The 280,768-nt window shown below is 49.0% G+C and overlaps 11 protein-coding genes across 33 annotated transcripts in view; 5 read left to right on the top strand and 6 right to left on the bottom strand.

Annotated features, from left to right (window-relative positions):
- The window catches only part of ERCC2 (ERCC excision repair 2, TFIIH core complex helicase subunit), a 25,242-nt gene extending 2,076 nt beyond the window's left edge, over positions 1 to 23,166 (bottom strand). Inside the window, exons 1-20 of one of the 5 annotated variants that reach the window (XM_061596807.1) lie at positions 22,868 to 23,166; positions 21,025 to 21,124; positions 19,924 to 20,001; positions 18,784 to 18,846; positions 17,973 to 18,086; positions 16,985 to 17,101; positions 15,558 to 15,674; positions 13,932 to 14,055; positions 12,661 to 12,757; positions 11,965 to 12,098; positions 11,293 to 11,461; positions 9,195 to 9,313; positions 6,526 to 6,595; positions 5,891 to 5,960; positions 5,656 to 5,757; positions 5,119 to 5,182; positions 4,247 to 4,368; positions 2,678 to 2,770; positions 1,852 to 1,996; positions 475 to 545 (exon numbers count right to left, since the gene is read on the bottom strand). In XM_061596807.1, coding sequence (XP_061452791.1) covers positions 475 to 545; positions 1,852 to 1,996; positions 2,678 to 2,770; positions 4,247 to 4,368; positions 5,119 to 5,182; positions 5,656 to 5,757; positions 5,891 to 5,960; positions 6,526 to 6,595; positions 9,195 to 9,313; positions 11,293 to 11,461; positions 11,965 to 12,098; positions 12,661 to 12,757; positions 13,932 to 14,055; positions 15,558 to 15,674; positions 16,985 to 17,101; positions 17,973 to 18,086; positions 18,784 to 18,846; positions 19,924 to 20,001; positions 21,025 to 21,124; positions 22,868 to 22,872 — 1,974 coding nt within the window. In that variant the 5' untranslated portion in view covers positions 22,873 to 23,166. Of the gene's footprint in view, positions 1 to 474; positions 546 to 1,851; positions 1,997 to 2,677; positions 2,771 to 4,246; positions 4,369 to 5,118; positions 5,183 to 5,655; positions 5,758 to 5,890; positions 5,961 to 6,525; positions 6,596 to 9,194; positions 9,314 to 11,292; positions 11,462 to 11,964; positions 12,099 to 12,660; positions 12,758 to 13,931; positions 14,056 to 15,557; positions 15,675 to 16,984; positions 17,102 to 17,972; positions 18,087 to 18,783; positions 18,847 to 19,923; positions 20,002 to 21,024; positions 21,125 to 22,766; positions 22,823 to 22,867 lie in introns of those variants that run through there. The other 4 variants (XM_061596809.1, XM_061596810.1, XM_061596812.1 and 1 more) reach the window with 4 other exon arrangements.
- A 4,139-nt stretch (positions 23,167 to 27,305) lies between these two features.
- Positions 27,306 to 58,147, bottom strand: PPP1R13L (protein phosphatase 1 regulatory subunit 13 like). 5 transcript variants are annotated; one of them, XM_061596804.1, is made up of 14 exons: positions 58,129 to 58,147; positions 50,288 to 50,374; positions 45,958 to 46,076; positions 38,651 to 38,781; positions 36,664 to 37,222; positions 35,008 to 35,106; positions 34,737 to 34,834; positions 34,028 to 34,424; positions 32,504 to 33,060; positions 31,122 to 31,259; positions 30,278 to 30,411; positions 29,895 to 30,061; positions 29,218 to 29,417; positions 27,306 to 28,993 (listed from the first exon to the last, which is right to left on the bottom strand). In XM_061596804.1, the coding sequence occupies exons 3-14, from the start codon at positions 46,010 to 46,012 to the stop codon at positions 28,955 to 28,957; spliced, it is 2,574 nt and encodes an 857-aa protein (XP_061452788.1). In that variant the 5' UTR covers positions 46,013 to 46,076; positions 50,288 to 50,374; positions 58,129 to 58,147; the 3' UTR covers positions 27,306 to 28,954. The 5 variants fall into 5 exon arrangements, with proteins under 5 accessions (XP_061452788.1, XP_061452787.1, XP_061452790.1 ...); XM_061596803.1 differs by lacking the exon at positions 58,129 to 58,147 and adding an exon at positions 57,279 to 57,368; XM_061596806.1 differs by lacking the exon at positions 45,958 to 46,076 and having other exon boundaries at positions 58,129 to 58,146.
- Positions 58,148 to 61,398: 3,251 nt separating this feature from the next.
- LOC133370753 (snake venom vascular endothelial growth factor toxin HF-like) lies at positions 61,399 to 90,537 on the bottom strand. 7 transcript variants are annotated; one of them, XM_061597509.1, is made up of 10 exons: positions 90,272 to 90,537; positions 81,747 to 81,890; positions 75,011 to 75,294; positions 70,948 to 71,094; positions 67,967 to 67,997; positions 67,492 to 67,688; positions 65,448 to 65,527; positions 64,939 to 64,968; positions 64,795 to 64,857; positions 61,399 to 63,347 (listed from the first exon to the last, which is right to left on the bottom strand). In XM_061597509.1, the coding sequence occupies exons 4-10, from the start codon at positions 70,954 to 70,956 to the stop codon at positions 63,230 to 63,232; spliced, it is 528 nt and encodes a 175-aa protein (XP_061453493.1). In that variant the 5' UTR covers positions 70,957 to 71,094; positions 75,011 to 75,294; positions 81,747 to 81,890; positions 90,272 to 90,537; the 3' UTR covers positions 61,399 to 63,229. The 7 variants fall into 7 exon arrangements, with proteins under 7 accessions (XP_061453493.1, XP_061453486.1, XP_061453489.1 ...); XM_061597502.1 differs by lacking the exon at positions 70,948 to 71,094; XM_061597505.1 differs by lacking the exons at positions 70,948 to 71,094; positions 81,747 to 81,890.
- Positions 90,538 to 90,698: 161 nt separating this feature from the next.
- Positions 90,699 to 92,608, top strand: LOC133370888 (uncharacterized). Its single transcript, XM_061597768.1, has 3 exons — positions 90,699 to 90,722; positions 90,823 to 91,642; positions 91,768 to 92,608. The coding sequence occupies exons 1-3, from the start codon at positions 90,699 to 90,701 to the stop codon at positions 91,866 to 91,868; spliced, it is 945 nt and encodes a 314-aa protein (XP_061453752.1). The 3' UTR covers positions 91,869 to 92,608.
- Positions 92,609 to 117,796: 25,188 nt separating this feature from the next.
- On the top strand, positions 117,797 to 128,106 carry FOSB (FosB proto-oncogene, AP-1 transcription factor subunit). 2 transcript variants are annotated; one of them, XM_061598032.1, is made up of 5 exons: positions 117,797 to 118,607; positions 121,896 to 122,204; positions 123,066 to 123,173; positions 124,843 to 125,127; positions 125,228 to 128,106. In XM_061598032.1, the coding sequence occupies exons 1-5, from the start codon at positions 118,473 to 118,475 to the stop codon at positions 125,291 to 125,293; spliced, it is 903 nt and encodes a 300-aa protein (XP_061454016.1). In that variant the 5' UTR covers positions 117,797 to 118,472; the 3' UTR covers positions 125,294 to 128,106. The 2 variants fall into 2 exon arrangements, with proteins under 2 accessions (XP_061454016.1, XP_061454015.1); XM_061598031.1 differs by having other exon boundaries at positions 124,843 to 128,106.
- A 5,734-nt stretch (positions 128,107 to 133,840) lies between these two features.
- On the bottom strand, positions 133,841 to 164,051 carry RTN2 (reticulon 2). Of its 2 annotated transcripts, none has more exons than XM_061598030.1 (10): positions 164,030 to 164,051; positions 159,726 to 159,770; positions 158,169 to 158,651; positions 156,769 to 156,999; positions 148,504 to 148,711; positions 147,932 to 148,070; positions 143,370 to 143,439; positions 142,626 to 142,672; positions 140,451 to 140,509; positions 133,841 to 134,858 (listed from the first exon to the last, which is right to left on the bottom strand). In XM_061598030.1, the coding sequence occupies exons 1-10, from the start codon at positions 164,034 to 164,036 to the stop codon at positions 134,816 to 134,818; spliced, it is 1,332 nt and encodes a 443-aa protein (XP_061454014.1). In that variant the 5' UTR covers positions 164,037 to 164,051; the 3' UTR covers positions 133,841 to 134,815. The 2 variants fall into 2 exon arrangements, with proteins under 2 accessions (XP_061454014.1, XP_061454013.1); XM_061598029.1 differs by lacking the exon at positions 164,030 to 164,051 and adding an exon at positions 163,155 to 163,497.
- On the top strand, positions 163,346 to 188,279 carry LOC133370993 (amino acid transporter heavy chain SLC3A2-like). 6 transcript variants are annotated; one of them, XM_061598028.1, is made up of 11 exons: positions 163,346 to 163,418; positions 169,994 to 170,065; positions 173,823 to 173,883; positions 174,689 to 175,027; positions 176,637 to 176,795; positions 179,379 to 179,464; positions 180,031 to 180,108; positions 181,027 to 181,085; positions 181,772 to 181,946; positions 183,059 to 183,187; positions 186,473 to 188,279. In XM_061598028.1, the coding sequence occupies exons 4-11, from the start codon at positions 174,700 to 174,702 to the stop codon at positions 186,821 to 186,823; spliced, it is 1,365 nt and encodes a 454-aa protein (XP_061454012.1). In that variant the 5' UTR covers positions 163,346 to 163,418; positions 169,994 to 170,065; positions 173,823 to 173,883; positions 174,689 to 174,699; the 3' UTR covers positions 186,824 to 188,279. The 6 variants fall into 6 exon arrangements, with proteins under 6 accessions (XP_061454012.1, XP_061454009.1, XP_061454007.1 ...); XM_061598023.1 differs by lacking the exon at positions 163,346 to 163,418 and adding an exon at positions 164,904 to 164,980; XM_061598024.1 differs by lacking the exons at positions 163,346 to 163,418; positions 173,823 to 173,883 and adding exons at positions 164,911 to 164,980; positions 168,041 to 168,377.
- On the top strand, positions 164,431 to 167,740 carry PPM1N (protein phosphatase, Mg2+/Mn2+ dependent 1N (putative)). Its single transcript, XM_061598033.1, is given in 4 exon segments — positions 164,431 to 164,769; positions 164,772 to 164,945; positions 164,947 to 165,059; positions 165,061 to 167,740. Coding segments are annotated over 4 exon segments (822 nt in total). The 3' UTR covers positions 165,257 to 167,740.
- Positions 188,280 to 192,403: 4,124 nt separating the features above from the next.
- On the top strand, positions 192,404 to 224,289 carry VASP (vasodilator stimulated phosphoprotein). 2 transcript variants are annotated; one of them, XM_061597969.1, is made up of 14 exons: positions 200,454 to 200,665; positions 200,941 to 201,015; positions 208,982 to 209,153; positions 209,932 to 210,100; positions 211,103 to 211,172; positions 212,448 to 212,512; positions 212,944 to 213,236; positions 214,359 to 214,456; positions 215,847 to 215,907; positions 216,689 to 216,725; positions 217,600 to 217,645; positions 219,699 to 219,780; positions 220,553 to 220,610; positions 222,545 to 224,289. In XM_061597969.1, exons 1-14 carry the CDS (start codon positions 200,469 to 200,471, stop codon positions 222,580 to 222,582), a joined length of 1,461 nt encoding a protein of 486 aa, XP_061453953.1. In that variant the 5' UTR covers positions 200,454 to 200,468; the 3' UTR covers positions 222,583 to 224,289. The 2 variants fall into 2 exon arrangements, with proteins under 2 accessions (XP_061453954.1, XP_061453953.1); XM_061597970.1 differs by lacking the exons at positions 200,454 to 200,665; positions 200,941 to 201,015 and adding an exon at positions 192,404 to 192,881.
- Positions 224,290 to 229,064: 4,775 nt separating this feature from the next.
- OPA3 (outer mitochondrial membrane lipid metabolism regulator OPA3) lies at positions 229,065 to 231,820 on the bottom strand. The gene is made up of 2 exons (XM_061597971.1): positions 231,549 to 231,820; positions 229,065 to 229,600 (listed from the first exon to the last, which is right to left on the bottom strand). Exons 1-2 carry the CDS (start codon positions 231,688 to 231,690, stop codon positions 229,272 to 229,274), a joined length of 471 nt encoding a protein of 156 aa, XP_061453955.1. The 5' UTR covers positions 231,691 to 231,820; the 3' UTR covers positions 229,065 to 229,271.
- Positions 231,821 to 237,796: 5,976 nt separating this feature from the next.
- Positions 237,797 to 239,211, bottom strand: GPR4 (G protein-coupled receptor 4). The gene has a single exon (XM_061596155.1). It carries the CDS (start codon positions 239,018 to 239,020, stop codon positions 237,923 to 237,925), a length of 1,098 nt encoding a protein of 365 aa, XP_061452139.1. The 5' UTR covers positions 239,021 to 239,211; the 3' UTR covers positions 237,797 to 237,922.
- Positions 239,212 to 280,768: the final 41,557 nt, after the last annotated feature.

The following is a 280,768-nucleotide window of genomic DNA, read 5'->3' as shown; positions in this document are numbered from 1 at the left end:
GGCAGGGCTTATCATTGGGCACATGGCTAGCAACAGGGTCCCAGTTCTACTCAAGCACCGCTCTGCTCTGCTTTGGAAAAATCTTGTGGAACTTGGGACTCAGCGGAACAAGGCATTTCAAGTCATCACCTAGGACAGCCTTCGGAGCTCTTTTCAGCAAGAGAGGTTGCGGGCTGCATGCTCCGTAAAATGTGGGTGGTAGAACTTTCTCCTTGTTTACCATACAGAAATTCCTAGCCCCAGCTCGGCAGGAGAGGAGAGGAGCTGGTAAAAGGCGGCTCCTAGCCCTATCCAGGGAGACTCCCATCTCCAGGAGACGCTGAGGTTGTTTTGCCAGCAGAGCCCCAGGAGAGTTACGCACCTCCGAGAGGAGACTCCCTCCTGCCTTGAAGAATCTAGCCAGAGCCAAGAGGCAGTCAGAGGCATGAGGCAGAGCCCGGCCTGGACACGCAAGCAGACAGACACCAACCTCACCTTCAGGATACGGCTCTGGGTGTAGACGTAAGGGACCCCAAACATGATCACGGCTCTTCCGTAGTGGTGAACTAGGGAAACAGCACAAATTTAAAACAGGCAGACAGGACTGCGCAGCTCTTTAAAACCTTCTGACTAGCTGGTCATTGTAAGGATGACTTTGTCCTGTTTTTAATGGCTTTTGGACTTCATTGCTGTACAACACCCTGGTATTTTATGAGAGAGCAGTATATAAATGCTTTTATAAACAAATGTGAACATGAATAAAAATACAACAAAGAAAGAACAGCAAGGAACAGGACAGCGACAGAATTCATACGGGGTGGGGAATTAGAGAGCAATAAGTTTGTTTTCAAAACTAAAAAGTTCCACGGCACTGGGACTGCTACACTCTGCCTCTACACCCAGGGGACACTAACCTAGCACAGCTGGCTGGTGCTGTAGCCCAAAACACTGGAGGGCACTACGCTGGTGAAGGCTGTCCTAGGCAGTGACTTGAAATTCCTTGTTCCGCTGAACCCAACCTCATTGGCAGACCGTCAGGGTCAAGGGGGTCTCGCAGAGGACAAGGTGTCCCCAGAGAGCAGGAGCTGCCTGTTGCTGAGCTAGGCCATTGGCCTTCATTCAGCATCGTCTTCCTTGACTGGCAGACAGAAAAGGGTCTTTCCCAGCCTGCAGAAGGAGAGGACTGATCCGGCACCGTCTGCATGCATGCAAATCATGTGCTCTAACGCAGAGCTACAGCCCTTCCCTGAATGGGCTCATCATGGCCCAAGCTGTTCAGGGCTTTAAAGGCAAGAGCCAGTGCACATCTGCAAGAACAAGGACACGCAATGCGCAGGGCTGGCAAGGAGGACCATCCGGGCTGGGAGAGACAGAGCTGACCCAGGAGCAAACGCTGTGCCTCTGGCCAGAAGGGAAGCAGCATTTAAATCAAGAGGGCTCCCTTGGTTGGTCTGGGGAGGGCAGTGCTGGGCAGCCTTAGAACCACGTCCCAACATATCTTATTTGGCCCACAGCCACGCACAACCCACCCCTTTCCTGTGGACTCTGCTAAACTACCTTTGCTCCTGTTTCTATGGTCATGTCGGCCTTCCAAATCTTTCGCTCCACGTCACTTCCCACGAAATGTGTGGTGTGGCATGTGCATGCATGCGCGTGCGTGCGAAGGTCTCTTTTGCTGTTGCAACCAGCAACCATACTGAGTGGCACTCTGCCCCTGAACCTAATAACTACTGATAGGATTTCCCTCCCAGTGTGTCATCTTCAAAGTTTCTAGTCCTCATTTTTAAAACCCTGTGATTCTCTCTGGCAGAGAGAGAAGAAGGGGAATGGTGCAGAATGGGGGAAAGAGAGAGCACACGCAAAGGCACTCACCAAAGTCGATTCCTTCAGAGACCTTACCCCTGGCCACCGACAGCAAGATGGCTCCCCGGCCGTTCTCGCAGGCCTGCCAACCAAGACACGGGCCCTCACTGCAAAATCTGGCCAATTCCATTACATGGCATCCACAGCCCATTCTCTGGGGGCAGGGGAAAGGGGGAGGATCATTTCTGCTGACTTTGCTATGGGACTCAGCCTTGGGCATCTAAAAAGGGGTTGCCAGCAATATAATCTGGAGAAATTCAACTTGTGGTACCACACCTTGCAGGATGTCATAGGGCGGTGACCCCAAAACAAACATTTTCTGCTATTGCCCCTATATTATGGGATGCCCTTCCCTCTGCCATATGTGAAGCAGCAACCGTTAGTTGTTTCAGATGTCTTGTACAGACACATCTTTTTGCCCAGGCCTTCCCTGACCCATAGGAAGGGATCCTGTTTGTTTGACTGTGTTTATGTTATATTTTTGTTTTAATGACATTGTTTACTGTCTTTATGTTGAGCACCACTTAGAGACTCTAAAAAATATTAAGCTGTCTAGAAATGTTTTAAATAAATAAATAAGTTGGCACATAGCTACAAAAACAAAGAGGGGATTTTGTTCAGAATCATGGGTCACTATGTGCAGAGTCTGGTTCAGAACCCAGCTTTGCTGTGGATTTCTCAACCAGGCCTCAGGCCCAGCCCTGAACCCAGGAAGGACAGACCAGCTGGTGGCAGAAGGGCTCAGCTGCAGGCCAGAAGCCTTGAGGAGGTCACTACTCATTCCCCCCACCCGCCCATGTTTGCCAAGTAACTGAAGTGTCCGGCTGCCACTCACCTCCTGGTATTTCTCAAGGGCCATGCTCGTCTCAGCTCCATCCTGTGTCTCAATGAAGATGAGTTTGTTGCGCTGGATGTTCTCCAAGATCCCCTTTAGTAGCCGGAGAGAAAAAGGGTCACGGTAAGTGTATGAAATGCAGAAGGACAAAAGTCAGGCCAGTGGCAGAATAAATACAGATGGCACCTCAATCAAGCCACAGGCTCAGGTAATGCTTAATGGGGTCCTGTGTCAAATCAGACCTGGTCCCCATTTCCATCACCTCAAATGGACGCTGAGGGGAACTGTCGGAGGAAAGGTCTCATCCTGCCAGGTCCCCAAGAGGACTGGCTCTCATTTGCTCCACTGCCTCAGGGCACCAAATGGCAGTTGGAAGATGTTTTAAGTGAGAGCCACAGATTTACTCAGCCATTTTGTACAAGTTATCATTTCCATCTCCATATCATGGAGATTTCAGTTGTGCTTCTTTCTGAACTATATTGGGGGACCCTAGGAATAAAGCACTCCAGAGACTTTTTCTTTTAAAGTTATAAATCAGAAGAGTCCTGGAGCTGGACCAGACCGAAGTGGCTCCATTGAGTCCAGCATCCTGTTTCTCACAGTGGCCAATCAGAACCCTCCAGCAAGCAAGACACAACCCCCAAAGTGCTCTCTTCCTGTTGCATCCCAGCAGCTGCCATTCAGAGATACACTGCCTCTAAAGATGGAGGTTCCTTTTAGCTACCATGGATAACAGTGATTGCTAGACATTTTCTGCTGGAATTTGCCCCATTGCCTCATCTCGTGGCAACAAATTTAAACATACCAAAAAGGCAAATGCCTCCCAGTGTTCTTGTCATAGAAAACTTTTTAAAACAGGGGTGAGGAACATGTTTCAGCCTGAGGGCGACATCCCCTGCTGGGAAACCTTTCGGGGGCCACAGCAAGTGGTGGGTGGGGCCAGAGGCAAAAGTGGGTGGAGCCATACTTTATAATAATAGGCTAGCTTCTACACACACACTCAAGCACCCTTCCCTGCCCTCCATCCAGGACAGCAAGAGGCACGATCAGAGTTCAAGGACATCCCAGCCAGACGGATGGCTGATGGCTGGATGGCCTTCAAGTCGATCCCGACTTATGGCGACCCTATGAATAGGGTTTTCATGGTAAGCGGTATTTAGAGGGAGTTTCCCATTGCCTCCCTCTGAGGCTGAGAGGCAGTGACTGGCCCAAGGTCACCCAATGAGCTTCATGGCTGTGTGGGGATTCGAACCCTGGTCTCCCAGGTCGTAGTCCAGCACCTTAACCACTACACCATACTGGCTCTCACAAAAACACTCAAAGAGGGTTTGAAACAAGTCTGAAGAGAGGTATGGCCTGGAGAGAGTCCTGAGGGCCAGACAGAGATGCTTGAAGGGCCACACATGGCCCCTCCCCCACAGGCCTGAGATTCTCCGTCCCCGGTTTAAAGCATTTTTAAATGTCCCAACTTAAAACACACACACACACAGCGCCACCCTCCAGGTTGCCTGTCACAAGACTCCTGGCCTCCAGCTGAGAGTTTGCTCTGTTCCCTCACCACACACGCACCTGCTCGTACCACGAGGCAACAATGTTCTCCATGTACTGATAGCTGGTGAAAAAGGCCACAATGCCATCCGGGACGATGGCAGACATCTCCAGCAGCAGATTGCCATAGTTGCGGATAACAGCTGCAGGAACATCAAGGTCTATTCTGTGAAGACGACCACACGCTGCCTTCCCTCCCCAGCCCAGGCCGTGGCTCAGGGCCTATCCACACCTGACACGAAGGAAATGAGGTGGTGGTGGTGAAGACCCAAAGGAGACCCTTGACCCAGCCACCCAGGCTCTCCCTCCTGGCGGCTGCTGCTATCGCTGAGTGCCTGGAGAGTGGCACAACCAAGGCTCCCAGGGATGCACAAGACTGACCGCTTATTGAGCGCTAATGATCTAAACGTGGGTGCTCCAGGAAAGCCTCGGTGGAAGATTTCTCAAATTCTTGCTTGTGCAAGGCACACTCTGCTACAAAGGCAAGCGAAAGCTACCCTTGCACCTCCACTCCCCCGCCTTCCCTGTTGTCTCCCTTCTGTCTCTATTCTGGTGGGTAAGCTCCTCGGGGCAAGGACCTGTCCTCTCCTTCTTTGCACAGCACATGTGGACATGGATGGCTTCATGAAAATAAACAACAGTGTGTGTTTCTTTCAAGGGGGCCAGGAAGACAACGAGATGTCCCAGAAGTCTGTCCAAGCTAAACACGCTGGAAAATAATAAAGACTGTGTCGACAGGTGTCTTCCTTCCCCCCCTGCCCCAACCGTTTTAGGCAAGAAGGGGGCAGGAGAGCAATGTCCATGGAAGGGAAGAGGCTCCAAGCCAAATATTCTGTTTCCCTCCCTCAGCAAGGCTACTGGCATTATTGCGGGCGGGGGCAGGGAGCCCTTACCAATGTCTTCGCGAGTCTCGAACTTGGAGCTGATGGCCACCTGGTCGTTCCCTCGCCCCACAATCTGAAAAGGGAAAGGAATGTGGGGAAATAGCCTGTTGGCCAGAAGGGAGCCAGAAACCATTGGGGTTGGTGAAGCGGGCCTCTCCGCATTAGCAGAAGGAACTCCCCCTAACCTTTGGGGGAGCACCCAGTGAAGAGGCATTTGCTAGAAGGAACAGACTTTACAAACGAAAAAAGCCATGTGGGTTTTTTTGGGGGGGGGATGTTTCTGCTGCACTGCACCTCAAGCCCTGAGTGTAAATAGCCGCTCCTCCTTCAAGGCCCACAACTAAGGAGCAGCGCATGCACCTGGCACGCAGAAGGTCCCACGTTTGATTCTTGGCACCACCAGTGGCAGAGCTGAGCGCTGAAGGCCCTGGACTGAGTGGCCCCTGCTCTAAAGAAAGCAGAAGGCATCTTGACTCCTTGCTGCTATGGATCAAATCAGCATCTGCCCCCCACACACAAGTGCACCCTTTGGCTCCTCACACTCACTATCGGACACAGACAGGTCCTGGCAAGGGTCATGGTGAAAGTTGCCATAGTAACCGGCCGGAAGTCCAGGATCTTTGGGTAGATATCCAGCGGAGAAAGGGTCTGTGCGTCAGAGAAAGAAGAAGTAAATTGGGCTGGGGGTAAAAACTGTTGCCAACACAGACACAAACAAAGGTTTGGGCCTGCAGGTAGAGGCACAGTTTGAAAACCTGAGCCCCCCAAAGGATGCACTTACTCCTGAGGTGATGATGACCGACTGAAACCGCTCAAAGACGGGCTTGATGGCGATGGAAGCATCCATGCAGCTGGGGAGAGGACGGGGCAGAAACAGAGAAGGCAAAGGCCTTATTATTCGCCTAGCCCCAAAAACGTTTTGTAAACGTAGCTGTGACCTCAAAATGCTGTTATTATATGCCCTAAGAACAGCCTTCCCCCACCCGGGTGCCCTCTGCATTGCAACAGCCATCAGCCTCAGCATCATTCCGCCATGCAGGCTGGGGCTCATGGGAACTGCAGTCCAAAACAGCTGGAAAGCACCACGTTGGGGACGGCTGACCCAGGAACTGAGGCCTGGAAAGGCTTAAAGATTCTGCCCCCCACCTCCCAAAAAACACAATGAAAAAGAATCCTGGGAGCTGCCTGGGAATGCTACGGTCCCACACACGGCTCTTAGAGGTGACAACTGAGTGGAACTTTTGGGCTCACAGGTGGTTCGCTGAGCGCTGGGGGTAGCCGCTGCCCTCAAGCGCAACCATATTGCCTTCCCCAGTTCGACATCTTTTTAGAGGAGAACTTGACTTAAACTACACCAAAGGCCTCAAAGGGGTGATGTACACTTGATCCACCACAGGATGGCATTTTGGGCCTCACCTGAAGTGCAGGATGGGATTGGTGATGGTGGGAGTTCTGTCATCAAAGGGTTCTATAATAATCGTAAAACCTGTAATAGGATAAAATCACAAGACGGTTGGGCTATGCGTATCAGCACACACATCAGCAACAAATGTTTGCATTCTGTACTCATGCACAAAATCGGGAAGCTAAACTCTGTAGGTCGATTCCAGAGAAATCTCAGTTTTTTCTTTAAACACAGAGGGGAGTGGGGAATGCAAGTTTCTAGTCCTCATTGTTGCTAGGGGAAAAAAGTTTAAGAGCCTGGCAATGTCTGCTAACACATTTCAAGCTACAGCAGTTTTCAAGTGCTCTGTGGGGAAAAAAGTTTGGGAATCACTGCTCTGTCACATTTGGAGTTTTACTGAAGGGCAAGGTGCAAATCCCATCAAACAACCAAACAAACTGGGCTTAATCTAAGACAGGGTGAGCTCTGGAGCGATGCCAGAACTCAGTCTTGGGGCAAGTGACAGAGCAAGTGCCTTCACTGACCCTTGAAGGATGCAACTGGCACCTGTGTGGGTGGGCTTCGGCAACTGAGGTGCAACTTCCAGGCAGTTTCCAATCTGGCTCAGTTTGGTTTAGAAAACCAGTCATTACATCCAAAAGGAAATAGTGCAAAGGCCTCATTCATGCAAAGGCCTCATTCATCCATTGACTGCCTTCAGATACCAGCCCTGTTCCAGGGCCAGTCGGCCAAAAGACAAGAAATAAAAAAATTAAAAAATGGGTGCATGCAAAGGAGATAAGAAACCCTAAAGATTTCAAGGACACAGAACATCCACTGGTGGAGACCAGGAGTGGAGAGGCAGGAGGGAGGTGGATGGCGAGTGGGCGGGAGCATGAAAAAGTACTGCCTGGTTGCAAATACCCCCTTTTGGGGCAAGGTGCTTGAGAGGGTGAATGCCATTCAGCTGAGACTCTCCCAAAGGAAAGGAATGATCTGGACTCACAGCAGTCTGGGTTCAGGCCTGATTTGATGAGATGACATTTATTGAGAGAGAAAGACAGGGACGGAGGGAGGGAGGGTGACCGTTACTCTTACTCAGTTTCTTAGAGGCTTCTGATACTGTTGACCATTGTCTGTGGGTTGGGGGTGGGGGTTGTCAGAGGCACTGTATTACCCAGGGGGGCCTGTCTCAGAGGACAGTTCTATGCTCCCTTTGGGAGGAAAGGCAGGGTATAAATTTAATAATAAAAATAAACAAGCCCACCTCCTGGCAGCTATGTTGTAGGGTGCTGCAGGGTACCATCTTCTCTCCAATCCAGTTAACATTTATATGACCCCATGGGGGGGGAGGGGAGGGACAGCAGCGGATGTGGAGCATGGTGCCTTCATCAATATGCTTACGACACTCAGCTCTGTTTCTCTGTTACATCTGAATCAGATGCGGCGGCTGTGCAGGTTCTGAACTGGTGCTTGAAGGCAGCGGTGGGCTGGATGAAAGCCAATAAGCCACTGACGCTAAGATGGAAGCTCTGTGGGCAAGTGGTTCTTGGGTCCAAGAACTAGGAAGTCTCCCTGTCCTGGCTTGTTAAGGAGCAAGTTCATACCTTGAGGGTGCTCCATGATCCATCTTTGTCACTGGAGGCTCAGGCGGCCTTGGTGGCTAGAAGCATCAGCTGTGGCAGGTGGGTCAGCTGCATCCGTTCTTGGATGGGGACTGCTTAGCCCTCAGCAACTCATCCATTAGTAACCTCTAGATTTGATTATCACAACACGTTCTGTGTGGGGCTGCTCTTAGGGCTGGTGCAGAGGCTGCAGCTAGCGCAAAATGCAGTGGCTAGAATGTTTTCTAGGAGGCAGCATGACTCTGAAGGTCAGTTGCTGCGAATCACAAATGGGGAGTGTGCTGTTGTGCTCAGGTCCTGCTTTTGGAATGCCCATTGGTGCACTGGGCTGGCCACCATGAGAACAGGATGCTGCCCCCCCCCCGGCCTGATCCAGTTGCAAGGCTCTTCTGATGTTCTTAATGGAGCATCGTTCAGTGCATGTGTATTACACTAGTGTGAAAGGAATAGATCACGGGGGCTGCCTCTTCGCTACCAAGCTGAGTTTAAGATTCGTTGTTGACTTACTAGGCCCTGAACAGCTTAGGGCCAGGCTATCTGAGAGTGTGCCTCCTTCCACAGACACCAGCCGGCTCACTGGCGCTGTTAGAGGAGACCCCTCTAGATGCAGCATCAAGTAGAGATACATCTTATGGCAGCTTGAAGAGAGGGTCTCCTCCATAGTGGCTCCCACTGTGTTGTGGAATGACCTCCCCTTAGAGAAAGAATGAGCACCGAGGCGACAGGTATTCTACCAGCTGCTAAAAACTTACCTATCTGTGCAGGCATTCCTTGACACTGATCCTTAGCACCAACTTTATTGAAGGCTAGATATTCTAGTTTACATTTTACTGTTATTTTGTTGTACTAGTTTTAGTTCGTAAACCGCCTTGTTAGTTGTCACAACAGAAGGCCATCTGTCAATAACTTTAACTACAAACGTACTCAGCTCTACCAAAGTTTGCTTTATCTTGGCATTGTTTGTTTAGAGACCTCATTAAAACACTTGGCAACCCTCTGCCTGAAACACAAAACACGGCAACAAACGCCAGCCAGACAAGCTTTTTAAAGAACATGAGATGGAGGCTTTCTCTAACCTTTGGAGTAAGTGCTGACCAACGTGGCGAAATTGGAGATCAACGTGATGGGGGAGAAGTCAGAGATGTCGGCAATTTCCAGAGTGCGGAGAAGAGAGCGTAGCCGCTCAGCACAGAATCTGCAAAGAAAGCCACAGACGAGTTTTGCAGGAAGATGGGCATTACCAAGACAGAGGTCCCTGCCCCCTTAGTTCTCCCCCCCCTCCCCACAATGGCTGTCCTAAAGAGACAGGACTGCACAGACACCTTGAAGGCACCACAGACAGAATGAGGAAGGGAGCATGTCCTTGGTTTGGGTACCTGATTCCCGACCCCTTTATGGTTGATCCTGCCATGTCCCATCAGGCTTCCCAAGGGTAGCCCACAGCCAAGTGCCATCTTGGAGGAACCAGTGGGGGATCCTGGTGCAACACCCCGCAACACCCCCAACCAGCCCAGAGAGAGGCTTAGAATCGTTCCAAGATTCAACGTCGCCCAAGTCCAGGGCACGTTGTCTTCAAAGGTGCTTCGTCAGCCTGGCTCTGAATCCCAAACCAATAGCACCCAAACGCCATCAGCTTATCTGGAGTCACAGCATTATAGACGGGGGAGTCTGGCAACAAAACAACCTGGCTGGGAAAAGGGCCGCAGCTCAGTGCAGAGCTTGTGTTCAGCTTGGCGTGCGAAAGGACCTCGGATCAGTCCCTGATGGCATCTTCAGGTAGAGCTGGAAACGTCCCCCGCCTGAAACCCTGGAGAGCCACTGCCAGCCAGAGCTGACAATGCTGGGCTAGACATACTGAGTCAGACCACTGGTCCAAGGGCAGATGCCTGTGCATTTATTTAACAAGATTTATATGCTGCTTGGACAACTGGTATAGCACAGTGGGGAGGAGAGCCTGGCTGGGAGGAGTTGTCTCCTGGGTGTCAAGGGCCAGCTAAAGATCACCCCACAGGGAGTAGCTCAGGGGTGACGTGCCACGCCACCTGTGCAGCCGTGGGCAAGCTGCATAGCCCCAAGGAGCCCAGTTGCCCCCCAGTTGGCAATTGCAGACATGGAAGAAGCTGGCTTATGCAGCTGTGGCAAGCTGAGCAGGTCCCAGCCAGCTGGGGAGGACTAGCCTCAGAGGGAGGCAATGCTAAACCCCCTCTGAATACCGCTTACCATGAACACCCTATTCATGGGATTGACTTGAAGGCAGTCCATTTCCATTTTTCATCCTGCATGTTAGAGAGCCAGTGTGGTGTAGTGGTTAGAGTGTTGGACTACGACCTGGGAGACCAGGGTTTGAATCCCCCCACAGCCGTGAAGCTCACTGGGTGACCTTGGGCCAGTCACTGTGTCTCAGCCTCAGAGGGAGGCAATGGGAAACCCCCTCTGAATACCGCTTGCCATGAAAACCCTATTCGTAGGGTGGCCATAAATTGGGATCAACTTGAAGGCAGCCCATTTCCATTTTCATATATTGCTAAAGGAATTGCCTTACACTGAGTCCGTCCTTCTAGCTCAGCACTGTCAACCCTGAGTGGCAGCGCAGAAGCTCTCTGGGATTTCAGACAGGGTTTTTTTCTGGCCATACCTGGAGAAGGCATTGGGGGATTGAGCCTGGGACCTTCTGCATGCAAAGCAGACGCTGTACCACTGAGCTATGGCCCCTTCCCCTGATTGTAATAAAATGCCGAAGCAGTTTACAAAAAATAAAATGAAACATTAAAATTATCAGTAAGAAAAGATAGTTAAAAACAGGTATTTAAAAACATTCAAGAACGAATTAAAATCGACAACAAGCCAAAAACAGATTAAAATACATGTAACTTCTATATGTCTGGATAGACGTGACTAAAGAAAAAAATGTTTTAAGTACTGCTAGTCAATGTAGACATGATCAGATGGACCAGTACAGTAAAAGGAAGGCGCCTGGCTGATCTCCACAGACAGGGAGTTGTAAAGTGTAGATGCTGCCACGCTGAAAGATCGATTTCTTACAGCTGCAGAACAAGTATTCTGTGGCACCTGCTAACAGTGCCAGTTCTGCAGATGAATACTTGAGTCAGACTGTTGCCAATCTGGGGGTAGGGGGCTGTATCACAGAGGGCCTCCTTCCTGCCTTCCACTTACCGGAGGGGTTTACGTTCAATGCAGACTTTCTCGAAGACGTCCTTCAAGAATGACGGAGGGCTCTCCTGGACCACGTGATGGACCCGTAGGCGGGACTTCAGGTACTCCAGAAAGCGTTTCAGGAAGCCCACAAAGTGTTCTGCTGTCCGGATGTTGCCTGGCACAGACTCTGCCAAGAAGGCAGCAAAGACATGCCAGTCATTTCCTCCACCCTCACAGGGTAGCCCAGTGGGTGTGAGGCATGGGGACAGAAGGCGGCCACATGGGTACCCATATCCCCTCCCAAAGCAAGTCAACTCCCCCCCCTTTAAGAATGAGAGAAGTGTCTATGCCGGTTCAGACCAAGGGTGCATCTAGCCCAACATCCTGTCTTCAACAGGGGACACCCAGAGATTTCTATGAATAACCATGCCCCAATTTCCACCTCCAGCATCTTGGACTTAAGAGATATCCTGCCTTTCTACATGGAGGCTCCACCAGGGCTAATGCCCACTGATGGATCACTCCCTCTCTAATCATCAGTCTTCTCCTTTTCTTAAGGCCATCTATAAGGAAGTTTGGCTGCAGGTATTGGGGCTAAGGTTGCCTGCAGTGCCAACTTCCTCTTATCAACAGAAAGAAGATGGAGAACGACAGAGCTCCCCATCTCCCACAACACAAAGAGACACACACCTTGGAGAATCTCTTCTGGCAGCACCGGATTGGCCAAGTAGACATCTGTTTCCCGGGCGACATTGGCTTCCCGCAGTCCCTCCACCAGGCGCCGATATTCCTCCTTCAGTTTCTGAGCATCCGTTTCCTTGATCCTGAATAAAGGAGGAGGGCTGGTATCAGCCGGGGAGGCAGCAAGGGGAGAGAGGTGCATGCCAAAAGGCATAGCTGTGCACAGCTCCAGGATAGGACAGAATGTGGCACTCACATAAATTAACGGGACAGGCAGTACCTCAGTACCCCCAAGTAAGGAGACCCCAGAAAGCCACTGCCACTCAGTGTGGTCACTTCTGAGCTAGATGGAGCCCAGTGTCTGAGTCAATATGAGACAGCTTCCCATGTTCCCAATTCAGCCTCCCGAAAATCTCAGCTTTCAGTATTCAAAACAAACCAAGTTTCTAGCTCTTATGGATACAGTTAGGCTGCAATCCAGTACATGTCTACTCAGAAGTAGGCTCCATTGGGTTCAAGGAGGTCAGTCCCTGGGACACTGGAGACCTTGTTTCAGTGCCTTGCAGTGACTCCTCCCCTTCTCCCTTCATGGCCTAACTGGAATTATGCAATCTGTACACCTGGCAGAATTTCGACATGCTCCGCTCCCGGGGCCCTGCCCATCAGGCTGTGATGTGTGAAAGGAAAAGAGCTCCTTGCGCTCACTTCTGGATGCTGGCTTGCAGAGTGGCCACGTTCCCTTGGCAGCGGTCCAGCATCTTGCGTGTGATGTTGACACCCATGGAGTCAATGCAGACGTTGTCTGGAGGCAAAGGGGGAAAAAAAAACACAGGCAGGCTTAAGAAAATCAGAAGAGACCCACAGCTGGATCAGGCCAAGGAGCCCACCTAGTCCAGCAGCCTGTTCTCACAGTGGCCCATTATGGGAAGCCTGCAAGCAGGACCCAAGTGCAAGAGTTCTCTCTCTTCCTGCGGTTTTCAGCGAAAAGGCTTGAGGGTCCCCGCAGTTTCGAAGCAGCAAAGCATAAACCAGCAGTTTCCCAGCACTGGCTCTGTGTCACACATGTCAGAAGGGGACCAGTCATGGTTTTGGGCAGCAAACTCACATTGCTCTGTCGAGAGATGCTTTCTGGAGGGACCATTGCTCAGTGGGTAGAGGACTTTTGCTGGCGAAGGCCGCAGGGTCAAACCCTAGCATGTTCAGTTTTAAAAAAGGATCTGCTAGCAAGTTGTTGTTATTTATGAGCGTTCTTACCCACCCTTCACCAGGAAGTCCCAGGGCAGGTTGCAACAATTTAAAAATACAATATTAAAATCAGTTAAAACAAATGACAGTCAAGATAATAGAGTGGGTCCTAAATATATACATATCTCAGGATATGGGGAAAACCTCTGCCTGCCTGAGGCCCTGGTTAGCCGCTGCTGGTCAGAAAACACAATACTGAGCTGGAAGGATCAATGGTCTGATTCAGTATAAGCCAGCTTCCACTGTTCACTTTAATCAGGGCACGGGGGCTCTCTCTTTTTCTTTCTCTTCAGGAGGAGGAAAGAACTAGGATGTTGAGTCTGCCAAGATGCCCATCCAGCCCATTACTCTGTCTCTGACAAGGGGCAACCTGGGGGTCCTGAGAAGGTCACAAGCAGGGCATGATGGAGAGAGCCGTCCCTCATTTGTCCCCAGGTATCCTGCCTCTAGTCCTGGAGGCTCAGCACCTCTTCAACTTTATCCACCTATTTTAAAGCACCTTATGCTGGGGGCCATCACAGCATTGTGTTGCAGTGAGCTCCATAGGCTGCTTGCAGGCTACATGAAGAAATAGGACAGATCACGTGGGACCCCCAAAAATACCTTTCCTTCCCTCCCACACTGCCCCGCTCAGGCCAGGCAGCCCACCCGCTATCCCTGCCCACAAAAGGACAGTCACATTAGAATGTGCTCACAGATGTTCAAAATGGGAAAGATGCATACTTGCATACCGATATTGTGAGCCTCATCGAAGACAACAACAGATTTCTTGGCCAGCTCCTTGGAGACCAGGTCAGCGATCTTGGGGTCCAGGAGATAGTGGTAACTGTACACCACAATATTGGCGTGAAGGATCTGATCCAACATGGAGAGAAAGAGAAAAGCAGAGATGGAACAGACATCTCACGTAAATGTGAGTTGGACCAGGTTTTCACATCTAGAGAACTCTCCTTTTCCTATCCTCTTAGCAGCAAACTGAGTCAGACCAGTGGTTTGCCTAGCTCAGTATTGTCTACACTGACTGGCAGTGGCCGTCCAGGATTTCAGACAGGGAGTCTCTCCCAGCCCTGTCTGGAGATGCTACTGGGAAATGAAGAGGGACCTTCTGCATAGAAAACAGATGCTTGAGCACTGAGCTAGAGCCCTCTAAGAATAGAACAGAATCCTAGAACAGCAGAGTTGGAAGGGGCCTGAAAGGCCAACAGAGTCCAACTCCCTGTTCAATGCAGAAATCATCTTGCAAAAAAGGAAACTCTGCCTCTCTGGAAAAGTATAGTCATGTTACAAGGTATCCGCAGATGTTCAAAACAGGTAAAATGTGTTCTTTAAAAAAATAGGAACACCTGCACAAGTTCTCAAGTTACACAGAAACCTTCAGCAATCTCAGGTATAGCCAGGCTGTTTGCACTTAAAACAACTCTCACATCATCTTATTTCACATAAATGATTGTGATCTAGCTGGTCATAAGTGGGGCAAATATATTGAAGACCCATCCCCAATTATTGGAAAATTTGGCAGGAAATCAAGCTACAGAGAGGGAAAGAAGTGAAACAGGACTATTCACCATCACTTCAGCAACCTTTGGCTCTCACTGTCTCCTAACATCAGCCATTCCATCAGGCAATCTGGTCTACTACGAAGGCCCTCCTCCGGGTCCCGACCCATAGGGAGGCCCGGAGAGTGGTGACAAGATCTAGGGCCTTCTCAGTGGTGGCCCCCGAACTATGGAATAGTCTACCCGAGGAGGTGCGCTTGGCGCCGACATTATCATCTTTTCGGCGCCAAGTTAAAACCTTCCTCTTCTCTGAGGCATTTTAACTTAAGTCGACTTAATTTAAATTGTTGTATCTGATTTTAGACTGTACAGTTTTATATACTTTGTTCTATTAGATTGTGTAATTTTATTGTATTTTTTTGATGTTCACCGCCCAGAGAGCTATTGCTAGTTGGGCGGTATATAAGTTTAATAAATAAATAATAAATAAATAAAATAATTAAAACTAATTAATATTTAGCCACCTCTCTGGCTTCCAATATGTCAGCAGGCATTGTCCACACACTCTTAAAACATTTCAGTGGCCGTAAGGACTAGGAACTTGCCATTTTTACAATGAAAGCAGAGATTCGTAAGAAGCTGAATTCTGCTCTCCTGATAACATATTGGGGTAGCAATCTGGGCAAAGGCTTTTCCTTCTGCTCGATCAAAGAATTTTGTGCCAGTCAAATAGATGCAGAGTCCTTTCCCAACAGCAAGTGGGACCAACAAAATATATTGAGTTATCTGTTTCATGCTTAAAAAAAGAAAAGCAGGACGGTGTGTCTGTCTGTTTGCAGCTGGATGCCGCAGCTACGTTACCGAATATCGGGCAAGGAAGTAGGGGCACCAGCCCTTTTGTCGCCCGTAGGCCTTCAAGTCATCTAGGTTGTAAACACCATATCGAAGGGGCACCTGGCGGCCGTGGGCATCAAATTCCTGCCAAGGAGGGAAGCAAATGGCATTTGGAAAGGGCTAAGAAAAGGGCCTGTGGAATGCAGACAGCCATTCCATCTCTACCTCTGCTTGCGGGCAGGCATGCTGAACAAAGCTGTCCGCTATCATAAAATGCGACTATTCTCAGGTTCTTTCCCCACAGTATAGATTAATCACTGCAAACAACAACAACAAAAGAGCAATACAGATCTATGTGGATCTAAAAATGTGTCAACAACAGACTCAAGTTTCACCAGAGTTGGAATCAGATTTTCGTGGGTGACTGGACACAAGAGCATTTTTCCAGCTTCGCGGACGATTTAGAAGGCCCTGACCGCCTTCCAGTCTCAGCTAAGAACGCTTGAGGAATTCAGTCTTTGTAAATTCCACTATGAGCCTCTTGGATCAACGCACTGGTCAGAATTTAGTTACCTACCAGGTTTTGCACTCACTAAATTTTCCAAAGCAATTCTTAGCTCAAAGAATTATCAAAATGTTTTAAGTAGGGGCTGCCGCAACTGCTTACTTTGCTCGCCTACCCCACCTACTGTCACCAACACTCTTTCCTCCCCCCACGAGTTGCCAAAGCTCTCCCAGCCACTCCCCCAGGTTGCCAAGGCCTGCCTCCAAGCTGCCCACCGAGTCCCATGCCCAGGCTGCAGCCCTCTCACCAGCAACAGCCTCTGCCTCCATGGCCTGCATGGCTGCTGCCACATCCCCCTTGCGGCAGTACCACCACAGCCGGATAGCCCACCCACTCAGTGGTCTTTGCTGCTGCACCCTGCCCCTACCATCATACTGCATGACGTCATGATGACATGATGGATTCAATCAATCAATCAATCAATGATTGATTGATTGGTGATGGATTACATTTTTATTATATAGGAAGAAATATGGATTGTATTTGAAAACATATTTCAATAAGAATGTTCATGCAGTTTTTTTAAATTGCAGATTAATGTGGAAATAGGACATAACAGACATACAAGTGAAAATTTGCCGAAGTGAGAAAGACCAGAAAAGGCAGATTTGTCCAACTGTACCTTTAGTGGTTTAACAATAAATCCTCTTCCCAGTGTATTCTGGGAATTGTAGCTCTGCAAGGGGTCTCCTAACAACTCTCAGCACCATTCACCATTCACAAACTACAGGCCTTGGGATTCTTTGAAGGAGGCCGTGACTGTTAAAGTGGTATGAAACTGCTTTAAAGGTAAGGAGCCACAGTGGCCGCAGTCTCAAATATATGAGGGTTCTCCACCATCCATCACACCCAGGCGGCCCAGCCCCTTTCACCCACGGTGCCCCCGTACCTCAAAGAAATGGCAGGAGGGAACACTGCGGTCCTGCTGGTGCTGTGCCCGTATGTACGAAGCGGTCAAGCTGAAGCATCTCCCATCCACCTCCTTCCCAAAGCGCAGGGTGCTTACCTGCAGGGAGAAGTGGGGCCAAACCCCCTCAGGATTGGGCGAAAGGGGCACTCTGCCCCGCTGCCCCTTTTCACAGAGCCCGAGGCACATGGCTGTCTTCCAGTGCCAACCACAACTCTCTTGCGCCCGCCATTTCCCTGTGAGACTCCCTTTCCAGACAAAAAGCTGCTTCTCGGGGCTACACAATCAGAACACAGGGAGCTGCCCCACACACAGTCGCACCCTCGGTCCATCTGGCTCAGGCCTGTCTGCACTGGCTGGCAGCCCCTCTCCAGGGTTTGTGGCAGGCGTCTCTCCCAGCCCTACCCGGAGATGCCATTGGGGACTGACCCTGAGACCTTCTGCTTGCAGAGCAGACGCTCAACCGCTGAGCTGCGGCCCTTTCGTAAGGGGAGTGATCCTGACTGAGCTCCAGGTGGTGGTGCAGCGGATGGGGTGTGAGGCTAGGAGAGCAGAGGCGCAGGCTCTTTCTTTCAGCCCAACCTACCTACTGGGGGATGACGGGAGGAAGGACCTTGTATGCTCCCTTGCAGGGAGAGTGGATAAAAGCATATCACTGACCACATGACAAAATAACAAACAGGGCTGAAGGAACGGAGCAGACCGGCCTACCCCAACCGGGTGCCCTCTGGATGTTGTTTTGGACTAGCTGGCTGGGGCTGATGGGAACTGTAGTCCAAAACAACATCCAGAGGGCGCCAGGCTGGGGTAGGCTGGGATAAGGTGCCCCCCAGCGAGGGTAAGAAGAGTGGAGGCCTACCCTGAGCCAAGGCGATTTTGGGTGCCATTAAGGGCAGCAATGCAGGTGAGTCCCAAACAAGCCCACGGAGCAACAGAACCATACAAATCTCTTTAAACTGAAAGGGGGCACCTCAGGGTGGACGCAGAGGTTCTTCCTGGAACTGAGGGCCAATCCCAGGAAGGGCAGCTTCTCTCCTGTTTGCTTCTCGTGGAAATCCAGAAGTTTGCGCAGTTCCTCAATGACCTGGGGCGGGGGGGGAGGGAGAAAAAAACACAGCTGTCATGGCAAAGCCTCTGTGATCATCTCTCCCTGCCAACTAAGAAAGGCTGCCTTGCAGCCCCGGAGCACAGAGGCAAGACTAGGGACCGGGAACTTGCCCTCCAGATGTTGCTGGACTCCACCAGTTCTCCTCATTGCCCCTGGCCACTGGCCTTGTTGGCTTCCAGGGATGATGGACGTTGGAGTCCAACAACATCTGGAAGCCCACAGATGTTCCCCAGCCCTGCTGGAGAGGCCTGGTCTGACCCCAAAGATTTCCCAGTCACAGCTTCCAACACACAGAACAAACAGGCACCTCACACACACACGTGGAATGGAGGAAGCGGAAACTGTCGGTCATGTTTTATTGTCCTGTACCTTTTATAGGGATCTCCGCCACTCTTCTATTACCCAGATTTTACAAAGCACCCCGGACTTACCTAGTGAGCTCTACTTAACGCACTTATTGGCAGGCAGGAGTAAGAGTGGGTAGTCCCTGTGCTGCCGCTATCGCATGTCAGAAAACAATGATAAATAACCTTATATAAGAAATTTTATACTGATTTTAATTTTGTACTTTTTACTCACTTATGGTTTTATGTACTTTACACGATCTTCATGCTTTTTTTATGTACTGATCTTTGATCGAAATAAATTATTCATTCACACACACACCCCTCACCTTTTCAATCTCTGGCACAGTTCGGGAGCAGTAAATGAACTTGGTCACCTCCAGGGGGTAAGCCTGAGGAGAGTGCGAGAGGAAGGCAAGTTAGCTTGGAAAGCATGTTTTCAGTAGGGTGACACCTGTAAGAAGGGGGTGCTCAATCTGAGGCAACCCGCGGAAGAGTAGCCAGCCCCCCATGCCCCGCAGTGGATTCAGAACAACACATTTTAGCTTGCATTTTTATAGAATTATAAGAAGGTGCCTTATACTGAGTCAGGCCATTGGTCCATCTAGCTCAGTATTGTCTGCACTGACTGGCAGCGGCTCTCCAAAGTTTTGAGCAGGGGACATTCCCGGCCCTACCTGGAGATGCCACAGGGGATCGAACCTGGAACCTTCTGCATGCAAAACAGATGCTCTGCCACTGAGCCGCGGCCTTCTCTTTAAAATCTTTTTTGGTACTGTACGCTTTTAGATAAGCCACCTTTGGTAAAAAGCAGGGCATCAATGACCTTTAAATCGAAGCCAGATTATTCAGCTTTCAAAACTGGCATTTTCAGCTCAAATTGATGATACAAATCAGCATGTCCAGCCCCTGAGACTCATCATGTTAAAGTTTTTATACAACTAGGGAATTAATGTTGGTGTCCAGTTTGAAAAAGAGAAGTTATTTTCATATCCAAAGAGGCATCATCTTATGTGGGACACGGAAAGCAGACCACAGAGATACATGCATGTGACAAGATTTTAAACATGCCTGTGTTTTCTCTTTCAACTACTTTGAAAACAAAACGCTTGGAATGAAGAGCTGTAGCCTTGGGTATATGTTTTAACAATGCTCCAGTAATGCAAAGGTGGGGAACATCTGTAGCCCTCCAGATGTTGCTGGACTTCGAGCAGCTGCAGAAGCCGGCATGGCCAATGATCAGGGATGATGAGGATGGCAGGAGATGTAGCCCAACGGCAGCACCTGGAGGCCACAAGTTCCCAATCCTTGCAAAAATGCTTAGTGTTCATGCAGTCCGTTCAAAGTGCTTCACCTTCTCCCAGCAATCCTTACATCAATCCTGAAAGGTAGGCCAGTGTTATCACCTCCATATCGCAACTGGGTGGCTGACAGCCACAGCTGCCTGAGCAGAGCCAAGCTATACTCACACGCTGGTAGGCCACAATGAGAGACAGGAGGGAGATGGTTTTCCCAGTGCCCGAGGGCATTTCCAGCACGCCATGGCCCTAGCAGAGAAACAGTGAGCCAGTGCTATTATTTTTATTTATTTAATAATATGTCGATACAGCTTACATTAAAAGAAATCTCAAGCAATCTTACAAAAGTAAAATACACATTTACACAATTTAAAAGAGAGCAACCAAATCACAATAGGTCAGGAAAAGTCCACACATACAGATAGTTTTTTACTAAATGGTGGAAGCATCCCAACGGTTGGGGCCTCCCAAATAACAGAGGATTCCAAAGGGGAGATGTCACCACAAATAAGGCCACTTCTGTATAGCTGCAAGTGTCACTCTGTAGTTGGGACACTATCTGCACAGCCTCCTCTGATGATCTTAGTGATCTACTAAGCCTATATAGGGGGAAGATGGTCCTTTAGGTAACCTCAGCCTGAGTAGTTCAGGGTTTCCTATGTTAATAACAAGACCTTGAAGATGGCTCAGTAGCTAATAGGCCACTGGTGCAGTTCTTTCAACACAGGTGTTGTATGTAGACAGCCTGAGACTCCACTCAGAACCTTGGCTGCTTCATTCTGCATTAGCTGAAGCTTCTGAACCAACCTCAAAGGTTGCCCCAAACACAGTGCATTACCGTAATCCATACAGGAAGTTACCAATGATTACATTCTCACACTGTGCAGTTTGTTTCATTCCCCACTCTATTTCAAGGATGGAAAAAGAAACTCATGGTTCAAACTTCTAGAAGCCAGTGTCTATGAGCCAGTCCATACTGAGGAGGTGGAGAGGGGGTGAGGAAGATCCAGATTCCCAGGCACCAGCGTTGAATTTTAAACATCAGGGCAAACAGGCCCCTGAGAACATTATTATTGTGGACCTGCTTTCAGTTCTACAGCACTGATGCCAGTAACATTCACACATACTCAGAGGAGTTTTCCTGCAACCCCCTCTAACTATTCCTCACCCCTTGTCTGTGTATGAAACAAGAAATTTATTCCCATTTAGCTCAAGTGTGGGAACCCCCTCCTCCACTGACACTACCCCAGGCAAACCCTGCTTTAGTCAAACCTTGGCATCTAATGTCCTCTTCAGCTCCAGCATGTACGAATACTGTTCAGGGTAGATGTAATCATATGGAAAATAAACAAGCAATCCATCTATGTTCAACCTGAGGGGAGGGAAAGCCACAGCTATCAGGGGAATGATGAGACAGAGTGCCCCTTGCCCCATGGAAGGAATTGTCCATAAAGAGCTGCTTGACTCAAAGTCAAGCTCCTAGCCCTCAGTTTTAAAGCTCTCCACTTCTATGTCCTCAATTGTACATGCTCCCCATTATGGTGCTCAATGAGTCTATAGTACCCTCCATGGATATTTGATTCTCCTCTGCCCTTCACTTGTCCATGCCTGTCTTCTGTGTCCAATTTGATCAGAAGTGTTTATGCAGAGTCCAGCACAACATGCACAGATCCCCTTTGGGGGGAAGTGCAGGAAAATATTAGCAATGATAATGATGATGATGAGGATGATGATGATAAAGATTGAGAATGAGGGCAAGTTTAACAGTCCCCTGCCTCAGTATTTTAGCATTATCAATCACGACAGAAGGCTGTTCACAAAATACTAACAACATCCAAAATACTAGTGCAAAGTTTAATCAGATTGCATAATTCTGAAGGCTGGATTGATGTCTATATAAGAAATAGGTTGATTATGCAAAAAGGCAGCACAGCAGTATTGCTAAGAAACAGAGCTGTGGATAAGGGCAATTGCAGGCTCAAATCCGCCATGGATTCACTAGGTGCCTCTCTCTTGGCCTCAGTCTTCCCTCTGCAAAATAGGGAGAGGCCAAGCACACAGAAAACACACCGACGTTGTCCTGGTTATTATTCATACAGCATCATCCGTGTGTAGGACAGGCATCACAGACCCCTGCTCTAAGGAGACTACAATCTAAAAACAGACCCAAGGAAACAACAGAGGAAGGGGTTATTGTACAGCCTACTCAGCCAGTCATTTTGCAAGTGAGTTTAAAGCCTTCTGTATAAACTGGGCCCTTGGCACCGTTGGAACACTTTGCATCCTTAACCTAGGAACATTTACTCAGAGAAAATCCCTGCTGGGTTCAGTGGGACTGACTCCCAGGTAAGCAGGCTTAGAACAGCATCCTCAGGCATCTGACGAAGTAGCCTCCAATCCAGCCTTCCCCAACCGTGTGCCCTCCAGGTATTTTTGGCTACAATTCCCATCAGCCCCGGTCAGCATGACTACATGCTAGAAAGTCAGCTGAGCTGATGCGAGTTCTAGTCCAAAACATCTGGAGGGCACCAGGCTGGCGATGGCTGGGCTAGCCCATGCAAGCTCCTGCTAGAAGAAATTGGTTAGTGTTGTGGAATCTTAAACAGACGGTTGTTTTAGCCTCTGCCCACAGTCCTAAGCGGACTAAGGCTGTGTACACACCATGCATTTCAAGCACATTCCTCCCACCCATCCCAAGCATCCTGGGAACTTTAATTCGTTAAGGGTGCTAGAGAGGTAAACTACAGTTCCCCAGATTCTTTGGGAAGGGGGAAAATGTGCTTTAAATGCATGGCGTGTATGTAGCCTCTGCATGCAGAAGGACTTGAGAAGTGGGCTGCACATTTTTCCTCTCTCTTCCCCCCCCCTACAGGTGGTCTATTTCCCACCTGCCCTACAACAGTATTGGCCCCCCCAATATTACCCATCCCCAGGAAGAGCCCCCATAACCCAAGCAATGATCTCCCAAAGCCTCCAGGTATTTGCCCCCTGCCCACTCAATGCCCCCACAATACCTTTTATTAATTACCCTCTAGTGTAGTCTCTATATCTATGCCCATGAACACCCCTCCCTGTTGCCCTAATGGTCTTTCCCAGCCTCTACCCCCGCACTCACTTCATGATCTCTTCCACCCTCCAGTCTCATTGGTCACAGCCGCGCGGCGTGCCGGTTCTCACCCCGGTCCTCCAAAAGGAAAAAAAAAGGCTTCCTCTCTCTTCCCCCCCCCCCCGTCGCGCTCGTTCTCGGTTGGCCAGAAAAACCTCCCCGGACCGCACCCTGGTTGGCTAGCTGAAAAGCCTCCGCCCACTAAGCAATCTAGTTTGTACGTCCCAAATAAGTTCCGTTGCACTGCGAACAGGCACCAGAAGCCGCCCTAGATGTGCTCGTACTCAGTCATTACTGGTAGACTGAAGTAGTCAAGCCCAGAGTAGGTGTGGACTTGGAGTGATGCAAGCCCATCATTCATTCTCCTTGGATAAAAATCGACTCGGGGAAGACAAGGCAGTTTCTTGTGGCTGGGAGTCTTCTGGGCAGGGTGCAACCCAGGATAAGGTGGAAAGGGGCCCAGTCTTGGTAAAGTGAAAATGCAAAAACTGATCAGCCTTGTAAACAAATCAGAGTTGCTAGTCCTCATTTTCTGTAGCACAGTGGGAGAACTGAAGGAAGAAACTGCTTTTTCCCAACTGACAAAAGCTCCCTGTTTGTCTGGAGGTAATTCTAACCTTGCCGTAAGAGGCAGTTTGGCCACATGAGCATAAGAAAAGACCAGCTAGATCAGTGGTTCCCAACCTTTATGAGCACGGGACCCCCTTTATAAGCTGAAATTTTTTTGTGACCCCCTCCCCCCAGGGAGGCAGGCTGGCTGCCAGGAAGGAAGGGGGAAAGCAGCCTTTCTTTGCAGCCTTGCTTCTTTTTGCTTCACAAAAAGCCCTCTCCTCTCATTCTAAGCAAGGGTGTTACCAGTAGCGGCGGTGCAAAGGAGATGGGAATCAGTTATAGTAATCCCCTCTTCTTCCTGGTAGCTCCACCCTCAGCCTCCTTTGGCATATGCCATGTATTTTATAGGCAGATGTCTACCCTTAGTGCGCCTGAAAGACGCTCTGGCGCTTCAGCAAAAGGCCTCCCCTCTCGTTTGGAGCAAGGGGGAGGTGTTATCTGCAGCAGCAGTGGAAGGCAGACAGTGTCGAGGGAGTGAAGACTTTTTGAAAAAATTAATAAATAATTCATTTCTTTACTGTTTGCGGCCCCCTCTGGATTACTTCGCAGCCCCCCCAGGTTGGGAACCACTGGGCTAGATCACACAAAAGTTCTACCCAGGGCAGCATTCTCTTCTTCACAATGCTCACCCAGATGCTGATACGAAACCCACAAACAAAATATGAGCTCAATAGCTAATTACAAGGTTCCCTTAACTTATTTTAAATATCATTTGATAGTTTTAGTACTGCAAAGTGTATTGGGGGGTGGGGAGTGTTGTAAGTGGTTGAAGAAGCTTACCACCTAATCTGCCTTTGTCTACCACCAAACGATGATCTAAAAGGAAACAAGAGCCAGATTTGGGTTGGAATATTTTTGGATTCACTGCATTCCTTTGTCCATCCCATTTCCCTTTTAGGGATAAGCAAGTTTTATAATACATCCATTCGCTCTGTTCAAAGAGGCTGAGAAATCATGTCTGTACACTGAAAGATTATGCCTACCAAATAACTCTGGCTCCTCCCATAAGCCACGCACAACTTCCTTACTCTTAATGTTAGTTTATACTACAACTTTTTTTTAAAGTACAATTCAACCAGGGAGATGAATTTTATTATTAAGAGCCTTTACCAAAGAGCTTTTCCCAGTGGAGGCACTGTAAATTATTATTAAATAATTACAAGCTTGTAATGAATTGTGTCGGTTTTTTATTGCTTACTTACAGGTTCCAACGTTTTTTAAATATACTTTTATATTGATAGAAGTGTTATTTTTATTTCTTAATGCTTTGTTTATATTGTGAGCTTTGAGCTCAACTTTGTTGGAAAAGCAGCATACAAATACTGAAACCAGACTGAAAGACAGAGGCACCCAAATCTTGATGGGTTCAGGACACAACTTGATAGTTACAAGTTTGATTCACGGTCTTTTCTCTGGATGGGGGCCTACTTTGACACTGCTTAAGAAGAACAATCGCAGGGTGATGAACGGATTGTGCTTTTTACTCTCCTCCTGAGAATATTTACAAGCAACATAAGAAGCTGTGCTGGAAAACCTGATTTCAGAAGGAACCCTCTGTGCTTGTCCGTCTTCTTTCCTGAACTAGTCTAGGGTGCTATTAAGAGGATCCTCAACTCCTTTAATAGGTAAGTCCACCAGCAATGATGCTAGCAAGATTGATTTTAGCAGACCAACATGGTTTTACACAAAGTTTTGGATAGGGTCTTTCTTCTGAGGAACTAGACGTGCCCAGAAAGATTCCTCCCAATCCAGGCAAAAATCTTGCATTTTTGTGGTCCAACCTGGTGCCTTCCAGGTGTTCTGGACTCCACCCTGGGGCTGATAGGAGTTGTAGTCCAAAACATTTGGAGGGCACCAGGTTGACTAAGGCTGTTTTGGTCAAATGACTCCTCAGGCTCAATTGTCAAAAAGCCTACCCTTGTGGTGAGAGTGAACGCTGTGCTTTCTTCCTTCTAGCCATTTGATCTCTTTTCATTTTGAGTAGCTAAGTAATTAAAATGGGACTGATGCCCCATGAAATGAGAATGGACAAGGGGACCCACAAGGGCAATTTGTCTTCAGAGCTGCTATGTTGAGAGATCTTTGCCAATTTTTTGCAATCGGCTAATCCTGGCAAAAACCTATTTCCAGCAGCAAATTTGTAGCTGAGACGACTCTTGCAAGCAGGTCACCTGTTTCTTCCCATTTCTTGCCCCCAGCATCTAGTCACTGGAGGTGCACAGTCTCTGGAATAATTGCTACTGGCTTGACCTCTCCTCCTAAATGTGCCTCTTGTGTCCCCCCAGTGTTCATAATATAACATCATATATGAAGCTCTACCACAGCCTTCCCCAACCGGGTGCGCTTCAGATGTTTTGGACTACAACTCCCATCAGCCCCAGCCAGCACAACCTTTGGGAGTTGTAATCTGAAGGGCACCAGACTGGGAAAGGCTGTCCTGCCAGGTCTCTCCCCCACTGCCTTTCTCATCAAGGGCTGTAGCCAATGTTAAAATTAATGGGCATGACTAACTTAGGTCTATTAATTGCAGTGAGTCTATTCTGAGGGGGACTGAGTTGGTTGCACCCTCCCCAAGTGTGTTTACGCCTTTGCAGATGCTTGCAATCGGTGCGGGGTAGTGGTGAAGCCAGCCCTGGTTCTGTGGCCATCGCATTTGGGTTTGCTTCATTCACACAGAGGAGCCAGCAGACAGTTGACATGGTGGGGAGCCTGGCCCTGCTGGCCATTATTCAGGATTCACCGAATAAAGAAGCAATCTTACATTTGGGGTGTGATGTTGCTCCAGCTGCAAAGGGGCTGGCCTCTTAGCTGCATGCAGTCTTGTTCACACATGCCCGTTGGATTGGGGCATGGCACTTCTGGCACTCAATTGCTTATGGGGCATCCCCCTCAACTAAATAACTTGCTGGCCCCAAACTCTGCCCAGGTATCCACTGTCCCACAGCTGGGCTTCCTGGCCCACCCACTGGAATTTGGAATGGCGCTAAAGGTTGATGGAGCCATGTTAGCTCTGCCTGCTGATTCCCTTCTGTGCCACCCAAGACACAGGCAGCGGGGCCTTTTAAGCCTCTCCTCTCCCGTATGACTAGAAAGGAGCTCCCCTCTCCCCTAGGCCACAGTTCAATTACTCTCTCGAAAGACACAGCCAAAGGCAGCGGGGCTCAGGCCCATGTGGGAGAAGGCAGATATAAAGAGGCCTGGTCGAGGGATGTGCCCTTGGGCTGAGAGGGCTATACCGGGAGCCAGATTAGGGCCTGGGCCTCCATTCACGTGTCCCTGGGCAAGGAAGAGTTTGCCTTAAAGTGAGGAGAGATCTCAAAAGAAAGAGGGGGTGATTTTGTGTAAGAGGCACTGTTTCGGAGTGGGGCATCTGCCCAGGCATCAACACTCTCTTCATTCAGGAGTTGAGGAGCCTGAACCAACGTGACAAGCAAAAGGAAGGGAAAGCAGCCGCTTATCTCAGGCAAAACAAAGTCTGGGCCACTTGGCGAAACCAGAAGCGGTTCAGTTGTGGATGGGAAGCCCTTTTTTACCTTCAATTTAGCCATTACACTGCTTCTGTGGGTTGTCAGGAGCCCACCACAGATGCTTTTGCTATGACTCTTTTTAATGTCTGTGCGTTGAACAGTAATGTGAGGGGGCAGAAGTCCAACAGGCACAGCTTGTTTCTGCCTCATCTGCAGCTGTTCAAGGCTCAGCACTCCCATTAGGAGAGAAAGAGAACCCTAAAGGCACTGGGGGGTAGTCCGGTAACCCTCCTCCATCCTTCCCCCTCCCTTGGTATTTCCACAGTTCAGCAGAGGCGCTTGACCTATTAAGGTAACCAGGGCATCAATCCAGTTAGTCCAAGTTTTAATAGTTATCTCTACAGTTTTCCAGCCAGTGTTTCCAATATACTCACAGGAGGCCTCATCCAAACCTAAAATGCTCCCCTCCCGTCTTGAGCGGAGGAATTATCTTGCAGGGGGCCATCTCAGGGAGCCCACGCTGGGGGAGGGGGATGGAACCTACAAAAGCTAGGCAGGGGATGCAGAACCCTGGCTTCATATCTATAGAAAACTACACCCAAAAAACCCCCCCACCCTTTTAATTTACTTTAAAATGCCATCCTGGCCTGCAGTTGAGAGTTCTGCTAAGCTGGATGTGGTCAGCTCTGGGGCAGTGCCCACTTCCCACACAGAAGGCCCCAGGGTCAGTGCCCAGTTAAAAGGATCAGACAGTGGGAAGGATGCCTGTCTCCAACCGAGACAACCCAGGAGAGCCACTGCCACCCAGAGAAGAAATTATGGGGGCTCCAGGTGAACCGATAGCCTGCCCCTATAGAAAGCAGCTCCCTACATTCCTAAGCACAGAGGCACCATGGCACAGAGAGCTCCCTCGTGGCTCCCACTGACAGTTTTACAACTGTCGTTTGTGTGTACAAAAGTAGGGCTAAAATAAAAGAACTAGGAAGAGGCAAAGCAGAGGATTCTGCCCAGGCCACGGGACCATCTGGTAAAGTCCCCTCTGGGGTGAGAAGACCTCTGTCCTTTTGACTTTTGCTAAAACTTTGAGTAATAGGGAATTTACATCCTCTGCTCCTACTCCCAAGTCTGTGGTTGTAACACTAGGAGTGGGAGTTGAAGATTCGGAGGAGGAATTTCACCGTGGCACTGATCATGGGAGGGAGATGCCACTGATACCCCCACTCCCCAAAACCGCACTGCAGGCCTGTTTTTTTCCATGCAAGAGAAGAGGAAGATTTCTCTAGAGTCAGTCGCCGTATCCAGCATGGTGAACGCCCTTGCACCAACTTCCAAAGAGAAGCGTGCAAAGCGGCTGAGCTGTGATCAGGGGAGACCAGCCTGTAGACTTGTCCAGAGGGGCAAACAAGCCAGGACTGTTCAAGCCGACGGCGAAATGGCTGGAACACACATGAAAGCAGGCTGTGCCCCTAAATATGCTCAGTGGAGGAGTCGGGGAATCTCCCGAGGTGGAACAACTTCAGTAATTAAGGTTGGAGAGAAGTAAAAAGGGTGGTGTGGGATTTATGAGAAGGACTCTGCCACAGACTCAGCGCAGCCCTTTGGCAAATCACCTGTCACTCTAGCAGCTGAATTTTCTTTTGCACGAAAGAAAAGAGGCAGGAACAACAGCTATAATTATGCTATCAGCCCCAGTGTTGGGTGGGTTCATGAAGTGGGGAGAGGGCAAGGAAAATGGGAGATAGCATAGGAACCAGACTGAACCCTCCCCTCCCTTTTTATTTATGCTTTCCACCCTGAGGAGGGCCAGTGAGAGCCAGGAAGTCGACCACCTGGAAAGCAGGAAAAGGCCCTTTGCTTTGCACCTCCGCGGATGCTAGATCCACAGACGGCTCTCCCCAGGCAGGCCGGCCGGCGATTCAGCAGCAGGAGGAGCTGCCACGTTCTCCAAGTTCCTGTCCAGCCACATTCCTCAGGTTCCTTCTGGGATGCCAGCAACGGAGTTCCCACCCCTGAAACTTTATGCCTTTCTCTGCTGCGGCCTCACCCTGGGGAAGAGCTGAGAAGGAGAAAAACACAGGCTGAGTTTCTCTTTATAAGCAGAACAACCCGGCAGGCAGAGAGACCAACATGGCAGAGATTCTCACAGCCCTAAGGCCTCCAGGGCTGCTTAACAATGTAAGCAGAGCTTTGCTGAGGGTGGGAGGCTTTTACAGGGTAACCAAAGGGCAGAGCTCAGCACTCCAAATTCTTTCAAGCCCCCCGCAAAAGACAAGCACTCACCCCAAAGTAGTTCTTGGGCACGTAGCCCTCCTGGCCGTAGAGAGACGCCCACCACCAGTCCGTTTCCTCTTGGCCATCACGGCGCAGCACGGTGACAGGCTCACCCTCACGGAATGACAGCTCATCATTGAACTCGGCACTGTAGTCCCACAGGGCGTACACCACCCCGTTGTTCATCAGGCCCATGTTCTGCTCAACGTCTGCAATGAAGAGGGGAGGAATCCCCGCCCCCATGGGTCAATGTAGAAATCAGCACTCGTGACCGTCACTGCCCCTTGCCATCTTAACCTGCCCAGAGACCCCTGGGTTAGTTTTAATGTGTACAGAAGCAACAATTCTTGACAATAGGTTGCATATGGGGTGGAGGGGCCCAATCCATGACATACAATATACTGGAATAGAAAATCATGTTGGCACCCCATAGCTTAGAGTATGCCCCGACAGCCATAGAGTTGTAACCCACTAAGTCCTACTCAACATAATGAACCTATGTTAGTTATGTTAATTTCAATAGGTCTACTCTGGAGTAGGACTAGCACTGGCTACAACCCATAGTCCCCCCTTCTAGAAGACAGCCTAAATTTGCAACTATACATATATAATGTAGCACAGGCAAATTGTGCCAAGGGCCCTGTGGGCCCAAGTCTTGTAGGCACCTGGCCGTCCGCCAGCCTCACCTGCAAGGTAGTTGAAGCACTCGCTGTAGCCCTCACGGTAGGGGTCACACTTCTCAATGGCCATGCTCCCATCGCTGAAGGTGGTAGAAAAGATGGCTGCCCCGTGCTTCACCAAGGCCACACAGATGGCCGTGTCGTTACAGGAGGCTGCGCAGTGCAAGGGTGTCCTAGGAGGAGGAAAGGAAAAAACACAAGCCCAGTAAAGATTGGGGGGTCCAGTTCATAACAACAACTTTCGCTCGGCTGGTGAACTGGGAACCACCCGGGACATGAAACTCCCTCCCCTCCCACCCTGGTAGCTGGCAGGCAGGCAGGGGGGAGAGGAGAGGAGAGGGAGCCGGAGGATCCGACCCCCCCCGTCTTTCCCCTTGTCTGAGGCTCACCATCCATGGCTGTCTGGGGAGTTGACATTGGCCCCAATGTTGATGAGGAAGTCCACAATGCTGTAGTTGGCACCGCAGATGGCATTGTGAAGGGCAGTGATCCCCTCATCATTCGGCTGGCTCGGGTCGTTCAGCTGCGGGCAAGAGGGTGGGGGAGAAAAGGCGGCTGTGGGTTTGTTTGTTAAGCATTTATAGTCATATCAAGATCTCCTTCAAGGTTTCATGGTAAGTTTTTAAAAGTAGCCCCCAGCAGTTAATTTGGGGAAATCTTCTCTATTTTAATTCCATTTTATTTCAGATTGCTACCCCGCACTTTCTTCATGAAGCTCACTGGGTGACCTGTCTCTCAGCTTAACCTCCCACGCAGGGTTGTTGCAATAATAAAATGGAGGGGGAGGAAATGCAAAATATGTTTGCCACCATGCGCTCCTGAGAGGAAGGGCAGAATAAAATACAACAATAACTACTACTAATTGTTATTGTAATAATAATATTGTAATAGTTGTAATTATATCATTATTGTTATTATGTTAAGTGTTTATATATACACTTATTTTAACTGTTTTCATATATGCAATTGTACAGTATACGGTTTTTGTTGTGAAATTGCTCCAAGATGCTTCCGAGCAACTAATTCATAAATGAAACAATTGTCAATAACAACAACAACAACAACAACAATGCCAGCAGCTAAATCTTCAGTGGCTCAAGCCGCTTCTTAAACAGTCGCTCGGAGGACTCCTTCCAAGTCTGTCAGGAGAAGGAAAAGGGCTCTTCCCTGCCACTCTCTTCTCAAATCCACCACAGCCGGGACATTCCCCGACCCCACACATTGTGAGCTCACCTCCTCCACGGCCTCCTTCACCACCTCCAACTCGCCAGTCAGAGCCGCATCCAGCAGCAGCACCAAAGGGTTGAGGCGAGCCCTCTTGGTCAGTCGCTTCCGTGGGGAGGAGACCTTGCGGAGCACTGACCGCTTCTCCTGTGGACATGGGGAGGCACCAAAGACCAGAAAAGGTTGTTTTTAAAGCAATCAACAATCCATCTCCACCCACATGCCCAGCCCTGAGAATCCCTTTCAAAGTGAGGCCAATCCAGCAATCTGTGAAGCAGTTTTCAAAAAAACAATTTTCACATTGTTGTAAACCGCCCAGAGAGCTTCAGCTATGGGGTGGTATACAAATGCAATAAATAAATAAATAAAAGGCAAGAGTGCCTCTGAGGAGGTACAGTGTGCTCACTAATCAGTAACTTACAGGTGGTATAATTACTAGGGGCAGTTGGGGACCAAGTTCAAGCTCTCCAAGCATCTCCTCTTTTAAATTAAAGCTGCCTTATATACTGCTGCCTCAAGCCTCTGGCCTCGCCTAGGCCAGGATTGTGAACTCTGATTGGCAGCAGTTCTGTAGGGTCCTGCGTATATATGTATGGGGAGCAGGAAGAGAGAGAGACTGATGGGATTGTAGTGCAAAAGATCTGGAAGCCACCAGGTTTTGTTTAGACCATTTAGACCAGCTTGGTTAAGGCTTGAATCTGGAATCACGTGCACAAAATCTGAGTACTGCCAGCAATAATCAGAGAGAGAGACAGAGAGATTCCTCCAGGCATGTGCAGAGTGCCTTCTCACCACCATGCAATCAACACTATGCCTCAAACACACACTAGTGTGAACAGTGGCCAGGACTTGGAGGCAGAATTTCTCTCTTTAGAAACTTCTCACCAACTGGGCCAAAGTGCTGAACAGCAGGACAGTCTCAGAGCACACCAGACACGCCAGACACACCAGCCGCCCTACCGAGGAGTGGAACAAAGGCACTCAACTTCCAGGGAATTTAAAACAGAGATGGAAGTGGCCTGTAAGCCATAAGACCAGGAGTGGGCAACCTGTGGGCCGAATGCGGCCGTTCAGGACTCCCTATACCTGATGCTCCGAACTCTCCCCAGGCCAGCCCTCTCTAAGTGCTTTTGCCTGACTGGCACGTGTCCTTGACTTGTAATTCCACCTCTTGCTTGCCTGGATGTAGAAGGGCGTGTGTGTGCATGTAAACATCTGACTTCTGTGTGGCTGGAACGGAGCCTACTGTGCAAAGCTACACGTCGCATCCATTGCTCCGCCCAATTTTGGCTCTGGCCGGCCCACGACTGGCATGCTGCCCCTGGAAGGTTGCCCATGCGGGACAGCAGCCCTTGGGTTGAAAAAGATCCCCTTCCCTGCCGTGAACTTACGGGGCTGGGCATAGGAGTGAGGGTCTTAGGGCTCTCCGGAGGAGGTGGTGGTGGTAGTGGGAGGGGTGCTTCAGGTATGGAGAACGGGGCTGCTGGTGCAGGAGCTGGGGTGGAAGGGGTCCCAGGTGCCTTCTGCTCCATGGCCTCATTGATGGTCGAAAGGTCAGTCTGCGCGGGGGCTTCTCCTGCTACGGCAGCCTCCTCCTTGCGGGGATGGTGATGGAAGAGGCGGCTGATGATCTGCTGGTATTGCTTCTTGTGGGTGGGGGGCAGAGCTGGGCTGGGGCTCTGCTCCATGGAGCCGCGCCGCTTCAGAGGCCGGGGCATCTCTGCCAGGATGCGCGCCACCTCCTCGAACTCAGGCACTTTCTGGGCTTCAGGTGGCAGGACTGGTTGCAGCCGCGTGGGGCTCAGAGGCCGGGGTACCTCGTCCGCCTCCGCCGGCTCGCCGCCCGGCAGGAAATTTTCCAGTTCTGCTTCCGTCTCACCTGTCAAGATGATCGGCACGATGCGGACAGGTTCCACTGGTGGACTGGCGGACTTGGCAAGGCCATTCCCTGCGGAGAGAAAACTGGGTTGCTGCTGAGGCTTTCATTCTTAGGAAAGTGGGTCGAGACACAGATACATCCAGAAGCCATCAGCTTTGGGCCTGGGAGATTTCCCCCCTCTTGTCTAAAACTTGGCTGTGGATATTTGGGGGAGAAAGAAAGGAACTCTGCACATGGTCAAAGTCAACCACAAACAGTTTACTTCATTCAGAAGTTGGGAAGTGGAGGTTAAGGGTAAGGATTTTTGTTTTAAAAAACCCCTATACCACCATACCCACTTTTAAAATTACCCTAGTCCATTCTGCACTTCTTTTTGGGTGGGGGGGATGAGATATCTGTCTTATGTGAGCATACATTTGCCCAAACATTGTGCATTCTGTGCAACAATCAAATGTTGGCAAATTGTATGCTCATATGTATAACTTGTTAATATTTATTCTGCAAAAATGTGTTATTCTGGGAGAGGGCGGTTGGTTTGATGTAACTTGAAAACCTCACCCCTATGACTTGTTTTTCAACCTGCCAAAAGGTCTGGCCCCTCAAATACCCTGTCCTGGCATGGAAGTACATAATGTTGCTCCCTTTATTCCTCTTCTGAACATCCAGACCAACCAAGAGTCCTGTGCGACTCAGATGCCTCATCCTGCAGTTTAAACACTATTTATTTGGAGACAGCATGCCTGCGGCCTGCTGACGTTTTCATTATTGTTATTTATAGTTTTGTTTATAACTTTTGTTCAGCACTTCAATGTAAGCACTATTTAAATTAAAAGTATTTTATTGCCATCGTGGTTCAAATAAGCTTATTGGCCTATCTGTCCTGTGCAATTTAACGTCAAAGCCCAGATTGTTTTTGTTTGTGGGGCTGGGTGCAGGGCTTGGATTTGAAGAGGAGAGACTTAGCCTGCTCCCCGGTACGGCCTGTTTTTTTTTACCCCATCCCACCCCCAGCTGCCCGGCCCTTAAGGTCACTCACCTTCACTCCCAGGGGAGGCCATCCGCAGGTGATGCTGGGGTTGGGCCAGGGGGTGCTGCAGCATCTGCTTTTGCAAGGAGCGGAGTGAAAGCGAGGATCCTGGAGGACCCTGAGAGAGGGAAGATTTTGTGCCAGGTGCTCCGTGCTCCCAGAACGCGTTCTGCAGCCGGAAGATCATGGAGAGGGGAAGTGGCTTGTGGCGTTTGGGAAGGCTGCCCTTGGGGCTCGGAGGTGGCATGGGTATGCGGGAGATGGGCTGCCAGTTCCGGGGCAGGGTGCCCGTTGGGTTGGTGGGGAGGGACCTGCGGAAGGAGCTCTCCTGGCACCGCTCACTGGCCAGCGGGGAGACCTTGTAATTCCTGGGCAAGGTGGCACTTTGCATCCCATAGTGCTCCTCCTGTGGGAGAAAGAGCAAAGGAGAGGTGAGGCTACCGGCATGCAGAGCTGATGTTTAAGGGACCCAAACTCCCACACCAGCCGGCTCTGCTTCAGACAATACCCCTTCCATGGCCAGCCCAAGGCATTTTGGCATCTGAGCTTGCAAATCCAAATCCTCCCACCTTTAAACTGAATTACAATTACCTCCCAGGATTTCAGTCTGCCATTTGTTCAGTGGTTCCAATGGAGCACACTCCTCTGGGAAATCTTTCTCGCTTGAACCCCATGGAAACAAATGGGAGCTGCACAAGAGGATGGCAGCCAAACTTACCTTGCTTTGCCCAACACCCCCATCTAAACTCGACTCCCTCCAAGGAGCCAGGGGGAGCCCTGCTGAGCTCTGTCGGAGGCCCGCATGTGCGTCTCCTCCTGTGGGGAAAGACACCTTTATTGGAGGGGGAGATGCCCCAACAGCCTTGCCCACCATGATGCTCTTCGATGAAGCCAGATGCCACCAACTTTGTTCCCACAGCAGCAACATCGAAACCTCCCTTCCTCTCCTCCCTCCAGAAGCCCCCCACCCCACCCTGGTCAACACTCACGCTCATAGCCAACAGGGTGGGATGGCTTCTTCTCGTAAGCCAAGTCCAGATCAGATTCATTCCATCCTTTCTGCGCCCTCCTCCGGATGACCAAGTCATCTGCAGAGGGAACAACATTCAGATCTGCATCAGAGGCTCTTCCCTGGGATGCTCTATCCTTGCCTCAGAACTGCTGGGCAACACATTGTTTACATTCTTCTAGGGGTTTTGACAGATCCATAGTCTATCAATGGCAGTCACCTATGACAACGGAATGGAGCCTCCATGTTTAGAGGCAGTCTGCCTCAAAGAACCAGCTGCTGAGGAGCACAAGCGGGAGAGGGCTGTTACCTTCACGTTCTGCCTGGGGGCTACCTGGAGGTTATCTGGTGGGCTACGGGGGGGGGGGAGGGAAGGATGCTGGTCTACCTGAGTCCACCTTGGCCTGACTCAGCAGGGTCCTCCTTGTCTTCTTATATTCTAGGCCAAAATCTCTACATTTGCCCAGGTCTTTATCTGATGTTTCATAGCAGCCTTCCCCAACCTAGTGCCCTTCAGATACTTTGGACCACAGTTCCCATCGACCCCAGTGAATCCTTTGTACACCTAGAGGTTTCAAGAGCCTTCCCTCAGTAATAGAGCCAGCGTGGTGTAGTGGTTAAAGTGTTGGACTACGACCCGGGAGACCAGGGTTCAAACCCCCACACAGCCGTTAAGTTCACTGGGTGACCTTGGGCCAGTCACTGCCTCTCACCCTCAGAGGGAGGCAATGGGAAACCCCCTCGGAATACCTCTCACCATGAAAACACTATTAGTAGAGTTGCGGTAAGTCGGGATTGACTTGAAGGCAGGCCATTTCCATTTTCCCTCAGTAATAGTTATCCTTTCAGTACTTATATTTTAATATATTAAAAAGCTAATAAGAAGATTTGCCAACTTTTATCATCAGTATGCAGCACAACTGTTAAAAACCCCTTTCTGGTTTCTTTAATATAGAGGTTGCCAATGTGACGGTGCCTCCCCATCTGTGGAACGCTCTCTTCAGTGAGCTCCTCCTGGCACCTGTGCTGGTATCTGTTCAGCACCAGGTCAAGACATACATCCCGCCCAGGTCTTTCATGGAATTAGTTTATTTTGTTTAACTGTTGGTGTTTTAGTACCAAAATTTCCTATGGCTGTTGGGATGGTATTTGTTTATTGTACATGTTATATGTGTATATTAATGAATTGCAGGTTTTACATTATCTTATTCTGTAGCATATATATTTACGTTTTTAAAGGTAAGTCACTTGGAGACCTTTTAGGTAACAAGTGACTAATAAGTCAAATCAATTAATAAAGTTCCCTTGGTGCTCACCAAGCCTCTGAACCCGCCTCCCCACTCAGCACCCCTTGGCCAGGAGGTGGTGAGGAGGGTTATCTTTTGCTCCATTGGAAAGTCCATAGAGCTGAAGCTGGAAGTTGAAAGACTGCCTCTCTTTCCCTCCTTCAGCTCTATGTACTTTTCAAGGCTCAGACTCATTCTGCTAGAAGTGGCCAGAAGGGCTGATGCCCACAACTCTTGCTCAAAGATCCAAATGCGCCCACAGACCCAAAAAAGGCTGGCGGCCACTGCTTCAATCCCCCAAAATGCTGCAAGCCCCACACTAGACCTTGCAGTTCTCGCCTGGCCTTTACCTTGAGTCCGGAAGGGTGCAAAAGTGCTTGGCACAGAGGGGTACAGGCTGTGGTTCTCATACGGCGGTGGCAGAGGCGGCCGCGGGGGCCGCGGGGATGGTACTCGGTCTGGGAAGAAGGCCTGAGGCCCAGAGCCCTCCATGGGCAGGCGGGGGGAGCCGGCCCAGCCCCCCTGCCCAAGATAGCCCTTGTATTCATATTGGCGATCCATGGAGGTGCTTGGCCGGAGGGAGCGAGGGGAGGAGCCGTGGGCTGTGGGGCTGGGCAGCGCCTCCAGCACCTTGGGCCTTGGAGGCACCGCCCGGTCCAGCTCTGGCTGAAGGAAGAGGGATGGGCGAGGCGAAGTGGGGCGGCCCAGCGAGGACTTGGCTGGGGCGAGCTGGCTGGATGAGGAGCTGTGTGAGAAACCAGGCGAGCCTTCACTGAAGGAGTAGTAGTTGCTCTCAGGGATCTCCAGCGACGTGCTCTTCCAAGGGAAGAGGGGCAGCGGGGAAGTGGAGATGGGGCTCATCCTGGCTAGCAGCTCTTGAGAAGGGCTGGGGCTGAACCTGCCCATCGCCTGCCAGAAACAAAGGAAGGGTGTGAGGTGACAAGCAAACCACCGGTCCTTTCCAGGTGGAATTAAAGCCGGCAGTGAAGGACCAGGGCAGCTCCCTTGAGAAGTTGTCCCACAAGCCTGCTGGAAGCAACAGTGACAACACCACACCGCCACCGGCCCTCTTTGCTTCTCCCTCCCTCCCATCACCCGCTCCCCAAAATGTCCTCTGTCTTGAGGATACGAGTGATTCCTTCAGGCCTCGACTGCCACTCGCTCCTCAGACTGGGTGGCATTCAAGCCCCTGCCCTGGACTGTCAGCTTTCATTTAAAAACAAACATATTCTGCAAGTGCCGTGGTGGGCCTGGGAGCGGTTGCTGTTGCTCTAGAGCAGGGATGGGGAATCGGTGCCCCCCTGGCTGTTCTTGGGCCAGGCAGCTCTGGATTGTCTCCACTGACGGGCAGTGGCTGCCCAGCATTTCCCCAGCTTTAGCTAGAGGCGCCACTGGGGATTCAACTGCAACCTTCTGCACTCAAGGCAGGTGGCTCTACCATCGAGCTACGCCCTTTCCCTTAGGCCCATTAATTCCAATGGATCTACTCTGGGTAGGACTTAATAGGATACAACCCATACTAGATGGACAGACATGTATCTGTGGCTGCTTCACATTAATTTATGTTGCACCCCTTGAAACACAGTTCAGTGGAACCCTCCACTACAAAACCTGCAAGCCTCTGTGCACCTGCTGGCACATGCGCCGTACCACAAGGAAGCACACTAGTCAGGCTCACGCACCAGGAGCAATTGAGCACAGCCGTGCCGTGTTCCTGGAGCCCCAGAGCACCCACACCATGTGGCCCGTGCAACCTAGCCAAGCCCTCGACACCTAGAGGCCTCCCAAACTGTTGCTCAGGGTTCGGCTGCAGCTCAGTGGCAGAGCACCAGCTTTGCATGCGGGAGGCGCCAGGCTAAATCCCTGGCATGCCCCGTTTTAAAAAGGATCAAGCGGCAACGACAGGAAACACCCTTGCCCACGATGCTGAAGATCTGCTGCCGCTCAAAGTAGATCATGCAAGGCAAAAGGGACCAACAGCGTCTCAACAGTGGCGCATCACGAGGTGTGCCTGGCGCCAACACTGTTATCTTTTTGACGCCAGGTCTCTTCTCCCAGGCATTTTAGCATGTGTTTTTAAATTGTTTTTTAAAGATTTGTTTTTAAGTTTGTATATTTGTTTTTAATGTTTTTAATTGTTGTAAACTGCCCAGAGAGCTTTGGCTATGGGGCTGTATACAAATGTAATAACAACAACAACAACAACAACACCTAGAAGGTGGCTTCAGAGTTGTGTGCCTTTTAGCCCAGCGGCTGCAGCCCACCCCACACACAGCTGCCTTTCAAGGAACAAGTGGAGCAGAGCCGTCGGGGGCTGCTCCTGCGCTGCTGCCGTACCTTGAGCTGGGCTCCAGGCTGCCCTGGGTTCTCCGTCCACAGGGACTCCAGCTGCCTTGAGAGCTCGTCTACCTTGGCTGCTGCTGTGTCCAGCTCCATCTGCTTCAGGTCTATGTGCTTCGACGCCAGAGCTGTGCAGAATGGAAAGGAGCATGAGAGAGTGGCAAGGCTCTGCCGATGACTAACATGGTGCAATTAAAAAAAAAACACGCTCCCTTCTCAAAGGACACCTGGCAACAAGAAGTTTGGAACTGGTTTCCTGGAGGTCAGCTCCTAAACCGTTGTGGCAATCCAAAATGGTCAACAGCAGGGGCAGGGAACTGAGGAACCAAGGGCCAAATGCAGCCCTCCTAGGCCCCTGTCTGGCGCTTGGGACTTTCCCCAGGCCACGCCCCTCCCTGGTCCTCCTTCGCACACTCCCCTGGGTGTTTCTGCCCGACAGGAACGTGCCCTTGAACTCTGGGTGGAGGATAGGAAAGGGCGTGTGAGTGCATGTAGAAACTAGCCTAGCACAAGGTAAAAATTACATTTTTTTTTGTTCTGCCCTCTTTTGCCGTTGGCTTTGCCTACCACTGGCATGTGGCCCCTGGCAGGTTGCCCAGAAGGGAATGTGGCCCTTGGGCTGAAAAAGGTCCCTCACCCCTACACAACAGGGTGGTCAACAATTTGGCTCCTCAAAGATCTCAAAATTGGGAAAAGGCCACCAGATAAGGACTTGTTGGGGACAAATATGATTCAGCACACCTCCCTTCGCAGCAGTGGTGCAGAGTACCAAGGTCATATTTAGCACTTCCATTTCAAAAGGATTGTCCAGATCACAATCTGGGGGAACCCAGTTTCTGTCAGATATTTTCTGCCACCAGAGGGCGCCACACGCTTTCCATGCTGCAGCACATGCAATCCAGGCAGATACAGACAGACAGACCCTTCAGCCGCCAGGTTGCAAATTCCCAGGTGTTCCAGCAGGAGGTGCCCAATTTACCCTGAAGCCCTCTAGGGTGCCCATAGGGAACTGTAGGCCCTCTGCCTGAAGACAGGGTTGGGAATCTTGTGGCTCCTGTCACCCACTCACGGAAACGCAAAGTCCCTGCAGTGCAGCCCAGCCCTCCCCATTTCCTCACATGTTTGCTTCAGGTCCATTATGGAATCTGCCTCTTGAGCAGGCTCAGAGGGCTATAAAGGGCTCAGCTGAGAAAGCCACAGGAATGTGAAACAGGCCCAGGACATCCCAGGTAAGCGCTTTGCCTCACTCGCGCATGTGAAACATTTGGCCCGCTCCCAAGAGGGGAAAAAATATTAAATTAAAAAGGTCAGGCAGATGTGCCTGTACAACCCAGCAACACCCTGCCCCCTACACACATTGTAACACTGATTTAAAAAAACCTTGTGGTTTTTATTCTTGTAAGCCACTTTGGACAGGCTTTGCTCAGAAAAGCAGCATTAAATTATTTTAAAATAAATGAACATAAAAAAAATTAAAAATCCCCACTGCCCAATTGCAGTGGTCTTGGGTACAGGGAGGTATAATGGGAGAGAAGGGGTATGCGAGGAACGGGGGGGCACAGCACAGGCAGGTGGCGGCCGCATGCTGACTCCTCTTCTGGCCAGAGGAATTGTGGCTGCTCTGATTAGCCAGCCCTCAGGTCTGTGGATACTGTTACTAAATGCCAGGTTGGTTTTCAATAAGATCTCCCTCATTCATAATTTGACCGTGCAGGAAGACCCCCAACCTTGCTTGTATTACCGAGACTCAGAGGGGCAAGCAGAGGGCAGCTAGCCTTACCCACCTTTACCCACCTGGTCTCAGTGCAGCATTGGAGCAGGTTTGCGAGGGGGGGGCAGGGAGGCGGGTTGATTCCATAAAGGAAGCCACAGACCTGAACTTACAAGATCTGCACAGGGTGGTTTATAACAGATGCTACTGGAGGTCGCTGATTCATAGGGTTGCCATAAGTTGAAATTGACTTGAAGGCACATAACAACAGCAACAGGAACTCAATCTCTCGCTGGCCACATCTGCATGATACATTGAGGGTAGTATAATATGGCTTCCCCCAAAGCATCCTGAGAACTGAAGTTTATTAAGGATGCTGAGAGTTGTTAGGAGACCTCTGTTCCCCTCATGGAGCTACAATTCTCAGAGTTTCCTTGGAAGAAGGGTTTGTTGTTAAACCACTCTGGGAACTGTAACACTGTGCAGGGAACTGGGGTTTCCTAACAACTCTCAGCACCAGTAGTGTAATGGCAAATTCAGAAGTGCAGGGTCCTTTCATAATAGTGACAGCCACATCCCCTTCTAAGATTATAGAATAATCTGGCCAGGTTTGAATACCTCTTTCTGCTTCTCTATCACTGACACAATTTGACTATCCTTTCTCACTGTCAGAGATATTGCCTGAATTACTGAATTTACTGTATACACATTTGTTTCCTGCTGCTACCAAACTGGCTGATGATGTAGATGGGATGCTATCATCAAGATTCACTGTCTTTTCTTTGGCAGTTACAGAATTCTCACTCTCCCCAAGTTGGCTTTTTGAAGTAGGAGCTGATAGGAACTCCTTTCGCTCTGATTGGCTCCAATCAGCAAGAAACAACAAAGAAGCAAGTTAGATGACTCTTCTCAAAGGCTAACACACTCCCCTTTCATGCTGATTGGATCATAGGATGCTGGTGACATAGGGATTCTGCTGGGACTGGCTCACAGAAAAATAAGGGGTCTAAGATCTCCCAAAATGCAACACGAGATAGTGCTGGAAGATGAGACCCCCAGGTCAGAAGGCACTCACCGAGCTACTGGGGAAGAACAAAGGACAAGTACGAGTAGCACTGTCATTAATGACACAGCTGGGTCAAAGCCGAAAGGAAGCCCAGAGGCTGATGCGCACAGATGCGAAAGGAGAGTCCGGAGTTGTACGACGCTCACCATAGGAACATGGAATGTGAGAAGCATGAACCAGGGAAAGTTAGAAATTGTCAAGCAAGAAATGGGACGTATCAACATTACAATACTTTGCATGAGTGAATTAAAATGGATGGGAATGGGACATTTCCAGTCAGGCAACTACAGAAATTTTATGCAGGAAATGAGAATCAAGAAGAAACGGGGTTGCTTTAATAGTGAGAAGTGATGTAGCAAGAGCAATTAGGAGCTACAACGCAAGGTCTGAGCGAGTGATATCAATGAGATTAAATGGAAACCTATCAACATAACCATCATCCAAGTCTACGCTCCAACATCAAACGCAGAAGAAGAAGAATTGGAGAGATTTTACGCAGAAGTACAGGAGGAAATTGATCACACACCAAAACAAGATATGATGATAATCATGGGGGACTGGAATGCAAAAGTAGGGAACAGAGAAGAATTAGGAATTGTGGGGAAATGGGGCTTAGGTGACAGAAATAAAGCAGGAGAAAGACTTATTGAATTTTGTGAAGCCAATTATTTGTTTCTTGCCAACACATTTTTTGAACAACCAAAAAGACGACTGTACACGTGGACATCACCAGATGGTCAATATAGGAATCAAATTGATTATATAATTGGAAACAGAAGATGGAGAAGTTCCATACTTTCTGCAAAAACAAGACCAGGAGCAGACTGCAGTACAGATCAAAATCAGAGTAAAGCTAAAGAAGAAGAACAAAGCAATCATAATGCCAAAATACAATTTAAATAACATCCCAGAAGAATATAAAGATCAAATAAGGAACAGGTTTGAGGCTTTAAACTTAGTTGACAGAGAACCAGAAGAACTATGGACTGAAGTCAGGGACATTATCAGGGAAGAATGCAAAAAGACAATACCTCTTGTTAAAAAGAGAGAAAGACCTCAATGGATGACTGAAGAAACTCTTAAAATGGTTAAAGAGAGAAGGAAAGCAAAAGGAGACAGAAACATGGTCAGAACCCTAAATGCAACAATACAGCGACTAGTACGTAGGGACAAAGAGAACTATTACAATAGTTACTGTATAGAAACAGAAGAGGACAACAAAAAGGGAAGAACAAGAGCCTTATTCCAAAAGATTAGTGAAATGAAAGGGAAATTTAAACCGAGAGTAGGGATGTTGAATAATCAACAGGGGAACACACTGACTGACCGAGATGAAATAAAAGGAAGATGGAAGCAATACACTGAAGAACTCTATAAAAGAGATGCAAGGATGACAGATTCATTCATGGAGGAACCATACGATGAAGAACCAGAAATTTTAGAATGTGAGGTGAAATCTGCTCTTAAAATACTTGGAAGAAACAAATCACCAGGAACCAATGGCATACCAATAGAGTTGCTACAAGCTACTGAGACTGAATCAGTCCAAAGTTTGACAAAAATTTGTCAAGAAATATGGAAAACTAAACAATGGCCCACAGACTGGAAGTGTTCAATATATATCACACTTCCAAAGAAAGGGGATCCCAGAGAATGCAGTAATTACTGAACTATTGCCTTAATATCCCATGCAAGTAAAGTAATGCTCAAGATTCTACAATAAAGGCTCTTACCATATACGGAGCGAGAAATGCCAGACGTCCAAGCTGGATTTAGAAAGGGAAGAGGCACCAGAGATCATATCGCAAACATATGTTGGATAATGGAACAGACCAAGGAATTTCAGAAGAAAATCGCCCTGTGCTTTATAGACTACAGCAAAGCCTTTGACTGTGTAGATCATGAAAAACTATGGAATGCTTTAAAAGAAATGGAGGTGCCACAGCATTTGATTGTCCTGATGCGCAACCTATACACTGGACAAGAGGCTACTGTAAGGACAGAAACCGATTGGTTCCCCATCGGAAAGGGTGTGAGACTGGGTTGTATTTTATCACCCTATTTGTTTAATCTGTACGAAGAACATATCATACGGAAAGCAGGATTGGACCAAGATGAAGGAGGTGTGAAAATTGGAGGGAGAAACATCAATAATTTAAGATATGCAGACGATACCATGCTACTAGCAGAAACCAGTAATGATTTGAAACGAGTGCTGATGAAAGTTAAAGAGGAAAGCACAAAAGCAAGACTACAGCTGAACGTCAAGAAGACTAAAGTAATTATAACAGAAGATTTGTGTAACTTTACAGTTGACAATGAGGACATTGAACTTGTCAAGGATTATCAATACCTCAGCACAGTCATTAACCAAAATGCAGACAATAGTCAAGAAATCAGAAGAAGGCTAGGACTGGGTAGGGCAGCTGTGAGAGACCTAGAAAAGGTCCTCAAATGCAAAGATGTATCACTGAACACCAAAGTCAGGATCATTCAGACCATGGTATTCCCGATCTCTATGTGTGGATGTGAAAGTTGGACAGTGAAAAAGGCGGATAAGAGAAAAATAAACTCATTTGAAATGTGGTGTTGGAGGAGAGCTTTGCGCATACCACGGACTGCGAAAAAGACAAATAATTGGGTGTTAGAACAAATTAAACCAGAACTGTCACTAGAAGCTAAAATGATGAAACTGAGGTTATCATACTTTGGACACATCATGAGAAGACATGATTCACTAGAAAAGACAACAATGCTGGGAAAAACAGAAGGGAGTAGAAAAAGAAGAAGGCCAAACAAGAGATGGATTGATTCCATAAAGGAAGCCACAGACCTGAACTTACAAGATCTGAACAGGGTGGTTCATGACAGATGCTCTTGGAGGTCACTGATTCATAGGGTCGCCATAAGTTGTAATTGACTTGAAGGCACATAACAACAACAACAAAGATCTCCCAAGACTCTGGACAACTACACCCCTGCTCAGCACCCTTAATAAACAGTTGCCAGGATTCTTTGGGATGGCCATGACTGTTTGAAGTGATATAATGTTTTAAATGTATAGTGCAGATGGGGCCCCTCTGCAGGCATCCTGTCTGTTTGAATGGGGACCCAGAGTGTTTGTGCCTTGTGTTGGGGATTCCGCTGGTTTATCACGCACCTCCCATGCCAAATGTTAGATTGTAAGCCCCTCAGGGCAAGGAACTGTCCTGTATTGCTCTGTGAAGTAACATGCACATTGATAGTGCTTATTATTAATTATTATTATCTGACTTTTCTCTCCCTTTGGAGCTGGTCAAATGTGTCTCTGAGCAAGACAGAGCGCTTGGCTGTGGCTGCTTTGACATTCCTAGACTTGCTCAGCCCTTGATGGTCTGCTGCCCCCAAAGGCAGATTACATAATGGTCCCGTGGAAAGACCCCGTTTCCAGACATTCAAGGAACAGTCTGGGACGTCTAGGCTCTTCCAGGCCAACAACTATTTCCAAATGCTCTGGACATTTCCCACCCACCCTCACTTGCTTCCGTCACACAAAAGAGCCAAACCCTCTTCTTTTCGTCTTAACCTGAAGCATTTCGTAGACAGGCCTGGGGTACCAGAAACGCGGGAAGAAGAACAAAAGGCAGAGTGAGCTGCTTCCTCCCTTGTGTGTCCTTTCAACCCACTTGGCTAGTTTCTGTCCTGATTTTTTTCCCCAACAACCTTGTGAAGTAGACAGGAAGGTGCTTCATAACAAGTGGAACCATTTAGTCCATCAAGCTCAGTACTGCCTACACTGACTGGCAGCGGCTGTCCAGGGTTTCAGGCAGAGTCTTTCTGAGCCCTGCCCGGAGACACCAGGGACCTCTGAGTGGTGGCCCTCCTGCAAAGGTTAGGCAGAGAGATATCCTCACTCACACACATACTGTACGCCCAGCAAGTGAAAAATCTGAGCAGGATTTGGAGCTGGGGCCCCTCACACCCAAGCCCAATATTCTGGCACAGGACCCTGTGGACAAAATGGGCTTGGCTGCTCGGTCCATTTAGCACAGGGTCATCTGTGACATCCGGCTGTGGTTCTCCAAGATCCCAATCGTCCAAAATCTTTTTAGCCGGAGATGCTGCTGCAAACTGACCCTCCTTGGGATATTCTGCGTGCAAAGATGGTATCCTCCAACTGAGCAGCTTCCCATCAAAACACTCTTTTCAGATAATGCCCCATAGATACCTTTTCCTTCTCCACCCCAGCCAAAACAGACACACTTCACTGAGGAGCGCTCGCGCTCGCTCGCTCGCTCGCTCGCTCTCTCTCTCTCGCTCTCTCTCTCTCGCGCTCTCTCGCGCGCTCTCTCTCGCGCGCTCTCTCTCTCGCTCGCGCTCTCGCTCTCGCTCTCTCTCTCGTCTCTCTCTCTCTCTCTCTCTCTCTCTCTCTCTCTCACACACACACACACACACACACACACACACACACACACACACACACACACACACACACACACACACACACACAAAAATCCAGGAATCTGCAGACGGGATCCCTCAACTCACACTGGAAGGTGAGATCCAGGAGGTCCTGGGCATTGGCCATGTCTTCGCTTGCCATGATCCCAGCAGGCGGTTTAGGCTCCGATGCTGTCAGCCACCAGCGCCCCAAGTGTTGTGGGGACCTAGGAAGACGGAGCACTTCCATGGTTGGTATCTATAGGTACAGACAGTCTCCTAGTGGCACCCCCCAGACACAATCCAGGATGAAGGGGGCTCTCCCCCCTGCCCCCACCCTCCTGCTCCCCAGGGATGTTTTGCAGCAGCTGAAAAGCCAGCTGTGCCAGCCACCCACTTGCAAATTGGCTCCCGCGCCAGCTCTCCCTGGAGGAGGGGCTGGGTACAGGTACATCATCTGAGTCACGCCTCTTGGGTAAGCAGAGGCATCAGGCAGAAGCTGGAGGCGGCACCTGGAAGGGCCACGATTCCAGGAGCGCCTCATGCATAACTTAACATTAAAGAAGCCAAACACAGCCGGGCTGGCTCTCTCGAAACACTGGGAGGTGCAGAGGGGGTGGAGCCCCAGGACTCAGCAGCAAAACAGGCTGGCATGCCTTATTCCTGTGTCTGGTGCCAGGTTGGGTGGCACAGCAAATAGCCGGTCTCTGGCTTTGGACCAAAACCACACTGTCAGGTCTTCCGCCGCTCATTGGGCATTTCTCCCTGAGCCAAACCTGGCATGCTGGTCCCATCTGAGGGCTTTGGAAACCACACTGGCTGAATGTTCATCGTGGGTCAAGGAGTGGTCTTTTCTTTTAAAATTTTTATTTCTTTTATGAATTGCTTCCCATGAAACAACTTGAAGTGATTAACAGTAAAAACAAATTTAAAAACAATTTCAAATCCAAATTGTTTTTGATTTTTATTAACAATTTTAATGTATATTTTATATTCTTTGTAAACTGCTTAGAAGGTTTATTTGCAATGAAGCGGCATAAAATTTTTGTTAAATGAACAAATAAAATCCTGGCCTTATAACCAGCTGGAACCCTCAAGAATCCCAGGATTCATTATAAAACAAAAGAGCAGGTATCTAGTCCTCATGGTACTACCAAAATGCATGACACCAGAGTCAGAAGATTCTGCCTTCTGACAGTGAAGCCACAAAGTGGGCAAATGGTTTATTTATTATTCTGCCAAGCCTTTGTGGTGTAGGTTTTTTTTCCTTACTATAATTTCTTGGTATACTTTCAAGTGGCATTTTGTTATATTATTGTTATTATTAGTTATTACTGTATTTTGTATTGTTATAAATATGCATTTGTTAGCCGCCCTCTTGGAGGAACGGAGGGGCATAAATGCATCAAAATAAATAAAGATGAAGCTTTGATCAGTTAGTGTAATTAATTCCAAATGGGGCATCTAATTAAATAGGAAAAACCTTGAACTAAGAATTATGAAGCAAAATCCCCTGTCCTCATCCCCATGGCTTCTCCGCCTCTATCTGCTTAATGACATCTCTCGCCTTTCCCTTTCTGTGGTCCCAGACCCTGCCTCAATTTTAGACTGTAAGCTCCTCAGGACAAGCACCAAGTTTCAAGTGTGTAAAAGTAAGGCACACACTCACAGTGGACAAAGAGGAGGGGCAATGCAGAGCAAACAGTTGCTTGTCTGCCAGGGCTCTGTCACCCAGGATCCTTAAGCAAACAACACACATCTTTCTCAACTCTACAGACAGTTCCCAGGATGGTTGCATTGAAAACCATCAAGCAAACATCAGAAATATTGGAGGAAGGCAGACCCACAGGCCCATCAGTGTGCCTTACCAATAGCCAGAACATGGAAAATTAATGGAATTAATTTTAAAAAGTTAATTTAAAATGATCTGCTCTTATAAAAAAATTGTTTTAAGCAGAAAGTTCTGTTTTTGAAAACATATTGGGTGCTAGCCAACAAGGTTCCACTCAAGGTAGACCCATTAAAATCAATGGACTTAATCATACTCTGATTAGCCATAAGTTAACAATGGCTATCACCCAATAGACAGTTGTTGTTGTTATTATTATTAATAATAATGTTTATTTATTTATTTTTATATCCTGCTCCTCCTCCGAGTAGCAAACAAAATAATAAAGCACTCCAAAAACATCATAAAACATAATAAAAACAGATTAAAAACAATTTATTAAAACACAACATCTTTAAAAACATGTTAAAACAAAACATCTTTTAAAAAAAAAAAAAAACTTTAAAAACATCTTAAAAAGCAGTTCCAACACAGAAGCAGACTGGGATAAGGTCTCAACTTAAAAGTCTTGTTGAAATAGGAATGTCTTCAGTGGGCACCGAAAAGGTAACAGAGATGGGGCCTGTCTAATATTTAAGGGGAGGGAATTCCAAAGAGTAGGTGCCTGGACACCCTGATAAGATGGTATCTGCAGAGGCCCTCACCTGCACAGCATAGTGATCAACTGGGTATATAAGGGCTAAGACGGTCTTTCGGGTATGCTGGTTCCAAACTGTATAGGGCTTTGTACACCAAGACTAGAACCTTGAACTTGGCCTAGTAGCAAATGGGCAACCAGTGCAATTCTTTCAGCAGCGGAGTGACAAGTTGGCGATATCCTGCCCCAGTGAGCAGTCTTGCCGCTGCATTTTGCACCAGCTGCAGCTTCCGGACCAACCTCAAGGGCAGCCTAACATAGAGCGCATTACAATAATCCAGCTTGGAGGTTACCAGTGCGTGGACAACAGTGGTCAGGCTATCCCGGCCCAGAAACAGCTGCAGCTGTCTTACCAGCCAAGCCAGTAAAAGGCACTCCTAGCCATTGAATCACCTGGGCCTCTAGTGACAAAGATGGATCCAGGAGCACCCCCAGACTATGGACCTGCTCTTTCCGAGGGAGTACAACCCCATCCAAAGCAGGCAACTGACCAACTATCCAAACTCGGGAACAACCAACCCATAGCACTTCTGTCTTGCTAGAATTCAGACTCAGTTTATTGGCCCTCTTCCAGCCCACCACAGGCCTCTCCCAATTCAGATGTTATATGGAGAAATAGAGCTGGGTATCGTCAGTGTACTGCTAACACCTCGCCCCAAATCTCCTGATGACCGCTCCCAAGGGCTTCATATAAATGTTAAACAGCATGGGGGACAAGATGATACCCTGCAGCACCCCTCAGCCCAACTGCCAGGGGGCCGAAAGACAATCACCCAATACTATTCTCTGAAAACAATCCTGGAAGTAGGATTGGAGCACTGTAAAACAGTGCCTCCAATACCCATCTCACCAAGTCAGCTCAAAAGGATACCAGAGTAAATAGTATCAAAAGCCACCGAGAGATCAAGTCAGAATAATAGGGTCGCACTCCCCCTGTCCTTCTTCCAATAAAGGTCATCCATCAGGGTGACCAAGGCTGATTCAGTCCCATAACCAGGCTTGAACCCAGACTGGAATGGGTCAAGATTTGTGTATTCAAAGAGGACAGTTTTTGTGGATACGGTATAATTTAAATTAACATACGTAGAAGAAACCTTTGTTAATATCATAGTGTTTTGCCCTTCATATAATTACATTTAAGGTTATATTTTTGCATTTTTGAACAGTATTTAGGCTTCACAATCCAGAACACACTTACCGGAAAGTAACTCCCATTGAACATAGTAAAAAAAAAATCACAGGGTTATATGGTTAGTTCTTTTAAAGGCATTTTACAGATGTATTACATACAGACATATGCAAATATATTAATTGTGTGATCAGATTAATCAGTTAAAAGCTAAACACCTAACTGGCCCAAAAATGTTTAATCAGCTAATAACCTTGGTAACAAAAGGATGTAGCTACATTTGCATGTCTGATCTAATCTGCCTTTGCAAAAGAAACTGAGGATTTGGGGTACAAGATACAGCACGATTTTCTTACTCCCAAATTAAGACGTCATCCTTAATTGAGATGGATCTGGCAGCCCAACTCCACCCCCAAGAGAAAAAAATCCAAACCATTGTCCTCTACAAAAGAGAACAATTTGTCTGAAAGATCTCAGGCCAAGAGCCAGAGCTGGTTATATAATGTCCAGGGAACCAGTTCAGCCAGGGAGAGAGCCAGATCAAAGCCTTTCCTAGGTGCCTCCCTCCCCAAAAGGGACACCCCATTTCCCCAAGCAGCCCCAGGAACCCTCAGCTTGCATCTAGCAAGCCAGTCTGGAAATTACACCTGTCGAATGTAAAGCCTCTCTCAGATCCCAAGCACGTGTGTGTCTCGAGCTGTGGTTACACAATGACATTCTGCATATGCTCAGAGGCTTTCCTCTCTTATGACTCCTTCACATTTTTTTCTAGGGCTGGGCCCTTACAAAGAAAGACAGGGTGTTGCACTGAGGTTGAGCTCACCTTATGGCCCACGGACGAAGCTGGAGGTTCAACTGTGCCCTCGCTTCTCCTAAGTTCTCATTTTCTGCTTTGCTTTTTAATCAATGGCTATGAAGGGGGGGAATCAGTGGTTAATTATACTTTTCATAAGGAATTGTAATGCAAAATAGCACATAATGAAGGTGCCCTGCCCTTATATTGCTCAACATTTGTTATGGTTTAGAGAAGGAAATTGGTGCTTGGGATTCCTTTCCTCCACAAGGGGTCACATAGGGCAACCCATTGCCCACCCTGGGAGCAAGATATATGAAGGATCACCTTCTCCCATGTAAACCTGCCTGCCAGCAGGTTTGGAGGCCTTTCTGTGGGTGTCCCAAAGTCAGAGCAGGATGGAAGTATCATAAATAACTAATGTTTAACACGCTCAAACACATTCTCAAGACACAAAGTGCTTTTTCAGGCCACAGCCCAACAGGAGGATTGCACAAAACAGCTCCCAAAAATGCTCTTTTGCAAGAGGCACAAGTGCGAAATAAGTCACAAGTTTGGTGCCCTCTGTAGATGGAGGATTGCTCCACATTACTCTGCACATGCCATGCCGAAACTTCTTTCAGAAGGCACTTGAGAAAAAACAAGCCACCGCTATGCAAGCGTCTTCTGCAATACGGCCGCCCTTCCCAGTCGCATCCAGAGGGAAAAACCTGTTCTTCTTTTCAAGAGCCCACGCCCTGTTCCACGCAAGTCATTTAGCATTTCAATCTGTGTTGGCAAAACCAAATGGATTTGCCAAAACAGACAGGCCAGGATGCAGGGGTCACGTTAAAAGCCCAAAGGAGGAAGTGAAAGGAAACAGACATGATGCTGCATCCCAGGGATGCTTTGTCTGCCTACATCTATAACATTAGCCCTCAACTAAGCTCTCTCTCGCTCTCAGGCTCAAGTCAGGACCCCCACACACACATACTTTCTGTCTGCAGGGCTGCCAAAAAAGAACATAACAAGAGCTTGCCTGCTGGATCAGGCTAGTGGCCCATCTAGTCCAGCATCCTGTCCTCACAGTGGTCAGCCAGATGCCCTAGTGGGAAGGACCTGAGCACAAGAACATGCTCCCCTCCTGCAGTTTCCAGGAACTGGGATTCGGAAACAGGCTGCCTCTAACTGTGGGGGTTGAACCATCATGGCTAGTAGCAGAAAGGCAGACAGAGGAGGTGCCAGTGAAACAAGATGCACTTTGCTAGAGGTGAGCTGCAAAATCCAAAAAGAATCACTTGGAAGTCCACTGAGTGCCACCTGACCGCCTCAGCAGTCCCACACCACAGCCTTAGCTTTTCCTGCCCACCTTGGCCATCCACACCAGAGTTTAATCTCATCAGCCCATTTTTAAGAGGTAAAGCAGAGAACTGAAACAAGAACATAAAGGAAGAAAGTGTTTCTAAGCATGAGCAGAGTGTTTCCCACTCGCTACTTTCCAAGGATCTTGAATGGAGGAGGAAGACAAAGAATCTTCGAATGCCTGATACACAAATACTTGGGGCCTCTCTTTAAAAATTAAGCACCACTGATAAGTGCAAAAGCCCTCAGGTCTGGGGCAGGTTATTCTGCTGTACTGGAATGCTGCCTCCTTCCTCCCCCTTGGGATGAGGTCCTTCAAACTCCCTAAGCGCTTCCCCCTGACCTCTGGCACCAGCACAGACAGACAGCAGTTGAGTCTTCCAAATCTGCCTGGAGGGCCCAGCCTACAACCCAAGGAGGCTCCATGGCACCTTCACACACACGAGGAAGCCACCCCACCCCACCCATGTCCTCGAGGCCCTCCGCCTAGAAGCCAGCAGTTGGCTGCCAACAGGAAGCACAGGCTTGCAACCTCCTGGCTGACTAAGAGGCCACAGCCCCAAAAGGTCTGCCCAAGAAGTGCCACCTTCTCCAATCTGAGTCCACAGATCAGCCACAGAGACCCTGTTCCCTGTCATATTGCCAGTTGAGGATACAACAGGCAGGGCCTTTTGGTGGTGGCACCAAAACTCTTGGCCATTCACCCTGAGGGGATCCATTGGCTTCCATCTCTCTTCCTGCATTCAGGTGTGGCTTGTTTTTTTTTTTAATGACCCATTCAGACCAAGACAACAGAGTCTTGTGGCATCTTAAAGACCAGCACTGTAGTGGCAAATTCAGAAATCAAAGTCACAGCAATGTCCCCTCATAGCCATGCCCCATTCTAAGATTATGCAACCTTCTATGAGCATGAAAGGGGAGTGTGTTAGCTACTGAGAAGGGCCTTCTCAGTGCCTGACTCACCTCCTTTCACTATGATTGGCTCCAATCAGCAGGAAAGGACCAGGAAGCCTTCTGGCTCTTCTCAGTGACAGACACGCTCCCTTTTCCTGCTTATTGGCTCATAGGATGCTGAAGACAAAAGGACCCTTGTGGGACCTTGCTCTCAAAAAAGTAAGGGGAGACTCTGGATGACTACACCTCTGATAAAAACTTAACACGTTTTATTTAAACCAGTCTTCAACGTGGCACCCTCCATCTGGCTGGGGCTGATCGGAGTTATAATCCAAAACACTTCCACATTGAGGAAGGCTGGCATAGGCTTTTAAGGACTCCACAAACCTCGCTGGCAGGAGTTTAAATGTTTAGCAATCTGCTGGGTTTTTTTTAATATAAAGGTTGCATTGGGCTGACAATGTCACTTTATACTTTTACACTGTGGTTTGTTTCAGTTGTGCCTTGTTATGTTTTGAACTGTTTTAACATTGTTTAGTCATGTTCCACAAGGCACTATGGCCACGAAACTTTATGGGGAAAGCACCGGGGATATAAATGGAACCATTAATAAATAGTTAGCATGACCCAGTTTATCATCAGGGGGTCTAGAGGCACAAAGGAATCCTGACCAGCTGCCCCCTGGAGAGGCGGCATGGAGGGAACGAAGCCGGACTTCATCGTGAAAGATCTTGGTCTACGTGTATGGAACAAAGCCAATTCCGGCCAAAAAGGAACTTTCAGTGAGATGTCTTCTTCACACTTAGTTGTTTGTTTATTCATTTCATTTCCAACCTGCCCCCTCATCACACAAGTGATCCCAGGGCAGGTCACATGGAATAGAAAATCTAAATCAGGAATTGGGAAACATTTTCAGACTCAAAGGCCATCTTCCCTTCTGGGCAATTTTCTGGGGCCCAGAGGCAAATTGGGCAGGGCAACAAATGTATATTTTACCTTCGTGCAATAGGCTAGTTTCAACACACACACCCTTCTCTATATTCTGTCCGGGCATGCTGGAGGCATTATCAGAGTTTAAGGACGCATTCCACAAAAACATTCATGGAAGGCACAAGATTGGGCCAGTGAGGGGTGTGGCTTGGAGAAAGTGGGTGTGGACTAGGGAGAGTCCAGTGGGCCAGACAGAGAGGCCTGGGGGGCTGGATTTGGCCCCGAGACCTGAGGTTTCCCATCCCTGATCTAAGACATTAAAACAGTCACAACAATAAGTATTAACTGTTCCTTCATATTCCCACCAATCAGTGGCCTGAAACTTCAGACCTCTACATCATTAAAAGCCTGGCGGAAGTAGGTGCCAAGAACTAACCAAAGGCGGTGCCACTAGGATTTCCAGCGGCTGTGGAGCCACCACCAGGAAGGCCCTTTCCGAGTGACAAACATTGATGCTAAAATTAAGGAGGAGGAGGAGTCTAACCTCCTTTTAAGGTTGTCTGACCTAGTGGCCATGACCACATCACATGGAAGCAACTTCCATCATCAGTTGCAATTATCCACTCCTGTCCATGTGACAGAGCAAGGCCAGCAGAGAGACAGTGTGGGCTGCCAACAGAGGTCCCACAAGGAATGGGGCCAGGGACCCATTATAGGGAACATCCACCTTCTTGGGAAAATGTCCCACATACCTGGCTGTGCGCTACAACATTGAACTAGGAATGACAACATGGAACTAGTCTAGGAAATGTCATCTGGAATACCAGACAGTATTCCAAGTTGGTCCTTCCAGATATATTGGGCGACCAGCTCCCATCAGCCCCAACCAGCATGGCTGGGCACATAAGTTGTAGTCCAAAATATCTGCAAAGGCTGGTTTAAAAGGTTGCACGATAAAATGCAGCATGGTGCTAAGCAGACTGCAACCTCGTCCTTTCACAGCTTTTAAAAGCTAAGATCTCAGTGGTGTTAGCAGAGAGTTAAGAGAATCACCACAGAAGTAGCAGGATGCCTTTGTAGCATTACCACAGTGCATGGCAATGGTCACAGACTTAAGAGAGGTGTTTAAGGGATTCCACAAATTCATGGAGGAAACGTCCAGCAAGGGCGATATTAGCCATGAGAGCGAAACAGTTATGGAACTTCCACCATACTGAAGCAGTATACCTCTAGACGGGAAGGCCGCCAGCTTTTTTATGCCTTCCTTGTGAACTTCCCAAAGGCATCCAGTTGGCCACTCTCAGCAGCAGAACTGTGGTCTACATAGACCCTAACCCTAACCCTTCCTCTTAGTAGGTCCTTATGGTAACCGTCCACTAAATAATAATTAGATGCTGTCTTAGAAAAGGCCACTCTAGTCCAGCCAGTTCTTTGTGGCTGGGAGGACTGCCATTATTACTCTGTATCCCCAAGCCTCCCATCTTGTCTCTTTCAAGCAACCAAGGGGAAAAAACTAGCAGGGACTTTCCACCAGTAATTTTTATCATCAGAATTACCATGAAGGTAGTGTGAACTTGACAGCAACAGAGACAGAGCCATAAGCACCTGGGGGGACACTCCCAGTGAAAACACATAAGCTATTATAGAGCAATCATAGATTTCATAGAATAGTAGAGTTGGAATGGGCCTATAAGGCCATCAAGTCCAACCCCCTGCTCAATCCTAACCATGTCTACTCAGAATAAAGTCCTATGGAATTCAATGGGGCTAGGGTTGCTGCCTTAGTCATGGGGCTTATGTTCTTAGCTAGCTGTGCATCAGCTCTTTGTATAACATGCTGGGTTTGCATGACTGAGGCCACACGCACAGGAGGAGAAGGAGGGTGGGGGAAGGGGTGACATGGAGGTTATCAGCAGAAGCTGCAGCATCCACACAGCCAGGCAAGGGGATTCCTGTTTTGGCACTCACAGGAGCTGGTATCCATTTGCTTATCTCCCCAGCCTTTTTAAGCCAGCCTTTGCCGACCTGCTGCCCTCTATGCTGTAAGACTACAGCTCCCAAGAGCCCCAGCCAACGCAGCTCTGGGAGTTATAGTCCAACAATATATGGAGGGCACTTGGATGGCGAAGGCTGTCCTATTCTACACAAGCACATGTATCAGAAATAAATGCAAATGTTTCCTCTGTCTGCCTCTGCCTCTCTTTCCCTTGCAAACCCCTTGGGGCAGGGACCTCTTTCGTTTTACTTTTTTGTAAAGTGGCGTGCACTTACGATCTTCCAAGAGGTCAAGTGGTCTCAGAGAAACCTGCTATTTATTTGTGGGATGACTGCAATTATCACACAATGCCTTTGTCATCTGAAGATGGAATGAGGTCAGAAAGGATAGCAGGGCACAGGGCCAGGGATGTAGCCATCCAGGGTCTTGCGGGGGTCTTATGCCCCTTACTTTTTTGAGAGCAGGGTCCCAGCAAGGGTCCCTTTGTCTCCAGCATCCTATGAGCCAATAAGCAGGAAAAGGGAGGGTGTCTGTCACTGAGAAGAGCCTTCTACCTTGATTCCTGGTCCTTTCCTGCTGACTGGAGCCAATCAGAGTGAAAGGAGGTGAGTCAGCCACTGAGAAGGCTCTTCTCAGTAGCTAACACAGTCCCCTTTCATGATCATAGAAGCTTGTATAATCTTAGAAGGGGGCGTGGCTATGAGGGGCGTGGCTGTGACTTTCATTAAGGGACCCTGCCCTTCTGAATTCGCCACTATATGGCTGTGCAGGGCCAAACAGAAAACTTGTGCCACCCTCTGCCTAGCCAGCTGCCCTCACTGAGCCTCTGAGCAAACTGCAGCCTGATTTTCTCAGCTCAGCTGCTTCCACACTGAAAAATAAAGCTCTGCATAATTTAACTGCCAATACCTTTTATCTGTTTTCCTATGTTGCTTTGCCCACAAAAAGACAGCCCACAAAATGGCAGCTGAGTGAGCAGTGGTGCCTGTTTTGTGCCCCTATGACCTCCCCCACACACTCTCACACCCGACTGTGCTACTGGCAGGGACATCACAAGAAGCCTCTCATCAGGACCCGGGGTGGCTGGTCCCCCTTGGGACGGGAAGGGCGGAAGGCAGGCAGGCGGACCGTCCAACAGGGCCCGTGCCAAGCAGAGCCCCCTCCTGCCTGGTAGGAAGTAGGAAGGCAGGCAGGTGGAGGCAGGCTGAGACTGACGGGGCAGCGCCCCCCTTTGCCCTCGTAGCCAGGGACGGAGGGGCTTTCTGCAAGGGAGGGCTCGCCCTCTCTGCCGAGGCAGATTCCAAGAGGGCCCCATCCTGGCCCTCGGGGCGACCCCCTCCAGCTCCCTTCAAGGTCAGGGGGAAGAGCCTTCCAGGAGGAGGAGGAGGAGGAGGGGAGGGGGCGGGAAGAGCCGTCCCGAAGAAGCGCACCCAAAATGTCTGCAGAGCAAGTCCAGGCGTGCTGCGCGTCGCCTCCGCCCGAACCTCCCACTGCCCCCCCCGCCGCCCTGGTGCCCTCAAGACTGCCGGGTCCGATTCCCAGGCAGAGAAAGAGAATGGGGGGGGCAGGCAGCCCCCCTCCCTAAACCGGGGCGTCGAGGTAAGACAGGAGGAGAAGGAGAGAGGGAGCGGCATCCCCCCCCCGCGCCCGCATCTCTCGACGTCTGAAGTACGATCCAGCCTGGGGGCGGGGGCTGGGCACTTTCAGGGCAAAGGACCCCCCCCGCACACATCTCCCCCATCACCATCCACACGCCCCTCCCAGCAATGCCTAGGAAAGGCTTGCTTCCTCGGCGGCGCCCCCGGAGGGAAGAACCAGCCAGCCGCCCGAAGTTTTGCCAAGTTGTACCGCCGCACTGACCTCCTGCTGGGCACCGCTCCTGGCGGGGGCTCCTCGCGGGACTGACTCAGCCTCTGTCCGCCCGCCCGCCCGGGAACAGGTTTTTCCTTCCTGCCTCCTCCCGCCCCTTTCTTTTGCAATTCCCAGGTAGGACAGCTCCGGAGCAGCAGGAGGAGCTGCTGCATTCTGGGATGTGTAGTCCGGCCCTGAGGCCCTGAGCAGAACCGGATTAGGTCCGTTCACACGAGGGAGCGGCCCGGGAAAGATCCGATTTAAGCCGGGGCATCCTGGGTGTTCACTGTTGCCGGGAAACCTCTGAGCATGTACTGAGTGCCCAGCCTGTGCTGTCCCGCTCCCTCCGGGCTGCAGAGGGAACGCGCTCCACCTACTGCTGCTCCGGGGTGCTGGAGGAGAGGGCTTAGGGCCCATTTTAAGGGGTGCCCCCTGGGGTTCTCAAGCCACCTCGGGGGGTACAGCTCCCCTCTCCCCCCATCGGAAATCCTGCCTCGCCCTGCTCGACATTGCTGTGATATGAGCTTATCCTACGGAGCCGCCCAGAGCAGGCTTTGGGGAGGAACTACTAACTAATGGGGGGCATCGAATGCTGGTCCTACTCAGAGTAGACCCATTGCAGTTAGGAGGCATGACTCACTTCGCTTCAATAATTTAAATGGGGCTACTCTGAGTAGGACTTAGCTGAATACAGCCCAATAAGTGGCATGTGCGGGTGGTGGAGCGAAAGCGCTCTGCCCATGTTCAGTTGGCCCTCGTCGGGCAGGGACGAGCCGTTCCGGAGCGAGTCGAGGTAACCGACACCCGGGGGGGGGGAGCGGAGAGAGAAAGGGTCCCGGGGCTGGAGAGCATCACCCACCTGGGAGCGCTTCCGCCGAAAGTGGGGGATACTACAGCTCCCAGCAGTCCCCGCGCCCTCCGGGTGACGCACGGCTCTGGAATGCGAGCCGCCCCCCGCCCGCCTCTCTTGCGCTCCCTTCACGGGCTGCCCCGCGGAACACAATTCCCAGCCCGGCCGGGATCCGCCTCCTGCTCGTGGTGCAGGCGGCCACTCGGGCTGGGCAGCCGCGGTGCGAGGAGGAGGCCGTGGAGGCTCTGGCCGGCTCGCGACTTCTTCCAAGCCCAAAAAAGGCGCAGTTGCTTCCCACCCCTCCGTTCCTAACGAAAGAAACAAACCGACCCTGCTGTCGCTGCCAAAGTCCCTCCTTCGTACGCCCATATCGCAGGAGGCAAAACTGTGGCTGAGCACGCGCGTCGGTCAGGCCAGCCCTGCAAAGTAGTCCAGAGTTGGTGTTAATTACACGGTTTGGCCTTTTTCCCCTCCCCTCCCCTCCCCTCCCGACAGCGTTGTCCGCTCCTCAGTCTCTTCCTGGGTTGGTTTCTTTTAGGAAAATGCATTTGTGGGGAGGGAAGGGCTGTGAAGTTGATTGCAGCGGCAGCGCGTTTAGTTAAGAGCTTGGGGGGGCCGGGAGGAGACCCCCAGGGAAAGTGGCACCTGTAGGTGGAAAGCCCCCTTTCCCTGGATCTCAGGTCTGCTGGGATGCTGTTGGGTGCAAACTCCCATCAGTGGCCAGTGATTATGGCAGCTGTAGACTAACATCTGGAGGGCCACACATTGGCCACCCCTGACCTATAGAACAGTTGCTGCACTGGGGGACTGGAGGAGACCTGCCCTGGGAGGGAGTCCCTGAGCATCTGGGTGCTTGCTTGCTCGCTTTTCCGGGTTGCTGCCTCTCAAGACAGCTGAAGTCCCAGGTAAGTGCTGCAAGGACTGGGACCCCTTGCTCCAGAGAGAGGCTGCAGTCAGTCTTCCAGCCTCTTGCATCAGCTCCTGGCTGGGTCAGGGGATATAAAAGCCCAGCTGCCCTCCATGCCTTGGGGATCCCCTTAGGGCTTAGGACAAGGGCACTACCCCTTTTTTTAAAAAAAAAAACCAATCTGGAGGAGATTGGTAGTGGGGAGAGTGTATGGTGCATGTGTAGTTCATGTGCAGTGAACTGACAAATGCCTTCAGAGAGAAAGTCTGCAGCTGGCAGAAGGCCGGCTCTCCTTGGGTGTGAGAAGGGGGGGAATAGATGTGCCCTGTGTGAAAAATATTGAGTGGGTCTGACTGTTCCCAATTCTCTCAGGGGCCCACTGGGATAACTGGTTCAGGTAGGTTTCATTGGTGGGCTCTTGTTGTGTCCATATCAGGTGTTTAGGAGGAGTCTTAGTAAGGAGGGACATGGGTGATGCCACCCCAATTTCAGTGATCATGGGTAGAGGGAGGTATAGCCATGGGGAGGTGGTGAACTACCATAGAAGGTGAGGGCAAGGCTATCCACACCTTGTTCCTCACTCCCACTCCTCCCATGGATGTGTTCCTTCTTGCTCATCTGCTGTGCCCCCTGGCCTGTGTGTGCTGTTGTTTAATGCCAGATCGGTATACAATAGGACCACACTCATCCATGATTTGATCGTGGAAAAAGGTGCCGATTTGGTGTGCGTTACCAAAAGCTGGGTGGGTGAGTGGGGAGGAGTTGATCTGACCCAGCTTTTGCCCACCCGAGAGGGAGAGGGAGGAGTTGTTATGGTCAAGGTTCTAGTTTTGGTGTCCAAAGCCCTATACAGCTTGGCACCAGGATACCTGAAAGACCATCTTACCCCTTATATACCCAGCCGTTCACTGCGCTCTGCAGGCGAGGGCCCCCTGCAGATACCACCTTATCAGGAGGTCCGTTGTGCACAACACAAGAAACGGACCTTTAGTGTGGCGGCTCCTACCCTGTGGAATTCCCTCCCTTTAAAGATTAGTCAGGCGCCATCTCTGTTATCTTTCTGGCACCCACTGAAGACCTTCCTCTTTCAACAAGCCTTTTAAGTAGAGACCTTATCCTAGTCTGCATCTGTGTTAGAATTGCTTTTGAATATATTTTTAAACCTTTTAAAAATGTTTTGTTTTAATATGTTTTTAATAGTTGTTGTGTTTTAATATATTTTGAAGTCCGTTTTTATGATGTTTTAAACTGTTTTTAGTGTTTTTGTTTGCCATCCTGGGCCCTACTGGGAGAAAGGGCGGGATATAAATAAAACCAACAAATATATACAAGTTTCTCAGAAGAAGCTGGTGGGGCCCTGGGCAGGCTGTTGCCCCTGAGAAACTGTAGCTGTGTTCTCTGCATGGTATTTCATTTGGAGTATTCTCTTTGCTGCCGCCCTACCCTGGAAGTTCCTGTAGGCACCCATGGGTGCTCTTTTTCCCCTTCTTTTGGATTTTGCTTTCCCCAAATTCCTCCTTTCTCTATTTTGCCCCCATTTCCTGCACACACATCTCTCTCCCTCTACAAAGAACAATGGTTCTGTGTTTCTTGTGGGGCAGCCCTGCTTCTCAGCCCCCAGTCTGAGCCACCTGAATCTAATTTCAATGCTAGCTAGGACTGATCCGTAGAAATGCAAAGCAAAGAGAGTTTCTAGCTGCCTGCAAAGCGCCCTGCCCCATTCACTACTCAGTAACCTAAAGTTTGTCCCCACCTGCAAGAAGGTATTTCCCCCTATGAGCAAACTCTGCTTCCTTTTAAGATCTTTAAGAAAAAATTAAAAACTTCTCTTTCCCCTACACCCTGAATCTCCCAAACACACACCCATACATTTTAGGGTTCCCGGGATGTTTGGGATCCTTCCAGGAGCTTCTTAAGAGCAGAAAGCAGATTTAGGGCATTCCATAGGAAGAGATCAGAGCTTGGAAGAATTAAGAGGTGAGACATAATAAAATTATGCATGGTGTGGAGACAGAGAAACTTTACTTTATCATAAGTCTAGAACTCAGGGCCATGCAGTGAAGCTGACTGTTGGAAGATTCAAGATAGACAAGAGGAAGGACTATGGAATTCCTTACAAGATACAGCGATGGTCACAAGCATAAGAACACAGAGCCGGCTAGATCAGCCCAGTTAGTCCAGCATCCTAAATGTCTATCTAATGAAACAATATAAAATTCTTTCCTGGGTGGCACCTAGCCAAAGTAAATACCCTTTTAAATTGAAAACGGCTTCATGTTTTTATCTCCCATTGAAACTGAGACTTTTAAAAGGACGTTATCATGGCACCAGCTCTTTTATTTATTTATTTTTTATTTTATTTTAAAATCTCAACATTCAATGGCACCTATGATTGGAAACCATTGTAAGAAAATAAATTTACAAATAATATCTGCATTTTTGTAAAGCAAACATCAGCAGGAGGAGAATCTATTTGGCCATATTCACGAGGTGAATGAATCATGGTCTGACTCTTGTAAATTTAACAGCCCCAAACATAATGGGCACCTTTAGATCTCTCTCACTCAATTGTTAACATCAAAACCACATGTTTGAAACCACAAAAGCAATAACTTTGCCATAGATCGTTCATTCAGACACGCATAATTTTTAAAGAGGTTTGCTCTCTGTGACTTTCACAGAGCTGTTTCCCACCTCCTGACATGAGCAGATTGCCATCTTTACTGGAAGACACACAACACACACCCCTATTCATTTGTAAGTTCCATAGTGTCAGCTAATAAATGAAATCAAACCACCTCATGCAACTTACAGAGGATGCCTTTTGTTGTGAAGCTGTTCTTAACCATTCACAAATGTCCACATGAAAGATACTTCTCTCTGCTCTTTCATCCATGTGGGTGGGCGCATCTTTTAAAGTGGCTTGTGCTTGTGGCCATAGTTGAAATAACCAAAGTCTACGTCTGCTTAGCTTTTCTTACTACTTTTTCTCTACATGTTAGATCTCCCGGTGTAGAATTCCTACACTCTACGAGTCTAGATAACCCTTGGAGCAGAGTTAAGGAAAGCAACAGCTCCAACTGTTGATACTTTAAAAAAAAAGCCTTCTTGTGGACTTCAACGCACATTAGCGCTGTTCAAGTCAAAGGCACTTTAAAAGGCAGGCTACTCAATTTGTGGGGGGGAGGTACTGCAATGGTTTGTCAAGGAAGTGAAGGACATGTGAGTGGCTTCACAGGCCAATGGCTAAAAGAAATATCAATGAGATGAGGCAGACTACAATATACTTTGGCACTGCTCAAGTAACTCTAATGCACTTAGGAGGCTGCCTCGCAGGATGAGAGTCTAGCAAAGGCAGAAAGTGAAGCAAGCAGCCCACGATGTGGTATAATAATAATGGAAAGAGTGTCATTGCATATGTGTAGAGTGTCTTTTGCTCACCACCCCTCAGTAGACAAAAGTTGCTCCCACTTATCTGCAGTTAGGAAACAGACCTTCAAGGACAGAGTGCCTGGCTTCCAGACAGACCTAAGCTAATCCCTTTTCCATTTTCAGAAACAAGCACTGGATTTTCCCAACTTTCCTGATGGCACATAATCACAATTTTTAAAACATAGCATTTGTGAAAGATTACAGGTTCTATCATGCTAAAAGCCAATATAACATCTTTTGTGTGAACACACACTCACTTGCGCACATACAGCCACACACAGGATGCATTCATAGAACAGATGTGTGTTTTAGACATAGGAATGGTACATCATAAATAAGAGGGGGGCCAGGCGGGCAGGCATGCTTTTCTTCAGTGCAGATCTGGAGCCCATTGGGTCATCAGAAGAAGAAACAAATCTGTGTGTATGCTATTGACCAGCTGTCCCCAACCAGGTGACTCCAGAGGTTTTGGAGTTGTAAGTCCAAAACAGCTGGATGATACCAGGTTGGGGGAAGGCTGCAATAGGTATTGGGGACCAGAGTCAGAAAGGAAAGCTCTTGGATGGATAACAAGATGTCATCAGCTGGTGGGTCTCACCTCCACTGGTGATGAATGTCCCCTAACACCACCGCTGTCAAGAAGAGGGCATCCACACACACTGAGGACAATCCACAGACTGGGCTTTGCAGGCGAGTCTTTCTTCGCCATCCCTCTAGGGCCAGCTTCCTTGCACACGGTCCCAGCCCGATGCAGCCTCCTGTGTACAAGCATCAGAGGGAAACAGCTCTTGTGGAAGGAGGTGGGCTGCTGGCTTCAGCTGGGCTCAACGTTGCCGCCGGGTCCTCGTTCAAAGCCTCTTGCCTCCCTGTGCTGGGGAGTTTGCAGCTGCTGAACAAAGCCACACGCAACAGAATCAGGGTGAGGATGGAGAGGTTTTGGGGGGTCTCAGACTGTGGCTTATCCAGTCCCCTTAAGGGATGCTGGTGGCCATGCTGACATTTTGGAATTCTGCACAGCCCAGGAGGGGAAATGTGGCACAGCTCAGCTAGCGAACTGATGCACAGGACATAGGAAGCTGCCTCATACTGAATCAGGCCATTGGTCCACCTGTCTCAATGTTACCGACACTGACTGGCAGCAGTTCGGCAGGATTTCAGAAAGGGGTCTTTTCCGGCCCTCCCTGGTGATGCCAGTGATTGAAACTGGGGCCTTTGTGTACGAAGCAGATGCTCTTCCACTGAGCTATGTTCTTTTCCTTAAAAGCAAGATTCCAGTCCTCATGATTATGAATAAAGGGCTGTATTGCCTCCACTGACTGGCACAAACTCTCTGGGGTTTCAGACAGGGCAACCTTTCCCAGCCCTACCAGGAGATGACGGGATGGGGATTGAACCTGCAACCTTCTGCATGCAAAGTAGATGCTTTTCCACTGAGCTACAGACCTCCCCCAGAAGCTCAAGAAAGAGTCTTCTTATCATTTCTAATTTCTCCTGCCTTTCCAGTTGGTCACAAAGGTGCTCATCAGTGCACAGAGTGTGGGAATGTCAGAGCCCTCCCCACCCCCAAATTTTTACAGAAACTATTACAGAATTTTGTTCTGTCCCCCGCCCCCTACTTTTTTCGGTGCTCCCCCTCCCACTGTGCAGGCTGGGTACAGGCCTGGCCCACTCCATGTTTTGCATTTGTTGAAATGGCAGCGCCACCTACTGGCAATTAAAGATGTTACTAACCAGATCAAATCTGACGGTCCTCTCTCGCTCGGTCAGTTTTTAAAGTGAGGGGGATTATGCTCTGGACTCATCCCTTAACTAGAGAAGGAAGGGGTGCTGGCTGTATGTGTGTAATGTAATGTGCCTTTAAAAGTAGGGAGACTGGTCCCCACCCCCCTCCAGATCAGATGGTATTGCTGAGATTACGCACATTCAAGAAATGGGATCTGAATTTGCTTGTTTTCCTCTTCCCTCACCATTCCTTTTTCCTTTTGCATCACATCTATTAGATTGTGAGCCTGCAAGCAAGGCCTACCCTACCTTTCAATCTCTGCACATCACTGAGAAAGTCTTAGATGCTTTACAAGTAACAAATGATACAATGAAACCGCTTTATACTGGGTCATGTCACTGTGCCATCAAACCCAGTGTTGTCTGCTCTGACTGGCAGCAACTCTTGGGAAAAGAAAAGTCTTTCTGCGTCACATCCTCTCTTGGATCCTGGGACTGAACTGGGGGAGGTGGGCTTTTGTATTCAACGCACCCTATCTCCCATGGAGTTATGGCCTCTTCCCTATTAAATGATTACCAATGGTCATGAGAATGCAGCGCTGTTGTGTACGTACAGGGGTGTGGAAGCGGTAGGGCTTGGCCCCCGGGGTCTTCTCTTGGCCCCTATCCGGTGGCTCCTGAAAGCAGAGAAAGAACACTAAGAGTCCTGCCGCATATACCCACATTCAACCCCCTCAAACCAGCACACACACACATACCTCTCGCTTTTCAAACGTTTTCGTCGAGGCCTAGAAAAGGGAAGAATATATTTACACTCAACATAACGGGGGGGGGGGGAGGAATTGGTGGAAACTGATCTGGGGGAAGGCAAAACAAGGTACTCGGGGGCTATAAGCGAACCTCATGAGACAAGCAACAGAAAAGAAGCAAAGGGGTAACAAGAGCATCTTTGCAAAATATAGCACATCCTAACTGGTAGCTGACTGCAAACCAAGTGCTTACTTTCTAAAATTGGGCAGTGGAGTGAAGGAGAGGTGCTGTACTTCTGTATGAGGGAAAGACACTCTGTTCATGCTCAGAGGCACCATCCATTATAGGGCCGAGCTGAGGTGTGGAAAATAGGTTCTGGGGTGAAGTGACAACCTCCATCCCCCTCACCCCGGTGACATTCACCTGCAGCCCCTCTCTACTAATCCCCCTTCCCTTGCACCCCCTGAAGGCCATGGCTGCCACTGCTTTGCCTTAGTCTCGCGCCTCCCTTGCTCACCTGCAAGCACACTGCGTGTGCTCCATGAACCTCATGTCTTCCTGCCGAGTTGTGCCAAGGATGGGGCTCACCCTCACCACCTGCCGGGGGGGAGAGACACACAAACCTTTGCCAGCTGCACTCAGACCAGCTCACCTTCTCTCTGCCTACCTTGTCAACTTCCTTGGGCATCTGGCCCACAAGACATTGGCAAAGATGGCACCAGTGGAGGCTGGTGGCTCTGAACTTCAGACAACTCCTTGAAAATTCAGACTAAAACCCAGAGCAGATTCACTGCCCCACTGACCTCGGAGCTTCCGCTGGTTGGCACAAACTAACTTTTTGGTCTCATTCGGCCAGAGACCCTTTAGGGCCTTCTCTGGTGAGCCTCTCATCAAAGCCAGAGACTCTGGGCTGTAGCCAATACTGGCCCTACTTAGAGTAGACCCACTGAAAATAATGGGCATGATTAACTTAGGTCCACTCTGCGTAGGACTAGCCTTGGATACCACCCTCTGACCAGCACTAGAGCTGTCACCCTGCCAGACGAATCCTCATTGCCAATTCGTACATTCCCATTTCCTGTAACTCAGAGCAGGGCCTACAGTGTCACGGCCCCTATTCTGTGGAAGTGTGCCTGCCAAGATACGACAGGTGCCCTGACCAACCAGCACTTTTCAGAAAAAATATCAAAGACATTTTTGTTCTGACCAACTCGGTGAATGGGTCTCTGCCATGAGGGTCTGCTTTGTTTGTTTCTAAATTGATCTGTTCTTATCTGTGTTTAACTGTTTGGTTTTGTAAAAAGCTGGTTATACTGCATTTTATACACCTCCTTTAGATGTTTGTGGAAACCTATTAACAAGTAAATGAATAATAAAGTCATCATCTGAAGTTGTGCCATACATAGTTACATATAGTTAATAGCTGCTGCAACAGACCCTGGATATCATTGGGTGCACAGTGCCTGAGGATGGGGGCTAACCCTTTCCTCCCAATGCAAGAGTTAGTAACAATATTAAAAAAGAGAGACAACTTCAGATCATGCTCTTATCATCCCAACTAGTTTGTCCCCCAGTGCATGGCTGGGGGGTGGGGGACCAAGCAATTGGTTCTGTCTTCAGAGTCACCATTTTATGGACCTGGATCCAGGTGGTGCACCTTAGGGTTCTAGTTAAAAAAAATCCTGCAAGCCTGAGGTCTATGCACACGTGTTATATAGCACACCGTAGCACTAATCAATTCATTCCCAAGCCATGCGCTAGAGTAGATGAGTATGTCTCAAGAAATGAATGAAATAGATAAAACCTTTTATGAGCTAAAAGTGCCTGCCCACAGAAGAGGCTGCCTGGTGTGCCTCTGCATGTATATATGTGATATATGTGAACGAGTTATTCTTCTGGCTTTACTTCCCTTGTTTATTATTTATTTATTATTATTGTTTGATTTATATCCCGCCCTTCCTCCCAGTAGGAGCCCAGGGCGGCAAACAACCCCCCCCAAAACATTAAAACATCATAAAAACAAACTTTAAAACACATTAAAACAAAACAGATTCAAAAATGTTACTTAAAAGAAAAACTTTCAAAACATCTAAGATTAAAAACATTTTTAAAAGAAGGCTTAAGAACATATTAAAAAGCAGTTCCAACACAGATGCAGATATATTAAATTGATATCCTGCCTTCCTCCTAGGAGGAGTCCAGGACAGCAAACAAAACCACTTCCAGTCAGGCCCTGCCTTCCAGGATAAAACATGCTTCTCCAGCCTGGTGCCCTCCAGATGTTACCAGGCTACAGCTCCCAGCTGTGGTGGCTGGGATTGATGGGAACTGTAGGCCAACAACATCTGGAGGGCACCAGGCTGGCGAAGGCTGGTCCAAAATTAAGCTTTTCTGGGTGGGGGCAGAGGAGAAATATTAGTTGCCGCGATAAATGGAGTGAGGCTGAGGGTAAGCACCAGGGGGCAACAGAGCGCCACAACCCCTGGGGGTCTCCCTTTGGGGGGTGAAGGGATAGGAGGTCTGGAACGAGGACTCGGGATGCCCCTTCTCCCCTTACGGACTTGCAAACCAATCATGCGGGTCTCCACAGGGACACACTCCAGGCTCTCGTCACCACAGCAGCCAGCGCATCGCCATAGGGGGACACACGGCGGTTTGAAGATGTGTTCGGCCTCGTGGGGGAACTCATTCAGGACATCGACCAGGGTCTCCCGGGCCCGACAGTAGCTGCGGCTCCAGACTTCCTCAAAGGGCACCACTGCAAAAGGGAGGGAAGGAGTCAGATGCTGGCACCCCATAGCAACAACGTCCCTCCTGCCCTTGAGACAATCGCACCCAGTCCCCCTTTGCTGCTCAGGAACACACCAGCAGCCAGTAAGTCCAGCTGCCCCACAATCAAAGCCCTCCATCTCCTTAACTCTGCCCCTCAATTCTCCCCCTCCCCCCCATTGGAACTTTGTGGTTTTCCAGCATGGGGGAGGCCCCAATTCCACAAAGGAAAAGCCAGGAGAGAGAGGAGCAGTAAAAGAAACTCACCTCCTGCTGGCGGATCAGGAGTAGACCCCAGCTGTAAGGGAAAGGAGGATCAGTTAGAAAGGGGCACCCATGGGTGTCAATCTGCGATTGCAGCACAAGACTTGAGCACAGGACTAAGCACCCCAAAGTGACAAGGCTGAATCCAGCTTTGTAGAAATCTAAGCTTGCCTGCTTTGTGAGCAGAGCCCCTGGAAGGGGAAGGGCCACAGCTCAGGGGAAGAGGAACTGCTTTATTTATTAAATTTATATCCTGCCGTTCCTCCAAGCAGGAGCCCAGGGCGGCAAACAAAACACTAAAAACACTCTAAAGCATCTTAAAAACAGACTTTAAAATATATTAAAACAAAATATCTTTAGAAACATCTTAAAAAGCAATTCCAGCACAGACACAGACTGGGATAAGGTTTCTGCTTTAAAAGGCTTGTTGAAAGATGAAAGTCTTCAATAGGTGCCAAAAAGATAGCAGAGACGGCACCTGCCTAATATTTAAGGGGAGGGAGTTCCACAGGGTAGGTGCCGCCACACTAAAGGTTTGCTTCCTATGTTGTGCATAATGGACCTCCTGATAAGATGGTATCTGCAGGAGGCCCTCACCTGCAGAGCACAGTGATCGGCTGGGCGTATAAGGGGTAAGACGGTATTTCAGGTATCCTGGTCCCAAGCTGTATAGGGCTTTGTACACCAAAACTAGAACCTTGAACTTGGCCCGGTAGCAAACGGGCAGCCAGTGCAATTCTTTCAGCAGCAGGGTGACATGTTGGCGATACCCTGCCCCAGTGAGCAGTCTCGACGCCGCATTTTGCACCAGCTGCAGCTTCCAGACCAACCTCAAGGGCAGCCCCACATAGAGCGCATTACAGTAATCCAGCTTGGAGGTTACCAGTGCATGGACAACAGTGGTCAGGCTATCCTGGTCCAGAAACGGCCACAGCTGTCTTACCAGCCAAAGCTGGTAAAAGGCACTCCTAGCCACAGAGGTCACCTGGGTCTCTAGTGACAAACATAGCTCCAGGAGCACCCCCAGACTACAAACCTACTCTTTCAGAGGAAGTGCGACTGCATCCAAAGCAGGCAACTGACCAATTATGCAAACTTGGGAACCACCAACCTACAGTGCCTCCTTCTTGCTAGAATTCAGACTCAGTTTACTGGCTGTCATCCAGCTCACCACCGATTCCAGGCAGCGGTCCAGGGCTTGCACGGCCTCCCCCGATTCAGATGTTACAGAGAAACAGAGCTGGGTATCATCAGCGTACTGCTGACACCTCACCCCAAATCTCCTGATGACTGCTCCCAAGGGCTTCATAGAGAAGTTAAAGAGCAAGGGGGACCATATGGTACCCTGAGGCACCCCACAGCACAACTGCCAGGGGGCCGAAAGACAGTCACCCAATGATATTCTCTGAGAACGACCTTGGAGATAGGAGCAGAACCACTGTAAAACAGTGCCTCCAATACCCATCTTACCAAGTCGCCCCAGAAGGATACCACGGTCAATGGTATCGAAAGGCACCGAGAGATCAAGTAAGAATAACAGGGTCACACTCCTGCTGTCAAAAGTCATCCATCAGGGTGACCAAGGCCAATTCAATCCCATAACCAGGCCTGAACCCAGACTGGGATGGATCAAGATAATCTGTTTCATCCTAGAGTACTTGCAATTGCTGTGCCACAACCCTGTCAATCACCTTCCCTAAAAAGGGGGTATTTGCGACCGGGCGGTAATTGTCACAGACCAATAGGTCCAGGGTGGGCTTTTTCAGAAGCAGTCAGATCAGTGCCTCTTTCAGGGCAGCTGGAACCACTCCCTCCCGCAATGATGCGTTGACCACACCCTGGATCCACTCAGTCACGCCCTCTCAGCAAGCTTTAATAAGCCAAGAAGGACAAGGGTGAGAAGACACGTTGCTGGCCGCATCTTCGCAAGCACCTTGTCCACATCATCAGGCCGCTTCAACTGAAACCAATCCCAAGATGTTGCAACAGATGTTGCACTGGACACCTCATTGGGGACAACAGTAGATGTGGAGGGGACATCAATATTGCTACGGAGGCGAGCAACTTTACCCTCAAAGTGCCTTGCAAACAAATTCACAGTGGGCCTCCGAAGGGTCTACAATTCCATTTCCTGGAGTTGATGTCAACAGACCCCTGACAATACGGAAAAGCTCCACTGGACGGCTACTTGAGGATGCAATGGTGGCAGAGAAGTGGGCCTTCTTCACCGCCCTCAATGCCACACGGTAGGCATGGTTATGATGTTTTACTCGTGCCCGATCAGCCTCATAGCATGTCTTTCACCACTTGTGCTCTAGCTGTCGTCCAGCCTGTTTCATTGCCCTTAGCTCACTGGTGTACCGAGGTGCAAACTGGGCTCCACAGTGCCAGAGAGGGCGCTCGGGGACAACCGTGTCAAGAGCCCGACATGCCTCGCTGTTCCACAGCATAAGGGCTTCAACAGGGTCACCTCCTCTATCTACTGGGAACTCCCCCAGGCATTCAGGAATCCAGTGGATTCCATTAGTCTCCGGGGGTGGACCCTCTTAATCTGTCCACCTTGCATGCAGAAGGTCCTATGTTTGGTCCCCAACAGCCTCGCCAGGTAGGGCTGGGAAAGACCTTTTTTCTGCCTGAAACCCTCACAAGATTTTGCCCTACAAGTTCTTTTGTAACAGATGGTTTTGTGATCAGTTTACTAAGAAATAAGAAGACAAGCCCTTCACAAAGGCATTCCTTCTTGCCAAAATGCATTGGGGAAACTGAACAATAAAATATGCTATTTTCTTGTCATTTTGGGAGGAGGCATTCCCTGAGAGACTTTAAGGCTTAAAAGGGTAAAATTAGCATCCTGAATGGGGGCTGGAAACAGATTAGTAATCGATGTAGCTGGTTTATTTATTTATTTTATTTATTACATTTATATACCGCCCAATAGCTAAAGCTCTCTGGGCAGTTTACAAAAATTACTTTACAAAAATTACCGAAAACATGATGAAAGGTGTGATATGATCTTGGAAGCACAGTTGCTACTGCAAAGAGACCGCTGCAGTAGTGGAGTGGCAAATTCAGAAGTGCAGGGTCCCTTCATGATAGTCACAGCCAGGCCCTTCCCATCCTTTTTTTTCCTGCTGGGTTGAGAATGAGATTCTTGTTAATGCCTTCTCCCACAATAACAGACGTCCCTAGGAGCCAATCAGCATGAAAGGGGAGAGTGTTAACTACTGAGAAGAGTCTTCTCAGTGGCTTACTCACCTCCTTTCACACTGTTGGCTCCAATCAGCAGGGAAGGACAAGAAAGTGTGTTAGAAGGCTCTTCACAGTGGCTAACAGACTCTCATTTCATGTGGATTGCCTTGTAGGGTGCTGGAGAAAAAGGGACCCTGCTGGGACCCTGCTCCTAAAAAAATAAAGGGTCTAAGACCCTGGTTGACTACACCCCCCCTGGACAGCTGCTGCATGTTTCTGAGCAAGAGCCTCACTGAAAAGCTGGGATTAAAGCAAAATAAAGGATGTTGTAGAATTAATGGCCAAAAATAATTGGAATTGCATTGCACACAGAGGACACAGGTAGACAGACCTCAATTCCAAAACAATCGTTGAAAAACTTACAATCTAGAAGCTGCTGTGCCAGTGACGGCCACTAGATGGCGATCAAACTCTACTAGATATTTAAGTACGCTCCAACTCAAGTGAGAAGGCTGATTTTTTAGGCAAAATGTATTATTACTTATCTGAGAAACTTCTATACCACTTTTCAGGGCAATTGCCTCACAAATCAATCTGCAATCCGTTAAACACATCAACAACAATAAAACTATAAAATTCCACTACATTTCAACAGTAAAAAAATTACTACAACCAGCACTGGACAAATGGTAGAATTTGGACAAATAGAGGGAAGATCTCCGGTAGCTGAGGGGCAGAGGTCCCTGGTTCAATCCCCGGCGGCATCTCCAGGGAGGGCTGGGAGAGACCCCTGCCTAAAGCCCTGGAGAGCTGCTGCCAGCCAGTGTGGACAATACTGAGCTTGATGGACCAATGGCCTGACCCATTACAAGGCAGCTTGCTATGTTCTTGTGCTTCTAACTGGCCCCATTTCAAACCAACATCTGGGACTGCACTTGCTTTGCATTTCTCCAGTGGAGGGTCCTGGGCTGCGTGCTGAACTAGCTCTGGACAACATCAGACCAATGTGGACCAGACAGTGTCGGTGGCAGCAGGAACATCATGGAAGAAGCTGCATCTGGCTAATTCTCTAATTAATTCTAAATGACAAAACACTGACAATATTTTTAGGGCCCTCAACAGGGCAATTTCCAATATCTAAAATCCAATATATCAGAATCCAAACATATAAAAAATACTGTAAAACTCCATCTAAAAGATCTGTTGTTATTCTTAAAGAGGTTCAGTGCTATCACTTATGGACTGAATTGGTACAAAGCCTTTTAAATCATATTACATGTGTCGACTGGCTTACCAATGCCAGGATACCTGTGTCACCAACACAGCTGTTTTATTTTTGTGAATTGCCACTGTTAATGTCATTATCACTGTGTGTTTGTTTCTGCATTTAACTTCCTTCCTACCTCATGATTTACAATCTCCCACCATCCAAACCATGTGTGTGCGTGCGTGTGTGCATGTAATTGTAATTACAGAGGTTTTTATTGTACTACCAAAATGTTTCAGCTTCCGCCTTCATCATCTGCATACAAATGCTGGTACCAAGGTGGCAGTTATAGAGCTTTGAGGATGGAATGCTCAGAGGGGCTCCGTTTGCAGAAGCCAAGTAATATTTCTGCTGTCCTCCAGATTCAGGCCATGTGGTGCCAATGTGTCCAGAGAGTATATCCAAAAGTTCTCCCTCTAGTCAACGCTGCTGGAATGTATACAAACACACTGTATGATGAAGTGGACAGTAATCCACAAAAGCTTAAGCCATTATACAATTTGTTAAATCTTTAAGGTGCCACAGAATTCTTTGTTGTTTTTGCTGCAACAGACTAATGTGGAAACTGCTGTGCAGTTTGTCAAAAATGGCAGCCCTGTATAAGAACACTGAACTTATTTTTTAAAAGTTTTAAAACTAATGTACACATGTACGTGTGCTTATTTGCATAGGATCTGGGGCGCCATATGAAAGAGACCCCAAATCAGCTGCAATGGTTTAGGATCTGTAGAAGAGAAGATGAAAGGGGGCAAAGGGATTGAAAGACACCTCCCTCCCTCCAGCATTTCACAGGCAACGTTTTGTGCTTGTCATACACCAAGAATTGCTTTCTGGGTGATTCTCCTGATGCAGCCGCTACTTCACATGACTGAAGGAGCATTGCATTCATTTACTCCAGGGATGGGTAACTTCCTTCAGCCCAAGGGCCGCATTCCTTTCTGGGCAACCTTCCGGCGGCCACACGTGGTGAGTCACTGGGGTGGGGCCAGAGGTGAATGAGGGCAGAGGAATGAACATGAATTTTACCTCTGTACAGTAGACTAGTTTCTCTATACAGCCACACACCCTTCGCTGTCCTCCATCTAGGCAAGCATGAGTTGAAGGCTACATCCCAGCCAGAAAAAAACACGGGAGAGGGTATTGCTGGTCTGGTGTCTGTGGGGGCCTGGCCGGGAGAGTGTTCCGAGACCCAGGCAGAGAGGTGGCCCCTGTCAATGTGTGTTAAGCGCTCGTCCTGTCCCAATTTAAAAGTCAAGAGGATGCATGCTGTTGTTACTTCAGAGTTATACTAGGAAAATGTCATTGTCCTACAGTCGGATATCAGCACTTCAAAACAGACCTCACCCACAGCGGTGCGCAGGCTGTGTGCATCGCTGTGCAGAGCAGGTGCCTTGGTGTGCAGGCAGCCCGTTCCAGTTCATGCATTGAGGCCACAGATACAAGCCTGCCCACCCCCCACTCAGTGATTTAACCTGTTGAATTCCAGGAAGGAAGGGATGAAAATATGAAGGACACTGGCAAGTGTCTGTCTGCCCTAACACATTTTAAAAAGGCGTCCCAACAATCTTCCCCAAAGACCAAACAGGAGGAGTAGGGACTGCGATTTGCTGAGGGCAGGGACTAGAAAATCAAAACTGTCTTGCTCTTTAGGGCCAGACCAGAGTGGGTGGGTGGGCTATCAGGACAAGACAGCTCCTTCAGACAGTGGCCAGCCAGATGGAACCCTAAAAGCAGGACATGAAAACAAACAGCCTGTCCACATCCATTGGTATACTACCTCTGATCCTGGAGGTTCTATTTAGGTATCATAATTAATTGCCATTGATAGACCTCCCCGCCTCTATTAATATGTCTAACCCTCTTTCAAGGCTATCTGCAGGTAACATTTTAGGAACATGGGAAGCTGACTTAGACTGAGTCATCCGCCTAGCTCAGCTTTGTCAACACTGACTGGTAGGGGATCTCCTGGGTGCCAGGCATGGGACTCTCCCAGCCTACCTGGAGATGCTGCCAGTGACTGTCCCAGGGCCCTTCTTCATACAAGGTGGATGCTCTGCCACTGAGCTACAGACCCTCCCTTCATTCTTCTGAATGCATGCAGAGAGCTTTGCCCTAGAACTTTTAATAGGTTAATGATACATTGTTTATTAATCAAGAAATACCCACTGGATTTATAACCCCCATACTGAGAAGAAATCTGTCCCCATGCCAAAGCCCCCTCCCCTTGCACAGAGCGTCCACAAGGCCACCTGGGAAAAGACCAGGTACAACGGGCTCTGCCTAGGACAGAAATAGTGGTCTGCCTCCTTCCAAACCCTCTCTTCACTGCCCTCCCTCTCCCCCCCCCCGCATAAAAAGCAGGGCTGGGTAGTTCAGAGGTAATTTAACACCCAGCTATTGCTGGCACTTCACATGCCCCTCAGCGGGAGATGCAGAATCCCACTCCCTACCAAGGCCAGAGAGGCTTCCTGCACATCTCCAGCTGCTTAAATCCTGGTTTGGAGGACTCTGGCCTTTCGTTTTCTGCAGAGTGGAGGGCTCCCAGAGGTCCCTCGACACCCCCCCCTGCAGTGCCACCCCAGGCTCCTTACCTGGGTGCAGGACAGGCAGCAGCAGAACACGGCCGTTGCCAGGAGGTACCCCCGGGCTGGCATCATCCTGGATCCCCTCTGGCTCATCGGCTGAAGGGTGGCGGGGCAAGAAGGTCCCGGCTCGCCCAGCTCCAGGGGCAGAGGGCAAAGAGGGGGGCATTAAGCGATGGGGGGAGAGGCGGGCAGCTGCAGGTGCTGGCAGGCGCTGCCAACCGGGCGTGCCATAGCTGGAGAGCAGAGAGGCTGCTGCCGCTGCCGCCGCAGCTTCTTTGGATCTGATCCGCCTGGAAGTGGAAAGCAAACAAGAGGCTGAACGAGAAAAGCCAGCGGCAGAGGCTGGCCCAGAGGGGGAGAGACGGAGAGGGAGGACGGCTGGGCAGGAAGGGGCAGTGCGAAGCGGCAGCAGGGCATGTCCTCGAGGGGAGGGGAGCTGCCGCCTCCGCCCTCTCATCCACCCCAGCGTGAAAAGGAGGGGGGACTCACGGCCCCCTCCTCCCCCAAAGGCTGCTGAAAGGCCTCTCCAGGGCACTGTCTGGAAGCGGCTACGGGGAACAACAGAGGCTGGCCAAGAGCCCCCCGTCCCCACGGCCTGGCATGGGAGTTGGCAGGGCAGGCAGGGCACTTCTGCAGCAACCCAGGAAGCATTTGCAGCCAAGAGCCTTGTGGCACCCTTGTTAGGTACATTTGTATAGATATTAGCAGAGATTGCCAACGGTCTGAGATGCTGTGTGCCAGGATGCATTTACCTAAGTGGCAGGCTTTTACCCTGCATTAGGATCGCTGGGACTTAAGACTTAGTAAACTAAGAAAAGCTACTGTATTTATAGAAAAACATAGTAGATAGGAAAGGCATACCTAGTTCTAACTAACTAACTAAGTTGGAGGCGCAACGCCCAGGCGTGGGAGTTGACCTCATGGCTCAGGAGAGAGAGAGAGAGAGAGCAGAGACAAAGGTGTCTCCTCTCTCTCGGACAGTCGGACAGGACCGTCAGAGAAGAGAAGAGAGGAAAGGGCGGAAGGCGGAGGGGCAGATAAGCTTCCCTAAGACATATCAGTCTAGCCACGGAAGGAAGTCAGTCAGAGCATCACAGGTAAAGGTAGTCAAGCCTATCCATCTGGAGGACCCGAACTCTGTCTCCCTTCTGGAACATAAAAGAACAAAGCAGGAGTGGCTCTTGCCCCACTTCCAACACCCCTAAGGACTGACACGGTTCTCACAACCGAAGCTGTCCTCCACCAGCTCCATGTTGTGCTGCGCCCAAAGTTACAGGCAGAGATATCCAAGTCCCCAGGAGGGCAGCAATGCCCTTGTGAGGGCTAACCAAAATATTACAAAGAGCATGGAAGCTTTCAAGATTTTTCACCTGATACTGAACCCACGGAAGGCTGAGACCACCATTTTTTCCCTCCTCACTCCCACCCCCATTTCTTCTGTTTTCCAGCTAGCCTAACTATGAAGAATTCTGGAGAACTTGAAAGCTTCCACACTATTCTGTAATATTTTGGTTGGCCTAATAAAAGAATTTCCCTAATAAGGACTTTGGGGGTTTTCTTATGGGCCAACACAGATATGTGTGTATATCACATACATACACACACATATACATGTGATGTAGGCAGATGCTGAGGAAAAAGATCTCTGCATATGCTCTGGGGCACTCGCTCCTCTCGCCAAATGATGTATGACATGACATTTGCCAGAAAGGGGGCACAATTCTCAGGAAGTCTGTCTTTCTTGTCTCGTTTTTATTTTTTGGCTGTTATTCGATAGGGTGTCCAAAGCAGGGGAAAACACTCTGTACATGCTCAAATGCTTTTTTCTTTGCAATGCACAAGCCCCACTGGAGATTCTGGGGCTAAATCCTGGTGTGCATTGGGCAACTGACGTGAATCCTCCTGCTTCCGGGTGGGGCTGGGACCTCTGCACCTGAACGACAAGGCCTCTGGAAGTTCCCTTCCTGTCACCCTTGCTGTGTCATTTCCCAGCCTAGGAAACCGCGTCTCCCGTGGATCCTGCCTCACTCACATCAGCCTCTCTGCCCCCAGGCGGGAGCCATCACAAACAAGCCCAAAGGGGTCACACATCAACCGCCAACTGGGATCTCACAGGTGTCCTTTGCACAGCCGTAGGAACGAAGGGATGGCGTCAATCAGAGGGCCTCAATTCCTGGATACAGCTGCCGGACATTGGGCCGGCCCAGAGGCTACAGCAGCTGGCCCAGCGCAGCTCACAGATACAAAGGGGACAGCCTTTTGGCAACGAAACTCCCCGACGTTGCTGGAGTCAGCATTTGCTTGGCAATGCTCAGTCTGGGAAGCGCTGCTGCCACACCAGGAACCAAAGCTGGGCCGGATGAAGGGATTTGACAAACTGTCATAAATTCGGGATCTGCTGACAGCTTGAATGTCAGTTTGCCTTTGATCAGGGGAGGGCAGGGGAGGGGAGTGCTGGCAGAAGACAGTGAAGTGACCCCTTTGAGAGGGGTCTCTGGTTGTGGGGTCAGGAAGCATTCCCCCCCAACAGACAATGTGGAGGGCCCTGGCCTTCACACCCCATTTATGGGCTCCTTTATAGTGCCTGTTTGGCCAGTGTGGAAACCAGATAGATGGTCCCACTTTTGTCTGGTCTGGCCTGCAGGGCAGCACCTACGTTCATATCTCGTCTCTGTTAATGCCCTAGTTTGTGTGGCCTCATTTTCTGGGGTGTGTATAGGGGTCTTGGGTTTCAGCTGGCAAGTGGGTCAGACTAGATGGCCTCTGGGTTCGTTCCCAACTCTTCCATGCTTACCCCCCCTATCATTATGATTAGTAATCATTAGTTATGCTACAGTGCTATTAATGTATGAGGGCCTTTTTAGCATAAGCAAGGGGGTTATGGACAGAAAACAGGAAGAAACTGGAAGAGGCACCTGAGGGCCCCCACCTGTGGGGCAAGGGGCAGGTGTCATCATCACAAGCAGAACTGCTCCAGGTCTTTGCTGCAGATGCAGTTGGGACTGGACCCAAAGGTTCTTTGGCTGCCCAAGCCACAAGACTTTTGCTCACTCCACCCATTGGGTGTCACTGTATAGGGAGGGCCACTGTGACCCCCTCTGGAAGGCTGCAGTCCTGTCCCTACTGACCAGGAAGTTGTTCACTGGACCCAATGGGGCTTCCTGCAGAGGAGCGATGCCTAAGCTTGCGCTGTGTGCTCCCCACTGCAAGGGAATGGGCCAGGGGAAAGACTGCATGCATCTATTAGGGGAGGCACATGCCTGAGACCCTCCCCCCATCCAAGCACCTCTGGAATCCTGCCATCTGAGGACCAGCCATGGCCTGCTGGGGTGGGCTTGAGAGAGGCCAGCCCCCAGACTCCTTTGGCTCCATAGACACCCAGCTCCCATACAAACTGGACACCTCGGCTCAGTTTGCCTCGAAAGAGGAGCCGGGAATGCCCAGCTGCTTCAGAGCCTCTGTGGCCGGGCTCTGGCCTTCCTGAGCTGACGCAACAACCGGCAAGGTCTCATGCTGTTGTCCACCATGCCAGCTGCGACACCCAGCCTGGCATCCCTCCCTCCCCTGGGGATGACGCCATTGGCCTCTCCTTGCTCCCTGCCCCACCATCAGCACCCATAACCCCCAGGGCTCCCTGCAAACTCCAAGGTGGCCTCAGGTCTGCAGAGGATCAAATGCCAGCCGAGGTACCCCCTGAGGGGCCATCTATTCCTAGTGGTGAGTCACCACAATGAGGGTCATGCCCAGACCTGGTGGAGACATCAACCTCTTTATTCTCTCTGCAACAGCGGTCATTTGTTTTAGTTAGGCTTATGATTATTGTGCAATAATGCAGCTGTTGTTATTTAATAATTATCACATAATTATTATTATGTGATGGCCACCAACTTTGATGGCTTTAAAAGAGCAGTAGATAAATTCATGGAGGATAATAAGGCTATCAACGGCTGTTTGCCATGATGGCTACTTTCTGCCTCCACTGTTGGCAGCCGTATGCTTGGGAATCACAAGTGTGGAGAGTGCTGCTGTTGCCCCCCTGTCCTGCTTGCAGGTTTCCTGTTCAGGCACCTGGTGGGCCACAGCGAGAACAGGATGCCAGACTAGATGGGCCCTCTTGGCCGGACCAGCAGCAGGGCTCTCATAGTGCTGTTGCTATCGCACCATCAGTGCACATGATCTCTTGCAGAGTTACACAGAAAAAAAGAAAGGAGCCGGCCCTCAAAGTACTTACAAGCTAAAGTATCACACCTTTCTTTTCTGGATCTCAAGGCAGCCTGTATGGGGGTATCCAGTCTTCCCTCCAGGCACTGAACAGGCCCAAAGCTGCTTAATTTCATCAAGGTGGCAGCTGCACCTGCCTTCAGACCATGCCGTGGGCCTTTTTGAGTATCCACTGCAGGTCAACATCAAACGTTAGGGAAACCCAGGTGTGAAGAAGCACAATGAGTCTCCATCGCAAAAAGAAAAGGGAATCCTAGCAAGTTGGATAGTTTATCACACAAGGATGAGAGAAGAAGCAACTGCCAAAATTCTCCCTTTTGAGTAGCTCTTAAAAGGGGTTCAACCTATCACTGGCCCACAGTTGAAGTTCCCATGGTCCCTATGGACCAGACATTAGTTCCTAGGGGTCCCTTAGTTTAGTATCTTAAAGCAATTTGCCCCAAAGTGTGTTGTTGTGCCATCAGTGTCCCCTCAAGCATATGAATATAAAGGGCTCCGAGCTCTCAATAAAGCACAAATATTACGTCTTATTGCTGTCATTCTGAACTCCTGGCTCACTCGGCTTTCTAGCAATGAAGGCTGGCAGAGGCAGTTTGGTGGGTCTCTCTGGCGGAGCATCTCCTGTCCCACGGCAGGCTGGGCTGGGAACAGGGGGCCAGTGTGGGAATGGCCGCCTGCTCCCTGGGGAAGGCTGCAGAGCTCTGAGAAATGCTGCAGGCGGCAATTGATCTGACGTGAATGGGAAGGGTCGGGTCAGCTCTCCATATAAACAAGGAGTAGGGTTACTCCCGGGCTTGGCGTGTATCTGGGAGCCCAAGTGCTGGCTTGCAGGCAGCCCTCCATGTCTCTAGGTCCTCCCAACCCTCATCCCTCCCTACCCAAATGCCCAAAGCAAGAGCCACACCTGAACCTCTGACACTTCCAGGGCCCCAAACAGGGCTCCATGTAGAACCTCAGGACAGGCCTTCAAGATATGCAGTCTGTTTTCTGCATTACAACCACCATCAGCATTTTTATAGTACTTGAAAGCATATGATGTACTTTATTATGGCTATCCTTACAACAACCCTGTAAAGTAGACCACTATTAAGATCCTCCACATTGCAGGTGGAGAGACAGAGAGATGCTTAAAGGCCTTTAGATAATTCTAGTCCAAGGTGAAACTGGGACAAGAGGCTATTTCGTAACTCTACAGCACGAGCATACAAAATGGCCTTCCTTTACACAGAGCCACGCTATCCTTCCATCCAGCTCAGTGCTGCCAACTCTGACTCTGTCAGGCAGCCTTTCCCCATCCTGGTGGACTACATCTCCCATCAGCACTTGATGGCTGAGAGTTGTAGTCCAAAACATCTGGAGGGCACCAGGCTGGGGAAAGCTGTTCCAAACTCCACAGGAAGATCTGGGTGCCAAAGCAAGAGGCAGAGATTCTGCAGCCGCTGAGGCACATCCATGCTCAATGTTCAGTCATGCTCCTCTCTTGTAATGGCAGAAATTGGGGTCAAGCAATGCAATCGACTGGCAGGAGATTGCGGGGAAACTACTGACAGACCTTCCTCACACAGCAGCATAATGATTTCAAGAATTCGATGCTGACCATTCATTTGAAAACCTGTCAGGTCGGTTTTGTTTTTAAATGAAGAGTGGGTACCAAGGGCGCAATTCTCATTGGAACCACAATGCGCAGGGAGGGGAGGTTTAGCCAAGGTCCTGATGACCATCCCCATGATCATCATCATCAACAACAAAATGCTCCCTGCTTTTAGTCCCAGAGTAAAAGGTTTTCTTCCTGGGACTGAAAGGAGTCAGGAGGAACTTTGATCAGAATCTTGGCTGAGGAAGTGTTGTGGTCCTGATGAAAATCGGGGGCGGGGGATGCTTGCTATTAATATAACAATTGTTTGCAGGCTTCCTATATAGCCATTTGGTTGGCTGCTGTGACATATTGGACTAGATGGGCCCCCTTTGGCCAAATCCAACATTAGGGCTCTTCTTGTAAGGAGATGGATCTGTCGTCAAATCCGGCAAGGCAACCCTCACATTCTAAGACAGGGCTGGGGCCCTCGAGAAGTTGCTGATCTCCAGCTCCCATCACCCCAGACCACTGGCCTTGCTGTCGGCTGGGAGCTGAAGTCTAACAGCATCTGGTGGACCACAGATGTCCCCCACCCTTGTTCTGATGGGGCTATCCATAAGGACATACTTCTGACCTTTGCAAGCAGCGAATCAGCTCCAGAAAGGATGGTCAGCCAGCATCCCTAACAGTGTACAACATCATGTTTTTAAGTTGGTGTCCACAGGTAAATACTAGAGTCAACAGACAAGGCAATCTTTTCAGGGCCACCAGGAGCGCAGTGCAGAATCTAAGTGTCCTCTGCCACACTGCAAGAGAACACAAGGAGAGCCCTGCAGCCGCTGGCTCAGGCCAAAGGGGCCCATCTAGTCCAGCATCCTGTTCTCCCAGTGGCCAACAAGAGACCGCAATGGGAAGCCCACAAGCAGGACCTGAGCACAGTAGTACCTCTCAGGTAATGCATCACAGCCACTCCGGGTGTCCAAAGCTCTCTGCTGCGCCCTGCTTTGCCTCTGAAGCCTGACAAGGATGTTTACAAGTAGGGAAACTCATCGCATTGCAAAGGACTGGAGCCAAGGTCACTCCCAGGAGCTAAGAGAGAGAGAAGGGGAGTTTTCCACAGGCCACTGTGAACGGGATCCACTGGGCCAGTGGAAGGGATGTTGAGACTTAGATAGATACATATATACATACATATATCAAGACAAAAAGAAAATAATAGACAAACAGATGGTGTGATGGGAAATTAAAGAATGTAGCAGGACAGAGGAAATAACAGATACAGGGGAAAGGGTGAAAAGCTAACTAGCCAGCGAATGCTGGAATGGGATGGAGCAAATTCTGCAAGGAACAACTTACCCAAGAAAGGCAACCGGGCGTGCCCATTCTCTCATGAGAGCCTGTCTCTGCCAGTGCAGGCCCAAGCTTCTCTCTCAAGCTGCTATTGAGGAGGATTTGTGTCTACATATCTGCATCAGACCAGGCCCCTATCCCTGCACAGCATTCTGTCACAATGAGGGCCAAACCTGCCTCATCAATCCACAATTTGTGGCTGTCTCTTCGGGGTGGGGTGGGGGATCCAGAAACTTCCCCTGTCCTGATCTTATAGGGTGCCCATTCCTATTCATTTTTTCTTAATGTGAGACGCTGCAATAGGTCTCCTTCAAATGGCATCCTCCTCTTTACCCTCTCTAGTGCACACGCCTTTCAATATATGCCCACAGACACACAAGTGGCACTGTGCAACCCCCACCCCACCCCCACAACCGCCTGTTTAGAGAGAAAATAGTGCCGACCCTTCCTCAGCGGCTGATATTGTAGGATAACTACAACCAGAACCGTTGTGGGATGAAACATTCTTAAATTACTGCTTTTCCAAGGTGGTGGTTGTTGTTATATGCCTTCAAGTCGATTACGACTTATGGCGACCCTATGAATCAGTGACCTCCAATATGGCATCTGTCATGAACCCTCCTGGACAGATCTTGTAAGTTCAGGTCTGTGGCTTTCTCTATGGAATCAATCCATCTCTTGGTTGGCCTTCCTCTTTTTCTACTTCCTGCTGTTTTTCCCAGCATTATTGTCTTTTCTAGTGAATTCTGTCTTCTCATGATGTGTTCAAAGTAAGATAACCTCAGTTTCATCATTTTTGCTTCTAGTGATAGTTCTGGTTTAATTTGTTCTAAAGACACCCAATTATTTGTCTTTTTCACGGTCCATGGTATATACAAAGCTCTTCTCCAACACCACATATTCCACATATGATATGTTTACTAACTCACCTGTTTCAGAAGACACCAGAAGAGAGGCAATTGCAGGGGAAATGAGAACAGCGCTCAGCACACGAAGAAGGGTCTCTCTTGCAATTAGTTTTAATGTTGCAAAGGGAAGAAAAGCATTCAGGAAGCGACCTTTGGGTTGCAATCCACTGCCGACCTCTACTGAATGCAGTGCGACTTTTTTCTGAGTGTTTGTGCGTTCTTAGTGTGAGAATCCAAATGTCAGAAAAAGCACATTAAATGACCTCTTTTAATCTATGAAACTTTGCACAAAGCTACCCTACAAGCGAGCACGGGTGTTGCTGGGCACTTCAAGGATTCAGGCAGAGCACAGGCCCATAGGAACATCCTGTAAATTTATGGCACAAAGTTGCATAATATTTGCATATGCTAAGTTACATATATGGATGGAAGGGAAAGTCCATAGCTCAGTGGCAGAGCATCTGCCTTGCATGCGAGTGTTCCCAGGTTCAATCCCTAGCAATGTCTCCAGGCGGCTGCCAGTCAGTGTAGAAGAAAATGGGCAGGAGATCTGAGACCCAGCAGGAAAGATCCAGCGCTTGGCCTCCTCCTAGCAACACCCCTGAAAGGAAGGCTTAAAGTCACAGCAGTAGCGGTCTATATATTTTGCCAGGCTGTGGTGCAAATGTAAAAAAGATTCTTAGCCACACTAAGCCAAATGGAACCTTGCATGGTGAGAGGCCATGACAGACATCTGAATATCAGATGTCAGAAGTGGGCAAACTACGAAGGGGGGAGGGGGAGGCTGTTATCTTTGTCTCTGCAACGTGGGCTTCACAAATGGACTGCTGTTAGAGGGGCTCTTAGCCTGACCCAGAAAGGCCATTGTTAGGTTCATGTGGGAATCCATACCCACAATGTGGTAGCCAGCTACTGAGTTAGGTTTAAACAAACAATTATAATCTTGGTAAATAGGCCGGTCAATTTGTATTAGCCTTTTGACAAACCAAATGGAACCTCCATGGTTAGAGGCAGTGTAGCTCTGCTTTCAAAGCCAGAATAACAGAATCCAAGCCACGGCGGAAGCATGGTCTACAGGAGGCATTATCCTGCCTGGAGACAGAGGATTTGTGATGGGAAACATGAGGCTCTAGTAGCCACCTTGGCTAACAGAAGAGCTCTGCTGCTGCATCTGACCAAAGGCCTTTTGAGGCCAGCACCCTCTTTCCCACAGTGGAGCAGCCGGATGATCCATCTGGCAAGCAGGACTTGGGCACAATGGCCTTCTCCCCACTGGTATTCAGAAGCATGCTGCCTCTCATCGTGGATGCAGCAGATGGCCATCATGACTAGTAGCCACTCACATATAGCCTGGAAGCAGAAAGCAGAAATCGGGGGGCTCTTCCAATTCAGCTAATAACAGGGGGCTGTATTCGACTGAGACCTACTCAAAGAAGACCCACTGAAATTAATGGACCTAAGTTAGCCACATCCATTAATTCTAACAGGTCTACTCTGAGTAAGACTAGCATTGAATACCACCCATTAATTTCAGTGGGTCTACTCTGAGTTGAGCTCTGTCAGATACGCCACACTGGGTAGTGGGCCCACTTCTCAGGTGTGTGTATGTGCCCACTGGAGGGGGCAGGGTGTTTGGGCCTCAGTCTCCCTGAGGGTATTGTTCGGTCCTCAGGGCACAGGCCCATGACACAAATTTGCATGTCATTTACAAATGCTGATTATTATTATTACTATTACTACTACTACTACCACCAAAGGTCCCAGAGCAGGTTACAACAATTTTAAAACAGTTAATTATAAACAGTTTAAAACAACCTAAGCCACATTCATATTTATATGGGTGAAAATTAAGGTCAACTTTCAGAAGAAAAGCCACCCTGTAGGCAAAGTTAAAAAGAAAAATTAAAAAGGGGGAGGAAAGTGCAGGAGGCCTGGGGTCCCGTTCTCCTCACAATGCCCTTGAACCTCTCTCTCTCTTTGAACAATGAGAATTCCAGATTCACAGAGACCCAATGACCCATTCTGTAGGATTAAATGCACTGCAGACAGTTACGGGCTCCAGAAACCAAATCAACAGCTGCAAAAGCTGGGTTATGTCTCTCAGCAAAGAGCGGGCCGGCCCAGAAACTGCTCTAGACTCAGCAAATTGCTGGATTCCAAGCACCCTTCCTGTGTAGCCCAGACGGGGCCTGTCTGACTGCACAAAGCGGTTCAGGAAGCCAGCAAAGCCGCAGCCGTGTGGGATCCAAGAGATCAAGGCCCAGATCCCTTGGAAGGTGGCAAAGGATGGCGGCCAGCTGGGCACAACCTTCGGACCGCATGCGGCCCCAGCATATTTTGCAACTCTGGAAGGAGGCCCTGGGATTTGCTTCTCTGGTGGTCTCCAATTCCACAGCAAAAAGTCTCAGATGGTCGGTCACCTAGGGCAGGGAACCCACCCACACCCTCTCGCACACATTATTTTCTAAAGTTAATGGCTCCATCTAGTGGCTTGAGTCCTCTCTGCAGACTGTTCTAAATTCTGCTCTAGATTTAAATAAGTAAATAATAAACCAGTCACAGAGATATTAAAAAAATGAGGCAGCTTCTGTGGTGCCTTCAGACAGGACTTCACATCAGATGTTCAGAGGCCCAATCGAGAGAATGAGCGGGGGGGGAGGGTCCCCTAATGCAACAGGGCTGCTTAACCACATTTTGAAGTAATGTACATTGCCATATAAAAGGCGGTGGGGTGGTGGTGGCCATCAGGCAATTAAATCCAGAGTCTAAAATTACCTGATTGCACCACTGGGTAGCTTAAATTTCATCCAGGGCTCATGAGAATGTATCTGCCTTGATGAGTCAGAGCGAGGAAAACACTACAGCTGGTGGCTCCATGTCAGTGGGGCAGTGGAATCGACTCCGGGTTTTAGTCTGACACTTCCATGGAGCCATCATCTACCTGACCTACAGAGCCAGGCAGATCCCCCTAGGAAGCTCCTAAATGGGGCCCTCAAGAGGATGGCCGGCCCCTCTTGTCTGCACCCTGGGAACCTGAATGCAGAGGTATACCACACCCATCCATGGAGGTTCTGCTTAGCTAGCATGGAAAATAGCCTTGCCAGGGCTAAGCCTCCCCACCCCAGCCCAGCCCCGCCCCCGGAGCTGGCTTTCACTGGCAGGGCATCTGAGGATGTCATCTCAAAAACAAGGCCATGGAGCTCTTCACCAGGTTTGCCCAGAGTGAGTGCCGTCTGGGCTAATCTGGAGGCCTTGCTCCTTCCAGACAGTAATGCCCACAAGCAAAAGAAAACAAACCACAGGGGCCCCTCGGGGAGGAAGTGGGAAATGAAGGAAGCACTGGAGGTCTGCAGATCTGGGAGGCCCCTCGGTCATCCTGGAGACTGAAACGCCACCCACACTTTCTCCCTTTCCCTGGCAGATGCTCAGTGGTCCAGGCTGCAGGCCTTACACTGCACTGTGCTTTCGGCTGCGGAGGTGGCAGAAGGCAGGTCAGCCTTTGCCAACCTGGTGCCCTGCAGACGTTTTGGACTACAAATCAGCTGGCTGGGGCTGATGGGAGATGTAGTCAAAAATATTGAGAGGGCACCTGGTGGCCAAAGGCTGAAGCAGGTAGTACCTGGGACTTTAGGGAGTAATGTTAACCAAAAAAAAAAAGCAAATAAAGATCTGGAAAATTCACAAGCAGGATTTTGACTGTTCTTTGCCCCCACAAAGTAAGATACACTGCCTTGCCTTATGGAGTTTCCACTGGCATCAAGGCTGATTAGCACTGATAGGCTTGTCTTTTTTAAAAAAATTAGCTAGCACCATTTTTATTTAAAAAATATTTATTAAATATAAAAGTTCCTTCATTCATTAAGCATTAGAACACAGATGAAATAATTTGTTTTAAATGGAAAATTTTATTTTTAAAATGAATGCTCAGGTGAACTGAACTTTCCCCCATCAACACACTGTGGATGGAACATAACAGGCTGCACATCACGGGTGAGGAACCTCAGGCCTGGAAGTCAAATGTGGCCCTCTAGGCCTCTGTCTGGCCCTTGGGACCTAGACCACACCCCCTCTCATTTGGCCATGCCCCTCACCAGCTCTGCACCTTCCTGGAGTGCTTGTGCCTGTCTGGAACGTGTCCTCAAACTGTGGTGGTGCCTCGGGCTTGCCTGGGTGGAGAGGGGTGTGTTCATGTGTGCGCACTAAAGCCTCTCCCTTTTGCCTGGCTTCCCCTACAAGGTAAGAGTCACATTTGGGGGACTTTAACGTACATGCTGAGACCACTCTCATCGGAGCCTCTCGGGATTTCCTGGAAACCATGGCTTCCTGGGAACTGCACCTTAGTAACACTGAGCCCACCCATGTAACCGGTCATGCCCTCGACCTTGTATTTGTCCTGGGAGGGGAGGGAAGTGCTCTGAAGTTGGGGGCTATTTCTTTCACCCCCGTGTCATGGTCAGATCACTATCTGGTGAATTTTGACATCTCGATGCCACACGCCCTCCGCAAGGGTAAAGGACCTATTAGAATGGTCCGCCCCAGGCGCTTGATGGATCCAGATGGATTCCTGACTGCGCTGGGGGAATTGGAACCTGCTGAAGGTCGCCCAGTTGAAACCCTGGTGATGGAGTGGAATGAGGGAATCACCAGGGCATTAGACCAGGTGGCTCCGAAACGTCCTCTCCCCCTGAACAGAACTCAGACAGCACCGTGGTATACACCCCGGTTGTGAAGTCTGAGACAGGAGGTGAGACGACTAGAACGCCGGTGGCGGAAGTCCCGCTCTGAAGATGCTCGGACACAGGTTAGAGCAGCAATAGCTGCCTACCAGGTGGCAATAAAGGCAACAAAGAAAGATTTCTTTGCTGCCTCTATTGCATCCACAGAGTGCTGTCCCAGGAAGCTGTTCCAAGTGGTCCGAAGCCTGGTCGGTCCAGTTGCTCAGGAACCCTTGGAGCATTCTAAGGCTTCCTGTGACAAATTGGCAAGGCACTTTGCCGATAAAGTCGAACACCTGAAGAACTCAATTCCGTACACTGTGGATGCAGTAGAGGATCCAGAGTTGACCAGCTGCAATCCGGTTCAGTGGGATCGGTTTCGGCCTCTTCCTTCTGAGGATGTGGACAAGGTACTTTCAACGGTGAAGCCTACCACCTGCCTGATTGATCCTTGCCCATCATGGTTCCTTATGAACTGCAAGGAGAAATTGGGCGAAGGGATCAGGGCGGTGGTAAATGCATCCTTGAAGGAGGGTGTAATGCCACCGGCCCTCAAGGAGGCAATTATAAAACCCATCTTAAAAAAGTCCTCCTTGGATCCCCAAGTCTTGAACAACTTTTGCCCCATTTCGAACTTGCCATTTTTGGGCAAGATCATTGAGCGAGTGGTGGCTAGCCAGTTGTCAGCACACTTGGATGAAACAGATTATTTGGATCCATACCAATCGGGTTTCAGGACTGGACATGGTACTGAAACAGCCTTGGTCGCTCTGGTGGATGATATGAAGAGGGCATTAGACAGGGGAGAATTCACCTTTCTTGTCCTCCTGGATCTCTCAGCGGCTTTTGATACCGTCGACCACAGACCACGGTATCCTGTTGGATCGCCTGGAGGGATTGGGAATAGGAGGCACTGTTTTACAGTGGTTCCGTTCCTTTCTCTTTGACAGGCACCAACAGGTAGCATTGGGGGATGAGGTTTCAGACCCTTGGCCCCTCACTTGTGGAGTGCCACAGGGTTCTATCCTCTCTCCCATGCTATTTAACATCTATGTAAAACTGCTGGGAGCCATCATCAGGAGTTTTGGGCTGCGGTGTCACCAATATGCTGATGACACGCAGCTCTATCTCTCTTTTAAATCCTCACCGGAGTTGGCTGTGGAGACCTTGTCCAAGTGCCTGGAATCCGTGAGTGGGTGGATGGGAAGGAACAGGCTGAAGCTCAATCCTGATAAAACCGAGGTGCTGCTTGTGGGTGACAGAGGAAGGTTGGGTGTTGTTGACCTGAAGTTTAATGGGGTGAGACTTCCCCTGAAAGATCAGGTCCGCAGCCTCGGGGTTGTTCTTGATTCCAAGCTGTCCATGGAGGCTCAGATTTCGGCAGTGAGCCGGGCAGCTTGGTATCAACTACACCTCATACGGAGGCTGCAACCCTACCTCCCGATTCATCAGCTCCCACTGGTTGTACATGCCCTGGTCACCTCTCGATTAGACTACTGCAATGCGCTCTATGTGGGGTTACCCTTGAAAACAGTCCGGAAACTACAACTGGTGCAGAATGCGGCGGCTCCTTTGCTTACAAACAGCCGTCGCCGTGATCACATCACGCCAGTGTTATTTCATCTACATTGGCTTCCAGTTGTTTTCCGGGCCCAATTCAAGGTGTTGGTGTTAACCTTTAAATCCCTATACGGTCTCGGCCCAGTTTACCTGAAGGAGCACCTCCAGTCCCACCAATTAAGCCGCCCGACTAGATCAGCCACACAGGGCCTTCTCTCAGTCCCACCAACGAAAACAGCTAGGTTGGTGGGGACTAGAGAGAGGGCATTCTCAGTGGCAGCCCCCACTCTCTGGAACTCCCTCCCGTTCGATCTCCGCCATGCCCCTTCCCTGGATACATTTCACCGAGCCTTAAAAACCTGGCTCTTTGGACAGGCCTTCGGGATCCCCGGGGTGGGCTAATTTTTCTATGATTGTTTTAAATTGTTTATTGATTGTCCTACATTGTTCTATACTGCTGCTATTTAAAATGGTTATGGTTGACTGCATTGTATTTTATTCTGTATTTATATTGTATTTTATCAATTTCAATGTGTACGTCGCCTAGAGTGGCTTCGGCCAGATAGGCGACACAAAAATTAAATTTTACTTTTTACTTTACTTTTTACATTTGTAGCTCTGCCCATTTTCACGTCTGGCCCAGTCCCCACTCCTCTGGGAAGGTGCCTGCAAGGGAACGTGTGGCCCTCAGGCAGGAAAAAATTGCCCACACCTGATGTATGCCCAGAGAAAGCCCCAGAACCCCCAAAGCAGCCTTTGCCAACCTGGTCCCCTGCAGATGTTTTGGACCACAGCCCCCACCAGCACCAGCCAGCACAGCCCTCCCCTCCTGGCCTTCATTCCCTGCGCCTGGCACACAGAGAGAGGTACACTGTCTCTAACCCGGGAGGCTCCATTTGGCTCGACGTGGCAAATGACTTCTCTCCCCCCCCCTTACCTTCTAATGACAGCCCGGTGAAATGCCAGCTCCTCCTCCTCCTCCTGCCGCTCGGCTTTTGCCTCATCACCAGCCAGTGACTCATTCCGTCCCGGACCAGGAGGCGTGTTCTTCGCGTCACTTGGGAATCCGCCCGAGGGAGGGGGCGCCGGGCACAGACGCGCGCGCGTCCACGAGCTCCGCGGCCGGCGCTGGGTGATGTCAGGCCACGAAAGGGATGGAGGCCGGCCGGCCCCACCGTCCATCCAGCCGTCCGTCCGGCTTGCCTGCTGGCTCCCAGGCGGCGCGAGCGCGCAAGGCGCAGCGGCTAAGAATAGCGCGACTGACGCGCGGCCCGCAAAGCAGGAGGCACCTGCGCACCGGCCCCCGCGCTATTTTTAGGGCCTGGCGCGCTATAAATAGCTGCCGAGCCAGAGGCCAGGCCGGGATGACGCGGGCGGGAGGACGGAAGGCGGGGCTGAATCAGAGGGGCGGGGGGGGGGTCAGCGAGCGGCGTGGAACAGTCCCGAGACACAACAAAGCTGCAGTAGCGGCCAATGGTCACGGCTTAGAGGGGAAGGGGCGCCTCCATCCCCTCCCTGCGTATACCCGAAGGCTACCCCGAGGGAGCCCGGCCGCTTGGCTCCCTGCTGCCCCCGGCTTGCCGAGCGGCAGGGAAGAAGTTGCCGGAGCTCCTTGTTCGGGCCGCCGCCGAGCGAGCGCAGCTGCGTCAGGCCCGGCATGCGGGGGCTGGAGCGCGGGGGCGGGCGAGATGGCTGGAGGTCGCTGCTGGATCCAAGGAAGCCCTTCTGCGCCCGAGTCTGCTTGGCCCCGGGGAGGAGGGCAGGTGCTGGGCGAAGGGCGTGATCCAGCGGCCGCAGGGAGGGCCCGACTTAGGGTCCCCGGTGAGCCTCCTGGCAAAGCGGCAGGGGGTATTGGAGCCCCGATCTCCTGGGTCCTCTCGACGGGCTCCCCACGACGGTACGCGGAGGGCAGGCGGCGGAGGCGCTGCGTTCAGGCGCTATTGCAGCGCCGCCGCCGCCGCGTGGGAAGCCAACAGGCGAGAGCCACCCCAGGCCAGCCGTTCCCCGGCGGCGGGCGGGGAATTCTCCTGCGTAAGCCCGGCTCCGGCTCTTCTTGCGCGGGAGAGCTGCCCGCGGGGTTATGCTGTTCTCCCGGCTTTAACCGTCGGGAGGGCGGAGGGCTGCGTTCTGGATTCTGCACCTCCAACACCATCGCTTTGGGGCGTCTTCCGTGCTTCACTTCTGAAGGTTGCTGAAGAAGATGCCCCCCTTGACGCGGGTCTTTGGGTCCGTGGGAGGCGGGTGGGGAGTTTGACTTGGTGCAGAGGCGTACTAGAAGGTCTTTTCTTCCTGCTGTTGGTGCTGACAGGTTGGTCTTAGTTTTGGGTATTTTATGTCGTATCATTTGTGAAGTGCTCCGAGATGTTTTTCATGGAAAGAGGTTTAAGCGCGAGCTATAAAATAAATAAGGACTTTTTGCCCCGTGTGTTTTAGGAAACGATCAGTGGCAGAGAAGAGGATCTATCTTCAGTTTAACCTTCCGCTGCTCGGTTTTTTTAAAACACCAACACTCACGTTGGCCAGGACAACATTAGCTTGCAGTGCATCCTATCTTCATTCAGTTTCTCTCTTTTTGCCTCAAACATCTACCCTGGATGAAGACTTCTGCGTTAGCCAAAGGCTTCTAACCATTCTGAATGCTCACGGCCCCAATAAAAACAGCCTTGTGACTTTTGTATGCAACACTCCCATGGAATAATTATTGGCAATCCAAACGTGTGGCAGGTGCATTGACCTTTGTTAAAACCCCAAGTGTGCTGGGGGCCAGTGCAGGAAAGGACTGCTGCCCTCCTGTGAGGTACTTGGGGCTTGGGAGGCCATGGAGAGCCTTGTCGCAAAGCTCAGGTTTCCCTGATGGGTGCTCTTATGTACATTTGTATATATATTAGCAAAGATTGCCAACGGTCTGAGATGCTGTGTGCCAGTGTGTATTTACCTAAGTAGCAGGCTTTTACCCTGCATTGAGATCACTGAGACTCAAGGCTTAGTAAAATAAGAAAAGCTACTGTATTTATAGAAATAGGAAAGGCATAACCCTCAATGATGAAATGTTTTGCAACTGGTTGCTCCACTTTTTTTGGTTAAGATTGCTGATTTGTGGTTTCTGAAGTGTGTGCGTAGGTCAGTTGTGGTTTTTCCTACGTATTGGATATGGCATCCTGGTCTTTTGCATTCAATCACATAAATTATATTGCAGGACCTGCAGGTGATGTTCTGTTTGATGTAATATGTCCTGCCTGTCCTGATGTATATATTTCTATTGTTTGCCACCCTGGGCTCCTTTTAATAAAATAAATAAAATAACTTTAATAAAATAAGTAAAATTACATAACTGTCATTCAGTTATTTATGTGTTTTATGGATTCATACTCATTTTTACTGTCTGCCACCCTGTGGCCTGTGCAAAGGGCAGTCAATAGGAGTCGTGTAAATAAATTTCCTTTCCAGCCTTTCGGGTGGAAATGTGGGGGATTTAAGCAACACCTGATCATCACAGTCTGGGATTTGACAAACTAATATTCCTTCATAGCCTGGAATGGGCAGTGGATGTCTCTTCCATTCCAAACGTTCCAAGCCAAGTGTCAGCAGATGGTTTATTGAGATGGAGATATCTCCAGGATGTTTGGAATGGAAAAGCCACAGAGTGGCTGCAACAGGTCAGAGGAGGGCAATGAGGATGATCAGGGGATTGGAAACAAAGCACTATGAAGAGAGACAGAAAGAACTGGGCATATTTAGCCTGGAGAAGAGAAGACTGAAGGGAGATATGATAGCACTCTTCAAGTACTTGAAAGGCTGCCACACAGAGGAGGGCTAGGATCTCTTATCGATTGTTCCAGAGCACAGAACATGGAATAATGGGCTCAAGTTGCAGGAAACCACATTTTGGCTGAACATCAGGAAAAACTTCCTGTTAAAGCGGTACAACAATGGAACCCATGACCTAGGGATGTTGTGGGCTCTCCACTGGAGGCCTTCAACAGGCAGCTGGACAGCCCCCTGTCGGGAATGCTTTCATTTGGATCCCTGCATTGAGCAGGGGGTTGGACTTGATGGCCTTGTAAGTGCCTTCCAACTCTACGATTCTACGAGTTTAGAGAAAATTTGGAGAAACAGAGAAAGGCAGCCAGACACACAAAAGCAAAGCAAGTGTCTTGAGCTGAAAACACTTTGTGGGATGATAAATTCATGGCCCTGAGCTCCTTGGGAAGAGAGTGGGATAAAAATACAGGCTGATTTGAGCATCACTTGTGAAAGCTGCCCAGGAGCGCATTTCACATAGGGCAGTAAAAGGTGCAGGAGCTTTTCCCATAGCAGTGTGGGGCCAAATGTGCATTCCAGGTATAGACTGAACAAGTGGGGCCTGTAGCAAAATGTTGCAATGTGGAGTGCCCCTTTTTAGGGTGCCTGCCAGACACCCATACCCTTTCCCAGGGGACTCCATTCCATTCTGCCTCCCCATTGCCTCTCTCAATAGTCAGCATTCTGTCCCCACTGAACATTCTCTATCCTCACTGGGGTGTTTTTGCCCCCCTGCGGTTCTGCAAAACTTGGGAGTTGCTGCAGCCTGATGATTCTTCCCCTCTGGCCATGGGTGATACTCTTTGGGCTACATAAGAATTGGTGTTTGGAGGATTACCTTTGCGATTGACATGCAAGCGAGGCATGCAAAAAAGTTGCAGTGTAGTGAGTGCTTCTGTTCTCACATGCCCTTTCCCAGGATGCTCCATTACAGTAGCACCACTGCTATCAGCCTTTTGTGCCCACAGACTGATCATGCTCAGCTGACATTAGATTGTGGGGAATGGACTGCCTTCAAGTCGATTCCGACTATGAACAGGGTTTTCATGGTAAGCAGTATTCAGAGGCGGTTTACCATTTCCTGCCTCTGAGGCTGAGAGGCAGTGACTGGCCCAAGGTGAGCTTCGTGGCTGTGTGGGGATTCGAACCCTGGTCTCCCAGGTCGTAGTCCAGCACCTGAACCACTACACTTCACTGGTGAGGAGTCCCCCCCAAAAAGGATTTTCTTTGTACCTCTTAGAAGAATGACACCTGAATTCATTTCAGCTGCTCATAAGCCTTGCCGGGCCAGAATGTTCTCGGAACGGGACCTCCTCAAATTATTTATTTATTTTTATTTATTTCTTTATTATTTGATTTATATTCTGCTCTTCCTCTCAGCAGGAGCCCAGGGCAGCATTTCTTATGACTCTGGACTATGACCTGGGAGACCAGGGTCCGAATCCCCACACAGCCATGAAGCTCACTGGGTGACCTTGGGCCAGCCACTGCCTCTCAGCCTCAGAGGAAGGCAATGGTAAACCACCTCTGAATACCGCTTACCATGAAAACCCTGTTCATAGGGTCGCTATAAGTCGGGATCGACTTGAAGGCAGGCCATTTCCATCACCTCTGAAGATCGGCCACCAGAGGGGGGTAGAGAGCCGCGCGAAGAGCCGAAGGAGAGCGAGCCTTCCAGCCCCTGCTCGGGTGGGGGGGCAAGCGGGGTTCGTACGGGGTTGCTAGAGCCCCCCGGCTGGAAGGATCCCGCTCGAGGGGTCGTCCTGCAGGCTCCGGCTGGTCTCAGGCGTGCACCTCTTTTGGGGCTGGGGGAGAGGATCAGCACCCCCGGGGATGAATGGGTGCCATTGCCTCACCAGAGGTCTAGGGCAGGCAGCCGCCGAAGGTCTTGGAGGAGGCGTCCGGGGTAACCCGTGGGCACAGAGGGAGGCGCAGAGCTCCTCAGCTCCTTTACGCCAGCCACAAACCCAGGACCCTCCTCCCCTTTCATGATCCCCTTATGGAGTCCCCCCCGGGCCATCCATCGCTGGGGGAGGGGCTCCTTTCCCACGCCCCCTTTTTGGGGGCCCCTGAGCTGCTCCAGCCGTGCCTCCCGCTCGCCCCCAGAATCGCTGCCAACTCCTTCGGCTGCTCAGCGCAGCACCTTCCATTTTTACCCGGCTGATGCTATAAATAACCGCAGCGCTGGAGCCCAAAATAGCCGGGCGCCTCTATATGGAGCAGCCCGGCACAGGCACACGCGGGCTTCCGGCGGGCACCGCTGCCGTGCGCAGGCACGCTGGGAGGGGGGCGCATCTGCGTCTGCGGGGACAGTCACCCAACAGCCCCAGCCCCCTTCACTGTCCCCCTCGGATGAGGTCACGCCTGGAGCTGATCAGTCGCCCCCTGCCAGTGCCACAGGCTACCTCCCCCCCCAAACACGCACAATCCCGAGAAGAGAAGCTCATGGCTCACGATGCGATGCTCGCCAGATGGCGGGGGGGGGATCTGTTTAATTGTTTTGTTTGTTTGTTTGCTAGTTGCACTTTTGTCCACCCTGCCTCCAAGGAGAACATCAAGGCAGAGAGGGGGCCAGTTAGGCCCCATCCATCGGCCAGAGAAGAAAGCGCAGCAGCAGCGGCCTCTCCCAGGGAGGCAACTGGCCCAGAACAGTTACCTCCCCCTGGATGTGTTATCAGTGACTAAAGCTGCCCATTCACTGCTGCAGTCTGCATGTATCAATTTTCTTTTTGTAAACTGCACCTCTCCCAGACAAGCCAGGCAGCAGCTTATGAAAATTATCATCAGACAAGCATGATGAGGTTTGAAGAGCAGAGCTAAGGATGCTCCTTTGGCAATCCGCAAAATCCGGAGCAGAATCCTGCATCTTGCAGGACGACTACATGATCAACTAGGCTGGGTGGCTCACAGGGACCTCAGCATATGCAAATAGTGGGCCATCCATCCAATGTGGGGGGGAAATCAACCCACACCTGACCTGATACCTGACACCCCATAAAACAGCTATAAGGCAGATTCTCGTGTTCTGTGGCTATTAGCCATGGAGAGACCCTCTCCTCCATCCCGAATTTGTCTAATTCCCCTTTACAGCTATCCAAGTTGGCAGCATCTTGTGGCAGTGAATTCCACAGGTTAGCACCATGCTGTGTGCTTTCGTCTGTCCTGAATGTCCTGACAATATTTTTTTGCAAATTTTAGTATTATGAAAGGATTCTCTCTTATCGACTTTCTCCGCAATATGCATAATTTTACAAACCACCATTGTGTCCTGCAACCCAATTCCTTTTTTATAAACTAAAAGCAAAAACATTAACAACCAAAACGCTTTAGCCTTTCTTGATAGGAAAGGTGCAACAGCCCCCTGAGCATCTGTTTCCTCTTTCTGGAGCTTTCCCAGCTCTACAACATCCTTCCTTCCTTCCAAAACAAGGTGACAGTATTCCAAACATGGCCACAACAAAGATCAGTAGGCAGGCACTCTCAAAATGAAAGCAACACTCTGCTTCTTCAATCCTTCATTCTCGCTGAGCCAAAACGATGCAGTTCCCACAACAAGGCCTTAGGAGCAGTGCAAGGCAGAGGTCAGAGTGCCAGCTGCCCTGGTGGAGTGCCCAGGTCCAAGTGCCGCCTTGGCTATGATCAGCATTCTTCCCTCTCTGCAAGCCTCTAGATTACTTAGAAGGCTCATTCTCTGGCCTGGGCACTTTGGAATCCCAAATATGCGGGACTGGTTGCATGCATGGCCTTTAAGGATGTTGGAGGCTGGCTGGATTTTGGACCCTCCCCCCCCAAGGCTTTGCAGGAGATTGTGGGAAGAGGGTCCTGGAAGCAAAGCCCCAAAGGAAAACAGGCAGAGACCTGACAGAGAGAGGTGAAGGAGCTAAGTGCAGACAAAAAGGGCGACCATACCATCCCAGAGTGCAGGACACGGAATAACAGGCTCAAGTTGCAGAAAGCCAGATTTCTGCTGAACATCAGGAAAAGTTCCTAACTGTTAGAGTGGTATGACAATGGAACCAATGACCTGGAGAGGTGGTGGGCTCTTTACCTGGAGCCCGTAAGTGGATGGATGGGAGAGAATAGGCTGAGGCTAAACCCCGACAATACCGAGGTGTTGCTTGTGGGTGATAGGAGAAGGTTGGGAGATTTAGACTTGGTGCTCAATGGGGTGAGATTACCCCTGAAGGACCAAGTCCGCAGCCTAGGGGTCATTCTTGACTCCCAGCTGTCCATGGAGGCTCAGGTTTCGGCAGTGAGCTGGGCAGCTTGGTACCAATTACATCTGATACAGAGGCTGCGACCCTACCTTCCTGTACATCTGCTCCCACGAGTGATACATGCCCTGGTCTCCTCTCGCTTAGACTACTGTAATGCGCTCTACGTGGGGTTACCCTTGAAAACGGTCCGGAAACTGCAGCTGGTACAGAATGCGGCAGCACGCTTGATAAAGCAGAGCCGTCGCTGGGATCATATCACCCCAGTGTTGGTAGATCTACACTGGTTACCAGTTGTTTACCGGGCCCAATTCAAGGTGTTGGTATTGACCTTTAAAACCCTATACGGTTTTGGCCCAGTTTATCTGAAGGAACGCCTCCAGTATCACCAATTATGCCGCCAAACAAGATCAGCCTCACAAGACCTTCTCTCGGTCCCACTTGTTAAAACAGCTAGGCTGGTGCGGACCAGAGAGAGGGCATTTTCGATCGTGGCCCCCACCCTCTGGAACTCGCTTCCTTTTGACCTCCGACATGCCTCCTCCCTGATGGGTTTTCGCCGAGCCTTAAAGACCTGGCTATTCAGGCAGGCCTATGGGGTTTCTGGGGTGGACTAGTTTTATGGTGTATCAATTGAAGGATGGTTTTAGATTAATTGATGTTATGACTTGTTGATTTGTATATTGATTTATGTATTTTGCATTGTTGTACATCGCCTAGAGTGTCCGTTAACTCGGACAGATAGGCGACTAACAAATAAAATTTTATTTTTATTTATTTATTATTACCCTGGAGGCCTTCAAGAGGCAGCTGGACAGCCATCTGTCAGGAACGCTTTGATTTGGATTCCTGCATTGAGCAGGGAGTTGGACTAGAAGGCCTTGTAGGCCCCTTCCAACTCTACTATTCTATGATTCTATGATTCTATGATTCATACGTGGGTTAGGAGGCAGGCAATGTTCTAGAATAGTGGCCTTTAAATATACATAGGAAACTGCTTTCTACTGCATCAGAACATTGGTCCACCTAGCTCAGTATTGTCTACCCTGACTGGCAGCAGTGGCTCTCCAGGGTTTCAGACAGAGAACATGGTCAGAGACAAAAAGTGGGCAGGGCCAAAATGGGCGGAGCAACAGATGCGACTTCTTATACACATCATATAGGCGACACGTGAGCCACATGAGATTTGTGTACACATACACACACACACACACACCCCTTCCATCCAGGCAAGAAAGGCATCATCACTGCTAAAGGACACATTTCAGCAAGGCAAAAGCCCTATTCTATAACATGCCTGCTAGAATAAGAGTGTCTTAACATACACCTGAAGTTCAGCAAGGAGGGTGCCTCTCTAATCTCTACTGGGTGGGAGTTCCACAGGCTTGGGCCACTACATGAAAGCACAACTTGAAGCAGTTACCAGAGCTGTGCATCTGAGCCATGTGGGACCACCAGCTGAGACTCCCCCCCCAATATCTCAGTGACTGGGCTGGGATATAAGGGATCAGGTGGTCCTTAAGGGATTCTGGACCCAAGTTGTTAAGAGCCTTGTAAATGAATACAAGAACTGTGAACCTGGCCTGGTCACATATGGGTAGCTAATGCAAGCTTTTAAGCACCCCAGTTTTTAAGCAGGACCTGAGCACAAATGGGCATCTGGAAGGCCACTGTGAGGACAGGATGCTGGACTAGATGGGCCCCCTTGGCCTGTTCCAGAAGGCTCTGCTTATGTTTAGTTATGTGCTGGCATAGTCTGATCCCATCAATGGCCCAGCCACAGCATTTTGTAACAGCCGGACATTCTGGACCAGGACTGAGAGTCCTGGAGGTTCACCACCCTTGCTGCAGTTGTGTCTAGTACTGCAGACCTTGTGCTGAGCATGGCGTTGGACTAGATGACCTCTAAGATGCCTTCCAGTAATTCCATGGTGCTATGGGTGAGTGGGGGGCAGTAGAGGGGTATGGAGGGGGCAGGACAAAACACCAGGAAGTCGGGGATCAAGGAGGCAGGGGAGGAAGGCTATATAACAATAGCATGTATGTAAATATATAGGTGAGGCCTGCTATGCAACCCCCTTAGCGACCCAGTCCCAGGCAGGCAGGCACACAAACAAGCAGAGAAGTGGAGGGGCCTCCAGCAAAGGCTGTTTATGTAAGCAAAAGGACTTCCAAGCAAGGGAGCAGGCGCAAACAACGGCCAGCCCCAGGAAGGAATGCACATTGCCTGCCAAAACTTTCCCTGGAACCCTTCGGCTAGACCAAAGCAGGTACACACCTTGCATGAGGCTGCCAGCCTGGGTGGCTGGCAATAGGCGCTGGGCTGAGTGGTAAAGGAAAAGTAGGTGGGAAAAACTTGGGGAGGGGTTGCAAAAATTCTGGATTCCCCCCCCCTTCAAATATGTTTTGCAGATGAAGCAAAACAGAAGGGACTAGCAGGCAGACTGCCTGACCTGGAAAACTGCAATTAGAATCACGCCTCTGTCGCTATGATCTTAAAGGCAAGGTGCTCCCTTTCTGCCTTAGTTCTTCCATGCATGAAATGGGAACAAACGTGACCAGCCTCACAGGGTTGTTGCAAGAATGGAAAATATAAGGATTGTAAAGCAATGGAAAAGTGATACTGCTATAAGATTTATACTTAATATTACTCTCAGCTCTCCGCAAACGTTGGCTCTCACACTCTCACACAAGTCGTCCTGAAAAGGAAGATGATTCAAAGGGCTGTGCAGTCTAGATCAGGGGTAGCCGCTGGGGTGTACTTCACATATTGTTGGACTACAGCTCCAGTCATGGTTGACCATTGGCCATGCTGGCTGAGGCTGATGGGAACTGGAGTTCAGCAACTTCTGGAGGACCTTCATAGATCCCTGTCCCTGCTGTGAAGCATGTGGTGTGTATGTGCTTGTGTGCAGGGTTTATTCATTTAATAACTTATTTAATAAGGTATATTTCATAAGCTAATCCACACTGAGTCTGCACCCTGGAGTACTTTACTCTGCATTCACTCAAAGGCTGCCCTGGGCTCCCGCTGGGAGGAAGGGTGGGATATAAATCCAATAATAACAACAACAACGATAAAAGTGCAAAAACATTCACAATAAGTAATCCATATAAATTTCTAGTATGATCTGGAAGAAATAAGGAACCATCTTTTAAGATATTGCCATTTTAAAATTATTGTTGTTGTTGTTATTACCACCACCCGCCCTTCACCCAAAGGTCCCAGGGAGAGTCACTACAGTTTTAAAATACAACATTAAAAACAATTAAAAGCAATTAAAAACATAAAATCACAAAATAGGATGGGTCATAAAAATATACATCTCAGTTGTCAAAGGCCAGGGTAAAGAAGTGCATCTTCAGCATTCACCAGAAACTGTACCAGATGCCATATTCACCTTGGTGGGGAGGAAGTTCCATAACTTAGGGGCCACCACAGAGAATGCCCTCTCCCAGGCCTCCCTGCCTGAACTTCTGAGGGTGGTTGAACTACCAAAAGGGCCCCCTCTGCTGATCTCAACACCTCAGGGGGTCAGGGGCGTCACTACCGGGGTGCGGAGGGTGCGGCCTGCACCCGGGTGTCACCATGAGGGGGGTGACACCCAGAGGCGCCCCGCCTCGCGCTGTTGCCCGGCAAGGCTGCTCCAACTCCTCGGAGGCGGGTGGGCGGGCCGGTGGGCGAGCGCGGGAGCAGCAGCATCGGCGGGGCGAGGGAGTCGTGCCGGCGTTCCCAGGCCTTCTCCGGCTGGGTGCCCCTCCGACGCGCGCCCTCCCAGGGGCATGGACGGGGTAGCTGGCCTCGAGTGTGTGCGCGTGCACAAGCCCAGCCACCTCGTCCATGCCCCTGGGAGGGTGCGCACCGGAGGTCCGCACACACACACCCCGCCGCTGCAGGGGGTCTGTAGGGAAAGAGGCGGTCTTGGGACCTAAGTCATTTAGGTCTTTAACCCTAGCATGAGCATCTTGAACTGGGCCCACAAATGAACTGGCAACCAATGCAACTGTTAAAAACAAGGGTTGCATGGGTTCTAAAGGGAACCCCAGACAGTAATCTGGCTGCTGCATTTTGGACCAGTTGAAGTTTGCCAGTCGCATTCAAGGGCTGCCCCACGTAGAGCACACTGCAATTATCTAATCTGGAAGTTACCAGAGCATGGAGCCCTGAGTCCAAGTCATCTCTGTCCAAATGGGGCCGAAGCTGGTGAACCAGCTGGGGCTGGAAAAAGGCATTCCTGGTGACTAAGGCCACCTGAGCCTCCAGTGACAATGTTGGATCCGGGAGTACCCCCAAGCTGCAGACCTGCTGCTTCTGGGGAACAGCAAACCCATCCAGAACAGGCCGTCTCCCCACTTTCTCTGGACACATAACATATCCTTTTCAGGATGTAGCCTCAAATGGCCTGTCAATGGGCATGCTTCAAATCCTGGACACATTCATCCAGATAAGTTAATGGGAGTCCATTCTCTCTCTCACGCTCACCCATCACCTGTACAAGCTGATCTTGTTTATTTCTGAGCAAAAATAAAAAGGTAGGGGTTCCCAAGAGCCAAACAATATCAGGGTGCAAAGAAAATGAGTTTCCAGCTGATTGGGGTGCTTAGAAAAATGGGGAACCTCTTCATTAGTTTGCCCACATTCTTTCCCCCCCCGGTAGCTGCAGTACCCACCATTTCCATCCTCTCACCCCAAATCAAAGCTATCTCAATTCACCTCTCTTCCCTCTCTACTGGTTTCCAGACTCCTCAGCCCTACTCCCAGACTGGAGGCCCCAGTTTTGCAGGAGCAAAACATGTGTCTCTTAGCAACAAGGTTCAGCTTCCAATTCTGGCTGTTGTTATTTACTGAGGCCACGGGCCAAATTCCCCTGGACTGGGGCCAGAAGCCACAGCTGAGAAGGGATAGGCTGGGCTGCTGCAGCCAGAAGCTCCTGGCACGCAATGTGGGGAACACACTGCTCTGCTGCAGTCACCTTTCACACAGAAACTTCCCTCTGCTTCAACTCCCTGACACACTCACCCAGATAAGGCAACTCCATTTCTGCAACCCACAGACACAAAATTACACGCCCACACAAGCCAAATAAGCCAGCCCCCTCCAAGTATGCGCATACTCGTGCACATGTGCACACACGTACATACACATCTTCGGTTATTGTGCCTCCACACAATCCCAAGCTTGCACATGCAGCCAGGCTTACACACCAGCTGTTACAATCATATTTATTTACACACACTCAGAGTTACTCACACAGTTGGCTGCTATACATACCCACACATTCACAAGGCGACACAGCCAGCCACATTGATGTGCAGAGAGCATTGCGTCTGGAATGAAACATATACAGTGACACTCAATAATATACGCATGATCCCTCACACAAATATTCACATATGCATGCACACCAAAATACTGACAATTCTCTCTCTCTCTCTCTCTCTCTCTCTCTCTCTCTCACACACACACACACACACACACACACACACACATCCTAGATCCAATCCAGACACCTAAGGAGTACAATATACAGACAAAGACACACCCATGTTTTACAAGGCAGGTGAGGGAGACATGGCCTTGACTCCTTTTGCAAAGTGGCTTCCAAGAAATGCAGATGCTGCCCAGGGGTATACATTCTGGGAAGAGGAGAACCTTCAGAAATCCCACTCTCCAAAAAGGAGGGAGCGTGCCAACGGCCCTGCGTCCCAATCTTCAGGCCACATCATCTAGGGCCGGCCCAAGTATTAGGCAGAGTGAGGTGGCCACAAAAGAGCAGCAACAGGAAGACAGAGTAGGGTGGGCTATGTGGCATCCCCTATTCCCTCCCCCCTCCCCCCAAAAAACCCTTTTGAAATAAGATTCAGCTGCAAGTCTGGATAGTTTCTGTACATGAAAGGAGTGGGGGAAGAGGGGAACACCACCCCGAACTCTGTACCACTATGTTGGGCCCCCTGACACCCCTTCACCCTCGCTTAATGTCCTTGCAGTTTCCTCAACTTTTTGTGGTGTGCACAATTAACCCCTCCCCTTCCACAGCTGTTGAATTGCAAGGACAAACTGCCCCTTTGCAGTTTAAAGTCCAGCAGGGCACATCAGACTTGCAGCCAGATGCATAACTGTGCGTGGATGAGGTTGTTTGGATGGTGTGCTCAAGTTTGCAATTTACTGAAAGCACCCCAGAGATACACTGGGGAATGGAGGATCACTGGGTTGTGCAGTTCATGATCCAGCACTTTACATAAGCATGAAACTATGCTACTTTGTGTAGACCTCTTAGCTGGGGGTGCGGGGAGGAAACAACTGGGGCAAATAAGGTGAAAGGAAGAAAAATGTTCTCTCCCATTGCCCTTCCCAGTTATTCAGGGGTATGATGTAACAATAACAACAGAAAAATTAGTAGGCCTGAATGTTTCCGTATGTTTGATTTATTATCATTATTATTACTTTAGTATCTTGTTATGGCTATACAATATAACTGAAATGGATGAATTTAGTAGGTGTGAATATTAGTAAGCTGTAAAAATGCTTCACAGGCCTGTATGTGTCCATCCAAAACTTTGATGCTTGGCGCTGGACTCTGAAAGAAAAAGAGGCCTGGTACTCCAATTTCCTGCCATGCACAACTTGTGTGCAATTCAGAGTGAGCACATGAACATGGGAACATCAGAAAAGCTCTACAGGAACAAACCAAAGCAGGAACATAAGAACATAAGAAGAGCCTACTGGATCAGGCCAGTGGCCCATCTAGTCCAGCATCTGTTCTTACAGTGGCCAACCAGGTGCCTGGGGGAAGCCCGCAAGCAGGACCTGAGTGCAAGAACACTCTCCCCTCCTGAGGCTTCTGGCAACTGGTTTTCAGAAGCATGCTGCCTCTGACTAGGGTGGCAGAGCACAGCCATCACGGCTAGTAGCCATTGATAGCCCTGTCCTCCATGAATTTGTCTAATCTTCTTTTAAAGCCATCCAAGCTGGTGGCCATTACATCTCATGCAGCATCTGTTTCCCATAGTGGCCAAGCAGGAAGCCCACAAGGAGTACATGAAAGCACCAGCCCTCTTCCACTGTTCGTCTTCACAGGTACACTGCCACCGAGCTTGGAGGTTCTACATAGCTATCATGCCTGGTAGCCCTTGACAGACTAAGGCTGCAATCCTATATATGCACTTACTTGGGAGTAAGCCCTACTGAACTTAATGGGGTTTAATTCTGAGCAGACGTGTGCAGTTATTCTCCAATAATTTGTGAAACAGGTTCTCCATCTCTCAGAAACAAAAAGGGCTTGGGGGCTACATTCTACACAACAACCAGGATGAAGGTATCCACATGCAGAAAGAAAAGAGACTGGCCTTTATTCTGCCAGAGGCAGCTGCAGCTGTAAAGGATGCCTGAGCAGCTTCTACCATGTTTTAGGAGTAAATATCAGTTGTTGCTTCTTCTTGAAAAACATTTTGGAGATTGAAAGGCGGGAACGCAGACCAGTCCACAAAGCTCTTTACCTTCTACGCTCAGACCTACGATCACCCTCACCCCTTTATCTACAGCAGGGGTGGGGAGCTTCAAGCCTGGGGGCCAAATGTGGCTCTCCGGGCCTCTCTGTCTGGCCCTCGGAACTCCACAACACCTCTCCCAGGCTCCCCACCCCCACTCTTTGAGTGCTTTGGCCTGGCTGGAATAGCCCCCGAACTCTGACCATGCCCTTGCGTGCCTGGATGGATTAGAGGGGGGCAAGTGTGGGTAAAAACTAGCCTCCTGCACGAAGGTGAAATATACATTCACTTTTGCCTCTGCCCCCCCCATCCCTGGCAGGTGGTCCTCAGATGGAAAAAAGTTCCCCATGCTTGATCTACAGCCCTCCTCTCCAGTAGTGTAGTGGCAAATGCAGAAGTGCAGGGTCCCTTCATCTTAGTCACAGCCATGCCCTCTCCCCTGTTTTTTGCTGCTGGGTTGCGAATGAGCTCCTTCTTCCACAACAACAGACATCCCTAGGAGCCAACAAGTGGCTAACTCACCTCCTTTCACTCCGATTGGCTCCAAATCAGCAGGAAAGGACAAGGAAGCGTGTTAGAAGACTCTTCTCAGTGGCTAACACTCTCCCCTTTCATACTGATTGGCTCATAGGATGCTGGAGACATAGGACCCTGCTCCCAAAAAAGTAAGAGGTCTAAGACACACACACACCGACCCTGGACGACTACAACCCTACTCCTCTCACCCTGACACCAATACTTTGCCCCCTACACGTGCACTTCCCACACACTTCGAAAACCCTATAAGTAAGCAAACATCCCCTCTTGCGCCTGTTGCTCACCAGATACACGTAAGCCTCCCTGCCCCCATCCACCTACCACTTGGGGGGGGCTCCATCCACAAACGAATGATCCCCCCCAAAGGCGCCGCCCCGCCCAGCGCAGGCAGCCGCCTGACTCCGCCGCCTGAGCGGCCTGCGGGAAGCCCCGCCCCTCCTCGCCGCCGCCGTCGTCAGGGCAACAGCGCCGTTGCTGGGCAACGTCAACAAACCGAACGGCCCGGCGTGATGACGCGCGCCGAGAATGGAACGCCGTTGCTAAGGCGACGGGCGGGTTGTTTGTCCCCGGCCGGGCTGCCAGCCACGTGGTGCGCGCCGCCGCCGCGCCGCCGCGCTGCAGAGGCCAGGCGGGCGAGGAGAGGAGCGGAGCCGCTGGAGCTGGACGGGCGGGTGGGCTGGCTGGCGGAGAAAGACAGGCATACAGAAAGGCCGACATGGAGGCCGGGCCGGCGGAGGGTGGAGGTGCTGCCTGAGGGGAGGGAGGCTGCCCGGAGCATCTGCTGCCCGAGCCCCCCACCGCTGCTGCCTGCCTGGGCTGGAATCCTCCTCGTTTCTCTTCTCTCGCCTTTCCCCCCTCCCCCTCCGCAGAGGAGCCCTTTCCCCACCCCCGCCCCGAATTTCCAGCCCGTCTCCCCCCCCTCCTGTCTGCCTTGGACCTCTTCCTCCTCCCCGCCGCCGCCGCGGCGTCCCCTACAGACTGCGCGCCCTCCTGCCCCGGGTCCCTCTTTTTGGTGGGCCCTCGCAGCTGCTTCCGGGGCTCGCCGGTCACCCTCTCTCTGGCAGGCCGGGAGTCCCTGCGACACACCCACCCAGGCTGGGGCTCCCCTGGCTCCCATCCCTCTCCCTGGACCCTGGGAACTTCTCCCTGGACCCTGGGAACTTCTCCCCTTCCCAAGCTAACCCCTCCCCAACATGCCTAGACTCCTATGGAGTTTCCCGCCCTCCCTAACAGACCCCCCGGCTCCTGGGCTCCAGCTCACCCGCATCTTCCCGTCCTGATGGATGATCTCTGGCGGGCCATCCCATGGGCTTCCCTGGTGCCCTCCAGCTGTTGCTGGACTCCAGCTCCCATCAGCCTCAGCATGGCCAGTGGTTAGGGAGGACGAGAGGTGGTGGGGGCTGCAGCGTCTGGAGGGCGCCACGGTCCTCTCTGTCCCTGTTCTGCATTTTCTCTCTCGTCCTCCTCCCCCACCCCGTCCTTTCCACCTTCTACATTTTTGCTTGCTTGCCTGCCTGCCCACTCTTGGACCAGGACCCCTCGCCTTTGATTCTCTTTCTCCTCATCATCTATGCCCGCACTTCATATAGGCCTGGCCCCTAGAATAAGGTAGTATCAGGTGGTAGGTTTTGGGGTGGGTGGGTGGCATTAAAGGGTGGCAAATGGTCAGCTACAGGAATGATGCCAAAATGTCTTGGGCCAGCTCAGCCTTCACATGCTTCAGCTGCTGGGGGTCAATCAAAGGAGAGGAGGACCTTTTGCTTTTGGGGACAGACATGCCCCCACCCCATGGGCTTACTAGAACCACTTGGGTGGCCACTGTGGGAAAACAGGCTGCTGTATGGGATGGCGTTTTTTTCTGACCCAGCAAATGCAGTTCTTATTAAAAGAGGATTGAACAAATTCATGGAAGAGGAGGAGGGCCAAAGTAGCAAAATGAGCATCCACATCCAGGGGCAATATATCTGTGAATGCCAGACGCTGGGGAAGTAGAGGGGAAGGAGAGCTGGCACTTTCAGGCCCTGCTTGGGGGGCTTCACAGAAGCATCAAGCCTTCCTTTTTAACACACACACTTATTAACCCTGGATACTAACCCAGATAGCTGTGTTCTACCTCCCCTGTTGGAGGCAGCGTGCTTCTGAATACCAGTTGCTGGAAACTGCGGGGGGGGGCAGGGCTGGTTTGTGGGTTTTCCATTTGGGCATCTTGTTGGTCGCTGTGAGAACAGGATGCTGGACTAAATGGGCCCCTGTTGGTCTCATCCATTGGGTCTCTTCTTCCATTCCTTCTTCCAGCCTCCCCATAATCTCTGCCTCCCTGCTCAGTCATCGCCTGCCAGTCCCCACAGCAGTCAGGTTGTGTTCCAGAAGCCTCAGGCAGGCCTCGTGGGTCTCTTATTGCTGGTGTGGTTATTATTTCCACAGGATGAGCCAATTCCTCCCTGTCCCACCACCAACACACACCCTCTCCCTCTACCCTGCCTTTTCCTTCCAGCTCACATGACCTGCCAAAGCTGAGAGCGACATGTATGTTTATGTCACCAGAAGAAGGAAGGGGAATCCAAGACACAGTGTGCAGCCAGCAGAACTGGTGGTCGAAATCCTGCACATCTCTCACCGCAAGGGAGGCTCTGGCCCCGCTGGAGTGCATGGAAGAGAGAACTGCACGCCATCTTGGCCGAAATTTCTAAGCCAGAGATAGCCAATGTGGTGCCCTCCAGATTCTGTGGACATGAGCACAGACACACAACTTCCATCAGCTCTAGCCAGGTTAAGGTGTTGGACTAGGACCTGGGAGACCAGGGTTCGAATCCCCACGCAGCCACGAAGCTCACTGGGTGACCTTGGGCCAGTCACTGCCTCTCAGAGGAAGGCAATGGTGAACCACCTCTGAATACCGCTTACCATGAAAACCCTGACTTGAAGGCAGTCCCTTTCCATTTTTCAGTCACCAACATGTGGAGGGCACCATATTGGCTAACTCTGTTCTGGGCAGAGGAACGTTTGAAGAGGGCATCTAACAAGTGTTTCATTTCTAAACTGAGAAGTGCTGGGGCTCAAGGCTGGATGCCATTCCTTAATTCAGCACTAGCTAGGACTGATGGGAGTTGTATGTTTTGTATGGAGGGCACCAAGTGGGCCAAGGCTAGTTAAATTTAATTTTGAATGAAACCACTTGTATTAAACAAAATTAATAAACTTTTCTTTTAAAAAAGCACGCTATAAAACAGTAAGGGCATTGTTAAAGATGGGACATTGCTATTTTTTAATTGCATTCGCTAACAAAAAGACATCTAAAGTTGCAATCCCAAACATACTTTGCTAGGGATAACTGGGACTTATTTCTGAGTAAATATGCACAGTATTGCCACCTTGGGCTTGTACTGGGAGGAAGGGCGGGATATAAATCTAATAATAATAAGTATTGCACTGTGTATTTTTTTTTTGAAGAAAGGACTTTGCGTTTTGAAATGCATATTTTTAGATTGTAAATTTACAGATTTTTAGATTGTTTCTAAAAATTGTACATTGACGGTTACTTTTAAAAGCTTCATTGAAAACTTAATGATAACAAAATGTATGCAAGATACATTTTCTTCTGGTGTTCCAGAGTGGTGGTGCCTTCCCTGGTTTATCCACAAGGACAGGTAGCACCCTCCTGTACCTTAATGGATGGACCAGGAGTCTGTATGTGTCCATATGCTCATATGATGAGAGAAAGGCATCCTTTAGTTGTCTGAAATCCTGGAGAGCCACTGCCAGCCTTAACAGACAATACTCAACTAGAGGGACCAATGGTCTGATTCAGTATAAGGCAGCTTATACTGTGCCCCCTAAATTCAGTACTTTGTTCATGAAGATTCCCTTTCACCCTGGCAGACAGAGAAGACTGAAATCCATACCTAAAGGGAGGTCTGGCCACTTGGGGAGAAACCAGCAGCTTCTGTGGGTCAGCATCACATTTGCCCTCTGCTGGATCAGATCAAAGGTCCATCTCATCCAGCTGCTGCTACCCATAGTAGCCAAACACATGCCTCAGTGGGAAGTCAACATGCAGGACGTGAAGACAATGGCCCCCTCCCATTGTTCCTCCCCTGCAACTAATATAAATTGTTCCAAGAATTAGTATCAGGGAATTCTCATTCCCAGTTCTCCCAGCTCTGACCGTTAGATGCCACTGCCTCCAGAGAGTGGAGGATAAGGCCCAGGTTTAAGAACTCTTACCCCACATTTCCTCTTTCACCCAGTGCAAGTACAGAATCTAGGAGTCTTGGCTTTCAGTCCTTAAAAGTCCAGGAAATTCAGTATCCTCTCCCACTGCACCCCACAAAAGGTAGGATTCCCTCCCCCCCCCGTTTTTGTCCTCAGAAAAAAAGTGTGGGATTATGGTTCCCAACCACCAGTTTCTATAATCCCCTGCAGGCTGTTCCTTTCTCTGAAAATGAGGTCTTGCATCTCTCTGTCTGCCTTGCTCTGACCATAACACCTCACTGCCTTGCATCTGCTGGAGACAGAACCTTACCACCACCCCCTGGTCCCAAATTAAACCCTACTTCCCCTGTTGAGGGAAAGAACCACATGTCTCAGAAAGCCAAGTTTTTAATTTCTCTTTGTCTTTCCCATTGGGTTACACAGTCTCAATGGATGGATGAACGAAGAGGTGTGTGTGTGTGTCAGCAGCTACCAAATCTCCTAATCAGGCTCTGCCCCCAAATTGTGACTCAGAGCCCTGGAATGGCTGTAACATTCTTGGCCAGTGACATCAAACTGCTGTGTCAGTCCCGTCGGGGGATCCATCTTCCTCCCAGTCAGACAGCCAAAAATGTCTCTGTGTCCGTCTCCCTGTCCAGCCGATCCATCTCCGGATCCTGAACCTGAATCACTGACCACCTCTGGATCTGTCTGAAGATTTGAGGTTTCCTCCCACCCCCAGTCCTAACTAGGATCCTCCAAAGTGGGCTCAGCCCCTTGCTTGCTTGCTTGCTTGCTTTTGTGCATCATAAGGAGAGTGAATCAGCATCAACAGAAATAGGTTTGCTCTGTGAAATAGCCCCTCCACACTATGGGGGTGTTGAGTAACCTGTCCCTGCTAAGAGAGGACAGCTATTTATGACTAAGCAAAATATATCTCAGAGAAAAGGGGGGGAATAGGCACGGGATGGTGGTTCTGGAGAACAGGATGCCTGGGTTTGACCCCCACTTCTATAGGGGAATAGGGGTTAGTAGGTCACAGTCGCTGATTCATAGGGTTGCCATAAGTCGTAATAGACTTGAAGGCACATAACAACAACAAGATCACAGTGAAGGAATCTGCCGAGAAGGAATTATAGAGTGTGTTCCAAGTGTGTGCTCACTAAGAAAGGTGAGGTGTGGCTACCAATATAATTACAATACCACTCTTAATTTGCAAAGTACTATAGAATCTTCATTGCATTTTGCCCTCATAATAACCCTGCAGTGTGAGCCCCAGATAAGGAACAGTGTGTCTCCCTGGCCCCCCAATAGAAAAAAAACACCTTTTCTACACTACACGATTAATCCTGGGCTGAAGCCAGTAATAGATGCCTCATCAACAAAAGGCCAAAAAATGAGCCAAAGGCCAGAGCTAATCCATACGTCTGTGCCTCAGCAACCTTTTCCATCTGTCCCACCAACCCACCCCAGTGACCAGCAAAACAAAGCTGGCAAACATGCAGCATACAAAACGTCTTCTCCAAAAGCCAAGTCAGAACAGGATCAGCACAGCTTTGCAGGCAGTGCTTCAGAGTGCCAGTATTTCATGGGTACCAATGATGCGGCAGTCCATTCACAATATGCACCTCAGCATCCTTCGTGGCATTGCAAGGAATCCTGAGCTGGACCTCGTGGACCAAGCAGAGCAGCCGCTTTGGGCGATGATTTTAGATCAAGTGGAATGGAGATGAAGGGATTCCTTTATTGTTAGCATCATAAGCCTATCCTGAGTAGAACAGATCCCTGCAGGTTCACTAGTGTCCTGTCTGGCAATAGTCAAACGTCCCAAATTAAAACTGGCTCTTACCAAATGGGATGGTGACTACAATGTGGGCCAGGAAATAGGAAGGCATATTGCAGGGAGAGACATGAAGCTAAATCGTCTGTTTGCCATCATGAGCTCCTTTCGGGAGGAAGGATGGGCTATAAATATAATAAATAAATAAATAAAATCCTGGCATAAAACTAAATCCTTAAAGAAGAAGTTGGCGTGCAATGTGTGTATATAAATGTGTGTGTGTGTTACCAGCTGAGATCTGAACACAGGTTCTGGGATTCAAGTTTGTTTGGAAGCTTTGCTCTCTGGCCTAGAATTTGCACCCAGCATCGGAGTTTTGTAATGGCTGACCACTGAATCTCTGAAGACTGCAGACGGACTAGTCATGCCAAATGGAACACACAGTGTCACCACAACTTTCTGCATTTAAAAATTCCCAAACTGTTCTATGTAAAAGCCATATTGCACACACTCCCTGGCCGGATATGCCACCAGACTGCAGTGGAAGGAGTTGACTGCACTGTATCCTGATGTATATGATGCACTGCAGACCATCTACATTTCCTAGTTCAGTGCTCCAGCATCCCTAAGTGTGTAAGTTGTACCAGGAGACACCAGGGGTTGCATCTGGGACCTTCCGCATGCAAAGCGGGTGGTCTGCCCTGAGCTGCAGCCCTTCCTTGTTTGGGGCTCACTGTGGAAGGAGGGGACGCTGTTGGGAAGAGGGGATGACCCTTCTGTCTAGTCCATGGCCCTCAGCTGGGGGTGACCTTCTGTCAGACAGCAGTGAGACGGCAGCAGTGGGCAGACAGGGGGTGGCATTTGGGGGGAGGGAAACCAGCTCCTTAGAATAGCCTGGGCCCGCAGGGTCCTGTCTGATTGCTGGTGGGGCAGGCTGGCGGGGGCTATATTTGGTACCCGGGCAAAATGGCAAAGACAGGCCGCACCTTGTCATTATTTGTCTCGCCTGCTGGTCACTGTCCCCTGGAAGATCAGCTTGTGGCAGCGGACAGAAAGCCTCTTGCATTATGCCTTCTGTGGTTATGAGCCTTACCCATAGGAATGCAAACAGTCAACCGAGAGAGAAGGTTCCTTGCCTCTGGGAAGAAACTCCGCTCACGCCCAGTGTCCCCACTGAAACTGGATCAAGACGTTCCTCTGAATCAGGGAATCCAATTGTGCTTAACATTCAAATACCAGGTGGGGTGTTATGAAAAATGCATTCTGTACATGCTCAAGAGGGGCTGAGTCCAAAACCTGCCTATGCCACCTGGAGAATCCTGTCTCCTAATTCAGATGTATGAGGGAAAGGTACTGGCAGGATTAGCCATCAATGAGGGAGTCTGCATATGCTCAGAGTCACTCTCCATTCTTTATTGCTTCTCAGATTCCGGGAACATACCTTGGCACTGAAGTAAGTTCTGCGGCTTCCCTAGGTCCAAAACCTAGGCTATGTTATCCCTGATTTTGGAGGAGGGGATCAAGAGCTACATGTTTACTCAGAAGCACCATCTCCTAAGTTCAGTGAGGCTTCCTCCCATACAAATGTGCCCAAGCTGCCCAGGAACACAGCCCTAAAATGAGTTTTCATTCCACACACACAGACAGACACACAGACACACACACTCCTAAGGTTCCTGCTCTTAGATTTCTGTGACTAAATATTAATCAGCTGCTAACACAAACGAATTCCTAATGCATGCAGGCAATTAGCAGCAACAAAAGGCCAGGTGGAGAGAGAGATGATTTGCCTTTCCCTCTTCCCCCTTTGTCCACAGTGACCTCAGTCTCCCACCTGCACCCACCCCTGCTCCTTTTGGGTTTCTAGGAACCAGCGAATGCTGGATGAGACTCAGTGCACTGAACAAATGGCACGGCTATGGCCTTGGGGGTGGCTGCATCTGTCCATGGGATTCTCTCATTAGGGATGATGAGAAAGGCTGTCAGTGTCAGAAGAATCTGGGCTTCAAGTACAACCTACTCTTTCCACTACAACCCAAGCGAGGGGGACAAACAAAGCCATGAGCTGGGATCCCAGATATCAACATGATTTCCTCTTGCTTTGTCCCAACCCTGCTGGCATAAGCCTGGCAACATGCCCATGAATTCCCTGCTTCACACCCACTGTGAACATAAAGATCGCCTTGCTAGGTTAGACGAAAGACAGAGCAGATCCGGGCTTGCATGTTTAGAACCAACCTAGAATCTTATGTTAACTTGTTTTAGAACATTTATGTCCCATCCTTCTAGTGTAAATACACCACTCGGGGCAGCCTCCAGTATCTAAAAGGAGGTAACACAATGTTGCAATCGGATCTTTAGTGTGGCAGCACCTACCCTTTGGAACTCCTTCTCGTTATATATCAGACAAAGGCCATCTCAATTGTTTGGTAGGCACTTGCTGAAGACCCGCTTATTTCGACATGCCTTCTGAGTGGATACTGTGATCCCACTTGGTATCTGCGTTGGATTTGAAACTGATTTCATTGACATCATTGCTGCTGTTTTATGTTTAATATATAATTGTTTTTCATTTTTACATTGTTTTTACATATGTAATGGTTTTATATATGTTTCTGTTGCATTGTAAATAGCTTTGAGATGCACCACAGGAAGCAAGTCATAAATATAAATAAATACTAAAAAACAAAATAATAAAAACATGTTCTGACTCATAAAATAAAGGTTGGCTGGAATGAAAAGGTCTTCAGGATCCACTAAGAACCTAAGAAGAGATCTGTGGATGGACCAGGTCACCTAGTCTAGCATCCGGTTCTCACCATGGCCACCCAGATGCATGTTATGGGAAGCCCAAAAGCAGGACCAGAGTGCAATAGCTCTCTTCTGTCCTGCTATTTCTAGCAGTTTGTATTCAGAAGCATCCTGCCTCTGACCATGGAGGCAGAACAGAGCCATCAAGGTTAGTAGGGCCGTATAGTGAAAAACAGTGAAAAATGGAAATGGGCTGCCTTCAAGTCGATTCTGACTTATGGGCAACCCTATGAATAGGGTTTTCATGGTAAGCAGCATTCAGAGAGGGTTTACCATTGCCTTCCTTTGAGGCCGAGAGGCAGTGACTGGCCCAAGTGAGCTTCATGGCTGTGGGGATTCGAACCCTGGTCTCCCAGGTCATAGTCCAACACCTTAACCCCTACACCACAGGGCCAAGTGTTCTGCAATGTGGGTGTGGCCACCCAACCAGTAGTGGCTGGGGCTGATGGGAAATGTAGTCCAAAAACTGGAGGGCACCAGGTTGGCAAAGTCTGCCCTAGTCCATTCTAAATATTATTAAAGGCAGACAGGAGTGGTGTGAGTGAGAAGCCCGAAGGGTTTATTGGTACTTTCACCGGTAGGCTGGCTGATAGACAAGTAAAATAACAATAACAACAATAATAATAATACAAGAAGATCACAGATGGAGGTTCAAAGGATCCTCTGGCAATTGGCCCAGTAGTTATATGCAGTTTTTTAAAAGAAGAAGAAGAAAGTCCTAGACTCCAGCTGTTAAGAGTGCATCTGGAGTTGATCAAAAAGCTCTGGCTGAGCGGGGAGACTGGCAAGGTTCTGTGCAACTGTTCCAAGGCAAACGAGACAGCCAGTCTGGCACTCAAAGACATACAGCTTTCCCCTTACACCTGCAGGTTACATAAATTTTCCCCTTTGGCCTCTGTATCAGCTACTTGCTGGGTGGAGAATTACAAAGCCATCAATGTGGGCTGGGCGGATTCGCCTTACCTGAAAGCACCTGTTAAATCCTTCCCACAAGCCAGGGAGGGGCTCTACAAAACTGATATGTTGACTCTTTCTCCTAAGATGAAAAGAGAGCACCTGGCAGGGCAGCGTCCTCCTTTGTCAGGAGCTAGGTCAGCCTTCCCCAACCTGGTGCCCTCAGCGTTTTGGATGGCTGTGCTGGCTGATTGGCATTGCAGTCTAAAAGAAATGAGGCCAACAGGTTGGTGAAGGGCGAGTTCGGCTGTCCTCCTGAAAGACGGCAATGCTTTCTATGGGTGGTATTCAGTGCTGGTTCTACACAGAGAAATTAATGAACTTAAGTTGGTCCTGTCCATTAACTTCAATGGGTCTACTTTGAGTAGGACTTAATTGAACACAACCTTAGGTTTCTGAGCGAGACATTCTGGATACACAGCTCACTCCGAATGGTGGTAGGTTGCATCTAATAATTGTTTATGAGTTGTTGTTTAATTTCTACCATGAAGGGTCCAGAGCATAGCTGGGAAACTCTCTCATTGGAAATTGTTTGTGTTTACTCAGTGAAAGCTAAAAGCCAATTTGCATATGTTCAGAGGGGCAGGGGGCAATAACATTTTCCTATGTTCTTGGTTTTGTGCTGTATTCCTGTACATGCTCAGAGGCATTTATCTGTCTTTTTGTAAAATGTTCATTATAGCTTTTTACATTCCAAAGCTGGGGCCAAGTGTTGAAAAATAAGTTCTGGCTTGAATTAAGCTAGCCTTCCACAATGTGGTACGCTCCACAATTTTTGGACTACAACTCCCATCAGGCCCAGCCAGCACAGCCAACAGCCAGGGATGATGGGAAATATAGTAAAAATATATAGAAGGTATCAGGTTGGGAAAGGATGGATAAAGTTGTATTATTATTGCCAGATTGCTAAATGCTGGATGTTTGTTTCTGTTAGCCTCAAAGGATGAGATGTACAAATTAATTATATTGATACAGTATATTAATGTACGGATATGCAAGCTTCTGAGTTGCACAGGTAAAATCAATAATAAACAGGAGGTTCAAATACATGGTTCCCTTCCCCAAATGCACCCCCTCTATTTCTAGAAAAGTTTATCTTTTTAATTCTTACCCACATCTATCGCCTCATCTGTTGGTAGAAATGAAACTAGAATCCTTGTTTGCATCTTTCCTTCCTCAGATCCTCAAACTGTAATAATTTCTTCCTGCATTCTGGAGCAAGGGGCAAAGGGGGGGGGAGTCAATACACTGAAGAAGCTGCAATTTTTAATCACTTTATTCTAGGTATTGCAGTGTATCCTGGGGAACTCCCAGCCTCTAGAACAGCCTTCCCAACCAGTGTGCCTCCAGATGTTGTTGGACTACAACTCCCATCTTCCTGACCATTGGCAATGCTAGCTGAGGCTGATGGGAGCTGTGGTCCAACAACATCTGGAGGCACACTGGTTGGGAAAGGCTGCTTTAGAGGACAGTGGAGTTTAACAAGACCACATGGCCTGCCATCAAAACCCTTGAAGGGTGCTTCTTGCTCTTACATAAGCTACAGAAGGTCAGTGAGGCAGGAATGGGAGGGGCAATATTTGGGTTAATCCAAAGCTAATGTTTACAGTATGCATCTTAATTTTGCCCAGCAGAGATGCCACACCTCTGCAATGGAGGGACAAAGGTTCCAGACTGTCTTGAACCCAGAACCTCTCTGATTAGAAATGAACTCCTGTTTGGAATGAGCAGAGATGGCCAGGGCTGAACCTTGGACCTCCTCTGTGCAAAGCAGGTGCTCCACCACTGAGCTACGCCTTTGGGCCTCTAGCTCCCCTAAGGCCACTTTCTGTGTGCTGATGGGAGACGCGCAATATTAATCTATGAGACTCAATTAAGAGCAACTTATTTTAGTTCTGGTGTAATACTACAACAGGGAATGGAAAAGAAAATATTAAAAATTCAAGCAACAAATGGTAGGTAAACTATCTTAACATTCCTTCCAATTTTTAAATTTTTGTTTAAGGGTACCTACCCTGAGGTTTTGGTAACATACAGATCTAAATAAATGTAGTGGAGTAACCAACTAGTCAACTGCATTTGAACCAACAGCATTTCTTGGAAGCAGGCTGCCTGTGAAGGTGGAGGTTCTCTTCCTCCATGGATTGGTTTACACCTCTTCCCTAGAAAGGCCCCCTATCGCATCTTGCGGCCCGGAATCCTATGCATTAATTCTTCTTATTCCGGGAAGTACTTTCTTGGCAGCGCCGACCTTGTGGGCCACCATAAATACAAACCAACTCAATGGACAGTCCTAGGACACCCACCAGAGTCTTGCACCCGTGCGGTGGTGGTGGTGGTGGGCTGGTTCCTAACCGTTCGCCAGGGGAGGGCATCTGTCTCCTCGGCTCCCCCCCTGCCCCTGCCCCTGCCCCTGCCCCGCCGCGCTCCTGAGCTTTCAAGCCATTTCTAGAATGGTAGTAAAAGTTTCTATTAGTACCGCAAGAAAAGCAGCCGCGCGAGGCTCTTCAGCGCCGCCGCAGCATCGCCAAAGGCTTGTGAGAAAGGGATTCCCTCTGACGTCATTGCTAGGATACCAAACAAACACAGCAAAGACAAGGCCATATATGGCTAATTGCGTCACAGGAACTCCAGCGGGGCGGAGCGAGGAATCCCCAGCCTTTCCCATTGAAAAAGACCCCCTTGCCGGGCCTGCCGACAGGCCCTTTTCTGCCAGGGAGAGAGGCAGGTGCTGGAAGAGTTTGGGGCGCCGGGAGGGTTTTGGGGGGCTGCTCGGGACGCTTCCTGGTGACGTCAGGAGGGAGTATAAATAGGAAGCGCTGCCAAGCGTGGTTCATTCATAAAATTTGGGCCCGCGAAGGAAGACCGGCAGTCAGCGAGTGAACCAGCGGAGACAGACAGCGCCAACGGCAGACCGACCCGGCGCAGCGGGGGGCCTCCGCGCGGCCCACCAGCCTCGTCGCTTTGCCTTTTATGCCCACCGAGAGGAAACCGGCGGGAGTCGCTGCGGATTGCTGGATGTTTTGGGGGGACGCGTCTCTTTGAGGACTCTGTTTTTGGGGCGCGGTAGGGGGTCTGGCTTGACCGGTGGAACTTCGGCCTGCCGCTTTCCTCGCCTTTGCACCATGCGGCTCCTGCTGCTTTGAAAGGAGGGCGCCGAGGAGACCGCGAGAGAGAGGACGGAACTGTAGCGGCACTCGGGGCGCCGTCTCCCCCCAGGCACAGGCAGCCGGAGGGGGAGGAAGAGCTCGAGAAGGCGCCCGGAGCGGCGCTCGCGGTGACCACGGATCTGATCGCCCCTCACCTTGGCTTCCAGGCGCTCCCGGCGAGGCCGCGGCCTTTCCCCTGCGCCCCCGAGGGAGATGTATCAGGGCTTCCCTGGAGACTACGATTCCACCTCCCGGTGCAGCTCGTCCCCTTCGGCCGAGTCCCAGTACCTCTCCTCGGTGGATTCTTTCGGGAGCCCCACGGCCGCCGCCGCCGCCTCCTCCTCGCAGGTAAGGACCGGGGGGCAGGGAGGGAGAGAGTAGGGGGAGCGCCGCAGACTTCTGCCTGCCTGGCTGTTTCGGGCAGCGGCGGAGGAGGAGGAGAAGGAGGGCGGGCGAGCACCTTTTGCACGGGGCCGTCCCGGGGGGGGCAGCGGGACAGGCTCCAGCTCTCTGTAGGAGGGTCCCTTCCGCTCCGCTTGCGACGGATCTGCCCCGAGGAGCCCTCCTGTTGCACTCGCTTGCACCCGGGCCCCGCGCTGTCTCTGCCCCTCGCTCCCCTCCGCCTTGCCTCTTCCTTCCTTGCCCCCCTTGGGCGCTCTTCCTCCTCCTTCTCCTCCTCCCGGTGCAGACTCTTTTTCGGTGCACGGGAACTACTTCCAGGGTCTGGTCTCCAAAAGGTTGAAAGCGCGAAAACGAAAGCAGCAGCAGCAGCAGCACAAGGGCCCGAAATGTTCGGGTATGCTGCTGCGGGTCGCTGCAGCCCAGAGTCCGCCCCGCGGTCCGTCGCCCCGCATTTCGCTGCCCTCTGGGGCTGGAGACGCGCATGCGCCTGGAAGCCGGGGGAGACCGTGGAGGAGGCGAGCGAGCGAAAGGGGAAAGGGGGGCGGGGTTGTGCGTAACGCATGACGTACTGGAACTCTCCGTGCTGACGTGAGGCACGTACGGCGCGCTTTCCCGCCGCCGCCACCACCTTCTCCTCCTCCCCGAGGCGCGCGGGTTATTTTGGAACGCTGGTACGCCCCCGTTGCTAAGGGGAGGGGCAGGCGGGAGGACCGCGCTGATTGGTCGAGCCTGGGAGGAGAGGCCGCGCCCCCTAAGCCTATGCAGCAACAGCTGCTGCTGCTGTCTTCTTTTAAGTCAGCAGAGAAAGAAATTGCTAAAAATAAGTCTCTCGTTGGAGGGCAGAGGAGAGTGCAATGTGTAGCATCCCGTATTGTGGGGTGCCGTTGCAAACTGCCTGCTCCACCCATAATGTCCCCCGCAGCTGGGGGAGGGAGGAAGAGAAATGGGTCTTGCTCCATCCAGCCCATAAGAAGCGACAAGCGACCTCCTGCCCCTTGCAAGCGGGGGGAGGCAGCAGCAGCCGGCCTGCATCCGCTAGCAGTGCCTCTGGGCCTGGACTGTGCAGGGGACACCCCCACCCAGGCCACAACTTTTTAACACGTGGGTAAACGTAGGAAATGGGCCTAAATTTCCAGAACTAGCTACCAGTGTTCTGGAGCTTAATGCAGGTGCCTCTGACCCACCACAGTTAGAAATTGCACCCAGCCCAAGTCCATTTGGGACTAGGGGCAAACGATGTTTAGCCCCGGTAAAAATGGCTTGAGGCAGGCTTGGCTCCTGCAACAGTCTCTGCTGCCAGTTGCCCCATATCACAATCCCACCTGACCTTGGTGAACCTTTTTCCTTGCTTTGAGGGGAGGGAGGAGCAGCAAATTTGGGGTGAGACTTTAATTACCCAACTCATCCATAATAAGCAACTAGGGGTTCAGCAATCATGGGCTGAGTTGCCTCGGTCTTCCTGTCTGTGAATTACTTTGAGCTAAACTGCTGCTGGGAGAACCTTGGGGAACCTCTTTTCCTTCAGATCTTATTGTAGTTGGACTAATGGGCTCTGAAATTGTGGCCTTTTTTAAAGCCTTTTTTCAGGCCGAAATCTCAAACGTGAGTCCATCCGTCCCTGTGTAGGTGCAGAACATAAGAATATATATATATATACATATGTGTGTGTGTATATATATATATATTCTGTGTGTATGTATACACACACATATATCTCTTGTACACACATACACAGACATCCCCTGAAAGGCATTAAAAAAACCAAGTGGATTGTCCTAAAAGTGACCACTGTGGTGACAGGCATTGATGCCTTTCCCTTTATTTGAGCTCTTAATATTAGTTAATGCTCCTTGATGTCAATCATTGCAGGGTGGAGAAGCTTTGACCTCAGAAAATCCTTCAGGAATTAGAGGTTAGCCTTCAGCTCTTAACCTGGATAGATGCAATGTAAATATATTGTATTGTTGGACACAAGCTTCCACAAACTCCAACAGAAATCAAAGCTGGTTCAGTACAAGATTATCTGCATTGCATCTCCAGCCCAGTGCGCAACTTATCTCTTCTCGCCCAGATGGCATGCTGGCTAGATTAAAACTGGTGGTTCTCTAATCATGTGTCACTTAGGTTGTGATTTGGGTGACGAAGGAGTTAGATAAGAACATAAGAACCTGCTGGATCAGGCCAGTGGCCCATCAAGTCCAGTATCCTAAGCACAATATTGCTGTCTCGCCTTCTGCAATTCCCAGCAACTAGTATTCAGAGACATACCACCTCCAACACTGGAGGCAGAACTTAGTCATCAGGACTGTTTTGTTGTTTGTTAGTTGCTTGATACCCGAAGGTCCCCAAGTGACTTACACAACGTTAAAACAAAACAGACTATAAAAACATAACAATAAACAATAGCAATGCCACCCCCATGCAGCCACAGGAAGGTTTGGCAGCATATTAAAAACAAAATATCTCAGTCTGTCATATGCCTGGGAGAAAATATATGTCTTTACCTGGTGCCGAAAATATTTCAATGATGGTACCGGGCGGATCTCACTGGATTAGGAGCCATTGCTAGCTGTATCCTTCATGAATTTGTCTTATCCTTATTTAAAGCCATCCAATCTGTTAGCCATCACTGCTTCTTCTGGGTGCTCCAGGGAAAGTGCTAGGATAGGGATGGGGAACTTGTGACCCTCCAGATGTTGGGACTAAAATTCCCATCATTCCTGACCATTAGCCATTCTGGCTGGGCCTAATGAGAGTTGTAATTTACTAACACCTGGAGAGCACCAGGTTGGGGAAGGCTGCTTATTTTTGGAAAGAAATTAGTTGGACATACTGACTCCCCCAAAAGCTGAGTGGTAAAGTAGAATGTACTGTAAATAAGACATCCACCCTGGAACCAGTTTTTTCGTTCTATCACTTAGGCCATGATCGCCTACAAATGCGCCAATTTATTTTAGCTCGACGTAGGGAGAAGGGCCATAGCTCAGGGCCAGAGCTTCTGGTTTGCATGCAGAATGTCCCAGGTTCAGTCCTTCGCAGCATCTCCAGGCAGGGCTGGCAGAGACTTCTGACTCAAACCCTGGAGAGCCACTGCCAGCCAGTGCAGGCATACTGAGCTAGATGGACCAATGGCCGGCCTTGGTATAAGGCAGAGTCCTACGTTGCTATGATTATTTCTGTTGTTGTTGCCTTGTATAGTCCTGAGCATGGTGGCATCTCTCTCTCTCTCTCCAGGAGTGCAGTGGCCTCGGGGAGATGCCCGGATCTTTTGTGCCAACAGTGACTGCAATATCAACTAGCCAAGATCTGCAGTGGTTGGTGCAACCCACCTTGATCTCATCTATGGCCCAGTCTCAGCAGCCTCAAGGCCAGCAAATGCCGCAGCAGCAGCAGCAGCAGCCACCCCCACCCACAGTGGACCCGTATGACCTGCCTGGCACCAGCTACTCCACCCCAGGACTGAGTGCTGTCTACGCTCCTGGTCCCTCAGCAGCCCCACCACGCTCTGCCAGGGCCCGGCCCCGAAGGACGCGGGAGGAAACGGTGAGCGGGGAGGATTGTAGGGCCTTGCTTCTCCTGTGGAACTTCCTCTGGGGAATCGCCAATGAGGTTATTAATTCAAGTCATTTTGCACCTAAATCCAGCCTTGTTTGTTGGGATCCCTCAGCATGTTGGAAATGCCTAACGTATTAAAAAAAAGACCTAGCATTTCTTTCATTGCGGCATTTGGGGGTGGGATTTATGTCAGCCCTCACTGCATTCTGCAGGTAGATAAAGCATGATTTATTGGCCTGCTATGTGTTCGCCTTCTCACCCCACCTCCAATGCTGGGTGTGGGATGTAAGGAAACCATGGGGAAAGCAGCCAGAATTGCAGTGAGGAGTTTTCCAGTTCAGCATCATGCACCAGAAGCAAATTAGTTCTGCCAACATCCAGCTACAGTTGGCCACTTGAATCTCCCAGACTTGGTGGTTCAACTTTGCTGAATTTTCCTGTCCTTAAAATTGGATTACTTGAGTGTATTCTTCTGGGTTAAACACTGCATTTGGGAAATAGTCTGATGGGGCACTTGGGGCCTTGGGTTTCTGACAAGATTAGGGAGAATACAGTACATCTAGTTGTCCCACCAGACGAATAAGAGCATTATGGTGTTGGCAGCAGAAATGTGCTGTGTAGATCTGAGGATCGTTAACAGCCAGGGGAAGGGATCTCCCTTTCCTTCATTTTGGTCATTTTTATGTCCAAAGATAGAACAGCCTCCCCCAGTTCTGTTAGGGATGAGTGTAGTTGGTTTGCCCTGTAGGAGGAAGACAACAGCCAAGTCCTCTGGGATGGTGCCATGTCTAGGAAGGGAAAACGGTCTCTAGCTTTCATCCATTGACTGACCACCTCTTCTTTTCGCAGCTGACACCTGAGGAAGAAGAGAAACGCCGTGTCCGGAGGGAGAGGAACAAGCTAGCAGCAGCCAAATGCAGGAATCGCCGCCGAGAACTGACAGACCGACTTCAAGCGGTGAGTATGTCTCCCTGTAAACCGTGATTCCCTAGCTATGTTAGAATATGAGCTTTTTGGTGCAGTGGCAGTGACCATAAGCTTTTAGAGAAGCAGAGGCCCTGCTTCTGTTCCATCTGGTTCACCAGCCAATATGTGTGCCCTGTTCCATCTGGTTCACCAGCCAATATGCATAGCAGTAGTTTGGGGGGGAGGGTAACTACTTTAAAGGACTACAAATGGCCAATTATTTCATTTCTTAATATCATGGGAAGTGCCAAAGAGTCTGGGGCAGTCTGTGAATGGCTCTTCTGTTGCTTTCTGTTCTCTCCCCCTCCCAAGAGCCTAAGCCCAGCCCTCCAGGTTTTCAGGGCACTGAGCTTGGACTTCTTCCTTCCAGCGAGATTTTTGACAGTGTTTTTATATGGTCATGATAAAAAGTAGGCTACAGTCTTAACCCCACCTACCTCTGAGTAAGCCCCACTGAATTAAATAGGGCTTAACTCCTGAGGAGAGCCAGTGTGGCGGTTAGAGTGTTGGCCTATGACCTGGGAGACCAGGGTTCGAATCCCCACACAGCCATGAAGCTCACTGGGTGACCTTGGGCAGTCACTGCCTCTCAGCCTCAGAGGGAGCCAATGGTAAACCCCCTTTGAATACTGCCATGAAAACCCTATTCATAGGGTGGCCGTAAGACGGACTTGAAGGTAGTCCATTTCTATTTTAACTCCTGAGAGGGCATGACAAGGGCTGCACTGTTAGTTGCTGTAGTTCCAGGCATGATGATTTGTATTCTAAACAATTTCCTTCCTCCCCTCCCCCCATGCCATTCTCACTGTGGCTTGTTTTTAGCTGCGTTGAGCTCTCATGTTTACGGGAATTAGTTTTATTTAAAATCTTTAAAAATGGAGAGCTCATCCCCATCTTCCCAGTTCCTCCTGGGTTCGCCCTTCTAAACTTCAAATTGAGAGTTTGTTGTTTTCTCTTGTCTTCTCCAAGGAATTCCTGCTTTCTCTCCTCCTTCCCTGCAAAGTAGTTACTGCTCTAGCCCGCAAACTTGAGAGATGGTGGACGAATGAGTGCCATAGAGTCCGTTGGCCAGAGTGGTTCTTACCTGGCAGTGGCCCTTCAAGTCCTGCAGGTGCCATTTTGAAGGAGGTGAAAGAGCTTGCTTGGATAGCTAGAACAGGAGAAACTACAAACCCCCTGACCGCAGAATTGGATTGAGCAATCTATGAGCACATCCCATAGTCCTAGGCTTGTGCCTGACAGGCTGTTAAGTTAGTTTGTCCTCTGAGTGCTGGCTGGAGGCTGATGGGACTTGTAGTTTGAAACATCTGGAAGGCACCAGGCTGTCAAAGACTGGATTAGGGAATTCCCAGATGGAACAGGGAACAATGGAGTGTGAAGGGAGCCCTGTTTGGGTGGAAGTCTCATCTCCACATGGTGCGGGAAGGGAGGATGCATTGGGCCTCACCTCTTGGCTTTCACAACTGTTAATGCTTCTCTTGGGTTGGATATTGGACCAGTGCAGGAAGGAGGCGAGATGGCAGATGCATGATCAACCTCTTGCTTCAGGCCCACAACTTACCTGGGCCCAATTGCCAAAAGTCCAAACCATGCCTCCTCCTCTTCCTCCTCCAACTCCCGCGGCCCCCTTACTGACTCCGCTGCTCCACCTCCTTCCCAGGAGACAGACCAATTGGAGGAAGAGAAGGCCGAGCTGGAGTCGGAGATAGCTGAACTGCAGAAGGAAAGAGAGCGCCTGGAGTTTGTCCTCGTTGCTCACAAGCCCAGCTGCAAAATTCCTTATGAGGACATGCCAGAACTGAGTGGGCAACCTAGCACCTCGACCGAGGTGAGCTCTTTAGCGATGGCAGTGAAAGAGGACCCTTTTGGGCCGACGACCTATTCATCGCTGCCCCTCCACTACCAGCAGAGCCTTGGCGGAGTCCAAGCATTGGCCCCTGCGGAGGTAGCATTTTCTAGTTCTTACTTTTCACATGGTGAACAGCTGACCGACCCGTACCCGGCTAACCCCTCATATACATCTTCGTTTGTCTTCACCTACCCAGAGGGAGCCACCTGTGGAGCCACCCACCAGCGGAACAGCAGCAGTGACCAGTCCTCGGACTCCCTGAACTCTCCCTCGCTCCTTGCTTTGTGAAATTCAAAACCCAAACTCAAAACCTAACCCTATAAGCCCACATGCGCAAACTTCAGTGTAAGTGAAGGGGCCGCATGAGATAAATGGCAATGCGCATCCCCCAGCCCAACCGCCTGGGAGCATCGAACCTATAAACCGCCAAAAAAGAGAGACCAAGCCGCCTGCCAGCACCGCTATGCCAGTGCCGCTGCCTCTAGCCATGCAACGTGTTGTTGTTGATGTTAAACTTTCAGGGGTGCAGCACACAGTGGGAAGTCTTTTGTCAGCGGCTGTCCGTCCTTAACATTTCCACATTTTGGGCTTTGCCATTTTCAAACTGGGAAGAGCAAGGAGGACACTTGGATCTGTCACCTTGGAAGAATTCTGAGCCTAGCTTGCTTTCTGGAAACGAGCCCCCTGCCTTTGTTGCACGCAAACTTCTGGTTGAGTATGGACTGCGATGGTTCCCTAATTCTTATTGCTTATTTGTTGTAAGAAGCCGAGCAAAAGGGATGGCCTGTCAGTGTGGAAAATGAGGATGAATGGGGGGCTCTTCTCACCTGTTCTACCATATTCTGCATTGCCTTGTTCAGTATGAATTTTCTGCTAACTGCACAGTTCAAGATGGGTGTTTTAATGATGCTTTCCAAGTTATCAGTCAGCCTGCCTAGAATAATCTGAATTTTGAATGAATTTTGCACGCTGTCTCCAGACTGCACTATGAAATGGGCCACAGAAATTGACTGGCTGGTCATGGCATAAGTTTTTCTAGATTATTTTGGTAGGTACCTACCAAATAGTTGTGCCCATACTAAAGGGAAATCTAGAATATTGGCACAAAAGGTGCTTAAAAGGCCATTGGTTCCAGTATGATTTAAGCTGGCAGCCCAATCCTTTATGCATGTTTACTGAGAAGAAAATGTCACAGAGTTCCATGGGACTGCACCACAGGACTGCATCCTTAATCCACAGTGCAGGAAGAGATGGAAAAATCTACTCCAACTGGCTTGCTAGCAAAAATTATTCTGGTTCACGAGATTCCCAATTTAGGGTTTGTAGGCAGTACAAATATAATTGGAATGGGGATATAATTGAAAGGCAGTGTAAAAATACCCATCATAAACAAAACAGCAAGAAAAAGGTATAAGATATTGAATTTGGCAAGCTACTACTTATCAGGAGTAGCTTATAGGTAGTCAGAACCAAATAACAAAAACACAAAATTGAAAACTAATTTGAAAACTTCAGCTATAAATCTGAAACTTCACCAGATTTTTTTTGTATGTGCAAAAAGTTTGACAGTCGTCTGTCTGTCATAATAAAATCCTGAAGCCTTTTAGAAGGTGAGAATCTCCATGCCTTTCTTAAAAGAAAAAAAGTAGCCTTTTTTGCTATGTAATTACACAGTGGGCTGGGACGCCACTTCTACATGGTGCACTGGAGCGTTGATATGTTGAACTTGGTATATAGACAGATATGAGAGAGAGAGATAGTATATTTCTCCCCTCAGCCGTTGCATTTTATTTCACTGGCCAGCCAACTTGATACTGGCTTACCAATGGCCCTTTCAGCTTTGCCACGTTCCCCAGAATGAATTCTCTTCCCACTGGGGCATCTCCCTTGCTTGGTTTCATCGGTGAGGGGGCTGGGCTTGGTGATATACTGTGAATGGACCTCTCTTCTTTCCCCCCTCCGTACAGATGCTTTTTTTTTCTTGATGTTGTGGCACTGTGTACTTTTCTGCCCTTTGCCAGACCAGCTTTAGATGGGCTGTACCTTTTCTGTATTGGTGATTTGGAAGCCAGCTCTTCTCCCTGTTTGTTTTCCCCTCTGCCTTTTCCTTTGGCCTTAATGCAACCCTTGTGGTTATTCTGCTGACGTAGCAATCCAGGTGCTACCCAAACCTAGGGAGCATTACCCCTCCCCTGTGTCTTGAGGCTGGTGATGCTGATGGCAAGACCTCTCTGGTCCTGAGCTGCCTTCCTCCCTTCTCTGTCCTGCTCTATCCTGCCCTGCCCTGCCCTGCCCCCCAATTCCTAGGCCCCTCCTAGCTCCTGAGGTGCTCTTTATCTCTCCCCCCTTCCTTGCAGCTTTTCCCTATCCTGCTGCACCCTGGTGGATGCCACTTTTGGGATGCCCCTTCTCCAAAATCCTTTGGAAAGTGTCAAGGGCTGAGACTGTCGCAGCATTGCCCCCAGTTGCAGCTGTGTTGCTTCTAAGTGGCTCTACACACAGACACCCCCTTCCACGCTCCCAGGAGGGTCTTCCCACTGTGCTTTGGTTCCCAACTGCAGCAGCTATTGTGAATCTATTGTGGGTGTTCTTGCGCAACAAGAGCGCTGCTTGCTTCTGCCATCGCACTGCCTCTAATTATTATTAACCCACCCACCCCCAAGTGTGTTTATGGACCCGGAAACCTGCCTTGTTGCTTCTTTGGAGCGCTAGAGCACGCCATGATGCTAAACGGAATGTTTCCAAAACTCTTCTTGTGACCAAGCTTTTGATGTTGTGGGTTTTTTTAAAATATATTTTTAATCTATGGACTTTTATTTTAACCAGCTTTTTTAAATTGCTTATTATACACTTGCTGGGGAATGGGGGAATATTTTTAATTTTTTTAATATAATAATAATTATTATTATTTTACCCCCTTGTGCTGTAATTTTTTGTGATGTGTTTTATTCAGCAACGGGGGGCCGTCAGAGGGAAGGAGGGGACTCTGGACCCTGCTGTGGCCCCCCTTTCCTGCACTTAACTGGTTAGTGAAATAGCAAATAAAGACAGCTTTGAAAAATGCACTTTTTTATGATGAATATAAGATCTATTTTTTCAAACTCATGTAAACTTAACATTAAGGTGCAATAAAAGATCTCGAGCCGTAGATCTGCCTGGCTTTCTCTGCACTGAGACCTGAGCCGATCGCCTCATGCCTTAACCCTTCGCGTTCAGGGCGGGACAGAGCCGGGTGGTGGTGGTGGGGGAAAAGACGGCACTGTGTTGGCTATTGTGGGAGGGGTGTGTGTGTGTGTGTGTGTGTGTGTTTGGGGTCTTGGCTTTGGTGTTGGAGCGCCCTCTGCAGCATGCCAACCAAACATATAAGCAGTGAGCTGTGTTTGAAGGACTTCTCCATGTTGGATCATATCAAGAGGTCACCTCTGTCCTCAACAGTGGTCAGCTCACATGTCTTGTGGAAGTTCACAAGGAGGACATGAAGAAGACGATGCACCTACCACCCCTTCCCCTTCCGCTTCCTCCAGCATCTGGGATAAAGGGGAAGGGCATAGCTCAGTGGCAGAGCATCTGCCTTGTGTGTAGGTGGCTCCAGGTTCAACGCCACGCAGCATCTCCAGAGAGGGCTGAGAGAGACCCCCCCCAATCTGGAACTCTGGAGCCCTCCTGCCAGTCTGTGTTGGTCGTTCTGAAGATGGACCAAGAATCTAACTCTGTATAAGGCAGCTTCCTGCTTTCCTACACAATGGTATACTGCCTCTGCCTATGGAAGTTCCATTTAGCCTTCATGGGTAATACCCATATGGAATTGTGACACTGCAACACAAATGTTCCAGTGTATCTGCAAATGAAAAGGAGTGTTCCCGTTTTGTGGTCCAGACAACCTGCAATAGGGGCCTTGTAGTGCTGTTCAGGGTGGGGGTCAGGAGTGGGGAAGGGATGCAGAACACTTTCCCCCCTCCCCCAAGGCCTTCTCCTGCTGCCCTGTACAGCACTACAGGACTGCCAGACACAGAATGTGTGCATTTTATAGCTATCTTTTGTTGTTCTGGGGAGATGCAGTTCTGGAGATTTTTTTGGGGGGGGTTCCTTCTGAAACGTTCCTGTATCTCTGTGTTGGGGGGTGTTAACCTCATAGTACACATCTACTGATAATACACTTTTTGAGAACACATTCCACAAAGTGGCTCACCTAGGGTTAGCTGGTCTCTGGTTTTCAGCTGGAGCCTCAGGACTTTTAGGGTCCTCTCTGGGTTTTTGGATGAGTCACCTCAATCTCCCGACCCTGAGCTTTCACTTAAAAAAAAAAAGTTTCTATGTGGTCTGGTTCACAAGATATACACCAAAACATCAGCTGCCCCCCATCTTCTATTAAATTAGCTCGTAGCTGGCTGCTCTAACCCCACCCTTTGAAGTTTGTAGCCAATAAGTGAAGTCAGGGTTGTGATTGACAAGGGATTTTCTGACCTCCAGGCAAGGCCAGAAAACTTTTTTTCCTGCTTGTCTGAACATCTCAGTAAGTTTATAGGTTTCATCAATAGCAAAAGTTTTTCTCTTTTGTGTGCAGGAGATCTTGATGCCAGTGCAATGTGTTGTGCTTTTCTAATTATGACGAATCAAACAAGTTTAAATTTTGCTGGGCTGTTGAAGAGGGCAGCGTTTTGAAAACCTTCCCAATATGAAGCTTCCTGTACTTGCTTCTCTGGAAGTAAAGCTGTAAAGCATATCCCACAAACCTGGAGTAAACCCCCTTGAATTCAATAGGACTTACTTTTGAGTAGACATGGTTAGAATTGTGCTGTAAATTAATGGGACTTTTGAGTGAACATAGCAAAGGATTGTGTTTGTGTTGTAAATCTTTCTCTTCCCTTCCAATCCTATTTTTTTAAAGCAATTAGGCAGGGCTTACTTAGATTTTTACTTAGATGTCACTACTTTTATGTAGGAAACTAATACTGATTATATATATATATATATATATATATATAATGTTCTGCAATGACCAACTGGTTTTGACAATAAACTATTATATAAGGTGCATGTATTTTACATCTCCTGTGTGTGTATATGGAGTCTTTCCAACATCCATTTGAGGTAGGGTTGCTAACTGGAAACCAAGGCAGCTCACAATAAGAAATAAATCCCTTTAAAATCCAATAACCATAAAAACAAGTATAAACTGTTGCAAAACAGCTTAAAGTGGCATGATTCTGAATTTTGGGTTGGGTGAAGTTGTAGTTCTGTGCACACTTCCCTGTTTGAGTAAGCCACATTTAATACATTGGGACTTGCTTCTGAGTAAGCATGCATAGGATCACCAGAGCTTGGAAAAGTTACTTTTTTGAACTACAACTCCCATCAGCCCAATCCAGTGGCCATGCTGGCTGGGGCTGATGGGAGTTGTAGTTCAAAAAAGTAACTTTTCCAAGCTCTGCGGGATCACACTATAAATATCTTTACAGGTTGTGTAAATAATGAACATCTTTGATTGTCATGCTTATATAAATATTTCTTCATGCTATGCCCCAATAAGTATCTGATTTCACACTATGGTTGTACATTATTATTTCCTCTACATTTTAGGTGTGCCCTTCTTCTTTGGGGTGGTCATCGTCACCCTCTGTTTTCACCCTGGGGGGCAGATTAGGCTGAAAGAGGTGAGTAACCCATGGTTACCTAGTAAACTTTATAGCTCATTTCCATTAAAAAAAATTAATTAGAACGATTTACATGCAAAGTTTATGAAGTCAATCCACACAATACATTTAAAGCACATCCAACTCACATTTAAAGTGTATGGCTTCCCCCAAAGAATCCTGGGAAATGTAGTTTCCCCTTCACAGCTATAGTTCCCATCACCCTTAACTACAGTTCCCATGATTTTGTGGTGGGATTCATGTCCTTCAAATGTACGTTGAATGTGCTTTAAATGGTGTGGATCTGCCCTAGGTATGTTGTGCATTCATTAGTGAATTGAGAAGAACAATTTTAAAAGATACTTTTCAAAACAGGGCTGTAGCTCAGTGATAGGGCACATGCTTTGCATGCAAAGGTCCAAAATTCAGTATCTAGAAGAGACTATTGCCTGGAGTTCTGGAGAGCCAATGCTAGTCCATGTCCCCAGTACTGAGCTAGATGGTATCAGATGGCCTGAGTCGGTATAAGGTAGATTCTTTTGTGCCTAAAAGAGGAAAGAGACCCAAGGGCCACAGTGACCCTGAAATGTATTTATGTATTTTATTTACAACATTTATATATTGCTTTATTGTAAAAAACCTCAAAATGGTTTATAGAAGGATTAAAACAATAAATTTATTGGCAAAAACAGTTAAGACAGGTATTTAAAAACATTCAAAATAATAAAACCAACGAGTTAAAAACAGATAAAAAGTAACTAAAGATAAAAAGTAACTAACAGTCTGCATCTGTGTTGGAATTGCTTTTTAATGTTTTTTAAACCTTTTTTCTAAACAATATGTTTTTTAAACACTTTTTATTTAAGATGTTTAAAAATGTTTTTAAAGTTGTTTTGTTTTAATGTATTTTAAGGTCTGTTTTTATGATGTTTTAAAGTGTTTTTAGCGCTTTTGTTTGCCGCCCTGGGCTCCTGCTGGGAGGAAGGGTGGGATATATATCAAATAATAAATAAATAAATAAAATAAAAGCAAATGGTGCAATAAGTATGGCATGGCAACGAGTAGAGAAATGTTGCCTTGTGTGCTTTACCATGAAAGTTGGCTATATAAATTGGGAGAGGGAGGGTACAAGACTGTTAAGCCATGGGCTGAAAATTACCCAGCTGCCACTACTGCAGGGGGTGGGGGAAGCAATCTTGAGCTGCCTGGAAGAAATGTAGAAATGAAGAAATGTAGAAATGTAATTAAATATAATTAGTATGGCATGTCTGCAGCCACACAAAGAACCAAGGTTTTCACACCACAAAGTTTTGGGTCACCCTGCATGACAAAATGCCCAGTGGGAGACCATCCCTTACAAGATGCCTTATTGTGGTCATAGCACAGGCAGCCCCCCAGTAGTGGTGGCTGGTGGCTCCATGTCAGTGGGGCAGAGGAATCCACTCTGGTTTTAGTCCAAAGGAGATTACCAAGATGCTTCAGCACCTTGGATGGCTCCTTGAAAGTTTGGGCTAAAACCTGGAGCAGGTTCTACTGCCCCACTGACATGGAGCAACTAGCCATCACTGCCACGCAGTGCTTCATTTTTGGACAAGTCACTGTCCAGAATGAAGAAGCGGGAACCAGCTTCAGTCTTCTATCTGGATGAGGGATTTCAGCAAAGAATCTTTCTGGCCGACTATATTGCTATCCTAAATAGCTGAGAGGACCGGAGATCCATGCTGATGCCAGGATGATTCTTGCAAAAAAGAGATCTTGTAGTGCCCCCCTCCCCAAAGCTGACTGAGTTGATTGTGCTGTTAGGCTGGATCCCTCAACCACATCATTTTCTTCATACTGAAGACCAGGTAATCCATTTTAAGACACCCCCTTAAACCACCTTCCTGAATCTAGTGCCCTCCAGGGGTTTTGGACTACAGTTCCCAGCAGGCTAGGGTTTTGTACAAACTGCCGGCCAAATGTACCTCTGGCAGACGTGTTGGATGTCAATTGCACCAGTTTTTAAAAATGTGTATTGAACTTTTAATATTTGAACAGGAGCTCCCTCTTTCTGCCTGGCCCTGTAGGACCCCAAAATTAGCAAACCGCCCCTAGGCAATCATTTAGCACCATTCTAAGCTGGATCTTGCAGCTGTTCTCAAGCGCTGCCCTTTAAACTGCCTGTGTCTTGCAGCAGCACCTACTTTCCACTGTGGCTTTTACAAGAGAAGCAGTCTGTGGGCTCCCCCTGCTGGTCACATCGAACTTCAGCAAGTTGTATCTCAAGGCGGGTGTAGTAGGGGTGTGTGTTTGGCTAGTTGTGCCTTGAGTAGGCTAAGGAAAGGCAAACACTTGGGCCAGTGTGGTGACAGGATGGGCATCCTTGTGTCTCCCATAGGAGATGCTGATATCTTGGCACTTTCCTGTTGCTGTCACCCAACCTTTGTTTTGAACACTTCTGTACTGCCTTTCATCAAATTCCAAAGATTAAAAAATTAAACTACAAATAAAAATAGCCAAGCAGCTGGTAAATTAATCAACCAGTCAACACAAAGGCTCCTTGAGAAGGGATCTGAGCTGCTTTTGTACATAAAGCTGGGGGAGGGAGACATAGGAACCTTGGCTAGGGGGCATTCCAAAATATAGGGCCATGATGGAAAAGGCTCAGGGAGGCCAATTTGCCTTCCCTGTGACATGGAACTCAACATGTAACTGCAAAGGGGATGGGCCACAGCTCAGCGATTACAGCATCTACATGCATCTCTGCCTATGTGTGCCTAAGGTTCAATTGCCAGGATTGCCTTTTAGGGCAAGGGAAGAACCCTGTTTTGCCTGAAACTCTGAAGGGCTATGGCCAGGCACTGTAGGCAATACTGAGCTGGATGGATCATGGTCTGCCTCACTGCAGGGCAGTTCCCTGTGTCCTGGGCTAGGGAGACAAGACGCAGAGAGGGACTGGGTTCCTGTGCCTAGAAATATAGGAAGCTGGTCAATACTGTCTACACTGGCAGCAGCTCTTCTGGGTTCTCCCTGGTTATGCCCCTGAACCTGGGACCTTCTGCATGCAAGGCAAGCTCTGGCCCTTCCCAAAGCTGTGCAAGTTGCGTGGAAAGGGTGGGGTGGGGAGTTTGGGCAAATGCAGGCTCTCTCACTCTACCACAACATGCTGCACATCCCCATCAGTCAATACAGGCCAGTGAAGGAGGCGGGAGGCCAAGAGTCAGTCGCATTGTTTTTTTTCCCCCCACGTGTTTTTATTAAAGTGTAAATCCAAGCCAAGAACCGGGTGCACCAGCCACGCCACATCATTAGCTAAGTCACAGCCAGGCCCGTGAAGGAAGGCTACGGCAGTTGGAACATTGCAAGAAAAAGGGGTGTAAAGAGGATCTGGGGTGTGTGGTCTGTCCAACCTGGAAACGGCACCTGTTGAAGAAGAAGAAAGAGGGGCTTCTTCCAGGTTGGCAGAGGGTCATGTCAACTTTCCGTTCAGAAATAAGTTCTGCAGGCAGGGAGGGAGAGGGGGAAAGAGGGCACATGGTACTCTGGCAAAAAGGAGGTCTTGGCACACCCCAGACAGTCATGGGCTCCTGGCTGCTAAGCTTGGAGATGTGGGCCTACCGGAGAGGGGTGCTTGAGGAGAAGCTCATGCCCACTCACTGCCACATCAGAGATCCACTGCCCACAGGACCACACTGACTGGGAGGGGCCCCCCGGAGTCTGTGCTGTGTCAGTTTTGCTCAGAGGTGCCAATGCCCAGCACATATGGCGGGCTGCTCCATGTGGAGCAGTGCAACCTGGGGGAACTAGGATCTCCATGTGCAGTTAGCAAAGGGGAATGCTGGGATGCCAAAGGGCTCTTCATTTTGCCTTCTTTGCTGGGGAGAGCCTCCAGCCATTCTTCTCTGACCTCTAGGTCAGAGGTGGACCGGATGCAGGCACGAGCTTTGTGTCCTGTGCAGGCCAATGGGTGGTGGGTCTGTTTCCACCTGCACAGGGGACAGGAGGGTCTCTTTAGGGATGGTGGGGAGAGCAGGTGGAAGGAATGGGGGGGGAAGTGTGTGCGCGCATGTGTGTTGTGTATGTGTATATATATATATATATATGTGTGTGTGTGTGTGTGTGTGTGTTTGTGTGCATTTGTGTAGGGGAGCAGGAAAGAGAAGGGGAGTCATTCATTCTGCTTTTGCTTTGGCTGTTGGTAGCTTGGCAAGCATCCTAGGGAGAGAAAGAAAAGAGAGAGAAATTTAGCAGGGGGAGAGGGGGAAGAGTTTCCTTCCTGAAGAGGTCTTGCCTTGTGCTATGTTTGTACATTATTTGCAGAAATCTCTATACTGCCAACACTACGATAAAATAATATGGTGGCGAGCAGCATAAAATCAAGAGTAAGATCACAGTCATACAACAAATACCATGCACATCACAAATGCATCTTGAGCGTCCATATTTATCAAGGGCAACCTGTGAGTTGAGCCGTTAATTTCATTATTTTTTAAAAAGCAGGGCTGCAATGTTCAGCCAGCTCATTACAGTAGTGCCCCGCTCATACAGTGGGTTCCGTTCCGGACCCCCGCTGTAAAGCAGAAATCGCCGAAAAGCAAAACCCATTCACGATAATGGCATGCATCGCGTGAAAATGACGTCAAAATGGCGCGTGATGGAAAAAAACCACCGTAAAAACGGAACAAGTGCCTGAATGCAGGGACTTTCCTTAATTGAAAGCCGCTGCATTAGTTAATCGCTGTAAAGCGAAGCCCTACTGAACTAGCCACAATGGCTATGTTCTCCCTCTGCGGGTGGAGGCTGCATGCCTCTCAATACCAGTTGCTGGGAACTGCAGAAGGGGACAGTTGCTCTTGCACTCAGGTCCTGTTTGCAGGCTTCTCATTGAAGCATCTGGTTGGCCACTATGAGAAGAGGACGGGCTAGATGGGCCACTGGCCTGATCCAGCAGGGCACTTGTTACATTCTTAATTGGTTAGAAGTGATTTTTTAAAAATATTGACTAGCTGAAAAAGGTGTTTTCCTTACTAATTATTTGGCAGATTTTTAAAAGGGTTTAATGTATTTTTCAAACTGCAGGTGGCATGTCCCATCTTAGAGGAATCAGCCTTGTCTGTGGGTGAGAGAAGGGAAATGGAAATGGACTGCCTTCAAGTCGATCCCGACTTATGGCTGCCCTATGAATAGAGTTTTCATGGTAAGCGGTATTCAGAGGGGGTTTACCATTGCCTCCCTCTGAGGCTAGTCCTCCCCAGCTGGCTAGGGCCTGCTCAAATTGCCACAGCTGCACAAGCCAGCCCCTTCCTTGTCCGCACCTGGCAGCTGGGGGGCAACTGGGCTCCTTGGGACTATGCACCTTGCCCACGGCTGCATAGGTGGCAGGGCACGTAACCCCTGATCCACTCGCTGTGGGGGTGATCTTTAGCTGGCCCTTGACACCCAGGAGACTCAAGCGGGGATTTGAACTCACTGACTCTGGACTCCCAGCCAGGCTCTCCTCCCCACTGGGCTACACCAGCCTGAGAGAAGGGAGGGATGCCTTTTTTGCTCAAGTGATGCCTGCTGTGAAACAATGTTCTTCGTCTAAAAACAAAGTGTTTTGGTTCCCTCGCCCGCAATTTACCCTTTAATGCAGGTTTACTCAATTAATGAAACAATCAACTCAAATTCATAAAATTAATTGACTAAGAGATCTTCAAACAGGTGACCACCCCACATTTCAGCTGTTCATTACTTTTGCAACAGTATGGATTTTCTCGGGGTCCCTCCATTTAAGTGAAATGTGTATTTCGAACATACCTTATCTATTTATTTTATTTATGTCCTGCCCTTCCTCCAAAGGGAGCCCATATCCGATTATGAAATGCTGGCAACACTCAAGAGTGGACGAACATCACTTTCATGTCCTTTTTTGTGAGTTTCCCATCGTTCTGGCTGACTGTGGTTGAAAACAGGATGCATGGCTAGACAGTTTTTTGGTTTGTGGCAGTAAGGCTAATTCTTCATAAAGTCTTCTGAATTTCCTTATGATTATGCTTGACAAATTGTACTAAAGACTACTGAGGCCCCTTCCTCTCCATCTTCATGTTCTAGAACAGATTTCGCCAAGCTGGTGCCATCCAAATGCTTTGGGCTATAACTCCAGTCAGCCCCAGCCAGCTTGGAGAAATCTGTTCTACAGTTTGCATGAAAGTTAGGAAAGCTACCTCATTTTGCAGCTAGAGATGTGAAGGCCTGGAACAATGGAAAAACTAGGGGGGGAATCCCCCCCAAAATGGAAAAAAATACAGGAAACCCTCCCCAGAAAAAAACTCATTTTCCTCCTGAATTTTTCCAGGCCTTCACATCTCTATTTGCAACACCTGTTTTGACTGTTCTGCCTCTGCAAAACAAATCCAAAATCCTACAGCCTCCCAATTCTTTCAAAGAGAAGCCTTTATTTTTCACACAAAAAATACGGGGTCACCTCAATATATTTCTCTCTTTTGATGGCTATTGCTCATTAACATCCGGTCTCGTCCTGCCATGATCCCCTTTACCTTTGTGGTACAGAGGACGGTGGATGGAACCTGTGCACTCTGCAATACACACCAGACCAGTGGTGGCATGCAGCAGCTGTCAACAGCCATGAATGTGATGTAAGGGGAGGTAGCTCAGTGGTAGAGTACCTGCTTTGCATGTAGAAGGTCCCAGGTTCAATCCCCAGCATCTCCAGATAGGAAAGCTGCTCGCGGTGAGTGCAGCCAGATGACTGAGCTAAATGAACCACAGGTCTGACTTGGGATAAGGGACCTATGTATGGGCTGCAGAATGAATGCTTGCTCTGTGTGTGTGTGTGAGTGTGTGTGTGTGTGTGTGTGAGAGAGAGAGAGAGAGAGAGAGAGAGGTCCAGAAGGGATGTTGCTAGATAGGGAAAATCTGCATATATCAATTGATAAGGACAGATGTCTCTGGACACATTGTGATGGCAGGAGGCTTATGGGGGGGGGGGAAGTCTTACCAGTGCTGCACTTGGCAGTACGCCCAAACACAGTGCAGGTGAAGTTGTTGGGTTTTTTTAATTAAAAAGTGGGTGGAAGGAGCAGGAGATCTGGGTCCCAGCACAAACAACCTGAGGCTTGGGCCCCCTGGCCACCCCCTCAAACAACCCTGGTGCCCACCCTAAACTACCCCACCTTCACATCAAGAGAAAAGGTGTGTTGGGATTGTTCCCAGGAGGTCAAGGCAACACACAGAGGAGCTGTCTGTGTCCTTTTGCACCCTTCAACTCTAGCAAAGAAGACATAAGAACAAAAGCAGAGTCTGCTGAATCGGGACAGTGGCCCACCAAATGCCTCTCTGGCGAAGCCCAAATGCAGAACCAGAGGGCAAGTCGACTCTCCCCTCCTGCAGTTCCCAGCAACTGGCATTCAGAGACATGCTGCCTCAGACACTGGAGCAAGAACATAGCCAGCGTGGCTAGTAGCCATGATAGCTGCCTTCTTCATGAACTCGTCCAATCCTCTTTTAAAGCCATCCAAATTGGTGGCTATCACTGCCTCTTGTGGGAAGAGAGGTAATCTAAGACCTGTGATCCTACGAGATAGTTCCAGTATATTCAAAGTAGCAATCTACAGACCAGCCTTCCGTCTTTGCATATTGCTAAATGTCATTATTTTCTCTCCAGTTCAGGGGAAGGCTGTAGGTCAGTGGGAGACCATCTGCTTTGCATGCTGAAGGTCCCGGGTTCAATCCAGGTAGAAAACCACTGCCAACCAGGGCAGACAATATTAGATACACCAAAGGTTTGACTCTGTACAAGGCAGATTCCTGTGTTCACTGATTTAGAGACACAGGAAGGTGCCTTAGGCTCCATCTGCACTGTACATTTCAAGTAGTATCATTCCACTTTAAACAGTTATGGCTTCCCCCAAAGCATCCTGGGGTGCTGAAAGTCCTAGAATTCCCTGGGGAGAGGGATTGATTGTTAAACCACTCTGGGAATCAGTAGCTCTCCTAACAACTCTCACCATTCTTAAACTACAGTTCTCAGGATTCTTTGGGGAAACCATGAGAGTTGAAAGTGGTATGTTACCGTTCTAAACATATACCGTAGATGGGGCTTTACACCAGATCAGATTATTTGTCCATCTGGCCTAATATTGTCTACTCAGACTGGCAGCTGCTCTCCAGGGTCTCAAACAGAGAAGAAAAGAGTCTTTGCTGTCACCTAGTACCTGATCCTGTAACTCAGGTGTGGGGAATCTTTGGTCCTCCAGCTGTTGCTGAACTGCAACTCCCATCATCCCTGGCCATTGGCCATGCTTGCTAGGGCTGATGGAAGTTAAAAGCTCAGCAAGAGCCAAAAGTTCCCCACCCCTGCCTTGACTGGAGACACAGAGGATCCAAACAAGGATCTTCTGGATACAAAGCACTGAGCTGTGGTCCTTCCCACAACTTCAGTCAGCCTTTGTACACAAGAAACTGCAACCCACACCCAGTTGTGAAAATAAATGCACGAACACTAAAAAAAAGCCAGACTTTTTTAAAAAAAAATCAATTTCTCCAGTAGCATTGAGACTGTCCACTGGGCAAGCATTGATAGCCATGCCCTAGTGCAGCCCTAGTGCAGCCCTAGAGGGCGCTGTGGTGCTAGGGCACAGGGGTGGTAGTGGTCCTGTACTTCATTTGTGGAGTACTGTTTACAAAACACATTCAGTATGCAATTTGTGAAAATTCATTGCATCCATGTGTGACATTTCCCCCCTCCACCAAATAGTTAATGCCACAAAGAATGCAACAGAGCTGTGAGACATTTTTAATCCACAAACTACCAAATGCAAGACCCCAAATGAAGCGCATGAAGACTGCAGAGAAACCGCCATATTCCCAGTAGAGAAAGATCAACCTTCTTTTATTTATTTATTTTTTAAATTAAATTTATATCCCATCCTTCCTCCCAGAAGCAGCCCAGGGTGGCAAATAAAAACACTAAAGACATTTTAAAATATCTTAAAAACAGATTTTAAAATATATTAAAACAAAATATCTTTAAAAACACCTTTTAAAAAAAAAAAGCATTAACATCTTCAAAAGTAATTCTAACACAGATGCAGACTAGGATAAGGTCTCTACTTAAAAGGCTTGTTGAAAGACAAAGGTCTTCAGTAGGTGCCAGAAAGATAACAGAGATGGCGCCTGACATTTAAAGGGAGGGAATTCCACAGGGAAGGTGCCGCCACACTAAAGGTCCGTTTCTTATGTTGTGCACAATGGAACTTCTGATAAGATGGTATCTGCAAGAGCCCCTCACCTACAGAGCACAGTGATCAACTGGGTATATAAGGGATAAAACAATCTTACACATATCCTGGTCCCAAGCTGTATAGGGCTTTCTACACCAAAACCAGAACCTTGAACTTGCCCAGTAGCTAATGGGCAATGTACGTACGTAAGTACTGCCTTCAAGTCGATTCCGACTTATGGCGACCCTATGAACAGGGTTTTCATGAGGCTGAGAGGCAGTGACTGGCACAAGGTCACCCAGTGAGCTTCATGGCTGTGTGGGGATTTGAATCCTGGTCTCCCAGGTTGTAGTCCAACACCTTAAGCACTACGCCACACTGGCTGCTGCCACATTCTGCACCAGCTGCAGCCTCCGGACCAACCTCAAGGGCAGCCCTTGTTTGCTTCTTTCTTTCTTTCTCCAACAAACATGACCATGAGCAAGCACACAGCACAATGGAAGGATTTTGCTCCCCTCGTGGCCCCCTTTCCTCTTGAGGAAAGGCAGGCGCAGTGGGAGAAGGAGACCCACGTGCAACTTACTTGGCTCTGAGGTTACTCAACTGATTCCTCACCAGCCCCACGTACTGGTCAATCTGTGCCTGAAAGCGAAAAAAAGAGGGGCAGGGGGTTCAAGGAGGTGCCACAAAGAAATTCAGCCTGCAGCTGCTCCGACCCACAACTCTGGGAGGCCCCTTTCCACTCTACAGTTTGGGAAACAGAAATGCAAAGTGTCTGTGTGAAAGTGTGTGTGTGTGTGCATCTGCAAGACAGAGAGTGAAAGCTTCAAAGGGCTACAGATTATAGTCCAGTGGTGGTGGTTGTTATGTGCCTTCAAGTTGATTATGGCTTATGGCGACCCTATGAATCAGTGACCTACAACAGCATCTGTCATGAACCACCCTGTTCAGATCTTGCAAGTTCAGGTCTGTGGCTTCCTTTATGGGATCAATCCATCTCTTGTTTGCCCTTCCTCTTTTTCTACTCCCTTCTGTTTTTCCCAGCATTAGACCAGGGATGGGCAAACTTTTTTCTGTTGGGGGTTACATTCCCTCAGGAGTAATCTGGTGGGAGGGGCACATGCCAGCGATGGACAGGGCTGAAGCCAGCTGGGGTGGGGCATCACCGCTTTCCTGTGGGGAGGGGCCGCAGCTCAGTGGCAGCGCACCCGCTTTGCAGGCAGAAGATCTTAGGGTCAATCTCCAGGAGAGACCTTGGAGAGCCACTGCCAGACAGTGCAGACAGTACTGAGCTAGAGGGACCCAATGGCCTGACTCAGTGTACGGCAGCTGCCTGTGTCTCCCTTTCTGCCAGCCGTTCACTTTCTCTGTCTCTCCATGCTCCCAGGCAGCCCGCTGGGCAGGAAGAAAGAGAGAGGGCCTTCGTGGCAGAAGGCCAACTTACAGAAGGCTTTTGAAACAAAGCTGATAATTGCAGGTTGCCCACCCTTATTCTAGCCTCATGGGAAATGAAACGACGCCATATACTGGGCTCTAAGGCTGAGGACATTGAACTTGTCAAGGATTATCAAAACCGTGGCGCTGTCATTAACCAAAATGGAGACAATAGTCAAGAAACCAGAAGAAGGCTAGGACTGGGGAAGGCAGCTATGAGAGAACTACAAAAGGTCCTCAAAAGCAAAGATGTATCACTGAACACCAAAGTCAGGATCATTCAGATCATGGTATTCCCGATCTCTATGAATGGATGTGAAAGTTGGACAGTGAAAAAAGCGGATAAGAGAAAAATAAACTCATTTGAAATGTGGTGTTGGAGGAGAGCTTTGCACATACCATGGACTGCGAAAAAGACAAATAATTGGGTGTTAGAACAAATTAAACCAGAACTATCACTAAATGATAGCTAAAATGATGAAACTGAGGTTGTCCTACTTTGGACACATAATGAGAAGACATGATTCACTAGAAAAGACAATAATGCTGGGAAAAACAGAAGGGAGTAGAAAAAGAAGAAGGCCAAACAAGAGATGGATTGATTCCATAAATGAAGCCACAGACCTGAACTTACAAGATCTGACGAGGGTGGTCCATGACAGATGCTATTGGAGGTCACCGATTCATCTTGTTTGGTCTTCCTCTTTTTCTACTCCCTTCTGTTTTTCCTAGCTTCCTCCTAGCTTTGCAAATTAAATGGCAGGTCTGCCCATCACTGAATCAAACATGGGCTCAGCAACTTGGCTACTTCCTCCTGTACTTAAGCAGCCTGCCTGTTTTTTTCTTTTTAAGAAATTAAATGCTATGCAAACATTCATGCATCGTCCATTTATTTTGTCCCATTTATTAAAAAAAATTAAGTGTAAAGCAAAACCGCCCTGGGGATTTTTTATGACATCATGATGGGGGGACTGACAGCCAATCAGAGTCATGCATAGCTGCTTCTGCTTCAAGCCGACACATGCATTATTATTAATCTTTGAAGAATGTGCACCAGGGAGCAAATCAGCACGTAGACTAAAGACGGCAGAGGAGCCTCCAGATTAGCCCCACGGTTCTAAAGACATGACACTTATCAACCAGCCCTATCTCCTGAGTAGCCACAGGCCAGGCCTGTGGGATGAGGAGGGCTTTTATGACAGCAGAAGTGGTTTGAGCCCCAGCACCTTTTCTTTTTTAGGAACTGAACACTTCCGTGAGGAGAGTCTACCAATTCCAGCTAACCCCTAATTCCGCTTCCCCTCCCCACACTCAGGTCACTCACCTGATGTTGTCTGTACAGCAGAGGGAAGGTAAATGCACTTATCACACCTGGAGAAGGAGAATAAAGAGAGCTGAGCATAGAAATCTGCTCCTCTGCCCTTCCCACTGTCCAGCCCCAACACTGACTGGGAGAGCCTGCAACTGGGGGAACTGGGGGGGATCGCCCTCCGCAGAGTTTTTGCTGAGAGCCTTTCCAAAATTTCGTTGGTTTTGAGTTGAAACACATGCTTGAAGAAAAACAACAAGGTCTCACAGGATCAACACTCTCACTTCCTTGATACACCCCCCTACACACTGTTCACCCAGTCTCTTTCAAGCAATCTGGAGGAAACAGCAGGAAACGACTGTAGCTCTTCCAGGGGTCATTTAACACTACCCCCAGACAGAAGTCTCATTTTTACAGCGGCAAGGAAGCACTTCCAAGAAATAGTTCCAATAATGAACAGCCAGTGTAAACTTTAATAAATAAATAAATCTGGCCAGGGTACCTGTGTCATAAACACCAAATATTCAACAGGCATAGTTTTTTTGTAGAAGTAGCACTAGGCAAAGCTTCACTAGCTGAATTTCTGTTTGCAATGTGCCTCTTAAAGGCTCTTGTATGTTTCTGTGGATATCAGGTTTTTAAAAGGGAGGGGGAGGCACAGAAGGCTCTCTCTGTCTATTCTAGCGCAACCCACTGAATTTTCCCCATGCTCTGCTCCCCACATGAAATGCTTTCTCCCTACCCAGCTCACCGCCTTACCCAGTATAAGCAAAGTCATCCCATTGAACACAGCTCCCACGTATGTGAGGATGTAGAACAGGAAAGCAAACTGAAAATGAACAGAGGGAGAAGAAAGGGGTCAGAAGGCTTGTCCAAGTCTTCCATTGGATCCAGTGGCACATGTCAGTGGGCAGTGGAATCTGCTGCAGGTTTTAGTCTGCCACTGATTGGCTGTATTCTCGTTGTAGGAACAAAGGGGAGGGGGAAGCACCAAGTGGTGATAAAAAGAAGGGCTTTGGCGCTAGGTAATGATCTGTTGTAGTGCTCTCTGCGTTTCGGAGAATATATCTCCTTCCTCAGGAACTGTGGTGCTGTATACGTCCTTTGTTCTATCCAAATAATAAAAATAATTTGCCGAAGCCCCACAGTGAACTGTATTCTCGTTGTGTAAAACCAGATTCAGAAAGTTTCAAGACCAGCTGGAGTGCAACCTTGGAAGTCTCCTTCTTGCCTCTTCAGAACTGAAGGAGAAGTCCCACCTGCTGGGTTGCTAGCAAGACTGGAGCCCTTTCCCATCTCCACACACTCTCTTCCCAGCATCTACCACAGGAGAAGACAAGATGAGCAGAGAGAAGGCAATATGGTGGCAAAAGCAGGATCTGATCCTTTGGTGCTTGCTTGGTTACTCTAAGCCTTACCAAGCAGCCAAGAGGTTGCAAGGAGGAGCCATGCTGGGATTTGCTTCAGAACACAGGAAGAGCCTAACTGCTGGATCAGGCCAACGGCCCATCTGTTCTCACAGTGGCCAACTAGATGTTCATTATGGGAAGCCCACTAACAGGACCTGAGTGCAACAGCCACACTCTCCCCACTTGTGATTCCCAGCAACTGCTATTCAGAGGCACACTGCTCTGATCCTTGAGGATAGCCATCATGATCAGTAGCCACTGATATCAGGCATTATCCTTCATGAATTTGTCAAAACCCCTTTTAAAGCTATCTAAGACGGTGGCCACCATTACATCCATACTTTAATTGTGTGCTGTGGGAAGAATTCCTTTCTTTTGTCTGTTCTGAATCTTCCAATGTACAGCTTCACTGGATGTCCACGAGTTTGAGTGTTGTGAGAGAGGGAGAAAAACTTTTCTCTATCCACCTCTCCATGCCTTGTACTATGTTGCCTGACTCGCCTTTTCTCTAAACGTGAAAGGCCCAAATGCTGCAACCTTTCCTCGTAGGAGAGTTGCTCTATCCCCTTGATCATTCTGGTTACCCTTTTCTGAACCTTGTCCAACTCAACAATATCCTTTGTGGAATGTGGCAACCATTCCCAATACAGTTGCATCATAGATGCCAACTGGATGGCTTCTATCTATATGTTTGTTGACACTCTCAAAGAACTGAGGGGAAGGGTCGGGACTCAGTCTTTGCATGTAGAAGGTCTGAGGTTCAATCCCCAATGGCATCACCAGGTAGGAATTGGAAAGATTCCCTCCCTGAACTCCTGGAGAGCTGCTACCAGTCAGTGTACGCAAGCTAGGCTAGATGGACTGATGTTCTGAGTCAGCGTAAGGCAGAATACTACGTTCCTAACTCTGAAAGGTTAGTGAGATGGGACTTACAGCATTGAGAACAAATTGGAGGGGTATCTATCACAGAGTTTGAAGGTGCCTCCAAAGTAATCCTGTCCAGCCCTTTGCCAAGCAAGGAATCTCACTTCTACAGCAGCCCTGATGGGTGGCCATCTCTCCTCTATTTAAAAACCAAGGAGAATCCACCATTTTTTGAGGCAGCCATTGCCACTGTTGAAGAGCTCGTACAGTCAGGAAGTTTTTCCTAATGTTTAGCTATCCATCCTTTTTCTTGTAATTTATTTTTATTTTACTTAACAAAATTTATATGCTGCTTAATCATAACAGAACTTCTAAAGTGGTTTACAAAAATAAAATAAAATACAATGATCAATAAAAGACAGTTAAGAACAGGAGGTATGTTTTAATCTCAACTTCTACATGTCTGGATAGACTTGCCTAAACAAAAATGTTTTAAGCAGGCTCTGACAAGAGTACAGCGAACCCACGTGCCTTATGTCAATAGGCAGGGAGTTCCAAAGTGTAAGCACTGCCATACTAAAAGAACAATTTCTTACAAGTGTGGAATGAGTAATTTGTTGATTGATTCTGGTCAAACCTTCTGGAGTAACCAAAATCAAAATTGCTGCATCATTTGTATGTTCCAGCCCTTCAAATATCTGAGATGGCTATCCTATTGTCTCTTTGTCATCTCTTCTTCAGCGTAAACACACCAACACCTTCAACTTTTCTTTATAGGGATCTCCGGTTGTATCCAACATTAGTCATACTCAGAGTAGACCCATGGAAATTAATGGACATGACTAATTTAATGAAGTGACTGATTACCGCCTTAGGCAAACAAGATAATATCAGAGATCATACAAGGGCGGCAGTTAAGTCTATAGCAAGGAAAGTAATTACTTTTTATGTTAACACTCTGTTAGAAAGAATGTCTAAGGTTTCCAATGTTAAATTGCCATGAAAGAAAAAAGTTAAATTAGCTTAACTTTAGAATCATCGAATAGCAGAGTTGGAAAAGGCCTATAAGGCCACCGAGTCCAATCCCCTGCTCAATGCAGGAATCCAAATCAAAGCATCCTTGACAGGTGGCTATCTAGCTGCCTCTTGAATGCCACCACCTCCCTAGGTAACAGGTTCCATTGACGTACCGCTCTAAGAGTTAGGAAGTTTTCCTGATGTTCAGCCAAAATCTGGCTTCCTGCAACTTGAGCCCATTATTCCGTGTCCTGCGCTCTGGGATGATCAATAAGAGATCCCGGCCCTCCTCTGGCAACCTTGCATGTACTTGAAGAGTGCTATCATATCTCCCCTCAGTCTTCTCTTCTCAAGGCTAAACATGCCCAGTTCTTTCAGCCTCTTCTCATAGGGCTTTGTTTCCAGTCCCCTGATCATCTTTGTTGCCCTCCTCTGAACCTGTTCCAGTTTATCTGCATCCTTCTTAAAGTGCAGTGTCCAGAACTGGACACAATACTCAAGATGAGGCCTAACCAGTGCCAAATAGAGGGGAACCAGTACTTCACATGATTTGGAAACTATACTTCTGTTAATGCAGCCTAAAATAGCATTTGCCCTTTTTGCAACCTCATTGCACTGATGGCTCATATTCAGCTTGTGAGCAACAACAATCCCAAGATCCTTCTCACATGTCGTATTGCTGAGTCAAGTATCCCCCATCTTATAACTGCAATTTGGTTTCTTTTTCCTAGTTGCAGAACTTTGCACTTATCCCTTTTAAATTCCATCCTGTTGTTTTCGGCTCAGTGCTGCAGCCTATCAAGATCCCTTTGAATTTTGTTTCTGTCTTCCAGTGTATTAGCTATCCCTCCCAATTTTGTATCATCTGCGCATTTGATAAGCATTGCCTGCACCTCCTCATCCAAGTCATTAATAAAAATGTTAAAGAGTACTGGGCCCAGGACCAAGCCCTGCGGTACCTCACTCGTTACCTCCCCCCAGTTTGAGAAGGAGCTATTGATAAGCACTCTGAGTACGATTCTGTAGTCAACTGTGGATCCACCTGACAGTTGTTCCATCCAGCCCACACTTAGCTAGCTTGCTAATCAGAATATCATGGGGCACTTTGGAAAAAGCTTTGCAGAAGTTGAGAAATATTATGTCCACAGCATTCCCACAGTCTACCAGGGAGGTTACCCAATCAAAAAATGAGATAAGATTAGTCTGGCAGAATTTGTTCTTGATAAATCCATCTTGGCTTCTAGTAATCACTGCATTGTTTTCAAGGTGCTTACAGACTGACCACTTTATAATCTGCTCCATAATTTTCCCAGGGATTGATGTCAGGCTGACTGGTCTGTAGTTCCCAGGGTCCTCCTTTTTGCCCTTTTTGAATATAGGGACAAAATTAGCCCTCCTCCAGTCATCTGGCACTTCACCCATCCTCCACAATTTCTCAAAGGTAATAGACAGTGGTTCCAAGAGTTCTTCAGTCAGTTCCTTCAGTACTCTAGGATGCAGTTCACTGGGCTCTGGAGATTTGAACTTGTTCAAACTGATTAGGCATTCCTTGTTTTCAGGTATTTAAAACAGAGTTATTTATTTAATCTGATTTATTTGCCCTTTCAGGTCCTGTTCTAATTGCACTTTCCTCTTTTGTTACAGTAAACATAATGAAAATTCTTGTTGAAAATGAGTAGTGGCGCATATTCATGTTTTGCCTGCAGGAGAATATTATACTGTCTTTGAAAGATACAAAATAATGTGTTTTTAATTGTTTTTAATGGATTTAATTTATTTTATATTGTTGTGACCCGCCCTGGGACCTACTGATGAAGGGTAGGTGGTAATAATAATAATTATTATTATTATTATTTAGGAGTATTAATTTCAATGAGTCTACTCTGAGTAAAACTCAGTTGGATACATCCTTTGGTCCCTAGGCCCCCTCACCGTGATAGCTAAATGGAACCTCCATGTCCAGAGGCAGTACAGCCTGATTCCTATCCACCCCACCCCACATGAAGCTGGGACTGTGAGCAGACCACCCACCTTCATGGACTCCACCATGTCATCCACCAGGAAGAGACGCTGCAGGGACTTTGTGCCCGAGGTGAAGTAGAAGACGACCCGTTCCGTCAGGCGTTCCAGCTGCTCCTTGGACAGTCCTAGGTCAGCATCCAGCTGGGCTCTGGACAAGGCAGGGGATTGGGGGCAGGGGAGGAAACATCAGGGTGCTGTGCCAAATACAACCTCAAGAGGCGTCCCTTGGCTCCCAGGCTATGCAGCTCAGATTGAGGATGCCCCCACAACCAGGAGCACCACAGAGGCTCCGGGGGGGGGGGGGCTTCACCATGAAGCAAGGCAGGGGAGGGGATTTTGGGATGCTGTTAAAGCAAACTGCCCCACAGATGGATCTGACCCCATTCTTGGGGCTTCTTCCTGCACAAGACCTATTGAAACGAACAGGAAGCTCTTGTGCACCATTTCAATGGGGCGCACGATACATTCCCAATGGTGGGTTGTGCTTCACATTAGTTCATGTCCTATGCAAATGGGTGCCACGCTGGTTTCCCCCTCCCCAGGCACCAAAATATCCCTGGAGCCAGCCCTAGCTTACTCACTGGAAGGGGTTGTTCCCTTCTCCCCGGTGAATGGCATGCAGCACTTTGCTGTAAACCCTGAGAGAGACGGTGATGCTGAGGGCAGCCAGGGAGATGTAGGAGGCCACGCTGATGATGCTGAAGTGCAGCAGGCACAGCAGAGCCACCATCAAGGCAGTGAAGACAAACGCCGATTTGCGGGTGTCCCGCCAGTAGACCAAGTCGGCCACTGCAGGGAGAACGTTACAATAAGCAACACACACACAAAAACCACACAAATGCCATTATGCTGATCTCCAAAGTCAGAACACAACAGCTCTGTAGTGGCATGGAATCTTGCAAAGAAACAATAAATAAATATTTTTTTAAAAAAGAGAGAACCACTCATGTCTCTAGTCCTTATGATTGCCCAGGAAGTTGCAAGTGGGCTATGCTAAAGGTCTCAGAGCCACTGGGACTGAAGGTGGGTCTGTTCTGACGGAGACGTTTGTGCTACTCCATGAGCAGTGACCAAAAATCTGGTGCATAAAAGCATTTGCACGTTGATTTCTTCCTCCCTAAGATTATCCCAGACGCTCGCTCTCCCCCAGCAACACAGTTCAGCTGGAAGGACCTGCACCCAAAGACTCCTCCTGGGCGCGATCCTCCTTGCAAACGTGCCTCCACCCTCTTGGCCTGAGGCTTCCTCATCCTCAGCTGCATCTTTGTCCTACCACTTCCCTTCAGCCACTGCACAGACTTTTCCAAGCCTCGTCCTTTCCCCTTCACTACACATGTATAAGTTCCCAGGTTCAAAAATCGGAAACAAGCTGTGACAATTCCTAAGTGTATCCATTCTGATACTAATTTTTACTTTTTCTATTTAATTCCTCCCTCCAAAAACATCATCTGAAGGGGGTCACCATGCAAGTAAAGGGACTAGGCCCCTTCTAGCCTCTCCCTGTAATCCAGGGGTGGGGAACCTCAGGTTTGGGAGGCCAGACAGGACTTCCCCAGGCCACACCCCTCACTTGCTCTGCTTTGCACCCTCCTTGATTGTTTCTGCCTGGCCAGAACGTCCCCTCAGACACCGAAGATGCCTCTTGTTGCCTGGATAGAGGACAGAGAGGGGTGGGCGAGCATGTGCAGAAACAAGCGTACTGCACAAAGGTAAAATTTACATCTATTGCCCCGCCCACTTTTGCCTCTGGCCCTGCCCACCACTGGCATGCGGCCCCCGAAAGGTTGCCCAGAAGTGAGTTTGGCCCTCAGGTTGACAAAAGTTCCTCACTGCAGCTGTAATCTAAACACCATGATTCCAAATGCCAGGTGTTGTGTGCCTGTGAGTTAAAGACAAACATAAGATTCTAAGCCGAGGAGGGTTGTGACCTCCACTGGAATCAGCTAATTCAACACCAAGAAGAAGAATTCCTAAAAGCCACCCACAGTCTGAGGCTGGATTATGTCTCCACGTGACAAACAAGAGCAGTCTTGGGGATGAGACTGAAGAGCCTGGCTGCAGGATCAGGCCAAAGGGGGCCTGTCTGGTCCAGCCTCCTGTCCTCAGTGGCCAAACAGAGGCGCCAATGGGAAGCCCACAAGCGGGACCTGAGCACAAGAGCCTCACCCTCCCCACTTGCAGTTCCCAGCAACTGGTTTTCAGAGGCTTAATGCCGATGACAAAAACAGCTGGTATAGCACAGTGGGGAGAACAGCCTGGCTGGGAGTCCAGAGTCTGCAAGTTCAAATCCCTGCTCGTGTCTCCTGGGTGTCAAGGGCCAGCTAAAGATCACCCCCACAGGGAGTGGCTCAGGGGTGACGTGCCACGCCACCTGTGCAGCCGTGGGCAAGCTACAGAGTCCCAAGGAGCCCAGTTGCCCCCCAGATGGCAGTTGCAGACAAGGAAGGGGCTGGCTGGTGCAGCTGTGGCAAGCTGAACAGGCCCTAGCCAGCTGGGAGGACTAGCCTCAGAGGGAGGCAATGGTAAACCCCCTCTGAATACTGCTTACCACGAACACCCTATTCACAGGGTAGCCATAAATCGGGATCGACTTGAAGGCAGTCCATTTCAATGTCTATGGCAGTGAAAGCAAAACATAGCCATCACGGCTAGTATCCACTGCTAGCCTTATCCTGCATGGATTCGTTTAATCCTCTTTTAAAGACATCCAAGTTGATGCATGTCAGGACCTCTTGTGGGAGCAAATTCCTGGCTTTACTGACGAGCAGTGTGAGCACCAGAAGGGGCAAAGGGGCCCATCTAGTCCAGCATCCTGTTCTCACAGTGGCCGCCTAGATGCCACAAAGAGAAGAAGCCCACAACCAGGATCTGAGCACAACAGGAACTCTGCGACTTGCGATCCCCAGCAGCTCGGAAAGTGCATTCAGAGGCACATTCTGCCTCTGGTGCTTGAGGAAGCACACAGCCCTCACAACTAGTAGCCACTGGTAGCCTCTTCCTCCATTAACTTGTCACGGGGGAGATGTCTATTCTGTTTCCTGCCCAAGGTTCTCGTCTCCCAGTGCTGCCGAGTCAACTCAATGGCCTCTGTCCAGGTTTCCGTGGCAGCGGCAGATCCCGTGACCAAAAGAGACTCAGAGGCCAGAGAACTCTGATCTGCCCTGGAGACTCACCCTGTTTTGGGGTTAAGGTTGGTCACACTGACTAAGGCACACTCAGAAGCAGAAAGTGGCCCTCTGCCTCCCCCACCCCAGCGCAATGCCAGCCTCCTGCACCTAGCTTGGAGGTGGGAGATGCCCCTTCTGACCCAGCAGGCTCTGCCTCCCCATCCCAGAGGTCGCTGTCACTTAGTGGCAATGGGGAAATGTTCTGTGCATGGTCAGAGGCAGTCTTCCTCACCTCCCAAGTTCCGCGGCTAAAGTTTGGCATGGATCAAAGGTTCCAAGGTAGCCTGGAGACATGCTTGAGGCCTCCCAAGAAAAAGCCTGAGGCTCAGGTCGACAGGCAGATCTGAACGTTTGGGGCTGTAAGGCTCAAGCAATACCCGCCACAGCTTCCCACTGGCCTCCCCACCCCCCTCGGAACAGGTAAACCAGAGAGTCAATGCTGGGCTAATGTTCTGCCATATTTGTATGCCTGCAGTGCAGCCTTCCTCAACCAGGTGCCCTCCAGATGTCTTGGACTGCATCATGCTGACTGGGGCTGGTGGAACGTACAGTCCCAAACACGGTTGAGGAAGGCTAGCCTTGCAGATGGCCCCACCGATCCTAGCAGAGAGAGGGGGGAGGATGGAAAGACAGTCAAGGAAGCAAAAGATGCCTTCAGCTGTCAGATGCCTCATGTCCCCTCCCCCTCCCCAATAACTGACAGGCCCAAATGCCAGGCAGGCTGTGAAGGCAGAAGAGATTCAGAGGGGGCTGGGGCAGAAAGGCAGGTCCCAGGGATAGGGATTTGGGGGTTCCCCATCATCCATCTGCTACAGCATCCACATCGTGCCCCCAAACACCTAGTTTGCCTCCCCTGATCTCATACTCCCCCGACAATACACACAATGCACCCCTCCCCCATGCCGCTCCATGTTCATCCCAGATGCCCCCCTCACCCTAAGTAGCTCAGTTTAAGCCCCCCAATAACCACAGCCCCCGTGTCAGCCGGGGATGCCTCTCCCCAGCCCAGGCCAGCCCCTTCCTCTGCAAAGTCTCTTCCATCCATCTGTGCTTTTCCGTCCAGCAATGCCCAGTTGGGATATTTTTAAAAGAAAAAAAGGGGTCTCCCACCTTTATTAGCCATGGCAACCCCCTTTTCTTGCAGTTCTGATGCTCCTTGCGGCTCTGCAGAAACCTCACCGCGCACGGGTGTCTGGCTGGAGGAGGGGTGCCCAGGCACAGGAGGGGGGCTGGGAAGCGCATGTTGGGGGGGGCTATTTATAGCTGACGAATCCCAGCTGCTGTCTCCCATCACAGAGTCTCATCTTGCTCTGCTCTGGTGGCCAGAGAAGGTTTTGCTAACCCAGGGAGGCCCCCAAAGGGCGGGGGAGCACCGGCACTCAGTGGTGGCTGTGAGCTGGCACTCCTGGTCTCCATCTGCAGTGAAGGTAGAGGGATTGTGTGTGTGCATGTGTGATCTGCCTAGGATTAATTTGAACTGGAGCTTAGCCCTGAACCTATTTTCAATGCCACCACTAAATAATAATTAGAGGTGCCTAGTAGGAAAACATATTATATTCTGAATGACTTTCCAGCTTTTCTGAGTTTCACAGAAATCTTAACAACACGCAGAGTTCTGCAAAACTCACAAGCTTCACACCCTCTCCTACATCTACTTATGTGAATTCAAGAAAAGGTGCTGTTTCACCTGTCTTATAGCCGCCTATTTTGCATCCAGGTAGCAACCATGCCCCACTGAATTAATAATAAAGAGAATGTCACTGAACATGTGCAGAATGCCTTTTCTTCACAGGTGGCTTGCATCCCATGAGGAGCAAGGCTCTTGGATCAGGCAGACGTAGGCCCCAGTACCTATTATCTTTAGCAACTGACCATTGTGTGGGCCATCACTTCAGTGCTGGGAACTGTGCTGTAGCTGTGTGTGAGTCAAGAGATGTGCTCTGGCATCCTCTGCCACACTGCAAGGGCTCCTTTCCGGCTCTTCATTGGCACTGTTCTGTCACCCTAAACAGCCACTTGCTTTGTATGAGAATTAATCTGTGTGTCTGCTTGCTTTACTCCCGCGTTTTCAGGACATTTGCTATGGTGTTGTTAAACATATCTCTGCAGCTTTGAGAACTTGAAACTTCAAAATAAAAAACAAAACTGCCCTTCTCCAAATCCTAGCAAGAACAAGGAAGTATATACTGAGTCAGAGCAATGGTCCATCTAGCTCAGTATTGTCTGCACTGACTGGCAGCAACTTCCAGGGTTTCAAGGAGGAGTCCTCCCCAGCCCTAACTGGAGACGCCACCAGGATTGAACCTGGGACCTTCTGCAAGCCAGGCAGATGCTCTCTCCCTGAGCTACGGCCCTTCCCAAGATCTTCTCGGATACCCAAAGGGCACAGCTGCAGTTTGTACATGTTAAAGAAAGTAGCTGGGGAGAAAGGAAGAAGAAGACCATCCCAAAGAAAGCAAGGAGATCCTCATCCTGCTGGCCTTCCCTAGGTGCAGGGAGACCCTTGCCTTTGGATGCCTGTTCCCCTAAAGGTGTGCCTTCACTTCGACATCCCCAGGGCAAGCACACGGCTGGTGTTGAATGAAGAGGTGCGGGAGCAGCCTCAGTAAGGAATAAAAGTTCACTTATCCCTGCCACTCAAAATAAGCTTTCGGCTGCCCCAGATCAAGCACCTCTGTGATCAGGACCCTGTGGCCTCTTTCAGACGTGCCACCATCCTCACCAGACCAGGTAACTACTTTTCTGCAATGCACTTTAGCACACAAGGTCAACAGGATAACAGGGGTTAAAAATGGGGTGTGATGCCCCCAAACAAACTCTGGGCATGCCCACATCACTGGGAGACCATCTCCTCTGCAATTTTCCCATTCTTTATTCAGGCTGTTCATGCAGCTCTATACATATGTATATAAAAAGGAACTGGGAGCCAGGAATCGTGAACTAGGAACCAACGTCAGCCTTGCATGGCGGGCTGGGTGTGCAAGACAAAGAGAGTTCCTACTCAGGTGTTCTGCTCCAGAGTGTGTGTATGTGTGGGGGGAGGGGAATCTCTGGGGGGGGGCACATGCATGAATTCGCTCCAATTTATGCTGCGCTCAGCACAGCAGCTATTTATACCCGCTGACTTGACTTGGCTACAATTCTGCTCCAGGCACGCTGCCAGGGGTTGTGAGTAGAGATGTTTCCTGGGTGAAGCAGGCCTTACTAGGCCAATGCAATGAAGCCAGGCAAATGGCAAAGTGCAGGCGCTCGGCAGTCTAGCAGCACAGGGAAGGGGGTGGGCGGGCACTTGGTGGAAACCCACTGACACTCACCCACAGATATCCACAAACAATAGCCTAAGAATATGGGTACTCACAAGTTGCAGAATAAGGACTCTAACTAAGCAAACACATGGAAGATTTCATTTCTTTCATTTTAATATACAGTGGCAGGTTTCTAGTCCTCATGGATGTGGCAAAAAAAAGAAAAGAAAGGCAGTATGCTTCTGAATACCAGTTGCTAGGAAACCACAGCAGAGGAGAGCACTCTTGTGCTTAGGTCCTGCTTTTGGGCTTCCCATAATGGACATCTGGCTGGCCACTGTGAGAACAAAATGCTGGACTAGATGGGCTACTGGCCTGATCCAGCAGTTATGTTCTTAAAAACCACCCCCCAAAAAACACATTCCCAGTGTCTACACAAGGCTCACAAAGCAGGATGGGTTATTAAGGAATGGAATCCCATCATTCTCAGGGCCCTCAACATGTCTCTGCACCCCAGTCCCTGATACGAATATCACAATTACAAGATTGTCTCCAGTGTTAGTTCTACTCAAAGTAAACCCATTGAAATTAATGGTCATGACTACCCAACTAGGGCCCATTTCTTTCAATGGGTCTACTCTGAATAGAACTTAGTTGGCGACAACCCATAAAATCTAAGAGCGTGCCAGCAACCAACACAGATTAGTGAGGACAAAGGCAGAGATGTACAAAATGTCAGCGTAACTAACACAGGAAGTTGCTTTATCCTTAGTCAGGGCCAGAGCTTGGAAGATTACTTTTAAAAAGTAATAAATTACAGTTACATGGTCCCAAAAAGTAGTAATTACCGTTACAATTACAATTGCTCTGAAAGTAACTGATTAGTTTACTTTTCCTCCAAAGTAATCACTACAATTACATTTCAGTTACTTTTAAAAAAAGCCTACAAGGTGCTGGCCTTGGCTGCTGCACATCTAAGTAGCCTAAAACAACATTAAAAATAAACAGGTAGTAGAATAATTATTTTTATTCATAAGATAGCAATGGTGGTCTCTCTGCTGGTAAGGGTGGTGGGGAGGGAGGCTGAGGCCACTAATCAGATCTTTGCACCCCAAACCAAGTGCAACCCCCCCACTCAGCCAGTCAGCATAATCTCTCTCACTTAACCATCTCCCAGACCCTGCCCTGCCACCAACTAAGGGACACTCACGCAAGCAAACATTTTCCCCTGAGATGCAAAAAGGTCAAAATACTGCAAATGCAGCACAGTAGGCAGAGAGGGTGGTGGAGGCCACTTTGTGTGCCAAGTGCAAACACAGTATTCTCTCTCTCTCTCTCTCTCTCTCTCTCTCTCTCTCTCACACACACACACACACACACACACACACACGCACACACGCGCGCGCGCGTCATCTTTCACCTCCACAGTTCTTTATCTCCATTCCTGCTGCCTCCTTCTCCTCCTTTATCCATGTTCTTCACCTCCGGCTCCTTTTTCCCTCCACTCCATTCTTCACCACCACTATCCATTTTTTAAAATAATTGTTTTCTCCACTCCACCTCGTCTCACTCTCCGCCTCCTCCCTCGTCTCCTCCTACCCATCCACAGAGCATGAGGAAAGAGCGACAGAAGCCCAGTTTGAGGCACATGATTTTCATCCACAAATCAGAGGAGCAGAAGACTTCCCCTGCTCCCCCTCCCCAAGTAATGCCCAAAAGTAATTCTGGAAACGTTACAATTACTCCACAAAAGTAGTAAAATTACTCCTAGTTCTATTACAATCAAAATGTAAAGGAATTACCCACTTGTTACTCAAAAAAGTAATGAATTACAAGTAATTCGTTACTTGTAACTAGTTACTTCCAAGCTCTGGTCAGGGCAGTGGTCCATCTAGCACAGAAGTGGCTTTCCAAGATCCCATCATCTGCAGACGGACCTTAGCTCAGTCCCAGAGTGTCTGCTTTGTATGCAGAGAGTTGCAGGTTCAATCCCCAGCCTCTCCAGCTTAAAAGGATCTCAATTAGCCAGTGATGGGGAAGACTGTTCTTTGCCTGAGACAGCCTTGAAGAGTCACTACAGGTCAGAGGAAACAAAGAGCGTTCTAGAGAAGCCAGCCTTGTCTGAGGCAGCTTCTCATGCAGAGGTCGAACCCAGCCCTGCTACCTGAGACTCTGTTAACTGGAGATGCAATCTGGGAGCTTTTGTCTGCAAAGTGCATGTGCAGCCACTGAACTATGACCCCTGCTTGGGTTTCATAACAGGTACCACTACAACCATTTTGCATGTACCTCTCATCATTGTTTGGGATCAGCATGGCATTTAATTAATCTGGGACTATCCAAAAACTGCCTTGGTCAACCTGGTGCCCTCCAGATGTTTTGGACTACAAATCCCATCAGCCCCAGCAAGCAGTTTGCTCAGTTGTTTGCTCACCTATGATGCATATTTCCAGAGTGTTCCCTGATTGGTCTGGTTCACCTTGATGTTGCTCTGTGATTGGCTCCTGGCCTTCGTCCTGTACCTCCTCTTCCCTCTCTTCATTCATCGGTGGGTGTTGGTAGAACTCGGAGGTCATTCTTCGGTGTTGGATGGCGTCAGCACCACAGGGAGCACTCTCTTCTGGGTGCGGCACTAAGGCGTTGTGTGGCAGGTCATCCAAGGAAGCTGCGGGAACAGAGTTGACAACCCACGAGCACAAGGTCACAACTCTTTTTTCTTTTTTGCCGTGGATGAATTAATCTGGAATCATTACCACCTCCTAGTTCTTCACAATATCACATATTTATGCAAAGCTTTTTTTAAAAAACAAAACGTTAGAAAGCTCTGCAATGTTTTGTATAAGGTGCAAACGTTCACTTTCAGCTGGAGAACATTTTCTGTGCCTCAGATCTGGGCTTTGCCATATAGAGTCACATTTATACAAACAATTAATTACTCCCTAGTGAGGGTCAGGATCCCATTTCATCCACATGGAAGGCTGGGGAAGATCCACCAGTGACCATTCTTTTGCCTCCCCCCCCCAATTGTAGTTAAGCTGTGCATTAGATATCACTCCAATGAGCGAAGGGGATGAGGGGGTCCACCCCCCCCTTGCTATTGCAGCAGCTGCTCCACAATCTCTTGTTCTTCACATTATGAGAGTAAAAAAACAAACAAACCGAAACCAACATTTTGCTTTCCATGCTGAAAATATGACATTTCAGAAATCTTGAGCCTCCCCATTTAGACAAATTGCTCCAGTGGAAACATTTCTCCCAAGAAGAGTCTCATGAGCAGGAGGGAGACTAAGGCATGACGACATCTGTCAGCCACTGAAGGTGCAGCTCCTCCAAGCCTGCTTTCCTCTACCCTCCCCATTCCTTTTTCCTTTTGTGTTGTGCCTACAAGGTTGTGGGCAGGGACTGTCTTATCTTTTAATACATGTACAGTGCTGAGAAAGTGTAGTGCTGTTGTTGTTGTTGTCAACCTCCCATACTTTGAACTTGACCATCCTTGGCATATTTTCCCTTTTAAAAAACAACAGCAACTTTGAATTTAAAGCAGTCCGTTTATTTTCGGACATAGAGATACAAGTATGAAACCCTGATTTCCAGTATCTCATACATTTCAGAAAGCCCACTCAGCATTCCACTTTTACAAATTTCTCTGTTTAGAAATTGATGAGCTGTTTTGTTTTTAAAGATGCCAGTATCAGTTTCCTCTCACTGGCAAAGACAGAAAGAGAAGAGTCATGTTTTGTAGCCCCATTTCCACCCCACGGCACACACACACCCATATCTCCTGGCATGGCTATTTCTGGGTGCCTCCTCCGCCGCCTCCTTCTCTCCCTGTACCTGAGGATGAATCGCTGCTGCTGCTGCTTTGACCCCCTTCCTCCGGCACCTGCGTGATGGAGCTGTGATGTGGAGGTCCTTCTGCCGCCCTGTCTCCGTCCATTCTGTCCTGTTCGCTGACGTAGGACATGTGAGCATCCCAGCCTAGTCCTTGGCAGCTACCTGGAGGCGGAGTCCCCTCACCCTCTGGGGATGGGCAGAGGCTGGGGATGTTCTCCAAACTGTCCCCCAGAGCCGGCACAAAGGTCTCGCAGGTGTCTGTGCGCGGCAGTGGGGCCCGTGCCCGGCGGGTCTGGGAGTCCCGCCTGCCTCGGGGGCCGTGATCCCCCAATGTTGGGCTGCTGTTGAGGGGCCCTGAGATGGTGATGTAGGAAAAAGTCAACTCTCGGGGCGTCCCCCATTCCACGGAGGCCTCCTCGTCCTCATCCTCAGAGAATTCCCGCGCCGTCTGCAGCTCAGGAAAATCGGATTCATCATTGCCACCTGGGGTAGGAAAGGACAATGGGGACAAGGTCGCCTCCACCTGGATGCAATTGCACGCGGGCCCACCCTCTTGCCCCTGTGCTGGAAGATGTGGAATCCAGGCACACCTTAAGTGGGTAAATCTGACATATCAGATGCTTTTAAAAATGTTGTAAAGATGTTTTGTTTTTCAGATTATTAAAAAATATGTTATGTTTTTAAGATGTTTTTAGAGATGCGTTGAGTGTTTCATCACTTGTTGTTTGCCTCCCTGGGCTCCTTCTGGGAGGAAGATCAGGACAGAAATTAAATAATGAAATAAACAAAGGTGTGGGGGAACCTTTGGCCTTTCAGATGTGATTTGTTTATTGGTTGTTATTTATTTATTAAACTTCTTCTATCCCGCCCCTTCCTCCCAGGAGGAGTCCAGGCAGGAAACAGAGGACAAAACACTAGGAACATCTTAAAACATCTCTAAAACAAAACACACTTAAAACATTTTAAAAATAAAACATCTGAAAAACACCTTTTAAAAAATCTTTAAAAACAGCTAAAAAAGCAGTTCCAAAACAGATGGCGAGAGATGGCCCCTGTCTAATATTTATCATGATGTCAGACGTTTCAAAGTTGGCCTGCAGGGTGGGGAGAGATAAAGATTTAAACTATACACTGATAGCAAACTCACTGTCTGAGTGAGGATCCTTATGGAGCCAGAACTGCACCATCCATGATCAAGAGAGGAGCACCAGCAGCCTTGGAGGAACTCCAACACTTGCAGAAGTATAGAGGGGGAGAAACCCTAAGGGGAGGGATCTCCCTCAAAATACCCTATGCATAGAGAGTCTACTCAGAGAGCATGGAGTGATGGCTGCTGGAGGGGAAGGCAAAAAACCAGTGGTGGGGCAGGATGGAATGGAGGACCCTGGAAGCTGGCACGGCTGGCTGGCACTTTGAACATGGGCCCTCCACACTGCATCATGTTGCTGCAAGTCCCACTTGTCTTGGCTCATTCTCATTTAAAGCCAGAAAACATGGGCCCTCTTAAACCAGGTTTGGACCCCTGCAAACTCAAGACCTTGTGTCATGGATACTCACCATCCGTAGAGTCAGGTGTAGTGGAAGCGGTAGAAGGAGATTCTTCTGCAAAAGACAAAGGGAAAACCTTACAATCCAGAGCGACACACACTTCTGGTCATACAGAACAGGAAGACTGAAGTTTGCCCCGGTTCGATTCTCCCCTATGCCATGAACTCACGGGGCATCATTCTCTCCTGTTTACAACATGAGGGTAATAGTACTGACCGATTTTACAGGGTTGCTGTGTAAGGATTATGGAGATAGTGCTGGCAAAGTGTTTAGAACCAGCACATTTGAATCTGCCTTCTATAGAGACCCAGCGTGGTGTAGTGGTCAGGTTGGCAGACTAGCACTGGGGAGATGCAGGTTCAAATTCCCACTCAGCCATGATGAGGCTTGGTGTCCACTGCCCACCCTAACCTACCTCGCAGGGTTGCTATGAGGTTAACAGTGTGTGTGTGTGTTACTTTGATTGGTAAGAGCCTTCCTTCAACGGGAGGGCAAGGCAGGGGAACTGAACCTGGGACAAAGCCTGTGCTCTACCAACAAGCTATGAATTCCAAGGCACCACCCATCAACTCTTGAAGCCCCTCAAGGGAGCCATGCCCTGATCTAAGATGGGCCACATCAGTAACACCACCACCCTTTTGCTGGGATTAGGGCTTTTAAAAAGAGAGCGCAAAAGACAGATAAAGAAAGAGGAGAGACTGCTTGCTCCAAGGAGCTTAGTCTAAAGCAGCCTTCCCCAGGCTGGTGCCCTCTAGATATATTGGACAATTCCCATTACCCCAGCTAACCACGGCTCTATGATGGGGAGACGGATGAGAGTTGTAGTCCAAAACATCTGGAGGGCTCCACATTCCAATATAATGATTCAGCAGTTGACTTGCTGGCATGCCAGGCTGGGCTAGCTACTTCCACTTACTCTGGCTGGGCACATGGAAGGATGATGCCCTCTCCGATGCACACGCATATCAGCACAAGATCCAGGAAATGACCTCAGTCTACCCCACCCTGACTGAGAGCCTACAGTGCAGAAGCATGGAAGCATATGTAATGCACCATCTCTCATTCCGCAGTCATTCTAACTCTCCTTCTATTGTTTCCTCTCACCAGCAGCAGAAATGTCAGGAAGCAACTGATGGAATGATAGAGGATGAGCAGGACTGGGGTCACTAGGGGGCGCTTTGCTACCATGCCTCAACTTACCCCATACCCATCCACTAGGGGGCATGATTAGGGCAGGAGTCCTGATTTGGGAGTGAGATTCTGACTACCAGTCATGCTTTTCTGTACTGGACTGGAGCCCACTCCAAATTAATATTCACTAATAGGCAAAAAACCTTGCGGTTTAGGAACATACCTATAGCCCACAGCTATTCTATCAAACTTTAAAAAGCAGGGAAATTGGGCAGCTATAGTGAATGCACCAGGGGAGCAGGAGACCTGAACTCCCCTCTGACATATTGTACTGCCCTACAAATTGATCAAAATGCAAACACCATTTCAGTTGGTCTTTCACAGTCCAATCCAGTTCCTGTATAGCTTGGAAGAATTTAGTGCATTCACTATAGCTCCCAATTTCCCTGCTTTTTAATCCGGGAGGTAAGAAATGGGATCAGATGGACCAACCAATCCCAGAACGCTCTGAGGCCAGACGCGCAAGCAGGCCCTGTCAGGCATGGGGAAGCTTCCCAGGTTCTACAAAGACAGACTCTGGGCCCACTTGTGGAACTGCTTGGGCACTCTCCTGTCCTGCTTCCACCCTGCGAGCACACACAGAAAATGCTTTCAGATTTAGACCTTAGACTCGTTTCATGGATATGCAGCTAGCCCAGTATCCAGGGAGGGGACACCGCTGCTTCAGAGGATGTTCGGTCAGCACCATGGTGGAGAAGCCCCCTTAGCAGAACAGAAGCCCCACATCCTCACATGGGCCTGTGGAATGCCACAGAAAAGGTGCCTCACTCCTGTTGCAATGTTCCCACAGTGTGCTAGGAATTGTACCCAACAGCACTCCCCTCATAAAAGCAACAGGGCCAAAGGTTGGAGCTGCCCCATATAAAATTCCACAGAGCCCTTTAGGCTTACTTGTCTTTGCAAAAGTCTGCCAGCTGTCAGCAGCAACCACTTCTGCCTTTCTGCTCCCCTTTAATCCCACATAATGTTTACAAATCTCACTCCCTACAAAAGCTTGCTGGAAGGGAATGATTTTCTCTTACACGTATGGGGTCCGTAGTGGCACATTTTCAACTCTGTCTGAAATTTAGCTCTCCATCCAGCCCTCTCTGCTCCCACCACCGCTTTCACGACTGCCTCTTGGGTTGCTGCCCGTTTGTAAGTGGAGACAGCTGCAAGGCGGCTTCTGGGCAGAAATACACACCTGATTGCAGCCTTCCTGTAAACCCTTTTGTATGCATTCATTGGTGTTTCTGTGTCCAGCTGTTAACTGCAGTGCAATCCCTTACATGTTTATTAGAAAGGGCTTACTCCATAGTAAGTGCATCACCCAGCATTGCAGCCATGAACAGAGATTCCTTCCCACAGCAATGTCCTCTCTAGAGGTAGTGGGCTCTCCGACACTGGAGGCCTTCAAGAGGCACCTGGAGAGCCACCTGGATTCCTGCATTGAGCAGGGGATTGGACTGGATGGCCTTATAGGCCCCTTCCAACTCTACTATTCTACGATTCTACTTCCAGCAAAATACAAGGGATAACGGCTGCACTTGCATGCACTATACACTAAACACTGGCTTTTACATGCCCTTTTTGAAGAACAGCACAGCTCTTCCTACTTTTTTCAAAACCTTGGGAAATATTGTAGGGTGGGGTACAGCATAATTCAGCATGGGAGCTGTTCTTCAGCAGCAAGGGGGTTCAACCTTACAGTAGTAAAGAACCCATTTCTGAGCATGTGCAGAGAGAGGTTGGCACCCTTCCGGCATGTGTGTGCCTGACCTTCAGCATCTGGCAAACACAATTAATTGCCCTACACACACATGTGCACTTGGGCACCATAAGTGGAGGAGAGGAAGGCTGAAGGGGAGGGGTAGATATTTTTCTAATAATTAATTAATTAACGAGTGGTGCTTTCAGATTTAGAAAGGAAGCACTGGGCAGCCAGCGCAACATCAGGTTCAGGGGTTGGTCAGGTGAGCATCTGAAGTGTTGGGGGAGGCAGGCCTGGCATGCCCTGTTGGAAAGTCATCAAATGGTGGTTGCTTTTTACGCCATTTAATAGGATGTCAGAGAAGTGGGTTTCTCGCCTGCCTAGCGGGAAGTGGGCGATGGTTTGAAAGGCATGAATAGAGCCCAGCGGAGACGAGGCGTCAAAAATGGGTGGCGGGGGTAGGAGAGAAATAAGACTCCTCGCCCGCTCCCTCCCTCCGTCCACCCCTCAACCCCCACCCAGCCATGCCCTCTGTGTCCCTGCCCCCCGACACCTACTGCAGTGGGCGAATCCCAGGACTTGCCCCATGGCCCCAGCCGGCGGCCTCGAGATCCATGCGGGATGCGCGGGCGGTGCGCTGTGGCCGCGCGGCCTCCCTCCGCCACCGCCGGCTCATCTCCCCACCGGCCCCATCATGCCCTCGCGGCCCGCCAGGCGGACCCGCCGCCGGCCCGGAGGCTCGCGGGCTGTCTCGGCGAGGCTGGCGGAGTCTGCAGCGGGATGGAGGCGAGCAGGAGGCGGGCGGGGGAGCAGACAAAGGGGTGAGGCAGACAATGGGCGGGCGGGTGGAGAACGCACCTGCGAGGGAGGGCGAGGGAGGGGGGCTGCGAACAGCCGAGGGGGTCCTGAGGGGGGTCGGGGGAGCGCAGGGCAGAACCGGGACGTGGAGGAGGGGTCGTCGTGGAGGGGGAGAGGCGGTCCCCCGCCCACGTCTCGCTCGCTCTGTCCTTAGGAAGAAAAAGTCCCGCCCCTGCCGGAGACAGCGATGCTCGCCCGCGCGCCCCCCAGCGCGCTCCCCCAGCCTCCCTCCTCCTTCTCCTCTCCCTGCAGAGGAAAATGGGAAAATAGGCCACGGGCTGCCGAGCATCGCCGAGGGGATGTCAGCGCACGCTCGCTCCTCCGCCAGATGCCACACCCCAGTTCCCTAAGGAGGGTGTGGCGCTGCACACACCTCCGAGGATTCCGCACCAACGCAAACTGGATTCTGCAACCTGCAGAAACGATGCCCCTGGGCGGGAGTCCTCTGCCTCCGCCTTTGCCAACCTGGTGCCCTCCAGCTGTTTTTGACTAAAATTCCCATCAGCCCCAGCCGGTATGGCTGCGCTCCTGAAATCTCAACAGGCAGCTTGGCCTTCGCACTGTCAAGCCTCACCATCCATATCATAAGGGCTAGAAGCTTGCTTTTAAAAAAACACGAAACCGTGAAAACTGGGATTCTGAAGTGTGGAATCCTCCTGTAGCCCAACCGGCTTCTGGCGCTGTGCAGAGCAAAGGCAGCACGCAGCGCAGCCCCAGATAAAGTATATTATGGCATTCTGGCTTTGTGTGTGTGTAACTCGCCAAAAGAGTCAAAAGGTCTGGCCTGTAAGCCACCACACTGCAGCCCTCTGGAAGAGGCTCTCCAACGAAGAAGGGCTGGTGGTCGCCGGGTGTGCTGGATGCGCTTGCCTCTACGAGATGCCAAGCGGTGGCACTTAATTCCTCCATGGGGGCCTCCCTATAGCTCTCCCTCCCCTAGCGTTTTGGGGGATCTGGTGCTCAGAGGCGGAAGGGATGGCTCGCTTGGCGAGGCTCCGCGTGCGGGAAGCCGAACGGATGAAATCGCAGTGCTTCTTCAAAGCCGAGCGCGTGGCGGTAGATGAAGCCCCCAGTTTCCTCCTGGCAGAAGGCGGGGCGCTTCAGGTAGGGCCTTGGCGCCCTGTAGGGCTGGCAGGCACACGCGGAAGACGCCCGCACTGCCCGGCGCCCTGGGCTTTCTTCGCCGTGTAGGACGGGCACGCGGGCAGTACGGTGGCCCTGTCCTGTGCCTAGCGCTTGCTGGAGCCCCTGTGGGCGGCGGAGGCCTCGTCGGGCCAGGGCCAGGAGGAAGACCCCGGGGCGGTCAAGGGGCTGGGCGCGCGGCCTTCTTGACTCCCGGCCAGCGCCCGCAGGCCCTGTCGCGGGCCGTGGCTGCGCTGGTGTCCCCCCGCCACTTCTGCTTCATCAACCTGGGCGACTCGCGGGCTCTTCTGTGCCGCTGGGCTGCCGCCACCTTCTACACCGAAGACTGCACGCCCAGCAAGCCCCGGGGAGCGGCATCGGGTCGAGAACGCCGGCGGCACCGGTAAGCTGCAGCGCGTCAGCGGCTCTCTGGCCGTCTCCCGCGCCCTGGGCGACTTCGACTACAAGGCGGTGGCCTGGCGCGTCACCCGAGGCCTACCCGTTGGTGCGCTCCCCCGAGCAAGATGAGTTCTTGGTGCTGGCTTGCGACGGGGTGTGGGACGCCTTCGACAACGCGGGGCTGTGCGCACACGTGCGCACCCGCCTGCGCCTCTGCGCCAACCCGCGGGATTTATGCGAGTGTCTCCTGCGTGCCGACCTCTACAAAGGGAGGCCCTAGGCCGCAACGGCTGCGGCTGGTCGGGCACATGAAGCAGAGGCCTGGCCCTCTCTCCCAGGGGAGCATCTGGATTTCTAGACATCTTGCTATGAAGAATAATAGTTTTTCCAAAATGAGGAGTGGTGGAGCTCATGTCCGCTTGGGGGATGTGCTCTTTAAAGTGGGGAGCCTTCACCTTCCAGGTGTGGGAGCTGGTTGTGGCTCCCCCAAAGTGTCATGAAGGCACTCTGCACATGTTCAGAGGCATTTCTCTTATTTGTGCGTCTTATGTTGACAGAGACACTGAAAAGAGATTCAGAAACAAGTTCTTCCAGGATCCCCTTGTGGCTTTCTCATATTATCTTCTGCATGGTAATCCTCTCCTCTTGCCTAGGGAAGTTGTTTTCATGAATAGCCTAATATTTAAGATTCTGGAACACAACTTGTTTCTTAGCTTCCCACTTTTGTTTATTGTACTTACATTCCTTCACTCTTCCAGTCTAAATCCATGGCAATACTGGTGACATAATTGGTGAGAGTCTGTCTTAGTTTTGCACATTTTGCTATGGTATAATTGCATGTAAATTGCACAGCACTGTGCTGAAATCTTCATCTCCTTGTTTGATTTGTTCATCCCAGCTATTTGTATCTTACCTTGAGCTAATGATTGTGCACAGAGCACAGACAATGTCCTTGGGGACGCACTAGCTTTCTTAATCATTGGTTATTTGCAAATATTAACACACTGGCACAAAATGGGGGGGGGAACAAGGCACCAAGTGAGGAGGGATGGTGGAGGTCACCTAAGAGGGGCTGTGGCTGAAGCATACAGAAGAGGTTACTCCTAATAGGCCGGACTTTATTTCACAGGAAGATTGGAAACTGCCTTATAGTGAGTCAGACTTTTGGTCCATGTAGCTTAGTATTATCTACACTGACTGGCAGCAGCTGTCCATGGTTTCAGACAGAGAGTCTCTTTCAGCCCTACCTGGAGATGCCTTTGGGGATTGCATGTGGGACCTTCAGTGCAAAGCATGTGCTGTACCACTGAGCTACTTCCCTCCCCCAATATTTCAATATATTGTCTTTATTTTAAGGAAATAGATCGGCATCTGTTATATTTTGTTTTATTTTAAGGAAACAGGCATCTGCAAAAGCACTCCATACATGCTCTAATGCACTCTCTTCTGTTTTATTAAATGGCTCACTCTTGGAGTACAAACTAGTCCTTGGCTGATGGCTGACCTACAGACACCTAAAGAGACAGACTGACCTTTGAATGGAGTTCTACAGGTTATACACAATATGTGGAGGAATCCTACACCAATTCTTGTAAAGGCGTGTTTGCTTTTCCCATATCAGTTCTATGTGAATTTGACTAGCTCTTGTGCTTTGCCCTCCATGCATTTTTAAGGCTGTTGCTGCTGTCACATGCTGTTTGTGATGGAGAGATAATCACAATGATGTCACTTCTGTCATGTCATGTCATCCATCATTCACGGCCCATGAGCTCCAGTCCCTCCTCCCCACAGCTGCCTCTAAATTTATTTCTGGTTATGTATGGACTATTCAAGTGCTGAAATTCAGCAACTTATTTCCCCCACGTGTTATTTATTACACCTTTAGAAACGAATTTTTTAAGAACCTATAAGGAATAGATCCATACAAATTATAAGGAAGAAGGTTACCCAGCACAATAATATGGCGATTTGACCAAAAGGAAACCAGAATGAACAATTAATTCCTGGGTCATTATTTACCAAACACAGGGATCCAATAATAATAATTACAGTTTTTATGTAGAGAGAAATTATGAATGAGACACAATCAGCCTAAGAACAGTAAATTGCCAGCAGTCAAAAGAAGGTGCCTTTCACTGAGTCAGAACATGGCTCCATTGAGCCCAGGATTGTCTGCAAGGGTAGATTTTACTCTGACTGGCAGTTGCCTCTGCAGGGTTTCAGGCAGGGGGGATCTCTTTCAGCCCTACCTGGAGATACTGGTGATTGAACCTGGGACCTTCTGCATGCAAGGCGGATACTGTCTCACTGAGCTAGGACTCTTCCCTTCATTAATAAATGCAAAACAACATTTATTTATTTATTTATTTATTGGATTTCTTAGTCGCCCATCTGGCTGGCTAACCAGTCACTCTGGACGACGTACAATCTAAAAGCAATGATATTAAAATCTAACCATGTTTAGAATAGGCCCATTGAAACCAATGTTGATTTCAACGGATCTGCTTTGAGTATAGCTTTGTTGACTATCATCCCATGTTTGGATGAGTTTTGCAGGAGAACTTTAAACCTATAAATCAAACTTCTGGTACCTAATTAAAAATCATTATTGTTATTGTTGTTATTATTATTATTAAATTTTATTTATACCCCGCCTTTCGGCCAAAGGCCCTCAAGGCGGCTTACAAAGAAAAATAAACACAGGTATAAAAATACAATATAAAAATACAATAAAAATACAATAAAAGCAATACAATTTACAAAAATTAAATAACAAATAACATTACTTTCTAATAAATACTGCACTTTATGTAGTAAACTAGCACAGTAGGGCTAAGCTAAACCTTTCTCTCTACTGCACTAGGTTTTTTTTAACACACAATCTTACTGCAGTTTGAAGTAGTACTGCCTCTAAACTCCACCAATTTTCTCTACCAGCTTTATAACTAAAAGAACAGTCTCAAGTTCCTGAAGGCGAGAACTTCCTTTATCAACCATGCTATTCCTACGCTGACCCATATCTCACTGCTCCCCCTTTCTATGTGGTTTTTCCTCTTCATTCTAGGTGTTTTGGGTTGGACCAATTGTTGTTGGTGTGATGGGCAGCTTCTTGTGTGACTTCCTCCTCTTCCCCCGGATGTGAAGTGTCAGAGCACTTGTCTGTCCTCAAAGGTGACTGGCCAGCTGAAAGCAGTGCACCCCCAGAGCCTCCTGGGGAACCAAAACAGGACAGAGTCCCACAAATCTCCTTCATGACTTCGCTATGCAGACCTCTCTGGTTAAGATCCAGCAGAGCCCACTCCTCTTCCATGAAATACACACTCACATCCTCCAAGGACACTGGATCCTGATCTGGGGCAACAGCAACAGCTTCTCCTCCACTACAAACAGAATATGATTTAGTACGTCTTACCAACATCATTACATCACCCGGCGGCCTCTGCCTGGTGTCCAATAGGGTCCTCTCTGCCTCAGGGAAATCAGATCCTATTTCCTGCTGCTCTTCCTGCTTCTCATCTTCTGCCCAGCTCAGGAGGAGACCTTCAGCCAGGTCCACTGCCTGGTAACTGGTCTCCGCTCCACATTCCCTCTCCCAGCTCTCCATCTGTGGGGGCAGGACAGCCAAGAAGTGTTCCAGGATCACCAGCATCTGGTTCTTTTGAGTGTTGTTCTGGCTTCAGCCACTCACTGCAAAGATGGTGGAGTTGGCTGCAAGCCTCTCGAGGGCCCTGGTAGCAGAAATGCCGGAACTGCTGATGCTGCACATCTGAGCTTAGGGGGTTCTCCCCCAAGATTCTGCACATTTCCCCCCGAGAATTCCTCTGCACAGGTCTCACTCTTGATGGCATCAGGGCCAAGTCCTGCTTCAGGGATAGCTGGGTCCTGCTGTTCCATATTTCACAGGGTCCTCATCCCTTCTGTGCCTTCTGAGGCCGTGTTCAGAAGGAGCAGGTCCACTTATTCAGACCCCAGAAGGGGCCACAGACGCTGCCGCCATTGAGAGGGGGTGTTGGAGCCGTTTTCATCTTAAAATTAAATCCCTACGCTTTGGGAACATGGTCGTTTGCCTTATTTATGTGCATCACAAACTGGAAAACAGACTCCGGGGGGGGGGAACAGAAGATGGGGGAGGAGTGGAAATTGGGGGAAAGAAAGGAAGTTGCATGTGCTGTGCTTAGGCTTCTTGGGTGGCAGGCTCAGCTATGGCGGGCATGGGAAGCAGGGTGTTGCCCAAGGCAAGGGCTTCATGGGGAAAGTGGCAAATCATGCTGCTGATTAAGGAAAATGGGCTCTACATGGGGCAAGAGGTGATTGTCTCCTGTGCTCTGGGGCTGTGGCTCCTTGATGTTCTTCCCATCAGGTCTCTGGATGGGGCAATGGTGGCCACTTAACGTATTTCCCCAAAAAAGAGTAAACGCATCATGAGAGCATCATGGTAATTCATACACATATGGATGCAAATCTGGAAAGCATTACTATCATTTAAACAGGTAGAGAAAGTACATTTCACCCTTGTGGGTGGGGAAAGTCTGTGGCCGGGTGACCCTGGGTATTGCTTTCCTGCTCAGTCTGGCCCAGGGGCTGCTTCCTGGGGATGGGCCGCTTCAAGGCTGCTCCTCCTCTCCCTCTTTAGAGCTCTTGATCTTTGGACCAGACAGCTCTTCAGATAGAAGAGGACCGTCCTCTGTGGAGCTGGGCACATGGCTACCCTAGGGAGAGTGCTCAGAGCTGGAAAGTGCAAGGTGGGGAGACTCTGAGTCGACGTCCCCTGTGCATCTCCCCACCCCCACCCTGGTTTGGCTCCACTGACTAAATATTGTCATAAGCCTGCTAATGGATTGCAAAGACCTAGGAGCCCCCCCCCCCAGCTCCTAAGAGAAACTTGATGCACAAGGCTGGGGGCTAGTGAAGGATTCTCCCTCCACCCTCCCATCAGCCCACTGGAGGTGGGGAAGAAGGAGGACAGTGGGCGGACACCCCTCTGCTAATCTGCCATTCTCCTTACTTCTTCACCCAGGCCAGCATCTCTCTCTCTCTGTGCTGCCCTCCTCACAGACCTCTGCAACGGGAGAACAGAACAGGAATCACAGTAAGAGCAATTTAATAGCAATCTTTAGCAAAGCGTTCAGTGTTTCCAGTTGTGACATTTCTGTAATCCTTGCATTGGCCCTATAAGGTAGGTCACCATTATTCTCCCCATTTTGCAGGTTATGGGGAGCCTGAGGTATGAGGGGGGAAGGGAACTGCATGCCTAAGTTCACCCGGTTAATTCCTGGATGGTGTTCGGCCACTGTGTCCCGAATTGCAGCAGACCTTGGGGGCTTCTTGCCACACCATCTTTTTCCCCCCACAAAAAAATGTGCCGCTCCTGTTAGGGACAGGCGAATTTGTCCATTCTGGTTTCTCATTTTTCCAGTCTTAAGTTCAGTTCTCCAAGTTTTCACATCAGTTTCTGAATTTTTTTCTAAGTCATGAAAATTCATCAGCATTTTAGTGCGATTTCTCCCAATATATACATTTTTATATGCAATTTTGCCTAATGTACACAATTTTGCAAAGCAATTTCCTATAATTTAATCCATTTTTGCATGTTATTTTCACTAATATATGCATTTTTTGCCTATTATACCCTAGTATATGAATTTTTGTACGTGTTAGTTTGCTGAAGAACTACACTGCAAAATTTGGAGAAGTGTGAATTTCAAAGGATGGCTGTGTTTCTGTTCACATATTGTTTCAGAAAGTGCAAATTGGGTAGAGTCACCTTTAAATGTGAACTAAATGGAATTTCTTAGTCCCAGTTGCTGCTTTTGTTCTGCACTTGATTCAGGCACTAGAAAAGCTTTTCCCTGGTGAAATGATCACCCAGCATATGAAGCACATTGTTTTATCACTAGCAAAAAGCATGTCCTGCTACTTCCCTGTTTACCATATCCATTATGACGCAAACTTTTTCCTGACCAGCCATCAGCATTTCCCACTGAAGAGCTTCAAAATAAGAAACACATTGTTCAGAAAATTATGTACTCTGTGTGTTAGAATAACAGACCTTAAGTGGCTACTGTAAGGACAGAACATGGAGAAACCGATCGGTTCCCAATCGGAAAGGGTGTGAGACGGGTGTATTTTATCACCCTATTTGTTTAATCTATATACAGAACATATCATACGGAAAGTGGGATTGGACCAAGATGAAGGAGGTGTGAAAATTGGAGGGAGAAACATCAATAATTTAAGATATGCAGACGATACCATACTACTAGCAGAAACCAGTAAATATTTTAAACAAATGCTGATGAAAGTTAAAGAGGAAAGCACAAAAGCAGGACTACAGTTGAACATCAAGAAGACTTAAGTAATGACAACAGAAGATTTATATAACTTTAAAGTTGCCAATGAGGACATTGAACTTGTCAAGGATTATCAATCCCTTGGCACAGTCATTAACCAAAATGGAGACAATAGTCAAGAAATTACAAGAAGGCTAGGACTGGGGAGGGGAGCTATGAGAACTAGAAAAGGTCCTCAGAGGCAAAGATGTATCACTGAACACTAAAGTCAGGATCATTCAGACCATGGTATTCTAAATTTCTGTATGGATGTGAAAAAGGTGGATAAGAGAAAAATAAACCCATTTGAAATGTGTTGGAGGAGAGCTTTGCGGATACCATGGACGATGGAAAAAGACAAATACTTGGGTGTTAGAACAAACTAAACCAGAACTATCACTAGAAGCAAAAATGAAACTGAGGTTATACTTTGGACACATAATGAGAAGACATGATTCACTAGAAAAGAAATAGTGCTGGGGGGAAAAGAAGGAAGTAGAAAAAGAGGAAGGCCAAACAAGAGATGGATTGATTCCATGAAGGAAGCCACAGACCTGAACTTACAAGATCTGAACAGGGTGGTCCATGACAGATGCTCTTGGAGGTCACTGATTCATTCATTCGTGATCGACTTGAAGGCACATAACACACGTCATTTTCAGTGGGGTAGCCGCATTATTCACTTGTTGCAAAAACATATGGGGCTGTGCACCTTTTTTTTTTTTTTACAACCCACTGCACAGTACCTTGCACATGAAATATTAGTGGTGCATTGGATGTAATATTAGGATCAATTTCAAGTCACCTGGCCACTTTCCTTAGCACAAAAAGTCCAGTTTTGGAGAGGGAAGCGGGTTCCACTTTTTAATTACACAATCTGAATTTTCTGGTACATGACTGAAGATGGAACTGGACTGCCTTCAAGTCGATTCCAACTTATGGCACAGCGATAGTCTGGAAGCACCCTTACTTCTGAGTAAAAATGCATACAATTGGGAGGGAAGAGGTTGTCTTATCTCAGCCTCAGCAAAAGGCCGAGGAATGTATCGGGTTGGTGGCATCTATTTCTGGTAATACATATTTGGAAGAAGAGGCAATGTTTCCACATAGCAGCACAAGCCAGACTGTGGCTGACTCCCGTATGGCTCTCATAGGCAGACCACACTGCAGATAAGGACTGCCCTGCCATCAGATGAATATGGATGCAGAGCCAGAGCCCCAGGACATATTAAGATCTGGACCACCATCTATCCCCAAGCCACTCTCAAAATACAGTCCTGTGTGTCCCTGTTGAAGCATTCTCTGTAACACAATGGCAGGATCATAACCACACCCAACCCCAGCTGGTTTTATCATCACTGCCTCTGTTTCTGATTTTCAGGATATGCGTGCCTTTGGTTATCTTGCCAAAACAGCACCAGCCCATATACAAGAGAGGTGATCAGCAGGCTTTAGGGACCCAAGGATGAGGACTGAGCATGCTGAGTGGCTGTGGAATGCTGGATGGCTGGGGGGGGGCAGGGGAAGGATGGAGTGGGGCTTTCTTTCCTGGAAGAGCGCATGGCTGAACGAGCACACTCCACACTGTAACGTTTTGTTGCAGCAGGCCCCACTTGTTATCTCACTAGTGACATACCACTGAGAGGATTTGAGCAGAGATAGCAGGAGGTGTCATAACTGGAACAAGGGTGAAGGAGAGAGGTGGGGAGGCCTTGGAAACCTGCCCAGTTGTTCTCTTCAGCATATATTTCTTCATACGGGCAGACATGAGCCAGAAGCGTGTGGCCGTGTGCTGCTGATGCCTTGTTCCACCCAAAGAGCATCAACAACTGTATCCTGCTGACACCTACTGTTTCCTGAGACTGGGATAAGGGGGTGGGGCCCCCAGATTGCCACATAGCCCCCACACAACAACACCCAACTTCACAGCAATAGAAGCAACGGCATTACTGAGGGGTGGGGGTGGGAGAGGCTTTAGGATTCCTGTGCAGCAGCAGCTCCCATTCATTTGAAGGGGAGTTGTTTGCAGGAGAACTTCCCACTAGACTGTGACCCAGAACAGCTCAAGTTTATGTATTTATGTGTTTAGCTGTTTTAAGCCTGGCATGATGTGCTGCTCCATATGCCTGGTGGCAGTTACAGTAACTGAGGTGCTCTAGTTTGTAGTAAGTGATGTTTTCCACATAATCGTCAAGGGCGGCTCCATGTAGAACACACTGCAATCATCTAAACAGGCCGTTGAGAAAGCATGAATACCTGTGGCCAGGCTGCCACTAGCCAGGTGAGGCCACAGGAGGTGTACAAACCAGCTTTAGCTGATGGAGGGTGCATTTTTTGCTACTGAAGCCATTTGGGCCTCCAAAGGAGGGGAGAGGTGCTGTTGCGCTCAGGTCCTGCTTGTGGGCTTCCCTTTGGGGCATCTGGTTGGCCACTGTGAGGACAGGATGCTGGACCAGATTTGGCCCCCTTTGGCCAGATCCCACACTGCAAAGATGTTCTTAAATGTTGTCTGTATAGTTCCAACAGCATCCCCAGACTGAGGAGAGTGACCCCATCCTGGACAGAAGAGACAGATCAGGTAGATATGCCATGCCCTGGCACACCACCACCACCACCATGTCACCTTGCATAGCAACTGAAATGTAAGATTCTTCCAGTGTGTTCTTTTTTTGACATCTTTGAAAAGAGTAACTGCTCAGAGCAGCACGACACCCACAACGATGTCCCAGTCTGCGTCTGTGATGGAATTGCTTTCTGAGATGTTTTTAAAGTTGTTTTTAAAAATGTTTTCAATATTTTTGTTTTAATGTGTTTTTAAAGATGTTTTGCTTTAAAGATGGTTTATAGAGCTTTTAGTGTTTTTGTTTGCTACCCTAGGCTCCTTCTGGGAGGAAGGGTGGGATATAAATTTAACACATATATACATACATACATCTCCAATCAGTAAAACAACTAACAAAAATGAGGCAGAAGATCTCAGATGCCCAAGGGCTGGTTGTGGTTAAGTTACTAGGGAAGAAAATTCACTCTGTACATGCTCAGTGACAGTGCTTGGTTCCTTAAATGAGATTTGCTGGGTTTTGGAGCCATCCTGGAAGTGAGTCACTGTCTTTGACGTCAAGAAGCTCTTATCAAATTCCCCGGCACCTGCATTTAGATAGTAGTGGCTCTGATGACAAGAATGAACTCTGGCCATGCCCAGAGGCACTCTGTTATGCTGGCAATTACTAAACCTCAGTTTTGGAGAGGCATATTAAACCCGTGGAGTGAAGCCTGAAAAAGGGGTATAGCTTTGGGGAGAAATTGCTCCCTCTCTCCAGGATCTGTTTTCTACTTGGGGATCAAAATTAAGCTCTCTCTAATTCTGCCTTTAATCCCTACAGCTTCGTGGGCAATGGGTAAAGTGGAAGGCGTGCTCATCACCTCCCAGGTGCCTAGTGAGCACCTGCCCTTGTTGGGCCACGCCGTGCCCTGCACCACCTACCTGAGCCAGGAGGAGGTGGTGCAACAGGCAAGGACAGCCCCCTGGCCAGGGCTCCGCAAAGCCTTGCTCTGCCTCCTGGTGGGAGTCTTTGCCTGCTTGCTCACCATGGCCACCCTTCTCCTGGTTACGATGCCACGGCCACGGCCACCCCTGGCATGGTGGCAAAAGTCATCCTTCTACCACCTGCCCCCCACCTCCTTCCCGGACTCCAACGGTGATGGGTATGGAGACCTTGAAGGTAAGAGGACAGGAGTGGCCAGCACATGTGCTCACATCAAAAGCTGCTTCCCCCCATCCTGGAGACAGAGGGTGTGTATGCACCATTAAAGCACATTATTCTACCCAAAGAATCTTGGGAACGGCCATTTGTTAATGGTGCTGGAAATTGTAGCTCTGTTAGGAGTAAACTACAATTCCTATTATTCTTGGGGGCACGGTAGTAATGTGCTTTCAATGTGTGGTTGGTGTGTACGAGAATTACAAGGAGGTGAGGTTGAACACCAGGGTGGATTTTTTCAGAGTTGGAAGTGATTTGTGAGAGGTTTCACATCCTGTGGGGTACACGCACCTCACTTCTGGCTTTCTGGTCAAGAAAGTTTTAGGAACAGTGGGAAAACCTGCTGACCTGTTTAGCCATGATGAGTGTAGAGCAGGGGTCAGGAGCCTCAAGCCCAGAGGCTGGATTTGGCCCTCAAGGACGCTTTACCTGACCCTCAGAATTCTGCCCGGACCACCCCCCTCACTGGCCCTGTGTCACACCCTGAGTCTCTTGGCCTGGCTGGAATGTATGCTTGGAGTCTGACAATGCTTCTGGCTAGGCTGGATGGAGGACAGAGCCAGGGTGGGTGGGTGTAAACTAGCTTATTATAATAAAGGTAGAATTTACATTTGCTGCTCTACCCACTTTTGTCTGTGCCCTCCATCAGCGGCATTTGGCCCTCGGAAGGCTGCCTAGAAGGGAATGTGGCCCTTCGGCTGAAAAAATTCTCCACTCCTGGTGTAGACAGCAAAAGCAGCAATCCCTCTTTCAGACCACCTCCAGCTCTCTAGGCAGGGGCGGGGTGGAATCTCTTGTCCCGGGGTGGCGGCTCCAATGTTGGGGGGGAGTGGAATCCGCTCCGGGTTTTAGTTCAAACCTTGAAGGAGCTGTCCAAGGTGTTCCAGCAGCTCTTTGAAAGCTGGGACTAAACCCCAGAGTGGATTCCACTGCTCCACTGACACGGAGCCCCCAGCTGCCATTGCATTGTTTGTTCTACAGTGAAGGCTGGTCTTAGGGCACTGGCCCACCCACCGGAGCCGCCTCCTGCCTTCTTACTTCCAGCCAGTCCAGGGGGGCCTCCCACCTGCCGGCTAAGCCTCAGTGTTGCCCTTGTAGAGCTCAGCGGGGGGGGGCAGATTTAGTTGGCTCTGGCAATCCTTGCCTCTGGCTCCACCTATTTGGCCTCCCTGCCTTGCACCCCGCCAGTTCCGATGGGCACCAGACGCCACTGAGGTCCTGAACTGTAATATTCCCAAGCCGAGCTCCAGCGCTGGCAGGCAGCAGAGGTTTCAGGGGTCAAGTTTTGTCTCGGCGGACCCTTGAAGGAAATGAGAGGAGATTTTTTGCCAGCAGAAGCTGAGCGAAAGGCTTTGAGGTCCAGAGGTCCCAGCATTGGCCCCAATCCTTTGATTGTCATTCCTTCCTCACCCCACCCTTGGGAATCTTGCGACCTGTAGTTCCCTACGGAGGGCCCTTGAAGTGAGCTCACACATGCGGGTGGCGATGAGTCCGTGGTGTGTGCTGTGATCAGCACACACGCCTGTTTGTGGCAATTATTCCACAGCTCTGCCCTATCTTCCCTCCCAAGGTGTGAGGCGACAACTGGACCAGCTCCAGGAGTTATCCATCCAGGCACTGGTGCTGGGTCCCATCCTCGTGGGCGACATAGCCAATCTGAGCAGGGTTCTCCCTGCCTACGGCTCTCTGGAACAGCTGCAAGCCCTGGTGAATGACGGGCAGAAGCGAGGTATGGAGGAGTGCTCAGGGTAGAGGGGGCCATTTGGGGACAGAGGGGCCATACCTCGGTGGAAGAGAGGATGGGGAAGATCCTTTTCTGTCTGAGATTCCAGAGAGCCACTGCCAGCCAGTGCCAGTCAGGCTGGGCTAGCTGGTGGGCCAAGGATCTCTGAATCCATAGAAGGCAGCTTCAGATGTTTGCAGATGTCACTGAGAGGCAGAGCTGGTTGCACGAGGCGGGAGATTTTGGCCCCGGGAGATGGGAAGCCAAGTGAAAATGTAGGAGGCGTCCAGAGTGTGACTTTGCATTGGCTTCTCTTAGCCCGGGGCTGGGTAACATTGCAGCCCTCCGGCTGCTGTTGAGCTGCAAATCCCTCCATCCCTGGCCGTTGACCATGCTGTCCCCTGGGGCCGTGGGGAGCCCAACAACAGCTGGAGGGCCACAGATGTTCCTCACACCTGTCTTAGCAGAAGGAAGCAGATGTTCTTATAGACAAAGCCTATAGACAAATGCTATGCTGTACCTCAATACCCAGAGGCAGCCTGCTTCTGAATACCAGTTTCTGGAAACAGCAGGAGAGGAGAATGCTCTTGTGCTCAGGTCCAGGTGAGGGCTTCCCATGGGCATCTGATTGGCCACTGTGAAGACAGGAGGCTGGACTAGGTGGGCCCTCTTTGGCCGGATACAGCTCCAGGGCTCTTCTTACGTTCTTATGCTAGCTGAGGTTGTAACTCCCAGAAAGGGAAGAGGGAAGGGATTACCAAGCCTTCCTTCTGACATGGAAGCCTTTTCCTGCCCAGATATGTGGGGTGTGTGTGTGTTGCATTTACTCACTGGGGAGGGAAATGCACTCTGGACATGCTTCAAAGCACTGTCTTTGAAAGAATTACTCCCAAAGGAGATCAGGAAACCCGTGCTGGATCAGATCTAACTGGGGGCTACTTAGTCCAACATATTCAAGGCAACCAGGATGCCTCCAGAAAGCTTACTATAAGGCCTCGGAGGCGATAGGTCCCTCCCCAGCACTTGGTACTCAGTGCCCCTGAATATGGAGGTTCCATTTAGCCGTCTTGGCCAATAGCCACCCACAGACCTCACCTTCTCAACACCAAAAGAGCCTGACTGCTGGATCAGGCCAGAGGGGGCCCATCTAGTCCAGCATGCTGCTGTCACGGCAGCCAAGCGGCTGCTCCAAAGGGAAGCCCACAAGCAGGACCTGAGTGCAAGAGCAGTCTTCCCACTTGTGTTCCCAAAGCAACTCGTATTCAGGCGCATAATGCCATTGTGGCTATGTTCCTCTCTGGCCTTTTGTCTAATCTCTTTTCAATATCATCTGAACCAGTCGCCATCAGGGAAGTTAACTTCATAAGTTAATTTCATGTTGTGCGGATAAGTACTTTCTTTTGTCTGCACTTAAGTCTCCTGCCTGCCAGCTCCATTGGATGACCCCAAGTTCTACTATTAGGAGAAGGGGAAGAAATATTTTGCTCCACTTTTTCTCTGCTGTGCATTATCTTACAAACTTATTCAGTGTCTCCCTTTTGACACTTTTCCCCCTAAACTGAGAAGCCCTGAGCATAGATGAGCCTTTCCTCTTAGGCTTCCCACTTTTATTTATTTTTTTATTTATTTCATTTCATTTATAGACCGCCCATAGCTAGTAGCTCTCTGGGCGGTGTACAAAACAGATTAAAATACAAAATTACAATAAAATCAATAACAAATATCAACACAATTTAAGACTAAAAGCATTAAACCTAAAACATTAACATTAAAATGCCTGGGAGCATAGCCAGGTCTTGACCTGGCGCCTAAAAGAAAGTACCGTAGGCACCAGGCGTATCTCTTCAGGTAAGCTGTTCCACAATTCGGGGGCCACTACAGAAAAGGCCCTAGATCTAGTAGCAATCCTCCGGGCATCCTGATGCGATGGTACCTGGAGGAGGGCCTTAGATACTGAATGAAGTGAACGGGTAGGTTCATAGCGGGAGAGGCGTTCCACAAGGTATTGTGGTCCCACACCGTGTAAGGCTTTATAGGTCAAAACCAGCACCTTGAATCTGGCTCGGAAACAAATAGGTAGCCAGTGCAAATGGGCCAGGACAGGTGTTATATGCGCGGACCGATTGGTCCTCGTCAGTAGCCTGGCTGCCGTGTTTTGCACTAGCTGAAGTTTCCGAACTGTCTTGAAGGGCAGCCCTACGTAGAGTGCATTACAGTAATCCAATCTAGAGGTTACCAGAGCGTGAACAACTGAAGCGAGATCGTCACTGTCCAGATAGGGGCGTAGTTGGGCTACTAAACGAAGATGGTAAAACGCATTCCATGCCACCGAGGCCACTTGAGCCTCAAGCGACAAGGAAGGGTCAAAAAGGACCCCCAAGCTACGAACCTGTTCCTTCAAGGGGAGTGTAACCCCATCTAGAACAGGATGAACATCCACCATCTGGGCAGGGAAAGAGCTCACCAACAGTGTCTCAGTCTTGTCTGGATTGAGTTTCCAGGGGTGAGAGGGGCCCTGGTGAACTTTGGCTCACATCAATCCTTTCTCTGTGTGTTTTTCTAATCTGTGCACCCCCCCCAAATACCAAGGGCTCCGAATTCTGCTTGAACTCCCAGCCTGGGAAGAGGAGCTGGACCCAGTTGCAGAGGACAACCAGACAGGCCACCACCTCAAGGTGTTGTTATTGTTATTGTTCAACCCATTTCTTGCTTTTTCCTCCTCAAACCTGGGGCAAGTTCACAGTTTGGTCTCTATTCAGCTGGGAGGGGACTGATGAGGTTCGTTTGCTTAATTTCCAAAATAAAACTAAACTTTACGCTTGGTTGGAAATCACAGCCTTTGGCCTAGAAATCTTCCTGTAATCCTAAAAAAGGGGTTGGACTTGATGGCCTTATAGGCCCCCTCCAGCTCTACCATTCTGTGGTTCTATAATCCCTGGTGTGCACAGGTTGGCTGTGTGTGTTTCATTCTATACATGCCCAGAGGCCCTCTAAACCCAATCCAGGGATCACACCTGGCCAAGTCAGACCTGCACAAAACATGACATTTTGAGTCAGCGTTTGGCTGAGCCCTGGTCGGTTCTGGTGTGCTGTGTGGCATGTGCAATGCAAGTCAGCACATGTTAATTTAGAAGTAAATCCTTTTCTCTTCAATGGGGCTTATTCCCAGATTAGTCTGTCTGGGATTACCACTGCCAAATTCAGCTCCTGCTCCTGTGCCCACCCCTTTTTGACCCCACAGGGGGCGATCCAGTTCTGGCAGGCACAGGGCGTGCACGGATTCTTGGTGGCCAAGGAACCTGCCTGGCGCCTGGATGCGGTAAGAGTGGTGCCATTGCGGGAGATACTCCAAAATGCCAGTGGCTTTATTTATTTGTCTGAAATATTTATACACCACCCTTCGCTATCAAATCCCAGGGCAATTTACAGAATACGTTAAAACAATCAATTAAAAATCATAAATAAAGCACTTGGGGGAGGGCCATGAGTCGGTAGCAGAGCATCTGCCTTGCATGCAGAAGGTCCCAGGTTCAATCTCTGGCATCTCCACGTAGAGCTGGGAATGTCCCTTGCCGGAAACCCTGGAGAGCCCCTGCCAGTCAGTGCAGGCAATACTGAGCTAGATGGAACGATGGTCCAACTCTGTATAAAGCAACTTCCTAGGTTCCTAATCCACACTGGAAAAACAAATTACTAAAAGCTCAGTATTAACATCTGCTTGGCTAAATAAATAAGTCTTTAACGGATGCCAAGACACAACCAAGAACCAACTGATGCCTCTCATACTTCAGGGGAAGGGAATTCCAAAGGCTTGGGGCCACTACAGCAGAAATTCCTCGCCCCTCTGCAGGTTTACTATAGCAACTTGCGGGGGGCAGGTTTACATGTTAGGAGCTGTGAAATAGGGTTACTGTAAGTGGGAGGGGGGTTGGAAAGTTTACAGAATAACATAAGTGGAGGAGGCAATTGATAAACTAAACTTTAATACAGAAGCCTTTTAACGTCATGCTCATATCTTATCAAAGCTCTCTAAAGCCCCTTTAATCCTGGTCCTGCCTTACTCATAGTCAGGGTAAAGAAAATACAGACTTCTAAGATGCCTCTTTGTCATGCACATTTATAGGTAAAGGGAGGATTCTGATGCACATTATTGATTGGGACTGCAGAATCAAATATTCAGGACTGATTAACCCAAAATATGTGGTTGTGATCTTGTGCATGTGGACCATGATTACAGGTGCTGAATGCCTGGAGTGAGCTGGATGGTCAGACAAGGCCAGATCGAGGACAGGAGAAGTAAGTGAGGGGTCAGTTGTGGGGGTGGCCTATGGGACTTTTGATATTTCCAAATCCCAGCCCCTCCTTAGTCCAGGGGCTGTGAAGACCCCCTAGTGGCAGCATTGGGGATTGCAGGCAGGTCACTGGCATTGGAAAACTTGAGGTTTAGGGTCGCTTCCAAATGACCTGCTTATTGTGCATTTGATTTGTTGGCACAAAGTTTGCAGGAAGGTTCTCTGACGTCCACTGTTTAGAATTCGTTCTGACTTGTTTGTGGGGGTGTTATAGGATATCACGTCAAGCAACTGTCATCTCACACTTTCCAGGGCATTTTCCCAGACTATCGCTATTTTCAGGTGGGATTCAGCAAGTTCAGGTTGTGGAATTCTTGTTAATTGGGAGCTCTTGTGCAACAAACCCACTTCCCTTTAAAAACAGGCTTTTTGCAATAAGGAAATGCACTGGAAAGTGTGAGATAACAATTGTGATGTCGTATAACCTGCCCACAAACAAATTAGGATGAATGTTCGATAAATAGGTCGCCTGGAAGCAACCCGTTACGTTCCTTACTGCAAAAAGTCTTGTACCAAATCCGCTTCAGTTGCGTACCCTGAAATTGCTGGTTTGTAAATGAATCCCCCTCCCCTGCAAAATAGCAGCAGTCTGGAAATAGGCACAATTACATTCACACAAATCTCTTCCAGAGTCTTGATTGTCTGGGACGAGAGTGGAAGCTGCAACATTTCTCGCTGGGTGCCCAACAGCATCATCCTCACCTGCCGTCTGCCTGAAGCTGCGGGGAACTTGACTGTCCAAGCACTAGTGCAATGGATAGAAGAGGCCTTGCGGCACCCACAGGCCCCATGGCCCAGCTGGACGGTGAGGAGGGACTTTGCTTACACTCTGTGGATCTTTTTTGCAGTCCTGGAGACAGTCCTTCCTTCTTCTGGTGCAAGCTACTTTGACTGTGGCCTCGCCGGTAAGGAAGGGCATGGAACCACACAGATGTTTGGGGAGGGAGCCACTCATGTGGACTGGAAGTTGCTGGAAGCAGAAGATCGCATGCCGTGTTCCCTACCAGTTGGTCGCTAACAGGGGTGATGATACAGGGTCCATACCAGCTTTTATGATGCGGCCACCGCACTGGAAATCTCAGGATCCAACTTCCATACCGAGAAAAACAAACTACTTTTTGAAGGATGCAGAATGTTAAATAAATAGCTTAAAGCCAGGATAGGGAACAAAGTACTCTCCAGGTGTTGCTGGATTGCAGTTCCCATCATCCCTGGCCATTGTCCCTGCTGGCTGGAGGGCCACTCACAGATGTTCCCCATCCTTGGTTTCAAGAGACAGTAAAATTCATTTGGCTCCAGCTTTGTTTTATTTTAGGTGGGCCCTAAAGACACTTCTTTTTTCAGTCTGCCTTTGTTTCAGTAGCCAGTGTGCCTATACACTTCTTTTTCTTATCGTTAATCTGATGGGTGCAGAGGCTGGCTGTAATGTGACACATCAGCCTTTCCCAAGTTGATGCCCTCCAGATGTTGGCGTTACAGACCAAAATATCTGGAGGGCACCAGGATGGGAAAGGCTGATATATGTGGTTTTTTGTTTTATGCTGCTCTGCTAGCATTTAGGTTTTTAATGGACTGTTTTATGGCTTTAACTATTGGATTAGTAATGCTGCCGTGTTACTGTATCTACTGCAGGGGTGGGCAACCACTTTTAGCCTGGCCAACCTTCCGGAGGGGGGGACAGAGCCAGAGGCAAAATGGGTAGGGCAAAGTGAGTGGGGCCAAACTTTGCATATTTTACATTTAACTGGAGGGCACTGGCTGACCCAAGTATGCCCACAGGCCAGAGATTTCCCACTGCTGATTTATTGTGGCTGTCTTTGAAAGGATCTTTGTTTTGAAATGGGGCATAAAAATCACTTAGATATACTAGGAATGCACTGCTTTGGTGTTCACATCCCTCTTCTCTTTCTCTTTCAGGTGCCTAGGGGGCTTCCCTTGACGGATGGTTTTGGGGAGATGCTGGGGGTGCTCCTGTTCACCCTTCCAGGAGTTCCACTGTTGCAAGGTGGAGAAGGGTCCCCAATTCCACTGCAGAATGAGATGATGGTGAGACGTGTGCCTCCCTCTCCCCCCTAACCCCCAACCTCACACCCTTCACTTTTTTATACCTTTTAGTTTCAAGCATAATATTTTGAGAAGGCAGAGGAAGTGGTGAATGGGGGTCAGATAGGACATTTTTTTCACCTACACACCTTACTGAGAGGAAGAAAAAGACCTCTTTCTTTTGGTTTCCTTAAAACTGCCACTGCAGCAGATTTTGGGGGTGGGGAGGGGTCAACAGTAGGGAACAACAATAGTGAACGAGAATTGAAGTCTGGGTGTTGTCACTTTGGCACCTGAATTTGAGGCCTGTGAAACCTCAGGGCTTCTTTTCCTTCCCCACATTTGTTTGTTTTGTACAAATAGTCAAGGAAGCTCTTAGAGGCAAAAAGTCTTCCTTCAGAAAATGGAAGTCTTGTCCGAATGAAGAAAATAAAAAAGAACACAAACTCTGGCAAAAGAAATGCAAGAAGACAATAAGGGATGCTAAAAAAGAATTTGAGGAGCACATTGCTAAGAACATAAAAACCAACAACAAAAAATTCTATAAATACATTCAAAGCAGGAGACCATCTAGGGACACAATTGGACCCTTGGATGATAAGGGAGTCAAAGGTGTACTAAAGAACGATAAGGAGATTGCAGAGAAGCTAAATAAATTCTTTGCATCTGTCTTCACAGTGGAAGATATAGGGCAGATCCCTGAACCTGAACTAACATTTGCAGGAAGGGATTCTGAGGAACTGAGACAAATAGTGGTAACGAGAGAGGAAGTTCTAAGCTTAATGGACAATATAAAAACTGACAAATCACCGGGCCCGGATGGCATCCACCCGAGAGTTCTCAAAGAACTCAAATGTGAAATTGCTGATCTGCTAACTAAAATATGTAACTTGTCCCTTGGGTCCTCCTCTGTGCCTGAGGACTGGAAAGTGGCAAATGTAACACCAATCTTCAAAAAGGGATCCAGAGGGGATCCCGGAAATTACAGGCCAGTTAGCTTAACTTCTGTCCCTGGAAAACTGGTAGAAAGTATTATTAAAGCTAGATTAACTAAGCAGAAGAAGAAGCCTTGCTGAAGCAGAGCCAGTATGGCTTCTGCAAGGGAAAGTCCTGTCTCAGTAACCTATTAGAATTCTTTGAGAGTGTCAACAAGCATATAGATAGAGGTGATCCAGTGGACATAGTGTACTTAGACTTTCAAAAAGCGTTTGACAAAGTACCTCACCAAAGGCTTCTGAGGAAGCTTAGCAGTCATGGAATAAGAGGAGAGGTCCTCTTGTGGATAAGGAATTGGTTAAGAAGCAGAAAGCAGAGAGTAGGAATAAACGGACAGTTCTCCCAATGGAGGGCTGTAGAAAGTGGAGTCCCTCAAGGATCGGTATTGGGACCTGTACTTTTCAACTTGTTCATTAATGACCTAGAATTAGGAGTGAGCAGTGAAGTGGCCAAGTTTGCTGACGACACTAAATTGTTCAGGGTTGTTAAAACAAAAAGGGATTGCGAAGAGCTCCAAAAAGACCTCTCCAAACTGAGTGAATGGGCGGAAAAATGGCAAATGCAATTCAATATAAACAAGTGTAAAATTATGCATATTGGAGCAAAAAATCTTAATTTCACATATACGCTCATGGGGTCTGAACTGGCGGTGACCGACCAGGAGAGAGACCTCGGGGTTGTAGTGGACAGCACGATGAAAATGTCGACCCAGTGTGCGGCAGCTGTGAAAAAGGCAAATTCCATGCTAGCGATAATTAGGAAAGGTATTGAAAATAAAACAGCTGATATCATAATGCCGTTGTATAAATCTATGGTGCGGCCGCATTTGGAATACTGTGTACAGTTCTGGTCGCCTCATCTCAAAAAGGATATTATAGAGTTGGAAAAGGTTCAGAAGAGGGCAACCAGAATGATCAAGGGGATGGAGCGACTCCCTTACGAGGAAAGGTTGCAGCATTTGGGGCTTTTTAGTTTAGAGAAAAGGCGGGTCAGAGGAGACATGATAGAAGTGTATAAAATTATGCATGGCATTGAGAAAGTGGATAGAGAAAAGTTCTTCTCCCTCTCTCATAATACTAGAACTCGTGGACATTCAAAGAAGCTAAATGTTGGAAGATTCAGGACAGACAAAAGGAAGTACTTCTTTACTCAGCGCATAGTTAAACTATGGAATTTGCTCCCACAAGATGCAGTAATGGCCACCAGCTTGGATGGCTTTAAAAGAAGATTAGACAAATTCATGGAGGACAGGGCTATCAATGGCTACTAGCCATGATGGCTGTGCTCTGCTCTGCCACCCTAGTCAGAGGCAGCATGCTTCTGAAAACCAGTTGCCGGAAGCCTCAGGAGGGGAGAGTGTTCTTGCACTCGGGTCCTGCTTGCGGGCTTCCCCCAGGCACCTGGTTGGCCACTGTGAGAACAGGATGCTGGACTAGATGGGCCACTGGCCTGATCCAGCAGGCTCTTCTTATGTTCTTATTAACCATTTTACAGAATAGGTTCATTTTTTATTTAGCCAGCATTTCAATTCGATACTTGATCTTGTCATAGCAATGAGCACAATTCCTCCACAGAGTCATGCACAATGGACACGATCTTGGAGTTCACACGCACAAGCCCCATTGTAATGGATCAGGCCTGCGCTGATGCAAGTGATGCGTTCTTGCTCCACAAAATTGGATGAGGGTGAGAAGACAATCCAGAAAACAATGGCATGTAACCAGCCAGTAGCGACGTTGTCTGGACGCTTTGTAAATCTTGGTTGAGTGAAGGATGGTAATTATAAACTGCTAGTGAGGAAATATCCTTTGCTGCTGGAGCTGTTGAATCTCCTGCAATGGGCTGTCACTATGAAAGGGCCAAAGTTCAGTGAGAGAGCATCTGCGGAAATGCTCAGGTTCAACCCATGGCATCTTGAGGTAGGGCTGGGAATGTCCTCCAGCTGAAACCCTGGAGAGACCCTGCCAATCAGTGTAGAACATACTGAGCTCAATGGACCGGCTAGACAGGTTCCTATGTTCCTATTTAAACCGGCCCTTTATTCAGAACTATGAGGACTAGAATCTTGCTTCTTCTATTTGTAAAGGAAAAGATCATAGCTTAGTGGTAGAGCACATGTATCACCTGTCCCAGGGCTGATCCCTGGCATCTCCAGGTAGGGGTGGGAGAGACCCCTGTCTGAAATCCTGGAGAGCTGCTGCTAGTCAGTGTAAGCAGTACTGAGAGATAGACCAAGAGTCTGATTCCGCATAAGGAAGCTTCCAATATTTTTTCTCTCTCTCTCTCTTGCAGGAAGGAAGCACCCACAGGCCCCCAGTAGCGAACCTGCTCCGCTCTCTTCTGGCCCTGCACACAAAATCATTCCCCTTACATGGCATTGACTTTGTCCCGCTGCCCCTCACTGACCACTGTGAGGACATCTTTGTTTTTCTCCGCCCTGGCTCCTGCTCTGGTGTTCTGGTGTTCTTGAACCTGGGACCATGGCCCTGCCAGCTCAGCCTGAGCCAGCTCAGCTTCCCAGCCCGTGCCAAGGTGCTGTTCAGCACCCGCCCTGAGCTCCAGAGAGAAAGCGACGTGGAGGTAGTAAGGCTGGTGCCAAGCCAAGCCATCCTTCTCCAAGTGCCCAGAGGACACGGGCAGTGACTGGCTGCCACAGGTGCCAGTCCCCAAAGAGGCACATAGCTGGCAGCCAATGGGATGAGAAAGGAACTCTTATTGGCCATTGTATTGCCCTTTTATTGGCCAATGGAAGAGATGCTCCTGACCCATTGGTTGTTGTAGCCCTGTTGGGTATTGCATCAATACACTTACAAAGTTGTTTGGTGTGATTAATGTAAGGGATTACAACAGACCCCAAAGAAATTTGCCACAGAAAGGGAGCAGGGATAGGGGCTTCCCACTGGGTTGCATTTTTTTTTAATATAGCCACATAAGAACAATTGGAATGAAGGAATTCCAGACAAATTCAGGCTCCAAATTTGATACACTCAGAGAAATTGGGGAATGTGGCTGGTTTACCTGGCACAGAGAGGCAGAGCCAACCTTATCACAGCCAAGCGATATAACACTCTCCAAACGCCGACTCCCTGGGCTGACAATGCCTCCCCTCCCAGAAGACAAACAGAGGAGGGAGGCTAGGCGGAGGCTTTCTGGACAGGGCTTAATTTTGTGTGCATCTGGCCCTCTCAGCCTGTGTTCAGTACTTGGGCCATGAAACTTGGGTTTCCTGAGAGCCAGCTAGGGAAGGGGTGCCTTTGATCATACACAGAGCAACCACAGCCAGTCCCCACATTCCCAGGAGCAGGAAGCAGGTCAGAAAACTGCTCTTCTGGGGTGGCTGAAACCTTGGAGTCTTTCATTTTACAAATTAAGTAGTTGTCTCTGGATCAATACATGCACTCTTTTCCTCATTCATGTTTGCTTAGTCTCTCTCCCCCACCAAAAAAATATCTTCTGCATCCAGGTACCCCAAGAAAATAAGATTTTTGTGACACCAGAGAATCTGCATAAATTTGCTTGCCATTCATAAATTTCCAACACCAGCTAACTGTGGGGTGGGCCAAGGACTTAAATGCTGTCTGAATACCAGCACAGCATTCTCATGTGTCTTGGTGCCATCCACAGCTTAGTGGCAGAGTATATGTTTTGTAGGCCCAAGATCCTCCTAGGTTCAACCACATATGCAAAGAAAAAGATACAGAGACACACAAGAGTCTCATACCACAACAGAGAGCCTACACAACAAATGAAGGGATGCAAATATATAGCTTCTAATTAATCATTTCTTTGGGCTTGTGGAGGGAAACCAGACTTTCAGACAGCTTGTATTGAATATGTGAGAACAGTTGCTAACCACTAGTGAATTTTCTATAAAAGGAAGACACACCAAGTTTGCAGAATGATACCTTTCTCACAACTATCTTGGGAGACCTTTATTGATTAAAGCTGGAATCTGTTAAAGAGCCTTTCTCTAAGGAATTAGAAGGTATCGGTTACTTGCAGTTACTTGAGACAGACTTTTCACCAGCTGTCTGTAGTTGTTGGGTGTTTCTAACATCCATTGTTACTTGGTTTTGTTATGTGGTTGCAAACCTGTATTAGTAGATATATAGATACTCTTTGGCTATATCTGGGTCTCTCTTTTTTTGTTATGAAGACCCAGGTTCAACCCCTCTACACACACACACTTCTCCAGTTAGCAGGGGAAAGAAAGACTCCAGGCAGCTGCTACAAATCAGAGTAGACAGTGATGGGCTGGATGGTCCAATGGTCTGACTCAGGATAAGCAGCTTCATAGGCTTTCCTATGTACCTTTTCAGTCATAAGAGCTAGAAGCTTGCCTTTTATTTTAAATGAAAGCCACAGTTCCCTGGCAGCTAAAGCACAGGCCCAGGCCAGTCTTAAATTGTGTGCATGCAACAGGAGCAAGGCAGAACAGGTGCAGTCCTTGCTTATATGCCAAGTAACTCTGCAGGAGAAACTGTATGTGAAGATGGATGGGGGAATGCCTCAGTTTGTTCCCTAAAGTGTGGGGGTACGCGGGAGGGCACGTTTGTGGAAGAAATTCAAAGTTGAATCCCTTCATCAAAGAGATAACGTTCTTCCACAAACAACCCTACTGCTTTTTGCTACTTTTTCAAAGCAAGCAAGCTCGACTTTGCAGCACTCTTTTGTTCTTATTTTTAGGGACAAGCCAGGGAGCCTCTTTCTGACATTTTACAGTTTTGAGGAGCTTCATGGTGGTCATGGAGCTCTGGAGCAATGAGCAGGGGGATTAGCAACAACCCTTAGGCAAAGTGTTTGGGTGAGGGGTGTCTGTATGCCAGTGCTGAAGCACCTTGGGAAAGATCCTTGAAAGTTCTGACTAAAACCTGGAGTGGATTCCACTGCCCCACTGACATCGGAGCCACCCAGCCACCGCTGCTATCTGCTATCCTAGATGTGGAAGGCCATGTCACATTTCATCAGGCGTGGCCAAGATTTTGGTACAGAAGTCCAAAAAGCAAGACTCCTTGCACAAGCCTTCCCCAGCCCAGTCCCCTTGATATCGCTTTATTTTATTTACAAGAACATTTATAAACCACCAACTTGTTAAAAAAATATTGTGGTGGTTTGCAAACAAATCATTAAAACATCAAAGAATTATGAAATCATAAGATACAGAACAAAGGATCAACAATGAGTTAAGTGTCTAAAACCATTTGGTGAAACAAAACATTTGCAGCAGATGTGGTGTCAGAACTGTAGGTGTCTGTCTGATTTCAGCTGGAACTGTGCTCCAGATTACCGATTTCACTATGCGAAAAGTACCTAGTACCAATGACTTAGGGAGTACCAATGACCTAGCGAGGTGGTGGGCTCTCCAGCACTGGAGAGGCATTCAAGAGGCAGCTGGTCAGCCACCTGTCAGGTATGCTTTAATTTGGATTCCTGCATTGAGTAGGGGTTGGACTCAATGACCTTACAGGCCCCTTCCAACTCTACAATTCTATTATTCTATGAAGTCTTAGTCTGTGTACAATATGAGGTAATTGTAGGTCAGTCAGGAGGGCTTTTCTAGATGGCCCCAGTGATCTGGCTAGTGTATATGGAACAAGGTGGTCCTTCAGGTAGGCAGGTCCTAGGCCTTTTAAGGCTTTGTATGCTAACAGTAATATATTGAACTTAGCTTGGTACTGCATTGGCTGTCAGTGCAGAGAGCTTTCATTACTGGCATAACATACTGATGCAAAGTTGTCCTGGCCAAAAGCTGGGCTGCCGCATTCTGCACTAGCTGCAATTTCTGAACCAGCCTTAAGGGTATCCCTATGTAGAGCACTTTGCAATAGCTTAGTCTGAAAGTTAAGCACAGGCCTGCACCGCTGTGACTAAGCTATCCCTGTCCAGGAGGAGCCAAAGGTGGGGAAAAGCACTTAGCCACTGAGAGTTACCTGTGCCTCCATCAACGGTGGTTGTTACAGGAGCACTTACTCCCAAGCCACGTACCTGCTCCTTCAGGGAAAGTACTACCCCATCAGGAGCAGGCAGCCTGCAAATTTCCCCTGGGAAATGCTCACCAGCAGGGCTCCTGTCTTTCCAGGATGCAGCTTCAGTTTACTGGCCCTGTGCTGGCTAGGGCTGATGGGAATTGTGGTCCAAATCATGTCAGGGCAGAGCTTTGAAAATTTACTTTTTTGAACTACAACTCCCATCAGCCCATCCAGTGGCTATGCTGGCTGTGGCTGATGGGAGTTGTAGTTCAAAAAAAGTAAATTTTCAAAGCTCTGTGTCAGGGGCACCAGGCTGGGGAAGGCTGGAACCCGCACACTCAGTATGGGGCCCAGTCTAGCACATCCTCCTCCTGTGCAAGTCACATTGAAATTGCGTCATTAAGGGTTTAGGCTGCAATCCAGTACATGTTTACCCAGAAGTAAGCTCCACTGGGTTCAATAGGGCTTACTCCCAGGTAAGTGTGTATTGGATTGCAGCCTTAGTTACAGAATATACTCACACAGGATGTGGTAATGCTACGGAAGAGATCGTTAGAACATGAGGACATTAGAAAACGGTCCTGCCGGATCAGATGGAAGTGGGCCCACCTACAGGAAGCCCACAAAAGCCAGGCCTGAAAGTCACCTCTTCCTTATTTGACCACAGCAACTGGTATTTACAGGTATACTTCCTCTGTAAGCGTGCAGCAGCTGTGAAAAAGGCAAACTCCATGCTAGGGATCATTAGGAAAGGTATTGAAAATAAAACTGCTGATACCATAATGCTGTTATAAAAATTTATGGTGTTGCTGCATTTGGAACTGTGTACATTTCTGGTCGCCTAAGCTCAAAAAGGATATCGTAGATTTGAAAAAGGCTCAGACAAGGGCAACCAAGATGATCGAGGGGATGGAGCGACTCCCCTCTGAGGAAAGGCTGCAGCATTTGGGGCTTTTTGGTTTTGAGGAAAGAGTAAGAGGTGACACGGAAGAGGTGCATAAAATTAGGCATAGTGTGGAGAAAGCGGATAGAGAAAAAAAATTATCCCTCTTTTAGAACTTGGGGCCATCCAATTGAATTAAATGTTGGAAGACTCAGGAGAGACAAAATAAAGGACTTCTTCACACAGTTCTTAGTTCAGTTATGGAATTCACTCCCACATGAGGCAGTGACGGCCACCAACTTGGAAGGCTTTAAAAGACGATTAGACAAATTCATGGAGAATAATAAGGGCTTCAGTGGCTACTAGCCAGGATGGCTATGCTTTAACTCCACAGTTGGAGGCCAAATACCAGTTGCTGGAAACGGCAGGAAGGAAAAGTTCTCTTTGCTGTCTGGTCCTGCTTATGGGTTTCTCATGGGCATCTGGCTGGCCACTGTAAGAACAGGATGTAGGACGAAAGGGGCCGTTGGCCTGAGCTAGCAGGCTATTCTTACCTGTTTTTTGGCTTTTGTGCCAAACAGCAGCTCACAAATTTAAAATCAGTGGCATTTTAAAACCTCAATAAAACAGCTAATTAATAATCGTTATGAACTGAGGTAGAGTAGTGTTGTCATAGTGGCCATGTGTGTGCAACCGATTTCCTGCCCCCACTTTAATATACCCACTTGGTAGCATTAAGGCTTAAGCCTTAAGCAAACAATTTTGCTATTAAATTTAATGTTGCACGGGTTTTTTATACTTTGTAAACTGCTTAAAAGCTTTTTTTTTACATTAAGCAGTATATAAATAAAATAATAGCAATAATAATTCTGCTCTCTCTATCTCCACTATGGAGGACAATAATACTGTCCTACCTTACAAGGCTGCTGTATGTATTACAACAAACAAACAATACGTGTGCTTTCAACACTGTAAAGTGCTATATAAATATTATCACAATATTTTCAATTAAAAACTAAATCCACCCACCCACCTACCTACCCCCGTCTGGAGAAAATTGCTCCTCTGTTCGCATTCTGGCTGCCGCTGTGAAAGACAGGGGGAACCCCGCGAAAACCCTCATACATGCAGGCGACGCAAGGCTTGTGCCCCGTTAACTCTCGGCGGGGGTCCACCTGATGCCAACCCAACACGTGCACACGCGCGCGTCCATCCCGCCCACCCCATTGCCCTTTTAAGGCGCCCTAGCCGGCGCGCCCCTTTTAAGCAGGGTCGGAGCGGTGCATTGTGGAATGAGGGAGGGGAATTTTGGAATGAAATGTAGCAAAAAAAAAGGAGGGGGGAGGAGAAGAAAAGGGAAGCGGCGACATTGTCGCCAGATCAAAGCGGGCGCGCGGGGGGAGGGGCGAAGCGGAGTGCAGGCGCGAAGCGGAGTGCAGGCGCGCGCCTCCTTCTCTCTCTCTCTCTCTCTCTCTCTCTCTCGGGGGCGGGACTAGGACTATGAGCCCCCGGCAGTGCCGGGCCGGGCCGAGGAGGTAGCCGCGGGCGGAGCAGCGGAAGGAAGGAAGGGACTGGCGGCGGGCGAGGAGGGCGGATGGGGACCCCGTCGGTGGCGGCTTCTGCGGCTGCCGGTGCTACTGCTGCTGTTTGAGCCTGGAGCCCCCGCGGCGCCGCGTCCGCCTGAGCCGAGGTGGGGGGAGCATCTCCGGATCGGCGGCCCGCCCCCCCGGGCCCCACCCACGTCCCCACCCAGCCAGGTCTGGGAAGCGACGGCCGCGGAAGCAGCAGCAGCAGCAGGAGGAGGAGGAGCGGGGGCTGCAGCGCCGCGCACAAAACCAGCAGCCATGAGGTCAGTACCTGCCGGGGTGCGGAGCCGGAGACTGGCCTTTGTTGTCTGGCGACGGGTCCGGCTGGGCCTCGCCTCGCCTGCTTTTCCTGTTGGAGGAACCGGGGGAGGGCGGCTCGTAGTTCCCCATGGGATGGGCCTCCGCCCCGAGGAGGTCGCAAGTTGCGAAGGGGGTGGTGACTTTTAGGGACGGGCTGCCTAAAAAAGAATGAAGAGCTTGTAGCCGAGGGGTAGCGAAGTGTCCCTCCGTCGTGCCCCCGCCCGAGGTTTCAAGCGCGGAAGGTTTGTGCCCCCGCCCCGAAAACTGGGAGAGAGGGGCTGCGATTCTTCCTCGCCCCCTCCCCCAATGCCCAGGAAGTTGGGCGGTTTTTCCCCTTCTGTAACCGCTTGCTTGGAAGATGCACGTGGCGAAAATTAACACCGCCCCCCCGCCACTACCCGGAGACAGAGGTTGGAAAGAAATCGTTGTTTTGCTTGTTGCCAACTCCCCCTGTGAACGGAGAAGCGGGGCTGGGGCGGCGGGGAGAAGCTGGGCTAGTACAATGGCAGGTCCGTCCCGGAAGTGGCAAAGGGTTGATTTCCCCTTTTTGCAACTCCTACCTTAGAGGAGGCTCCAAGGGACAACGGATGATATTCCTTCCTGCTGTCAGAATGAATGTGTCCCTCCTCCGTATCTTCAATGAGAGCAAAGGGGTCTGGATTAGAACACTCCAAGTTGATGCCTGAAGCCACGCTCTTACGGGTGACTTCATCTCCCCCCAAAAAGCCCCTTGCGCTATGGGGGGGGAGAGCTGGCAACAGAGTTAGTTGGAGTTACTCAGTGGAAGGAAAACAGCCTATTGGAAGGTCCCTGTCAAGGGGGGGGGTGTATTAAGCAAAACAGGTGGAATCACCCCAAATGTAGTGGGGGGAGTGAAGAAAGCAAGATGTCTCTCAGGGGGTTGTGAATGCATTGCATCTTGGGCTGGGAACTGAAGTCTGGGGGGTATACTTTCTAGTTCTGCAATATGGGAAGCTCATTAAATGTGGGGGGGAACTGAAGGGAGTTCAAGGGTGGTGGGAGCAAGGCCTCTGATGTGCTGTGGGGAGAGAGGAAGGGGCATGGATAAGGAATAAGAAGTACCCCCAGTTTAGGGACATAGGAACCTGCCTTCAATACTGAGTCAGACTGGTGGTCCCTCTCACTCAATATTGTCTACAGTGACTGGCATCAGCCGTACAGGGTTTTAGGCAGGAGTCTTTTCCCAGCCCTAACTGGAGACGGCTGGGATTGAACCTGGGACCCTCTGCCACTGAGCTATAGCCCTACCTTGGTTTGGGGTGCTGGTCTTGCACCAAAAGCTCTTGGCAATAACAAGTGGCAGGCAGCCGTTCTAGAGTCCCTTGTCTGAGGGCAGCCTTAACTGGACTGGTTTTGTATATGAGCCCCACCCCCTTCTCTGGTGTTGCCGGAGGATGAATTGAACCCCAAATGTTCACTTTTCTCTCCATCATAATTCACCAGCACCAGTCACCCTCACCCTGATCTTGCCTCTGTTCCGTCCCCTTTGCTTCTTTTCTCAAGTCGAGGACGGGACAAAGCAGTCTCACCCATTTCCGTTTTTAGCTCCATAACGTAGGCCAGGGCTGCCTAATTGCGTTCACCTAGAGAATGCCCATGCTCCAGCTGTGCCTGAAACCTTTAGTATTGGCGAGTCTTAAATGTGTGGTAGGTCTAAGCCCTCGACCTTGATTTCTGGGACTGGTGAATAGCATGTGCCCCACAGCATGTGCAGAGTGCTATTCCTACTTCATTGATGTATGTCAAGAATTTCCATTCTCTGAGGTCAGCAGGAGGGGATTCTGGGGTCAGAAAGTAAGGCTCCATAAAATACTTGAGCATCCTCCCCCTTTCAGAAATTAAGCTCATAATGCTGATAGGAAGAGCTGATAGTTGGTTGGTCAGGGGGAGTTCAGCCGGAGTCGGCAGTTTCCGGAGATTCCTCCCAATCCTTTAGTCATCAGATACGCTTCCCCCTCCTCACTTGCCACACATTCCCCCACCCCGTTATCCTTCCCTTCTAGCTGTGTCATGCCTCACTCCCCCCAAATCCAGCTGTTCCAAACTATTGGGGAAGGTTTAAACTGTCCTCCTCATTTCCAAAATCTCTCTGAAGGCTGTGCTTGCTGAGCTGGCCCCAATCCCCTGAAAGCAAAATGAGTAAACTGCAGGAAAACAGATTTAGATTATACACTGGGAAGAAATTCAGCCCTGAGTTTAAATCTATGATAAATATATTATTATAAAATAAGCACTGGTTGCTGTACCATAATTACATTTTAAGACGGGCAGCCCCTGCCTGCAGGCTTACAATCTGTAAGGGGAGGGAGGGGAGAACGGCAGGGTGTGTTTGTGTTCCAGGTTAAGCAACCAGGAAGAGTCTCTCTGTGTTTGTCATCTTTGGTGCAGGAGACACAGAGTGCTGTGAGGCCTTAAAAACTGGCAAATTTATTGCCATCTCCTGAGCTTTCATAGGTAGTAGCCTCCTTCGTCAGTTGTCTGTCATTGTTTTACCTTCTGCTGCAATAAATTAGTTGGTCCTTTAGGGGCCATAGGCTTCTTTGTCTTATTAAGGGAATGCAGAAAGCCGTTTAAGGGGTTTTGAGGAAAAGGTTGGCCTGGTATTTTAAGTTGGGGGTATTTTGTGTTGCCTGGAGATGGGGACCCTTTTGACACTGTGAGGCTGACCCTGGATGGGAAGGAAGGAACAGAGTGTACGCTTAAGTGTGAAGCTCTAGATAACTCTAGTGGGCTAACTTGCCCAACCCACCATTTTAAGACTGTAAGCACCTTGGGGCAGGGAACTGCCACTCTCACTTAAACTATAAAGCCTTATGCATGTTGACCATGGAGTGGATATTGCCAAATCAGAAACTCGGAAAGGACCCCAAAAGTTGTGGGTATATCCTTTTCTTAAAGAGTTGGGGGGTGGCCTATGACCATTTGTCACACATCTAGTGGGTCCTGGTTATCATAAGACTCTTAAAAGTCCTGTTGCACCAGACGGAGCTAAAAGATGGTTGCAAACCCCTCTGCTTTGAACTTGTCTAACCCCCTTTGAAAGCTGGATCTTGTGGCAGGGCACTTTAAGTCAACCATGAGTTGTGTGAAGGGCTTTCTTTGCATGTTCTGATGCTTCTGCCCATTCCTTTGGTTGGGTGACTCCTAGCATGATGAGACAGGTTTGAGTCACAGGAGGATCTGTGTCTGTATTCCATGATTAAGTTTCCTCGAGAGCCCTTGGTGAGGTACTTTGGCAAAAAAATTTTTTGGACATCTTGAGCACCAGCCTGCCTCGGGCCCCCATGCACACATGCTCCACCTTCCTCCCTGAAGGGCCCCTCCTTAGGGTGGGTGCGTAGTGCTCCCTTCTGTGATCCTCACCACGGATCACAGAAGGGAGCACTACCCACCCACCCTAAGAAGGGGCCCTTCAGAGGGGCCCTCAGCCAGGGCCCAATCTGACTGCCCTGTGGCGCTGGCCCTGCATCGATGTCAACTGCTGGATTGTTCCGGGCTATTTTAATAATGCTTTTCACAAATTTACCTGGAAGAGACTTGAACGCAGCCTTCCCCAACCTAGCCAGCATGTGGTGACAGATGAGAGTCGTCATTCAGAAACTCTAGAAGGGACCAGGCTGGGAAATGGTGTGTTAAACTAAGTGGCCTCTAATGTTCTCCCTTCCCCCCTTCCCCCAGTTAAATGCTGGTGTTGAATGGACTCTTGGGAAGGGAGGCTGATTTCAGTGAGAAGCTACATTATGAGGTGGTGTTGCAAAAACTTTTTTTTAAAATTCCACTCCCCCACTCCCCGATATTGCTGGATATGGGAATATGAATGTAGTCTCCTAGAAGGCAGACCTAGATGATCATGATAATAGTTAGGTTGAGTGACAGTGACCGGCCCAAGGTCACCCAGTGATCTTCATGGCTGAGTGGGGATTTGAACCCTGGTCTCCCAGGTCCCGTCCCCCAAAACTCTAACCACTATACCGCGTAACATTTGACCCTTACTTTGAGTTCCACGCTAAAGCCACCTCTGATCACTGGGGGATTGGGCCCTATATAAAGCAGGTGTTTAAAGAGGGATACTGTGGGGTGCTTCAACTTCCTTTTTATGATAAATGGATATTATTTCCATCCTTGCAGTAACTCTGGGAGGAAGGGAGGTTTTAATTCCATTTCTGCAGACAAGAGTATTGTGGCTGAAAGCAACATGGCAGCCATCAGACTTCACTGGCATCGATGACTTGTGCCGGTGTTTTTGTCTTCACACCAAGGAGTTTTGACACCAGGTTTCTCCCTGCACCCTTTTCCTGGCACTTGAACCACTAACCTTCACCAACAAATCCATCTCTTCCCGGTTCCTCACCCTGCACCCAGAATCATAACTTGTAAAACATTTTTGCATCTTGCAAGGTGCAACGGGGTGATGAATCCAGGAATCCTGACTGCTGGCACACAGAAAAGCACTTGAATTTTCCATAGGTTCTGGGTCACAGGGATGGAGGAGGTGTAGCTTTTGCGACATGCAGGAACCCCCCCTCCCAAAATGGAAATGGCCTGCCTTCAATTCGATCCTGACTTATGGCAACCCGATGAATAGAGTTTTCATGGTAAGCGGTATTCAGAGGTGGTTTACCATTGCCTTCCTCTAAGGCTGAGAGGCAGCGACTGGCCCAAGGTCACCCAGGGAGCTTCATGGCTGTGTGGGAATTTGAACTCTGGTCTCCCAGGTCCAACACTCTAACCACTCCGCCACACTGGCTCTCCATGCCTTTTCATGCCTCCTTTTTGTGTCCATATCAGCAATGGAAGTTGCGGGTATGAGCAGTTTTAATGGCTGGTTAGCCTTTGGGGCAGAGAGTTTATTTATGTTTGTGCCTTATAGTAATACCTAGTGGTCAAAGCTATGGGGAGGAAAGGCATGAGAAGTTTCAGCAGCTGCAGCAACAGTGGTGGCAATTTCTCTCTCCCCCCGCCCCCCTGTCTGCTAATTATTTGGGATCTCTTTCTGGTATCTCTCAGCAGCTGTGAGGGCTCCTGCTGTCTGGGTCTGGAAGAGGGTTTATGCTGCACATCACCACTCTTGCACCCTCCAGTGCTCTTGTGGGTGTTACAGTGGTCAATTCGGGGTGCCCTTGGGGAAGATAGCAGTTTACTCGGACTGTCTGCTTTCAGCTAGCTCGTAAACACAAAGTTGTGGGTTGCAGGGACTGAGGGGCTGAAATATAGCAAAAAGGAATGGGACTTGGGGGTACTTTTCCTCTTTCCCAGCGCCAGCGATGCTAAATGTTCAGCCTAGTGTTTGACCTTGCAAGGTTTCTTACTGGAAAGACAGTGGCAATTTTACTTGAAAACTTAAAAACAGCAATCACTTTTTTTTGGGGGGGGGAATGCAACTTCTTGTTTGAGAGTCAGTCTTTACTCTGTAAAAATGGGCACCCCAGGCAGGGGTCCAGAGAGAACAGCCAGCCCCTTAGCGTGGCAGTCACTTAACAGAGTACCTTATGGACTTGTGGGACTGAAATGGAGCACCTTGCAGTCTGCTGATTACCCAAATAGCTGGAAACAGCCAGGTAAATTTTCCCAGTTTCCCCTTTCCACTGTGTACATGGAAGAGGGGCAGCGGATGTGGACTTTAACCCGTGGGCTCCTAGTGAGTTGTGGCTCATACCATAATCCTTCAATGGACAGCTGTGGATCTAAGATCCTAATTCTCAGGGAAGGTTACAATATATTTACAAACAAAACACACACACAATAAGATGTCAATTAAAATAGAGCTTTTTAAAAAAAATGCTAATTCTTCTTTAAAAGATGCTTTGTCTTAGCTACTGAAATTAGCTCCATAGAAATATTTTGAAACTTGTCTACAAAGGGGTGCCACTTTCCAAGAGAAAGGCTTTCTTGGTGGGTGTGTGGAGCTCCTAGAATTAACCTGTGGAACTCATTGCCACAAGATGTGGTGGTTTTAAAAGACAGATATTAGACAAATTCATGGGTTGGTCTGCTAGCCACTAATAAAACTCTGAGTTTAATGGAGCCTCCCTATTCAGAGATACTCTACATCTGATTACCATGTACTGGGACAGACAACAAAGGAGGAGCGTGCCCTTCATGCTCTGCTTGTGAGCTTCTAGAAGCATCATGGCTGCTGGACACTGTTGGAAGGAAAATACTGTGCAAGACGGACCCTCTTGTCTGATGCAGCGATGCCGTTCATACGAGATGGTCCTCATGAGATGTTAAGACTCCCCTTTGACTGTGGAATTGTGGTTTCATTTGCTGTGGAGCCAGTTTCAGCCTCTTTTCTTCATGGCTCAGCTGACGGCCAGCTCCAACACAGCTGCCTCAGATGAGAGGGTCAGAGTGTGGCTTTCAGGCAGCAAACCGCAGGACGCCTTGTTCTATAAACGAAGCGCCCAGGTTTTGCTTTGCCTCTGGTACAGGGCTGCTCCCATCACATCCTGAGCCTCTGGGTGCCTTGGAAATGGAGTTCTCTTGGGAGGAGAAGTTCTGGGCCTGCCGCATTGTGACATCACCCTGGGTTCTGCCTGGCCTGTCTCTGGGCGGGGGGGGGGGGAGAAGGAGGGAGGGAGGAGACCTGCGGCCGGGTTTGCCTCGGCAGGGCCTCCAGCGTGGTGGCTTCTGCCAAAATGGGTCGCTTTGGAAGGTAATCTTGTGGGACAGGGGAGGCTTGCCCCTCCAGTGAGGAAGGCACCAAGTGGGGCATACACTGGCGAGGGGAGTTGGGGGCAACTCTTTCCTCCCCCTTCTCCACGGCTACCCTTCTGACATGTGCAGTTTTACAAGTTCGCATGCATCTCAGTTGCTTATGTTCCTACGATGATGCGAGGGGGGCAGGCCTTGTTGGCACCCCCTGGGGAAGAGTGGCAGCTCTCCCTGGCCCTCTCCTCCCCCACTTTTTCCCAAACTGTCCTGAGCTGGAGAGGCAGGAAAAGCGCCTGCCTCTCAGGAAGTGACTCAGCGTCTCAAATGCAAGCCTGCCCAGGGGAGTGTGCAGCGGAGGAAGAGTGCGGGGGGGGGGGAGGAATGGATTCTGACTTACACGCCCTCCTCCTTGGCCCCTTGTTGGTCTCCAGGAGTGATCACAGTCAAGATCCCACCCTGAGACCTGATGCTCACCCACTCCCAGCACTGGGGCAACCTCTGGTACCCCTCTTTCCCCACCCTTTACCCTCCGGAGACCTGAGTATTTTCCTCTACTGCAGGTCTGGGGCTTCGCAGCCTTCTCCAACTCCTCCATCTAAGCCTAAAGAGGAGAGGCGGGACACAAAGCTCAGGTGTGGATGGATTGGGGCCTGCCTGGGGGAAACATAGGCCCCCTGAACGTGGGTTGCCCTCGCTCTTGCCTCATGAAACATACAGGGGCCTCGTAGATGCCTGGCCGGTGCCAAACTAGTTCGCTTTTCCGGAGATAGAAGCAATCTCCCTCTGCCCCCTCCACATCCTTGACGTTTTGGGCTGGCCTTAGGGAGGGGCTCCTCACCCATAACACTCTGTGCTGGACACTTCATGTACTTGGCATGAACCTGAAATGGCTCCCCCCTAGAAATGGCAAAAATGATCCCCCCTTTCCCCATCTGATCCCCAAAAGCTGGCTGTTTTCTGGCTTCCGCTGGGAGACCTCTGTGTTTGTTTCCAGCAAATCTTTGGCTGGACAGGGTGCTCCATCCCCTGACCCTCCCAAGGACAAAGAGGAAAAGCATTCGACTCAGCTCAGGTGTGGATGGGTGTTTGGTTTGCGGGGGCAGGGAGTTATCACAGGCGGCGGGGGGGGGGAGCACAGAGCCGTTTAACTCCCCCTCCTGTAACACTCCCACCTTTGCTTGCATGGGTTGGCCTCACCTGTTCCCTTGTGCAATTTAGATTTCTGGAGATGGGGCAAATACCCCTTTTCCTACCCTGACCCTGATGTTTTGGGTTTGCTGAGACCCCGGGGGGGGCCTCCCTGTACCTCTTCCCCTTGGGAGACCAGAATGTGCTTCCCTTTGGCAGAATCTCGCTTGGGAAAAAAGCTCCGGCTCCTGACCCTCCTAAGAAACCTGAGGCAAAGCTGGCAGAGAAATCCAGGTGCGAATGAACTTGGGGGGGTGATTGGGGGCAGCGTAGCATCACTACTGTTGCTTTGCTGAGCTCTCCAAATGTGGGACTCTGCATCTCCCCACTGCAGGGGGTGGGAGCCGACTGTTCCCCACTTCACCGGCCTCTGCCTAAGAAGGCGGGGGTCCAGTTAGGAGTAGCTGAAGGTTTCTTTCTATAGCTTTGTGCATGAAGGGAAGGCACCCTGAATCTGTGTTGGAAGGGGATGTTTATACAAGTATTTTTCAACTGCTTTGAAAACTATCCAAAATGCATGGATGTCCCCCCCCCCGGAATATATGGAAATACCTTTTCCAGCTCCGTGCCTCTCTTGTCTCTTTGCAGAAAACAAAGACAAGCAGTGCAGCCAATCCCCCCCCCATTTTTGTTTTTACACAAATAGGAAAAAGTAACAGGGGAGCGGTCCTGAGCCACTGCAGCCATACCTGTTTGTCAGTTTCTCTCTTCTTGGGGCCCCTTTTATGCAGCCCCCCTCCCCCTCAGATGAAATGCTTCCAGCTCATAAGTCTGGAATTTGGGGAGTGTATGTTGGGAGGGGGGGCAGGGAAGAGTCCTTCCCTTGCTCACCACTTTCTGAGTACCTATTGACAGAATGGCTGTTTGGGGGAGGGGAAGAATGGAAGGAAGCTAGGAATGTCAGCCCTGGGAGGGGGTGGAGGGGCAGTTGTCCTTGCTTGTGCAGCAGGGTGGTGGTGGTGGTGGTTGGGGGGGGGCAGAGGCAGGATGTCTGTGGGCTCTTCCCAGTAACCAACCGCCTTGCATTCCACATTCTGTCTTGTCCTTCAGATCGACCCTTATATGGGCAAAGGCTGCTGTTTTGCCTCTCCCTCTCCCCGTCCCTGCCGGCTCCTTCCGGCTTTACAAGGCTCTCCTCAACCCTTCCAGGTGTTCCTTTTCTTCCTCCTTCTCCCAGTCATTGTGGGGGGGGGAGGTGCATCCCCCCCATTTACCAGTTTCTCCAAAGAGGAGAATGGAAAGGGTGTGTGTCTCATTTGCCTTTCACCTGGGACCTCCCTTGCGGGTTTTCCCAGTGATGGTTCCTCTCTGGGGCAGCCCCCATGAGGTGAGCTCCAGAGGTGATTTTTGGGGTGGGGGCCTGTTGCAGTGCTGTTGTGGCACTCTGTTACTGGGCCTTGGGATCTGGCAGCCGTGTTGGAGTGCAGAATAGCCTGGTTGCAACCCTCTCCTTGGGCATCACATCCACCCTTTGAAATCCTGATAAGTTCCCCCCCCCCCGTTGCCCCTTTTTTGTCTTCTATAAGAAGAAGCTAATGTGTCTCTCTTCCTCTCTGGGTTGTTCCCATGTAACATCGAGGAGAAACTGAGGCACAGGAAGTAAAGGGAGCAATCCAAACTGACTGGCTAGCAGTAGGACCCAGGAATCCTGTAGATCTTCCTCTTTCTCCCCTCTCTCCCCTCCCCCCCAAAAAAGTTATGAAAAGGAAGGTGGTTTCTGCTGTAACTGTGTGACCTGAGAGGCTTGGCCCGGCATTTCCAAATTGCATGCAACCTTCCTCGCCCTGCCCCATCTGCAAATGCTGCTCCATTTGTGGGCTAGCATGTGTGCATGAGAGAGAGAGAGAGAGAGAGACCTTTGCTCTGGACCCTGCAGCGTGTCCCCAAAATGCAAACAAACTTTTGAAAAGGAAAGGAGAGATGGCTGGTTGGAGAGCCAGGGATGATCAGAAAGAGAAAAAGCATCAGGGCAGTTTCACTAATGCCTGTGGGCAACTTCTGAGTGGGTTCAGTGCATCTCAAAGGATTCTGGGGAATCTGGTGTGGGGCACTCTGGGTAATGCTGAGGTTTCTCAAGCCATTTCTGGGGGATGTGCCCCAAGGAACACTGGCATTTGGAGATATATGCAAGGCTCAGTTAAAGTTTGACCCCAAACCATTTGGATTTCCGACAGTAAAACGCCTCCTCCCTCTTATGTACGGGAAGGACCATATTGCAGTGGTCAAGCAGCTGCCTTGAATGCAGAAGGTCCCGGGTTCAGGCCCCGGCATCTCCAGATAGGATTGGGAAAAGCTCCTGCCTGAAACCCCAGAGAACCACTCCCAGTCAGAGTAGGCAACACTGAGGTAGATGGACCAATGGCACACTGCAGCTTTGTAGGTACCTCTTGAGCCAGGTGAATAGCCGGCTCCACCTGGCTGGAGAATAGCTATGCAGGGACCTCAGTGACTGGGCTCTGTTGTTTCTCCTTTGTGGGTCCAGTCGCTGAGTAGCAGCGGTTATGAAGCCACAGTTTGGGACTTCTTCATTCTTGTGCAACGGTCTGCTGCCTTCTTCTTCTTCTTTTTGGTAAAGTGAGGTACTATCAGAAGCTTACGGTTTCCTACCTTGCATCATTGTAGCCGTGGTTAGATTGTGAAGTGACAGAGGACATGCAAGAATCAGACGTGACATGCAAACTCATCATTGGCTGCAGTTGTTACTCAACAGAAGTGGGGAGAGGGAGCTGATGTGGGTCAGACCTCTTCTCAACACACATACACCCAGCCCGGATGGACATTGCCTCTCTCTTTAGTTTTTATTAATGTGTCTGGCACTTTAGTGCACACAAACTGAAACCTGGGGGGTTATCTTTGCGCTCAGTTCCTGCTTGCTGGCTTCCCATAAGGGGCATCTGGTGGCCACTGTGAGAACAGGATGCTGGATGAGATCGGCCGCTGGCCTGATCCAGCAGGGCCTTCTTATGTTATTATTTGCCATGGGATGAAGCCAGGGTAGAGAGCTGGGCAGAATTGGGTATTTGCCACCAATAAATCAATCAGTTGCTTGAAATATGCAGCAATAATCTTTGTGCTCTGCTGCCTCCTCCTTTGCAAAACTCCCGCGCAGCAACTTGGTGTTGCTCCCATTTTTACAGATGAGGTTGGAAAGGGAGGGGGTGGAATTGCCCCAGGCCCAGCAGTGACAAAGGAAAGGCCTGAGCCAACTCTCTCACTTGGTCCCCTCCCCCACACCCAGTGTACTTAAGGCTGTGTGTAAACTGGTGCGTATATATATATATTCATTAAAGTTTTCAGCCGTGCCAATCTGAATTCTGTTTGGCTCCTGCCAGACAACATCTGTAGGGGATCCCTCGCTGGGCTGGGCATACTTTGTTCTCCAGTTTTTAATGATCTTGTGTAACTTATTCTAATGATATGCCAGGCGTGGGGAAGGACACGGAGCAAGGAGAGCACAGCCGCCCGGGCTGCGAGACTCTTGACCAGCCCTGCTTTGGCCTTCTGAGATGTTGGCAGGCGATTCCCATGCACCACGGAGCACTTCCTCAATCTGAATAGGATTATTAGAAACTTGTGCTCTCCCTCCCCCCCCAAAAAAGCTAAATTTCCAACGAGCTGAACTCGTCTATCTGGTCCTGCGTTTTACACGTCTTCTTTTTTGCCCTTGTGGAGTTGCAGCTGCACATTCCCAGCCCTGCTTAGGTCTAGAGTACTTGTGACAAATGCCTGCTCGCTGCTGCCACCTCTGCGTTTAACCTCCAAGACAGTGGCAGCTCCATCTTCCCTGGGCAGATTTGTTCCCTTGCTGAATTGCTCAGACGGCTGAGATTTGTCCTGATGTTGCACCTCTGCCTATTTTCTGTTTTTTTCTCTTTCTCCTCCCCCTGCTCCCATGAAGCAGCTGTTAGCAGCTGGGCCAGGCTCTGCCACAACCTGCCTGCAGTCTGGGCAGGAATTGCTGGCCTGGTGCGCCTTGTTTAGATTGAGGGAGTGGCTGCCTTTTCCGCTTCACCCTTTGTTGCCTGGAGAGAAGCTGAGCTGTGCTGGCACAAGAGCACGCGTGCGTGCGTGCGTGTGTGTGTGTGAGAGAGAGAGAGAGAGAGAGAGAGAGAGAGAGAGACTGAAAGGCCCCAGGAAGGGGGACCTAGCCAGGCTACTTGGTGGTGTCCAAGGTTACCTGGTGCAAATCTCCTCTCCTTGGCTGGTCTTGTCTTGTGTCTGCCAGACGTTTCTGGTGCTGATTTGGACAGGTTGGAACCCAGAGCAGCAGGCCGGGTGGCAGCCAGGATCCGCCTCCTCCTTTTAGAGACCTTAAGGAACAGCAGTCGTGGGCCTGTAGGCTTCCTCCATGCCTCCCCCCCCCACGGGGGTGATTTTGTTGATGCTGTTGCTGTGCCGCCCCTCTCTTTGCATGCTGCTCATATTGCCCAGCTGTACTTGTGTGTGCATACTTCAGATAGTGAGAGCCCCCACCCCATCCTTGCCACTTCTGCTGCTTTTCCTGTTTTGCCAGGTGTTGCCACTCTTTGAGCACCCTTGTCCTAGGAGAGGAGAACTTGCCTGGCGGCTTTTTGTGTGTTGGGGGAGGGGAGAAGAGAGAGAGAGAGATGGGAACAGGCTGGGCTGTGTGGTGGTCCACATGTCTGTGGTTCTGTACTAGTGCTGAATCTGCCACCTGGCATTCAGTTTGACCTCTTGAAAGATCTTCAGCCATTATCCTCTTTCCTACCTCCCTGCCCCCAAACCAAACTTCTAGTCCTCAGCAGTATGTGTTTGTGTGTGGAAACTTTTCAGATGTATGCTCCTCCAATTTCCCCAGCATAACCCTTTTGCTTTTTCCAAATGGACTGGCAGGCCTGAACCATGTGAGCAGATTAAATTGCAAACACCTTTTAAAATTTGCATAATTCAGCCTCACCATAGAATTTGGGCTTCCTGGTTGCAGGTCTTCCGTAGATAAGATCTAATTTTGCATAGACTCTACAGAGTCCTTTGTGTACATTCATGCCTCCACATATTCCTACTCCCCCACCCTCCTTGCAAATTTTAATTTAGATTTTGGAACACCTTATGACTACTAACCATTTCTGAAGCATGTTTTAATCTACAGAGTGATTTATAGGGACCGCTGCATTTCCTCTGTGCAGTAAGCCATTTTGCAGATGGGGTAACTGAGGCGGTACACAGTAAGACAGAGGGACTTGTCCATTGTCCAGTCCGTGCATCTCTTGCTGAAGTTGGACTGGAGTGTGTGTGTGTGAAGGGACATTGACGCTGCACGTTAATGCACACTCTTTCTCTGGAAGTGTGAGCGAGTTTAGCACCCCGGTGTTGAGTGTCAGCTTGGCTGGGGTTCCAATGTGTGGTGGTTTCCGTGGGCCATCAGTTTCCTCTTGCGGAACTCCCTGGATTAAGCGATAGCAGCATGTGGTTGCTCCTGCAGCAGTGAACTGTTGGGGCTTGCAACAGGAGCTAGCCGAGGGTTAGGGAGTGTGAACTGAGTGTGAATGTGCTCCAAGAAGGTCCTTCTGCACCCCTGCCCAGGGCATTCTCTGCCCACCCCAAGACGTGTGCATTGTGTGGGAAAGATGGTTCGTTGTTCTGGGAAGGAAAATTCTGTCACATGCCTCGTTTGACAAATGCTCAGTGTGACCCTGCGTGTGCTGTGGGCCAGTGCAGCATGAACGGGGAAAGTGGAGGCGGCTGGGGTCTTTAATAGCCCTTCCTCTTCCTCAAGTACCTCAATGCCATTTTGCCTTGCCCATCTGAATGCACCTGAAGGCATGGTCCAAGCTCAGATAGCAACTCTGGGCCTATTCCAGAGCTCAAGACAGGAAGCCCTGTTAAGCTAGGGATGGGGACCCTGTGGGGCCCTCCAGACATTGTTGGAGGTCAACTCCCAGCAGCCAGCATGGCCAGTGGTCAGGGAAGATGGGAGCTGTAGTCCAGCAACAACAGGGGATGACAGGTGCTCCATCCCTGTGTTAGATTCTATGTGCAGAGCCACAGTACAAACTTACTTATCACCAAGATGCTCAGGATAATGCTTCCTCACTTCTTTCCCCCTTCATCTGCCACAACAACCACCCTGTGAGGTAGGTTGTTGTTGTTGTTAATAATAATAATATTCATTAGTCGCTTTTTCCCCAAAAAGGAACTCAAAGCGACTTACAAAAAAAAACGGTGCTCAAAGTGCCTTACAATAAAAGCAAACAACAATTACAAAAACACTTTCATAATTTCTCAGGTTAGGCTGAGAGAGAGTGACTGGCTCAAGGTGAGCCAAGGAGCCTTATGGCAGAGCAGTGGTTTAAACCATAGACCACCTTGGTCAAAGTCCAAAACCCTATTCGTGTGTCTGAGCCTCATTCTCCAAATCTTATCTATGGCCAGAAGTTCGGTGGCTCCAGTGGGGGTGTTGGACTTAAATATACACACTTTTAGCTGGCTTGTGGCAGTCTTGCTTCTCCTGTCTTGGGGAAGTTTGAGTGAGCTAGGTCTTGTCTTGAACAGGCAGACGTGCAACAGGGGCACCTTTTTAATCAATGGCAAGGTAACCTGTACCTGTTGGGTTCCTGCTATTCAAGTCAGAGTTTGAGGAGTAGGGAAAGGTGGAGGTGGGCAAAGAAGCCCAATTTCCACAGGGCAGTTTCCACGTTCTCCAGAGACGGGCTTGCACTTACACGCCCCCTCCCCCACCTGGCCCCTGAGGACCCATATAAGGCCTGCCCTCTGGGGAATCCAGGCAGAGGGGCTGGGAAAATGCTCCCCTCTGCCAAAGCGCATTTCTCTTGCATGTTGTTTGAGGCGTCTGTGACTTGATGCTTTGCAGAACTTTCCATCCACCCAGATGTAGGCCACATGTCAGGGGTACTGGCGATCTTGCAGTGTGTCACTTCTTTCTGAAATCCATCAAAGCAGCAGGGCCTAGACTGGGGGTTGCTGTCTTTTTTCCCTAGCCCTGCTCCTCTGCCTTTAACTGTGATCGGATGCACAGCAATGGAGAGTGGGTTTTTTGAGGGGAAGTGGCAATTTTCCCAGCAAAGAGAAGGAGGTGGGAAGGGGGAAGTGGCAGCTGATAAATATCTGCATGTCTGGCTGCAGAGGAGAAGAGCCAGTTAAAAAAAATAAAAAGGTGGCAACTCTGAGAGCAGGTGGTTAGAAGTTGGAGGCCACAATTTGTGAATATCAGGAGGGGTTCTCAAGCAACAGGACATTTTCTGTGCTGTTCCTCCCCCCCCCCAATTCTGAAACTCAATTCTGAATGATATCAGGCAATCCCCATCTCTGGTTTCTTTTAAATGGGTGTTAAAGACTCTTAACTGTGGTTTTTATGGGTTAACATAGGATGCTGGATGTCAGGTTGCCATTTTAAAAGGGCAATTTCGTTTTCTGTGGCTTCATATTTTTGGATGTAATTGGATAGCTGAAGTGTTTTAAATGGTTTCTTGTTATGACTTTGAGCCCATCACAGTCTCTGCCTACCTACCTCACAGGGTTTTTGTGAGGATTAGATGCGGAATGGGAGAACCATGTATGCCACCTTGACCTCCTTGGAAGAAAATGGGACAGAAGTGTAGTAAATATGTTCATTTGATTGTAAACTGCTTTGAGAGGCAGTCTGGCCTGAAAAGCAATGCTTCTAGATAAATAAATACTGCAGTCCACCACTCCCAAAATTTTAAAACTGCCAACTTTTTAAAAAAGTTGTCTTCTTTTAATATGTTTTTTAAGATGTTTTGCTTAATATATTTTAAAGTCTGTTTTTAAGATGTTTTAGAGTGGTTTTAGTGTTTGGTGTCCTGGGCTCCTTCTGGTAGGAAGGGTAGGATATAAATCTAATAAGTAAATAAACAAATAAAACTTTTCCCTCTCTTTTTTTAAATTGTAAATTTCATATCAACATATGAGAGAATACAGAGTTTTATGCAGATTTGTAAAATGGGCAGATGCAATTTGCATAATGCCAGGGTAACATTTTGTGTGTGTGGGGGGGGGGAGGTTCCACGCTGCATTGTACAAACTATGATGCTAAATTTGATTGTATTGACAGAAGGGGATGGGAGGGATGTTGAGATGTTGCTCCTTTCTGTGTGTGTGTGTGTGTGTGTGTGTGTGTGTGTGTATCTGTGTCCTGGCTTAGCCTCACTCTCCTCACCTGTGCCCCCTCCCTGGTTCTCTTCCCCCACCCCCAACCCAGCGAGTCGGTTGTCTGCACCACTCGAGCAACTGTGATGCTGTATGACGATGCCAACAAGAAATGGGTGCCGGCGGGGAGTGGGCCCCAGGCCTTCAGCCGCATCCAGATCTACCACAGCCCCATCAACAACACATTCAGGGTGGTGGGGCGCAAGATGCAGCCAGACCAACAGGTAACGCCCCCCCCAAAGACGGGTGCTAGAAGGGTGGGGTTGGGTGGGAAGGAGGTCTGTCCTGAGGATAGAGCATCTTCACTGTCACCATAACAACTATCCTGGCATTGGGTACCCAAAGACCTGCTTGCCCTTCTGGAAATGTGGGGTGCCCAGTTCTCTGCCTGTAGCTGCCCCTGATTGCCCTAGGAGGTCACTGTGGCATGGATGACTGGGAGGAACCCCCTCCCTCACGTCCTCCTTACTTGCGCTCTTATTTCAACTTCCTTCGTATTCCTCCCTTACAAAATAAAATAACTGAAATGGCGGCACAACCTCAAAACCAAGGCAGCCTTGCTTGCCTCTCAGGTTGCATGGAAAGGGCTGGGCAAACTCCGGAAAAAAGGGTTGGATTGTCCCCAGAAAGGGATCAACTTGTGTGCCAGGCAAGCCCCTTGGGGGGGGGAGTTCTAAGAATGGGCAGCACCCCAGAGAAGGCCCTTTTGCCAGTCACCATCTGCCTCTTCTCTGAAAGCATTGGCACCCAGAGGAGGGCGTCCAAAGATCCTGCCCCTCTCCCACAGGTGGTCTCTTCTCATCCATTATCCATGTCTGCTTAGTCAAGTCTTCCCCCAACCTGGTGCCCTCCGGCTGTTGTGGACTGCAGTTCCCATCAGCCCCATTACCATATGGCTATGCTGGCTGGAACTGATGGGAGTTGTAGTCCAAGGGCAGCACGGTGGGAAGCCTGGCTTAATTTAACCGCTGCTTCTCTTTCTCCCCCTCCCCACCCTCAAAGGTGGTCATTAACAGTCCAATAGTGAAAGGGCTGAAATACAACCAGGCCACACCCAACTTTCACCAGTGGCGTGATGCCCGCCAGGTCTGGGGGCTCAACTTTGGCACCAAAGAGGACGCTGGCCAGTTTGCTGGTGGAATGATGCACGCCCTGGAGATGCTGGATTCAGGTGAGGAGGAGGGCCGCATTATTGTTGTTGTTGTTGTTGTTGTTATCTGATTTATATCCCGCCCTTCCTCCCAGCAGGAGCCGCATGTGATGATGCCCCTGGGAGAATGAAAATGGGGTGGGTGGGGTACAGACCCTTTGGGCCTCTGTGTTGGGAGTGCAGGGTGGGGTCCTCTAGCTGAGGGGTTGCCAGTTGGATGCAAGGGAAGGCCTTACAGTTGGTGAGAATCTGTTCTTGGAGGAGCACAGTTGGATCAAAAGAGAAATCTTGGGGGGGATCTGATATTTGTTATTGCACCCCTTCGTCCAAGGAACCCAAAGTGACATACACAGTTCTGCACCTCCCTGTTTTATCCTCACAACAACCCCTGTGAGGTAGGTTTGGTTAAGAGACAGTGACTAGCCCATGGTCGGCCAGTGAGCTTCACGGCCAAGTGGGGATTTGAACCTTCATCTCCCAGGTCAGACACTTTAACCATTAGATCATCCTGGCTCTTGCTCTATCCTCAGTAGGACTTTTTGTCTGCATGAGATTCTGTTCTGGGTGTGCCTCTTGGTCAGAATCCCAGAGCAGTGACGTGCAGGGACACAACGGGCATTCTCATCCGAGAGCTGGTCATTCTACTGACCTCCTTGTTGTGCCCGTTAAAACATTCATAGCCTGTTTTGGAAAACTTTTGTGAATTTTATGGAAAGGCAGGGTATAAATGGAGTGAAAAACAATAGGTCTAACATCTTGTGAGGTGGACCAAAATGGCAGCAGACATTGTGTGAATATTGGGTGGGTTGGGGGGGGGTCCCCAAGGATGGAGGTGCTTCTGGTATGTCCAAGGCCAAAGGGGTGAATCCCAGAGCTGGGAGACAGAGGTCCTGTCCAGGATGAGGGTGCTTTGACTGCTCAGCCTTTAACTCAAGAGGGAGAAGGGTAGGACTGCTGAGCTGGTGTTTTGGCCTGACGCAAACACACACACAAAACCAAGTTGTCTCCATTTCATCCCCCAAGGAAACTCTGCACCACCTCGGCCCATCCAAAACGGCCCCTCTGCAGACGAAGTCGCGGAGCAACAGAAAAGGTACTTGATGCTCTGTGGACCTTCCTGCGGAAAATGTCCCCCTTGCTGAAATCCTGCTTCTTCATAGTTTGCTGTCCTGTCCTTTTTGTGGGACTTCAGCTACTCCAGTTTCGGGCCAAGAACATCCTTCACTAGCCATGCTGGCTGGCACTGATGGGAGTTGTCGTCCAAAACATCTGGACAGCACCAGGTTGGCAGAGGCGGGCCAAGGCAATGTCCTTGGTACTGTACACACAAATGATTCAGTCAGAAGGGGGGGATCACAGCGACTGTTTCCAGGCTTGCAGGATCAATGCGGTGTGTGTGTGTGTGGGTATTTTTCTTCTTTTACTATTGTCACATTTCCCCCCTCACCTGATAATTTTAAGGGAGAGGGAGAAAGGTTTGAGAGGGGGGAGTTTGCATCTTATTTGAGGTTTTTCAAAAACATGCTGCAGATTTTTGCCTTCCTACAAATCCTGGTGAGGCTGCGGTTGCCGGCATTCCCATTTTACAGACAGCACAAACTGAGGCTGTGAAAGAGCTGGCCTGTCCGAGGCCACCCAGATGAGTCTGCTGGGTGAGGTGGGACTGAATGGAGTCCCCCCCCCCCCGTCCAACTGTTTCCATCCCACTTTTTCTTTTCCTTCCCTCGGTCCCGAGTGTGAATGTCACTTGGCTGGGAAGGAAGGGAAGGGGCGTGGCTCAGGGGTAGCGCATCTGTTTTGCAGGCAGAAAGTGACAGGTTCCCTCCCCGACGGCATCTCCAGGTAAGGCTGGAAGAGAGCCCTGTCCGGAACCCTGGAGAGCCTCTGCCTGTCGGTGTTGACAGTATTGAGCTAGATGCCCAACGGTCCTACTCGCTATAAGGAAGCTTCCTTGGGGGGCGGGGGTTGTTAAGTGTTTCCTTGAGCAGCCAAGGGTAGGCACGCTCAGCTTAGCTGCTAATCGGCTTGTGAGGCCGTTGGGATCAGCAGCCTGCCGGCTGTCTCCATTCCATGTTCTCCGGGGCTTCTGCCGCCCTCAGCGTGCCCGGATCCCCACTGCTGGGGGCCACCCCGACCTCGGCCTCTCCCTTCCTCTCACCATGTGTGGCTTTACAGTGTCGGGGATCCTCGGCCCCATTGTGCCAGAGCCTCCGCCCAAGTGAGTGGCACCTCCTGCAGGGATAAGGGTCGGGCCCTGGAGAACGGCTGTGGGCGGGATTCGTCCTGCCAGCCCCTCTTCTCCATCCTGACACTGTGAACTGACAGCCTCTGTTTCTTTTTCTCTCCTCTTCCCACCCCCCAAATCCAGGCAGCAACAGCTAGAGAAGGAGCTGCAGGAGCAAGCGGAGCGGGAGCGGAGGGCGGCCCTCTCAGGTGGGTTCCTTGGGGGGGGAGGGCAGCGCCCAACCAGCGGCTGCTGCCTTGGGGTGTGTGCAGGGGAGGGTTGCCAGCTTGCCCTGAGGTTTTGCAGCCCCCATGTGACCCTCAGCCTGGCTTTGGCAAAGTTCTCCCCAAGCATTGGCAGACCCTGGCACGACCTGTCCTGCAGTGGACGGAATGAGGCTGGCCCGCCTGAGAGCGCTTGAGGAATAAACCGTTGTTTTAGTGGGGACTAGCGCAGCCAGGCTGGGGATTTGGGGTGGAGGGGGAAGGGGCAGAGAGGGTGTTCTCCTAAACGGCCAAGGGGTGTTCTGGGGTTAAGGGCCCCTTTGCCCCCTGCTTGTGTGTGCAGCAGGGCCGGCAGTGATTTGGGGGCCCAGTTCCCACCCCCTGCATGCACCCCCACATTCCATTTCTTGTCTCAGCACCTGCAGTGACCCCTTCAGGAGGAGGCCCTCCGCCCCCACCAGGACCGCCACCGGCGCCGCCATGCCCACCCCCGGGCCTGCCCCCAGGACCTCTGGGCCCACCACCAGGAGCACCAGCAGGACCGCCACCCCCTCCAGGGCCTCCCCCACCTCCCGGCCCGCCGCCCTCGGGGGGGGGTCCTCCCCCAGCGCCGCCCCTCCCTCCTCCCCAGGGCCCTGCCGGAGGAGCTGGTCCACCCTCCGGCTTGGCTGCTGCTCTCGCCGGGGCGAAGCTCAAGAAGGTTGGCAAGGTGAGGCGCAGAGGGGAGAGGATGGAGGGCACGTACAGATGACAGCAGATGAGCCTAGACTTCGGGAGGGGAAGGAGGGGGGATTGGTTAAGAGTGTGAGAACTTGCCGGCAGTTGGGTGTGTGGCAGGATGGGAGCTCAGCCCCATTCTCTCCCCCTGCTCCCTCCCTTGTCTGTCTCCCCCAGTAGTGTAGTGGTGAATTCAGGGTCCCTTCATGATGGTCACAGCTACGCCCCTTCCCCTCCCTCTCCTTTTTTTTGCAGCTGGGTTGAGAATGTGATCCTTGTTAATGCCTTCACCCACCACAACAGATGTTCCTCGGAGCCAATAAGCATGAAAGAGAAATGTGCTTGCTGCTGAGAAGAGTCTTCTCAGTGGCTGACTTGCCTCCTTTCTCTCTGATGGGCTCCAAGCAGCAGGAAAGGACAAGGAAGCATGTGAGAAGACTCTTAGTAGCTGACACTCCCTTTCATGCTGATTGGCTTATAGGATGCGGGAGTCTCAGAGATGTTGCTGGGAGCCCGCTTCTAAAAAAGGAAGGGGTCTAAGAGCCCCCCCCCGAGACCCTGGATGACTACACCCCTGGACTCCCCATGGGAGCAAGGAAGAAGTCTGAAGCCTTTCTCTCTTCCCCCCCCACCCCGTGTGAATGATGGCATCCCTTGCCCATATATGGGTAGGAGCTGAGTGCACAAACCACAGCTGGGAAACTGCCAGTGGGGTCCAAGGGCAACCCCACCCCAATCTTGCAACAATTCGGTCCCACAAAGATTTCCTTTGGTGAAGACGAACATGAAGGGTGTGTGTGTGTTTAGCTCTCCAAAAGCATCCTCCTTTGTGGGCAGGAGGTGGTGGTGAAGCAGGCATGAGCTAGGGGGGCCTTTGCCAACTGGCGCCCTCCCAGGTGTTCTGGACCACAACGCACATCAGCCCCAGCCGGCACTGCTGAGCTGGTGGGAGTTATAGTCCAAAATATCAGGAGGGCGCCAGGTTGGTGACGGCTGAGCTAGAGAGAGAGAGAGATTCCTGAGCTCCCCCTCTATCCACGCAGCTAAATTGGGGCGAGGGGAGAGCAACCTAGTGTGTTTGCTTTAATGCTTCCTGTTCTTCCCTGTTCCACAGGAGGAGGGGCCAAAGGCTGCACCTGGGGCTGCCCCCCCACCAAGTGGGCCAGGCGGGGGAGGGCTCATGGAGGAAATGAGTGCCATGTTGGCGCGGCGGTGAGTGTGACTCGGCCTTGGGGAGGGGGCAGGGGAACGCATTAGCAGGGAGAAGGGGGACGCTGGAGCCCAGCGGTAGCATATCTGCTTTGCACGTGAGAGGTCCCAGGTTCAACCCTCGGTATCTCCAGATAGGCCTGGGAGATGCTCCCTGCCTGAAATCCTGGAGAGCCGCTGCCAGTTAGTGTAGACAGTACTGAGCTAGATGGACCAATGATCTGATTAAGCAGCTTTCTATGTTCCTATTTAAATCCATTCTTCAGAACTATGGGGACTAGAATCTTGCTTTAAAAAAAAAGAAAAGGAAAAGATCATAGCTCTTTAGGTTTGCACGCAGAAGGCCCCAGGGTCAATACCTGGCATCTCCAGGTAGGGTTGGGAATGTCCCCTATCTGACATCCTGGAGAGCTGCTGCCAGTCAGTGCGGACAATATTGAGCCAAAGGATTCCTGTGTTTAGCATGGCACATTCACTGAACACCACAAGTTTTTCCTTGTGCCCCAGAGCAGCTCAAAAGGAGACTGGCTGGCCAGCCCATAGCCCAATAGCAGGGCATGTGTGTTACATGCAAACCGCTCAGTTCAGGGATGCATTCAACCAGCCAAAAACACCCAAGGGTGCAAAGCAGGGCCAAGGAGGAAGTGGTGTGGCCCTGGGAGACTCCTGAGGGCCAGACACAGAAGCCTGGAGGGCCTGAGTTTCCCCACACCTGTGTTAAATGGACAAATTGCCTGAGCCCATATAAGCAGTGGAGAGGAGCGGCTCTGATGTCAGTGGGGCAGTGAATCCGCTCCGGCTTTTAGCTCGGCCTCTCAAGGAGCTGTCCAAGATGCTGAAAGCCTCGGACCAAGACCCGGAGTGGATTCCCTGCCCCACTGACATCGGAGCCACCAGTCTCCACTGCATACAAGGCGGCTTCCTCTCCTCAAACTGGCTCATGGGATACGTGTCTGGGCCTATCTGCCACATGTGCTTCAAACTGTGCTTTGGTTATGCAGAGCCCCCCCCCTCACCAGCTCCAAACATTTTTGCTTTGGTGGGGGCAGCTCCAGATAATCCAAATTAAATACAGCCTCTTGCTGGGCCCAGGTGTGGGGAGCGCTTTGGCCCTCCAGATGTTGCTGAGCGACAGCCCCCATCACACCTGGCCGTTGGCCACCCTTGCTGGGGCTGATGGGAGTTGTAGTTCAGCAGCACCTGGAGGGCCAGAGCACTCCCCACGCCTGACTAGGCTCACACCCTCTCGGCCTTGGGAATAAGGTGGGAGAATGGTGCCAAAGGCATGTTGTCCTTTTTGGGTGCACAGCTGCATGTCATGCGGGCTCTTGCAACATGGTGCCCCAAGCGTAACCCCTTTCTGTCTCTTCCTCTCCCCTCCCCGCCCCCCCAGGAGGAAGGTTGCAGAGCAGGGTGAGAAGCCCATTCCAAAGAAAGAGGAAGGTCCCACGAACGTAAGAACCTGGCGCCCCTCCCTGCCCAGACTCCCCCAGCGTGTCATATGAGAGCCAAACATTTTGAAACACGGTTCCAAATGTCTCGAAGGCTGAAGAGGCTGAAGCCTCCCCAGCGCCAGAAACTGCCACCGCTGGTGCTGGTGGTGACCAGAAGGGGGTCAAGGCGTGGTTTGCGTTGCTGGAAGAGGCCTCCCTCCCGCCCTTCTCCCCCACCCCCAGACCAACCGATCTGGCCGTCATTCATTTGTTTCGCATGTGAAATCCATTCCTTCAAGTGCACTGTTGTGTACCTCCTGCTTGTTCCAATATGGGGTTATACAGGACACTTTCCCACGGATGGATTGTGTCCCTTGGCGGTTCAGGCCTGCTTGGAATCTTGGCACCTGCACTTTGCTGCCCCCCTGTAATCCTTGTCTAGTGGCTGGGCCATAGGGCTGCTTTGCCATTAATTAATTAACTAATTAATTAATTAATTAATATTCCCCCTCACTCCCAGAAGAAGCCCAGGGTGGCTTCTGAGTGAACTGCACACATAGTTGTCCGTTTGCCTGCTTTGGGCTTGCAGTGGGCTGGCTGCTGTACAGAATCCGTTAAAAACCCGCTAAGATGGCTGATGTATCAATGCAGACTCCCCCCCCCCATTTTTCTTTGCTGCTACCGAAACCCCAGGGTTCTGTTCTCCTTTTTCATTGGAGGGAGGGGCTGGGTAGGTGAAGCTTTTGACTTTTCGACAGAGAGACAGATAGATATATCATTTCCACCTTTTTTTATCCCGCAGCAAGACGACACAGAAGCCACTGGTGCCAAAACCACAGGTAGGCGGAAGGGGTGAGGAGGCGCTGGGTGCTGGGCTGTGCCCAGGGCTTCCGTGCTAGAAGCTCATCCGGGGAGGTTGCCATCCTGCGTTGAAAGGAATACTGTGCTGTGCTGGAGGGGTCTGGGCATGGAATGGCAACACCCCGGGAGAGTTACAAGGCTGTGCATTCACCACTTGGCTGGGGCAAATGACCAGCTCTCCCCTCCCCTCCCCTCCCTGGGCAGATAGCTTAGAGGCAGATAGTGCGTGCAGCACACACACAACCACTTTGGGGTTTGCTGTCGAGGATGCAGCGGACTTTCTTCCTCGGACTCCCTTGCTCCCATTTTCACAAGCCTGGCACCCTCTTCTCTCTAAACCAAAGGTCTGGTTTTTCTTTTCTCCTGCTCCTTGGAGCGTGGCGTCTCTCACAGGATTTGCCCTACTGAGAACCTCTGCTTTCACACGGAAATAAAAAATTTTAAATTTCTAGTCCAAATGACTGAGAGAGAATCTGAGAAGTGGAAGGTGTCGAAAGGGCCTTCTGAGTCCATAACCCTGTTTCATATCGGCCTGTGTAGTGTGTGAGAGAAGGTAAGAGCAGGTGTCCGGTAGCACAGGTGCATGCAGCTCCCCAGTGACTGAAGGAAGTGAGCCAAGCTACATGGTGGAGATAAGTGGCATGTGCTGGAATCTCAGGAGCCGCTCCCCTCAAGGGTGCCGAGGGGTCCTGCTAACTGCATGCCAACTTGTGCCTTGCAAAAAGAGAAACGTATTTTTCCATGAAGATTTCCACATGTTTGGGCTACTTAGCGCAGCATCTGGATTTGAAAGCATGGGGCGGGGGGTCATTGATGGCTTGCACCCAGCCTCTCCTTTTTTGCTTTTCGCAGATTCCTTCCGGAGGCCTTGGGAAAAGGCTAGTACAACACTACCCAGGTAACTGCCACCTGCCCACCCTCAGTCTGGGCTCGATTTCCCTGCAAACCCCTATGTTTCTTTCCCTTCTTTCCGGGTCAGGAAGAGCACCAACTCTCCATGAGACTCAAGTGAGGCTGGGGCAGGAGGGGGGTGCACAGTGTGCTGCTCTCCTGGGCCCACAGTGGGGGCATGAGATCCACTGCAGGGAGAGCAAGGTGGAGGGTTGGGGCTATCCGGCTCCTCCAGTCCCCCCAAAACTTCCCCAAGCCATGCTTCAGTCTTTCTCTTCCTCCCCACATCAGGAAAACTGTGACTCAGAGGAACACCACGCCCCCAGCCCATCCACAAGTCGGCCAAGCTAGGTATCAGGCAGAGAGGGCTGTGTAAATTATTGTGCTAAGTACCCTATAGGAGCGTAGTTCAAATATCTGGCGTTTGTGAGTATAGTGTGCCCACTTTGCTCCCTCTGCTGGGTTCCTTTTAAAATGGGGGTGGGAACATCTGTGGCCCTCCAGATGTTGTTTGACTGCCACTCCCATCATCCCTTGCCATTGGCCGTGCTAGCTGCAGGGGATGATGGGTGTTGGAGTCCAGCCACATCCAGAGGGCCACAGCCATTCTCCATCCTGCTTGTAAAACTCCCTGCGGCTCAAAAAAAGTACTGTGTAACTGGAAGGAAACTGCTGTCTGTCTTCCTGGTTCAGTATAAATTCCATTGCGAGCCTGGCCAGCCTAAGGGGCAGAGTGTTCTCTCTGGACGGCAGAAGGCTGGCACACCATGGTTGGGGGCGGAGCGGGTCTGCACCCGTGCATCTGCCTGGCAGATGGAGAAATGGTCCCTGGGTCCTTCTTAAAATCTGTCTGAAAAAGCACCACCTCTATCCATGGGCAGGGCATGGCAGAGGCAGGAGACAGCCTTGGCGGGGATTCTTGGCTCTGCAGAGGAGCAAGGCGTTAGGCCCTGGATGCGACTAACCTGATCCTCAGCCTCTGGGGAGGGGGGCAGGGAGGGAGGGGGACCTTACCCCACCCTACCTGTGTACTGATTGCTTATCAGGCCAGAGCTGTTTGTTTTGGAGGGGAAACGGAGTTACAGGTGGAATTTAAGGCTGCTCTTTGCCCTCTCACCAAACTGGGCAGAGTCCAGAATATAGAAACTGTGACTCCCCCTTCCTTCCACCTCCCAATCTGCAGGTGAGAGCCCCCCCCCCAGGAGCCCACCCTGCTTGGAAGCTGGGATGAGCCTGTTTAATGTGGGCATGTGGGGAAAAAAGCCCCCCTCCCTGCGAGGGGTTCCTCTTTTACCCTCCCCATGAAACAGAGCTGTCAACCCTTGAGGCTAGCGGCTGCTTGACGGGCTAGCTGTCAGGCCCCCGGCAACCCCCTTCAGCACTCTTGCAGACTGGAAGGGAAAACCCCCCTTTCAAGCTCTTCTGTATCTGCGCCTTTCACCCTTTTCCCCATGATGCCGTGAAGGGAAGGGGCTCCTGTCTGTCTGTTCTCTTGGAGCTGATTCGGACATTCAGTGGCATCTCAGAATGCACGTGGTGGCAAAAGCACCCCCACCCCCCAGAAGGTGTCAGGGAGAGGGGGAGAGAGGCAAGCCAGCCCCCCCCCGACTGCATCCCGATGCAGCACAAGTCCGTCCTGTGAGAGGACTCAGATGGGTCCTCTTCCCTCCCTTTCCTGAACACTCTAGTTGGCCCCTAGACCTGGCAGCACCTGCTGAATGCCACAGGCTTGGCCACGGGTGTTGCTGAGGGCCAGGCTAGATCGGATGTTGGTTGCTGCAGTGAGCAGGCGTGGTTTACTTTTCCATCCAGCCGTGACAGTTGGGAGGGGGAAGTTTAATCACTCCTGTACTGCCAAAAATCCTCTCTCTGAAGCTGCTATTTGCATTTCAAGGGAAACTTGCGTTTGTGCAGTTAAGCATGCCTAATTGGCCCCAAGTAACCTCAGTTTACTGCACCCTATTTGATGGATTCATGTCTGTGTCTATGAGCCTTTGGTCTGACCCAGCAAAGCTTAATCCTTCCCTTTTTAAATTTTCCATACCTTCTCACCAAACCAGGATGAAATCTGCTGGCGCAATTTCTGGTCCGGAACCGGCAGGCGGTGGAGGAGATGAATCGGAGCTGGAACGGGTGAAACAGGTAAACTAGCACCAGCCCCCTTCAGCCTTCTGGATCTCCTGCACAGGTCTTTAAATGGCTCCATGTTAACCCTGGCAGGGCCCCCAGAAACCTCATTCACACGTGACTCTGGTGATGGGTCCTTGTTGCAGCTGGCATCTTTTCCCGCTTCCTATGGGGAGTTACTTTCAAAAGTCGGTTTAAAGAAAGCCAGCAATTAGGCTGCTGCTGCTGCATGAAATTCAGTGGCTGCTGCTGGCTCCACGCAAGTGGAGCTTTCAGCACCTTGGACAGCGTCTTGAAAGTTTGGACTAAAACACGGGTTGGATTCCACTGCCCCACTGACATGGTGCTGCCAGCCGCCAGTGATGAATTTATTAGTACTGGAATGGTGAGCTGTGATGGGCTAGCTGTGGAATTTCCCGTGTGCAGATGTAGTTACACCTCTGATGGATTAGCACAGCCTTCCCCAACCTGGTGCCTTCCAGATGTTGTTGAGACTGCAACTGCCACCAGCCCCAGCCCACCAGCAGGGCCAATTGTCGGGGATGATGGGAGTTAGGAGTCCAACAACATGCGGAGGGTGCCAAGTTGAGGCTGAGCTTAGCCGGCCAAGGCGCTGCTGAATTCTTTGCAAATCTTAATAAAGCTTTCAAAGGTGGGAGCTCAGACACTCTTTGGGGGGAGGAGTTCTCTGTTCTTCTTTCCCTGGTGCAAGAAGAGTGGGGTGTGGCCCCTGCCCACTTCTATCCTGCCCCTGCCCCTAAGTGCATGTCTTTCCTACCCTCCCCAGGAGCTTCTCCAGGAGGTCCGGCGGGAGCTACAGAAGGTGAAAGAGGAGATCATACAGGGTAAGTTGGGGAGGGGGGAGGACGGGATGGGTAGCAAGAGAAACAGCCTAAGAATCAACCAAGGGGTTGGATCAGGAGTAGCCAATTGGGGGCCCTCCAGATGCACTGGTGGCTGCATGTCAGCGGGGCAGTAGAATCCGCTCTGGGTTTTAGGCTGAACTTTCAAGGAGTTGTCAGTTCCTTGAAAGTTCAGACTAAAACCCAGAGTGGATTTCACTGCCCCCCTGATATGGAGCCACCACCTGCCACGGTCCAGATGTTGGCTACCCCTGGATTAGATAAACTTGTGCAGGAAGGTGTGTGTGGGGGTCTTAACTGATGGCTGTCTTGAACCTCCTTGGTCAGGGGCAATTGCTGGGAAAGCATAGCCCAAAAGGGCGATTGCCTTGAAGTCCTGCTTGGGGGGCTTCCTTGGAGGCATCTGACTGGCCTCTGTGGGAAGGGAGGCTGGGCTGGAAGGGGCCTGCTCTGGTCTGACCCAGGGCCTTATGTGGCACCCAGGCTATGACTTTAACAAACGTTACACTTTCACACCTCATACTGAGTCAGACCGCTGGTCCATCTAGTGTAGTGTTGCTTGCTCTGACTGGCAGCAGGAGATATTCCCAGCTGCACCTGGAGGTGCCGTTGGGGACCTTCTGCATGCAAAGCAGATGCTCTTCCACTGAGCCGTGGCCCTTCTTCATTGGCTTCTCTTTAGCATGGGCATGTCATACTCATCATCAGGGTGGCTTAAAGAGAGGGTCTTTTCCCTTAATGCAAGCTGATGGGTGAAGAGCATGTCCTTCAGAGACATTTTCTTTTTCTGGAATCCATCCCTCGTAAGAGATCCTTTTTTTGCCATTTGGGGATGTGTCTGTTCAGTTGCCAGTTGTATCACAAATCTATAGAGTGAGTTGGATTTTGTTTCCTAACAAGAATTTGGCGCAACATTCCAATCTTTTTAAGCGTAGATTGTAAGTAGCTACTCTCTGAATAGTCTCTGTAGGCCGGCCTTCCCTATCCTGGTGCCCTCCAGATGTTTTGGAGTACAGTTCCCATCAGCCGTGCTGGCCGGGACGGATGGGAATTGTAGTCCAAGGCACCTGGAGGGTGCCAAGTTGTGGAAGACAGTTGCAGGCCGTTTGAGATAGTGGGTGCCTATTCCTGAAGGCTGTGCTAGTCAGCCAGCTCCTCTTAATGTTAAGATTTGGAAGGCACTCATTTCCCAAATGCTGTTTAAGACCTGAACAGTGGAAAGTGCCTTTCATAGTCTGGAAAAGCCAAATCTTATGACTGTTCCAGAATCTGTGCCACCATTTTGGATTTTGGCAGCCATGTTGCTCCTTGTTGTTTTCCTGCACCAACAACCTTGACAGTCCCAAAATGAATACAGAACATACAAATGTTGGATGGATGGTTGTTCCCCCCCCCCAAGCACTGAGAGTTGTTAGGAGACCCCTATTCTCCTCACAGAGCTACAATTCCCTGAGTCGGTCCCTCTTCTCAGAGAACTCTGGGAATTATAGCTCTGTGATGGGAACAGGGGTCTTCTAACTCTCAGCGCCCTTCACAAACTACCCTTCCCAGGATTCTTTGGGGGGAGAAGCCATGACTGTTTCAAGCGGAATAAATGTACTGTGTGAATGCAGCCTTTGCCAACCTGTTGCCGTCCAGCTGTTTTGAACTGCAGCCCCCAGGCAGCACAGCTGAGCCCCCATCAACCACAGCCTCATATGCTGCCCTACGCTTCCTTCTGGACGAAGGCCAGGATATAAATTTAATAATAAAAATCAATTGTCTGGGTTGGCTGTGACTAATGGGAGGCGTAGGCCAAACCATCCGAGGGTGTGTGTGGGGTTGGCAAAGGATGATCATCCTGTGCTAAGTTGTTTTGTTCACTGAAAGGGCATGTGCACATCACTTTTTCTGACTGTCTCCTTTCCCCCCCACAGCGTTTGTAACAGAACTACGGAAGCGGGGATCTCCTTAGGGACACCCCCCCAAAAAACCCCACTTGCCGGTGCCACCTGGAGTCAAGCAGTTTAATTCTCCCGAATGTGCAGAAAAGAATAAAACAAGGAAAAAGAAGGAACAACCCAATCACCCCCCTTTCCCCCCTCCCTGTGCACCAGAAGAGCTCCACCCACCCCCTCCCTGTCGGCTCCCAGGCCTCTGGCCCCCGCTGTGCAATTTCAGGTGGGGGAGAGGGACAATCTGTGGTGGCCCCCCACCCCAGGAAGGGCAGGGCCCCCGCCTGTGCCTTACCCAGAGCAATAGCAGCGCCCCTTCTTCCTTACCTGCTCCCCCTGCAATGAGGGGCTGTTCCCACGGGAGGTAGGGGGGCCAGTTCCCTGGCGGAACTGGCGCCTCCCCCCTTACACTGTGCCATTCCCAGAGAGGGCCAGATCCTCCTTCCTCACCCCTGCCCCCATCATTGTCCCTTTTCACTCTTTGACAAGACCTTCTGTGTCTGATTTGTCTCCCCCTGGTGGGGGGGGGTGTAAGCAGCCCAGCCAGAACATGGACACTCAAAGGAGGGAAGTTGAGGGTGGGGGGGAGAAGGGAGAAGTACCTGTTTCTTGAGGAGAGTATCCTGGGCTAAGGGAATCCCATCTACTGCACCAAACTGAAGAAGGTTCCTTTCCTTTCAGGTAGTGGTTGGCAACCTGGTTGGCTCTGAAGGCCAAACCTCATTTGTCCTTTACTGGATTTTAGGCTCAATCCCTTCCGAGCTTCCCTCCTTTTGCCAGAGCTTCCTTCACCAGGAGTGTTTTCTTTCCCTAATGTCGCTCCTCTAACCACTGGCATTTCCCTTTCCAATCCAGGGAGGCAATAACTTGGGACTCTGGCTCCGTCCCTTCCGAGCTTCCCTCCTTCTGCTGGCATTTCCCTTTCTAATCCAGGGAGGAGATCTCCTAAACGTTTCCTTTTGCAGGACAGAATTTGCAGGGGGTGGGGGCAGAAAGGGACTGGAAAGGGACAGAGAAACAGCAGCAGGTGAGGCATGAAGCTGCCTAGGTAGGTAGGTAGCGGTGGCAGCTTGGGGAGGGGGATAGCGTTCCCACTTGGTGGTAGTAATCTGACCTCGGCCAGACCTTGGGTGGCTGGTTGCCAATCACTACCTTTTTCAAAGGCATCCTTACCTGCAGTGCATGCCCCTTGCTTAGTCACGCATGCACCCCCCCAGAAGATGGAACTTGTTCCTGAAAAGGGGGGCCTTCTACCCCCCCAACACACTTCCCAGGACCCTTTTCTCATTTCACACACTCTTTGCTGGTTTCTCTTGGGTTTGTTTTGTAACTGTCTTACTTTACACACTTGAGACGGGGTGGTAGTTATCCAGTACACCCCCCCTTCCCAATCTCTGCTCCCACCTCTCTGGGTAATATTTTTAAAAAACCTTTCCACCCCTCTGCCTCCTTCGGGCTGTGGAGGGGGAGCCGGGGAAACTCTTGGCTTTTCTACTGAGCTGTAATTTTTTGACTTTGTTTTGTTATTTTTGACAGGCTGGATGGAATATGATATTTTGATTTTTTAATTATTATTATGACTGATCTGCTGGGTACTTCTGCCCAATTTCTACCCACCCTCCTGCTCCACAGCACTTGCTCACCTGCAGACGGGCACTAGGATCTTGGGCACATGCACCAAATTTCTCTAGGAATAAATCTTTTCCCTTTTTGTAAAATTGCAAAAACAGGCTCTGTGTGTTTCTCCTTTCTTCCCCCGCCCCCCCAACTGCTGGGATGAAGGGCGGGATACAAATTAAATAAATTAATAATAATAATAATTGTAGCTCTCTGGTGGGGCATGATCCTCCTGATTAAGGGAGTGCAGCAGCCTCTGTGGGATGGTACTAACAGACTAAACTTGGGGTTCATTTGCAAAAAGCAAGAGAAGGGAGATAGTTGGTGCTTAATTGATAAGGGTTAGTGGGCCTTATCCTCACTTGAAGTTCAAATATGCAAACAGAGCATTTCCTAATCCTAGGCACAGGTGGAGAGTAATACTGGCCCCCAACTGCCATGCGAGGGAGACCAATTGTGCAAGCGTTATTCTAATGCTTCTGACCGCCACCTTCTAACTTTGCCTGGAAGGGAGTCCAGAACTACAAACTGGCTAATTTGCCTTGGTCAAGAAGCTCCTGCCCACCACTCTTCATGTGTCTTCCCTCGCATTTGACCAAAGGCACAAGCCGATAGCTTAAGCCGGAGCTAAGGAACCTGAGGGCTGGGGGCCCAAATGTGGCCCTTTCTGGCTGGTCCTTGGACCTCTGCCCAGGCTGCACCTTTCACTGGCCCTGCTTTGCACTCTGAGTGTTTTTGGCCTGTGTCAGTGAACTCTGGTGCCTTTTGCTTGGCTGGGTGGAGGACATAAACAGAGGTGTGTGAAGACACCAAGTGACTGTGTACGAAGGTAACACACGTGTTGCTGCACTTCCCACTGGCATGTGGCCCCCAGAAGACGGGCATGCAGCCCTTTGGTTGCAAAAGGTTCCCCGCGCCTGGTGTAAGTCAAATATCTGAGCAGGTGAGAACAGCACAGTGTCTTGGGCCTTTCACAAGTGCAGCCCTCTACGCACACGTGCCAAATTAAGCAACATAAACTAAGGTACCATTGGAAGCAGCATCATACTTTAGGTTAGGGAAATCAACACTGAAGAACTGCCTAACCTATGGAAGTTGACAGTCCCTGCATCCGCGCAGGTAAGGTTACCTAATGTAGATTCCAGCATCCTTGGATGCTCAGGGTGGGGACAAGAATACAGGCAGCCTGTTTGTGGTGTTTGCACGCAGGTGACCCCAGTGGACACAACCAATCCGGCTGAATCGCTCTTAGCCCAGGAAAGCACTTGATACCCTTTGGGCAAAGAGTCTGCCAGTCTGCTCATCATAGGACAGGCTGTAACAAAGGATTGCTGACTGGAATCAAAAAGGGGCGGTTACTTGAAAGGAATTTGGGGGCTGGCTTAGCACAGTCCCAGGAATCTCTACATAAGAGTTAAGTCCCACTGTGTTCAATGGGCTTTACTGAGTGTGCTAAGGATTGCAACTTCAGGCCGTTGCTGCTCTAAGGCTGCCTTATTCCAAGTTGGCTCACCCTAGCTCACTATTGCCTGTGCTGACCAGCAGTAGCAGCAGCAGCAGCAGCAGCTCACCAGGATTTCAGGCAGGAGCCTTTTCACAGCCCTACTTGGAGATGCCATTGGGGACTGAAACAGCTGCCTGCATCACAGGTGCTCTGCCTGCCTGCCCGCCCTACTGCTAAATGCTCTGTGGTGGTTAAAGATTTTGCCGTGGCTCTATCTCCTCATGCTGGGGAGAGCGGAGGAGCGATGGCTGAAGAACTGGCCCTCTCTGGATTTGAGGGTGGGATTGGAAGGGAGGTGCGGGAAGAAGGGCAGAGATTTTGTAAAAAGGGGCCGGCAAGTGGATTTGGTTTTCTTCCCAAGGCAACAGTGCCGCCTGCTGGCTAATAGCATTCTGAGTGCGGGACATGGAGTCATAGAATAGAATTGTAGAATAGTACAGTTGGAAGGGGCCTGTAAGGCCATCAAGTCCAACCCCCTGCACAATGCAGGAACCCAAATCAAAGAATTCCCGACAGATGGCTGTCCAGCTGCCTCTTGAATGCCTCCAGTGTTGGAGAGCCCACTACCTCTCTAGGTAATTGGTTCCATTAATAATGGGCGGAATAATGGGCTCAAGTTGCAGGAAGCCAGATTTCAACTGAACATCAGCAAAAACCTCCTGTTGGAGCCATACAACAATGGAACCAATTACCTAGAGAGGTAGTGGGCTCTCCGACATTGGGGGCATTCAAGAGGCAGCTGGACAGTTATCTGTCGGGAATGCTTTGATTTGGATTCCTGCATTGAGCAGGGGGTTGGACTTGATGGCCTTAAAGGCCCAACTCTACGATTCTACAAAGGCCAGCACTGCTCGTACACTACGGTCTACTACGAAGGCCCTCCTCCGGGTTCCGACTCATAGGGAAGGCCGGAGAGTGGTGACAAGATCTAGGGCCTTCTCAGTGGTGGCCCCCGAACTATGGAATGGTCTCCCCGAGGAGGTGTGCCTGGCGCCGACACTATCATCTTTTCGGCGCCAGGTTAAAACCTTTCTCTTCTCTGAGGCATTTTAATTCCTGTTAATTGTAAATTATTATATTTTGATTTTAGACTGTACAGTTTTGTGTACAGTTTTGTGTTATTTTTATTGTATTTTTAATGTTCACCGCCCAGAGAGCTGTTGCTAGTCGGGCGGTATATAAGCTTAATTAAATAAATAAATAAATAAATGTTCTTACTTTCTGCCTCTAGACCTCCCTACCCCTTTGAGGATATAGCTTTGTGGCACCAAGTGAACCGTCCCCTCCCATGAGGTCTTAAGTGCATGCCAAAAAACACATCCTGCCACCACTGTGCAGTTTCACTTTTACAGCTGCAGGGCAGTTGGTCACTTCCTTAAGGATATGACCACCAGGAGATCTTGGGATCCGCTCCTTAGACCGACCCTGGAAAACTGCTTTCTCAGCTTGGAGATGATGGACCCAAACTGGAAGTAGCTGCAGGCAGCTATAGAATATTTTAACAGAACTTTAAAGACAGCAGGTACAGCCTTGCGAGCTCGTTTGTGGACTTCACCTCTCTGCTCCCCTCCACGTTCCACTTGCCCTAGAGCAGAGGAGCCATCACTGCAGGGGTGGGAAAACCCGGGGCCAAATAAAGCCCTCCAGGCCTCTCTCTGGCCCTTGCAGCTCTTGCCAGGCCAACCCACTCACTGGCGCTGCCTCACACACTGAGTGTGTTTGCCCAGCTAGAATGTGACCTGGAACTCAAGAACAGAGAGGGGTGAGTGTGTGTACCCAACAAAGGTAAAAATTATGTTCCTTGCTCTGCCGGCTGTTGCCTCTGGCCCCGCCCACCACTAGCATGCAGCCCTCGGAAGTTTGCTCAGAAGGGAATGCGGTCCTTGGGTTGAAAAAGGTTCCCTGTTCTTGCAGTACAGGCAGCTGAAGCCCCAACACCCCTGCTGCCGCCACTACAAAGGCACTCCCCATTCTGCTTTCCGGGAGGCTGGATTCAGAGCTCAAATTACTGAGTTTTCCTAGCACAGGCAAGCCTAATCTAAAAATAGGGATAAAGAGGCACTTTTGAGAAGGCCAAGCAAGCAATCTCTGAGGACAAGGCCATCTCTAATTGGTTTGGGTGCCTCCACCCCCTCTGTTTCAACGTCAGCCATCTCTTCCATAGTTTCCCCCACTCTGTGGGTTTGCTGTTGCTTTCCATCCCAGCCAAGGCAGTCGATACAACTGCTTTTAAAGAAGTTAATTATTTAAGTAGCTAGTCAGGAGAAATGTGGATGACGAACACAGGCTCTTAAAGGGACAGGAGTGTGCGAAGTTTAGTTTTCCTGCTTGTTCTTAATCAAACAAAGCTGTGGACATCACACACGTGTTGTGCATCACATAGTGTGATCACTCTGTTGGCTTCCTTTGGGATAACAAAAGCCCAGCTAGTGAAAGTTATCATTGAATCATAGAGTTGGAAGGAGCCTATAAGGCCATTGAGTCCAACCCCCTGATCAATGCAGGGATCCAAATTAAAGCATACCTGACAGGCGGCTGTCCAGCTGCCTCTTGAATGCCTTGTGTCGGAGAGCCCACCACCTCCTGAGGTCATGGGTTCCATTGTCATACAGCTCTAACAGGAAGTTTTTCCTGATGTTCAGCTGAAATCTGGCTTCCTGCAACTTGAGCCCATCATTCCGTCTCCTGCACTCTGGGACGATCGAGAAGAGATCCTGGCCCTCCTCTGTGTGGCAACCTTTCAAGTACTCAAAGAGTGCTATCTCCCCTCAGTCTTTTCAAGGCTAAATCTGCCCATTTCTTTCAGTCTCTCTTCACAGGCCCTTGTTTCATCCTTTCCCTAGGATTGTGGCCAGCCTGGACCTGATGGGAGTTGAGGTGCAAAATATCTGGAGGACACCAGGCTGGGGAAGGCTGCCCTAAGGCACTGGAGAAAGCTTCAACTGGACATGGTGGGTAACGTGATTGCAACAATCCCTCCTCCACTGAAGGCTGTGAACGGATGAGCGCTGCAAGCTGATACAACAATCAAATATGAGCCAGAGTGGGGTCCTCTGCCACTGTAAGTTGAGGACTGAATCAGACTTGAAAAGCACTCCATGGCTATTTAGTAAAAACCTCAAATATATACAAGCGGAAATAAGATTGCCATATCTAACACCAGAAGCAAATTGCTCCTGCTAGCATTTCAAAAATCCTGGCAACAGAACACCAATTTTCTCTTCCAGCTTCCTGATCTCAATGTTTAACTTTGCCAGAAAAATGTTTGCTTCACTCACTACAGTTCAGTACGCACGCACGCACGCGCGCCCCTTGGGCATGACAGTACACACCCACCAACTTTATAGATTCTTCCTATAACCGTCAAGGCAAAGGACAGTATTCTCTGTTGTTGTTTTTTAATAGATTCAATATATACATTCTAGGAACAGTGGGCTGGGCTGGGCCAAAGATCTTTGCAGCCTTCAGCCTGCTGCATGTGATAGGGTCCCAGTAGCTCCATTGATCGTCCACCTTCAGCAGGAGGCACATGCACAAAGCTGGCAGTTGAGCGCAGTTTCTGGAAGTGGCATCTCCCCTAGAGCCCACCTATTTCTTGGGGGTGGCAGGGACTGCCACTAGGAGCCGGTTCATTTCACGCAGCTGTGCATCCAGGGTTTCCACAGTCAAGTTCAGCTCTGCCACCTGTTCCTGCAGGCTTAGGAGGGTGTTGCTGAGTTCCTCCTCCTTCTTCTTGCTGTTGGTCGCCTGGCGGGAATATTCCAGGAAGATGCAGAGCCCCCCCACCCCAAAGATAATGGCCTCGCCCAGCAGTTCCGCGCCCAGTTCGGCTGCAACCTCCTCATTCAGCGGCTTGATGGCAGCGCCCCGGAACCCCATGATCCGCATCTTTGCTCGCATCTCGACCCAGTGATAGACTGCAAGAAATAAAGGAAAGCATGAGGAGGGTCTAGGCAACATTTGCTTCAACAGGGGTGGAGAACCTGTGGCCTTGAGCACGTGTTTAAGGCAGGTGTGGGGAATTTTCAACCCTCCAGATGTTGCTGAACTGGACCTCCCATCATCCCTGGCCGCTGGCCATGCTCACTAGGGCTGACGGGAGCTGTAGTTCAGCAAAATCTGCAGGATCAGGGGTTCCCCACTCCTGGTTTTAAGATTTTATACCCTGCTCTTCATGATGTCTCAAAGTGGCTTACAGGAAAATAAAGGATACAATAAACAAAATTTAAAACATAAGATTAAAACATCAGAAAATAGGTGGCAAGAGCTTCCATCTTCCTTGGCCATCCTCGGTAGGGCTGATGTGAGCTGGGAGCTCAAAAACCCCTCAAGGGCCGCAGGTTCCCCATCTCTGCCCTTAGAGAATGGCTGTGGTGGTTTGGCAAAGGAGAGGGCTGGGTGGTGCTGGCAGAGGGGGAAACGGACAGCACAAGGCAATCGTCCCAAGAGCACATCAGGACTGGCCCAGTAGGCAATTGCTGGCGAGGCTTTTCAGCTAAATTCCACCACACGTCTGAGATTTTCTGCTTCTTGGGTGGGAGAAGCAAGAGAGTAGGCATTTGGCTTTTCTGAATGATGACCCTCAGTTCCAGTCTCATGAGCCTCCCTTCTCCAGACTTCAGGGTAGTCTGTCCCAAACATCTGAATTCCACACACACATATGCATGAAACAGGTGCTGGGGCTCATTCCTGCCTGATGTCACACCCTCTGATATTCCTTTCCATTTCCTTGTGTGCAGCAACAGGATGTGGCTCTTGATGGGCTTGTGCTCTGGCCCTGAACAGCCTCGCTAGGTTTCACTTGATGCATCCATCAAGCATCCTAGAAGCCATGCCAGCTACCTCATCCCAAATTTAGTTCTTTATGGGATGGAGCTGCTCCATGGTAACATGAGAAAAGCACTTCGCACATGCTCAAAGCCACTGAAGAACATCAAAACCTCCTTGCTAAAAGCCTGGCGTCTTCTGGTCCAGATATTTCCCCTGGGGGATGCTGGAAAGAGACAAGTGCAGGCAGCTCAGGAATGGAGAGCAAATATTTCTGTCCTCCAGGGCAGGGAGGGTGGGCAGGGAGCCTCCCACAAAACATTATGTAATGGGCTCATAAACACATAAGTGCCTCAGCTGGGTGACAGGCCGTGGAGGCTGGTCTGTCAGGGCGAGTGGGCACTGCCCCAACCACCTCAGTCTGCCCTCAGCCAGCCCCCACCTTCCTGCCTCCCCACTTGCAACCAGCCAATGGGGTGGTGCCGGCTGTCAGCTGCCTCCTCCTCCCAGTGCTGAAACTGGAATGCGTTTTGGCTAGGGCTCCACCGCCTGCTTTCTGCCCCACGACTCGCAATGGGCACCTGCCACCCCTGGCACTGGGAGGGCATTTCCACCTGGCCCAGCGCTCAGCTTCTGACAGTGGGCAGCCAGATGCTCCTGGGAAGGGCACTGTGGAAACGGCCCCGCCCTGCTGCTTGCCATCAGCGCCTCCTCTTCAGGGGTAGACTGCCTCTGCGCATGGAGGCTCGGTTTGGCGAGCGCGATGCACTTAAGGGGCTGCTCCCTCCCTTCAGATCTCCTTTCCTTCTACAAGGTCTACAACGTTCACGTGCCAGGCCTGTGGCCTGACGGCGGCCATTCAGTCCGGGGGCTCAGCGGCCTCCGCTTTTGCCCCGCAATGTCACAACCCTTCTCTCCTGCCGCCTTAGCAGCTCCACCCCTCCCAATTGGCCCCGCCGCTTAACCGAGGCCCGCCTCCCGCGCCGTCCTATTGGCCGCGTTGCTCTGCAGGCCAGGCCTCCCTCGCATTCCCATTGGTCTGCCCCTCAATGCTGACGAGCGGCTTCCCTATCAGTCGGCGCTCGCCGGCTTACTCACTTTGCGCGGGGGGCCCGCAGATGTACTGGCGGAAGAAGGGGCTGGCGCGGGCCCCGTCCTTGATGCGCGCGGCCAAAGGCTTGGAGAGCTGCCGGACGCCCAGGTAGAGAAGCTTGGCAATCGGGAAGGCGCCGGCCACCATCCTTGCGCTCCCAGTAGCCCCCGCGCGGAGCGGCCCACGCAGACGCAGGCCCCGGTGACGTCACCGCGCACGCGTCACGTAAACCCCTTGCGCGGGCATCCCGCGACGTCAGCGCGCACCCGCCCCGCATGCAAATAGACGTTGCCGCTATGCAAATAGCGTCTGCACCTACATACCGAGGAGGGCCGTGGGGGCGCGCTCGTCAGCCGAAGCGGCATAAATTAATTTTTTTCCTGTCGTGAGTAGGCAATTAGCTCTCAGGCAAGTTCAGGGCAGGGAAAGCAGGGACGTTTTACTTGGTTCTATTCGTGTCCTTTCACGTGTTTTGTACGATACCAAAACTAAAACAAAACCCAAAATCCAATTGTTATTCAGGCTTGTAAAGCAACAGTCATAAACACAGCCCTGACGTTCACTTCATGCCCATAGAGAAGGCGAGGGAGAGAGCGGCGCGCCTGAAATAATGCCGTTAGCACCAGAAGTGCAGGCCGAGGGGAGGGCGGCGCCACAGAGATAAGAAAGGGGAGATACCGCTTTCAGTCCTGAAGAGGGAACTTCTGGTTTACGTTGGAAGCCGGTCTTTGAGGCTCCTCTTTCTCCCGGGAGTAGAAGCGAGAGCTTCAAAAGTTGAAGAAGAAACACGGGATCTTCTCATGCAAGCGCTTAGGCGACAGCCTCTACCCCGAAACAAACGGTAGCAGAGAGAGAGGCAGGCGTTCATTCCTTTTCTAACTGGTTGTTCTTTGTATGAGAAATGAGATACTAATTTGTTTTGTTTTTTAATTTTTTAAATGGTGCCCGTACAATTGTAGCCAGTTGCGGCTTTCAATTTCGCTCCCGTAAAGTCAGTGCTGTGTGTCCCTACCCTTTTCCTATCTCTGAGGATGACTCCATCTTCCTCTTGTCGTCATCGTTCGCCTCAGCTAATCATGTCTCGCTCTCTAGATTTTGGCGGGAAAACTTTCCGCGGCCTTTCAGAGGCTTGTGCGTGATGCTGCTGCTCGAGGGGGCGGCTTCCCCTCCGCTAAACGGGTGGGGCAAGCCCCAGAGAGGGGAGAGGAGTGGATTTCAAACCCCTTTGCTAGACGGAGGAATTCCCTCCCCTCTCGTGACTCTCCTTCTGTATTGGCAGTTCAACAGGGGAAGCTGTTGCCATGGAGTTACCCTGATGAGGAAAAAAACATTCCCCTCTTAAGTTTCAGTCTGCTTTTTAAAGTCATAGGAACGAAGGCCTGCTCTGCCCTACTATTTAACACTGCCCCCTTGGCTTCCCAGTTTAGCTTCATTGTGAGGTAGGGTTACTAGCTCTCATGGAGTAAAATGCCGGAGCCTTATAGAGGGAGGACAAGGGCTTGCCTCTCCTTGGTGCCTCCCTGGGGGACGGGCGGTAAGCAGCCAGTAGCTTTTCTGACCGGCTGCCTTGATTCCTCACCTCATCCTGAGGTGTGATGCAGGAGGGGCCTCATCCATAGGGAGGGGGCACAGGCAGAATAACCCAGCCAAGGTTTTCTGGCGGCTGTTATGCTCAAATAAATGTGCTCAAGCTGGGCCCAGCAAGTCCCGCATCCTGTTTCCAGCAGATGCTGGCTGGACATCTCCGGGAACCTCTGATGTGCTTCTTGGTTCTCTCGTGCTGCAGCTCTGGCGAAGCAAAATGACTTGCACCTGCTTTCCTCATATAGCAGTTATCTGCGTTCTAAATCAAAGTACAGTAGGCCCCCACTTTTCGGCGGCCCGCTAATACGGCAGCTTTCAATTAGAGTAAGGCACCACTCATACGGCTCTTGTTCTGCTTTTATGGCTTTTTTTGGGCGTCAGGCACCATTCTATTGAATGAGTTCCACTTTTCGGTGGGTTTCGCTTTTAGGTGGGGATCTGGAATGTAACCCGGCCGTATGAGTGGGGCCCTACTGTACCTGCAATTATGCTTCTAAATATTCTTAAGTTTGATCTCTGTGAATATATATTGTATCACTTGAATGTTGAGGAAAAAATTAAGGATATCTTTGTCATATTTTCCATATGATTTTAATATGGGCTCCTGGGAGGAAGGGCAGGGTATAAATTTAATAAATAAATAAATAAATGTTTGTTCCCTATATGTGTTGATTTCATCCTCCACTTTTGCACTTTTAAAGTTTACTACATTTTAAAAGTTAGTTTCATTCGCAAATCCATTTTGTGTGCGTGACTTTTGCTGTCAGTATAGTGTTATGTTACCTTTGATGTATTGATTACTTTAAATGTATCTCTGGGCTTCTAGCTGAGTAACTAATGTGTTTAGAAAACCAATGAAGTGTTAATGAGGTGAGAGGAGATAGTGTAATGCTGAGAAGTTTTAGGATTTTAATTATTGTATGAGATTTATGAAGAACAAAACTTTTAGATTTTTTTTTTACTGCCTTTAGTAAGTTAGATTTTCACACCCGCTGAGGGGCTACTCAGTTGCTGTGAGTTGTTTGCTGTGTTTTGCCTGGCCACTATAATAATAATAAATAATAAATTTAATTTCTTTGTCGCCTATCTGGCCAATGGCCACTCTAGGCGACTTACAAAATTATTAAAATACAATTAATAAAATACCCAGACCATGTGAACACAAAGATGAAACTTGCCTACTGGGAGCTGCAGGAGGAAAGAGGGTCAAAGCAAGAATTAAAGGACTTTCCTACAGCTTTGTCTGTGTCAGATACCACTGTCACCCTTGTTAAAGTGGAATGGGATTTTCGGAGGGAGAAACAGGCATGGAACCATGTGGCAGGATCAGGAAAGTGCCCCCAAAAGGTCAGTACCATGAGAGCCTAGGCAGGTAGCTCTCAGGGCCTCTGGGCACAACCTACCTTCCTTGAGGTGCCCATAGAATCCAGGGGTCCTCGGAGTTCTTAGGACCCTTTCTTAATTAAACAGCAGGCAGGAAGGAATGAAAAGGAGAGTATGGAATTAAAGTGCTGAATGGAGTCAAAGGGCCTGGCGTTGCCCTGCCTCCACACCATTGAACTGTGTCCCCGCATGGCCTTGGCGATCCGGCAGACATCCCAGCAGCTTGAGCGGGAAAGGGATCAAGAGGATTTAGCCCAGCGACAGAAAACTAAACAAACTGAATCAGATAAACAATCCTACTCTGGAGTCCACCTCAAAAGCCCAGAATGATCTGAGGAACTGTTCTCGCTGGGGCTGCAAATCTCTTGGAAGATGGTTGTATTATTATTATTATTACTACTACTACTACTACTACATTGATATCCCATCTTTCCTCCAAGGAGTTTAAGGTGATGTACATAGTTCTCCCCTTTCCCATTTTGTCCTCACAACAATCCTATGAAGTAGGCTAGGCTGAGACTGGCCCAAGGTTGCCCAGTGAGCTTTGTGTGGCTGACAGGGGATTTGAACCTTCATCTCCCAGGTCTAGCCACACTAGCTGGAATGTCACAGGCATATTTTGATCAATCAGCTTCAGCCTGCTGAGATTCATGGGATGTCCCCTTCCCGCAAAGGTTATTTCCACTTTGGCCTTTTCCTGTTTACTTTCAGAATGGCTATTGACTCAGCGGCCCTTGCCTCTTGTGAAGTGTGGAGATTAGGCTGTTCTCATCTTGGGACATCACCAATGGCCCTCTCTTGCTCTGCTTTATACATTCCTAGAACATTGAGTCATCAGAGGGGTAGCATTACTCCAGGACCCACCACCAGGGGTAGAGGTCGATCTTGGAGGTGGAAAATTTTGCAAGTGTTCAGCAGAGCAGAGCATGTTTGGTTTTATCCAAGACTAATAGACAGCCATCTCTGGGGTGGTACAACAGTAGCTGTTTATAGAAGGATCACTTGCCCTGTGTGGAAATGCAGCTACTTCTGGGGTTAAGCCTGGCAGGCAAAGATTACTGTGTTGCCTAGAGTTGCTTGTGGGTGAAGTATAATTTAAGTTTATATGGAGGGATTTTTTTTTGGTAGGGTGATGCAGAAAGCTGTACTTATATGGATAATCATAACTTTGTACCTGCCGTTATCTAGAGTAGCTGCTGTCCTCTGTTTGATATTTGTAATCTCTGACATGGTTTGACATCCACATTTCATCCATGTCTGCACTGAAAGCATGAGAAAAGGCCACCCTTCATTACTTCTTAAACAGTCTGATAGCCAATTACGGTAAGAGCAAATAAAGAACATCAGCTGATCTGTGTTGAGCAACTTTGGCTATTGGCTATTAGTCTCAGCTTTTCTGAGAGCCCCTGAGCATGCGTTGGCTGTTGTTTTTTTTCCCTATTGAGGAACCACAGCCAAGTACCAAACATCTGGGATTAAGCCTGAGAACATGGCAGTCAAGCAAGGCTTGAGACTCAGCACCTGTTTCCCCCCCAAATCAGTCATTGCTCAGCTAGCACCAAGATGCTCCCAGCTCTAGGAGTAGCACTTTGGAGAAAGATGGTCCCCTCCCATGGTCTGTGCAGACCCCATGGAGCGGGCTGAGACTTGGCTGGTGATGCATTTATGTGCCAATCATCCTGGACTCTGAGGAGCTTCCTCTGCTCATTAACCTCCCATAATTGCCAGGCATTTGGCTCCCTGTTGTAACTAGGAGATGGAAAACTGGGAAGCAGGGTAGAGTGGGAAGAATGAGGTGACACAGGATATGGATATGTTTCTCTGCTTGGCTGTGCCATTGCAAGGGATCCTGTCAATCATTGTATTGTGTGGGTAACTATGGTCCCTTGGTTCCATCCTTGCAGGGACACATTGTCTCTGCCCACCCCTGACTAAAGAGCAAAGAATAAATGGGGCAGGATGTGCAAGGTGGAAAGATCTGGGAGGTTTCCAGCTTACAATTCCAGTGGTATTGAAGCAGCAGGCAACCAATTAGGGAATGTACCATACTTTTGAAGTATGTTTCCAGCCCTAAAACAGTTGCTTGCTCTCTAAACAAATATAGGGGCGTCTGCACGTCCTTTAGTCATAATATGTGGCTGTGAGCCAATGTAATAGGATAGGAAGGGGTTGAAATACGGGGTATTTGCAAGGATATTGAAGGACAGCTAGAAAAATTAGGTTCAGATCAAGGAGGGCCCATTCAGAGGCACAATTGATAGATGTTTGCAAGGAGGTAATAAACCTCTATAAAGTCATGGATAAATGTAAATGTACTGCCTTGAAGTCGATTCTGACTTACGCAACCCTATGAATAGAGTTTTCATGGTAAGCGGTATTCAGAGGGAGTTTACCATTGCCTTCCTCTGAGGCTGAGAGGCAGTGACTGGCCCAGTCACCCAGTGAGCTTCGTGGCTGTGTGGGGATTCGAACTCTGGCCTCCCAGGTCGTAGTCCAGCATCTTGGAATATATTATTTTCCGTCTCACAGAACACTAGAGTTTCGAGAGCTGATTGACAATATATTCAGGACAGGCAAAGGGAAGAAGGTCTTCATGGTGTGGGTAGTTAACCTGTGGATTGTGTTGCCACATTATGATATATATAGATGGCTTTAAATAAAAAAAGATTGGACAAATTCATGGAGGGACAGGCTGATCAACAGCTATTAGTCATGATGGGTAAAAGTGGAACCTCCATATTCAAAATCAGTACATCTCTGATCACTACAAACTGTGGACCAACACAGTACAACTGTCTCCATCGTGCACTTCTTGTGAGTTTACCAGAGACATCTGGTTGTCTGGCTGGCCGGTTGGCCACTGCTGGTGACAGAGTGTTAGATTAGCTTTATTATATTTATTTGTGTTTAACAAAATATATATACCACTTGATTGTAAAAAAAACCTCTAAGCTTTTTTCAAAGAACAGCAAAAGGGGCTTTTGTCTTCCCCTAGCAGAGTAGTTCTTACATGGATATTTTCCACATAAGGGCTGATGAGATGTCATGGCTCAGTGACTGAGCAATATGTCAGGAAGTCCCCCATCTGAGTCTTACCTTAGGCAGCCCTCCACCCCCAGCCTGGTCTTCAGTGTGGAGATAACAGCACTCACTTTTCGTACAGGGTTCTAGTGAAGTGCTTTGAACTCTTCAAGAAGCATTACACAAATGCTGTTGTTATTCAAGTGTGGAACTTAGGGCAGAAATGTGCTAACACCCAGGAGCTTTTAAGTTATAATACTACTAGTACTACTAATATTTTATTATTTCCAATACTATATTTGTTGTCCATCTGCCCTGTCAGGTTGCCAGTGGGTCGCTGCATCGTCAGGATGCTCTGGAAAGTTAGCACCAGGTCCTAAACGGGAAGCGTTCATTGGTTAAAAGTCAGTATTTTCATCTGGAGCTCCTCGCCTCGCATCCCCACCCCAGCCTGCGAGGGGGGCAGTGGGAGCGCCAAGGGCTGGTGGCAGAAGCTGCTCTTCTTGGAAGAGGGGGTGTCCAGGGTGAGCGAGGCGTTGGCCATCTCCTGGGGCTTGGAGCTGGCGAGGAAGCGCAGCAAGGTGGACAGAGCCTTGGTCACGTCACTGCGGGCCCCCTCGTTGGCAAAGCAGTACAGGATGGGGTCAGCCACGCAGTTCAAGCTCGTGAAGGCCAGGGAGGTGTGGTAGGCCACAAAGACCTTCTCCTCAAAGCTGCAGTCGCAGGGCTTGCTCAGGTAGACAGTGCTGCGGGAGAGCAGGATGACATGGTAGGGGGCGAAGCAGAAGAGGAGGATGACGATGAGGCTGAGCGAGAGGCGCTTGATCTTGGCCTTCTCCTGCTTCTCAGTGGAGACGTTCCCTCGCACGGCCCGCAAGATCCCCTGGTAGGAGAAGAGCATCAACATCCATGGGAAAAGGAATCCAATGAAGACCCGGTAGAGATTCATCCATGCCACCCATTCCTCCATGGGATACTTTTCGAAGCAGAAGGTGTGGTTGTAGCGGTCATGGAAGAGTTCGTTGTGGAAGAGTGGTGCCGAATTGGCCCCAATCTCAATGGCCCACACTACTGTGCTGACAGCCACAGCTGTCTTGACCCGCCGGAACTTGGCGAAGCGCAGCGGGTGTGCCACGGCCAGGTAGCGGTCCACAGAGATGCAGCAGAGGAAGGCGATGCTGATGTAGATATTGGTGTAGAAGATGAACCCAAAGACCTTGCAGGACTCCTTGCCGTGGATCCAGTTGTCGTAGTGGAGGAAGTAGTCGATCCAGAGCGGCAGGGTGGCGATGTAGAGGAGGTCTGCAATGGAGAGGTTCATCAGGTAGACACCCAGCTCGTTCTTCTGCCTGACCTGCAGGTAGGCGGCCCAAAGGGCCATGCAGTTGGTGGGGAGGCCCATGGTGATGACAATGATGTACAGCATTGGAGGGAAGAGGTGGTCAATCTTTGAGTCCACGTGGCAGCTCACCAGGGTCGTATTGCACATTCTTGGGGTGTGATTGTGGTGGGGCTCCCCGGGAAGTGGCAGAAGCCGAGGTGGCAGCGAATCCCAACTCAGAACAAGGGTCTGTGGGGCCGGCAGTGGTATGTCCACAGGACCACACAGGCCATTGCAAGGAAGTTCCTGGAGCTGGCATACAGCATGGTCCCCATTGGCCAAGTCCAGTGATTGCCTTCCTTTGCACCAGCCTCTCTAATCAGCTTGAATGTTGTTGTTGGGGCCGCTTCTCAATAGTGTTTCCTGCCCTTTTGGACCTGGGAGAAGATGAGGAGAGACACACTGAGGTCATGAGGAGAGCATTACAGGACAGAGGCCTCCTTGAGCCTTGCCCCTATTACAACATCCAACACTTCTCATCCTCTTGTGCATTGGAGATGGCCAGATCTTGGATGGGACCTTAGGAGCTGCATCCCATTAAATGTTCTTTAGGATTGCTTGGTGGCGGGGCTGACCTGAGACATATTTGGTTTCTTTAGGTACAAATACAAACCTCATTCTTTCCTCCAATTACAAAGGCATACAGCCCACAGGTAAGTTCTCCTGTGAAATACTGCAATGAATGAGAGCTATGCAAAAGTACAGAAAACGTAAGGGGTGTGGAGCTGGGTGCAAAATTCAGCCACCCAAGAATTTCAGCATTTTATTAAAGACAAGTTTCTAGCCCTCATGGTTATAAAGATTTGTTTGAAAGTGCATGGGCAGTGCCTGGTGAGATCTTGGAAACCCAGAAGTAAGAAATCTCTTGTGGCAGGGGAATAATGCTCCAGTGCCATCTGACAGTTCCCTGGAGGGGGATCAAAGCTCAGTGGGAGCAGGGCACCTGCTTGGCATGCAGAAGACCTAAGGTTCTGCTCGTCCCCAGTTTAAAAAATCAGGTTGTGGGGCTGGGGAAAGACCTCTCCCTGCCCAAACCTCTGGAAAGCCACTGCCAGAATTCGCAGGAGGCAGCCCTGGGCTCGGTGGACCAGTAGCCTCTGAGCTGCTATAAGCCGCTTCTGGTGTTCTTCTCCACAGAAGGGGGTGAAAGCAGAGCAAACTAGGCGAGTGTGCATGATTTATAGTGCCTGCAGACGTCAGCATTTTGGGGCATAATATTTTGTTTATTGCAGCTTTTGACGTTTTTAGCACTGAATTCACGTGGTGCTGTCTATGAGGACAATTAATGGCAGGGACTGGAGTCTGGCAGCCACAGCAAGTGGCAGAAAAAGGTGGCCAGGGGATTAGTGATGGGAGGACAGAAGCTTAGTAGCTGGCTGATGAGGTTTCGAGAGGGTCAACGTGGTATTTTTCTTGGTCGTATCAACATGTGAAAAACCTCTTCAGGACTAAAATACATTTGCCATGGCATAAGCCTCCACAGACCACGAAAGACCCCTGCCAGAGCAAATGTGTTGGTCTTTAAGGTCGCTCTCTTTCTTGATTTTGCTGAAACTAACAGCTACTGCTCCACACGCATGTCTGAAACCGCACCTGTTTTTCCATCCAGATTGGTGTCTGGAAGCTGAGCCTCTGCCAGGAATCAAAACAAAGCTTGATGTATATCCAGGCAGGCAGCCAAACCGTCCCCAAACCTCACCCCTTCACTCAGTAGTTCTGGGAAGAAGAGACCATCTGGAGAGGTTGCGCTCCTTGTCAATAAAAGGCTGCCCACTTGAAAGTGGATGGGATGTCCTGGGGAGACAGGCAGTCTGATGCAGGGAGGCTAGAATGGGAAGAATCCTAAAGATCAGAACCACAGCCAAAACTTTGGACACTAAACGAGTGAGCATCCAAACCCAAGCATGCAAGTTCACAGGTAAATGTGCGACAGTCAAAACTTTGAATGAGCAGTGCCCTGATAAGTGCACCTCTTGCGCATTCTGAGTGACTCGGGTCTGCAGGATCCGATGCATCAGTCACAGCCGTTTCCACAGTTTCCAGTTTGTGTCAATTCCCCATGCCCATGCTCATCAAGCCAAAGAAAGTTAACACAAGCGCAGCTCCCAGATGCTGTGGATTGCAAAGCATTTGGAGGAGGAGATCTCAGATGTGGCTGCCCAACCATCTCCCTGCTTCCAGGGTGGGGAAACCTTGGGGCCAGGGGGCCAAGTGTGGCCTTCCAAGTCTCTATCTGGCCTTTGAGACTCTTCTTAGGCAATGCCACGCCCCACACTGCCCCGCTGCACGCCCTCCTCGAGTAATTTGTCCTGGCTAGAATGCATCCTTGAACTATGCCAGTGCCTGTTGCTTGCCTAGATGGAGAGAGGTGTGTGTGTAAAAAGCCCCTGGCTTTTGCGTGGCTGGGATGTAGCCCTCCTGTACAAAGTTAAGAGCTGCATCTGTCCCTCCACCCACTTTTTCCTCTGGCCTCAAGCACCACTGGTATGTGGCCCCTGGAAGGCTACTCATGTGGTCCTTGGGCTGTAAAAGGTTCTCTCTTTAATTCTCCCCGCCCTGATCCCATTTCTCCACAAGCTGGCTGTAGTGCTCGCACATGCATACACATACACCCATGCAAATCAACAGGATCATGTTGTAAAAGCTTTTCCTGAATGGTTCCACTTCACGGTGGAGGGGGACTTAGATATTTGGATGCTTCCCCATCTTTATTTTTAACACTCCCTACATATAGAAAATTAGCATGTCAGGAAAAATGGATGTAGCTTAGCCTGTTTTTCCCTCCCATGGAGAGCATTCACATATGTAAACTCCCACCTGCAATCAGTCCAGGAATTGCTGGTGGTCTTAAATAGCCCAGAGACACTAAATCTGTTCTTCTAAATTCCTTTATTGTCTGTTCTTCAGGTGAACTTGGGACATAGAGATCCAAATCATTGCTAACTTTTATCTTTTCCGAGAGAGAAGCAATGGCAGCTTCGTTTCTTTGTTGCAATTAAATATGTGGTACCTCCATTCCATCATAAAAAATGCAGGCAAAAAGGCTTTTTTGTTATGCTCAGGAACAATTCCTTCACCCCCCCCCAATCTTTTTCAACATCTAGCCTGAAGGAGAGCTCTGATGAAGTCAAGAAAGCTCACCACAATAAACATTTTAGTTGGTCCTAAATCCTAATAAAGGTCTTGCCCTACTGTCCTCATTCTGGAAATCAAAAGTCCATATCCAGTTCCCCACTTTTCTGATCCCTGGTGTGGGAATGATGTGGGCCATATTCTTCACTGCCACCACCACATCGGCAGGCAGTAGAAAGAGAATCGGCTCCTTGCATGGCTGCACACTGGTCATGTAGTTCTTCTAAAATAATTAGTCATGATTGCTACTACTATTTCCAGGGTTTCTTCTCTGTCTCTCTGTAAAATGATCAAGGTGGTTTACAACAGTAATTAAGACAAAAACAACTCAGTTAAAATGAACATAAATCAAAACAATTAGAGCAGAGACCAAAAGTGAAAACCAGTGGCAGTCAAATTACTGTTAAGGAGAGTATTCTGAGGCTGCCTGCTGTAATAAAATGGCCTTCGCGTCTTTTCTGAAAACAGCGGTTGGTCTAGGTGTATTTTGCTTCAGAAGGCTTTTGCAGACCTTGGGCACCCCACCTGAAGAAAAGATCCCCTGTCAAGCAGCCACCATCATACGTCCAGGGGTGGAGGAATGCCAAGAAGGCCTCAAAAGCTGGACAGATTCATAGGTGGGGGAGGCAACTCTTGAGAAGTCCTGGTTGCAGGTTGTAAAGAGCCTTGGAATTGAGCCTGGAAGCAAATTGATCTCTGGTGAAACTGGCAATGAATCATGAATGATCTGAAGTGCCAACCCCAGCAGACGTATTCTGAACCAACTCTGGACTGCCTTCAAGGGCTTGCCTGCATTCTCCCTGTCAGTCCTTGGAACATGTGCAGAGTGCAACAGACCCGAGAAGTTGCATCCGGAAGGCCGGATGTGGGCTTCCAGGTGATGGGAGGCAGGCTGGAATGCTCCAGGCCCTCTCGCTTGAGGAATTTACCACCAGCATAACTCTGCAAGCATTAATTCACTAATTAATTTGCTTCTCAAAATGCTGCATGTTGAATATCTGTACAAAAAGGCTCTTGAAAAATTAATGCTGACCTTTCTAGGCCCTTAATCCCTCTGGCTGCAGCTGAAGGTCAGTGGGACCCTCCTCCCCACTAACATGATTCCCTGGAACTCTCCTGCCAAGCTCTAAAGGGCAAAGAACAAAGCAAACACAGGCTGATGCTGGAACAGGAGGGTTCCTACTAACCGCAAACAGGATGCGCAATGGAGCAGCCACACACCACCCCTTCCTCAAATTAAAAATTAAGTTAAATACAGACGATAAAGATGAGCCAGAGACCTCCAGTTCCCTGCCTCTCCCACAACCAAGTCTGTTTTCAACAAGACTGTTTCTAGCTTCACCTAGCTGATGGCAAAACACACATACCCCTGCCTCAAGCATGGCAGTTCATTTTGGTGCGGTCCAGTTAACTAATACATCTAGAAAATACCATGGCAAAAGAGTTAGTGGGCCTGAAAACTCTAGGCAAAGTGCTACAAGAGGAATTGCTTTTTAAAAAGTACAGTCCTCTCCCCCCCCCCCCAGCCTCGGCTGGAGAACCTGTGTAGTCCTCCAGATGTTGCACTACAACTTGCATCATCTCTGACAAATGGCCATGTTAGCAGAGGCTGATGGGAGTTGTGGCCCTCCAGATGTTGTTGAACTACAAGTTCCTCATCCCTGGTCTACTGTATGATAGAAGACCCAGGCAGGGCTTTGAAAGATACAAAAATACCTAAAGCAAATGTATAGAATAGCTCTCGTGCATTTAACACACTCTTGATAGTGAAACCTTTGTGGTTCTTTGCTCCCCTTCTGGGTAGTCAACTACCAGACTGTTGACAAGGTTAATGGGCTGCATCTGCACTGCAAACCTAAGCAACTTTTAGACTGGTTCATCAGTCATGGCCTTCCCATGGCACCCTGCCAGGTATGCTTCTTGCAGGTAGGGGGGAGAATCCACAGGAGAAGCAAAGCACTGTTCTGGGGTGGAAGAGATAAAGGAGGAGAAAGTTTAAGCCAGCCTTTGCCAGGTTGGTGCCCGCCAGCTGCTTTGGACTACAGCTCCCATCAACCATGCTGTCTAGGACTGATGGGAGTTGTAGTCCAAAACAGCTGGAGGGCACCAGCTTGGCAAAGGCTGTTCTAAGCACTGATTGCCCTCCTGAAACATGGAGAAGTGAGATGCAGAACATCCTTCGTGACCCCTGAGAGCTGTGGCAGATAATGAGATGTGATTACGACAAGAAACGTGGGAGGGGAAAGTGGCAGGCCAAGCAGTTCACTTGGTGGAGCTGTGGGTGGCTAAGCTAGAGATAACTGCTCAGTTTCCATCTGTCAAAAGGAAGTGACTTACAGTGGTTGAGAACATCGTACGATCTGTGCCGGGTTAGATTAACAGTCTTCCTGATCCAGCATTTGCTTTGGTCAGACTCTTAATTTGGTTTGAGAAGGCCCTCAAGCAGGGCAGGGAGGCCACACACCTCTCTTGTCCTTGTTCCCTGGCACCTCAAAACTGATCATGGAAATTCCATAAAGCTATAATGATGAGTAGCCACTGTTAGACGTTGCCTACGTCCCCTTTTAAAGCCAACTAAGCTAGTGACCGCCACCACATCTTGAGGCAGTGAGTTCCCCAAATGAATTGTGCCTCCTGGGAAGGAGAACTTCCTGTTGTCTTGCTCTGAATCTCTTGTCCATCCATTTCATTGGAGAACTGCAAGGTGTAGTATTCTGAGAGAATTTGTGTTTAGCGGAGGCTGGATTAGTGGAGATCAGGGGCTGGATGGCTCCTGTATTCCACTCTGGAGAAAAAGTGTGGGGCACTAGAGAAATCAGAGTCAGGCATAGACATTGGGAACCAGGATTCCTGCCTTTCGCTCATGCATCCGGAAGGAGATAGGGTTTACAGATTAAAGTAGGGGTGGTTGATGGGATGGTGGTATCAGAGTTTCCTTTAAGGCGGCCTTCCCTAATCTGATGCTTTACAGATATTTTTGACGACAGCTCCCATGAGCCCCAGCAAGCCCGGCTGTAGGATGCTAATGGGAGCACGGCCAGGCTGGCTGGAGCTCCTGGAGTTGTAGTCTGGAAACATTTGGGGAAGCACCAGGCTGGGGAAGGATGATTTTAAGGTATTTGCTCAAGATGGCTTAAATACTTGTTTGTCTCTTTTTTGACCAAAAAAATCAAACTGGCTTTTCCGGTCTTTTCAGTATATGCGTGTGGACGCTGTGGACTTTTTAAAGGTCCATTAGCGATGGTGAGCATGTAACCAGGGGGGGGCGTAGTTTACTTCAGGTTTATTAATCCAGAAGCTTTAAGCATGTGGAAATGGTGTTACTGGTGCAGCAACAGGCGGGTGTGAACCATGCTTGAAAGTGTGGCTCCTGGGATTTATCCAGAATTCTTCAGGACTGAACTCCAGAACCTTTCTTCCAAGACATTTTGGCCCTCTGCCGGAAAAGGTTAACCAGCCCTCTAAAAGGGTGGTTAACCTTTACCCCTGCTTAACCCTCTAGGGGCCACCTGGCAAAGTGGACGTGACTGAAGTGTAAACGTGTCTGTGGCAAGAACTGCCCTTGCCACAGATCCCTTCCAAAAGTCTTTCCCATCAGTTATTCTGCACTATTTTAATTCTTTTATTATTATTCATTATTAAATTCAGTAGGAGAGTAAAATTTATTTTTTAAAAAAATTGAGGGGATGTCACAAAATCTTTTGTTTTGGCATCACAGCAGAAGACCTGCAGGAGCGGTCAATTTTTTTTTTTAATAGATCCATTTGTGGGGGAGACAAAAATTTTTTTGGCATCATAGTATCACAATGGGGGACCCTGTGGGAGCAGCCAATAATTCTTTTTTAAAAACTTAAACTTTCTTTTAAAAATGACATATTTTAGGGGCGGGGGAATGAAGAAGAGCCACACAGAACCCATACAGTCTATGCCTGTCTGATCTTTACGTTCAGCCAGAAGGGCACTGTTAAGGGTATCACATGATGTTCACTTTTCTTCTACAAGGCAGCGGGTGCGTAGCGCGTCTGCACCTGGGCTATGAAATTTCTTGACAATTAACTTAAAGGAAGCACCGTCGGTCAGTCCTTTGTTGCAAATGCCTGCTTAGGATCCTTCCACTTAAACAGGCCTTTTCTGATGTATAGCTCAGCCCTCAGTTATTCTGTATCATTGTGCAGATGTTGGCTAAGTATTTTTATGCTGTTTTATAGACATGTCATGTTCACCGCCTAGATAGTTTGTTTATTGTGTGGTATAGATAGGCTAGATAGATAGACAGATAGATCTAGAAAAGCCAGGGTGGCCTAGAGGTTGAAGTGTTAGGCTAGGATGTGGGGCACCAGGGTTGAAATCCCTGCTCAGCCATGCAGTTCACTGGATGACCTTGGGCCAGTCGCTGTGTCTCCGCCTAACCTACCTCACTGGGTTGTTGTGAGGATAGCATGAGGAGTACGTCATCTTGAGCTGCTTGGAGAAATTGTAAGATATAAATATAATAATAAATACAAGTATATGTATTATAAATATGTTTATATATATATATATATATAAAATATATATAGATCCTCCGTGGCGCAGAGTGGTAAGCGGCGGTAACGCAGCCAACGCTCTGCTTACAGCCGGAGTTCGATTCCAACGGAAGGAGGAAGCCGAATCTCTGATAAAAGGGGTCGAGGTCCACCCAGCCTTGCATCCATCCGTGGTCAGTAAAATGAGTACCCGGCATATGCTGGGGGGTAAAGAAAGGCCGGGGAAGGAACTGGCAATCCCACCCCATATATATGGTCTGCCAAGTAAACATTGCAAGACGTCACCCTAAGAGTCGGAAACGACTCGCACTACAAGTGCGGGGACACCTTTACCTTTTTATATATAAAATCAGGGGTTTTGGAGTTAAGAGCTTCCTTCCAGCTTTGAAGAAACAGCCACCTGGTGGCTTTGATCTCCACGGCAACTCTCATTTCAGAATTTAATGTTAGTTCTACCCTTAGTTATGGGAAGGGCCCAGAGGTAAGATGACTCTTCTTGTCTGTTAGGCTTAGAAGAACATCTCTAAATGCATTTAATGGGAGGGGTTAGGGAACATTATTGATTGCTGTCATTGTTATTATTAGGAAGGGGGCACAAAAGCGGACATGGATGAGTGACCGAGCTTTCAGCTGACTCATTGGAGGGGAGCATGTCAAAGCACAACACAGCAGCTGGGTCCTTGCGTCAGCCTTCAAACTTCCCCCTCCCCAACCGCGCACACATCCACACCTTTCCATATTGCATCATTAATCAGACACCAGGGTGGGGAGCGGTGGAAACCTTTGCTGCCACGGCATTTAGCATGTATCCAGCAGCTGTCTACTGCTTTTGCATTGCCTCCTGATGGCTCTCATAGAAAGTGTGGGACCTTCACAGCCACCCAGGCAGAGCCTGCCCTACAAAATACAAATGGACCCCCCTCTTGGCACCACCCAGTCATTTGCACTGCTGCTCACAATCTGGCAAAAGTTCTCTGGCACAAGCTTGCTGCTCATTTCAAAGAGAGTTGTGCAGGAGAATTTCCAGCTGGATTGTGCCCTCATGGGTCACCTTTGTTGGCCTCTCTCTCTCTCTACTGCTTTTCAATTGCATCCAAGATGTACTGCCTGAGCCAGTCACTTTGTCTCATGTAAAACCGCCTCTGCCTTTAGGTGACACGGCTTGGGGACATGATTAGGGTTCAGTATGAACCAAGGCCTGGTTTTGTAACCTATTTCCAGCACTATTTCCAGCACTGGTAGGATGTGATGAAGGGCATGTGCAAAGGGCTCTTTGGAGTGACCTTTCAGGTTCTGCAAATCCAGAATTGAAAAGGAAGGTTCTGCAGAGGCCCTTCTGAGAAGTTAAGTACCAGATGTGGTACTCTGGATGTGCTGAGTGGAGAGTACAAGGCTACTTGAGTTTGAACTGCTCTGCAGGTACATGGAGGGCAAAGGCCTATATAGAAGTAAACCTCTTTGCATGATCCCTGGGTAGATTTTTTTTAAAAAATTATTTATAATAACAAAACAACACATATCAACATAAACAAACAACTATCCCAACCCAGGTCACAGAGGATGAACATATGTATAACATAAAAAGACAACGTACATCATTTTCAATGCATTGGAAGAGAGATGTAATAAACTTATGGATATACCAAAAAAACACAAAAACCCAGTTCTGTTTTATAAATTAATTAGCAAAAATAAGATTACCAAAATTTAAGTGAACCATATGTATCTAGCTATGGATGAGAGACCGTCATGTAAACCATACTTATTTGCATATTCAATAAATAACCACCATGTGGCCATATATAAATCAGATTTAGTGTTCTCTTGTAAAAAGTGTAATTTATAGGTAATTTTATGTAATAAGGCCAAATTCCATATATTTCTATACCATGTCATTTTATCTAAATTTTCTAATGTTTTCCAATTTTGTACTACCATTTGGCGAGCTGCCAGTAAATGTTTAGAGATCAATAATTTAAATTTAAATTTAGCATTTTCTCCTCTAAACACTAATAAAAGAAATAATTCCGGAGTGAGTATAATATTCTCTTTTATAATATTTATAAGTTCTTTATGCACCATATTCCAAAACGGGATAATTTTAAGACATGTCCACCAGGAATGAAAATATGTACCTTTATTAGAACATCCACGCCAACAAAGTGGACTCATATTAGAGGATATAGATGACAAACGAGTTGGAGTTAAATACTATCTATGTAGTATTTTAAGATTAATTTATTTATGGGTAGCGGATATAGATTTATTATATTTAGATGAGCAAATATCTTTCCATTCCGTATTAATTCAAGACCTAAATTCTGTTCCCATTGAGATTTAAGTCCTGTAAATGGTCCCATTTGTAAACCTAATAATATTTTATAAAACGCTGACACGGTACCTTTCCCTCTAAACCCCAATGATAACACTGAGTGTATCCAGTAAGTGGGCAAGTGGCGTACCTTTTGATTTCGGGGTCTTTAAGAATATGAGTCAATTGATATGTATGAAACCATCCCAGTTTTAAGTTCTGAATGTTTGCTCTAAGTTGGTCCAATGTAATTGGGCAATTCTGTATAAAAAAATATTTGAACCTAAAGTAGCCATACTGTTCCCATTTTGCAATGAATTTCTTAAATGTCACATCTTTAATACCAGGATAGGATTACAGTGGAGTTAATGGAGAGTATATTGATGAGATTTTTGATTGCCAATTTTTCCAAATTAGAATGGTAGCTTTTGTAAACGGATTATTAATAGAGCGTATAAAGGAATATTGTAAATCTGTAAATGGTAATGACCACAATGGTCTAGACTGTAACATATCATCCTCCAATTGGATCCATGTTTTATTAGTTCTCATAATTATAAAACTTAATTGATGCAGTTGGAAGGCTGCGTAATAGATCTGTAAATGAGGGAATCCCCATCCTCCATCTTCTGTGCATGTATAATATAGTTTATATGCTAACCGAGGTGTTTTTTTTTGAAACACAAATTTATTTATTATATTTTGCCATTTATTAATCTGTTTTGGCTGGAGGAAAATAGGAAGAACTTGAAAGAGATACAGAAATCTCGGGACTATCTTCATACGAACAGAAGCTATTCTTCCTAATATAGGAAGATTAAGTTTAGACCAGCATTTTATATCTTTTTTAAGTTTGCTTATCAGTGGATAATAATTAATGCATAGTAATCGAGATATTTTCTTTGGAATTTGCACTCCCAAATAACGAAATGAAGTATTACAGATTGGTATATCCAATACTTTCCGAACTTCTAATTGATGCCTAGGTAGTGTGTGAAAAAACATACCTGATGATTTACTATAGTTAATTTGGAGCCCTGCTACCTCTGCAAACTTATTCAACTCTTCTTTAAGAGGTTGTGCTGCTGACTTTGGATCCCCCAACATTAATACCATATCATCAGCATACATATTAATTAAATGTTCATGTCCTACTTTCTGATACCCACTATATTATCATTATTACGTAATCACGCAGCTAACGGTTCTAGGGAAAGGGCAAACAACAAAGGAGAAAGAGGACAGCCTTGTTTAGTACCACTTTCAATAATAATTGGGGTTGAGTCCATTTTGCCCGTCCTAATTAAAGCTTTCGTAGGGTCATAAAGTCGTGATATTGTAGGTATAAAAGGTTTGCCCAATTTAATTTTTTTTAAAACTTCTATTAAATAGTCCCACCTCAAGCAATCAAATGCTTTAAAGATATCTAGTGGAAGAACTCCCAGGGAATGTTTATTTGTTATTGCATGGTGCATTATGTTCAGGAGCCGTCTTATAAGGTCTGATATATGGCGTCCTGGAATAAAGCCTGCTTGGTCTGGATGGGTTATATTTGATATCTTAGTGTTAATGATAAATGATCCCTGGGTAGATCATTGCATTTTGCATCTTTAACAACCTTCCCAGGGGAGACCGCTGGGCGGCCACTCCCACAAATGCCCAACCTAGAAGAAAGGGAGGCCTGGAAGGAAAGCTTTGGGGGCCAAGGCTCTGCCCCAGAACCTGTTTTCAAGGCCAGCCTGACTGTAGAAGCAGCCACAGCTGTAGCTTCTTCAAAATTGCTGGTGAAACAGAGTGTGGTCCACAACAGATGTCCCAGAATCTTTTGCAAGGTCTCATAGGATTCTGGAGGTTATGGTTAGGCTTTGTCTTTTCTTGTAGTTATGGGGCTTTTAAAGAGACAGGATCTGGCACCCCAGCAGGCTTTGCTGTCTGTAGTTAGCACTGCAGGCATCTCAAATGCAGTGCCCTTTTGGTCTCCCTCCTGCCTTCAGGTTGTGGTCTGGCTTGAAAGGGGAGAGGGATAATGTTTTGCATCAGGGGTGCTGAAGAATGTTGCCAACTAACCAGGAAAAAAGTTGTCCACCCTGCCTTTGTCCATTTATCATTCCCTTGATCTGCAGAAATCAGCAGATGACAAGCCTTGAGACAAATGTCATTACTTGCTAACATCTACAAGTTACATTATTCATTTTTTAAAAAGTGTATCTCACCTAAATGCAAGGCTGCTCACAAATCAAATAATAGAACAAAGAACTATCCCCAGTTTAAACCAGTCACAAAATAGCAACAAACTATTCTTTTAATAATTTGAAAGCAGCCGTTACAATAAAAAAAAAAACGGAGCCAGTGATAAAACAAGACAGCCAAAGGTATTTTTCAAAAGCCACCAACTGCTTTTCAAAAGCCACCAACAACCGTTGCCTGGCCGCGACAATGGACTGGATGAGAGTTAACAAACTGAAGCTCAATCCAGACAAGACTGAGATGCTGTTGGTGGACGGGTTCTCTGATCGGATGGTGGATATATACCCTGTCCTGGACGGGGTTACACTCCCCCTAAAGGACCGGGTTCGTAGTCTGGGAGTCTTTTTAGACTCTTCCCTCTCACTTGAGGCTCAAGTAGCCTCGGTGGTTAGGAATGCGTTTTACCAACTTCGGTTGGTAGCCCAGCTACGTCCTTATTTGAGTAAAGAGGACCTTACATCAGTGGTACATGCTCTGGTAACCTCACGTTTGGATTACTGTAATGCGCTTTACGAAGGGCTACCTTTGAAGACAGTTCGGAAGCTACAACTAGTGCAAAATGCGGCGGCCAGATTGCTGACAAGGACCAAGCGGTCCGAGCATATAACACCTGTTCTGGCCAGCTTGCACTGGTTGCCAATATGTTTCCGGGCTAGATTCAAAGTGTTGGTATTAACCTATAAAGCCTTACACGGTGCGGGACCACGATACCTTGTGGAACGCCTCTTCCGATATGAACCGGCCCGTGCACTACGTTCTGCTACGAAGGCCCTCCTCCGGGTTCCAACTCACAGGGAGGCCCGGAGGGTGATGACAAGATCTAGGGCCTTCTCAGTGGTAGCCCCCGAACTATGGAACAGTCTCCCCGAGGAAGTACGCCTGGCGCCGACTCTGCTCTCCTTCCGGCGCCAGGTCAAAACCTTCCTATTCTCTGAAGCATTTTAAGTTACACTGATTTACTTTTAAAAATGTTTATTGTATTGGATTGTTGATTGTATTTTAGTATTATTTTGTTATTCATTGTATTTTTATGCTATTTTATGTTCACCGCCCAGAGAGCTATTGCTAGTCGGGCGGTATATAAATTTAATAAATAAATAAAAATAAATTAATGATGGGGCCTGATACACCTCATTCATCAAGGCATTCCGCGAGAAGGATTCAGCAACAGAACTGGTCCTAATCCTGATTGGCACCAGCCTCATCTCATGAGATCTGAAGCAGAGCCTCAGATGATGGCTGGAGCATACAGTTCCTTAAGGTGCCCTGGTCCCAAGCCATTGAGGGCTTTAAAGTTAACACCAGCACCTTGAATTGGAACCAGACATTAGCCAGCAACCAGTGCAGATCACACAGCCAGCAAGATGGTGTTGATTAACTGAGCACCCCTATGTAGAGCGAGTTACAGTAGGAGGTCAGTAGGACATGGATTGAAGGCGCAGGACCATTGGAAAAACTGGCAACTCTTGTGCTGAACTGGGGTTCCAACTGATCCCTCTGAAAAGTCACATTAAAGACTCTGAGAGTCCCAAAGCCAGCTCAGTTACCCTCTTCAAGCCTGTGATGTGGAAGAGCCAGACTGAAATGAAGCAGAAAGCAGAAACATATCATCCTACCTGGCCTGTGCAAACAGTGTTAATAGTTGTCCTGGTTTGTTAGGAGTGGTGTGTGTCTGCAAGCCTGAACAAAAGGAAGAACATTGTTACTGTGTAACCAGATAGGATGAGTGAATGTGGGCCGAAGACGGCCAGTGCAAGAAAGCTCATTTGGGAGTTCCAGGCTATTCTAGCTTCATAGCCATAAGTGCTAAAAACCTGGAGTTTGTCAAAGTGTTAAAATTTGCGCCAGAATTCACAGTTCAGTGTTTGCATGGTGCCCTCACAGAATACCCAGAATCCGTCTGTGTGCCAAGTGGAACCATAAAATGGCATTTTCTCAGTGGTCTCTCCCGGCTACCAAACTCTCCCCTAGCCAAAGCCTGAGACAAGTAACTGAGACAGTGACTGTCTGGAAGTCACAGCAGAGTAATTGTAGCCTGGTGACCGTGCAAATGCTTCAACATACCCCACACATGAGTGGATAGAGAAAAGAGTTTCTCCCTCCCTCATAAGTCTAGAACTTGGCCCCATCCAATGAAACCGAATGTCAAAAGATTCAGGACTAACAAAAGGCTTCTTCACGCAGCACAGGGTTAAACTAGAATTCACTCCCACAAGAGATGGTGGTGATGGCCACCAACATGGATGGCTTTGAAAGAGAATTAAATACATGGGAGAGGAGTCAATCGACGACTACTAGCCATGGTTGCTGTGCTCTGACCTCACGGTCAGAGGAAGCATGCTTCTGAATACCAGTTGCTGGACACTGCAGGAGGGGAGAGTATTCTTGCATTCAGGTCCTGTTTGTGGGCATCTGGTTGGCCAAGGTGAGAACAGGATGCTGGACTAGACGGGCCCCTGGCCAGATCCAGCAGGTTCTTCTTATGTTTTTAGTGGTGAGATCATCATGTCAGTGATGTGCTAAAGTATTCACACGTATGCTTACCATGCCCCCTCCTCCCCAATTCAGCTGAACATGGTTCCTCCCATATTTCTGCTACATGCTCTGCTGCCATCCAGATTTGTGTAGAGCAAGATATTAACTTGTGAGAGTTGAGAAGGGAGAGGCTGGGGTTTTAGAACTGTAGGATAGTAGAGTTGGAAGGGCCTATAAGGCCATCGAGTCCAACCCCTGTGCAATGCAGGAATCCAAGTTAAAGCATCCCCAACCGGTGGCTGTCCAGCTGCCTCTTGAATGCCTCCAGTGTTGGAGAGCCTACCACCTCCCTAGGTAAGGGTCATTCTCTTTCAGTTTTTTTCTTTTAAACTAGTGGACAAGTACTAAAATTAAATTTGAGCAGTTTCTTAACTGTGAATGAATTAACTTCAGCAACATAAGCTTACCGTGAGGTTTTGAGCCAGGTTCACTCTTAGATGGCACGTGTTTTTGAAGCTGGTACATGAGGGCTGCTGGTCTTTTGCAGAAAGGCTGTGCTGCAGCTCTGGGGGCTCTGCCCCTCCCTTCCTTGATCTCCCCAAGGACATTGGCTTCTTTCCCCATTACCGGCCCAAATATAATTAAGCCAGCCTGGGCTGCACTGCCCACCTGCTCCCAAACAGACAGGAGCCAACAGCCGGCATGTTTTCCCTGCCTGCCTGTGATGAAGGAAAGTTGCTCGCCCTCCAGCACAGACCTCTAGCTTCACCAGTATTCTGACCCCACCAAATCAGTCTCCCAAATGCCTTGCCCCTCTCAGTAATCGCTTTCCAAAGGCAAGGTGTAATTTCAGGTCTGGAGAATGGCTTTTTGTACCAGAGTTCAGCCTTAGAAAAGGTGAAGTGAAGGTGAGGGTGCTTCTGCACACATGCAGTGTTTTTCCCACTCCACCGAGTAAACACAGCCAGTCCCTGTGGTGTACTTTTCGAGAGGCACACCACCCATGATGACAGGATGCAGCTCTCAAACAGGCTTGAGTCCTGGCACCTGTTTTGAGGAGCTAAGCACTGAATATAAGAGAACAGGGGAAAGCTGCACTTGCTGAAATTCTCCTTTCTGCAGAACTATTTAAAGTAAACTGAGAGCCACTGTGGTGTTTAATCTCGGCCTTTCCCCCCTGCTTCCCTCTTGAGTCCTCTTCTTCTCACCTGTCTTTTGTCCTGTTCGTACAACACCCAGACCTAAGTGCTTTATTATGTATGACTTACTACAACTGCCTAAATCCCAGTCGCTCCTCAGCCGTGCCTTTCAGTGGATGGGCCTTTGGCAGCTGAGTGCCTCTCCCTCTTGGCCTTTGCCAGGAGCCCCCTGACTCCATGCAGGAAGGGGCGGGCAAGGCACAAATGGGACCAATCTATGAACTAACAAATATAAAGCACAAAAATTCTCTCTCTTGTACAGAATCTCTGGCAGCATGTAATTTGGACACATCAAGATGGAGCTGAGCTAGGGTTGCCAGGTCAGAAGCCTCCCCAACTCTGAGATTTCAGGGGCGGGCCCTAGTGATGTTATGGGGGCGATTCCTAGTGATGTGGACGTCCCCTAGTGATGTCATTAAGCATGATATCTTAAGTTTCAACCACAGTTGCTTGGTGCACACCACTCAAACAAAAAAATTTCTCTGATTAATTAATTAATTAATTAAATTAATTAAGATAGAAATCTTAGCTAAATGAGGGTGTTCCCAGGTCCAGCTGAAGATATCGGATCATTCCTTCTCACCTGCTTAGGGAGCCTGGGTAGGGAAAATTTAATTTAGCCTACTTGCTTCTGGCAAGAAGGGTTTAAGTGCCCTCAGGCTAGGCCAGTCACCAGAAGGCCATTGTAGGAAGAAGGAAGCCTAGTGTTGTGGAGATGTTAGATTGGATTACTGTAATGCGCTCTACGTGGGGTTACCCTTGAAAACGGTCCGGAAACTACAACTTATACAAAACGCGGCGGCTCGTTTACTTACGAATAGTCGCCGCCGGGATCACATCACGCCTGTGTTGTTCGATCTACACTGGCTTCCTGTTGTTTTCCGGGCCCAATTCAAGGTGTTGGTATTAACCTTTAAATCCCTATACGGTTTCGGCCCAGTCTATCTAAAGGAGCGCCTGCAACGCCACCAACTATGCCGCCCGACATGATCTGCCACACAGGGCCTTCTCTCAATCCCGCCGACAAAAACAGCTTAATTGGCGGGAACTAGAGAGAGGGCATTCTCAGTGGTGGCCCCCACTCTTTGGAACTCCCTCCCACAAGATCTACGGCACGCCTCTTCTCTAAATACATTTCGTAAAGCCTTAAAGACCTGGCTCTTTCAACAGGCCTTTGGGACTTCCGGGGAGGGTTAACTGTTATGAACAAATGCCTTCTACCCTACATTATTATTATTGCTGCTGTATTGTTTTATTTTTATTATTGTATTTTATTGTATTGTATTTTAATTCTTCATGTTCGTCGCCTAGAGTGGTCATTGGCCAGATAGGCGACATATAAATTAAATTTATTATTATTATTTTTATTATTAGATGGGAGCACTCAGGAGTAAAGATGGATGCTCCTGAAGGTCGCAATTGTAAACACACTTACTAAGGGACTAAGCCCCATAGAACTCAACAGGACTTACTTCTGAGTAGATATGGTTTGGATTGTGCTGTTGGTAAGGCTTGACTAGGGATGCTCTGCAAAGACACCCATATCAAAGCAGGACTGGCAACCTCCTATCTGGAACGCCCTGCCCCTGGCCTTTTAACGTGGCTGCTCCAAACTCATTACAGACTTGACCCTTCACTGCAGAGAGAGGTTTAAGAAATGAGTAAGAGTTAAGAAAATTCTCTACCCTTTTCTGCCTACCCTGTCGGCTGCTATAAGCTCACTTTGACAGCAAACCCAATTCTGGTGAGTAATAATTCACAGAGAGAAAACACACATGGTTTGGTCTACTTTCACAGACATTAGATTGGGAACAACAGCAATTGATACCACACTTCCCAATATGTGAATTCTCTTTTACGACTATTGGGCAAGAAACAAACCATCATGCAAACAACAAGGTACATCATCAGTGGGTTTAAGGAGGTTGAGCTGATCACATGGAACGAACCACTGTTGTTGCTTCTATAGATGTAAGGGAGTGAGGTCAGAGGTAAATGAAATGCAAATAGAAAAACAAAACCAAGAGACAGTGATGATTTCCTAAACGCATATACCAACCTCAAGATTCCTATGAATAAGGCAGAAAACTCAGCATCCTGCAACCAGTCATGTCCCCTCCAAGAAATTCCTGACTTGTATTGGAGATAGCTTTCTCCTACAGAAAGTGAAGGAAGCAACTAGAGGATCAGCTATCCTTGACTTAATTCTAACCAATAGAGGTGACTTGGTGGATGAAATGGCAGTTTAAGGAATTCTGAGGAAAAGTGACCACGTTATACTTCAGTTCTTGATCTTAAAGGAAGCAAAAGCTGAGCACCATACGCATACCCTGGACTTCAGGAATGCCACTTTTAATAAACTCAGAACAATGGTAAGTAAGGTTCCATGGCACATAACCCTAATGAGAAAAGAAGTCCAGGATGGGTGGGAGTTTCTAAAAAAAGAAATACAAAAGGCACAATGGCAAACAATCCCATCAAGGAAAAAAGGGGGAAGACAGCAGAAGAAGCCAGTGTGGCTTCACAGAAAGCTTAGAGATGACCTGAAAACAAAAAAGGACACATACAGGAAGTGGAAGGTAGGCCAAGCGACGAAGGAAGAGAACAGACAGGTAGCACAGAACTGCAGGGATGGCGTCAGGAAGGCTAAAGTGTGAGAATGAGCTGAGGTTAGTGAGAGATGCCAAAAGTAAAAAAAAAAAAGCTTTCTTTAGGTACACCCATAGTAAAAGAGAAATGGTAGTACAGCTACTCAACGGGGATAGTAAAATGATGACAAAGAAAAGGCAGAAGTGCTCAATTCCTACTCTGACTCAGTAGATTCCTACTCTGATCCTCCCAAAAGAGGGTCTATGACCCTCTTGGGAAGCATGAAGTTGAAGGAGCAGGATTGCAGCTTGAGTCTGATAGACAAATGGTCAAGGAATACCTAATCACTCTGAATGAGTTCAAATCTGCAGGGCCTGATGAACTGCATCCCAGAGTATTGAAGGAACTGGCTGAAGAACTCTCTAAACCACTGTCTATTATCTTTGTGAAATTGTGGAGGATGGGTGAAATGCCAAATGACTGAAGGAGGGCTAATGTTGTCCAAAAAGGGCAAAAAGGAGGAACCTGGGAACTACAGACCAGTTAGCCTGACATCAATCCCTGGGAAAATTCTGAAGCAGATTATAAAGCAGTCGATCTGCAGGCACCTTGAAAATAATGCAGTGATTACTAGAAGCCAATATGGATTTATCAAGAACAAATTCTGCCAGACTAATCTTATCTCATTTTTTGATTGGGTAACCTCCCTGGTAGACTGTGGGAATGCTGTGGACATAATATTTCTCAACTTCTGCAAAGCTTTTTCCAAAGTGCCCCATGATATTCTGATTAGCAAGCTAGCTAAATGTGGGCTGGATGGAACAACTATCAGGTGGATCCACAGTTGACTACAGAATTGTACTCAAAGAGTGCTTATCAATAGCTCCTTCTCAAACTGGGGGGAGGTAACGAGTGAGGTACCGCAGGGCTTGGTCCTGGGCCCAGTACTCTTCAACATTTTTATTAATGACTTGGATGAAGAGGTGTAGGGAATCTTATCAAATTTGCAGATGATACAAAATTTGGGGGGATAGGTAATACCCCAGAAAACAGAAACAAAATTCAAAGGGATCTTGAGAGGCTGGAGCATTGGGCTGAAAAAAAACAGAATGAAATTTAACAGGAATAAGTGCAAAGTTCTACACCTAGTAAAAAGAAACCAAAAAGAAACACTTATAAGATGGGGGATACTTGACTCAGTGATACTACATGCAAGAAGGGTCTTGGGATTGTAGCAGATCACAAGCTGAATATGAGCCAACAGTACAATGTGGCTGCAAAAAAGGCAAATGCTATTTTAGGCTGCATTAACAGAAGCATAGTTTCCAAATCACATGAAGTATTGGTTCCCTTCAATTTGGCACTGGTTAGGCTTCTTCTTGAGTACTGTGTCCAGTTCTGGTCACCGCACTTTAAGAAGGATGCAGACCCACTGAAACGGGTTCAGAGGAAGGCAACGAGGATGATCATGGGACTGGAAACAAAGCTCTATGCGGAGAGACTGAAAGAACTGGGCATGTTTAGCCTTGAGAAGAGAAGACTGCTTTGAAATCTACACTGGTTGCCAATTTCCTACCAGGCCAACTTCTAGGTGTGCTTTCCATGTTATGGGTGCCACATACTACTTGTTCTGCTCTTGTAAGAATTGGGTCGTTAAGTGTGGCAGCACCTACACTTTGGAATTCCCTGCCTATTGAGATTAGGCAGATGCCTTCATTATATTCTTTTCAGCACCTGCTAAAACATTTTTTGTTTAGGCAGGCCTACCCAGGCATGTAGAAGCTATTATGCTTTTTATCTGTTTTTAATTCATTGTTTGTGTTATTATTTTGAATGTTTCCAAATACCTGTTTTAACTGTTTTTGCCAATAATTTAATTGTTTTAATTCCTTCTGTAAACCGCTTTGAGGTTTTTTACAATAATGTGGTATATACATGTTGTAAGTAAAATGCATAAATAAATTTCAGAGTCACTGTGGCCTTTGACTCTCTTTCCTGTTTTAGGCACAAAGGAAACTGCCTTATACCTACTCAGGCTATTTGATACTATCTAGTTCAGAATTTATAACATGGACTAGCATTGGCTGTCCGGTTTCTAGGTAGGAGTCTTTTCCAGAGACTGAATTTTGGACCTTTGCATGCAAAACATGTGCCCTACTACTGAGGTACTACCACTGATTTCTACTCATTTGAAATGTGGTGTTGGAGGAGAGCTTTGCGCATACCATGGAGTGCGAAAAAGACAAATAATTGGGTGTTAGAACAAATTAAACCAGGACTATCACTAGAAGGCAAAATGATGAAACTGAGGTTATCCTACTTTGGACACATCATGAGAAGACAGGATTCACTAGAAAAGACAATAATGCTGGGAAAAAGAGCAGGGAGTAGAAAAAGAGGAAGGCGAAACAAGAGATGGACTGATTCCATAAAGGAAGCCACAGACCTGAACTTACAAGATCTGAAAAGGGTGGTTTATAACAGATGCTATTGGAGGTCGCTGATTCATAGGGTTGCAATAAGTTAAAATCAACTTGAAGGCACATAACAACAACCACAACCACTGAGTTACAGCCCTTCCCCTTCCCCTTTTTAAAAAAGTATATTTTAAAATTGTTTGTTTCAATTCACTAATGAATGCACAGCATACATAGGGCAGATCCACACCATTCATTTAAAGCACATTCAACATACATTTGAAGCACATGAATCCCACCACTAATTTGTTAAGAGTGGTGGGAACTATAACTGTGAGGGGAAAACTACACTTTCCAGGATTGTTTGGGGAAGTCATGAGCTTTAAATGCGAGTTGGATGTGCTTTAAATGTGTTGTGTGGATCTGGATTACTTCACAAATGTGGCCTGCATATAAATAGTTTTAATTAATTTTTAAAATGGAAATCAGCTAGAAGGTTTACTTGGTTACCATGGACTACTCACCATCTCTCAGCCTAATCTGCCCCTCAGGGTGAAAACAACAGAGGGGGACCATGACCACCTCAAGGAAGAAGGGCACACGTACAACCATAGATACTTACTGGGACATAGCATGGAGAAGTATTTACATAAGCATGACTGTCAAAGATGTTTATTATTTACACAACCAAAAAAGATGTTTATAGTGCAATCCTATGTTTATTTACTTAGAAGCAAGTCCCAACGGGGCTTATTCAAACAGGGAAGCATGCACAGGACTGCAACCTCAAGCGATAAGGAACTTAATTCACTCTACCCAAAATTCAGAATCATGCCACTTTAAGCTGTCTTGCAACTGTTTTATACTTGTTTTATGGTTATTGGATTTTATATGGTTTCATTTCTTGTTGTGAGCTGCCTTAGTTTCCAACCCTACCTCACAGGGTTGTTGGAAAGATTCTATATACACACACACTGGAGATATAAAAATACATACACCCCATATAATCGTTTATTTTTGCAAGCAGCTGGTCATTGCAGAACATTTTTTTTTAAATCAGTATTAGTTTCCTACCAAATAAAAGCCGTGACACCTAATTGCTTAAAAAAAAGATTGGAGGGGGAGAGAAAGATTTACAACACAATCCTTTGCAGCAGATCTAAATGTTGACTCTTTATTTTTCTGAAATTCCCTGAAGGAGGACTAGAGGGTCTGAAACAAGTTGGGCTAATAAATCCCTCTTTTGTTTACCCCATTGCTCTTTGCTGCTGCTTCCTGCAATTAAAGACTAATAACAGTTTGTTTCTGACAGAATCTTCTATTAGCCAGAGTCCTTTTCCATCACACTCAAGGAGTGCTGTCCTCACTAGGCTGCTCCTTATACATGTGGGTGTAAAGGAAGGGTGGGGGGTGTAAACACTGAGGCCAAATGTGACCATTCTGGCTAAAGCTAAGGCTGCATACACACCACACATTCAAAGCACCCCTCCAAGAATCCTGGGAACTAGTTTGTTAAGGGTGCTGGGAAGTATAAAGAGAGAAAGGTAAACTGCCCTTTCCAGGATTCTTTGCTCTAAATGTGCTACATACGTGATGAACCACCATAAAGTGCATGAGTCTTTCAGGTGCCACAAGTTTCTTCTCTTTGCTGCAACAGACTAGTGCTGTTGGAAACTGCATGTGTGGGGAGTGCAGAGTTAGGAGGTCACTGAGTTTATGGCTTGTGATCACAAAGACTGCCTACCTGCCTGTTGGGTTCCCGCAGCCCTCTTCTGTCCAGCACACTGCTGCTCCCCCCACCTCCCGCTCCCAGTAACAGACTGTGCTCAGACCCCAATTTGATTATCCCGCCACAGACCTATTTATATCCCCAAACACACTCCCTGCCTTGGACTCAGCCATGGGCGTCACAAACCAGCTGTTGCATGTTCAGATTGAGTTACATGAACTCAAAACTTTCCACTACACTCTGGGCAGGACAGGTGGAGGAAATTCTTGCCAGTGAAATGGCTTTTGCCCTTCCCACCAGAGGGAGCCACAGCAGGCAAAGCAAGATTTCTTGCTCTGGTGGTACAGGGATCTGCCATTTTTGTGAGTCCAGATTTGAGAGGGCCCTCCAAAAAGTTCTCACCAAGGTCCTTGCTTGTTCAAAGGCAGAGGCATCCACCCACTAGTTGTAGACAAGTTTTTTTTCTTCTTGCAGGGCTCCTTTGCCTTTAGTAGCTGCCCAAGAGGCAGAAATTAGGTAGAAACTTGAAACTGGCCCTGTTGGATTTCTGCCTAACAGCTCTTAAAAGACCCTGCCTGTTTGGGTGAGGGTGCAGGAGGGATGGCCTCAGTTTCAAAATTCGGTACAGCTACGAGAAAGATTAGGACTGCAAGTGCCAGCTATTCAACCAAGAAGTGTTAGTTGATTAATTAGTGAGGATCAGGGACAGAAAGATCTGTCAGTTTCGGTTCTCTCCATTTCTCTTTTTTCTAATCTTAAATTCAGCTCTCCACATTTCTGCAGCAATTTGTGACTTTTCAAATAATCCTCATGAAAATTCTTCAGAGTTTTTGTGTGAATCTTTCAATACATTTTTGTATGCAATTTTGACTAATGTACACATTTTTGCAAGCAGTTTATCCTAATATACTGCATTTTGTATGTTATTTACACCAATATATTCATTTTGTGCACACTTTCCCCTAACATATGCATTTTTGCAAACACTGCTTGGTTGGAAAACTGCATCACAAACTTCAGATAAGTGCAAATTTCAAAGGATAGCTGCGTTTCCATTCTCATACTGTTTTGGAAAGTGCAAATTTGGTAAATTCATCTTTAGATGTGAACTGAATCAAATTTCTTCCCTTTTAAGGATAAACGTTGAGAGGTGAAGCTGCAAGTTGAGAGCATAATTGTGACAGTAAACAACTGCTTTTGTTTAGTGAGGAGTTGTCACACACTTTCCTTGACATCTCAGAAAGGCAACAACAGTGAGCTTTTGGAAACAGGCAAATGGATTTAAATAGTATTGATTAAGCCCTGATACCAGCCGCTCTCCCAAAGCAGGGTGTGCCTATTTGGTAGCAGCCACAACTCTACCACCACCTACCTGCACGCCCTCCCACCTGCCCACCTATCAGCCCTGCCTCATGTCAGGGCTTTTCATCTCTTAGGTGTGTTTGGGTGTGCGTCTCTGGCAAGCGCCTGCCCAGCTAATCTAAGGTCTGGGTAAATAACTACGTCTAGGGTTTGAGGCAAGCTTAGACTTGAGGAGTGTCCAGGTTGCTGGAGCCGCCTCTCTCTATTGCCTCCTTTGTCCCATGGAGACCATGAGATCTTGAGAGGCTGGAGCTGAAAACAACAGAATGAAAGCTAACAGGGATAAGTGCAAAGTTCTACTCCTAGGAAAAAGAAACCAAATGCACAGTTATAAGATGGGGGATACTTGGCAATAAGTATTATACTTGGATAAGTGCAAAGTTCCTTCTTCTCCAAGCTAAACATACCCAACTCCTTCAGCCTTTCCTCCTTGTAGGACTTGGCCTCCAGACCTTCCTCTTTCAACAAGCATTTTAAGTAGAGACCTTATCCCAGTCTGCGTCTGTGCTGGAATTGCTTTTAAATATGTTTTTAAATGTTTTGTTTTAATATATTTTAAAGATGTTTTTAAGACATTTTAGAGTGTTTTTAGTGTTTTTGTTTGCAGCCCTGGGCTCCTACTGGGAGGCTGGGCGGGATATAAATTTAATTAATAATAATAATAATAACCTATATTGCCCTCTAGACACGTTCCTCTTTGTCAGTGTCCTTCAACTGTGGTGGTGCCCAGAGACATGCAGTGGCATCTCTTTCTAGAAATTCAACCAATAATCACAAGGTTTAGAAAGTGACTGTTTCTGAGCCACAGTCATACATCCTCAGGTGTGGTCCCAGACACAGACACCTGCCCTGGAACCCCTCTGATGTGAACCACTGTACGGATGGCTAAAGCCAAATGTGTGGATTCTGGTCTGCACTCTGTGCAGACTCAGAGGCATGCCATTATATTTTCACATGTTCCAGGTGTGAGTGGTTACTTTTCATATTGCTAATGACCTATTACGTCCGGTAAGGAGTCTGTGGTCACCTTCTGTGACATATTGTGTGCTTTGCAGGAAAAAAATCGCTCGAATCAGCTCAAAATTAAACTCTGTTTAGAGTGAAGGTCCTTTGAGGGAGGCAGCAGTGGCATCCATCAGTCACAGTTGCTTGAAGGATTTCACCTAAGGATGTGGACAGAATCCCTGGAGATGTCTGTCCAACCATGTGTCCAATTGACTCCCACATTTCCTGGCTGGTATGACCAGCCAGGCTAGCTCTACCCATTTAGGCCAGGATTTGATCAATGGCTCTCTTTGAAGAAGAATATCCCAGCTCATTTGATGGAGCCTATTGAAAAACTATCGCATGGGGGAAAACATCCTTAGATCCCTCGACCTGAACAACTTCTGGCAGGTGCCTAATCTTTCATTTCTGCAAAAGGTGATTGTGCAGTACTGCAGCTTTCTGGATGGAAAGGGGTTACCTGAATCTTGTGCAGGCCAGTTTTGAGACAGGAACTGCCTCAGGAGCTCTAGTGGGCCATCTATGCCAGGAGACACACTGGACCCCTGCAGCAGTTTCCTGCACCATCAGCCATGGGTTGGGCCTTGTTCTTCAGCTTGCACTCCTGCCTTTCAGATCCTACCTAGGAGGTGCTGCTGGGGAGCTGCCAATCTACCACATAAGACTTTGTCCTGTGGAGTTATGTGATGTTCTGTCTCGGGTAGGGAACCTTTTTCAGCTCAGGGGCCATATTCCCTCCATGGTAGTGGCGGGTGAGGCAAAAGAAGGCGAAGCAATGAATGCAAATTGCATCTTTGTGCAGTAGACTAGGTTCTCCACCCAGGGCACCAAGAGGCACAAGAAGAGTAATGGAGGTTAAGATGGGAGAGTTAACAGCAGGAGGGTCAACCAACCAAGCGTGAGCGGTTGGTGGTTCCCTATTCTGCATGGGGTTGCACCCTTCTTGAAGGATCTAGTGCCTATTTTGGGGGTGCTGTTGGAGCTAGCAGTTGGCTGCTGTGGCCCAAAGTGCCTTTTATCAGTGTCAGCTGTGTCTATTTCTGGACTTCCTGGAGAGCTGGAAAAGGTGCAGGAAAGAGGAACGAAAACGATTGGATGGTGGCGCAGCTCCACTATGGGGAAAGGTTATAACTGGTTTTTTGGATATTTTTGATCTAGACAAAAGGCAAGTTAAGGGAGGGCATGATAGAAGTGTACAGAATTATGTGCGTTGTAGAGAAAATGGGTAGAGAGAAGCTTTCTCCCTCTCTTATAATACTTGAACTGAGGGCAGTAGCATAGTGACCAGAAATGCAGGTTTCCTTCAGGATAGTCATGCCACACCCCCTCACAGTAACGCTCCCTTTTCCACTTCTCCTCGTCTCCCTTGATCTACCTGTCATCTCACAAGTCCACACTCCCATTACAAGAAATGTCTCTAGGAGCCAATCATGAAAGAGGAGGCTGTGTGTTAGCTATTGAGAAGAGTCTTCTCAGTGGCTGACTCACCTCTTTCCCCTCTGATTGGTTCCAGTCAGCATGAAAAGATGAAGATTCTTTTCAGTGGCTAACATGCTCCCTTTTCATGCTGATTGGCTCATACATGGGGACCTGGCTGGGACCCTGCTCTCACAAAAGTAACGGGTCTGCAACCCCCCATGACCCTGGACAGCTACACACCTGACTGAGGGTCTGGTCCGAAGCTGAATGCTAGAGGATTTAGGACGGCCAAGACTTCTTCACGTAGCGGCACATAATTAAATTGTGGAATTCACTACCACAAGGTGTAGTGATGGTCGCCAACGTAGATGGCTTTTAAAAACCTTGGCAGAAAGGCAGTACGTAAATACAATCAATCAGTAAATAAAACTCATGGCGGATAAGTGTGTCATTGATGATTATTATACAGCCACGAGAGTGGCTGTATACTATAGCCAGCGTGGATTTTTTGCATTCCGCAGTGTTAAATTGAAAATACCCCCCATGCCATTCTGATGATTCCCATAAGCACATTTCAAAACAAAACTTTACAAAACGTATAGTCCTGAACTCAGAAACGCTTGCTTAACAACCCTCTCAATTTTCATGGCAATACACAAAAGGCAAATATCCAGAAGCTTCAGTAACTGCAAAATGTGGCTGATTATGTGCACAAGCCACTAGGGGCATGTTACACCTGTGCTAAAACATCTGTAGTGGCTCCCTATTCATTTCCAGGAGTACCCAAGTGCTAGTTTTCACCGTTCAAGGAGGACAGATGAGCAGCCTGGGCCCTGGCCCCGCAAGGGAAGACCTTTTCCCTTAGTAGCTGCCCATATGCCAACAGCCTTGAAAGAGGTTCTGCCCCAAGCTCCATCCTTCTTTGAACGTCAGGCTGGTCGGGAGGAGGAACCCCAGGCACTTCTTGACCGTTGCGTTCTCTCTTGGGCACTCCCTCCCTCATGAAGCCAGCCACGTCTCCCAAAAGCAAGCAAAAGTGTTTCTTTTCCAGCAAAGCATTTGGAGCAGGGGGTTGGGTGAGGAGGTTGCTTTAACTAGGCGGGTAATTTATGTCCTGGCTGCCACTGCCATGTGCTCTATGGTTCAAAAATTGCATTTGTACTGATTTCATTATTGTTTTAACCCTGTTATTTGTTTTTTATTGTTACAATTTTGTTAGCCAGTAAAAATGGAATCATAAATAGATCTGGGAGGGCCTTGGCGTGGCCAGTGAGAGAGACGACATCTTAATCTTGGCGTGCTAGAAGTCTGGTCCCCCTTTTAAGGTTGTGTTATAATTAGGCAGTGGAAGAAGGTTGCCCTCTTGAATGCCCCCTCCACAGCACCCAACAGATGCAGGGGTGGAGAGGCAGGCACTGCACTGCTGAAAGCCAGCAACTTCGGAAATTGCTTGTAATGTGCCTGAACTCTTTGCCCCAAAACACCCACTGCTGCCTGTCTGCTCCCTATGTAACTTTCCCAAGTATGTGTGTGGGGTGTGTGTGTGTGTGGAGGGTGAAGTGAGGGAAGCCTCGGGCGCTACTAAGGGTGAAAGAGCTTAATGACCCACGCTGGGCACAATCCACCAGGAAGTTCTCCCACGTGAGCTCCATTGAAATGAATGTTGCACGGTGGGAGCCTGAACGCAAGCACAGTAGCCCCGAATGCTGGCCAGATCCAGTTGGGGCCACAGGAAGCTGCTGTATACTAAGGGCCCCTCCAGACACCTTTTTTTAAAACTGTGCATTCATGAAGTTTTGTACCCATGATGGTATCAGGGTGGTTATATGCAATCACGTTTTCAATACTGTTTGTGCCTGCAAAAGTTTCTGGCATCCTTTCCAGTTGGTGCATGTCCTGCAGGTTCCTGTTAAAATCCTGTAACTGCAAATGTTTATTTTATTTTTTGTCCCCCTTTTGTTGTGCAAGAGCGCCCCTCCAGATGGTAATCATGTGGTATTGTTCAAGAAGCATCGCAGAACAACTCATAAAGGAGAGTGATATGTAGACGGTTCAGTATCAATCCACTGTTATTCCATCAATGGCATGTTGCAGAATACACCGGCAGTGCCACAAAAAACCCACCAGTCTGGAGGGACCCAAAGTCAGCTCCTATGGCCCATCCAGTGCAGCCTTGTCTACGCAGACTGGCACCGACTCTCCAGAGTTTCAGAAAGGGGTCATCCCCGGCCACACCTGCAAGAAGCCATCAGGGGATTGAACCTGGGACCTTTTGCATGCAAATCAGGTGCTCTACCACTGAGCCACGGCCCGGCCCTTCCCCACCACAAGTGGCTCAGCAGTCTCCTTTGGGGGTCCATACTCGACATCAGTGGTGAAGGGAGCAGAAGTTCAAGGGAACCAGAAGGATGGGCAATGCATTTCCCTCCTCCTGGCTCAGTGGCATGAGGCCATGCACTGATCTAAATTTACTCCCCAGAGATTAAAAGGGGTGGCTGATATTCATCTTGGAGGAAGACATGGTCCAATGCAATTTCGGAGGCCCCGTTCAGAGTGAACAAGCTGAATCGCTGCTGCCTGTTTCCTTTCTACAAACAGACCAACCCGCACTTCCAACTAGTATCTCTTAATAGATCTTTGGTCCCAGAGTGCCACCATCTAACTCAAGTTCACATAACACCTTCACTCCATCTTACCAATGGCAAGCGATGGGGCTTTTCCACCCTGCCCAGGAACATCTTTTCCTCCTGTCTGTTCCCCACTTCCTTTCTTCCTAACATCCAGCCTGAAGAAGTTTTGTTGTTAAGTGCCTTCAAGTCGATTACGACTTATGGCGACCCTATGAATCAGCGACCTCCAATAGCATCTGTTGTAAACCACCCTGTGCAGATCTTGTCAGTTCAGGTCTGTAAGTTCTCAGGAATTAAAAAACATGGTCCCTACTTCTGTTGGCCCTAATGAAAGATAGTAACGCTCCTCTACTCTTTGATATTTCCCTGTTGGACCAACACAGCTACCTTCATTTCCCTCCTCCTTCCCTCCCTGCGCTGACTGGTTTTTGGCGGAAATCCTGAAGAACATCCGCTTCTATGGGCTACATTTGAGCCCTTTTTTCATTCCAGAATCTTTTTTCAGGACCAGGACTCAGATCTGGAACATCCTAATGCCTCTGGGGACCTGCAGAGTACAATGTATTTCCCCACTAAGCAAACAGTCCTACATGTTACGCCTTTCACTATTAACCATCAACAGGCACCTTAGTTTAGATGCCTGGTTATAAAAAATATGTATTTCAGCGAGCCTATCTATCAGGACATATAATTTAGTTATGCATACTTGGTTTTTAAATTCTGCTGATTTCATCTGTATAATTATGTTACTGTTTTACATATGCCACTTAAGAGATTTGTTGATTAAGTGGTTTTTTAAAATTTCTTAAATAAACAAACACGAGGACTTAGATCAATCAGGGCAGAGGGCATCATTTCTAACTAGGGTTGAGCCCCAGAGCCCCTTTTTGTAAATTAACAACAGATGGTACTATCAATTTATTAGACTCAGCATGGCACACATGGGGTGGGTTTAAAGTTGCCAAGTTAAAAGAATGTTTAAAAGTAAGTCTGGTTTCCCAAGCCTGTTGAATGCCAGGAGAGGTGACAGAAAGTGTCCATTATTTGCCATCCTGAGAGCAGGGACTCTAGGTTGAGTCCCACTCAGCTGTGATGCTCCATGGATATCTTTGGCCAAGTTGCTGTCCTCAGCCTCATCTACCTTGCAGGGCTGTTCTGGGGATAAATGGGGATAACCCCCATGTAGGCTAGTTAAAGGAAGGGCAGGATGGATGTAACCGCGGTAGGTAACTGTGACCCCCCCCCAGTGCTTAATTTTTGAGAGAATTGCTGAGGCTTCACCGTTATGATGTGTCAAACTGCCAGCACTCTGCATATGTTCAGGGGATCTTCCAATCTTTCCCATCCTGGCTTGCGCAAAGTGCCTAGGAAAGCCACTCAGCAGGATTCATTTTAGCAGAGGGGAGAGCCTAACAAATCCCCACCAAACTAGACTGGGCAATTGGGTGCTGCGCCCGCCGCAGGTGCTTACCGTCGCCGCACCGGCTGGCCCAGGCGGAGGGGGGTCGCTACGGGGCTCCGAGGGCTTCCCCCAGCCGGCGCCTGGGCTGCTGCTGCTGCTGCTGCTGGCGCAAAGGTAGCGCGGGGCTGCCGCTCACGCCGCCGTCGGGGCATCCTGCCCGGCTCCCATCGGGAGGCTGCCCAGCTTGGCACTGCGCCGAGGCGGTGGGCAGGGAGGAGGGGGCGACGCCGCCGCAGGTGCTCGGGGAAAGAGCGCAGAGGCTGCCCGTCCCTCGCCTCTAGTCTAGGCTCAACCGTGACTGAGCGCCGGCTGCCCAGGACTCTTCTCCCGCGGCGGCGGCGGCGGCGGTTCCTTCCCCAGAGCCAGCCTCCCTCCCTCCCTGCCTGACTGCCTGGGCGGGGGAGCAGCCTTAACCCACTCGGTGCCAGAAGCTCCCTGGAGGGCACCCGGGGGCGCCGTCGGGGGGGGGCGCTGAACCCTCTCAGAGACAAGGGGTGGGCGGGGGCACCACAGCGACAGTCTCCACTAGAGAAGGCAAAAAGGCGTGCGGGTGGGGAGGGTGTTGGGAAGCCTTTCCCCCTCCAAAAGCACAACCCTTTCCTGCCTACATGCCACGGTTAACGTGAGAGATCTGTTGATCCTAAAGGGGAGGTCGTGGTCCCCAAGGGTGTAGTCATTCGGGATGTCAAGGGGTCTTAGACCCTTAACTTTTTTGGAAGTGGGGTCCCTATGTCTCCAGCATCCTACAAGCCAATCAACTTGAAAGGGGAGCATGTTAGTCACTGAGAGGAGTCTTCTAACATGCTTCTTTGTCCTTTTATGCTGATTGGAGCCAATCAGAGTGAAAGGAAGTGCATCTGTCACTGAGAAGACTCTTCTCAGTAGCTAGCACTATCCTCTTTCATGCTTTCTCATTCTCAACCCCGCAGCAAAAAAGGGAGGGAGAGGGCGTGCCTGTGACTAAGATGAAGGGACCCTGCACTTCGGAATTTGCCACTACACTACTGGTGGTCCCCCAGACTGAAGTGGAGTAGGATGCTTAACCCCTTTTTTGCCAGCAGGTGACAATCGTTAAAACTTCCTGAGGACTAGCTGCAAGGATGAGCTTGGGCTTCCAAATAGTCTCCAGGGATTAAAACCTCCTTTTCGCGGGTGGGTGTAGGGCTTAACCCCAGAGGTGTGGGGCGGCTCCCTCTGGGGTGAGACGGTGGGGGTTAACCTTTTGAGAGCCAGAGCCTTGCCGTCAGCCTATAGTTAAGACTCATTATACTGCCAGCGTGTGGGGGACGGGCGTTGGAGGCTGGATTTCCGGAGAGCTATGGTCAGGCTGACTAGCTGGGATGCGGGGGGGGGCAGCACTGATTCAGGACTGCCTGTCCCCTCCAGCTCTTGCCTCCCGGGGTGAATTAGGCAACGGGGTTAATTAACGCCCCCCCCTCAATGTACCAGTTTGGGAACGGGTGACTGGGCTCAGGACCATTAGTGCCCCTCCTCGCCTGCCATGAGTTCATGATTAACCCAATGGGTGCCCTGATGCCAGCCAGCCTGCCTGCCTGCCTGCCTGGGGGGGGGGCATAGGGAGAATTAGCCCACATGATGATGGCGGGGGGGGGATGTTCTATGCCTCTGAAACTTATACTCCACAGTCATTTGGGGACCTGAGAGAGAAAATCCAGGCAGCATCTCCCCACCCCTCATAAATATGTGGCAGAATCCACTAGGATGGACTTCTTCCTGCACAGCCCCATTGAAAGGAACTGGAGCAGCACGCTCCTCCGCTCCCTCCAGTTTCCTGACTTGCCGGAGCAGGAGAGCTACCTTGTCGGGTGACTCAAGAGGGATTTAGGATCTTGCTAGGTAGAAGCCGCGGGGATGGTCGCAGCAGGCCATGCCTTTCCCCGAACCTGCGGGAAATCTATATATGAAGCGTCCGTACCAGTACTGTAACTGAGTGCTCTTGGCAGGAAAGAATTAAAAGCCTTTTTCGAGGCTGCTGCAGAGTAGGTGGGAAAGATTGGCCCCTGTGGCTTCTCTCCATTTCTCATTTTCCCAGTCTTAAATTCAGCTCTCCACATTTCTGCAGCAATTTGCGATTTTTAAAAAATCCTCATGAAAATTCTCCAGCACACTTTTGTTGGCAGTTTTGACTAATGTACACTTAGCACCTGACATTTAAAGGTATACTGCCTCTGAACATGGAGGTTCTGTCTCACTTTCCTGGATGATAGTACAACCAGACATGCACCTCAGTTGACTTTTAGCATCTTGCAGATCATGATATTCTCAATAGCTTTGTGGCAGAGTGGAATATATAGACAGGGCTGTGAGGTGAACATAGGAACATAAGAAGAGCCTTGATGGGTCTAACTGAACAGCATGCTGGTTCCAACAAAGGTCAGCCACATCCTCCAGGAAACCCACAAGCATAAAGGAAACATCCCCCCTTGCTCCCTCAAAAGTGGTATTCAAAGGTAGACTGTTTCTGAACATGGAGGTTCTTAGTTGTTGTGGCTAATAGCCATCGACAGATTAATCCTTCTGCTGCTCCATGCATTTGCCTAAGCCACTTATACAGCTTTCAGAGCTTAAGGCTATCACTACATCTTGGTGCTAGCAAAGGAGTGAGGCTTCACAGGGCCAACATCCCAGGAAGACCTTTCCCATTGTTTGAATGTGGCTGCTTCTCAGCGGCGCCAGTTCACATATTCAGTCACAACTGTTCATGCCTGCTTTTCTGAACACATTATACCGGCCTTGTTTAAATTGCACTGGCTTCTGATTAGTTTCCGGGCTTGATTTCAAATGCTGGTTCTTGTTACCTATTAAGGCCTCGGTGGCTTGGGACTGGGATATTTGATGGGTCTGCCTCTGCCCACCTGAACTGGCCCATCAGTTGTGATCATCTTCAAAGGCCCTGCTCTGTGTTCTACCTCGTAAGGCAGGAGAGATTTTGGGTATGTGTGGACACAGGACGGAGTCTTTTTGGCGGCAGCACCCTGACTGTGGAACTTCTTCCCAAAGGCATTTATGCTGCCCCTCCTCTCTGTTGTTTTTTAAGTAGGCATGTTAAGGCATTTTTGTGCCACCAGGCCTTTGATGTGTTTTAATTTAATCCAGCAATGGTTTTATTTATCTGGCTTGAATGCTGTTCCTAAATGTACTTATTTATTGTGCCTTGGGGGCTTTTTCTAGAGCCAACAGGTGGTCTAGATATGCTTCCATAAATAAATAAAAACTTATCAAGGACTGGTGCACCATTTGATCACTTCATGGGTGAGGACTTTCAGACACGCCATTTGAGTGCCTTCCACTGAAGACCTGGGTTGGCAGCCACGGGGGACTGGACGGTCCCATGAAGCTGTGGTGGCTCATTTCACACATGCAAAAGCTACTGCTAGACGCTGCAGGCAGCCACCAAGCGATGACTGTGCTGTGAAATCAAGGGAGGGCAGTGGCGACAAGAGCCCTCATTTCCATTTCCGAAAGAAGTGACATGCAGATAATGCCTTGGGCTGCCAAGTCATCACATCCCGGCAGCAGCAGTAGCAAGAGGCTGGCTTTGTAGCAGTTGCGTTCTTGCTTCTCCTGAAGGGAAGAGCAAGCAGACGTAGGCCTGAGTCCCCCCCCCCGCTCACCAGCTGTCCTTGCTCACCCACTTCCCAAAATAGGGCAACCTTGGTTTCCAGCACCCAATTCCTTACTTCTGCTGCATACAATCCTTTCCCCACCAGATGCAGGCCCTTTTGTGGAGATGGCCTTGGTAGGGGTGGGAGAGGTAGGCTGCCTTGCGCAATCCCCCGGGGCACTTTCTGTAGTCCAAGTGGCCAGGTTTAGTGGGGGGGGGGGAGTCCATGCAATGGGAAGCTGCCTTATACAGAGAGTAGAGACACAATCCCTATTCTGCCAGTTCCAGTGCATCTCCACCTCTCTCTTCTGAAAACGGGGACACATGACAACGGGAGTCAAACCCTGTCCCTTTTTACGCTACAACTTGCTGGGAACAGCTCGGGTGCGTGTTTTTTTAATTCAGCTTCAAAGAGGTTTCGCATCTGATTGGCAGATCAACCCGTTCCCCCTCCAGGTGTGGCCAATGGAAAGGCTTTGCTGTTGGTGACGAGCTGCTTGCAGCCTGAGTCAGGCCCCTGGTCCATCTAGCCCAGTACCACCTGCACCAACTCCAGGGTTTCCGGCAGGGCGTCTCTCCCAGCCATACCTGGAGGTGTCAGGGATTGAACCTGGGACCTTCTGCATGCAAGGCAGGTGCCATCCCCCAGAGAGTACCCGTAGAATCCAGTCTCTTACTTACAGCAGAGGCCGCTGCTGCCAGCAAGAGCTGGAAGAGGCCAAAGTCCTCCAGGCCAGAGCCCCCATTTTGTGCTTGGGGTTAAGCTGACACTGGGAGAGGGGCAGAGTTGGGATTCTAATCCTGTTTGGGTGCTGTGGCTTCTGCATGTTAATATTTTAATGGTATAGTGCGTGCAACTAATACCTGTGCTTGTGGGCTTTTTAAAGATGTTATCATGATTCACCCTCCTAAGCCCTTGCTGGGAGTCAGTGGCATAAAAAGCCAAATAAATAGGCAGACGCGAGAAAACAAGCAAACAACACCTCTCCTTGCTCCCATTGTTCAAAATACTGTTATTTTGTCACATATTTGGCCCCCACACTTCCCGCAAATAGCTCAAAGTGTCATACCTGGTTCCCCCCATTTATCTTCACAACAACCCTGCAAAGTAGATGAGGTTGAGAGATAAGGAGTTCCCCAAAGTCAGGCCAGGATGGTCCTCCCAATGCCAACAGAGCAGCAGCCAGGAGAGCAGCCCTGTGCCTTGCTCCATGTAAGCGGACGGGACACCATGCAGCGGAAGCCAGCTCCCTTCCCTTGGCAATCCCTGAGGGCACTGAGAATGCAGAGTCCTCTCCCGTCTCTGCCTAGCCTTCCACCTTGGGTGGCACAGCTCCCTTGTGGCTCTTGGTTACGTTTGTGGGCGGCAGTGAGGCTTTTGCAGGGAGAGCAAAACAAGGGCAGAGCGCCAGAGTTAAAACCAGATCCCAAAACTCTCTTGGCCTCCCTGGCAAAGCAACCCTTGTCCACCGGGGTTGAATCTGAACAGAGCCTTGCTACATCTCTGCCCCAGAACTCTCACGGAGCAGAATGGAACAGAAACATTTGGACTGAGGGATGTCAGGCCTGTGGTCTAAAAGCACATGACAGAGCTACTTTGCAGAAGCGAAAGAGATCTGGCTCTGCTGCGGCTGGACTGAACGCTGCCTGCCAGGAACCTGATGGACACCGCCTCGAATGGTAGTGAGCAAATGTGGAGTGAGAAAACAAATTAAAAAGCCAAACCTGAAAGACTGGAAAAGAGCCCTGCTTTTGAGCATGCCTCAAGCCCTGAGCAATTGCAGCTTGCCTCCTACCTTAGCTGCTGTGGGAGACCAGGCATCTCCGGGAGATTATGGGCAGTGCTGGGGGGTATGCCAGCAGGCTGTTGTACCTGTGCACGTGGAGGGGACTGATCTTGTTCAATCACGGTAAGGCTAGAGCTAGATCTGGAGTTAAGGACTTTTGGTTGGGTGTTTTCTTCCTGCAGCGTCTTCAGGAAAGAAACAATGTGATACCAACACGGCCACAAGGAATGGAGCCAACTTGACTGAAAGGAGATGCGCTCATTAATCAGTAAGCGGGAAACCAAAAAGAGGAGAAGGCAGGGAGGGCATGCAGAGAGTCCAAAGCTTCTTAAGATCGAATTTGGCAACCAGGACAAAATCTCCAGTTGCCGCAGCAGAACAGTGGAGGCTCAAAGGAAGGAGAGTGGGAAGAGCAAAGGAGCAGAACTCGGCCGAACGGGTGAAGGGGTCGCAGCTCAGTGGCAGAGCGCCTGCCTTGCATGCAGAAGGTCTGAGGTTCAATCCCCAGCGGCATCTCCAGGTAGGGCTGGGAGAGACAATCCCTGCCTGGAACACGGGAGAGCTGCTGCCAGAACTGAAGAGGGAGGCAGCATAAGGCAGCTTGCTAGGTCCTGCCTTCGCCAACGTGGTGCCTTGCAGACACTTTGGACTACAGCTCCCATCAATGGCTGTGCGGGCTAAGGCTGATGGGGGTTGTAGTCCAAACGATGTCAAAAAGGCTGGAGTAGAGGTTCACCTGTCAAGAGGTGCCAGAGTTGGCCCAATACCCAAGGCAGGGGAGGCAGAGGGCGCCTGCCTTCTTTCCCTTAGTCAAGATGGACACACAGCATGTGGAGAGTTCTCCTATGCATGGCCCACCTAAACAAACAGGAGCTGTGCAAGAGCACTACCATTTCAATGGTGTGTTTGCAGGAGAAGTTCTCACTGGATTGTGCCCCATCTCTCAATGTGCTGCCCTTAACAATGCCCCAAACTCATTGCTGGAGCTCCTCTCTCCCTTTGTTTCCTGGAATTGCCAACTCTCAATGTTGGTTAAACCGAGCACAGCTTTTAAAAAGGTATCCCAGCAAAGAGAACCCCAGGTATCTCTGGACCATGGACCACAAGACCCCTGTGGGCAAGGAGAACAGCTTTCAAAGCAGGCCTTGGCCAATGCTCGCTTCCCCTCAGTGCAGAAAACCCAGCGAGACACTTTCCAAATTCCTCACCCTCCACCACAAATAGTTAAGGGCTCAAGCTCTGAATCCCAGCAAAAACATTGTGCTTTGCTGTATGACACGTATGTCATCCCTGGCTTGACTCAGCCTCTAGGTGGCTCTACAGCTGCCTCTTGAAGGCCTCCAGGGTGGAGAGCCCACCACCTCCCTAGGTCATTGGTTCCATTGTTATACTAACAGTTAGGAAATTTTTCCTGATGTTAATTTGAGATCTGGCTTCCTGCAACTTGAGCCCATTATTCAATGTCCTGCACTCTGGAACGATCAAGAAAAGATCCTGTCCCTCTTCTGTGTGACAACCCTTCCAGTACTCAAAGAGTGCTATCATATCTCCTCTTCTCAAGGCTAAACATGCCCAGTTCTTTCAGACTCCTCATAGCGATTCCTTTCCAGGCTCCAGGTCATCCTCATTACCCTCCTCTGAATCTGTTCCAGTTCCCACAGGGCAGCCCCCAAGAAGGCCCCTCTGTGCACATTCCCCATCTGGAAGTGTTATGTAGAGGAGGGCTGTCTCTGTTGATCTTACAAATCATGATGTATCAAAAAGGGAAAGAGCCAAACTGATTCAGTAGTGTAGCTGAAGCTGTTAACGGACAGAGAGGTCAAACCCAGGGGCCGCTGGCGTCACATGCTCAGCCATTCCCCACCCTTCCTTTCTCCACCCCTCCTTCCTCCAGATGTTTTGATGCTTTAAATTTTTCTTTGCTAATGTTAACTGAATGGCTTACAAGAAGATGCTCTGTTGCATCGAGGCCATTTTGAACTTTATTCCCATCCCATGAAATATTTGCAGCTCCTGCCAGATATCTGTCATCTCCCTCTCTCCTTTTTTTTTTTAAATCCCCCCAGTCAACAAAGTCAGAGCAGCATTCAGGAGTTCTCTCCCTTCTTCTGCCCCACATGTCAATTCATAAAGCAGGGGTTGGGAACTGCAGGCCTGGGGGCCAAATGTGGCCCTCCAGGCCTCTCTATCTGGCCCATGGGACACCCCGCACCAGCTCTGCTTTGCCTGTCTGGAATCCATCCTTCAAACTCTGATAACACCTCTTGCTCCTTTGGATGGTGAATAGAGAGGGGTACTTGACTATACGTGGAAACAAGCCTACTGCACAGATTGTTATCAACATTTATCTCCCTCCCTTCCTCCCAAAGGTAGCGCAGGCTGACAAACAAATGATACAGTACTAAAAAACCTTAAACAACAATTGCAATATAGATGCAGACTGGGATAAAGTGTCTGCTTAAAAGGCTTGAAATATTATGTGCCTTCAAGTCAACTACGACTTATGGCGACCCTATGAACCAGCGACCTTTAACAGCATCTGTTATAAACCACCCTGTTCAGATCTTGTAAGTCCAGGTCTGTCGCTTCCTTTATGGAATCAATCCATCTCTTGTTTGGCCTTCCTCTTTTTCTATTCCCTTCTGTTTTTCCCAGCATTATTGTCTTCTAGTGAATCCTGCCTTCTTATGATGGGTCCAAAGTAGGATAACCTCAGTTTCATCATTTTAGCTTCTAGTGATAGTTCTGGTTTAGTTTGATCTAACACCCAATTATTTGTCTTTCTCACAGTCCATGGTATGCGGAAAGCTCTCCTCCAACACCACATTTCAAATGAGTTGATTTTTCTCTTATCTGCTTTTTTCACTGTCCAACTTTCACATCCATTCATAGAGATCGGGAATACCATGATCTGAATGATCCTGACTTTAGTGTTCAGTGATACATGTATGCATTTGAGGACCTTTTCTAGTTTTCTCACAGCTGCCCTGCCCAGTCCTAGCCTTCTTCTGATTTCTTGACTATTGTCCCTATTTTGGTTAATGACTGTGCCGAGGTGTTGAAATATTACAGATCGAATATTTACATTCATTGCTCTGCCCACTTTTGCCTCTGGCCCCACCCATCATTGGTATGTGGCCCTCCAGAGGGGAATGTGGCCCTTAGGCTGAAAAAACTTGCTCAGTTCTGTCATAAAGGCCCCCACAGGTATATGAGAGAGGGCTGATTTAGCAGAGGTCACCCAACAGCTTGACAATTGAGGGTAGCCACCTACTGTCCATTACTGCCACACGTATTTGCAAAGCAATCTTTCCCTCTCCCTGACCCCTTCCTTCAGCATGAGGAGCCAGCCTAAACTGAATTCCATTCCCAGCTGCCAAGAACAGCCATGCACAGAGGCATGCACAGAGTTCTACCTGCATCAGCTTTTGGTCTACCTCTGAAATTCATGAAACTGGCATGGTGGTGGTAAGGTAAGGCCTTCCTTGCGCACCTTTGCCCCCAGCAGTTCTTTCAGTCATAGGAACACAGGAATCTGCCTTAGGTCGAGTCAGACACATTGGTCTACCTAGCTCAGTACTGTCTACACTGACTGGCAACATCTTCCCAGGATTTCAGACAGAGGGCTCTCCCAGTCCTACCTGGAGATGCCAGGGATTGAACCTGGGGCCTTCTGCATGCAAGGCAGATGCACTTCCCACTGAGCTGTGGCCCTACCTCCTGAACCCAGATGCCTCTCATGTGAAACCAGCATTGGATCCACGCTGGGACTGCAGCTAGCCAAGCCTGTGTCATACTGTTTGGCTCCCAAGGATCCAGCCTGCGTGTGACCGAATGGAAAGCGGAGTGTGCAGGTGCCTCCCTTTCCCCACTGCCAAGACAGAAGGATGAAATAGGGTTTGTACTGGAGAGATGCTGCCTCCCCCTCCCCCTTGGGAATTTAAGCTCTTGCACAAAAGTTCAAGAAGAGAGGATTAGAAGCACTAGCAGCCGGTTTGCTGTTGGGTAGCAGGCTGAAGCCTGGGAGAGAGGTGTAGAGTGAGATAGGCGACTGTGCAGGAGAGAGAAAGCATCGAGGAAAATCCTTCGCATGCACATCCTAAAACTGCTACCTGCATTCACTAGGGAACGCAGCCTCCCATGCTGACCTCAGGGACCAGGAAGGCACATATAGGAGATGCTCCGTAAGTTAGCCCCAGGACAGCCCATTTAGGGTTTCAAAAAAAAGTTAAGGACTAGCCCCTTGTACTGTAACTTTACAGTTGACAATGAGGACATTGAACGTGTCAAGGATTATCAATACCTTGGCACAGTCATAACCAAAATGGAGACAATAGTCAAGAAACACATCATGGACACATCATGAGATGTTTCACTAGAAAAGACAATAATGCTGGGAAAAACAGAAGGGAGTAGAAGCAGAGGAAGGCCAAACAAGAGATGGCTTGATTCCGTAAAGGAAGCCGCAGACCTGAACGTACAAGATCTGAACAGGGTGGTTCATGACAGATGCTCTTGGAGGTCGCTGATTCATAGGGTCGCCATAAGTCATAATCGACTTGAAGGCACATAACAACACAACAACAACCACCTTTGAACTGGATGGGGAAGTTGAAAATGAAGCCAATGCACCACACTTTGGATATTGTTTTATGGCCAGCCTAATAATCACAAGGAGTTGTGCAGTTAAAAAAGGACAGAGAAACAGGCTCCAAAGGCAGCCTGAGTTGAGGAAGGGCTGGCAGAAGGGTGGCTGTTTGACCTTTCTTGTGTCATTCATTTTTCATCTCAAAACTACACAGAAAACAAACAGCTTCTAGTGAAGAAGCAACTTTAGGAAGGAACTTAACAAAGAAAGACAACACAGAGGAAAGAATGACAAATCCTTGTAAAGTCGTTTGGTCATCGGAGCCAGCCCTTGCCGGGAGAAAGACACCTCTGGCTTTAGCTGTTGCACTTGTTGGCACACCCTTCTCATCAGCATCAAAGGAGCCCCACAGAAATGCGCTTTGCAGTCATCTGAAACAAAATGCTGCCTATGTTCAGAATTCTAGGTTCAAAAAGAAATCAGGTTTATGAAACGCATTTTTGAAAGCTTCGTTCTTCCGACTCAAACAGTTTTGACTTAACCTGTTTTCCCACTTCCAGCAGCTGTAATTGGTAATGTTGGTTGACTATTATTATTTTAACTGAGAATATTCACACAAGATTTGGCAAACAAATTCAGGGATAACTTGCTTGGGGACAGTGTCAGCCCGTGTTACTTTCAGTGTTAGCAATAACCAAGCAAGGTGCTGCACAGCAACAACTATTGATTAAGGATGTCCAATCCCTGATAGCAAAGTCCTCGCCAGAGACGGGTGCTGGTAGAAGTTGATTGAAGGAGGTCAAAGATTATCTCCTTATCCTGGATCCTTATCCTGAAAGTCATGGGAAGGGGGCGGATTGAGGCTCCCCTCAGTATCCCCCACCCACCCCAGCCAGTCTAGACTTAGAAACCTGCTTTCCTCCAGTTGCTGCAAACACATTTAAGACTCGTGCCCGGAAGAACAAATCTTTTTGGCTAGGGCAACAGCATGCTGTGCATCCTCCAGAGAGAGGGAGAAAGTGTTTCTCCTTGTATAATAAACACTCACACTATAGACACAGCTAAGTGAACGAAACAGCAGCACCAGCACCAGCAGCAGTATAAATTGCTTGACCTTTGTCAGCATACCTTTGAGGATGAATCCATTTCACTAGGTGTGGGGGTGGGGTGGGGGGGAGGCAGAAGACAACGTGGGGCCAAGTGTTTAAGAGACAGGATGGCCCAAGTGTCTGGCTAGGATTGCTTCTTCATGAGGGCCCTTTAGTGTTCCCAATGGAAGTTGGATTAAACCAACACCTCCACATAGTCCTTAATATGACACTGCATTGCCCAATGGCCCCATGCCATGGCCAA

This window comes from Rhineura floridana, chromosome 15, assembly GCF_030035675.1.
Source record: "Rhineura floridana isolate rRhiFlo1 chromosome 15, rRhiFlo1.hap2, whole genome shotgun sequence".
Classification (NCBI taxonomy): domain Eukaryota; kingdom Metazoa; phylum Chordata; class Lepidosauria; order Squamata; family Rhineuridae; genus Rhineura; species Rhineura floridana.
This window is presented reverse-complemented; position numbering and strand designations above follow the sequence as displayed.

Excerpts from the sequence above, each read along its gene's own strand:
- PPP1R13L (XM_061596804.1), bottom strand. The coding sequence starts at position 46,012 with ATGGCAAGCGAAGACATGGCCAATGCCCAGGACCTCCTGGATCTCACC. Across the intron at positions 35,107-36,663 it reads TGCACCCTTCCGGACTCAAG|ATGACTTGGTCATCCGGAGG; the intron begins GTAAAGGCCAGG and ends TTCCCTCTGCAG. Across the intron at positions 33,061-34,027 it reads GGCCTCCCCTGGGAGTGAAG|GGAATGGCCTTGCCAAGTCC; the intron begins GTGAGTGACCTT and ends TTCTCTCCGCAG.
- LOC133370753 (XM_061597502.1), bottom strand. The coding sequence starts at position 75,097 with ATGAGCCAGAGGGGATCCAGGATGATGCCAGCCCGGGGGTACCTCCTG. Across the intron at positions 65,528-67,491 it reads CCCGCATGATTGGTTTGCAA|GTGGTGAGGGTGAGCCCCAT; the intron begins GTCCGTAAGGGG and ends CCCCCCCGGCAG. Across the intron at positions 64,969-65,447 it reads CACACGCAGTGTGCTTGCAG|GCCTCGACGAAAACGTTTGA; the intron begins GTGAGCAAGGGA and ends TCCCTTTTCTAG.
- LOC133370888 (XM_061597768.1), top strand. The coding sequence starts at position 90,699 with ATGACGCGGGCGGGAGGACGGAAG. Across the intron at positions 90,723-90,822 it reads CGCGGGCGGGAGGACGGAAG|AGGGGAAGGGGCGCCTCCAT; the intron begins GCGGGGCTGAAT and ends GTCACGGCTTAG. Across the intron at positions 91,643-91,767 it reads CCTGCTGTTGGTGCTGACAG|GAAACGATCAGTGGCAGAGA; the intron begins GTTGGTCTTAGT and ends CGTGTGTTTTAG.
- FOSB (XM_061598031.1), top strand. The coding sequence starts at position 118,473 with ATGTATCAGGGCTTCCCTGGAGACTACGATTCCACCTCCCGGTGCAGC. Across the intron at positions 118,608-121,895 it reads CCGCCGCCTCCTCCTCGCAG|GAGTGCAGTGGCCTCGGGGA; the intron begins GTAAGGACCGGG and ends CTCTCTCTCCAG. Across the intron at positions 122,205-123,065 it reads GAAGGACGCGGGAGGAAACG|CTGACACCTGAGGAAGAAGA; the intron begins GTGAGCGGGGAG and ends TTCTTTTCGCAG.
- RTN2 (XM_061598029.1), bottom strand. The coding sequence starts at position 163,185 with ATGGGGCAAGTCCTGGGATTCGCCCACTGCA. Across the intron at positions 148,712-156,768 it reads TCTGGAAATATGCATCATAG|TGGCCGACTTGGTCTACTGG; the intron begins GTGAGCAAACAA and ends TTCTCCCTGCAG. Across the intron at positions 143,440-147,931 it reads ACATGGTGGAGTCCATGAAG|TTTGCTTTCCTGTTCTACAT; the intron begins GTGGGTGGTCTG and ends GTTCATTTTCAG.
- LOC133370993 (XM_061598025.1), top strand. The coding sequence starts at position 174,700 with ATGGGTAAAGTGGAAGGCGTGCTCATCACCTCCCAGGTGCCTAGTGAG. Across the intron at positions 175,028-176,636 it reads TGGGTATGGAGACCTTGAAG|GTGTGAGGCGACAACTGGAC; the intron begins GTAAGAGGACAG and ends TTCCCTCCCAAG. Across the intron at positions 180,109-181,026 it reads CTGCCTGGCGCCTGGATGCG|GTGCTGAATGCCTGGAGTGA; the intron begins GTAAGAGTGGTG and ends CCATGATTACAG.
- VASP (XM_061597969.1), top strand. The coding sequence starts at position 200,469 with ATGAACCTGAAATGGCTCCCCCCTAGAAATGGCAAAAATGATCCCCCC. Across the intron at positions 214,457-215,846 it reads AGTGCCATGTTGGCGCGGCG|GAGGAAGGTTGCAGAGCAGG; the intron begins GTGAGTGTGACT and ends CCGCCCCCCCAG. Across the intron at positions 219,781-220,552 it reads AGCTGGAACGGGTGAAACAG|GAGCTTCTCCAGGAGGTCCG; the intron begins GTAAACTAGCAC and ends TACCCTCCCCAG.
- OPA3 (XM_061597971.1), bottom strand. The coding sequence starts at position 231,690 with ATGGTGGCCGGCGCCTTCCCGATTGCCAAGCTTCTCTACCTGGGCGTC. Across the intron at positions 229,601-231,548 it reads CTGCGGGCCCCCCGCGCAAA|TCTATCACTGGGTCGAGATG; the intron begins GTGAGTAAGCCG and ends TATTTCTTGCAG.
- GPR4 (XM_061596155.1), bottom strand. The coding sequence starts at position 239,020 with ATGTGCAATACGACCCTGGTGAGCTGCCACGTGGACTCAAAGATTGAC.